The following is a 209306-nucleotide window of genomic DNA, read 5'->3' on the forward strand; positions in this document are numbered from 1 at the left end:
GTACAAGGCAGTGATGCAGCCAGTCAGGATGCACTCTACAGTGCTGGTGTAGAACCGTGTGAGGATGTGGTGGTTCATTCCAAACTTCCTCAGCCGTCTCAGGAAGAAGAGGCGCTGGTGAGCCTTCTTCACAAAGGCCTCAGTGTGGACAGACTGTGTGTGAGAAGACTCAGTGATGTTGACACAGAGGAACTTGAAGCTGCTGACTCTCTCCACCGGCGCTACATTGATGGTGATGGGGCTGTGTTCTCTGTCTTTTCTCCTGAAGTCCACCACAAGCTGGCATTGAGGGAGAGGTTGTGCTCCTGACACCAGCGTCTCAGAGTGGGCACCTCCTCTCTGTAGGCTGTTTCATCTTTGTCAGTGATTAGACACCGTCGTATCATCAGCAAACTTAATGATGGCATTGGAGCTATGTTTTGCCACAGAGTCATGTGTGTACAGGGAATACAGGAGTGGGATGCGAACACAGCCCTGCGGGGCTCCAGTGTTGAGGGTCAGTGATGAGGAGATGTTGCTGCCCATTCTAACCACCTGGCATCTGCTTGACAGGAAGTCCAGGATCCAGCTGCACAGTGAGCTGGTTAAGCCCAGAGCCCCTAGTTTCTCATCAAGCTTGAAGGGCACTATGATGTTGAATGCTGAGCTGTAGTCTACAAACAGCATTATCACATATGTGTTCCATTTTCCAGGTGGGAGAGAGCAGTGTATAGCGTTGATGCAATTTTATCATCAGTGGAGCGGTTGTTACATGTTACATGAGAGCGATGGTCTCAAACACAGAAAGTTCCCCTAACTTTAGCATAGGGTTCCCTTTGGTTTTGATTAAATCCATATTTAAGTTTTATTCAGGTTATATATTTTTTTTTAATCATAAACTAACGTTCCCAGTACGTTGCATAATACTTATGAGTCAGTGACAAATAAGGTTATCTAATGTGTAAAATGATGAATCTTTTAGAATTCAGAAATGCAATCTTTGTATCCAATTTGGTGTCATACTTTTTCTTTTAAAACCTTTAGAGCATTTTCTATAATAAAAATTCAACATATGAAAATATCAAGTGGTGTAACCATCAAGAAAAAAGTATTATAATACTTTCTTTGCAACTTGAATGCATGAGAGTATAAACAACTTATTCATTAATTTCCAAAAAGTTTTCAAACACATTTTCAAGGTTACAAATTATATTTTTTAGTGTTAAAAATATCAAGAATTTTTCTCAGGGTTACACCACATGACTTGAACAAAATGTGCCATTTCATAAAAATGTCAAAATAAATATCAGATGTTTTTTAAAACTTCACGTTCAGACTTGAGGGTCTAAAGTTGTCTGATCTGTTTCATGGTTTTTATGGTCAACGTAACAAAATGTCTATTTTTGTAAGCATTTTTAATGTAACAGATATGGACAAAATGAGCGTCACATCATTGACCCTTAGGACACATGGCCATAATATGCACCTGTTACCTTCTGTAATTTTATTTTATGATGAATCTTGTGAAAAAAATCATGAAATGTTATTATCATGAAACTTGTTTTTTCTAGATTGCTCACCCACTGTTACAGACATGCATTTTTATGTAGGATGCTTAAACAGTGGTGTAAAAATTTTGTTCTACACACAAAAGCGTTTTGTGGAAAAAACCCTGAAAATTGTTTGAATTAAAAACATGTATCGTACACTTGTCATAGCAATATCTTCTTTTTAAAGAAAGACAAAAATATTTACTTGAAATGTTATCTTGGCCATTTTTGTAAGTGTGCAAAACTTTTGAAAACTTACATGACATTCAGCGGCATACGTTTCACATGAACACTATAGGTAGGACAAGTCAACCCATCACTAAACTCTGACATACCTGTTTTCCAGTGTTTTCAGAAAACCGGCGTCTTTATTAAAGCAGAGAGAGCTCGCACCTCAAGGTTGCCAATTTGCGTGACTAAATTGTGTCCTTGGCAGAATATATCCAAACTGTACAAGTGTCAAGATCTGATCACCTATAGAAATCTTCAACCTCACACATATCGAAATCTAATTCTGACTGGTTAAAATTATTCTGCATTATTTTTCAAATGTAGAAAAATTTATATTTTACTTGCATGACTAGAAATACTAAATGACACAATTGATCTAAAAGGCATGGTAATGGGGAATGGTTGTTTTACAAAGGGTATGCTTTTTGATATTTCTTGCAAACAAGGGGGATGACAGGGGAATTGTCCCTGTAATAAGTGCACTGTAAGTTGCTTTGGATAAAAGCATCTGCCAAATGTAAATCTCTTTACTTTAGCTTTTTTATTTCCTTTAGAACAGGTTACTACCTTTCACCACACAGCCACTTAAAATTAACTGATTATACTTTGGATTTGGCTTACAGAGGTTGACTTGTGTGCAGTGTAACTTGGTGTGTGAATAGGTAAATTTCCTGTGTGTGTTTGGGTTTGCTGCAGAGAGCATGTTGTAGGGGGAGCAATGTCCTATTCAGGTGGGGAAATGTTCTGAAAGTTCACATTCTCCATGATGTGTTCTGATGGTGGGGGCTCTGCAACAGGTAGAATGTGGCGGCGGTTTCTCCTGTATATTTTTCCGTTGTACTGAATAAAGTAGGAACGTGGCTCCTTGTTCGTGGTGAGGTGCAGCTCCATAAACGACTCAGGGTCAGGGCCATTTGCATCCATGTCCCTGAGCAGATCAGCCTGGTAAGCCTGCAGCACCACCAAGGTATGCAAGGCCGAGCAAGCCCGACTCACCATTCCATAAGCCTTGCCCAAGTGCTCAGACGCTAGTCTGTAGGGTTTGGATGGATGCGCTGGCCTGGTCTTCCATGGCGAAGTAGAGGATGGGCACAAGTTGCCCTCTATCACCTCTTCCACCAGGGGAATCGTAGTAATCCCATGCTGCTCAGCACGGTCCAGTGTCATTTAGGCAGCGGCACAACAAGGCAAGCGTTCACGCAGAAAACGGCAAACGCCACATCTTGGTGAGCTGTTCATGCAGCTTGGCAAAGAACAGCACTGCTGAGCTCATTGAATGTCTTAGTCCTGGTCTCACCTTCAGACACCGCGACAGACATATTGTCACTGTGAACGTGATGGTATCCTGCATGCCAATAGATCATCACCGGTGTACTCCGCAGGTGAAGTCGCTTGGGGGGGATGTGAGGAGGCAAACAAGCTTGCGCCGGTGAAATTCCCACCTCAAACTCTCCGAGCAGTAGGACAAAACAACAGAGCTGTGTACACTGCAAGTGCTCCGGGGCATAGATAAACCTGCTGAAAAGACCAGCATCGCTGGTCACTAGCTTATGTTCTGTTTTGGGTGCTGGTTCCCTTGCACGGAATGCTAGTGTCCCCAACAGGCTTATTCAGCTTGTTGAATAAGATAGACATGTTGGTCAACAAGCTTCACCAGCAAGGTTTAGCTGGTGATAAGCATGGCTATGCTGGTCCACCAGCTAGACTAGCACCAAACCAGCATGAACCAGCATAACCAGCCAAGACCAGTATGGGAATTGCATAATGGTTAAGCTAAACTTTTCAGCAGGGAGGCCTTATCTTTCAGCGCTATATCCTAGAATATTTTTCACTAGCACAAACACGCTTCATTTATGCCCTTTCATGCTCTACACGCTTTGCCTCTCTCCCCGGCCTGTGACATAAGATGCTGCATAGTAGAGTTGCAGATTCATTTATTTTAATCTCCTGTGGTACTCCATGAATCATACTCCACTGGGCCTAGATGCTTTAGCTCAGAAGATGCGTTCGCTCCCGTCGACTTACTTCACCAAGTGTTGTTTAAAATGCAGCAGTACGAGGAAATTGTACTGTTATTTGCGCCAGAATGGCCCAACCCCCTGTTGTGTATAGAGTTAATAGAGCTCTTGGATGCCCACTGAGCAGGGATCTGCTCACCCAGGAGGGGGGCACAACCAGAATGCTGGAAACGTAACATCTGGCCCCTAAACAGTGCTCGTCTGATGCAGAAGGGCCCTCACAACCAGTGCTCGACACTATATTACAGGCCAGAGCCCAAAGCATATAACTCCATAGCGTCAGCTATGACACAGCATCTCATTCCCATATTTCAGGGTTACAGTCGTAACCTTATCATTTATACATTGTGCAATTATTGACATTTTAAGGATTTCTTGTTTTTTGTGCCAATCACAGACTCTACCATAAGAATCATAATATACCAACAACAAAAAAATTATAATAGTAATAATTAGAGGATTCTTACATTAAAATTTCCCAAGAATAATAAATAAATTAACAATATACTGAATCTGAGTTTGTGTTGTAATAAAGAAAAATTATATTAATGGAATTAATTAATAACTTTTTATGTCTCTGTAAGGGGGTTAGATGGGCAAGGAGGAGGTGAGAACCGGACTAACAATATAAATAAAATGTAATTAAATAAAAAGACACACAAACACATACAGGGCAGCTGTCCGTAATTTTCTCTCTCTCAAACTGCCGTCACCGGCCGCCTTTATCCCTCACGCGCCCCATCAGGCCGATTGGGGACCGGGCTTGCATCATTCCAGCCCAGCCCAGCCCTCCTCCACTCTACACACCTCCAGGCCCCTGGCATGACGTACACCCCCCCCCCCCACTCTTTCCCTGGGGAGGGGCGTGCCTTGTGCCCCATCTGCTGACTGGTCATCCCCGCCTTCCTTGACCTTGGAGGAGACAGGAAGAGAAAAAATTACAAGAAAAAACTAAATAGGCGAGGGAAAGGCAAATACGGTGCGACAGAGAAAGAGAGAGGAGAGAGAGAAGAAGCTCACTCAAAGGTTCTCTGATGTACCATCGTGTGGTCCCCGATCACTCCTCCACAGTCTCAGGCGGATGACAGCCGGAGCGGGGGCTCCTCCCCGGGCGGACTGTAGTCAAACCTCAAACCCCCAGTGGACAAAATGCCCCTCTGATTTTCTGGTGGCATGTGGGAACACTCCAGGCGGTCGGGTAGTTGCTTCCCTCCTCCCCTCACGGACGGCGGTCTTCTCTCGACCCCTCTGCATTTCTGGGGGACGGCAGGGCACTCCTCCGCCCCTGGCAGCGGCTCTATCACCTGCGAATGGAGGCCGTTCCCTGTGTCCGATCGGTCGGACTACTCCGTCACCCGGCGGATGGTAGCGGCGCTCCCCTGGGTGGACGCCAGGGTCGAGGACTCTGCGACGGGCCTCTCCTCCTTCCCGGGTTTCGGAACAAATGTAAGTGGGTTAAGGGAAAGGAGATGAGAACCGGCTTAACAATATAAATAATATTTAATTAAATAAAAAGTCAAACACATACAGGTACAGCTGCCTGTAATTCTCTCTCTCTCTTGAACTGTTGTCACCCTCGCGTGCCCCATCAGGCTGATTGGGAACCGGGTGTACGTCGTTCCAGCCCGGCCCCCCTCCACTCTACACTCCTCCCGCCGTTGCCTCAGGATGGGGAGCCCCCGGCATGATGTACACCCCCCCCCTTTCCCTGGGGAGAGGTGTGCCTTGCTCCCCATCTGCCGGCTGGTCAATCCCGCCTCGACCTGGGAGGAAACAGGAGGGGAAAACAACAACAACAAAAAACAAGATAGGCAAGGGAAAAGGCCAACAAGGAGTGACAGAGAGAGAGAGAGGAGAGAGAGAAACAGCTCACTCACCGGTTCTCTGATGTGCTGTCGCATGGACGGACCGGAGTCAAACCTCCGACCCCCAGCGGACAGAATGCCCTTCCGAGTTCCTGGCAAACCGCGGGGTCACTCCTCCGCCCCTGGCAGCAGCCCTACCACTCCAGGTGGTCGGGGAGTTGCTTCCCTCCTCCCCTTGTGTACGCCGGTCTTCTCTCGACCCCTCCGCGTTTCATGGGGACGGCAGGGCACTCCTCCAACCCTGGCAGAGGCTCCATCACTCCAGGTGGTCGAGGAGTCTAGTCCCCACTCGCCCCGCGAACAGTGGCCGTTCCCCGCGTCCGGGTGGTCAGGCTACTCCGTCCCCCAATGGATGGCCACGGCGCTCCCCTGAGTCAATGGCAGTGTCGAGGACTCCCGCATCCGCATCCCTCCTACTTCCTGGGTTTCGGCACAAATGTAAAGGGGTTAGATGGGCAAGGAGGATTGCGAGAACCGGCTTAAAAATATTAATTATATTTAATTAAACAAAAAGACACACACACACAAACACATACAGGCCAGCTGCCCGTAATTCGTTGTCACCTGCCGCCTTTATCCCTCGTGCACCCCATCAGGCCTATTGGGGACCGGGCGTGCATCATTCCAGCCCTGCCCTCCTCCGCTCTACAGTCTCCTTCATAAATATTCTGTCGCAGCTGCTTGTGTTAACACGTGAGTTTTCTATCGATTTGACTTGCAAAGTGTCACTTTACAAAATAAGGTCCTTTCTACTCAAAGTATCAATGATATTAATAATCTCATATTAATCATCATATGAATGTGTTTCATTGTTAAGTCATTCAGTGGAAGTGGAACAGAGACTCTTTTGACAGTTAAATGACTGGACTGTCAGGCAGATTAATATATTATATATATCTGCATCAATAGATATGAATGGCCAGTATCTTTAGCATTAAAACTGAGACTATGTTTAACTACACTGTATTCAATGTTTTGATAATGCACAGTTTAAAAAGTAAAAACAGACAAACTGAACAGAAAATGGACTGATGAAGGGAAAATCTCATTGTAATGCTAAACGATTGAAGTGACATGTATTTGCCTCTATCTTTAACGCCCGTTTCACACATACTCCGTTTGCAGTGCGTATGTGGTCCGTATTTTTTTCCGTACCCATGTTAACAGGTTAGAGCTTTTACACTGCACGCAGATGCAGTCCGTCGATCCGTTCCAGTTGCGGTGCGTATACAGCAGTGCAGAGATAGTTTACCGACCGAGTCTATTTTTGCTGTGCTGCACCACACTGAATTAAAGTGACAGCGCATTGTTCACATTAAAATAGACATAGATTGACAAGAAACTGTAATAATTTCATCATATAAGCATAATTACAGTTAATGTGTTCTACAGTTACTAAATTACAGGGTCAAGAAAAACAAAAAAGTATGATTATAGACCCAAAAGTTGCAAAATGCCATCATATATGATTTGTTTACCCTAAAAAAACACAGAGTGAACCCAAATGCGTCTCATTCTCCTTATTGGCAACAGATATAGCGCGATAGCTTTTCTTCTGTCAACAACTCGAACTACATGTAAAACAAAGAATCACAATGATTAAAATAAATTTTCATACTGTTTCAATGCCTTAAACAATCTCAAAGTTAACGTTTGGATTTAAAATCAAAATTCCTTACACATTTTTGATTTTGTGGCACACAGAAACTGCGGATAAGTAGCGCACTGCAAACGCAGCATATGTGAAAGCACTACAGCGCGTGCTGCTCCTGTACCGTATACGCACCGCATACGCACCGCACACGCACTGCACACGCACTGCACGCGGAGTATGTGTGAAATGGGCGTAAGGCTGTTTGATGCCCATGCCCCTTTGGCATTTATCTATTATTGAGCCGCATAAAAAATGGCATCACAAGGTCCGCTAGAGGGTGCGTCATTTGTTCAGCTGATCGCTGTTTCCGGATTTCTGCTGCTCTGTGTAAGAGCTTGTGTCTGCTCAGGTGTGTTTGCTGTGCCGCATGGTGTGGCTGATCACTGTTTCTGCTGCACCACGTTAGAGCTGGTGTCCGCTCGGGAGTGTTTTGCTGTGCCGCATAGTGTGGCTGATCGCTGCTTCGGCTGCTCCGTTTCAGAGCTGGGAAAGCTGGTGCCTGCTTGGGTGTGCTCGCTGTGCCGTATAGTGCAGCTGATCGCTGCTCATTGGAGTTGGATTGTTCCGCAATAATGAATGCTCTTATGCGGTGTGTCGTTCGGTGACTGTTGCTCTCCTGCTCATGAACATTGAAGAATCTGGTGCTGGATAGATGGTATGGGCTCTGCATGTTGGTGAATAAATCAGCCCATTAGTACATCTCTTCCTGCTCTGTCGCTGCATGTCTTGAAGCATGAATGCTGCTGTTTTGTTTTAGGGGTTTTGTTTAATTGCTTTGCTTTTGCTTTTGCTTTGCTTCATTGTTTTGCTTTGATTAATTGCTTTGCATAACTGCTTTGCTTTGGTTTGTTTCAGTGCTTTGTTTTTCTGTTTTTGGGTTTCAGTGTTTTGTTTTGGTGTTTTGTTTCTGCTGGCTTTCGAGCTTAATTTGTGTTTATTTTTGTCTTTCCAGGAGCTGGGACTCTGGAGCGGGCAGGCTAGTCGTCCCCATTTGGTGGTGTTTCTTCTTTCACTGAGTGTTGTGTGCATATTTTTGCTGTGAATCTCACTGGAGTGTGTGTGAGATCTGGCGCACGTGTGGGTATTTATTATTGCGGGCATTATTAAAGCCCTGTATCTAGCCTGTCTTGCTGCTGGTAAGCCCCAGCTCCAGAGTTATTGTTGTAAATTTGTATTGGGACGTTCTATTACAGCAGCTTTGTGCTGCTTGCCTTTTATATTGGCACTTTATTGTTATATCATATTGAATGCCCCTTTCTTCTGTGTTTTTAATTATTTTACTGTGATCGAATAAATATATTTTTCATAATAAACATATCCACGTGTCATTGTCTATGTGAGAGAAACCTAACCTGTGTGCCCTTATCGGGTATTTCCCTGGATAGTTAGACCAGGGTGGCGTAGTCGCTACTTGCTGTAGAGGTAAACCTCCTGAGAGGGGAATCATCTGAGAACTCTCTCGGGGTTTATTTGTTTCTCTACTCCCTTGATCCGCTCGCTTTGCCACATTTGGCGTAGTCGGCAGGATTTTCTCTTATCATTGTGACTTTAGTTTTTTTGTGATTTCTGTGACTGTCTTTTTTTTCCCTTTTATTCTTTTTCTCTTCTGAAACAAAACAGCAGTGTTCGCTACTGGTCTTGGGACATCCTTTTCGTGGTAAGGTGCTCCTTCACCTTCTGGCCTTTATATTCTAATTGGTGGTAAGTTTTTTTATTATATAATGGAAGACGAATTGCAGGAATTGCGGGAGTTGATAGTCCAATTGAAAGCAGACAATGCAAAATTGCGACATGAACAGGTACAAGGTGTGTTGTCTGGTCCTAGTGGTGATTTGTCTGGCATACCTGAGCCAGCATTAGTTCCATCTCCATCTGTTGGCATTGCGTCAACAGAGCGATTTGTTTTTATACCGAGGGATAGAAGGTGTCCGAAGTTCAATGGTAGGTCCGGTATAGGGATCAATGTGTGGGTAGAAGTACAGGCTTGCATGCGGGCCCGTCATCTGTCTGTGGCAGACCAGTCTTTCTTTTTGTTTGATCAAAAATCACAGCACGAGAAGAGATCAAATACTGGCCTGTTAGGGAACGGGAAGATCCTACTAAGATTATCTCCGCTTTAAAATAATTATACGTGTGTTCTCAGTCATATGTCTCGTTACAGGAGGCTTTCTTTTCCAGGAGACAACAGGAGGGCGAGACAATTTTGGAATTTTCCCTCATGCTCATGGGCCTTCTGGAAAAGGTTAAGCAGCAGTCGCCGACCATGCTATTGAACGCGGAAATATTGTTGCGTGATCAATTAGTTGAACATGTTTTGGATAGCACTCTTCGACGTGAGTTGAAGCAGCTGGTTCGCCGCCAACCCACTGCTATGCTACTAGACGTGCGTAGTGATGCCATTAGGTGAGAACGTGAGGGCATGCCTGGAGGGGTGAGAAACCGCAGTCATTCTGTTCCATTGGCCCATGGTTTTCAATACGGTGTACAAGGCGGCGCACATTTAGGGGTGGATCATTCTCCTCAGCCATCTGAGATGAGTGAGCTTAGGGAAATGTTAAAATTACAGCAAGAACAGTTAACTGGACTCACCCAAAGCATAGCTCGATTATGTGACCCGCCTCGTCATGGCCAGCCTGTTCATAGTGGTTCGGTTATATGTAGAAGGGGTCACAAACCTGGCCATTTTGCGAGGGAGTGCGACGAGGAGCATGTTCCCCCTCGCTCTCCATTGTCACACTGAACAGACACCAAGGCCCCAGAAAATAGACAGCCTCGTTCAGGTCCATCGTCGGAAAGCTAGTTCCCGCTGAGCTGTTGAGCCACAGCTCGGTTGGGGAAAATTGAGGCTCTATGTTAGGCAGTTTTGACTCAATGTCAAATTTAATGTCCTCCTGCCCCCATTCGGCCGTAATTATAGGCGGTGTATCTGTGGCCTGTTTGATTGATACTGGTTCGATGGTTTCCACCATTACGGAGAGTTGTTTCCGTGAACATTTTGAGCCCTGGGGTCAGGACCGTCTTAGGACTTGTCAATGGTTGCAGCTTAGGGCTGCTAATGGGTTGTCTATTCCGTATATAGGCTACATGGAATTAGATGTAGAGCTTTGCGGAAAGTTGATTCCAAAATGTGGTGTACTTGTGGTCAGAGACCCTCCTGGTGGTATCTGTGCTCAAGCCCCTGGTTTGTTGGGGATGAAAGTTCTGGGCCGGTGCCACCAGGAGCTCTTTGGACAACACGGCCCCTTGATTTTTGATTCCCTTCCTGTATCCTGCGCACCTAGGTCTGTTTTTCAAGCCTTGCAACACTGTCATCAGGCGAACATACAGTCCCCTTCTGAGTATACAGGTAAGGTGAAGTTGCGTGGTCCTCGGGCGAGTCGTATTCCGGGTGGTGTAATCAAACTGGTAGCATCCACTTGTTCGGAACATTATTCGAGTGGTGTCGCATTGTTTGAGCCTCCGGAGATCAGACTCCCAGTAGGGCTGTTGATTTCTCCAGCTCTGGTCCGAGTGATACAGTTTATGTGCCAGTGGTGAATGTAGGGACTACTGATGCCCTACTGTTTCCTTGCCTATACCAGAGTATATGTGGTTAGTTCACGTGCGTCGGCCATCCAGTGCTACAGAGTTGCGCTCCTTCCTTGGTTTTGCGAGCTACTATCAGCGTTTTGTGGAGGGATTTGCCAAGATCACAGCCCCCCTGCATAGGCTGGTAGCAGAGTTCTCAGGTGCTAAGGCCAAGGTCCGGAAGCGAGTTGGGTTTGAGTTTAGTGATGCCTGGAGGGAGCAGTGTCAGAAGAGCTTTGAGGAGTTACAGGTAAAACTCACCACTGCCCCTGTAATCGCATACGCTGATTTCTCTCAGCCATTCATCCTGGAAGTTGACGCCAGTCATGGGGGACTGGGAGCGATCCTCTCCCAGGAGCAGGAAGGCAAAATCCGACCTATTGCGTATGCCAGTCGCAGTCTGAGGCCCACAGAGCGCAACATGTCTAACTATAGCTCCATGAAGTTGGAGTTTTTGGCGCTCAAGTGGGACATGACAGAGAAGTTTCGAGAGTACCTGAAAGGGCAGTCGGTCTTTACAGATAACAATCCTCTTAGCCATCTGTCTACTGCAAAACTGGGAGCCACAGAGCAGCGTTGGGCTGCCCAGCTTGCTGCGTTTGATTTTGAGCTCTGTTACAGGTCGGGGAAGAGTAATAAGAATGCGGATGCCCTTTCCCGACAGAATCCACCGGGGAGTGGGGTGATGAGTGGACTTGGCCCAGGGATGACAGTGCCTGCATCATTGCAACTGTTCGTGGAAGCAGAACCACAATGGGACGTACAACAATCAATGATTGCTACCCTGCCTAGCCAGTCACTTGCTTATTCTGGTTTATTGCAGGCAGTGGACCCTGTCATCTCTGAGATTTTGCCATTCTGAAGGAGGAAGGCCCGTCCTGGTCCAGAAGAACGTCAGCAGATGTCTGCTCTGGCCTTGACATTGCTCCGTCAATGGGATCGCTTTGTGGAGAGAAATGGGGTACTTTATCGTAGGGTTTATTGTCCAAACGGTGGAGAGGAACTCCTCCAGTTACTGTTGCCTGCTGCTCTGAAGACGGAAGTGCTACACTGTGCTACTACACAGAAGCACACACTGAATTCAAATATTATGATAGAGCAACCAATTTAACACATGAGACTTTGTTTCCATGAATATGAAGGACAGAAGATATTTGCATGTAAAGTGAACACATTCAAGAAGCTAACATACTTTTACAGGCATTTGTGCATAAATAAGATTTACATGTTTAAATTAATATTGACTATAATTGTTCTGAAAACAGAACTGAGGTAATTATTTTTAAGCTGTTCTACATAGCTGTACAGGGTATTATGATTAATACTTTGTCTTTACTTCTTTTCCTCTTCTTGCTGCTGCTGCAGTTTATTTGTTTCTATAACATGTAATTTTTTTCAAAGCCTATTTGTAATGTTTAAATATATATATATATTCTAACATTACAAATAACGTATTTATACATTTCATAATAATGCGAGTGGTTGGATTAATAGTATTGTTCACTCTGACAGCGGGATGACATGCATGCATACTGGTGATCATGTGAAGATTTGTTAAGATCAGGTATGTAAGATTTTCATTCATTATGATGTAATATAGTCATGAAATACAAACCATTATAACTTTTATATTTATTATTTATATTACATGTTACACTCACTCTGAGAGACAGTTCATTTCAACAGTTTGTTAAAGTGCTGCACAAGGCTGAATTTGAGCGTTTAGACCAGTACGTGATCCAAGATGGCGGCGCGGTAGCACGCAGCGGCCACTCCGGATCCACAACGGTGCTATTTTTGTTAAAAAAGCCCGACTTTTGCAACACATGGACATCGGAGCAACCAGTGTTCGTGTCTACCATCGCCAGACACTACTCAAATATAAGAATCATGCAAAAACCAAGCTGCATGATGACCTGCAGGAGGCGCTACGCGTACTCGGCTTGCTGCGGAGACCAGGCCTCCAGCCCTCGGCGTCGCCTGATGCCGGTGGCCGGGGGAGAGGACGTCGTAAGCGGTGTGCGAGAGCGAAGCGCGGAAAGAGGGCGGGGTCCATGCTAGGCTAAAAACAAACCCTAGCCGGCCGGCTCTCCCGTCTATCCTGCTCTCAAATGTTTGCTCCCTGGACAATAAACTGGACTATATCCGACTCCAGCAGGCTACGCAGCGTGAGTTTAGAGACTGCTGCGTCTTTGTTTTCACGGAGACGTGGCTCAGCGACAGAGTTCCGGATGCCGCCATTCAGCTAGACGGGCTTGCCTCGTTTCGTGCCGACAGAAATACAGCTCTCTGCGGTAAGACTCGCGGTGGTGGCTTGTGTGTTTACATCAACACGGAATGGTGCAAGAACTCTATGTTAGTCGCTAGTTACTGTTCATCGCTGTTGGAGCTTGTGACTGTTAGATGCAGACCTTTTTATCTACCACGGGAATTCACCACTGTTTGCATAACCGGAGTTTACATTCCCCCAGCGCTAACGCTAAGGAAGCGCTCTGTGAACTGTATGGGGCTATGAGCTGAACTGCAGAACGCTCACCCCGACGGACTGTTTATTGTCGCCGGAGATTTCAACCATGCAAATCTCAAGACAGTGCTCCCTAAATTCCATCAGTATGTGGACTTTGCAACGAGAGGGCGAACGCGCTTGATCTTGTTTACACAAACATCCCAGGCGCGTGCAGGCGGAGCCCCGCCCCCACCTCGGCTACTCAGACCACATCTCTGTTATGTTAATTCCAGCATACAGACCGCTAGTCAGACGCACAAAACCGCTTCAGAAGCAGGTGAAAACCTGGCCAGCAGGAGCCATCTCTGCTCTTCAGGACTGTTTTGAGTGTACTGACTGGCACATGTTCAGGGAGGCTGCAACATATGGCGATTCTACCAACTTGGAGGAATACACAGCATCAGTGACCAGCTACATCAGCAAGTGCATTGATGATGTCACTTTCTCCAAGACCATCACCACACGCTCCAACCAGAAGCCGTGGATGACTGCGGAGGTGCGCACGCTGCTGAGGTCCCGAGACTCCGCCTTCAGAGCAGGCGATAAGGCAGCCCTAAGAACAGCTAGGGCCAAACTGTCACGGGCAATCAGAGAGGCAAAGCCGCACACGCCCAGAGAATCCACAGTCACTTCCAGGACAGCGGTGACACGCGGCGCATGTGGCAGGGCATCCAGGCCATCACCAACTACAGGACAACATCAGTTGCCTGTGACAAAGATGCCTCCCTTCCAGATGCGCTGAACCACTTCTACGCTCGGTTTGAAGTGCAGAACGACGTGATGGCGAGGAAGTCCACCCCTCCTCCCAACGACCAGGTGCTCTGTCTTACCACGGCAGATGTGAGGAAAACTCTACGTAGAGTCAACCCACGGAAGGCTGCTGGACCAGACAACATTCCTGGCAGAGTGCTCAGAGGATGTGCAGACCAGCTAGCAGATGTTCTTACCGACATCTTCAACATCTCTCTGAGCAGCGCCGTTGTTCCAACGTGCTTCAAGGCCACCACCATCATCCCCATGCCAAAGAAGTCTTCAGTGTCCTGCCTCAACGACTACCGTCCCGTCGCGACTTACACCCATCATCATGAAGTGCTTCGAGAGGCTCGTCATGAGGCAGATTAAGACCCAGCTGCCCCCTCACTAGACCCACTGCAGTTTGCGTATCGTTCAAACCGTTCAACGGACGATGCCATCACCACAACCCTCCATCTGGCCCTCACCCACCTAGACAATAAGGACTCATACGTTCGAATGCTGTTCATAGATTTCAGCTCAGCATTCAACACAATCATTCCCCAGCACCTGATTGGAAAGCTGAACCTGCTGGGCCTGGACACCTCCCTCTGCAACTGGATCCTGGACTTCCTGACTGGGAGACCTCAGTCAGTCCGGATCGGGAACAGCATCTCCACCACCACCACACTGAGCACTGGGGCCCCCAGGGCTGTGTGCTCAGTCCACTGCTGTTCACTCTGCTGACTCACGCACTGTGCAGCAATGCACAGCTCGAATCACATCATCAAGTTCGCCGATGACACGACCGTGGTGGGTCTCATCAGCAAGAACAACGAGTCAGCATACAGAGAGGAGGTGCAGCGGCTGACGAACTGGTGTAGAGCCAACAACCTGTCCCTGAATGTCGACAAAACAAAAGAGATGGTTGTTGACTTTAGGAGAGCACAAGGTGAACACACTCCGCTGAACATCGATGGCTCCTCTGTGGAGATTGTCAAGAGCACCAAATTTCTTGGTGTTCACCTGGCGGAGAACCTCACCTGGTCCCTCAACACCAGCTCTATCACCAAGAAAGCCCAGCAGCATCTCTACTTTCTTCGAAGGCTGAGGAAAGCACATCTCCCAACCCCCATCCTCACTACATTCTATAGAGGGACTATTGAGAGCATCCTGAGCAGCTGCATCACTGCCTGGTTTGGGACTTGCACCGTTTCGGACCGCAAAGCCCTGCAGAGGATAGTGAGGACAGCTGAGAAGATCATTGGGGTCTCTCTTCCCTCCATCAAAGACATTTACAAAAAACACTGTATCCATAGAAGCAACCAGCATTGTGGACGACCCCACACACCCCTCACACAAACTCTTTACCCTCCTCCCGTCTGGCAAGAGGTACCGAAGCATTCGGGCCCTCACGGCCAGACTGTGTAACAGCTTCTTCCCCAAGCCATCAGACTCCTCAATACTCAGAGACTGGTTTGACACACACGTGTCCTGAGTTGCACTTTAATTACTGTCACTTTATAACTGTCTGCTACCTCAATAACTGCTATGTGCATAGAACATTATCTCATAGTATGTTATGTTTACATTTTTAGAAACTGTCATCTTTTTGCACTACTGAGTACTGGTCGGTGCTGCACTGTCTATTGTCCTGTTCATTGTCAGTAATTTGTTGTACTGTCCCGTACTTTTTGCACATGTTTGCACGTGCACTTTATATAGGTAGTTTATATAGGTATTTTATTTCGTTGTGTAGTCTCATGTGGTCCTATGTTGGTCCTTTGTTGTTTTTATGTAGCACCATGGTCCTGGAGGAACGTTGTCTCGTTTTGCTGTGTACTGTACTAACTGTATATGGTTGAAACGACAATAAAAACCACTTGACTTGACTTGACTTGATAGATATTTGAATAATAGTGTGTTTTATTGTTTGTTCGAGAGTTTCGTGACTGAGTGGAATGAAGTTAACAATGGCCCTTAAATCTGTTTGGACTCTAAAGTGACAATTTATATTCTTGAATGTCATGCATTTAATAACTACGGACCCACTTAGAGGACAGGGAGTGAATTTGTTTCCTGAAATATTTTTGCGCTCCCTCGCTATAAATTAAGCATGGCTTTACTGTAGTAATATTGTAGTATGTAGTAAAATTGTATCCAAACTTTTGTTTGGATACAATTAACCATGGTTTACTATAGTATTGACATGGTTTACTATAGTATTAACATAGTAAATGGGTTTACCATGGTAATTGTAGTAACCATGACTGTAGCACCCATGGTTAATTTTGTGGTTAATAAGGTTTAACTACAAGTATCATGGTTAAACTATAGTAACTGGAGGAAAAAGCATGGTTTATTTTGGTGCGGGGAATTGCAAACAACGCAACCATGGCTGTGTCTCGTTTCTAAGGCTGCATGCTAGGTAGGACGCATCCTTTGAAGGCTGCAGTATACCGAGTGTCCTCCTTTAAACAAGCCTCGTTTAAACGAGACAGCCTTCATAGGACAAATGGAAATGGACCGTACCATGGTTGCTATGACAGCACACTACTCTTTAACAAGCTCGAGCGTTTTGAGTGAGAAGGGAAAAAAAGTACCTCTGGAAGGGAATGCATGAGGTACATTTTAGGAGAGATGATGGATTTTACTGGTGTTCTTTTAGTCTAACACTTTATTTTAATTATATATTCATATAATTATACATATTATATACTCTGCACCCATCTACTGAGGTACTTACACTTGGGAATTAACATTTCCATTGAAGCAAAGAATTGTGAGTTGTGAGTGCCCACGAAGGATACACCTCATGCATCATTCGAATTGCCATGAAAGAAGGTCACATTCGAAGGCTGCATTCAAAGTGTCCTACTTGCTTTTCTGAAATGAGATAGCCTCGATGACGTATGTGGCCGACAAATGCGACCTCCGGAGGATGCAGCCTTCCAAACCAGACACAGCTATGGGACGCCTAGCCAACATATTTCTGGTACAATCTCGGAGTGATAACTTCCAGAATTGTATCCAGCCATACGCCAGACTGTCAAAACGTCATCCAGAGTAGGCTCTCATCACTACGCCTCCTTTTGTGGGAAAAATCCCGCAGTAGGGGTAAAATCTTTCTGTGGCAGGGAGAGCTCTCACTTCACCTGCCTCAGCTCTCACTCCACCTGCCTCGGCTCACTCCACCTGCCTAGGCTCTCACTCGGATATCACTCGACCTGGCACCATCACACAAGGGATTTCATCTGGGGTTAATATCCTTTTGACAATGTCCTGTCCAGTGCATTTTAAGTGTGATTCAAACTTTCACTGAAACCAGTACACAAATGGCACTTTTCCACGGCACGTTAAATTTCTGAGCTTGCTTTTCCACTGCAGTTTAGTGCCGCCTCAACGTGGGTGGGATTATAGGCTGATCGTCATTGTTGCACCACCTCTACTGCCGTGACATCCTCTTAAACGCGACACAAAAATGACTGACCGTAAACAATAACACAATCGCTAGTTGTAAGCTAATAGCTCACATTGCTGCATAAAGCAGTTGTTGCATGGTGATTTTACACAAGTGTAACAGTTAAATTGGCCTGGTTGTATTAGAAGCAAGCTTTCCTGTAGCTGGTCAACTAAATAAAGTGAAGCTATCAAGCAGAATATAGTTAACGTAACAAAATTACCAGTCTCCATCGACCATCCACTCTCCCTCCCTTTGCTCGCCAGCCTATTGCCATAGATAGCGTCCATTTGGTCGAACCACTTCCACTTTCTTATGTTTGAACCACTCCGGATGTTGTGGTCCTTGGTGGTTCTGTAGTTACTTTTAATAATTTTTTTTTTTTACTTTTTTTTTTTAACCTACACTCTTGGTAGGTCTGGTGGTAGCCATCGGCGGCCAACAGCTGAGACACTTCCTGAAAAACGTTTTGATTTTGCATTGTTTCATTCGTTGCCAACGAAAGGAATGTCTGCACCTCGTTTATTGACCACGGCATGGTTTTGCACACAGCCATTTCTTTTTACAATTCGAAAGTCGCATGAACAAATGATACTGCTATCGCTGTTGCTAACTTTAAAACTAGTGGGTTGATGACCCGTGAAGAAAATCCAGTGATGCTGGTAGTGACGATTCTCTGGCGTCACATTTAGTATTGGCTCGGCTCACTTGGAACCTCGACCAAGGTGATACTAAAAAAGTACCAGGTACTGTCCACAGTGGAAAATCCCCCAAAAGTGTGCAGAGTCGAGTCGAGCCGAACCGTAACGTGCAGTGGAAAAATGCGACACGCATACACTATAAGAACATGCAAGACGTAAGCTCTTGATTTTGCATCAGATCTAGGTGAGAGCTGGCTGTGACATTTCCTGATCGCATCTGGGAGCAGGCTGTGATGCGACAGATCATGTGTGAGAGCTGATTGTGACATTTACTGATCGTATCCGAGAGTTGGACTGTGACACGATGGATTGTGTGTGAGAGCTGGATTGTGATGTGATGGATCATGTGTTAAAGCTAGACTGATACTGGTATCATTTTAAAAATCTAACCCTAACCTATCCCTTTAACCCCACTGTATCCATATGAATTTCTTTAACTCATAAATTATTACTAAACTAATCTTTGTGAAGTAAACAAAAAATAGTTCACCTAAAAATATAAAAACCTTTCATTATTTACACACTCTAATGCCATCCCAGCTGTGTCTGACATTCTTTGTTCTGCTGAACACATACAAAGATATTAGAATAATCCATCAGAACTGTAAGTCCATAGAATGCAAGTCATCACAGTACAAAACCTTTAAGCTCCAAATAGCACATAAAGGCAGCAACCTTTATCTTGACATTAGCAGTCTCCTTGCTGGTGTAGGATATTTGGTACTGATGAATTTAGACTGGAATCGTTAAGGTGCCCTCATTCTCACACCATTATATGAAAGGGAATTTAGGGAAATCGAAATATGTGAGCTATGAACTAAATTAAACTGTCCTGATTCTACATTACTATGTAAGGCAATTTATAATGGAATCAGTCGCATTTGACAACCATTATAAATTAGATTTATGACAAATAAGATTATTTGTCTGAATAAAATTCTCCACCATCAAAATCGCAATACAACGTCTCGTTGTATCCGCTCACAATTTCTACTGTAAGGAATTAGCTTTAATAAGTGAATTATTATTAATTCACTTATTGGAGTAATATTATTCTCATTGTCATGTTTATTCTGTTGGTTCCTGTTTTACATGTCTCTTATTCTGAAAAGTTCATGTCATGTTTTGTTCCTGTTTCCTTGTCATGTGATCTTCCTGTTTCCCTCCATGTTCATGTGTCTTGTTTTCATTGGTTCATTGTTTGATTACTTTGTTATCAGTTCTAGTTTGTTATTGGTTTTAGTTTATTGTCTTGTTATCTTGTTTAGAGTTCTGTTTGTTCATTGGCTTATGTTTCCCCATGTCCATGTATTTAAGCCATCATGTTTGCCATTGTCTCTTGTCTAGTATTGATGTTAGTTTGTGTAACAGAGTTCAAGTCATGTCAAGTTCATAGTCAATTTTCAAGTTTATGTCTAGTTTAGTTTGTGTGTCATGTTCACTGGTATAGTTAGGGTTTCTTGCATAATAATCATTTGTAATAAAACTGCACTTGGGTTCTACACATCGTCTTCGTCATTGCCATTGCCAGCTACACAACGTAACACTCAAGGCACATGTATTTAGGTACAGCTTTGGAGCAAAACCTTTTAGAAACAGTGATGGGATTATTTATCAAAATATACCACAGTCAAATCACCTTTGAATACAGATTGTTGTGGCAAAAAATTATTTACCAACCATTATCACTGCGTAAGAAACACTCTGAATCAAACAGTCTTTTAAAATAATTTATTCTTGCAAGAAGGACCCAGTCATTACACAGGAGTTAATCTGTGCCATGAGCAAGACGCTGAAGGGGAGGGCTGACTTGTTTTTTATACTCTTTTATCCCAAGGTCTCTAACAGAAGCAGATCCTCCCCTCTGCATTCCTCAGACACAGGGGCATTCCCTTGCAATGACTATCACTGATCAATGAGTATCAAAATGTCTACAACAAGACAAACTTTATTGCTATTCTAAACATAAATCTAATCAAACACACATGAGACACATGTATGAGAAGAGTGAAAGAATGTGAAAGAATTTATCAATACAGTGAAAATTAACTTTATGGTGTCTGTTGACAATGCCTTAAGAACCATTTAAAATTATTTGAGTCTATATCGGTTTGCTATCAGATTACCCAAAGCATTGAACTAATACACCAGCACTTTGAGCACAATATTGGAGATGTACTTGCATGTCGTGGTGTTTCCTTACGTTCTTTGTGTTGCTTGGTTCTTGGTCGAAAGTTCGTTCCATCGATGTTTTGGACCTCTGTAAGATCGGATAGTTATTGTCTGTATGAATGAGGAGGTTGGCTTTGAAGCGAGGCCTTCTCATGTGTGTGTAAACCAGTGTAGAGAGTTAGAGGCTTCCTTGGGACTTTGAGTACTGAGCTTCCTTGGACCTCACATGGCATGGATCGGGTTCTGAAGAGATCCAGAGATGACCACGAGGGAAGAGTCAGAGTGAAGTCAGTGCAGTCATAAGAGCAGGAGAGACAAAAGAGGAAGAGAAAAAAAGAAGAGACTATTCTTCCTGTTTGGAAACATTTGAACTGAAATTGGCCGCATCCCCAAATGTGTCCTGCAACAATCTGAAGTGGCTTTTCAGAGTCACATGGTCGACTGGGCTTTCCTTTCTGACAGTTGATTTTATGGTCCTTTGTTTATATATAAATAGTGCATATTTAATCATAAACATTTATATCTTGAGAATGGTAAAAGAGACATGATATTCGTTGTCATCAGCATCCTCTATGTAACCAAGTGAGCATCTGCATACTAAACTTGACATTTTTTTATGAATATTATACGTGTAAGTAACAAAATATGAAAATTCCTGGTTACAAATCATACTGGTTAATTCCTTGGTTATACAACATTGATAAAACATTACTCAAATTTTAAAGAGGTACAGTCATGTCCATATATATTGGGACATCGACACAATTCTAATCTTTTTGGCTCTATACACCACCACAATGGATTTGAAATGAAACGAACAAGATGTGCTTTAACTGCAGACTTTCAGCTTTAATTTGAGGATATTTACATCCAAATCAGGTGAACGGTGTAGGAATTACAATAGTTTGTATATGTGTCCCCCACTTTTTAAGGGACCAAAAGTAATGGGACAGATTAACAATCATAAATCAAACTTTCACTTTTTAATACTTGGTTGCAAATCCTTTACAGTCAATTACAGCCTGAAGTCTGGAATGCATAGACATCACCAGATGCTGGGTTTCATCCCTGGTGATGCTCTGCTAGGCCTCTACAGCAACTGTCTTCAGTTCCTGCTTGTTCTTGGGGCATTTTCCCTTCAGTTTTGTCTTCAGCAAGTGAAATGCATGCTCAATCGGATTCAGGTCAGGTGATTGACTTGGCCATTGCATAACATTCCACTTCTTTCCCTTTAAAAACTCTTTGGTTGCTTTGGCAGTATGCTTCGGGTCATTGTCCATCTGTAATGTGAAGTGCCATCCAATGAGTTCTGAAGCATTTGGCTGAATATGAGCAGATAATATTGCCCGAAACACTTCAGAATTCATCCTGCTGCTTTTGTCAGCAGTCACATCATCAATAAATACAAGAGAACCAGTTCCATTGGCAGCCATACATGCCCACACCATGACACTACCACCATGCTTCACTGATGAGGTGGTATGCTTTGGATCATGAGCAGTTCCTTTCCTTCTCCATACTCTTCTCTTCCCATCACTCTGGTACAAGTTGATCTTTGTCTCATCTGTCCATAGGATGTTGTTCCAGAACTGTGAAGGCTTTTTTAGATGTTGTTTGGCAAACTCTAATCTGGCCTTCCTGTTTTTGAGGCTCACCAATGGTTTACATCTTGTGGTGAACCCTCTGTATTCACTCTGGTGAAGTCTTCTCTTGATTGTTGACTTTGACACACATACACCTACCTCCTGGAGAGTGTTCTTGATCTGGCCAACTGTTGTGAAGGGTGTTTCCTTCGCCAGGGAAAGAATTCTTCGGTCATCCACCACAGTTGTTTTCCGTGGTCTTCCGGGTCTTTTGGTGTTTCTGAGCTCAACGGTGCTCTCTTTCTTTTTAAGAATGTTCCAAACAGTTGATTTGGCCACACCTAATGTTTTTGCTATCTCTCTGATGGGTTTGTTTTGATTTTTCAGCCTAATGATGGCTTGCTTCACTGATAGTGACAGCTCTTTGGATCTCATATTGAGAGTTGACAGCAACAGATTCCAAATGCAAATAGCACACTTGAAATGAACTCTGGACCTTTTATCTGCTACTTGTAAATGATATAATGAGGGAATAACACACACCTGGCCATGGAACAGCTGAGCAGCCAATTGTCCCATTTCTTTTGGTCCCTTAAAAAGTGGGAGGCACATATACAAACTGTGGTAATTCCTACACCGTTCACCTGATTTGGATGTAAATACCCTCAAATTAAAGCTGAAAGTCTGCAGTTAAAGCAAATCTTGTTTGTTTCATTTCAAATCCATTTTGGTGGTGTATAGAGCCAAAAAGATTAGAATTGTGTTAATGTCCCAATATTTATTGACCTGACTGTACATCAGGCTATAATCATTCATTTGTCAGTTATACAAGTTGCCACAGTTCAAAGCAATATTCAGAATTACCTAGCAAGACTAGGTATTATATAAATCATGAATTTAAATGCATTTGATACATTTTAGAATGTTAAATCGGTAAAGTAATGTGACTTCATGTAGAATGTTCCTGGATTAAGAGTCTTGCAAATCTGATGGTCTTTTGGAAACCTTTCAAAGAAAAGTCTGCTTTAACTCTTTTAACTTTTAAATTGTGTGGAAGTTCAGAAGGTCATGCTGAGGGTCCTTTCTGACCAATGACCCTTTTTGCTTTGAATTATGGTGTTTAGAATGCTTGACCTATTTATTGTCCAAAGACAGGCCTTCTGTAGGATTGTTGATGCTTGGTCCATTAATTTATGATGTTGAAGAATTCCAGGATTAACAAGGTTGGGTTTTTCCTAGATTCAAATCATGTCGTTTCAATTCTTCTGCATGTATAATACTACACTAAATATATATGTATATACTAGTGTATATAATACTACACTAGTCTTTACTGTATACAGCAATTGCAATATTTTTTGTGAAATAGGAGTTACATTTTTGTCTGTTCTCACCCAAAAAGACAGTCTAATTAAAAAAAAAAAAAAAAAAGAAAAAAAAAAAAATATATATATATAATATATATATATATATATATATATATATATTAATTAAGCCACTTGTGGATTATTTATGGTGCCTTCTTTGGACCATTTTGACATGTTGTATGAAGCTACATAGCTGAGATATTCTTCTACAATCTTTGTGTTCAGCAGAGGAAAGAAGGTCATAAAGATCTGGTATGGCATGAGGGTGAGTAGATAATTTTCATATTTGGAGAAATTATCTCTTTAAATTTTACACTGGGATGTGTGGCAGAGCTCATTTCATGAACACCAATGGGAAAAGCAATATTTAAAAAAATGACCGGACTTTGAGGTGGTGTTTGTAAATGATACATAATTATTTATAATGTAACAGTGTATAAGAGATTATATTTCAAAGATTTTCTAGAGAATCATTGTTACTCTGGGATTTTGTGAAAAGAGGCTCTTCGAAAGTTGTACTTCTCAGTATTAAGATTTTTTTCCATTTTTGCTTTTGCTTAAGGTAGAAGGCATCCTAAGCTTTCCATAAAGGTGTAATTGTAGGTTATGTGTGCATAATTAAATGCATCAAAAACTATAAAAATTTCTACTTGACCATATTCACCCAAGAGTATTAAATAAATAACTAATAATATTTTATTTTAGTTTTGGGGTCATGAAAAATGTATTTAGTTTAGTTTTATTTAAATTCTTTCAAATCATTTTACTTTTTATTTTAGTTCATGATAATTGTTTTAGTTGTTTTTTGTTTTTGTTTACTGTAATAACACTGGTGCAATTAAATCTAAAGTTTTACATAGAAGATAAAGGAATGCAATACCACAACATATTTATTGACTATTGATGATTAAAGTAATGTAGTCAAAAAAGTGTTTAATTTTTAAAAATCCAAATTGACCGTTAGACATGCTTGCCTATACCATCACTGTTATACTAGCCATGATTTGTGTGTCAGTTGATAAAATATGAATAATTTTACTTACATTCTCTATCATGTTTTATAACAATTTTTATTGATTCACATATATACTAAGAATCAAACCTAACCCCAACAATTACCCCTACCAATCCCACCCTAACCCCAACAACATAACAGTGGTCCCAAATGACATACTGCACACAAATTAAAAAAAATAAACAAATAAAAAACACAACAACAATAATCACACATCTACAAATGTCAAATACCTGCCCCATTCCTCCACGAGCACTTTAGACCTCCCCGTTCCTTTGATTACTACTTCCTCAAAGGCCACCACTCTTTACATTTACATTACATTTATGCATTTGGCAGATGCTTTTATCCAAAGCGACTTACAGTGCACTTATTACAGGGACAGTCCCACCGGAGCAACCTGGAGTTAAGTGCCTTGCTCAAGGACACAATGGTGGTGGCTGTGGGAATCAAACCAACAACCTTTTGATTAGCAGTTATGTGCTTTAGCCCATTCTCCCTCCTCCAATTCCAAGTTTAAAACTTTCTCCCATAATCTCTTGAGAGTGGTCGAGACTTCGTCCCCAGACACTGAATTAATAAGGAGTAATACACTGATGCCTCATGGCCTTTTCCAAATGCAGAAATCACCTCTCCTAGAGTATCTGCTGCTTTAGGGGTGTGTATGCTATTCCCAAAAATAGTACAGAGCAAGTGGCATAGCTGAAAATACCTAAAAAACTGAGATCTGGGATCCCAAAATATTGAACCAAATTTTCAAAGGATCTCATGGACACTTTTGTCCATACAGAGTGAAAATGTGAAATAACGGGGTGTAATTTAACACCTCTGGTTAGATTAATGGAAAGGCTTTGCAATGTCAAAATAGGGGCAAGAACTTCTTGTTCCTTGAACCAGGGAGGTGATCTTTCAGGTGGAAGTGACCAATGAGCCAAATGTCTGAGATCGAACGCATAATAATAAAAATAATCTTGGTTAAGCCTAGCCCACCTTTGTCAATCGGCCTATGCAGTTTATTAAATTGTAATCTAGGGCGCTTACCACTCCAAATAAAAGACTTTTCTATACTCTCAAATTGCTTGAAATAAGCAAGGGGGACATCTACCGGAAGTTACATTTTGGAATACAGTTCATTTTAATAATATTAACCTTCCCAATCATCGATACATGTAGTGAAGCCCACCTGTCTACATTGCTTGAAAAACTTTTGATTAAAAGGTCATAATTAACTCTCACTAAATCAGACAAATGTTTTAGGAATAAAATACCCAAATACATAATGCCCTGTTTGGGCCACTGGAAGGCGCCTCGCTGAAAGGCCATTACTGGACAGTTCGCTGTCAGAGCCAAAGCTTCGGATTTAGACCAGTTGACTTTGTATCCTGAGAATTTGGAAAGGAATTAATAATTCTGTGGAGGCAAGGCATAGATTTCGTAGGGTCAGAGATGAATAATAAAATGTCATCTGCATAAAGCAGAAGCTTATACGCCAAGCCACGCCTCTCGCCACCACCCCTGGAAAATCATTCTCCTTTCTTATCGCGGCTGCTAATGGTTCCAGGTCAAGACAGAACAATAATGGAGAAAGAGGGCAACCCTGCCGGGTGCCTCTATCCAGAGTCAAATAATCTGAAATTAATAAATTTGTTTGTACCGCTGCTACAAGGTGTCTATAAAGTAACTTCATCCAACCAATAAACGTACTCCCAAACCCATACGTTTCCAAAATCTTAAAAAGATTATCCCATTCTACCATATCAAATGCCTTTTCGGCATCAAGTGAGATGGCAGTGACCAGAGACTAATCATTTGCCACTGACCACATGATATTTATGAAATGCCTAATGTTATCAGAAGAGCTGCATCCCCGAATAAACCACACCTGATCTATATAGATGTCATAACTTTACCTAATACTTTAATTTACTTAAAAAATAAAACAAATTTGCAAAACGTTTTACATCTAGCTGGATCAGGGAAATTGGGCAGTAACTTTTACTCTCGCTTGGATCTTTGTCTTTTTTAAGAATCAGACTGATCCAGGTTGGCGAATGTTTCCCATTCTTTAATGATTCAGGATACATTTCTAACAAAAGTGGAGCCAGTTCTGTAGATTAAGATCTAAAAATTTCAGTGGCAAAACCATCTGGCCCTGGAGCCTTGCCTGTAGGTAAGGCCTTAATTACTTCATCAAGTTCCTCCAAGGTTATCTCAGAATCAAGAGTGTTTTTGTTGCTCAGTCGTCAATTTAGGGAGCTCTAATGGTTCCACAAAATTTCTAATATCTTCAGTAGACGAAGACGTGGAACTATAAAGATCAAGATAGAATTCTTTAAAGGCATTATTAATTTCAATGCCCGAGGTAAACATTTCACCATCAGCAGATTTCAATGAAGACACTCTCTGCTTTATATATCTAGCCAAAAGCTTCCCTGCTTTGTCCCCTGACTCCAAGTATGACTGTCTTGCAATGAATAACCAAAACTCTATTTTCCGTGACAAAATAGTATTATATCTGTATTTCAAATGTTTCCATTTTCTGAGGCCATTAGATGACATTCGGCGCTTCAGCTCTGCCTCAGAACTTTTAATATTCCCTTCCAACTCCAAGAGTTCTTGCACTTTGGATTGTTTTGGTGAATGAGGCATACTGTATGATCCTGCCCCTAATAACTGCCTTAAGTTTCTCCAAAGCCACGCCCACAGAGGATACTGAGGACCAGTTGGTCTCCATACAGACATTCATTTCAGTCTTTAGCATTTGTTGGAAATCAGAATTCTGCAAAAGGTATATATTAAAGCACCAGATCCATATGTGGCAAACACCTCCAAGCTCACCAGGGCATGATCTGAGACCAAAATGTTTCCAATTGAGCAAATCGACAACAGATGAAATGAGGGACTTATATATATATTTAAAAAATATGTTCTAGAATAAATATTATGGACTGATGAAAATAATTTATAGTCTCTACCAGATGGGTTCAAAAGTCACCAAATATCTGCAAGACCAAGATTTTTACACATCCTGTGAAGCGTCAGTGTTGATCTAGGGGGCTTACACATTTTGCTTTACTATGATCAAGGACTGAGTCATCAATAGATTAAAGTCTCCTCCCAATATCATATCATGAGGGGTGCCAGCAGCTTGCAACATCCCTTCAAGATCAATAAAAAAGCCCTGATCATCAACGTTAGGCACATAAATATTAGCCAAAACCAACCTTTGCCCCTGAATTTCTGCTAAAACAATAACGACTCTTCCTGATTTATCTTTAATCTGTTTGAGAAATTTGAATTGTAGATGTTTTTTTTTTTTTTTTTACCAATATAATGACCCCCTACTCTTACATGAGCCAGCACTAAAAAAAGCATGTCCACCCCATATCTTCCCAAAATTTTCAGCTTCCTGTAAGGAAAGATGCATTTCTTGAAGAAACACTATATCACATTTCTTATGCTTAAGAAAAGATATAACCTTCCTTCATTTTATGGGGTACCCCAGCCCATTCACATTCCATGTGGAGAGACAATGCATTCATATTAACATTTGATATAATAGAAATAATTTATTGTGCATCACTAACAATATTAAAAAGACCACATTTCAACATTAGTGTAACAATCAAACCCCGAACTTTCCCCAAACCAAAAAAGAAGTGTGCATTAACCCCGCCCACGACAGCACCAACCGGCATCAATCCCTCTAAACTCAAAGAGTCCATGTACGCCTACTAGAACCCCCGTGACAACTTTGCCATCAGATTGCTTAAGTCTGGTGTTTTTATACAAATTTTGAGAGGCAAAATGACATAAATACTTTGTAAAACAGACCCCAGCCAACAGGCAGAATAAACACAAAAAACCATGTAGATTCATTCACAGAACGGTCTTCAAGGTGTGTTCCTCCACAAAACAAATTCCAGCAAATATAAAGCCGTTCAGTTTCCTCGGACATACAAACAAGTGTTACAAATGTTCAGTGAGACAGCTGTTATGAGTGCAGCAGATGACGTAAACATTCCAATATCCTGTGAAAGTACTACACAAAAATAATGTCCAGCCAACAGGAGGCACAAGGAATGAACAGATTCATCCACAACTGTCCCGAAGCAGTGTTATTCCACAAAACAAACTCCAGCCGCTAAGCAGAACCAACATAAAAAGAAACAAAACAGGCATCTCGGTTCCTCGGATGGTCAAGAGTAAAATTCACTCGAAGATCGCATAAAAGAAATACATCATGACTTACTCAGTCCGTCAACTTAATAAAAGACATAATTTGTGTGGGCATGTGGATATTTTGCGGTCATCTATAGTGTCCATTCTCAATCTGGCCAGGAACTTAAGTGTAAAAGTGATCTTCTGTCAATACAAAAGTTTCTTGGAGTGTCATTTCACAAAACAAACTCCAGCCGCTAGGTGAAGCCAACGCAGAAAGAAACAAAAATGGCACCCAGCTTCCTCAGACAGCCAGAGTATGTACAGCGAGTCAGTCCACTCACATAAGAAACATGCAATGGTTTACTCACCCATAGATTCTATAAAAGGACAGTGCCTGGGCATACAAATACTTTGCGGCCGTCTTTGGTGTCTATTCTCAGTTTGGCTGGAAACATCAGTGCAAAAGTGATCTTCAATTGATATAAGAGTTTCTTACATTCCTTGAACCGATTGCATTTCTCTCTTGTTGAATTTGCAAAGTCTGGGAAAAATTAAATATTGTGATTCTACCAAGAAAGCTTTCCTTTGCTCCTCGCGTGGTGCAATACAAGATATTTATCGGATGATCTCAGAAATTTGGCCAGAATTGATCGGGGCCTGTTTCCCTAAGCCGATCTGCAAACTGGGACTCTGTGAGCTCACTCGATTTCAAGCTTATGGCCTGTTATGTCGAGCAGACTCAGGAAGAGCTCATTCAGGAATTTAACCATATATCTGCCCTCTTCATACTCAGGAATTCCAACAATCCATATATTGTTTATTCAAATCCTATTTTCGAGATCTTCCAACTTTTCCATTATGTATTCCAAGTCTGTTTTGGACGCAGGCAGATTAGCGGATAATTCCCTTTCCAATGACTCCAGATAATCGATTCATCTCTCAACATCTGCCACTCTTGTGACCAACTCAGAGAATTTTGTTTCCATTGCCATAATCGATTGAGGTATTACAGCGAGATCCTCCAATTCAGCAACAACCTTCATCAGCATCACCGAAATGTTGGACAGTTGACGCTGAATTTCTTCTCACGCCACGCTTTACAAATTGAGTCCCCGGATTGCAGTGGTTTCAACTAGTGCACGTATGTGTCTTTTAATGTCTCCAGAGTCTGAGGATCTTCTTTGCCATGATTACTTCAAAGAGCAAATATATAACTGGATATATCGAATCTCACCGGATTCTAACATTCAAATAATTAAAAACTAGCAAAGTGCACAGAGCTCGTGTCTCACGCGTCTGCTTCTCGCATGGCATCATGTGACCACCCCATTCTCTATAATTTAACATAATTTAAATTAGTACTTCCAATTGGTGTAACTTTTCCGGCATATATCACGCAAAAAGCGTGTCATGCCCTGACAGCCAATAACGAATTTCAAGCACAACAATACCTAAGACATATATACATGTATACTGTAGATAGATAGATAGATAGATAGATAGATAGATAGATAGATAGATAGATAGATAGATAGATAGATTTACATTAATGTTGAGTTGTTGCTCTTTCCACCTTGCATTGTTTTCCGAAAACCAACTGGTGGAAATGGATCCATGGTGTTTGGGCCCATCATTGCTGCTTGCAGCTATATTTATTATTATTATTTTCACAGTTTTGGTGCTTTTAAGGCATATAGCTTGCTTAAAAACCTAAGAAAGTTGGCACACACATCTTAGTTAACACATTGGTGGGGCTTTTTAGCGGCACTTTTTGACTAAAGTAGTGGGGTCATTTTCACTTAATTGGAACATAGAGTTCTCATCAAGCCAGACAACTTTCAACAGGATTCATGTGGCTGGCATCACATGTGGGCAAAATTATACCAAGACATTGTAGATGCTAAAATGTCAATTGATATTTGATATATTGAAAGTTGGTGCTATGGCGAGGTAATATACATTAATGGCATAAATATGACTTAAATTTGGCTATGGTGGGTCAAGGCCATAGTGCCTCCAGCTCATGAGACACTACATATAGACTTTGAAATATACAACCCCTCTTTTATATATATATATATATATATATATATATATATATATATATATATATATATATATATATATATATATATATATATATATATATATATATATATATATATATATATATATATATATATATATATATATATGTACAGTATATATGATGAGTGGTGGTGGTATAGTGGCTAAAGCACAGGGCTGTTAATCAGAAGGTCGCAGGTTCTAAACCCATGGCCACCACCATTGTGTCCTTGAGCAAGGCACTTAACTCCAGGTTGCTCTGGGGGATTGTCCCTGTAATAATTGCACTGTAAGTCAGCTTTGGATAAAAGCGTCTGCCAAATGCATAAATGTAAATGTAAATATATATATATATATATATATATATTTATATTAGGGCTGTCAATCGATTACAATTTTTTATCAAATTAATTATATGGTTAAAAAAAATTTTTTTATGATGCAACGCATCCAAGACGCTACACAAACATGTCTGACGCAGCTGTTCATTGACAGATCCTTAAATAAGCCCTCATAATAAATCTCCAAATGATTGACAAATTCACCTGTGAACTGTATACCAATGATTGACTTATGATCAATAATACTGTCACGAACACCGGTGAAGGCGCCTCCTCAATCGGCCACTGGAGATCGGATTCACCGGAGTATTGACTTTAAAGACTACATTTCCCATAAACCCGCATACCTGGTCTGATTACTGTACAGCTGTTTCTCATTATCACCACTCTACTTTAACCATGTCTGTTTGCTCCTTCTTTGCAAAGTCTTGTTTTGCTGCGGCTACATTTCTAAGCGTTTACCTTTACTGTATATTTGATCTACCGTGTACCAACTTTGCCTTGTTTCCCCGACCACGTTTGTTTGCCACCTGCCCAGTTTATACTCTCGCCTGTCTTCTGATTATTACTGTTTGCTGCCTGCCCTGATCTTCTGCCTGCTCTGACCTTGACTCTGCCTGCCTACGTTAAATCTGTCTGCCTGTTGCTCGACCCTGCCTGTACAACCTGTGTATTCTTCATTAAAACTGCTTATGGATCCCAACTTACCTGAGTCTTCATTACAGAAGACTTCGCCAAACACCGATCCAGCAGTAATTCAACGTATGGCCGAAGAACTCTCCGCTCAAGCGAGTCTGTTGTCAACTCAGCAACACCAGCTCGGCCGGCTCACATCAGCAGTAGAGGAAGTTATGCGGTCCGTTCAAGTTCTGCACCAGCCTGCACCTGCACTGCACCCGCAGCACCTCAAGCCAGCCAGGTCTGGACCAACCAGGGTTTCACCCAGACTACCTTCGACACCTTTACGCAAAGTTTGATTGGTGTTTTCGATCACCCAGAGAGTGGCAAGAGCGCAGGTGAACAGCTACTTGCTCTTCGTCAGGGAAATCGCACAGCGGCTGATTACGCACTCTCCTTCCGCACCCTCGCCACACAAACCGGTTGGCTTGAAGACACTCTCAAGCTCCTCTTCCGGCAGGGTCTGAATGCGGAACTTCAATCTGAGCTGGCCTGTCGTGATGAGGGTATTTCTCTAGATCAATTTGTCACTCTGGTGATCCGCATTGATAACCTCATCCGCTCCAGGTGACCAGCTCGGTAGTCCACGCCTCCATCTCCGGTACACCAGCATCACGATGAGTCAGAACCCTTGCAAGTCATTCGGACACACCTCTCTCAAGAAGAAAGAGAACACCGTCTCTCCAACCACCTCTGCCTATACTGCGGCCAAGCAGGACATCTACGTACCAACTGCCCAACGCGCCCATCACAAACACGACGACCCGGGGTGAGTCCGTTAAGCTCAACTTTAACCGGTACCTGCCTCGAAGTACCCGTTAAACTCACTTACCTATCAACCAATGCCATCACCCATGCCATGATAGACTCAGGGACAGCGGGCAACTTTATAGACAAAAATTTCTGCAGACAGTATCACATTCCTCTGACGGCTTGCAATCCTCCTTTGACAGTGGTGGCGCTAGATGGCCATCCCCTGGGATCCAGTCAAGTGTGTTACACCACCACAGACATCCTGCAGGTGGAGGTGTTACACACCGAAACCACACGCTTCTTTGTCATCCACTCCCCATACAATCCAGTAATTCTCGGTCATTCCTGGCTCCAACTACACAATCCACAAATTTCCTGGCGGGACAATCAAATCTCACAGTGGGGTGCTGACTGCTTGGCGAGATGTCGGAGACCCATTTTGCCTACCACCATAGGAACAACCAAGGTCCTGAGGGAGTCTGGCGCCTCTCCTTTGATACCCACTGAATACGCTGACTTAAGCGAGGCTTTCAGCAAAGCCAAGGCATCACTACTACCGCCCCATCGCTCTAGTGATTGCACCATCGAACTCAAGCCAGGTGCCGCACCGCCCTGTGGCAGAATCTTCCCCTTGTCAGAACCCAAGTCTCTAGCCATGAAGTCCTACATCGAGGAGGAACTAGCCAAGGGATTCATTAGACCATCCACTTCACCGGCAGCAGCCGGATTCTTCTTCGTGGGCAAGAAGGATGGTTCTCTCCGTCCCTGTTTCGACTATCATAGTCTGAATGATATCACAGTTAAGTTCCGGTACCCCCTGCCTCTAGTTCCCGCAGCTCTAGAACAACTGATGTCCTCGAAGATCTACACTAAGTTGGACTTGCGCTGTGCTTACCACTTAATTTACATTCGGGAGGGGGATGAGTGGAAGACCGCCTTCTCTACCACTAGTGGCCACTACGAATATCTGGTCATGCCGTTCGGATTGTCCAATAGCCCCTCTGTGTTCCAGTCCCACATCAACGACATCTTCAGAGACATGCTTAATCGGTGCCTGATTATATACATTGATGACATTTTAATTTACTCCAATTCTCTCAAAGAACACATCATTCAGATCAGAACGGTACTAAAACGCCTAATTGAACACCAGTTATACGCCAAAGCGGAGAAATGTGAGTTTCACCTGACTTCAGTTGCCTTCCTAGGATACATCATCAGCCCAGAGGGGGTAGCCATGGATGAGAACAAGGTACAAGCCGTTCTAAATTGGCCTCAGCCCAACACGGTGAAGGAACTCCAACGTTTCCTGGGATTTGCCAACTACTATCGAAGGTTTATCAGGAACTTCAGCACCGTCGCCTCACCACTCACTGCCATGGTAAAAGGGGGACAGACCAAACTTCACTGGCCCGTTGATGCACTTCAGGCCTTCAACCAGTTGAAGGAGTGCTTCACCTCAGCTCCCATCTTGCATCACCCCAACCTTGACATCCCTTTCATGGTGGAGGTCAACGCTTCCAACACAGGCATTGGTGCCATCCTCTCTCAGCGCCAGGGTAACCCTCCTAAATTATTCCCCTGTGCCTTTTACTCCCGCAAACTCTCATCTGCTGAACCGAACTATGACGTCGGCAACCGCAAACTCCTGGCCATGAAAGCAGCGCTGGAGGAATGGCGACACTGGTTGGAGGGGGCTAGACATCCATTTCTGGTCTTCACAGACCACTGCAACTTGGAGTACCTACGCTCTGCCAAAAGACTCAACCCCAGACTGGCCAGATGGGCTTTGTTCTTTACCCGCTTCAATTTCTCACCTCCCAGGATCTAAAAATGTCAAGGCCGACTCACTCTAATGTCAGTACGAAGCCACACCTCAAAGTCCCGTTGCCGAATCTATTATTCCTTCCACGTTGATCCTAGCTCCCATCCAGTGGGATATCATGTCGGACATCTCTCAGGCACAGGCAATGGATCCACCCCCACCCAAATGTCCGCCCAACCGGACATTTGTACCTCCCAGCCTTCGGGAGAGGGTAATTCGCTGGGTGCACGACGCCACGAACTCTGGGCACCCTGGACTCACTTCCACCGTTCGCCTCCTAAAGAATCGTTTTTGGTGGGAAACGCTGCCGAACAATACAGCCGACTTCGTGAACAGGTGTCGGGCCTGCAATGTAGCTAAGACCCCTAAACAATCTCCAGCAGGTCTGCTTCAACCTCTGCCCATACCTCAACGCCCTTGGTCGCATATCGCCATGGATTTTATCACAGATTTACCCAGCTCTCAAGGTCATACCACGATTCTAACCGTCATTGACCAGTTCTCCAATGCTTGCCGCCTGATACCTCTACCCAAGCTGCCCACAGCCCTCGAGACCGCCAAACACCTGTTTCAGTACATCTTCCGCTACTATGGACTCCCCGAAGATATAGTTTCAGACCGGGGTCCTCAGTTCACTTCCAGAGTGTGGACGGCCTTCTTTCGGCTTATGAACATCAACATCAGCCTCACTTCAGGGTACCACCCTCAGTCAAATGGCCAGACGGAGCATCTAAACCAAGAAATCACCAAATTCCTTCGTACTTACTGCCACCACAATCAGTCGGATTGGAGCCGTTTCCTTCCCTGGGCCGAATATGCCCAGAATTCCATCCTCAAACCCTCTACCAATCTGGCCCCCTTCCAATGCGTCCTGGGGTTCCAGCCCCCCCTGTTCCCTTGGTCCGGCGAACCTTCGGAGGTCCCCGCAGTGAATGATTGGCTCCAGCGCAGCGAGGCGGTACAGGATCAGGCTCACGTCCACTTACAGCGGGCTGTAAACAAATCCAGGGAACAAGCTGACCGTCATCGCCGCCCCAGCCCTGATTACACCCCGGGCCAATGGGTTTGGCTCTCCACTCAGAAGCTCAGTCCCTAGGTATGTGGGCCCCTTTAAGATTTTAAGAAAGATTAACCCCGTCTCATTTCGTCTTCAACTCCCTGCTAACTACCGTATCTCCCCCAGATACGGTAGCTAGCAGGTCCTAGGGCCAAGGAGGAGGTGACCCACGGCCCCCTCCCATGATTGTGGGCAGCGAAGAGGCGTTCCTGGTACGAAGCCTGCTTGACTCCAGACGACATCGAGGTCAGATCCAATACCTGGTAGATTGGGAGGGGTATGGTCCGGAGGAAAGATCCTGGGTCAGAACCAATGACATCCTCGACCCCAACCTCATCACAGAATTTCATCGGATCAACCCAGAGAGACCAGCCCCTCGACCTCGAGGGAGACCTCGACGCAGGTCGCATCCTCGCGTCAGGAGCTGCTCACAGGAGGGGGGCTCTGTCACAAACGTCGGTGAAGACACCTCCTCAATCGGCCACTGGAGATCGGATTCCCCGGAGTATTGGCTTTAAAGTCTACATTTCCCATGAGCCTGCATACCTGGTCTGATTACTCTAGAGCTGTTTCTCATTATCACCACTCTACTTTAACCATGTCTGTTTGCTCCTTCTTTGCAAAGTCTTGTTTTGCTCCGGCTACATTTTTAAGCATTTACCTTTAATGCATATTTTATCTAACGTGTACCAACCTTGCCTTGTTTCCCCGACCACGTTTGTTTGCCACACACACACACATATATATATATATATATATATATATATATATATGAAATTTCACAACCATTTGTTTTACCATAGTAGCTGAATAAGGAATTGCACGCCCAAAACTAACATTCTTATTTTAATAGCTTTTTTGTTGAAGTATATAGAGACACAAAACCAATGTAATTCAGTAGAGAAGGACATTGTGCAACTTTCACAACCTTTCGTTTTGCCCCTAGCGGTTGAATAGTGTTGGAAACTCAGAAGCGAAGACCAGGAGACTTTTTTTCTTTATTGAGAACAAGAGCTGTCGGTAGCTGCAGTCATCAAGTCTGAGCAAGGGAACTTTACATGGTAGTTTATATACATTTAGAGGGCAGTGCTTAGAAATGGAGACAAAGCACCTGGGTGACGACCTTAAACAAAGCATGAAAATGAAGTATACAGGTTTAGGAACCCGGCCTAGACTCTAGAGTGTTACCAATCCTAATCCAATCAGCATAACTATTCAAATGCATAGATGCTAATCCAAATCCAACTATTCAATGACTGGGGCTGGGGTTCCAAGAGCCATTAAAGACAAAGGGTGAAAGTCTCTGTAATCTGACTCATTTAACTTACAATAGAGAGAACAGGACTGGCAGGAATCTCTTGCTGGAAAACTCTGTTTAACAGCTGATATAATCATCATCTATACCTCAAATGCTAAATGCAATCTACTCTGCTTTCTCAGTTTATATACGATTGTATTGAACCTAGATTTAACATTTTATACATTTGTAATACAACAGTAGGGAGCTGCACTCCCACATTTCCGCACTGGTCTCGTCTTTTAAATGCCATTGTTTTTTTTGTCTCTATCACCTTCAACAAAAAAGCTATTACAAAAAGAAACAGGGGAGGGAACAGGCGAGTGTTCAGTCTTCGGGCGCCTTTCAGGAACCTGATAATCAAGTCATGCTTACCTAGGGACTTGCCATCTACTGCTTCATGGTGGGCTGCGATAGTAGCTACATACGCTTTCTGCCGCCATTGGTGTATGAATGTGTGTGTGAATGGGTGATTGGGACACAGTGTAAAGCGCTTTGGTAACATCTGAGGTTAGAAAAAAGCGCTATATAAGTGCATTTACCATTTACCAAGGTGGAGGGGGACAGCCTCCCCCGCCCCGGGTTAGAGACTGATTAAGAGGTCCTAGAGAGGCGTCTTCGGGACTCGTCAGCACTGGCCTGCCGGGGCTGAGCAGTCACGGGGCCGGAGGCGAGGGAAGTACTGTTTTGGGGCCGGGGTGCTGTGAGAACGGCGCACACCGGCTGGACGACCCAGGAAGTGAGGAAATTGCTCTTTTATTGAGAATGCGGGTACCGCAGCCTGAAGGCAGTGCGGCAAATAAAAGTAATGAAAACCCATTACTAAAACACCCACCGGGGGACGGAGTGGTCTTGGTACCAGCTCCGTAGCAAACGTCTGACTGCCTGGGTCGCCCATCTCAGGAGTGCTTTGGAGCTTTTCTGGTCCTGGAAGGGGTCCTGGAGATGGGGGGTTGGGCTTGTGGAATATTTTTATCAAGTTAAATATAAATTAATGAAGTGTAATCAAATGTAAATATAGCCATTTATATCTACTTTAAATATATAATTGTTTCTGTTGGTCATATGTGTTTTTTGTGTGTTTTGTCATATGTGAGTGGGTCAGCAAAAAGTCTGGGAATGGAATGTCGGAGGTACATGGACACTCACGCATAAATGGCTTGCAGATGTTTCCTATTTACTTCTTTTGAAGCTAAAGAAGATATATGATGAGGCCCCATCTTAGTAAAGTGTTTTTACATAGTGTGAAAATTGCTCACAGGATGTAACTGAGGCCTTCTGGTTTAAAGATAAAGAAGATCGGTTGGGGCCCCAAAGATGTTTTTCTGCTCAAAATACTATGAGAACAGGATATGAATTGTTTAGTCACGTCTTGGAAGACATATAGAAGCACTACAAACTCAAGACACAGGAGTTGCTCTGCAGATTGACTCGGCTTTGTTTGTTACTAATAATAAAGTAAAATTTTCTGGCATCAAAACCTAAGAATTTGAGAGTGATTCTTCACAGAACGAGAGAAACCACAACAGGCTCCACGGGCTTAGTTCCCTTCTCAGGCAAACTCTCCATGATGTATCCCCCCCCTGTCGGCGGACCTGCATTTCTCTTGGGCAGCTCCGGTCATCGTGCTGTACCGCACCATTTCCCACGTACGGCTTCACAACCCTTGTGGTGTATTTGCCAAATATTACCTCCCCCTAGACTGGGCAGGATGTGGCCTCCGCAGGGTCTTTTCCCCCTGAAAGGTGGGGGAAGGAGGACTGGGAAAGACTGCCTTCCCCGTCGCTTTTCATAGCGGTAAGATAGCCCCAGCCGCTTCACGTCCTATGTGAGAGACGTAGTGAGAGAAAAGGCCGTGGCTGCCGGGCTTGCTCCCATGCTAGTCATGTAGCACCTGTTCCCCCCCTCAGGGGTGTGGGGAACCTAAGGTCTGTATCTCTTTGGGGGCATTGGGGAGGGCTACGTGCAGCTGACACAGTTACCTCTAGCACACAGCAGCCTGCTTGCACCTGTCTCGACAGTTCACGTAACACGGTCAGTGCGTGGCGTTTTTAGATGGGACCCCTTGTGTCCCTTCATTCGACACAACGTCGAGTGAGTGACAGAAGGGAAACGTCATGGTTACTATTGTAATCTCCGTTCCCCGAGGGAAGGAACAAGACGTTGTGGCCCTCCTGCCACAGCACTAGACCTACCACTGTAAACGGCCGTACCTTATTTTCGGCTCCTCAGTGCAAAATCCTGACTGGCACTCGCTGCCCCACTTCAGTTTGGCTTAACAAGGCTAGATCTTAATAGATATGAATAGATAGACTTACTAGATAATGCTGAAAATCACTTTGAACTGTGGTAACGTTTGTACCTGACAAAGTAATGATTATAGACTGATGGACCTCTTTAAAATGTGTGTAGCGATGTGCAATCACCTATAATTGATAAATATAATCTTTAATTTTGTATGAGTCATCTCATTCTACTAAGAATGGTAACTATAAGGCTTAACTTGATAAAATGCAATGATGTATAAAACCAATATGATTTTGTAACCAGAGATTTTCATGTTTTGTTACCTACACGTATAACATTCATGAAAAAAATTGCATGTTTAGTTTGTAAGCATTTGCTGGTGTATGAAGAGAAAGCTGATGACAACGAATATCATGTCTCTTGTACCATTCTCAAGATATAAACGCTCTTGATTAAATATGCACTATTTTTCAGTGGGAAATTTTTAAGTGTCTGAAACAAAGGACCATATCTCAACTGTCTGAAAAGACCCAGTTGACCATGTGACTCTGAAAAGTCACTTCTGATTGGCGCAGGACACCTTTGGGGAATGCGGCCAATTTCAGTTCAAATAGTTCCAAACAGGAAGAACACGTTCTCTTCCTTCTCTGCTCTTCTCCGGTCTCTTCTCTTCTGCTTTGCTGACTGCTCAGACTTTGCGCTGACTCTTCCCCATGTTAGATCGACGTCCCTAGAAGGAGTGAGAAGGCCTTGCTTTACAGCTAACCTCCATAATTCATACAGACAATAAATCATCATTCATACAGAGATCCAAAACATCGACGAAACCAACTTTCGGCCAAGAACCAAGCAACACAAAATATGCAAGGAAACACCACAAAGACAAGCAAGTACATCTTCAATACTGTGCTCAAAGTGCTGGTGTATTCATTAAATAATTTGGGTAATCCAATAGCAAATCGATGTAGACTCGAAGGATAAATCAGAATCAGCTTCATTGCCAAGTATGCTTACACATACAAGGAATTTGTCTTGGTGACAGGGGCTTCCAGTGTACAACAATACAAACAATACCAAAAACAGCAGCAAGACATAGATAATTAAAAACAAAAAACAAAAGAGAATAAAAATAAATAATTATACATATAAGTACATACTGTTATGTTCCCTGTTGTCTTTTGTTTTTTGTACTGTTATTGTGAAGTTTTGTTTAGTTCCTGTTTTGGTATTTGCAGTCCTTTTGTAGTTTCTCTTATGATGTCATGTTCTCTGTTGTCTTTTGCTTCTGTGCTTTTATGTTGAAATTTAGTTTATTTCCTGTCTCCTGTTTGGTTTTTGTAGTCCGTTGTAGTTCTTTTTATGATTGGTTTTCCACTGATTGTTTCTCCTTCCCTGATTGTTCCCCAGGTGTCCCTCATTCCCTTGCTTGTTCCTGTCTGTATTTAAACCCTGGTTCTTTGTTCAGTCTTTGTCAATCGTTAATGTTTGCTCCTGTTGAATGTCGATGTTCTGACCATTTTTTTATGTTTCCCCTGCCCGTCGTGGATGTTCCCTGCCTGTTCACTCTCATTTTGTTATCTCGTGTTTAGTTCCTTTTTCCCATTGTGGATCTTTCTTTTGTTCCCAGTTTATCTGTTTTCACGTTGTTATTAATAAAACCTGCATTTGGAGCTGCACCTCCTGTCTGCATTCCTGCATTCGTTACAGAACGATTGACCAACCATGGATCCAGCAGTATTACGTGCCAGATACCACCTGCTCTGCCTGAGGCAAGAGGACCGTCCTATTGAGGCCCACGTCCGTGACTTCCTTAAACTGCCGGCTGTTGCGGACTTCTCGGACACCTCCCTGGTTGTCTTCTTCAGGGAAACCTGAGTGGCTGGCTGAAGGAGCAGCTGCCGCCGGCATCACGTGGCTGGACTCTCCGCGACTTCCTGGAGTTAACCTTGCTGTTGTGCAGCTCCCCGTTCACGCCTGCCCCGGTCTGCGAGCCAGAGCCCACGCCTGCCCCGGTCTGCGAGCCAGAGCCCTCGTCAGCCACGGTCAGCGAGCCTGAGCCTGAGCCCTCGTCAGCCACGGCCTGCGAGCCTGAGGCCACGATGACCAGGAACAGCTTTCCAGCTTCGCCAGTCGCATCAGCCCGGAGGAAGAGGAGAAGGGGAAAAGTCTCTACTCACCAGCCTCCGCCTGCCGCAGCCCCGTGCCCTAAACCCCCCGTGGTTCTGCCTTCAGCGCCCAGCAAACCCAAGCCGGCGCTTACCACGACCGTCCCCGAGCCAGCACCTGTAGCCTCAGACGTCAGTGAGCCAGCGCCTGTAGCCTCGACCGTCCCTGAGCCAGCGCCTGTAGCCTCGACCGTCCCTGAGCCAGCGCCTGTAGCCTCGACCGTCCCTGAGCCAGCGCCTGTAGCCTCGACCGTCCCTGAGCCAGCGCCTGTAGCCTCGACCGTCCCTGAGCCAGCGCCAGTGGCCTCGACCGTCCCTGAGCCAGCGCCAGTGGCCTCGACCGTCCCTGAGCCAGCGCCAGTGGCCTCGACCGTCCCTGAGCCAGCGCCTGTGGCCTCGACCGTCCCTGAGCCAGCGCCTGTGGCCTCGACCGTCCCTGAGCCAGCGCCTGTGGCCTCGACCGTCCCTGAGCCAGCGCCTGTGGCCTCGACCGTCCCTGAGCCAGCGCCAGTGGCCGTGACCGTCCAAGAGCCAGCGCCTGTGGCCGTGACCGTCCAAGAGCCAGCGCCAGTGGCCGTGACCGTCCAAGAGCCAGCACCAGTGGTCGTGCCCGTCCTAGAGCCAGCGCCTCTCGAGCCTTCCAGGGCTCCTCCTCCCGAGCCTTCCAGGGCTCTGCCTCTCAAGCCTCTCGAGCCTTCCAGGGCTCCGCCTCCCAAGTCTCTCAAGTCTCTCGAGTCTTCTAGGGCTCCTCCTCCCGAGCTTTCCAGAGCTCCGCCTACCGAGTTTCCTGAGCTTTCCAGAGCTCCGCCTTCCGAGTTACCCGAGCTATCCAGAGCCCCGCCTTCCGAGCCTCCCGAGCTTTCCAGAGCTCTGCCTCCCGAGCTTTCCAGAGCTCTTCCTCCCGAGCTTTCCAGGGCTCCGCCCCTCAAGCATCTCGAGCCTACCAGGGCTCCACCCCCCAGGCCTCTCGAGCCACCCAGGGCTCCGCCTCTCGAGCCTTCCAGGGCTCCGCCCCTCGAGCCTCCTACGGCTCTGCTCCCAGAGACCCCAGAGCCTTCTAGGGCTCCGCCTCAGAAACCTCTTACGGCGCCACCTTCCTTGGCCCCGCCTCCTGAGCCTTCCTCGGCTCAGCCTCCAGAGCCTCCCACGGCTCCGCCTCCTGGGCCTCCTGAGCCATCCTCGGCTCCGCCTTCCTCAGCCCCGTCTCCTAGATCTTCCAGGGCTCCGTCTCTCGAGCCTCCCAGGGCTCCGCCTCTCAAGCCTCTCGAGCCTCCCAGGGCTCCGCCTCTCAAGTCTCTCGAGCCTTCCAGGGCTCCGCCTCTCAAGCCTCTCGAGCCTTCCAGGGCTCCGCCTGTGAAGCCTCTCGAGCCTTCCAGGGCTCCGCCTGTGAAGCCTCTCGAGCCTTCCAGGGCTCCGCCTCTCAAGCCTCTCGAGCCTTCCAGGGCTCCGCCTCTCAAGCCTCTCGAGCCTTCCAGGGCTCTGTTTCTCGAGCCTTCCAGGGCTCCGCCTCTCAAGTCTCTCAAGGCTCCGCCCCTCAAGCCACTCGAGTCTTCTAGGGCTCCGCTCCTCAAGCCTCTCGAGCCTTCCAGGGCTCTGCCTCTCAAGCCTCTCAGGCCTTCCAGGGCTCCGCCTCTCAAGCCTCTCGAGCCTTCAGAGGTCCCCTTTGGCTCCGCCCCACGCGGCTCCACTGGTCTCCCCAGTGGCCACTCCTCCTCCCAGGCACCCTGAACCAGTCCTTGCCCCACGGCCACCTCCTAGGCCACCTAAACCTGTCCCTGTCCTGTGGCCACCTCCCAGACCTCCTGAACCAGTCCTTGCCTTGTGGCCACCTCCCAGACCTCCTGAACCAGTCCTTGCCTTGTGGCCACCTCCCTGGCCTCCTAAACCTGTTCCTACCCGGTGGAGGCTCCCCAGGCCACCTGACCCTGGCCCCGTCTCACACCCCCTGTCGGCCCCTTGCGCCTTCGTGGACTGCCTGTCTGCCCTCTAGGCCCCCCTGGTCTGCCTGATTGCCCCTTGTGCCCCCGTGGACTGCCTGATTGCCCCTTGTGCCCCCGTGGACTACCTAATTGCCCCTTGTGCCCCCGTGGACTGCCTAATTGCCCCTTGTGCCTCCTTGGACTGTCCCTGTACCCCCTTTGGTCTGTCTGTTTTCCCCCTGTTCCAATCCCTCACCCCTTGGACATTTATTTGTGTTTGTTGTTCTTGTTGTTTTCTTTAGGACCGTCTGGAATCCGGTCCTTTTGAGGGGGGGTTATGTTACGTTCCCTGTTGTCTTTTGTTTTTTGTACTGTTATTGTGAAGTTTTGTTTAGTTCCTGTTTTGGTCTTTGCAGTCCTTTTGTAGTTTCTTTTATGCTGTCATGTTCTCTGTTGTCTTTTGCTTCTGTGCTTTTATGTTGAAATTTAGTTTAGTTCCTGTTTGGTTTTTGTAGTCCGTTGTAGTTCTTTTTATGATTGGTTTTCCACTGATTGTTTCTCCTTCCCTGATTGTTCCCCAGGTGTCCCTCATTCCCTTGCTTGTTCCTGTCTGTATTTAAACCCTGGTTCTTTGTTCAGTCTTTGTCAATCGTTAATGTTTGCTCCTGTTGAATGTCGATGTTCTGACCATTTTTTTTATGTTTCCCCTGCCCGTCGTGGATGTTCCCTGCCTGTTCACTCTTATTTTGTTTGCCCGTCGTGGATGTTCCCTGCCTGTTCACTCTCATTTTGTTATCTCGTGTTTAGTTCCTTTTTCCCATCGTGGATCTTTCTTTTGTTCCCAGTTTATCTGTTTTCACGTTGTTATTAATAAAACCTGCATTTGGATCCGCACCTCCTGTCTGCATTCCTGCATTCGTTACACATACACTCACCTTCATACATACCCACATACACACACGTAGTGCAAATCTATTACAATCTGTTATATAAAGAACAAAAATACAGTATATTATGTACAGAGCAATGTAAGTAATGGCAGAAGTGGATATGTTGGATAATATAAATAGACTTAAACTGTGTGTTGCATATAATTATTGCTCAATGGGGCAATTTAATTGTTCATTAGATGGATAGCCTAACTGTTCCTGTGTCTGACGGTTCTGGTGCTCAGAGCTCTGAAGCGCCGGCCAGAAGGCAACAGTTCAAAAAGGTAGGGGGCAAGGTGAGTGGGATCCAGAGTGATTTTCCCAGCCTTTTTCTTCACTCTGGAAGTGTATAGTTCTTGAAGAGGGGGCAACCAATAATCCTGTCAGCAGACCGAACTGTCCTTTGTAGTCTTCTGATGTCTGATTTCGTAGCTGCACCAAACCAGGCAGTTATTGAAGTGCAGAGGACAGACTCAATGACTGCTGAGTAGAACTGTTTCAGCAGCACCTGTGGCAGGTTGAACTTCCTCAGCTGGCGAAGGAAGTACAACCTCTGCTGGGCCTTTTTCACAATGGAGTCGATGTGTATCTCCCACTTCAGGTCGTGTGAGATGGTAGTGCCCAGGAACCTGAATGACTCCACTGCTGCCACAGTGCTGTTCAGAATGGTGAAGGGGGTCAATGTTGGGGTGTTCCACCTGAAGTCCACAATCTTCTCCACCGTTTTGAGCAAGTTCAGCTCCAGGTTGTTTTGACTGCACCAGACAGCCAGCCGTTCAACCTCCTTTCTATATGCAGACTCATCATCATCTCGGATGAGGCCGATGACAGTGGTGTCATCTGCAAACTACAGGAGCTTAACAGAGGGATCCTTGGTGGTGCAGTCATTTGTGTAGAGCGAGAAGAGTAGTGCGGAGAGCACACATCCCTGGGGGGCACCAGTGCTGATGGTACAGGTGGTGGAAGTGAAGTTTCCCTGCCTCACAAGCTGCTGCCTGTCCGTCAGAAAGCTGGTAATCCACTGACAGGTAGAGGAGGACTGATTCTTAAGGTATCGTCAACAGACTCCATAAAGTAAATTTTCACTGTACTGGTCATTTTATTTCACATTCTGTCACTTTTCACCAACCTGTCTTATGTATATATGTGTTAGATTAGATTTATGTTTAGAATAGTAATAAAGTCTGTGTTCAAAGACAACGTGACTGTGGTATATTCTGATAAATAACCTCATCCCTGTTTCTTAAAAGATTTCGCTTCAAAATTGTACCTAAATACATGTGATATTATTTTCAATAAGCCATGAGAATAATATCACTCCAATAAGTGAATTAACCATAATTCACTTATTAAAGCTAATTCCTTACTGTAAAAATTGTGAGAGGATATAACGAAACATATTACAATTTTAATGGTGTTAGTTATCTGTCTAATGGTGTAAGTTATCTAGTTATTTGTCATTTATCTAATTTATAATGGATGTCAAACGTGACTAATTCCGTTATACATTTCATTACCTAATAAGGTACAATAAGGACAGTTTAATTTAGTTCATAGCACACATATTTCAAGACCCTACATTCCCTTCTAAATTTAGCATACCAAATATCCTTACATATAATGGTGGTAGAATGCGTGCAAATTACCCTACATAACTGATCCTGTTCACATCTCTAAATTAATTATATGTAATACCCTACACAAAGCAGCCTAATAATTTTCCAGTTTAGGCACATAAATATATGAAAAATGTAAGTAATAACTGAAGTTACTGATTTCACCCAAAGAATTCATACAAATTTATTTTATTAGAGGTATCGGCATTGGTATCGGCGATACTGGCCAAAAAGTACTTGGTATCAGATCGAAAAGAACATTAGTGGTATCGCCCATCCCTAAGAGGAATGCATGGTTTATAAACTACCCTCTAACCTAAACCCCAATCTTATGAGAAAATGGAATCTCTGAATTGCACGTCATTGATTATGCAACAAGATTACCTTATGGTTTCATCGTTAGACATGGACCAGGGTCTGTTGCGCCATAGGAGAAGCTTAACATACCGGAACTGATGCAAAAATGTCTGACAGAAGATGGTGCTTGTCAGTAACTTGGCAGAATGGGGTCGATGTCAGTGCACTGGAACATTTGGTAGCAACATATCTACTTCCCACGTGATCGTGTTTTTCTCACTATTGTTGTCGAGCACTTACATTATGAATTAATTTCCTTGGACGTAGATGTTTGGATGGTTTTCAACAGAAGGACAATCTTCGTGGAATACTGGAAAACTGGCAGCCCCTTAAGTTTGCCCAGTGAATGGACAGTTCAGTCAAGGGAATTCACTTACAGTGGCAAGAAAAATATGTGAACCCTTTGAAATTACCTGCATTTATATAAACATTTGATTTTAACTCTGGTTTGATCTTCATCAAAGTTAGAGTAATGAACAAACACTCAGTTTGAACTAATAACACACAAACTATTGTATTGTTCTTGTACATACTAAATACATAATTCAAACACTCACAGTGTAGGTTGTAAAAAAATATGTGAACCTCCTAGGAGAATGATGTCAACAAAAGCTAATTATAGTCAGGAGTTTACAAACCTGGCATCCAATTAATGAAACGAGTTTGGAGATGTGGGTTAGAGCTACTTTGACTTATAAAAACCACTCAAACATTTAGAATTTTCTATTCACAAGATGCATCTGCTGACGTGGAAAAAGCCTCACAAAAAGAGATCTCAGTAGACCTACTATCAAGAATTGTTGATTTGCATAAAGCTGGAAATGTTTACAAAGTTATCTTGAAGAGCTTAGATATTCATCTGTGGAGATGATTTATTACTGTGGCTACTCTCCATAGAAGTGGCTGTCCAACCAAGATAACTCAAAGGGCATACCACAGAATGCTCAATGAGATAAAAAAAAAAAAAAAGAAAGAAAAAAAAAAGAGAGTCCTAGACTAACAGCTTAAGACTTGAAGGAATCATTGGAACTGATTAACATCTCTGTGCCAGAGTCTACTAAATGGAAAACATTAAACAGGCATGGTGACAATGGCAGGAGACCACAAAGGAATCTGCTGCTTTCCGACAAAAACATTGTTGCACGCCTGAAGTTTGCTAAAGACCACCTTGACACTCTGCAACGCTACTGGGAAAATGTTTTGAGGACTGATTAAACTAAGGTCAAATTGTTTAGGAAGAACATGCAGCACCACGTATGTTGTAAAAATGCTATAGCATAGCAACATGAAAACATCATCCCAGCATTAAAATGGGCCTGGACCGCTTGCCATCATCGAGGGAAAATGAATTCCCAAGTTTATCAAGATGTCCTACAGGGTATCATAATGTCAGGGTGTCTGTACACCAACTAAATTCAGTAGAAGTTGGGTGGTGCAGCTGGACAAAAACCCTAAACATCAAAGTAAATCCACTCCAGAATGGCTTTTTAAAAAAGGAAAAACAACCTTTTGTAGTACCCAGACCTTAACCCAAGAGAGATGCTGTAGAATGACCTCAAGAGCCATTCACACAGACATCCTAAGACCATGGCTGAGCTGTAGCGGTTCTGATAAGAATGGTCCAACATTATTTCTGAATGTTTTGCAGGTCTAAACTGCATCTACCAAAAACACTTAGTTCAGGTTATTGCTGCCAGAGGAGGATTAACCAGTTATTAAATCCAAGGGTTCACATACTTTTTCCACAATACTGTGAATGTTTAATGGGATGTGTTCAATAAAGACATTAAATATTATAGTTGTTTGTGTGTTAGTAGCTTAAGCACATTGTATTTGTCTATACTTGTGAATTACATGAAGATGAGATCAAATTGTATGACCAATTAATGCAGAAAACCAGCTAATTCCAAAGGGTTTACATACTTGTGTTTTGCACCTGTAACTCACAAGCCTATTCAATCAGCCCCTCAGACATTGTGCTTTAAAACACAAGTGGGCTTCCCAGGAGACTTGAGCTTTAATGTGACAACGTATTTAGTATCTTCTGATAATTAGAGAATGTTCCATCTCAGTTGTGTGCCTGTAAATGTTTGTTAAAACAGTGAACTTACATTTACAAATTTGGCAAAATATCCTAAATTTAATGCAATTTGTTCATTCATGAGGATTCATTCATTGTTTGTATGCCTGTTCCCTTGGAATCAAACTCATGGTGTTGTGCTTAGTTGCACAGTGATCTACTAATTGAGCTACAGAAACAGCTCTCAAATTAAATGACATCAATATCCCACAACTGTATAAATTACATTTTCTCTAGGAAAAATAAATATTTGAACTAGCAATGTAGTTAACACTTGGTTAAGGTTTCCAGCATGGCCATTGTCTTTTTCTGTTTCTTTTATTAACAAGTTTATTTATAAGTTTATTTATAAGTATAACTTATTTATTAATAAGTTTATTAAGTTATTTCTGAACTTATTATGAAATAATTCAGCATTCATAATGGAAATTAAGATATTATTTACACAGAAACATTAGTTGATATACCTTAAAAAGTAATCCTATTAGTTGTCATGACAATTAATGGATGTGTACTTAGGTCCCCGATGATGCGTTGGAACATACTCACAGCTGTTTAATGACTAGCACTTAACATTGGCTTTGTTCACACTGCAGGGGAAATCAAAACAGAACAAATAAGAAACTGCAACACCAAATCTGGAAACAAAAGTCAGAAAACACAACAGCAAGTCAAAAATAGAAAGGGTAGGGTCCATGGGTCTGTGTACATTTTGATAGTTTGTTTTTCGAATTTGAAAAGAAATAAGTAGAAACAAGAGAAAACTATGCATTTATACATTATTTTTTTTTTGGTTAAAAACAAAAATTCAACTTGATTTTTTTGTTTCATTGATACAAAATGGATAAACCGCTTGAATATTTAATTTGCACATGTGGGTGGGCATGAAATGCCCCTTTACTGATTGGTCATCCCGTGCCATCATCAGTTCTTCCTCAGTGCAATTATAGTTATAGTACGGATTCTCAAAGTGTTCGGCTGTTCAATGTTTATTGCAACTACATATTATCTCTCTCTCAAACAACCGGACTAAAGAATGCCTGTGACACAAACCCCACTTGTCAGGGCAGGACCTAGACTGGGATTTGTGTCAGCTTTCTTCTGTGTAGGCATAAAATTATAATATATAAATATAGCTGCAAGCAGCAATAGGCCAAGCACCAGCATGGCAACAACAGCACAACACTTGTGCTATTTTAGCACAACCCCAAGAACACATAGAAATCAAATTACATTAAGAAGAACCTTACACAATATGGCAATGCCATACTTGCAGTGATGAGCAATTCCAGGCACAGAACCGAACACTTATTGCATAACGCGACGAGATGAGGGGGGAGTTTTCAAGTTATGCAGTTATATCATATCGGTGTATGATTAATATAACATGTACAAAACATGTAAAAATATAACCGGTTTAATATAAGGGAGTTGTTTTACCCTTAGGTCATGCATGTGTTGACATATACCAAGTTTTGTGTCAGTAAACTAATACGTTGCATAGATACAGCCTCAGGTGTGGATTACTTTATGCTACCATTATGTGCTTTTTAGAGCTTAAAAGGTCTGGCCACCGACCAATCACATGCATTGTATGGACCCACCACTAAAACGTTGCAGAGATACATCCTCACATCCATTTTGACAGTGCAAGTGAATGCTGGCTAGACCTTTGGAGCTCCAAAAAGCACAAAGGCAGCATAAAATAATCCATATGACTCTAGCGGTTAAACCTATGTCTTAAGTGATATGATAGGTATGAGTAAGAAACAGATAAATATTGGATTCCTTTTTTACTATAAATCTCCACTTTACCTTTCAGAATGTGAAAGAGGAGATTTATAGTAAATATAAGGATTTCAATATTAATCGTCATGGTTACTATCGTAACCTCCATTCCCTGGTGGAGGGAACAAGACATTGTGTCAATGTAGTGACACTAGGGGTCCCTCTTGAGAGCCCCGAACACCTCCCATTCTTTGAGAAAAGGCCAATGAGAATTGGTGAGTGGAATTTGCATACGGGTATAAAAGGAGCTGGAATTCAATTCCATTTAGGTTTTGTGCTGAGGAGCCGAGACAAGGTCCGGCCATTTCAGCAGCTAGTATACAGTGTTGTGGCAGGAGGGACACAACATCTCGTTCCCTCCATCAGGGAATGGAGGTTACGACAGTAATCGTGATGTTCCCCTTTTGTCACTCACTTGACATCGATGTAGTGACACTAGGGGTCCCTATAGAAAAATGCCACAACAGCTGAACCCTGTTACGTGAACTGCTGATGCAGGAGCAAGCAGGCTGCTGCTGCGTTTGTAATAGCAGGTGCATCAAACTGCACGTAACCTCCCCCAACGCCCCGAAAGACATGTAGTTCCCCACATCCCTGAGGGGGGAAGCGACGTAACTAGCATGGGAGGAGGCCGTGCCAGCCAATTTCTCTCCATTGTTCTCTGTTCTCTCTCCACAAAGTATTAGATTCGGCTGGGGTCATCTAACGCTATCATACACATCGGGGAAGGTGTTCTTATCCTTTCCTATTCTTTCAGGGGAAAAAGACCCTGCGGAGACCACATCCTGCCCAAAAGGGGAAGTCAATATGTGGCAATGCAGCCGCACATGGAAGAAGGGGGGGAACTCTACAAACACAGCAACCGTGGACAGATAGAGCTCTGCCCAAGGGAGATGTGGGTCCGCCGACAGGGAGACCATACCGCGGAATATACATCACAGGGGTTACCGGAGTAATTGGCACGTATCCCAGTACAGGGCATATTAGACCTCATAGTGGGGCTGGCTGCAAACTCCTCCGTTGAGTTCGTGAACCATAGGGCTAGGGAGGAAGGGCAGCCAGGGTCCACGACTTCGTGAACTCGACTGGGGGTAAAACCGCATGTTTTCGGCTTTCGGGGAAAGGCGCTATACGCAAGCAATACACCCGGCCAGCTGTTCCGTATTACCGAACTCTACCTGTTCATACCTGAAAGAACACAGAACGCAACTGGCTCAACCTGGAGATAGTAAAATCTCACAAAGGTATAGGGTGTTGCCCAGCCCACTGCTCTGCAGATGTCTGCTAGAGAGGTGCCATTGGCCAGTGACCACGAGGACACCACACTCCTTGTAGTGTGCTCGAATCCGCAAGGGGGCGGGCACGGCGTGGGTCTGGTAGGCCAATGCAATGGCGTCCACAATCCAGTGGGCAAGCCTCTGTTTAGAGACAGCATTCCCTTTCCGCTGTCCACCAAAGCAGACAAAGAGCTGCTCAAGAGCGTCTAAAGCTCTGTGTGTGATCCAAGTAGGTGGATGCATGCACGCACCGATGCACCGGACACAGCACGACAGGGCTGGGTCTGCATCCTCCCAAGGCAGCGCTCTCAGGTTCACCACCTGAAGAGGGTCGTGGGAACCTTGGGCATATAGCCGGTCGGGGTCTCAGGATCATTTGAGAATCTGCCGGACCAAACTCCAGGCAAGAGTCACTGACAGAGCAATCAGGAGGGCCGTCTTTAAGGAGAGGGCTTTCAGCTCGACTGACTCTAGCGGCTCAAATAGGTCCCAAGAGGACTATAGAGAGATCCCATTAGGGGAAAAGGCATGGCCTGAGAGTATTCAGCCTACGGGCGCCTCTGAGGGATCTGATGATGAGGTTGTGTTTCCCTAGGGACTTACCATCCACTGCATCATGGTGTGCGGCTATAGCTGCTACGTATACCTTCAAGGTGGAGGGGGGCAGCCGCCCCTTCAGCCTTTCCTGCGGGAAGGAAAGTTCTTAACTGACTGCACTTCTCTGGGGGTCTGTAAAACCAATTCATGAACAAACACCAGGGCGTATAGCTGCCTGGTAGAGGGAGCTCTGGCTTGAGTGATCATGTCTACGACCGCTGGTGGTAGGCCACTTAGATCTTCCGCGTCACATCCAAGGGCCAGACGTGAAAGTTCCAGAGGTCTGGGCGCAGGTGCCAGATTTTGCCCCATCCCTGAGAAAGAAGGACTCTGCCATGCTGGCTGGGGATACCGATTACGTGACCCAAGGAGTGAGGAAACAGCTCTCTTTTTGACCAGGGTGCGGCAAACAAAAGAGAAAAAGAAACATAGCATTTAACTACCGGCCCTCCAGTGGGGGATGGAGTGGTCTGGATACCAGCTCCGTAACGGACATCTCGCTCCCTGGGTCATCTGTCTCAGGGGTGCTTAGGAGCCTTCCGGGTCCTCATGCCGGCCCGAGAGATGAGGGGCGTTAGCTTCCTGCGGGGATCTCTATGCTGGGGCTGAGAACTGGGCTCGGGTTGAGGCTGAGCCGCCTGGGCTTTCGCCACTGCTGGGGGATACCCTGATGTGCTGGATGGCCTCAGTCTGCTTCTTCACCGCAGAGAACTGCTGGACAAAGTCCTCAACGTTGTTGCCGAAAAGTCCAATCTGGGAGATGGGTAGAAGGTGCAGCGTGGGGGCGGCAAGAGTGGCTTTCCTGCGGAAGGAAAGCCGCGACTGCAATGTTGCCATGGTCTTATTCTCGCAATGAGGTCATGAACCATCCACATATGGTGCCTCAGTGTGATCACTGCCCAGACACGTGAGGCAGCGCCCATGGCCGTCGGAAGCGGAGAGATAACGACCGCATCCAGGAATCACACAAAGACAGAAAGGCAGCTTTATAAAGATGCGTCTTTAAAAAGACATTCAACGTCAATGTGTGTGCTCTAATAGAGAAATTATACTCTTTAGCAGAATCTACGAAATCTGCACTAAACGTGCAGAAGGAGAGAAAGTCGCTGGAAATGCGCCGTGTATCCAACAGCATGCGCTTCTTAAGAGGTGAATGGAACAGCATTAGTATTCAGCTCACTGATAGTACAACCGCTCGGCTCCGAAGAAAAAATCTGAATGGAATTGTATTCCAGCTCCTTTTATACCCGTATGTCCAGTGGAGTGGCATGCAGATTCCCCTTGCCAATTCTCATTGGCCTTTTCTCAAAGAATGGGAGGTGTTCGGGGCTCTCAAGAGCGACCCCTAGTGTCACTACATCTACACAAAATCGAGTGAGTGACAGAAGGGGAACTGTTTTTCACCCACACTAGGTAGTAATTAGTCCCTAATTACAAGTAAGGAAGTATTCTGAACATCATTAATAAATTTAATAAATTGAAAAACAGTAGCAGAATTGCTTCAGTTCATTATATCATTTGACCATAAAGTGGCACTGTCACCAAATTAATATGGTGTGGTTAGGGTGTGCTGACAATGATACAAACATAGTTTCATGTCAATAGGCTAAAGTATTGTCAAGATCCAGCCTCGGATGCTTTTTGACAGCTTGCCATCAAATTCATTGGCGTGCAATTCATCAGTGTGACAAATTTCATAACTTTCCTATGCTTGGTTCTATGGGCTGCCATATACTTCGAGAGAAAAGAAGAAGAACAAGAAGAAGAAGAAGAAAACAAACTTTAGTTATTTATTTTATTAATGCTGAAAATAAATTAGTATGAGATGCCATTAAATTAAGCTTTGGCCATTTTAGTGTTGAAAATGAGCAAGGTGCTCCCATTCATGAACTACTACTAGTTCACGCATGCATATTTGTCCCAACACTTTATTAAATAGCTTGTGGCAGGGATGTAGTATTTCTATATAGAGGAAACATTTCCAATTGGCGAGAACAGCCATTTCTTTAGAAGAGATTTACCTGAAGCCGAATACCTTATTCGGGAAGGCACGGATAATGACTTCAAAATGAATAACGGATTAATTCGAATAATACAAAAAATATTGTACAACTGATTATCCAAAAAGGATAAAGTGACATTTTAAATGAACATAATTACAAAAATTACAAAAACATATGAATCTGTGTAGCCAATACTTCTAATTCGTAAACCTTATGAATGAAAATGTGCACATTGTAATTTGAGATCGGATGGACACGGTCTTAACTCCTTTTGCGGTCTCTGTTAATTTTACGGCTCTGGAGCTTGTCAAGTTTAATAACTAAGATTTCTTGAAATGTCTAATGTTTCACATGATTCACACGTGATTCTCATGTTTTTATTTATAGCCTAAGCACGTCTTTCCGTCTCTTAAAGTTGACTACATTTATTTCCACATCAGCGATTAAGGTAATAATTAGTTAAGACTTTATTTCGAAAAAAAATATGTAATGCTCCATAAAGGTTTAAATGCTCAATAGAGAATTAATCTATTATAATATTCCTCCTTATGTCAAACGAAGAAACTGAAAAATGCTCTGTCCATTCTTTTCTTCTTTAAACGGTGCTAAATTTGAAAAGGTTAAGTGTTCTTGATCTCTGGTAAGGTGCTATATAAATATTATAATATTATATTATAATTTAACTAAATAATGGTGTCCTATCATAAAAATTCCTGATAGACTTATGGGACTTGCACCTGTTTGTAGGCTATATTGATTTTATTTTAATGTTTGAATTTGTATTTTTTATTCACTGCAAAAATGTGTGCTTGACATTTCACATTTTGCTTGACACCTCTTCCCTCCAGAATAATGTTGTTATACATGCACAGACAAAAATTTTTTTTTTCATGCATATTAATTTCTGAAATACCAGAAGAAACCACAATATATTCCACAGTTAATGTAGCCTAAAAATTCACCAAAAAAAGAATAAAATAATATTTTTTAAATAATAATAACAAATATTATTAGGCTATTATTATGAAAAGTCATATACAAGGCATGTTTTATTAGTAGAAACTATAAATGTAAGAGTAATACTTAAAAATGGCCATTTAGTTTTGACACACTTCCAGTTTAAGCCACGCCCACATCCGGTTCGATCCGAGACAGATACATATCATTTTGTCACATGATCAGATACAGGTACAAAAACAGATAATGGCTCCGCTGCACACCCCTATTCTTTAGAGTGTGTTAAAATGAGTGGCGATATCGGCCCTGGAATGTTACGTTTTTAATGTTTTGATGTGTGATTTTTGCAGCTGTCATCAGTGGCTGTCATCCTGGCATAGAGCATCGCTCTCAGATGCATGCTCTCATTTCCAGTGAAATCAACCAGCAACACTTACACAACATATTATTTCTAACCCTATTTGTGTACTTCATTTTTATTCAAGCTTTAATTTGTGATCATATTCAGTTGGTTTATAGCTATAAACATATTCAGTTGGTTTACAGCTATAGCTAAAGGTAGGGTTCCCACACTATCTGACCTTTGAATTTCCATGTCTTTACCTCATTCTAAATAACTGACACAAAAGAACAATTCACTGACAACTGAGACATCGCATCAGGCAAGTTATACTCTACACATTCAATTTCAAGCTCATGAAATATTTACAAATACAAAAATATTCAAAAATGATATACTGCATATATTCATCATAGACTGATATTTTTTTGGTTTTCCATGACAGAGGGAACCATTCATTCACAACCTTCTGACTCTATGTCTATTTAGCACCTGGAAAACCTGTAGAACCATGGCCTGTGTTCCATACTTGTGTGTTGTGGAGATCAAAAGGGTGCTGGTTTAAAACCAGCTTTGGGCAACATGTTAACCATTTAGAATTTGATATGTACAAATATGAAATGTACATAATCTTTAAAAAAAAAAAATTCTGATCAGCCATATTGACCCTCCGCCATTTAATTTGTTTTATTTATTATAAAGTATTTTGTATTTTGAATGCTTTATCGAATTTGAAAGATAATTGGAATGTGTCTTCGACATAATGTCTTGATCAGTTTGGAGACATATAATGGTCAAAATGCTTAGCAACCATAAATAAAACTTTTTATGTATGATTGCTTCAGAAAATAGCAGAGAGAAACTTATAAATGTTTTTTTGAATCGAATGTTTTAAACTAAAAACTGAAAACTTTTTATGTGTTTTGGCTATTCGTTTACACAACAACACCGTTTTGGGCCCTGAAAATTCAAACTTTTGAAAACGGGTTACAAAATGCAAGTTTTTGAAAATGATGCCGTTATCGTCTCTGTGTAAACATATAAAAACACAAATTTGTGAAACTGATGATGTCCCCAGCTAAGCAAGTCATTTGGATAGATTTATGTTGTACTGGAGCTTTTTGTATTTTGCTTAATGAATGGTTTCAGAGCTTGTTCCTGATCATTTCTGCTTGCAGGTATTCTTTTTATTTCCTCTTCTTATTTTTGTTGGTTTTCTAATTTATATGTTTTGTTTAAAACGTATATAATTTGAATACATTGTTGAATGTAAAAGAAAGTTGTTATGCATCTTCAACATTATATCCTGAGAATACCTTAAATGTCAACTGAATGGCTCAGTGTATTAAAGCACTGATTTGTAGTTTCAAGAGTTCTGGGTTCAATTTCCACTTGTAACAGTGTTAGAGTGGATATTATATTGTACTAGATGTCTTTGTATTGTGCTTACTCTACTGTTGCATTTATTTTGTGCAAATCTTTTTTTTGAGCCAAGAGCTTTAATGCCACAAGCACCAAACTCGCCACAGACCTGGGGACTGTTCTGTAGTGTGTTGCTATATATTTTTTACCTGATGCGACTTAAGGATTTTATATAAATGATCAAAAATGTACAAAATCCCATAGATTTACAATGGCTGACCAAAAATGCCCCCTCTACTGGATTAATACGGTCTACACAATAAAATCCCATTCACTTACATTGGCTGAGCAAAGAAGCTCCCTCTACTAGAGTAATTCTTTTTACCAAATGCAACCTCTACTGAAGCAATCCCTCTAATGGAGCAATTCTGTCTACTAGTGGGTGGAGCTCCAGACTTAGAAGGCAGATGAATTTCACTTGCATCTTCACGATGGTCTGTCAATTTTATGCATTTTAGTGCTTGACAGTTTGAACATTCAAGGGATTTTACACTATTCAAGCTCAACAAATGGCAAAACAACTCAAATAAATGTTTGCGAGCAGTTTATGTGATGCAGTTAGCTGCGTCGCTACTAGCGCATGCACCCCAATAAGAGATCGCTTTTGCTTCTTGCGTTTGAACAGACAAATTCATACAACAAAATGTCAAAATACTTGATATATTGGGGAGTCTGTTATGTCTGAAGTGAACAAACAGTTGAGAAAGAAATTGGGGTATCATTATATTGAATTCTGGCATTATTCCAGTGGTCGGTGCATGCGAAGGTGCGACGTCCTGCTGGATTTGTCCCTTGAAACAGCGGAAACATCATAAATAAAATACTGCGTAATTTTTGCCCATACAGAAACATCTAAGACATCGTTACATACTATAAAAGGTCTACTTTTATTTGTGTACACCGACTTTGTGCTTTTATAAAATAAAGAAAATAAACAGGGTGCACCGTCTCTGTCTTCGTGAGCATCTGTCTGAAACACATCACAAAAATCAAGTGAAACTGAGAATACTTATCACACAAACATGAAACATATGTCTAAAGAAAGTAGGGATGGGCGGATCGATCCTAAAGTATCAATAATTCAGAGAATTACGTTGTATTAGGGTATTGTATTAGGCCCACATTCGCCCATAGGGGGTGCTATAGGCCACACCCAAAAGTCCAATATTCAAAGTGATGTAATATCCACCCCATTTGTCCAATTCTTCTGAAACTTGTTGACATGCCTCAATTCTCATGGCTAACAAAAAGCCACAAGGACCCATAATTTCCACCATGATAAATTTTCCTGTACAGTGAAAGTTTTTGAAAATATTCTTCTCCTAAACCGTAGCTCCAATTGACTTGAAATTTGGTACCCATGTGTAGAATTGATGTCTTTCAATTTGTTACTTGGTCCTTTAAAAAGTGGGAGGCACATATACAAACTGTTGTAATTCCTACACAGTTCACCTGATTTGGATGTAAATACCCTCAAATTAAAGCTGAAAGTCTGCAGTTAAAGCACATCTTGTTCGTTTCATTTCAAATCCATTGTGGTGGTGTATAGAGCCAAAAAGATTAGAATTGTGTCGATGTCCCAATATTTATGGACCTGACTGTATATGTGTCAATAAATCAAATGTCATTTTGACTAATGGTTTTTCAAACCTAACTTTCTTCAGGATGATATCACTCAGAAGTACTGTGCAAATAATGGCCCACATTCGCCCTTAGGTGGTGCTACAGGCCATGCCCAAATGTCCCATATTCAAAGTGATGTCATTTCCACCCCATTTGTCCAATTCTTCTGAAACTTGACATGCCTCATTTCTCATTGGGGAAAAAAAAGCCTTAAGGATCCATAAGGTCCACCATGATGGATTTTAAATGTACAGTGAAAAGTTGGGAAAACCTACAAAAATCTTCTTTTCTTTAACCATAGATGCATTTGACTTGAAATTTGGTACCCAAGTGTAGAATTGATGTCTTTCAATTTGTTACTTGGCAAAAATGAATACAATACAAAATGGCTGAAAGGGGCGTGTTTATGCAAATGTCCACATTGCCTCAATATATATGTGTCAATAAATCAAATGTCATTTAGACTGATGGTTTTTCAAACCTAACATTCTTCAAGATGACATCACTCTGAAGTACTGTGCAATGAATGGCCCACATTTGCCTTTAGGGGCCGTTACAGGCCACGCCCAAAAGTAAAATTTTCTGGTCAAAAATCTTCTTATTTTGTACATTGATACTACAGGACAACAGGAACCCCTACATTAAGAATGGCCCACATTCACCCTTAGGGGGTGCTACAGGCCATGCCCAAATGTCCTATTTTCAAAGTGATGTCATTTCCACCCCATTTATCCAATTCTTCTGACACTTAGTATACATGCCTCATTTCACATTGGGAACAAAAAAGACTCAAGTATCCATAAGGTCTGGCATGATGGATTTTCCTGTACACTGAACATTTTTTGTTTGGGATTCAGACAGAAAGACATGTTTTTTGGATTCCTCCATTGGGTGGGTTTAACCCGACCCCCCTACTGATCAATTTTAAATGATTTGCCATTTTGAAGAGGAATCTGCATTGCTGCTCGCAATTGCAATTGTTTTGTATTATTCTGACCTTAAACTTATCGTGCAGATATCTCTGATTTCACTTCCGTCTTGAATATTTTTGCGCTAATTTGCATAATTAAACTTTTTCAAACTCCTCCTAGGCCATATGTCTGTTTCTACTATGTCTACTATGGACCCACCTGATAAAAAGTTATCAAAGGAATTTTTATTTGTTGAAGCGTTGCAAAGATATAAGCAATCAAATTGGTCATGCGTCGTCCATTTTGTACGTATTGACCAATATCTATCAGTACTGCTGTTATTCGGACGCAGCGGCCTTGTGCAGTAGGTAATCAAAGCAGTGCTGATTTAGGGCCATATAGCATGATTGTGAGTGTGATATTGCGTATATACAACAGTTCAATGAACATGAACTGTTGTACAGTCACAAAAAATGCATTTGTGCATGGAACCGCTTTCTTACGTGACGGATCAGAATCTGTCATTGCTGGTTCAAACCAAATGATGCGTACAAGCCTTCGTTTGTAATAAAAAAAAAATTACTTTAGAACTAATATCATGGCTTGGGCTGTTGCTAGCAAGTTATTGGAAAAACAAGGGTGTGTGTGTGTGTGTGTGTGTGTGTGTGTAAGAATGAGAGAGATGGAACGTGTGCGATCAACTTTTATTGATGCTGTAGTCTGTTAGTCAGCTTTCTGAAGATAATGTCATTTTGGTGAAATGCATCCTATTTTCTCAGTGTAGAAATAGCCGTTCATGCAGGAATATTCCTCTCCATTTCATGGTAGCCGGTGTGCAAGAGTTCACTATAGAAACCACAATGTCCTCCACATTTTGTACACTATATCCTCTCCAATGTGGAAACTCTGGTAAGAGGTAAGCAACTTGAGTTTGTGTAATGAATCAGTCTTTTGTGCCTCTCAGCTGTGATGAGCCTTAATGCTGAAGTTGCTAGTTTAAAGCTGTTTAAAGCTATTTCCTAGCTTTGGTGATGTAGTAATACGAGTAATCACAGAAATGCTGTTGAATATAAACAAGTCAATTTTATTTGTATAGCGCCTTTCACAACACACATCGTTTCAAAGCAGCTTTACAGAAGATCAGGCATTAACAGATGATAAAACTGTAATGTCTATAATGTCAATGTGTAATTAGATAAAATACGATTGTTTATCGTGTTTAAAAATAAGTAATTAAATAATATTTGTATTAATAACCCCAGTAAGCAAGCTGAAAGCGACTGTGGCAAGGAACACAAAACTCCATAAGATGTTGATTAATAGAGAAAAATAACCTTGGGAGAAACCAGACTCACTGTGGGGTCCAGTTCCCCTCTGGCTAACATCATGAAAATAATGTAAATATTACTTATGTATACCGTAATTTCCGGACTATTGAGCGCACCTGAATATAAGCCGCACCCACTGAATTTTATTTAATTTTTTATTTTGAATATAAATAAGCCGCACCTGTCTATAAGCCACAGGTGCCTACCGGTACATTGAAACAAATTAACTATACACAGGCTTTAACGAAACACGGCTTGTAACAAAAATAAATAGGCTTTAACGAAACATGGTGTGGCAGCGGGGGCGTGGTCAAGCGCCCGTCCAGGAGAGAAAAGCGGTAAGGGCGCTTACATCAAGTGCTGAAAACTGTCACACTGGTGCCAGTGTGACAGTTTTCCCAAGAAGGACACGTGAAGCAGGGCACTTGACGTTCCAGGTAAGGCTTTTAATGGCCACAGCAATGTTTACAATAAATTTTATAAAGTTTCTCAATTCTTGGTCTTCTATGTGCCAACACTAGACTGACGTGTGTGTCTGTCTGTCACTCACTCACTCACTCTCTGCTGCCTTTTTATGCCGCTCTCCCCACGCTTATTGAAATTAGACACAGGTGTTAGACATTAGCTCAGGTGTAAGCGCCCTTATCGCTTTTCTCTCCCAGACGGGCGCTTGACCACGCCCCCGCTGCCACACACGGCTTGTAACAAAAAATACAAAAATTGCAGTAAACAGTAGCCTAGCAAGAAAGTCATTGGTCACTATCTTCCTCCTCTTGTGCACATGAAACCACTGAAGTCATCTCCTTCGGTGTCGGAGTTGAATAGCCTCAGCTTTAGTTGTCTTTTTGCACTGAGTCAATTCATCACGCTGCTGTTTCCAACGTCTCACGTGCAGCAGCTCTATTTCATTTTCCAACAGCCAGATCAATCGCCTTCAACTTGAAAGCTGCATCATATGCATTTCTCCGTGTCTTGAGGGTGACAAAATGACTACCGAAATCAGAATGATGGGAAGTTTGAGCGCGCTCGATTTAATCTAAACAGTAAACAAAAAAGTTGTTTGACTTTAACCTGTTCGGCAATTTTTCGGCAAAAAACTGAGCACGTCACAGAATGTTTTTAAAATTTTTTTTTTTTAAATAAAATTTGAAAGCGGGAAAAATCCATATATTAGCCCCGTCGTTGTTTAAGCCACAAGGTTCAAAGCTTGGGAAAAAAGTTGCGGCTTATAGTCTGGAAATTACGGTAGTTGATGTCATGGTTTAAAATTTAAGCATGTGTTAAGGGTCAGTGTTTAAACATCAATTTTGTTTGAAATGTAAGATTTATGACCAATGTCTTTGACGTCCATCCTGGATCCATCCTGGGTGAATGCAGAAGTTCACATAGGTGCAATTGTCCTTGTTAATTGGCTGATGAAGTTTTTTTTGGGCAATTGTTAGTCTATGCATTCCATTTCAAGATCATAGTCCATCAATAGACTGAGGTGATGCAGGCAGAGATCAGGGATGTGAAACAACTATACACTGGGTGATGCCGACTCACTTCACGTCACCAACTGGCTCATTTTGCACACAAAAATTGTCTTTTGCCTCTTGATGGAGGCGAGCGCGATCAGCAGGGCAATCTTAAGAGAGAGGGCCCTGAGTCCAACTGATTCTAGCAGCTCGAAGGGAGGTCTCTGGAGGCCCGCTAGGACCACCGAGAGGTCCCAGGAGGGGAAGAGGCTTGGCCGGGAGGGATTTAACCTCCGAGCGCCTCTTAGGAACCTGATGATTAAGTCGTTCTTACCCAAAGACTTGCTGTCTACTGCATCGTGGTGGGCCGTGATAGCAGCGATATACACCTTTAGGGTGAAAGGGGACAGCCTCCCCTCCAGCCTCTCTTGCAGGAATAAGAGCACCGACCTAACTGTGCACCTCTGCGGGTCTTCGGCCCAGGAAGAACACCAATTTGCGAACAAGCGCCACTTCAGGGCGTAGAGGTGCCTGGTAAAAGGGGCTCTGGCTTGGTTGATTGTGTCTATGACGGTAGGTGGTAGACCAGCTAGATCTTCCATGTTCCATCCAGGGGCCAGATGTGGAGGTTCCATAGTTCTGGGTGCGGATGCCAGAGCGTGCCCTGCCTCTGAGAAAGAAGGTCTTTCCTCAGGGGAATTCGCCAGGGAGGGGCTGTCGCGAGGAGTACGAGGTCCGAGAACCAGGCCCGGGTGGGCCAATAGGGAGCCACTAGTGTGACTTTTTCCTCATCCTCCCTGACCTTGCACAGCACCTGTGCAAGAAGTCTCACTGGGGGAAATGCGTACTTGCGTAGCCCCGTGGGCCAGCTGTGTGCCAATGCGTCTGCCCCGAGGGGAGCCTCTGTTCGGGCATACCAGAGCGGGCAGTGGGAGGTCTCTCGGGAGGCAAACAGTTCTAAATGGACCTTGCCGAACCGTTCCCAAATCAGCTGGACCGACTGGGGGTGAAGCGTCCACTCTCCGCTGGGAAAGCGTTGTCATGACAGCAGACGCGATATCACATTGAGGTTGCCGGGGATGTGAGTGGTATGCAGCGAGTCGTTGTCGCTGCTGGCTCCAAAGGAAGAGACAACGGGTGAGTCGTGGCATGTGGTCTTACCGAGCGTCTCAGGAGCGCCTGGGAGCCTTTCGAGTCCTCGAGGGGGTCCGTGAGATGGGGGGCGTCTGCTTCCTGCGGGGTGCTCGACGCTGGGCCTGGGTTGAGGTGGAGCAGGGTGCTTCTTAGCCACGGGGGGGCGTCAAATTAAATACATTCAACAAAAGATTCTCCTCCTGGCCCTCCACCGGGGGACAGAGTGGTCTTACCGAGCGTCTCAGGAGCGCCTGGGAGCCTTTCGGGTCCTCGAGGGGGTCCGTGAGACGGGGGGCGTCTGCTTCCTGCGGGGTGCTCGACGCTGGGCCTGGGTTGAGGTGGAGCAGGGTGCTTCTTAGCCATAGGAGGACGCCCTCGGCGAGCAAACGGGGCCTGGCCCATAGCGGCAGACTTACGGCGGGGCAGGATGCGAGTGATGGCCTCCGTCTGCTTCTTAACCGTGGAGAACTGCTGGGCAAAGTCCTCGACAGTGTCGCTGAAGAGGCCGAACCGGGAGACAGGGGCGTTGAGAAAGCAAGCCTTGTTGTTCTCACGCATCTCGACCAAGTTCAGCCACAGATGACGTTCCTGGACCACGAGTGTGGCCATCGCCTGCCCGAGTGACTGCGCAGGGGCGGAAAGGTATCTTTAGAAAGACGCGTCCTGAAAAGGACGTTCAACGCCGCTGTGTATTACTCTTTTAGTGAAGTATACTCTTTTAAAGAAAAATCACTCTTTTAATAACTCTTTAAGAGTTTTTTCTCTGCGCTTTTCAAAGCGCCCAGGGGCAAATTGCACTGTATGCAAGGAAGGAGAAAGCCGCTGTAATGCGCCATCAATCCAACAGCATGCAGAGTGTCAGAGGAATACAGGAACAGGTGTGACTCATAGCAAACAGCACGCACAACCATCGGCTCTGAAGAAAATGTCTGAATGAACTCAACATATTTCCTTGCCTTTATACCCATATGTCCGGGGGTGGGGTATGCAAATACATCTGCCAACTTATCATTGGCCTTTTTTCATAGATCAGATGCATATTCTGTGCTCAAGAGAGACCCCTAGTGTTGCTTCTCCGACACAACTTCGAGAGAACGACAGACGAGAACTTGCATATAATGGTGTGAGAATGAGGGCAATTTAACTTTTCCCTCCTAAATATTGCATATCAAATATCCAACAACTATATATTTATTTTCCTGTCAAAATGCATTTATTTCCATTTTAGGAAAAAAACTAAACAAAATGTAATATAATGCTTTGTTAACATTTTCCAAACAAAGCCTTTCACAATATAAAGACAATGCTCTAAAATAGCACTGTGGCAGGGCGGAGGGCGGGGCCGGGTCATGATACTACACACCGGTCCCGTATTAGGCTAATTATGCCTCCGTGAGCTTTAAAGGCTGACTGCAGAGGGCCGTGCGGGAGAGAGAGATCGTTAGCGGACATGTCCGTCATGTGTGTTTATGTTGTCTTTTCAGTTTCTCATTAAAATATGATTTATATCGTCAAGCCGGTTCTCGCCTCCTCCTTGCCCATCCTTTAACTGCTTTACACTGGTGCCGAAGCCCGGGAAGGAGGAGGGATACGCCGTAGTAGAGTTCTCGCCACTACCGTCCGCCCCAAAGGAGCAGCCGTGGCCATCTGCCGGGGAACGAGGAGCCCAGCCGCCTGAACGAGGACGATGGCCGCCGACCGCGAGGGGAAAAGGGACTCCTAGCCGACCGCCTGGAGCGGTCAGGGCCACTGCCAGGGGCGCAGGAGTCGCCTACCGGCCGCTGAAACGCAACAGGGTTTAAGACTGCCGACCGCAAGCGGGGAGGGGCTCACTGGCGACCGCCTGGAGAGAGAGGACCGCTGCCAGGGGCGGGGGAGACCCCTTCTGTTCCCCGAGAACGTGGCGGGTTGTTCCGTCCGCCAGGGGCTGGAGGACGGCCTCGGATCCGCCCGGAGTGGCGCGGCTGTCGTCAGATAAAGGGTGGAGGAGTGGCCGAGGAACAAGCTGCGGCGTATCGAAGAACTGGCGAGTAAGAGGTTTTTTTTTCCATCTCTCTCTCTTCTCTATCTCTCTCACTGTCGCTCTGCGTTGGCCTTTATCCTCTTTTAAATTTGACAGTTGTTTGGGGGTACTACACTGTTACAGGAAGTACCCCCCATTTTAATTATTTCTGTTTCCCTCCCCTTGTCCCCTCCCTCGTCCAGGTAGATGGGGATGACCTGCCGGCAGACAGCGCAGAAGGCGCGTCCTCCCCCAGGGAAAGGGGGGGTGTACGTCAGGCCGGGGGCTCCCCAGCCTGAGAGAACGAGGGAGGAATGTGGCAGGGCGGAGGGCGGGGCCGGGTCGTGATACTACACACCGGTCCCGTATTAGGCTGATTATGCCTCCGTGAGGTTTAAAGGCTGACTGCAGAGGGCCGTGCGGGAGAGAGAGATCGTTAGCGGACATGTCCGTCATGTTTATGTTGTCTTTTGAGTTTCTCATTAAAATATGATTTATATCGTCAAGCCGGTTCTCGCCTCCTCCTTGCCCATCCTTTAACTGCTTTACAAGCACCAATTCAAGTCATTTTAAACATTTCTCAATTTTTATTGAAAGAACAAGTCCCCACATAGCTTACATATTCATTGCAATGGGCATTAAATCTCTATATACTATACTAATTTGCTGGTAGACCGTGGCCATTCACTATCCTACAGCAATCTTGAAGCCGCATGATTCACGTCAGGGAATCAATGCCAGCGCCACTTTGAAACTCACATGAAGAGCGCTTGCAAACAAAAATGTCTCATTCTGCGTTATGCTGATAGAAATCAAGCACATCAAGTATTAACTATCACGAGTCTCAGGTGGGTTTGTTTTGCACATCAAATTGCATTAACAGGTCCTTTCTCCGTCGTTTTATCACGAAAGTGTTGTTGTGTGCGTGTGCAGAGATTTGTTTTATTTATTGAGATAACCTCCGTGGATCATAGCGGAGAGCGCAACAGTCAAGCAGCGTGACAGTACCGCCTATAGAATGTCTATGGGGCCTCCGTGTTTTGCTATCTTATGCTAAGCTTTTAGGCCCCCTTGATAGAAGGGCTCTGGTGTGTTGTGATTTGTGTAATCATCAGTGTAATTTGTCACATCGAAACATTACAAAGGTTCCACCCTTCCCAATATCTGTTTATGTTGTATAAACCGTAAATGTGTTAAGGAAAATTATATATATCCCAGTGATGTTGTGAAAATAGAGAAGAGGCCCAATCACTGAGCCCTGTGGTACCCCAGTAAGTCGATGATGTGACTTGGACACCTCACCTCTCTACGCTACCTTGAAGAACTACCTTAGAGATAGGACCTTTGCCACTTTTTCACAGTTCCACTTTTACTGCTGTCACATGTGTCCCACTGACCCATCATTCAAGCACATAGGTTCTCTTACCACTGCTACACCAATGACGCACAGCTCTACTTGTCTTTCCAGCCCAACAACACGATGGTGACTGCTCAAACCTCGGCCTGTATGGCAGACATCTCAGCCTGGATGAAGGAACACTACCTTCAACTTATCTCAGTGAAGACTGAGCTCCACGTCTTTCCAGCAAACCCTGCTGTTGAATACAACTTCACCGTTCAGCTGGGTTCAACTACGATATCGCCTTCCAAAATGGTCAGAAATCTAGAGGTAACCATCGATAACCATCTAAATTTCACAGACCACATCTCATAGATAGCAAGATCATGTAGATTTACACTACTATATCAGAAAAATAAGACCCTTCCTCTCTGAACATGGTCATAACTAGTCTAGATTACTGTAACACTGTCATTGCAGGCCTCCCTGCAAGCACAATTAAGCCTATGCAAATGATCCTGAATGCAGCAGCACATCAGGTCTTTAACGAGCCAAAGAGAGCAAATGTCACACCACTCCTTATCTCTCTTCACTAGCTGCCAGTTGATACACATATCAAATTCAAGCCTCTGAACGGTTACTGAAAATGATTATAAAATAATTTATACAGAGCTATGTTCCCACCAGAAGCCTGCTGTTGGCTAATGAGTGGCAAATTGTTGTACCAACAAAAAGAGGCAACAACACACTTTCCTGGACTTTTGGTTTCACTGTAACTTGTTGGTGGAATGACCTTCCTCCCAACTCCCTCCGTGAAGCAGACTCACTCTTTGTCTTTAAAAAATGCCAAAATATAAATTTTCCATGAGCAAATATATATATATATAGCAGTACAAAAACGTGCTGCATTACAATGCTTCACTAGTCTTGTTGCATCTTTCTTGGGTACTACTATTCTGATACTAGTGAAGCATTGTAATGCAGCACTTTTTTTGTACTGCTGTCTCGTTAAGATGAATAATTTATGATGTATTAGTCCTCTTTTGTATGTCGCTTTGGATAAAAGTGTCTGACAAATGAATACATTAAAATGTAAAAGTAGCACTTACAGTAAGGGGAAAACCCTCCAAAACGTTGACCTCAGACATCGGTATGGTATCCATTAAGGCTACATGATTGATTGAATTAAAAATGAAATCGTGATATGACCTTGTGCTATTACTTGAATAAAAAATTTGAACGTGTAGCGCTTCACAGCATTGCATGACTTGATGTTGTGTTTTGTGATGCGACACTAAATTTGCATCCGCATGTAGTTTGAACACAGACATAAAACCTTTGTAGAGTAGGTGGATAGGGTTATTCAAATTATAAATTTCCGATGTTATTTTAGATCAGTTTAATGAAGGGATTATATTCATGTATTATTTTTATTTATTTATTTCTACAAAAATACCAACCAGTGTATTGAATAATATTTGATCATAAGTTAATAAGATTTATATGTTTAATTACTCCATTCATCTCTAGGCCCTGGTGGGATCCATAATGTAGACATCACTAATTCCCCAGCATCACAAAATGGACCTCATTATACTGCACTTATCCTCTCTACAAACATGCATCACTTGCCTCTCTCTGTCCCTGGGGTTAGAAGATCAGCTGATGTAAATGTGTATATAAGGATGTTCACATTGGCCATTTAAAAGGTTGGGCTGGACAACTTATACAAATTAAAACTATTATAGACAAATGAGCAGAGATTTAACTAGTCAGTAAGTTGGTACTGAAAGAAAAGACATTGTTATTAGTAATGGATTCTGGTGTGTGGTTCATGCTACTAGGTGTGTTGCTAGCGATGACTGATATAGGCCAGTCCATCCCAAACGAAGAGGTTCTAGAGCAGCGCAAACACCAGCTGGAATCACAGCAGGACTCAGACGACAATATGGTAGAGAGACAGGGGGAAGTGGTAAGACTGGCTTTTCCAATCACAATATTTATGATATATATATATATATATATATATATATATATATATATATATATATGACTGTAGTGATATTGATTTAGAATTTGTTTATTTTATCTAGTTCTCAAAGGCTTATAAGATGAAATAGTGCTATTGGTAATAGAGCTATACTATTGGTGTTTGTTAAGGCAGTAATAAAAAAAAGAAAAAGAGAAATTAATTAAATTCAGTATCATACTCATTAACTGTTCAACAAATGACGATTTCACAGTATACCATGTTTTAAAAAAAAAAAGAAAAGATGGTTGTCATTCGGATAACATTTTCTCATACAAAGTATTGCATGAAAGTCGAGATTTTTTGCTTAAGTTTTCTAATAATCCAAGTAAATGAAATTTTGTTTTTTCGTGTAAATATCAGCTCAATTAAGAAAGAATTTGCTACATTTAAATAGCATCATAAACATTACATGATAAAATAAATCTCTAAATTAAATGGGTGGATATGTCCAACCATAATTTTTTGCCATGGCCAATTTTATGTATATGTTAATTTATTATCAACAGTTCTTTAGCAGGAGTTTCCATTTCTTTAATGTGTTATAATAATTGCTTCTCATGTGCTGGAATTTGTTATTTTTACTGTTATGATGAGTGTTCGTTGCAGCTGTTATTAGTGGCATTAAGATACAGAAGCAATGTTCTTGTGTACACAGGCGTGTGCTCTGCTCAATCCGCTTTTCCACTGCTCGCTCTCTGGTCCATAGAAATTCCAGAACAAAATGCAATCACTTGCATCTCTGCTCATGATATACATACACTAATGTACAGATGCAGTCTTGGTTTATTCAAATAAAAAGTTATATTAGAACACTTTTTGAAGTGAAAGTTTTACCATGTGACCAATAAGTCTTGCTTTCGAATTTATCTTTAAGCCTATTTACCTACTGACTTAAAAATACCAGGACCAACAGTAAAAGATGTAGGGAAGAAATTAATTAATAACGTCAAATATTTATTTGAGCTCCTGAAATGGTCATCAAGAAATACTATTTATTAAACAGTAAAAGATTATTTCAAATGATCTGTGCATAACATAAGTAATATTCATGAGCTTTAATATTTTGTGACATCACAACTAGGGCTGGGCAGTACAACAACATTGTAACCTGATATCGACAATGTGTGTAGGGGGTTGATGGGATTATGTTTGGTAATTGTGGCAGGGTGGAGCCGGGGCATGAATCTGCACACCCAGCACTTAATTAGGCTGATGAAGCCCAAGAGGGATAAAGACAAGCGGAGACGGCAGTGCAACAGATGGAGTGTTATTGGCAACTGCCTAACACCTGTGTGTGTGTGTGTGTGTGTGTGTGTGTGTGTGTGTGTGTGTGTGTGTGTGTGTGTGTGTGTGTGTGTGTGTGTGTGTGTGTGTCTTTTGGTTCAGTTTATTATTAAAATATTATTAGTGGTGCTTGCAAAGCATCACTATTGTAATCTCACATACTTATTATTAGTGGTGCTTGCAAAGCATCACTATTGTAATCTCACATACTTATTATTAGTGGTGCTTGCAAAGCATCAATATTGTAATCTCACATACTTATTATTTTTATTTTTATTAGTGGTGCTTGCAAAGCATCACTATTGTAATCTCACATACTTATTATTAGTGGTGCTTGCAAAGCATCACTATTGTAATCTCACATACTTATTAGTGGTGCTTGCAAAGCATCACTATTGTAATCTCACATACTTATTAGTGGTGCTTGCAAAGCATCACTATTGTAATCTCACATACTTATTATTTTTATTATTACTGGTGCTTGCAAAGCATCACTATTGTAATCTCACATACTTATTATTAGTGGTGCTTGCAAAGCATCACTATTGTAATCTCACATACTTATTATACTTTTTATTTTTATTTTTATTATATCTCTTAACAAAACTTCGGCACCTAACTCGTCCCACTACCGTTTGGTGTAGACCCACCGAATGAGGTATCAAATCGAACGGCCTATTGAGGACACGTGTGCTATGACTTTTATAAGCTGATCGGAGTACGGTATTTGCCCCAGGGGCAAAAAAGCGGCCGAAAAATCCCATAGACTTAACATTGAGACAAACTTTGACGCGTCACAGCTCCAAGCGAGGATTTCGTAGAAACGTGTGATTTGCCACATTTGAAGAGGCTGCCAGGCTCTGTAAGAGCATACCTCAATATGGGGTAAAAGTTGCACCCCTGGGGGCAGGAGCTGCCCAAAAATGCCCCAATTGACTTATAATGGTGTAGGACGGCCCATGAAATGAAAAGGCATAGGGATTTGTATTGAACATAGCTCTGGATCACAGTGTCATAGAGACGAGGGGTGGGCTCATTTTACTCAGACAACCAATCAGTCTCTCTGGATCATTGTGAAGCTATCAAGCCACGCCCTAGCAACCATTAAGAGCACCTTAGCAACAAGTCCCATAGACTTCTATTGAAAAAGATCAAAGGGATATCTCCGGATAGAAGTGTCATAGAAACACAAGGGTGGTCTCGTTTGACTCGGGACAGCAAACAGCCAATCATGCATCACTTCAACACTTCCTAGCCCCTCCCTAGCAACCATTGTCGAGCACCTTAACAACCAAAATCCATAGAGGGATATCTTCCATTCTGAATGTCACAGAGGCATGGGAGTTGGTTTATATCATTCATACTGACAAGCAGCCTTTGGAGATTCATGATTGGCAGCTGCCAAGCCACTCCCTAGCAACTACACAGAGTACCCTAGCAACCGTTTAGCAGTAACTATATCTCTGCACCAGAAAATCAGAGAGACTTCTGGGTTGATTTATTTCAATCAGGATGGCAAGAAGACTTGATAAGTATCACATGTTAACTGCCTAGCAACCAGATGGGGTTACCCTAGCAACCGAGTAACAAATCACATATCTCTGCATCAGAAAAACGTAGAGACTTCCGGGTTGACTTATTTCAATCAGGATGGCAAGGACACTTCATTAGTATCACTATGGTAACTGCCTAGCAACCAGATGGGCTTACCCTAGCAACCGAGTAACAAATCACATATCTCTGCATCACAAAAACATAGAGACTTCCGGGTTGACTTACTTCAATCAGGATGGCAAGGAGACTTCATTAGAATCACTATGGTAACTGCCTAGCAACCAGATGGGCTTACCCTAGCAACCGAGTAACAAATCACATATCTCTGCATCAGAAAAACGTAGAGACTTCCGGGTTGACTTATTTCAATAAGGATGGCAAGGACACTTGATTAGTATCACTATGGTATCTGCCTAGCAACCAGATGGGGTTACCCTAGCAACCGAGTAAAAAATCACATATCTCTGCATCACAAAAACATAGAGACTTCGGGTTGACTTATTTCAATGAGGATGGCAAGGAGACTTCATTAGTATCACTATGGTAACTGCCTAGCAACCAGATGGGCTTACCCTAGCAACCGAGTAACAAATCACATATCTCTGCATCAGAAAACGTAGAGACTTCGGGTTGACTTATTTCAATAAGGATGGCAAGGACACTTGATTAGTATCACTATGGTATCTGCCTAGCAACCAGATGGGGTTACCCTAGCAACCGAGTAAAAAATCACATATCTCTGCATCACAAAAACATAGAGACTTCCGGGTTGATTTATTTTAATCAGGATGGCCAGGAGACTTGATTAGTATCACTATGGTAACTGCCTAGCAACCAGATGGAGTTACCCTAGCAACCGAGCAACATATCACATATCTCTGCACCAGAACACACTACAGACTTCCGGGTTGACTTATTTCACTCAGGATGGAAAGGAGCCATGTATTGTATTACCTTGGTAACTGCATAGCAACCACACGGGCTTACCCTAGCAACCGAGTAACAAATCACATATTTCTGCACCAGAACATCGTACACATTTCTGGGTTGGTTTATTTATGACCATAATTTTTGTTATTTTCAAGTTACAACATGCTGTTTGACGAGTTTTGCCACGACAAGCACCACTCACATTTTCTTCAGGAAATGTACCTATCTAGTTTTTATTTTTATTTTTATTTTTATATCTCTTAACAAAACTTCGGCACCTAACTCGTCCCGCACCGTTTGGCATAGACCCACGAATGAGGTGTCAAATCGAACGGCCTATTGAGGACACGTGTGCTATGACTTTTATAAGCGTATCGGGTACGGTATTTGCCCCAGGGGCAAAAAAGCGGCCGAAAAATCCCATTGACTTAACATTGAGACAAACTTTGACGCGTCACAGCTCCGAGCGAGGATTTCGCAGAAACGTGTGATTTGCCACATTTGAAGAGGCTGGCAGGCTCTGTAAGAGCATACCTCAATATGGGGTAAAAGTTGCACCCCTGGGGGCAGGAGCTGCCCAAAGTTGCCCCCATTGACTTACAATGGTGTAGGACGGCCCATGAAATAGGGATTTTTAATTAAACATAGCTCTGGATCACAGTGTCATAGAGACAAGGGGCCTGCCTCATTTTACTAAGACGACCAATCAGTCTCTCAGGATCATTGCAAAGCTATCAAGCCACGCCCTAGCAACCATTTAGAGGACCTTAGCAACAAGTCCCATAGACTTCTAATGAAAGAGATCAAAGGGATATCTCCGGCTAGAAGTGTCATACCAACACAAGGGTGGTCTCGTTTGACTCGGGGCAGCAAACAGCCAATCATGAATCACCTCAACACTTCCTAGCCCCTCCCTAGCAACTATTGTCGAGCACCTTAGCAACCAAAATCCATAGAGGGATATCTTCCATTCTGAATGTCACAGAGGCATGGGAGTTGATTTATGTCATTCATACTGACAAGCAGCCTTTGGAATTTCATGATTGGCAGCTGCCAAATCACTCCCTAGCAACTACACATAGTACCCTAGCAACCGAGTAACAAATCACATATCTCCACACCAGAAAATAGTACAGACTTCTGGGTTGATTTATTTCACTCAGGATGGCAAGGAAACTTGATTACTATCACTATGGAAACTGCCTAGCAACCAGATGGGGTTACCCTAGCAACCGAGTAACAAATCACATATCTCTGCACCAGAAAATAGTACAGACTTCCGGGTTGACTTATTTCAATAAGGATGGCAAGGAGACTTCATTACTATCACTATGGTAACTGCCTAGCAACCAGATGGGTTTACCCTAGCAACCGAGTAACAAATCACATATATCTGCATCAGAAAAACGTAGAGACTTCTGGGTTGATTTATTTATGACCATAATTTTTGTTCTTTTCAAGCATGCTATTTGACGAGTTTTGCCACGGCAAGCACCACTCACATTTTCTTCAGGAAATGTACCTATCTAGTTTTTATTTTTATTTTTTATTTTTATATCTCTTAACAAAACTTCGGCACCTAACTCGTCCCGCACCGTTTGGCGTAGACCCACAAATGAGGTGTCAAATCGAACGGCCTATTGAGGACACGTGTGCTATGACTTTTATAAGCTGATCGAGGTACGGTATTTGCCCCAGGGGCAAAAAAGCGGCCGAAAAATCCCATAGACTTAACATTGAGACAAACTTTGACGCGTCACAGCTCCAAGCGAGGATTTCAGTAGAAACGTGTGATTTGCCACATTTGAAGAGGCTGGCAGGCTCTGTAAGAGCATACCTCAATATGGGGTAAAAGTTGCACCCCTGGGGGCAGGAGCTGCCCAAAAATGCCCCAATTGACTTATAATGGTGTAGGACGGCCCATGAAATGAAAAGGCATAGGGATTTGTATTGAACATAGCTCTGGATCACAGTGTCATAGAGACGAGGGGTGGGCTCATTTTACTCAGACGACCAATCAGTCTCTCAGGATCATTGTGAAGCTATCAAGCCACGCCCTAGCAACCATTAAGAGCACCTTAGCAACAAGTCCCATACACTTCTATTGAAACAGATCAAAGGGATATCTCCGGATAGAAGTGTCATAGAAACACAAGGGTGGTCTCGTTTGACTCGGGACAGCAAACAGCCAATCATGCATCAAATCAACACTTCCTAGCCCCTCCCTAGAAACCATTGTCAAGCACCTTAACAACCAAAATCCATAGAGGGATATCTTCCATTCTGAATGTCACAGAGGCATGGGAGTTGGTTTATATCATTCATACTGACAAGCAGCCTTTGGAGATTCATGATTGGCAGCTGCCAAGCCACTCCCTAGCAACTACACAGAGTACCCTAGCAACCGTTTAGCAGTAACTATATCTCTGCACCAGAAAATCAGAGAGACTTCTGGGTTGATTTATTTCAATCAGGATGGCAAGGACACTTGATTAGTATCACTATGGTAACTGCCTAGCAACCAGATGGGGTTACCCTAGCAACCGAGTAACAAATCACATATCTCTGCATCAGAAAAACGTAGAGACTTCCGGGTTGACTTATTTCAATCAGGATGGAAAGGAGACTTCATTAGTATCACTATGGTAACTGCCTAGCAACCAGATGGGCTTACCCTAGCAACCGAGTAACAAATCACATATCTCTGCATCACAAAAACATATAGACTTCCGGGTTGACTTATTTCAATCAGGATGGCAAGGACACTTGATTAGTATCACTATGGTAACTGCCTAGCAACCACATGGGGTTACCCTAGCAACCGAGTAACAAATCACATATCTCTGCACCAGAAAACAGTACAGATTTTTGGGTTGACTTATTTCACTCAGGATGGAAAGGAGCCATGTATTGTATTACCTTGCTAACTGCATAGCAACCACATGGGCTTACCCTAGCAACCTAGTAACAAATCACATATTTCTGCACCAGAAAATTATACAGACTTCTGGGTTGATTTATTTATGACCACAATTTCTGTTCTTTTCAAGCAGGCTATTTGATCGAGTTTTGCCACGGCAAGCACCACTCACATTTTCTTCAGGAAATGTACCTATCTAGTTTTTATTTTTATATATCTCTTAACAAAACTTCGGCACCTAACTCGTCCCGCACCGTTTGGCGTAGACCCACGAATGAGGTGTCAAATCGAACGGCCTATTGAGGACACGTGTGCTATGACTTTTATAAGCGATCGGGGTACGGTATTTGCCCCAGGGGCAAAAAAGCGGCCGAAAAATAACATAGACTTAACATTGAGACAAACTTTGACGCGTCACAGCTCCAAGCGAGGATTTCGTAGAAACGTGTGATTTGCCACATTTGAAGAGGCTGGCAGGCTCTGTAAGAGCATACCTCAATATGGGGTAAAAGTTGCACCCCTGGGGGGCAGGAGCTGCCCAAAAATGCCCCAATTGACTTATAATGGTGTAGGACGGCCCATGAAATGAAAAGGCATAGGGATTTGTATTGAACATAGCTCTGGATCACAGTGTCATAGAGACGAGGGGTGGGCTCATTTTACTCAGACGACCAATCAGTCTCTCAGGATCATTGTGAAGCTATCAAGCCACGCCCTAGCAACCATTAAGAGCACCTTAGCAACAAGTCCCATAGACTTCTATTGAAACATATCAAAGGGATATCTCCGGATAGAAGTGTCTTAGAAACACAAGGGTGGTCTCGTTTGACTCGGGACAGCAAACAGCCAATCATGCATCAAATCAACACTTCCTAGCCCCTCCCTAGCAACCATTGTCGAGCACCTTAACAACCAAAATCCATAGAGGGATATCTTCCATTCTGAATGTCACAGAGGCATGGGAGTTGGTTTATATCATTCATACTGACAAGCAGCCTTTGGAGATTCATGATTGGCAGCTGCCAAGCCACTCCCTAGCAACTAAACAGAGTACCCTAGCAACCGTTTAGCAGTAACTATATCTCTGCACCAGAAAATCAGACAGACTTCTGGGTTGATTTATTTCAATCAGGATGGCAAGGAGACTTGATTAGTATCACTATGGTAACTGCCTAGCAACCAGATGGGATTACCCTAGCAACCGAGTAACAAATCACATATCTCTGCATCAGAAAAACGTAGAGACTTCCGGGTTGACTTATTTCAATCAGGATGGAAAGGACACTTCATTAGTACCACTATGGTAACTGCCTAGCAACCAGATGGGCTTACCCTAGCAACCGAGTAACAAATCACATATCTCTGCATCACAAAAACATAGAGACTTCCGGGTTGACTTATTTCAATCAGGCTGGCAAGGACACTTGATTAGTATCACTATGGTAACTGCCTAGCAACCAGATGGGGTTACCCTAGCAACCGAGTAACAAATCACATATCTCTGCACTAGAAAACAGTACAGACTTCCGGGTTGACTTATTTTACTCAGGATGGCAAGGAGACTTCATTAGTATCACTATGGTAACTGCCTAGCAACCATATGGGGTTACCCTAGCAACCAAGTAACAAATCACATATCTCTGCATCAGAAAAACGTAGATACTTCTGGGTTGGTTTATTTCAATCAGGATGGCAAAGACACTTGATTATGATCACTATGGTAACTGCCTAGCAACAAGGAGGGGTTACCCTAGCAACCTACTAACAAATCACATATTTCTGCACCAGAACATTATACAGACTTCTGGGTTGATTTATTTATGACCACAATTTCTGTTCTTTTCAAGCAGGCTATTTGACGAGTTTTGCCACGGCAAGCACCACTCACATTTTCTTCAGGAAATGTACCTATCTAGTTTATATTATCAAGCCGGTTCTTCCCTCCTCCTTTCCACTGAACTGTGTCACATTGGTGCCGCAACCCTGGGAAGGTGCGGCTGACGTCTTCTAGAGGGTGGAAGTGTCTCCGAGGACCATGCTACAGCGTATCGGAGAACCGGGTAGTAAATTATATATTTTTTCCCCTCTCTGTCTCCCACTGCCGTTCTGCGTTGGCCTTTCCCTCTCTTTTAAATATTATTATTGTCTTTTTATTTGGTACGAGCACTGCTACAGTGTGTAGGTTACTGTTACAGTTTATTGTTTGCCTCCCCTTGTCCGCTCCCTGATCCAGGTAGACAGGGATGACCTGGCGGCAGACGGGGTTTTTCACAGTACAAGGTTACCACTGTGTCTCAATTGCAAGCAATTTTCCTGTTTCAGTCAGCTTAACTTTCTTTTTTGAGCTGACTCAAAGAAAACACAAATATAAATATAGCTGCAAGCAGCAATTAATGGGGTTTAAGGCCTTTAAGCACATGCCTAAAAAGGTATGAGTTTTATTTAGCAACATGCAAAGTTTGGAAATTATATCTCATTTCCTTCAAGAGTTATAGCCATTTACGTAAAATTGGCCACTCCGACTTACTATGTTTTTGCATACCGTAGCTAGCTCGAGTCGAAAGTTCAAACTTTTTAGATAACTTTTGATGTTGAGACTCCATAGAATCGTTTGGCACTGGTTTGGTCCCGATTTTAAGTCATTGAAATAAGGCCATATAACACATACTAAACATTTGTCCACAAGCCTTTTGAGAACTGAATCCTGTAGTTTTTGATGTGACAAACAAAATTATGTGAAAACCATCCTGATCACTCATTCATACAAAACAATATAGTCATTGAACTTTTGTAAGACACTTTAAGTGTTAGAAAGGTCATATGAGAGGATGCGTGAACTATAATGAATATGGATGTATTTCACACCTGAGGAGACAAAAGACCCCTCCTCTGGGCCCATCAATGAGGAATGTGACAGAAAGAGAATGAATGTGAGGAGGCTTAATGATCAAAATCAAGTTAAGTTAAAAGTAATCCAACTATACATTTTCTTTACATAAAAGACTTTACTTAATTTTAGACCTACACTACAGTTTAATAGAAGTCTCTTCTGCTCACCAAGACTGCATTTATTTGATCCAAAATACAGTAAAAACGGTGATATTATAAACAGTTTTCTATTTGAATATATTGTAAAATGCAATTTGTGATCAAAACTGAATTTTCAGCATCATTACTGCAGTCTTCAGTGCCACACGATCCTTCAGAAATCATTATAAGATGGTGATTTTCTAATATGGGCATATTTAAAGGTGCATTTTACTCATTTACACCTGAACCCATATTTGCAAGCACAAGCTTTGTTGATGATAATGAGGCAGCATGAACTCTAGTTATATTATTTTTATATTACATATATTTATATCATACAGCATACAATTTAAATACCTACTTTAGCCAAAACAACATTTACATGCAACTAAAACTTGCTTATTAGGACATATTTCAAATTTCAATACCCTGAATCCTGGCTGGCAAGTCTGGAAACAGTCCCACTAGTAAAATATGTACATGTTTATATAAAATAGCATATCAACTAATTAAAACTAAATGACTTACTCGTCCAAAATTGTAACCTCGGCTGGATCAAGTCTCTCTTCAAAATACAAACGTTCTTCGCTCCGCTCTTCTTCTGAGGAAAATTGTAACACTTAGTCACTATCCAGGAGTTCTCTCACTTGTGTATCGTGCTGTCTTTCAAACGCACAGAAAAATTAACGGACTATATGTTTTCAAGGCACAGTCGGGGGCGTTTACCATTTGCATTGATCGCCTCAGCACATTAGCGTATGAATAGCATGCTTTGCTGGTGGGTGGGATCACATTAGAGATAAATTAGCTGAGCCAGGAAAACTGTACATCGCTTTGTTTCATACAGATTACATTGCAGGAGAATATTTGTATTCAATTTGAATTGTTTCATTTAAAAGTAGACATTTTATGCTTTTAGACATATGTTTCATGTTTGTGTGATAAGTACTCGTGGAGTTTCAGTTCATTTTTGTGACATGTTTCAGATATATGCTTGCAAACCCAGATACTGCTTACAGCTTACCCTTTTTATTTTCTTTATTTTACAAAAGCACAAGGTTTTGTTGTTATTGTGAGTGTACACAAATAAAAGTAGACCCTTTATAGTCTCTAATGATGTCTTACACTTATCTGTATGCCCCAAAATGACTGGGAACTTTATGTTGTTTCCACTGTAATGACGAAAAAATCCAGCAGGACGCGCCGGCTTGTCCGTCGACCCCAGAGGGTTAAGGCCTTTACACACATGCATAAAAAGGTATTAGTTTTATTTAGAAAGCATGTAACCACCTAGATCATAGATGGAAAAGAACATTTACAGCAAATTAAGGTAATTTACCATGTAAATATGTGGTTAAAGCATTTTAACAGATATAGTGCCACCTATTGTCCACTCTCTGTAAAAGTTTGTATTCTTCTTTAGAATTATATAATGTGCTCACATAATAGACAATAATTTAAACACCATTTATACAGCCTTTTTGCTGAAATATGATTGGCTGCTGGTGGCTGTTTTTTTTTTGTCCGAGTCATATTGTAGAATATGTAAGCGTTTGGCCCCTTCAAGAAGCATACAAATGTTCAACTTCATTGATAAGTTGCAGAGTTATGAGCAATTTTTTGTTGTAGCATGCCCTATAGGCTAATATTTTTGTGATTTTGAATGCAGAATCAAAATGTGCTGTTGTACATATGTATCAAGTTTCGTAACATTTGGCCTTTTTGTTTGGTAGATATTGGTCAATACACACAAAATAGATGACGCCTGACCAATTCATTGGCTTATATCTTCGCAACGCTTCGAAAAATCTAAATCCCTTTAACTTTTTGTCAGTAGGGTTCAAAGTAGAAACACACAAATTTTTGTGAGAATGGGTTATACGGCCTTGCAGGAGTTTGATTTTTTTTTTTTTTTTTGAAAATTAGAATAGCGAAAACATTTTATAAAATGCCATAAAATGAAGATATTTACATTTATAAATGGTAGGTCTTGGTGCAAGGAATTAGAGAAAAAAAGAGCCTTGATATTATTCAACTTTATTGGTGAAAACGTAAATGTCCTTGTTATAGCGTCATGTTGTGGGCGATTTTAATTAAAACTTGGTACGCAGCCTCATTCTAACACTGTCTACAAATATCTAAAGTTTCGTAATGGTCGACTATTCAGATTTGATGTTATTAGCTGCTGAAATTTGATTGGCTGCTGGCGGCCATGTTTTTTAATTTGTCCGACTGATATTGTAGGATATGTTAGCCTTTTGGGCCCTACAAGATGCATACCAATTTTCAACTTCATTGATCATACGGTTGCAGAATTATTCCTGTTTTTTATTGTAGCACCCCCTATAGGCAAAATTTTTCGCGACTTTGTGTGCATCCTCAAAATGTCCTGTTGTCCATATTTCTCAAGTTTTGTAACATTTGGCCTTTTCGTTTGGTAGATATTGGTCAATATGTACAAAATTATTTGAATGAAGTCAAGAATTAAATATCCTTTGATAACTTTTTATCAAGAGGGTTCATAGTAGACACACCCCAATTTCCATGTGAATCGGAAATATGGTGTAGTAGGAGTTCGAAAAAGTAGGTTTTTAGAATTATGCAAATTAACGTGAAAATAGTCATGATGGAAATGAAATCGTAGATATATGTTTTGTTCTTCTTGAGCCAAGGAATCCAACTATGCAAGACACTTGAAGTGTGCGACATGATCACTATAGTGCCACCTTAAGGCCGAAACTTTGATACACTGTAGTACTCTGGGGAACTACATTCTCTCAAAGTTTCAGCACTCTATGACTTATGGTTTGGTCTGCACCATCAGTTTTAAAGGCAGAATAATACAAAATTATAAATATAGCTGCAAGCAGCCAAGCGGTTCAAGCGGTTTAAGGCTTTTAAATATATACGTAAAAAGTATTGTTTTATTTAGCAAGCATGTGTAACGGTTCCTATCTTCCTATCTGCATTGTGTGTAATAATGGAGACCACCAACACCATCTCACAACTTGGGTGGATCATTTAATTCTGTTAAAACACATTCAAATGTGGTGATCAGTTTCACAGCATTCTTACAAAAAGTTCTGTAATGAAGGGTGCACATTAACCATTACAATATGATTTGGCAGCAAGAAAGCAAAATACATTATCATACATGACAAAATATAAGAACGGCAACAAAAAGAATATATTTTCAGAGAGCACTCACCCACCACAACAACTCTTGACTGAAAAATAACGGTCAAGGTTAGGAAAAGGGAGAAAGTTGACTGGCATTATCAAATTACGATGCACAGTCTTTTCAGCACCAGTGAAGCTATGCTGAATTCTGTAAGTATGGCTGTCTGTATTCACCCCAACAAATGTTTCAAATACCAGGTCATGGGGTAGCCGCGGAAACCTACAAAACATCAGCAGGAATGGGTCATACCCAGTTGTTTCGTGGATGGTGCAATTGTAAGCAAAAGTTAGAGACTTGAGCATTTGCGGCCATTTGGTCTTTACCGGCAGAGCATGTAGCATGTCTTGCTGAATATACACCGACTACAACACCTCACATACTCGCTCACGTCCTTCTCTACACCTTGCCAGTAGAACCTCTGCCGAACAAGATACAGAGTCTGCTGTTGATCTTGATGTCCTGCTTGGTCATGTACGCCTTTCAACACCATGGTTTTCACTGTGTCTGGCACAACATACAGGTAGGTTTGTCTCTTGGTGAAACTATTCTTTGAAACCCTGTTCAACACACCATTCGTCATCACTAGTTTTCCCCCCAGTGTTTCATAAGTTTCAGAACAGCTTTTGGCTCATTCAGTCATTCCCTCCTATCTGGTCTCCGTACTCTCTTGACAAAACAAATCACCCTGCTCAAAACATCATCTTCCTGTTGTCTTTTTATTAGATCTTCATGGGGCATCACACCAACATCAGGTGATTCAGATGGCGGCATTCCTTGTGGAAGGTGAGGCAGCAACAAGGCATGTGACTTGATGTTTTTAATCACCATGCCTACATGAGCGCAGAACAGCTTCCACTTCCTGCTTTGACACAATACCAGGTAAGGAAACTTTAGCTGTATGGCAGGCAACGGCCACTCCTCCAGTATCAAAAGGACTTTCAAAGGGGTGAGTAGACCAACAAAAAACATTTTGGACACAGTCTGTGCATACAGCTGCAGCTTCTGCCAGCAATTTATCATAAGGGACACTAGTCAGACGATGGAGTATGCTAGGGTGGACAAAGGAATTTCACAAGCATCCGGTTTAGCTTTGAACAGAATTTATGTTAACGGGTTGTTGTCTGTCCAAACTGTAAATTTCTGACCCCTAAGCCAATGATGGAATTTGTCATAGTCAGCCCATTTCATGGCGAAAAACTCCAATCTGTGCGCAGGGTATCGTGACTGAGCATAGGTAAGTGACTTGCTTGCCAAAGCAATAGGTCTAGCCATTGTTCCACCAGTCGGAACCTGGGACAAAACTGTCCTGAGCCCATTACTTGAAGCATCCACTGAAAGCAAAAATGGCCTATCAAAATTTGGGTGGGCCAACACGACTTTTTCCAAGTAAGGCTTGCTTCAATTGTACAAAAGCTTGACTACACTCCTCAGTCCAATCAGAAGCAGACAACTCTCAGGTATGTTCGATGCAGAGATGGGACCAAGTCACACATGTTCAAGTCTCAAGTAAGTCTCAAGTCTTAACCTTCAAGTCTCAAGTAAGTCCCAAGTATTTTTTTCTTGGGCAAGTCAAGTCAAGTCAAGTCACAGGCTATGTCAAGTCAAGTCCAAGTCAAGTCACAGGCTATGTCAAGTCAAGTCCAAGTCAAGTCACCTTTTTTACCTGCAGAATCTGATCATAATAAAAGTGAAAAGACAAGATATAAGTAACTGTCAGTAAATTACAATACTCATGTTCAGTAAAATACATCATGGAATCAAACAAAATTGTAACTTCATAAAATTATTTATTTTTCACTTCTGCCAACAGTGTTTGAAATGTTTTAAATTTTCAACATTGAGTCCATAAAACAAATAACGGCTTAACATCCAACAGACTCCTCTCTGAACACCTCCCTCTCTCTCAAACACAGTTATGTACATTAAACTTTGTTACATTTCTCCTCTCTCACACACTCTCTCTCACACACACTCGCTCACACACACACTCCCACACACTCTCTCTCCCACACTCCCACACCCACACTCACTCATTCACTCTCGCGCTCACACACACACACACACACACACACTCACTCTCGCGCTCACACACACACACACACTCACTCTCGCGCTCACACACACACACACACTCACTCACTCTCGCGCTCTCACACTCCCACACCCACACTCACTCACTCACACAGAGTATATCCATAAGCCTATTTTTGCAATGTCTGTGAGTGGGAAACGTTGAGGTACCAGCGCGCGTGAACGTCATGGCAACGTACAAAACAAAGTACCTCGCACGGGAAACACTTAATGTAAATGCGCGTAACTAACGTAAATCAAGCAGGCTAGTATGCAGCATAAGCCACGAAGTGTTGGCGAAATAAAAAATTAATGGACAGATTTTTTTTCCCAGAAAACTTCTTGCACAAAATAAATTCAAGCACTTTCAAGGACCTGTATCTATGTATGTTTATTTTAAAGAACTTTCCAGGGCCTTGAATTTTATTTTTCAGATTCACAATCTTTCAAAGATTTCAAGGACCCATGGGAACCCTGCTATTATTACATTAGCTAACTACCAACTAACCAGATATAATTAACAAATTGACAAGCACTTACTGGGCAGAATGGCTCTTCAAATGGCGGACGAAATTGGAGGTTGTCATCTGGCTGTCCGCGATCTTAACGTTGCATGTCTTGCAAAGCGCTGTTCGTCTTTTGCCATCTTGATAATAATTTTTGAAGCCGAAAGCGATGACCCTCGGTAACGTTACCCCTCCGGCTGACATGTTGATGTGTTATCTGATCTAAGTGGGCGTGGTGTGCGTAAGGTACGAGAGGGCATGGCTGATGATAGCCTATAGTGTCGTGATCCAGTCATGACAAAACTATTCTCAGCCTGCGCTCCAGCTGGATCAACTTTATTTTTTTAAATAATTTATATATTTTATATTCAAACTGAAACATGATGTGATTAACACTCAAGTCATTCAAGTCTTCGTGTCTCAAGTCAAGTCAAGTCCCGAGTCTTTAACTTCCAAGTCCGAGTCAAGTCTCAAGTATTTTATTTTTTGTCAAGTCAAGTCACAAGTCATAAAAATAGTGACTCGAGTCGACTCGAGTCCAAGTCACCAAGTCACAAGTCCCCATGTCTGGTTCGATGCTTCCATTTTCCATGTGGAGCCTTTCTTCCCATAGTAAGATTGAACAATGGTTTGGCAATAGTCGAGCAATCCTCAATAAACTGCTGGTAAAACACCACCATAACCAGAAAAGACCTCATCTTTTGCTGGCAGGGAACACTGCTACCCTCAACCATAAGATCATCCTCAGTGACAGAAGCAATGGCTTTGACTTTTTCTGGATCAGTAGCAATACCGTCAGCACTAATGATGAGACATAAACATTTCACAGAACTGCAAGAGATGACATTTCTTTGGGGCAAGTTTAATATTATGAGTTTTCAGATGCTTGAACACCATTTCCAGGCACTGCAATGCCAGCTCTTCTGTGGGTGCAAACACAAGGACATCATCCAAATAACATTATAAGACTGATTCAATTTTGGTCCCTAAATATTTCCATCATCATTTGCATGAAGGTAGCCGGACTGTTGCACAGGCCCTGCGGTAAACGATTATATTCATATAACCCAAAAGGTGATGTAAACGCTGTGTACTTTCGGTAATCTTCATGCACCTCCACATTATAGTAACCGGAAGTGAGGTCCATGGTCGAGAAGTAAACATTAACCACCAAATACGGCAAGAGCATCTGTCTGATGGGGAAGCTGGTGAGCATCTTTGATTGTACGAGCATTAATCCAACGAAAGTCTGTGTATATTCTCAAATCCCATGACTTCTTCCAACTAAAACAAGAGGCGATGCAAACTCACTATTAGACTTTCGTATGATCTCACGGCCCTCCATCTCATTCAAAGCTTGCCGAAGTTTGTCATATTGATTCGGAGCAAGGCGTCGATACGGCAATCAAAAGGGCTTGTCATCACTCGAACGCGATGAACAAAGCCTGTTGCCTTTCCACAGTCCAACTTGTGTCTGGAAAAAATGTAATGGTACTGCGTGATAAGCCGAATAAATTTTGTTTTGCAGTCAGCAGACACGTCACAAGACTCCACATCCAAGTCATCTAACCCTAAGTCAAGCAAGACTGCAGTGTCATCAGCAGCAGATGAATCATTCAGTTCAGAGTTGACTGGTGTGATCGGAGTGTCTCTAAAGTTCATCTCATCATGTTTATCAGTTAAAACCTCAGCTATTCTCTGAACTTTTTGTTCTAAATCAAATGACCAACCATCAGAAAATTCTCGAAGGCCATGCAAGGAAAAGCATCAGCAAGCTTAGAATTTATTTTCAAAGCCACTACTTTCTCAGAAGGGTTTATCACTTTAAGCGGAACCCATCCATCTTTATGTACAGTTTTTCCAACCAGCACGGACCTTGGCCTTGATTTTACTCTGCTGGGCTCCAAAATGACAGTGCTGCCAGCTGAGATGTCATGATTGCTTTCCAGTTTTCCCTAGACTAAATTTTCACTCATTGGCTTGAGTGACACTGCCTTTTTGATCTTTACAGTTCCTACTAAGTCAGGGACAGTACTGTTTTTCCCATCTCTCCACATTGGCTAGCAGATCAATTAGCTTGTTTTGTTCAGTGATATCGTACTCATGTTCAGATACACTCATTTGTAATTCTGCAGAGTCCCTCAGCTGATGAATCAAAGGTTTCAAGAGGTTACTGCCAAGGATTAGATCATCACCCTGGTCATCGACTCACAAAGTCGGAACAATGACATGACAGCCTTATACGTCCATATCCAGCTCGCACACTCCTAAAGGATTTGTTCTGGTGCCTCCACAGCCAACCAAAATGACATCTGTTGGGGCAAGTGAAAGGTTTGAGAACACACCAGTACTCAGCAATTGTGGTAAGATCTTGGAGCTCATGGTGCAAGCCATTGACCCACTATTGAGCATTGCTTTTGCCTCAACTTTTCCACTGATAGTCGCTGGGGTGTAGAACAGATCATTATATGCCTGAAGTTTTTGTGTGTTTTGGAAGACAACTGTACATTCGGAACTATACTGTTCACAAACACTTTTATATACTGATTCCAGATCATAATCTATCAATGATTGGGGATCATCATTTGGCCTTAATCTCACCCCCTCCACATGCAGGACAATGTGTTTCCTGTACGTAGAACAGCATCCGACTCAAGCATCATATTGACAGCTGTGCAGGCTTTGGCTTAAGGACATTCTGCTGTATGACCTGCTTTGTAACAAAGAAAACACAGGTGATTTGCTCTGCAGTGAAAATGGGTGGTGTGGCCAACATCTCCACACACTTCACATGGTAGAGTAGGCCTCACTCTATTTCTCTGCGACTTAACCCTCTGGGTCTGAGGGTGTTTTGGGGCCCTGCAGAAGTTTTGAAATGCCTTGACATTTGTGCTTTTTTCAGTTGCTTAAAAACATATTTATGGCTCAAGTCTGATAACACTGTATTCAGCACAAACTGGGCTACAATATTATGTGAGCAACAGGTGTGTACAGATTTGTATTTTTGAGAAAATAACGTTTATGCATGGTTTTTGAAAAAAAATAAAAATAAATGTAAGTCATTGAAATAAGGCCATATAACACATACTAAACATTTGTCCACAAGACTTTTGAGAACTGGATCTTGTAGCCTAGAGTTTTTGCTACAAAATGATGTGAAAATCTTCCTGATCACTCATTCATACAAAACAATATAGTCCTTTAACTTTTATATTACACTTTTAGTGTTAGAAAGGTAATATGTGAGGAGACGTGAACTATCATGAATATTCATTGTGATTCACACCTTTTGACAAAGATCCCTCCCCTGGGCCTATCAATGAGGAATGTGACAGAAAGAGAATGAACGTGAGGAGACTTAAGTACAAGTTAAAAGAAGTAATCTGACTATACATTTTCATTACATAAAGACTTTACTTAAAAATGTTAGACCTACACTAACGTTTAAATGTTTTAGATTGGTAAGATTTTGTAATAAAAAAAAAAAAAAGTCCTTCTGCTCAGCAAGGCTGCATTTATTTGAAACATTTATTATTATTATCAATGTTGAAAACAAGTGTACATTTTTCTTCAGGATTCTTTGATGAAAGGATTTACACAAACAACACAGAGCAGTGGTACAAAAGACAAAGACAAGTGCAAAAGAGACATTCAGGGCAAAAGTGCAAACAGGGACAGTGCAAGATGAAAGAAAAATAATGAGTGTCCAGTGCACATAGGGAAAGACAAGAGTATTACCGAAGGTGGATGTTTGTATGAGCCCACTCATCCACCCATGCGTAGCCTGCTCGCTCACATGGTATTGTACATAAGTATTGTTAACTTTGAAGTGAACAGTTCACAGCACACAGATGAGAATACAGCTACATGCCTTCATGCCATTTTTGAAAACAGTTCCTGTTCAATTGAAGACACAAGTGAACATCACATGCCTGACATTTCCAAGGTGTGACCTGCCTTTTACCGTGCTGTACTTTGCAAAGCATGCACTTCCGGCAACCAACGGTGGCAATATCTTTTGCATCTGATGTCAGCTCAGCTCCTGGAACCGGTATATGGTCACTATTAGTCTGTTTTGGTGATACTTTCTGTGACACCACAGAGCTCTGCAATAAGCTGTTCCATGAACTCTTTGTGGGTCATGTTACCACCTAGCTCTTTGTGCATAATGTAAGCGTTTGTGGAAGCAATGTCCAATAAGTGTAGAAAGATCGTTCTGTACCACTTCATTGTTTTGTGTTGTGCAGTGTAGTATTGTAAAAACTGATCAGACAGGTCAACGCCTCCCATGTGTTTGTTGAAGGCAGTCACAAGTGCAGGACATGGAAATGTCTTTGTCCTCCATATATCTTGTGATTTCACCCTCCTCTGCATAGTCTCACCTGTATAAGTAGAATGGATGGTAGAACAGACAGATACCTCCATTAACATAACAAATACAAGAGGTCCATCCTGTATCCACCTGATGGATCCCCTGGCAGATTTTTTGAATGAGTGAATTCGTTGCATCCCGTGGGCTACTACATTAATTATATAAACAAAATGACAGAAACATATGTCAAACAGTGGGTAAATGTGTACTTTCTCTTTCAAATTGTCAAATGTGGTGCTACGTGGCCTAGCACTATGACTTCCCACTCATGTATTGTATAAGACTCTGCTCGATCACCCCTAAAACAAACAGGTTCTTTGACTTCAGATTTTAGAACTCTTTTTAAAACAGATGATTCTGCATTACGTGAACTACACACTTTAGACTCCAAACAGGAAGCCATGCTCTCCCCTAGACTTGTAGTCGAGACCACCTAAACCGAGACCAAGACACTACCAAGACCAGAGGGTATCGAGACCAAGACAAGACCAAGACAAGACCAAGACAGACCAAGTCTCGAGACATACATCACTACTCTCCCCAATAGAGCGTCCCATTCGTACTACCATCCCCACTATTAATTCCATCGACTCATTCCCTTCTCTAAAACTTGGTTGTTTCAGTCCACCCTCACTGACCTAGGGTTGTGGAGGACTTGAATTGTCATTTACATCTTGTACTATCTCGAAGATAGACATTGGAGTAGCTGTGACAGGAGTATAATCAAATCTGCCTCTCCCAACTGATGGCATAGGAGAAAACATGAGCAGACCTCAACCTCTCCCAAAACTGTTCCCTGACTCCATGTTCAATATTGACAATAGCAATGATGAATAAAAGGGATTACCCGAATAAAACAAATGTTCTCTCCTTTTCTTGATATGCAATTTTGTTGTTTCAGAACTTAAAGCAATTTCAGGAAAAATAAAATAAATAAATCTTCACTTCTCAAAATATATTCTCACTTCAGTGAAAATTTATTTGCAAAAATTTCAGCCTCCACAATAATACATTTCAATAACTCTCAGTCCTCAAAAATATTTTGTTTTTCAAAGTTCAATCCTCAAAAATAAAAGATAAATCTTCAACGGCTATTGTTGTAAAATAAGTCAATGTTGTATTCAAATGGATACCACAATAACAGAACTTTGCTCCTTTCAGTGGTGAAATACGTTCATGTACTCCTCTTTGTGGTTAAAAGACCAAACAGCTCCTGACGCGAACAGCTCTAGGCACACACGGTACAAACTCCTCCAGAAACCTGCGTTCATTTGTTTCAGCATGCTGCTTCCAGAGTCATGGTCACGGCACAATTGTAACAGTTCCTAACTTTCTATCTTCGTTGTGTGTAATAATGGAGACCACCAACTCCATCACACACCTTGTCAAAATAGAAGAACAGCAACAAAAAGTATACATTTTCGGAGAGCACTCACCCACCACAACCGCTCTCTTGACTGGCGTGAAAATTAATGACCTAACCTGAAACAGTTTTCAACATGACACCAGCTAATGAACAGAGAGTGCGGGTCGATTATAATTAAAGGCCCATATACTTATAATAGACAAGGCAAGTGGAAACACCTTTTTAACCCTGTTACACATGCAACTACCTAGATCAAAGATGGAAAAGAGAATTTACAGCCAATGCAGGCTATTTACTATGGAAATATATGTTTTTTTTTTAAAGCTTTATAACAGTTATAGAGTCAACTATTGTAGAATCTCCATAAATGTTTGTATGCTTCTTTAGAATTATATATGTTGAATGTGCTCACCAACTTTCGTTTAGGATTTATAAGCTTTTGAGTATATTTTGACACACTAATTTTCTAAATGACCCTGTTATAGCTATTCAAAGGGTAAAGTTCAAATTTTTTTTGATAACTATAGACGTAGAGAGTCCAGAGAATTGTAGTACTTCTTGAGGCAAGATTGTTCAGAATGATATGCATACTGTGTGTAAAAGTCAGCTTGATTACTGAGGCATAAAACTCCTTAACTCAATCAGACTAATGGTTGCGTAGTTACAGCCAAATTCATGTTTTTTTGGTATTATAGCGCCACCATGTGGTAAAACCGCACAAACTTTTCTGGGAGACCAAAGATTGACCTCTTACATAAGCATGCAAAGTTTGGTGAAGATATCTAATTTCTTCAAGAGTTATAGCCATTTACGTCAAATTGGCCACTCCTACGTCCAATATTTTTGCATACCATAGCCATCTCGAGTTGTAAGATCAAACTTTTTTTTGATAACGAGACTCCATAGAATCGTTTAGCACTGGTTTGGTCCTGATAGGACAAAAAATCTAGGACTAGTTCGCAAAAGTAGATTATGAAAAATTCAAGATGGCGGAAAATATTTATTGACGGAAATAAAATCCGAGATATATTTTTGTTTGGTTGGAGCCAACGATTCCACTTGAGTTTATGACAAATGGTCTAGGAGTTATGAGTGGTTACGCATTTTTGATCGCTGTAGCACCCCCTATTGACCGATTTGGCAGAGACTGTGTTTGAGTAGCGAGCAATACTCCTACCATCTGACCAAGTTTCAAGTCTCTAGGCCTTACGGTACGCTCTGCCCAATCAGTTTTATGGCGGAATAATAATAATAAATATAGCTGCAAACTGCTATTAACGGGGTTCAAGCGGTTTAAGGCCTTTAAGCATATACGTAAAAATGATTACGTTTTATTTAGCAAGCATGCAACCACCTAGATTATAGATGGAAAAGACCATTTACAGCCAATACAGGCTATTTACTATGGAAATATAGTTTTTTTTTTAACCTGTTGATACGCACCCCCTTATGTGTGTGCATAGGTTGTGTATTTGTACATTGATATAACTGCTTATTTTATGCTGCAATGTAAAATATGTTTATAATTAAGAAATGATATAGCCTGATGATAAAAACAATTTTTTTCATATTAGATCACAAATTCTAGTGTGTGTAAATGAGTAGATAAAGAGATGAAAGCTATATGTGTCACGATTCCCTTGTTGTCTGCCCCGTGTTTCACTTGTCTTTGTCTAAAAACTACACTTCCCACAATTCCCGGATCTCACCACTGCCATCATTGTTCGCACCTGTTTGTCGTTTGTGATCCTCCTGTGTCTGTGTATATAAACCCTGTTTGTTCTCCACTCCTTGTCGTTCGTTGAATGTTGATGAATGTCTTTCTCGTGGTCAATGTTTCTACCCTTCCAGCTGTGTTCATCCTGCCGTGTTTCCCTAGTTCCGTGTTCCTCCGATGTGTTTGTGTTTTTGTTTCAGTTTTCCCCCCGTGGATGTTTCTTTTGTTCATGTCTGTTTGTTTGCACTTTGATTCAAAATAAAGAACCCACACGTAGATCCCACTCCTTGTCTGCATTTCTAACAATATGTGTAAATTAAGAAAAAACGTAAGTAATAACCTACTGTTTTGTAATGGTTGTGGAAGAGAGCAGAGTTCCATTGAGCTGTTCTGTTATTTGTTTTTCATGTATAGTAGAAGCGAGTAAACATTTTTAAATACATTTTGCCATTTCTTTCAACAACCATTTGAACCGTTTATTGTCAAGTCATTTTATTTGTATTGCGCCTTTCAATACACATAGTTTCAATATACCTTAGATTAAACTGTAATATACATATATATATATATATATATATATATATATATATATATATATATATATATATATAATCTCTTGTGTAGTTTGATAATACAATAAATTTTGTTTAAAAATAAGTAAATAAATAATAATTGTATTATATTGATTTGAAATCAAACTGTGATTGGTGGTTTTATACATTGGTCAGCTGGTTCTTGTCTCTTGTAGTTACATTTGCACCGAATGAGTAATATAACACAGGTTTAAGGTGTAAGATATAGTGCTTGTGGTGTAGAAATGTTCAGATTTGGGCTTAATAGAAATCTGTGTGAATGCTGGAGGAGTTGAACATGCAGGTTTGGTTGAAACCAAAGTTTGGCCAGGTTTAGATAGTTGGTTATTTATGTATTTTATTTTTTATATTTATTGTATATGGAATATAGATTAATCTCCCATGCTAATATAAATATTTATATATATAAAAAATGTACACTGGACCATGGTAATACTACTGAGTAAGTGGCCAATATAATCAAAAGAAGAACAACAAGAATAAGAAGTTGAATTAACAGAATTCAGCCAAATGTGTCTTTTTTTCTTCATCATGTAAGCCAATGTTACCCCATAAGTCAGCCAGTTTGGATGACCAGACTTAAGCTAGGCTTCAGACAAATTAGTTATTTTTGCTTCTTTGTTTCTCATGGCTGATCAGAGTCATGCAAGAATACAGCTGAATGCCGTTTCACACAACGGTGTTACAAACCCAATAACAGAACTAAACCAGAATGCCAAATGTCAGCCAGATTTGGCCACAACTCAGTTGCTATATTGGTATAGTGAATTTTTGTGTATTTCTTGGAAATGTGATAATTTTGAGAGATATAAACCATTTAGTGAGTTATTTACTTAAGAGATTATTGAATTTGTGAATTGTTGATTAAGAAAAGATGCAATCGGATTAGGGCTGCATTTCTTATAAACATTGTTAGCCTAAATTGATGATAGAGACTATTGGTGGCAGTGGTTTGTTTGATTTACTTAGGATTATGATGTTTTTGGTAAATGTGTCATAGTGCTATTTGGGAATGAATCGTGTAGTGTGACTGAACAGGTTTATTGAAAATAATTGGTTTGTTCATGAATCAGGATCTGTATTGCGTGTCAGAGCGGGTGCAGATTTTCTTCTCTCCACTTTTTCTTCCCAATTTGGAATGTCCAATTTGTAATGCGCTCCAAGTCCTTGTGACTCACCTCAATCTGGATGGAGGAGGACGAATTTCAGTTGCCTCCATTTCTGAGATCGTCAATCCTGCACCTTATCACGCGGTTTGTTATGAGTGTTACTGCAGAGGAATAGCATGTGGAGGCTTCATGCTATTATCTGCAACATCCATTCAAAACTCACTATGCACACAACCAAGAGCAAGAACCACATTATGGGGACTACAAGGAGGTGTATCCTCAATAGCAACTGGTGAATTTGGTTGCTTAGGAGACCTGGTTGGAGTCACTCAGTACGCCCTGGATTCGAACTTGCGACTCCAGGGGTGGTAGTCAGCGTCTTTATTTGTTGAGCTAATCTGGCCACGTGGGCATGGATTTCTTAAAATGGACAATAAAGAGGAACGCTAAGTTTTAATGATATATATAGTGCAGCAAAAAGTATGATATTATGCTTTGGAATGTATTTAAGTAAAATTAAAGTTTACAAAAAATAATATTATCTGTAAACTAATTAATCTGTGATCAAGTGTAATTAGGACAAAAGTTGCTTTAATGCAAAGGATGGTCAAAGAAAATATTAAGTTAATTGATAAATAAAAACTATTCATGGTATTCTTTTTTGAAAACATCCTGAAATTACAGCATTTCTTCACAAGTGACAAAAATTTTTCACAGTAATATATAGTTTGCAGGTAGGCTGTTTCAAGCATCTTGGAGAACTTGCCACAGTTGTATGGATTTAGTCTGGCTCTTTTATTTCTGTGTCATCATGTAATCATGAAAGAGTTGATGATGGTGATATTAGATGTCTATGTGGGCATATTGTCTGTTGTGGTACTTCATTTTGATGCTATTACAATTAATGGCAAAAAAGGAATGTTTGAAAATGTAAACTGATATTGCTTAGTGGCAGAGTAAAGCAAAGTATATATAAAAAAAAAGTATCAAAATGGTATTAAAATACATTTATATTAATCTGATGAAAAAATCAGATTAAGTAAAATAAACGAATACATATAACAAGATACAAATTAAAACTATTAATATACCACAGTTAGTTCTGGTCCTCGAATCTGACTAGACGAGTGACGTTCCATGAGCACTGATGGTGTGACAGCATCAGCACTCGGACGCTTCACTGTCTGTGTGTATATCACTCCACGTTCATGCTGTTCTAAACTAAAGTGTATCTGTTAGGAGTTACTGGCTTTACTTTTGAAATTACATATGTTAGCCTGCAGGTGGTGGCAAAAGATAATTTTGTATGTAATATGAGCCAGTTGGTGACGTAAAGTGAATCCGTTAGTCATTGTTTACATAGACCTGCGCTCCATGATCACTGTATTACTAATACATTACCAAAGCTAGGAAATAGCTTTAAACCGCTTTAAATGAACAACTTCACGATTAAGGCTAGTGCTGAGAGACACAACAGACTGATTTATTACAGAACTCAAGTGCTTACCTTTTATCGGAGTTTCCACATTGGAAACATACTGTTTAAAATGGCGGAGGACATCGCTGTTTCTATAGTGAATGATTCTTGCGCACTGGCTACCGTGAAATAGAGAGGAATACCCCTGCTTGGACATCTATTTTCCACTGAGAAAGCTGACAGCATCTCTGATTGGGTGTGGCAACAGGTGATTGCACACACTTCATCTCCCTCCCTCCCTCTCACACACACAGACAAACACACATCCAGCCATCTATCCTTGTTTATCCAATTACTTGTTAGAAACAGCAAAAGCCGTGATACTATTTCTGAAGAGAAATTTTTGAATTAATAATGGAGGCTATTGTGATGATGATGATGATGATGATGATGAGGATACATTTATTATTCACGCCCAGTAAGCCCTTAACCAATCACATGTGCCTTTAGTTTATATTGTCATGAGTATCTGGGCAGATTTCAGAAATAAAATCGGTGATTGGACAGCAAGGACACCGAGACAGGAACCATGGGAATAATTGTTCCCAAATTTGAATGCTTGAAATTTGAAAAGGGTTAAAGGTTCTTAACAAAGATTGCATCAGTTGATGTATATATTGAGTGGGGACACATTGTTTGCATTTTTTTTGTGGGATTCGACTGCAAAAGACCTCAACCAACTCATGAACTCAGTCCCCGTCCATTCTGGACTCAGAACTGTTGAAAATCATTCAACAATGGGGCTTGGACATTTCTTGTAATTCCCACTCAGAGAATTAATAGACAGTGGATTAGACATGGGGTTTCTTGTATTTTTACATTTCAGTTGATATTTTTACTATATTTTATTTATATCAAATGTAATAAATATGTTTATTAACATTAAACTTTAAAATTAAATTATGCCAAATACCACAAAACATGTGAATATGCACAAAAATAAATGATTACATTTAATGCGTTGCCATGCCAGCAGTATTTAAGATATCAAGAATACCTTTGGAATTTAAAATTTGAAGCAATTCAGGTGAACATAATAGGGATTTGTCAACGTCTGTTAAAAGTGACATACTTCCTTCCAGCAGTTGGTGGAGCTACAACCGTGACTCACAATAGTCACATCAAAGGGATCAGCCCGCAAGGACAAACATTTGGATACATTTAAATTTTCTGCACACAGAAGATATGAGACTTTTCCTTACTCCATTTTTTATGTTATTTTGTCGCTTCGCCATGGCAACACCGTTCGATTTATCAGAAAACCCTCCACATTTTAGCATCGTCAATGTCTTGGCATGATGTCGCCAACATTTGGTGCCTGTACCATTAAATACCTGGGATGAGTATTTCAAATTCCTCAGTATGCCTTTTTCAAACATCCAAAATGGCCAACTTCCTTTTGGGCAGAACCTATGACTGTGTCTGTGAGATCTATATGTGTACAAAGTTTGGTGACTGTACCTTAAAAGGGATCTGCTAGATAGCCCCCAAACATGCCCATGTTCTAGGTGGTGCCGAAGAGCCCCTTCTGCACCCCCCCACCTGTAACTGTGCCACGCCCTAATGGCCAGCAACTCTGATGCGTGTGCAAACTTTCAAGATTTTTCATGAGTGTTATGCACCCCAAAATTAACAAAAACCTTGAAATTAATAAATAATAATAATCCTTAGAAGAACAATAGGGCTTCTTACTTTCAGTGCTCAGCCCCTAATAAGAAAACTAACAGAAACAATTGGGGTCTTTCGCCCCTTCGGGGCTTGAAGATGGGGTCAAGCCAATAATTGGCACCATGAGCAGCAAAAGAAGCATTGTGACATGTTTTCGGTTAGAGTCCGATTAACAGTGTATGAGGAGTCAGAAAAAGCTCACTTTCATTCATAAAAAAACCCATTGATTTGAAAAATAACTAAACATTGCTATTTCACTATTGTCCAGTATGTGGCACTGTTCTGAAACTGCTGAGGTACTATCTGGGTATGATGGTTATCATGCAAGAAAGCATTCAAGAGTTATAAGCCAAAATAGCTATTTTTCTATCTCCATACCAGTGGGGGACAGTGTGCCAAAACCAGAGGCATTTCCAGCATTGAAGGACATCCGGGGCTTAGCCCAGACCATTTTATGATTTTTTAACCATTTTTTTTACAGTAACACTTTACTTTCAGTCAAAGTACATCTTAATTGTGTGAGACTTTAGTAGAACATAATATGAACTGTTGTGTATTGGTATATTACATTTTAAGTCAACAAAACAACTGTCCTAGAGAGTTCAGGCAATCTCTTTTCACCTGCTCCTGTCGCTCTCCCTTCTCATCAAGTGTTGCTGTCTTTTTCTGTCTCCTTCCACCAGAAAGCTACCAGAGAGACAAAAGGTGTTTAATGTTAACATTAGTTTAACATTATGTACACACACATACACACCCACACACACACACTCTCTCTCTCTCTCAACACACACACACATTCAACATACACTATTCACCTCTTGCTGTCTATCTGGTGTCCTTCTCATTACTTGTTATATTTCACTCTCTCATCAATTAATGTAGTCTCTCTCATCACTTGCTGTTGTTTCTCTCTCTCTAGTACTATCCTCGACTAACTCATCCTCTATCCTCCCTGAATCATCTGTGATGCAAAAGAACAGATACAGCACAAAACATATTGCAAATCAGCTTCAAACAACTAATTCATCAAGTGCTACATATTTCAAATTGTAGACAATACCATTGAAGAAAATGTATTGGAAGAGCAGATCAGTGGGATTGCCCTAAGATCTATCATGATTCTTGAATTTTCATGTACATTACCATAAAGTCATCACAAAAGAGTTATATTATAGTGAGTAAAGTGAGGTAAAAAAATATTTAATATAAATAATTGATATTTTTTGACATATATAGTCAAAATGGTGTATGAGATCATAAGTTAAAGCAATACATGAATGACTTTAGTCAAAGTTCATTGACACACCATGGCATCAAACTGTACATAATTCTCAATGTTCATCTGTCAAAATCCTTTCATTAGGATCATTAGGAGCATTGGGATAAACAATGTTTCTCTTTTAACTTTCTCTAAAGTAAAGTGACTGATTAATTGTTACCAGTTTCCATGCCTGATTCTGGCACAGCTGCTGCTGCTGCTGGCTCTTCAGTCTGTAGCTTATCTTTGCTACCCTCTACAAAACCATTTAATCAAATCAAAGTGTATATTAACTACAAACTAATATCACAAAACAAGTCACACATACATTTTATGTCAATGCTTATTGGTTATCCTCAGAGAAAACAACACCTGATAAACAAGGAAAGTATTCAGTGCAGTGGGATAAAACTAGTGTTCCTGGCTACCTACAGCATGAACAATAGCAAGGTTATGTAGCCTACACTTTTCTAGAAATGTGTAGCCGTTGTTTATCTTCAAATGCGATGATAAGCATGCTGGTCCAAGTGCTAACGTAGCCTATGTAATAACTAGCCTACTGTGGGTGAAAGCCAGCCAGATGATGATCTTCAGACTTTAAGGACGAATTCTTACCTACTGACTTCTTCCGGAAAAATCCCCTAAGCCTCATTTGCTTCATTTTTGCTGTCTTTCCTGCTAACTGCTGTTAACTCGCCACTAAGTAACGTTAGTTGATGTCAACGATTGTGCTAGCTCCTCCCCTACCTGCTGCATATTCAACAGAGAGGAAGAAACTAAGTAGCCCATAGGCTACCGACAGCAAAGTAACTTATTCTATAGGCTAGATTATTTTTAAGACCTATGTCTATTTTTACAGGCTGTATGCAGTATGTGCAAAGCAAAAGCACAATGAAATAAGGCAACATATGATTTCGGGGGTTTACATAGGCTATTGTCCGGTTTCATATTTGTCAGTCAACTTTTCAAAATACATTTGGGGCTACACTCAAAACATTCGGTGCTGAAACCCCGGCAAAATCTTCTGACGCCGTGTCTGGCCAAAACACTGCAGGTAATCTTGGGACTTGGTTATGGTGATAACATGTACAAAGTTTCATCCCAATACCTCAAAGTGTTGCAGAGATACATGCATACATACAGCCTCAAGTTTAATTTTGTGCATTCTTCTTAGAATTCATTGAAGCGTCATTTCGAAAACGGTATCATTTATCAAAATTCTGTGAATGATTCTTTATCGTGAGTGCCTCCTAGATGATGCAGAACTATTTTTGTGCAAATCGGAGAAACAATCTAGGAGGAGTTCGAAAAAGTAGCTTTTCAAAACATTTGAAAGTGGCCGACAGGAAGTTAGATCGATCATGACTTAATTGGTATCATTGTTCTCGGCATGAAAAACGAAATCTATCAAGACCAGTCTCATTACAGTAGGCATGGAATCTACCACTATTAGCATTTATATAAATAGCATTATACATTTTGACCAAAAGGTGGTGCTGTCTCAGAACTTTTTCAGTCCCTTGAGAGCATGGTGCCAAAGACACATACTGAGTTTTGTAACGATACGCCAAGTAATTGGTAAATACAGCATTTTATGATTAAATTAAAAATGGCCGACATCCAAAATGGCCGACATAGGAAAATGTGGTATCCTTCGACTCCGTTTGTAGCACTTGATCTAAAGAGAAAATACATTTTTAGCTATCTCCTGACATGTAGGGGACAGTTTGCCAAAATGCTGCAGGCAAGCTCAGGGCCTAATGTTGATGGCACATACCAAGTTTCGTCCCAATCCCTCAAAGCATTGCAGAGATACAGCCTCAAGTTAAATTTTGCACATTCTTTGTCAAATTCGTTGAAGCGCCATTCGAAAATGGTAAGGTTTATAAAAATTCTGTGAATAACATTTCAAAATGGCGGACAGGAAGTTTACTCATCTTATCATGATATAATTGGTTTCATTGTTCTCGGTATGAACCACGGAATCTATCAAGACCAGACTCATGACAGTAGGTAAAAGCAATCAATAGCTATTAGCATTTTTGAACAATAGGTGGCGCCATCCCGAAACTTTGTGAGTCCCTACAGAGCATGATGCCAAAGACACATACAGAGTTTTGAACGATACCCCAAGTCGCTCGTAAAATACAGCATTTTATGACTAAATTCAAAATGGCCGACATAGGAATTTTTCACATCGTTGGACTTGCTATGCCCTACTAAATCTAATGAGACCAATTTTATGATTATGATTTTATGACAATCAGTTAAGAAGTTCTAAGCAAAAATGTGCTTTTTTCATGACCAGTAGGGGGCAGTGCAACAAAACGCTGCAGGTAACCTCAGAGCCTAATGTTGATGACATGTACCAAGTTTGGTCCCAATCACTTAAAGAATTACGGAGATACAGCCTCAAGTTAAATTTTGCAGGTTCTTTGTCGAATTCGTTGAAGCGCCATTCGACAATGGTATGGTTTATCAAAATTCTTTGAACATATTTTTGTCATGACTGCCTCTAGATGATGCAAACCAATTTTCGTGCAAATCGGACAATCGGCCTAGGATGAGTTCGAAAAAGTATGTTTTTCAGAATATTCTAAATGGCGGAGACATTTTCATGATTGAAAATGACGTTTCAAATCAAAAGACCCCTATTGTTTCTTTTAGAATTTTGTTTCTAGGACTCACGGTTCAAAAGTTATTTACATAAATGTGATTGCAAGTTTGGGCAATTGGTGGCGCTAGAAGGTTTGAGGTAGAGATGCTAAATATCCTGTGGCGACATATGAGACTGTCTTCTATCTGTGTGCCAAATTTCATAACTTTCCCGCAAGTGTTTCTATGCGCTGCCATAGAATCAAGAGCGGAAGAAGCATAATAATAATAATAAAAAGAAAATTATTCTTTATTATTCCCTTCGGGGCTTGACCCCTAATAATAATAATAATAATAATAACAATAAACTAACAGAAACAATAGGGGTCTTTCACCCCTTCGGGGCTTGACCCCTAATAAGAAAACTAACAGAAACAAGAGGGGTCTTTCGCCCCTTCGGGGCTTGACCCCTAATAATAATAACAAAAAACTAACAGAAACAATAGGGGTTTTTCACCCCTTCGGGGCTTGACCCCTAATAAGAAAACTAACAGAAACAATAGGGGTCTTTTGCCCCTTCGGGGCTTGACCCCTAATAATAATAAGAAAACTAACAGAAACAATAGGGGTCTTTTGCCCCTTCGGTGCTTGACCCCTAATAATAATAATAAGAAAACTAACAGAAACAATAGGGGTCTTTAGACCCTTCATGGCTTGACCCCTAAAAAGAAAACTAACAGAAACTATAGGGGTCTTTTGCCCCTTCGGGGCTTGACCCCTAATAATAATAATAATAATAACAAAAAACTAACAGAAACAATAGGGGTCTTTCACCCCTTCGGGGCTTGACCCCTAATAAGAAAATTAACAGAAACAATAGGGGTCTTTCGCCCCTTCGGGGCTTGACCCCTAATAATAATAATAATAATAACAAAAAACTAACAGAAACAATAGGGGTCTTTCACCCCTTCGGGGCTTGAACCCTAATAAGAAAATTAACAGAAACAATAGGGGTCTTTACACCCTTCGGGGCTTGCCCCCTAAAAAGAAAACTAACAGAAACAATAGGGGTCTTTAGACCCTTCGGGGCTAGACCCCTAAAAAGAAAACTAACAGAAACAATAGGGGTCTTTCGCCCCTTCGGGGCTTGACCCCTAATAATAATAATAATAATAATAATAACAAAAAACTAACAGAAATAATAGGGGTCTTTAGACCCTTTGGGGCTTGACCCCCAGGGTCTAAGCAGGTTTGGGAACCAACAGTGAAATTCGAATAGATATTGTGCAAGGTGTTTATAGACTGCATATCAGTAACCAATGTGCAGACAGAAGTTGCAGTTCAAAACATTGTAAGTGGACAAGTATTTATTTGAAGTACAAAAATTTATCTGAAGTCAATAAGTATTTCTATAATAAACATATGTGGCCTTCTAACTTATAAAACTATGTAATTTTGTGAATTGTTGTGTTGAAAGTATAATGTGAAACATGTCTATAGCAATGAAACTAAAACCAAATTAATGCTAGAAATGTTATAATTATTAGCTTGTGTGTACATAGGTTATGTGTATTTGTACATTGATATAACTCATATGAAACTGCATATTTTATGTTGCAATGTAAAATATGCATGTTAATAATTAAGAATTGACATATGGCACGATGATAAAATAAATTATTTCATCTTATATCACAAATTCTAATGTGTGTAAATGAGTAGGTAAAGAGATGAAAGCTATATTTGTAAACTAAGAAAAACGTAAGTAATAACCTACTGTTTTGTAATGGTTGTGGAAGAAGAGAGCAGAGTTCCATTGAGCTGTTCTTTTGTTTGTTTTTCATGTATAGTAGTAGCGAGTGAACATTTTTAAATCAATTTTGCAGCTATTTTTTTATTGTTAAGTCATTTTTATTTGTACAGCACCTTTCACAACACATATAGTTTCAAAATACCTGTGGCCAATATAATCAAAAGAAGAACAAGTATAAGAAGTTGAATTACCAGAATTCAGCCAAATGTGTGTCTTTTTTCTTCATCATGTAAGCCAATGTTACACCATTAGTCAGCTAGTTTGGATGACCAGACCTGCTTCTTTGTTTCTCATGGCTGATCAGAGTCATGCAAGAATACAGCTGAATGCTGTTCCCTTTCTGTCGCTCTCTCCACGTAGTGTCAGAGAAGCGACACTAGGGGTCTCTCTTGAGTGCCGATATATACCTCTGTTCTATGAAAAAAGGCCAATGAGAAGTTGGCAGATGGTATTTGCATATCCCGCCCCCGGACATACGGGTATTTAAGCGGGGCAAATACGGGAGTTCATTCAGAAAATGTCTTCGGAGCCGATGGTCGTGTATGCAGTTGCTGCGAGTTACACACCAAGTTCCTGTTATTCCTCTGACGCTCTGCATGCTGTTGGACTTTACGGCGCACAACAGCGGCTTTCTCCTTCGTGCACGGCTGTGCATTCTTGCCCCGGGCGATTCGACAGCGCAGATAAAAAAACTCTCATGAGTTTTTTTCATAAAAGACTGATTTTATTTAAAAGAGTAATTTCCTCTAAAAGAGCAAAACACAGCGGCGTTGAACGTCCTTTTAAGGACGCATCTTTATAAAGATGCTTTTCTGCCCCTGTGTTGTTCCTGGATGCGTTAGAGTGCTCTCCACTTCAGACGGTCACAGACGTTGTCTCGTGTGTCTGGGTAGCAATCACACCGAGGCTGCGTTTGTGGATGTTCATGTTCTTACTGCGAGAACATGACCATGACAAAGTTGCGGTCATGGTCGTGCCCCATCCCTTTCTCAGGGATGGGGCACGCTCTGGCACCCGCACCCAGACATCTGGAACCTCCACGTCTGGCCCATGGATGGGATGCGGAAGATCTAGCCGGTCTACCATCGACCGTCGTAGATACTATCAACCAAGCCAGAGCCCCCTCTACCAGGCATCTTTACGCCCTAAAGTGGCGCTTATTCACAAATTGGTGTTCTTCCCGGGCTGAAGACCCACAGAGGTCAGTGGTTAGGTCAGTGCTCTTGTTTCTACAGGAGAGGCTGGAGAGGAGGCTGTCCCACTCCACCCTCAAGTTGTATGTCGCCGCCATCGCGGCTCACCACGACACGATAGAAGGCAAGTCTATAGGTAAGCACGACTTAATTATCAGGTTCCTAAAAGGCACCCAGAGGCTAACTCCTTCCCGGCCAAGCCTGTTTCCCTCCTGGGATCTCTCAATCGTCCTCACGGGCCTCCAGAGACCCCCCTTCCAGCTGCTAGATTCAGCAGGGCCTCTCAAAATGGCCCTGCTGATCGCGCTCGCCTCCATCAAGAGGGTCGGGGACCTGCAAGCGTTCTCTGTCAGCGACACTTGCCTGGAGCTCGGTCCGGCAGACACGTATGTGATCCTAAGACCCTGACCGGGCTACGTGCCCAAGGTTCCTACCACACCCTTCGGAGATCAGGTAGTGAACCTGCAAGCGCTGCCCCGGGAGGAGCCCTTTTGTTGCTGTGTCCGGTACGTGCTTTGCGTATCTATCTGGACCGCACGCAGAACTCTAGACGTTCTGAGCAGCTCTTTGTCTGCTTCGGGGGACAGCAGAAAGGGAACGCTGTCTCCAAACAGAGGCTCGCCCACTGGGTTGTCGACACCATTTCACTGGCTTATCACACCCAGGCCGTGCCCCCCCCTTGAGGGTCCGAGCTCACTCAGCCAGGAGTGAGCTCGGCCCCTGGCCAGTGACCTCATGGGCACTGGCCAAGGGCACCTCCCTAGCAGACATCTGCAGAGCAGCAGTGTGGGCAACACCTAACACTTTCGTGAGATTCTACAATCTTCGAATTGAGTCAGTATCGTCCCGTGTTCTCTCAGGTACGAGCCCGTAGAACTCGGTAACACGCTGATGATCTGGCCGGGTGAATTGCTTGCGCCTAGTGCCCTTTCCCTCAGCCGAGGTAAAGTAGTGCGCCTTTTTTCCCAGGAGACCCCATCGTAAAGGTCGGGCCCCTGATTGATTCCTCCCTAGCACTTGTGGGTCCGCAGTTCAGCGGAGGAACTCGCCGACCCAAGCCACTACAGGTACTCAATCTACCCTTTACTGGAATAGGTGCTCCACAGGTTAAGGCCTCCTGTTCGGACTCCCCCTGTGTGTAATTCCGCGGTACTGTCCCCTCACGAGCGGACTCCCATGTCTCCCTTAGGCAGTTCCTGCTGCCTCGTTCGCCGTGCTGTAAGCTTCCCCCCTCTACGAGGCTGGATCTACCACCGCGCCAACTTCCCACATAGGTCCTAAGCGGCCATGTGATGTATTCGCCACTCTTTGCCTCCCCTGCAGGGTAGGTGTGGTCTCCCCAGGGTCTTCTCCCCCTGAAAGAATAGGAAACGGGGTAAGACCCCCTTCCCTTAATGCATGTAAGGGCCCCGGCCGTAGTTGCTCTATGCGAGAAACATAGAGAGAAAAGCATCACCTTGTTCCCCTTTCCAGGGTAACCAGAAGGATTCTGATGGCTTTAATGGGGCATTGGGGAAGGGTACATGTAGCCTGATACAGCTGGTCGCCTTTGCACGTAAGAATACCTGCCCGCTCCTGTATCAGCAGTTCACGTACATGGCTCAGCGCATGGCACCTTTAAAATTGGACCCCTAGTGTCGCTTCTCCGAGACAACGTGGAGAGAGCGACAGAAGGGGAACGTCTAGGTTACAACATCCATTCAAAACTCACTATGCACCCAACCAAGAGCAAGAACCACATTATGGTGACTAAGGAGGTTATCCCATGTGACTGTATCCTCAATAGCAACTGGTGAATTTGGTTGCTAAGGAGACCTGGTTGGAGTCACTCAGCATGCCCTGGATTCAAACTTGCGACTCCTGGAGTGGTAGTCAGATTCTTTATTTGTTGAGCTAATCTGGCCACGTGGGCATGGATTTCTTAAATGGAAAATTAAGAGGAGCGATACGTTTTTATGATATATAGTGCAGCAAAAAGTATGATATTATGCTTTGTAATGTAGTTAAGAAAAAATAAAAATATTACCTGTAAACAACTTTAAAAACTGTGATCAAGTGTAATTAAGGCAAAAGTTGTTTTTGCCAACAGGGGAAACCATTTTGCGGAATATACATCACAAGGGGATGCCTAGGGGGAAATTACAGCATTTTTTCACAAGTGACTAAAATCTTTCACAGTATCATATAGTTTGCAGGTAGGCTGTTTCAAGCATCTTGTAGAACTTGCCACAGTTGTATGGATTTAGTCTGGCTCTTTTGTTTCTGTGTCGTCATGTAATACCAGACTGAGTCGATGATGGTGATATTAGATGTCTAAGTGGGCATATTGTCTGTTGTAGTACTTCGTTTTGATGCTTTATTACAATTGATTGCAAAAAGGGAATGTTTGAAAATGTAAACTGATATTGCCTAGTGGCAGAGTAAAGAAAAGTATATATACAAAAATATCAAAACGCTATAAAATTAAATTAAAGATGAACAATCAGATTAAGTAAAATAAACAGACACATATAACAAGATAACAAGCCCTTCAGGCTTGAACCCCAAATAAAAATCCTTACAATTACAATAGGGTTTCAGCCCTTCGGGCCAGAACCCCTAATAATCATAAAAATCCTTACAATTACAATAGAGATTCGTTTGACTTTTCGTTTAGGATATATAGGGTTTTGAGTATATTTTGCACTAAGCGCTTGAACCCCTAATAATAATAATAATAATACAAACCTTAACAATTACAAAAGGGTTTCAGCGCTAAGCGCTTCAACCCCTAACAATAAAAATCTTAACAAGTACATTAGGTATATAGCCCTTCGGGCTTGAACCCCTAATTGTTATGAGTGTAGGTGAGCAGGAACGCAGAGGAGGGGCGAGGATCTAAACGCAGCGAGACTTTATTTAAATAAAAGGGCAACACGAAAAAACACGAACAAAGGAAACATCCACAATGGGAAAAAGTAGAACAAAAACACGGAAGGCATAAAAAGAGTTAACAGGCGGGGTAAACATCGACGGGAAACACGGGAAACAGGCATCCACATACATCAAAGACCGACAGGGGAATGGAGAAACAAACAGGGTTATATACAACGACACAGGAAGATAAAAAACAACATTCAGGTGCGAACAATGACAGAGTGTAGAGGACCGGAAACAATCGTGACGGTGACATGGAAAACACGGGACAGGCAACCAAGGAATCGTGACATAATCCCCCCTCAAAAGGATCGGATTCCAGACGATCCAAAAAAAAACAAAAAAAAAACAAAATCGTCCAAGGAGTGAAGCGGGGGCTAGCAGACAAAAGGAGGGACACAAGGGGCAAGCAGACAGTCCAAGGGGGCACACGGGGCAGACAGGCAGTACAAGGGGCAGGGACAGGTCCAGGAGGCCTGGGAGGCGGCCACAGGACAGGGACAGGTTCAGGAGGCCTGGGAGGCGGCCACAAGACAGGGATAGGTCTAGGAGGCCTGGGAGGCGACCACAGGACCGGGACAGGTTCAGGAGGCCTGGGAGGTGGCCACAGGACAGGGACAGGTTCAGGAGGCGGAGCTGAGGGAGGCTCTGGAGACGAAGCTGAGGGAGGCTCTGGAGGCTCAGGAGGCGGAGCCGTGGGGAGCTCTGGAGGCTCAGAAGGCGGAGCCAAGGGAGGCGTAACCATGGGAAGATCAGGAGGCGAAGCCGTGGGAGGCTCAGGAGGTGGAGCTGAGGAAGGTGGCGCCATAGGAGGCTCTAGAGGCGGGGCCCTAGAAGGCTCTGGAGGCTCGGGAGGCGGAGCCGTAGGAGGCTCTGGAGGCGGCTCGGGAGGTGGAGCTGTGGGAGGTGGCGCCGCAGGAGGCTCTAGAGGCGGAGCCCTGGAAGGCTCTGGAGGCGGAGCCCTGGGAGGCTCGGGAGGCGGAGCCGTGGGAGGCTCAGGAGGCGGAGCCGTAGGAGGCTCGGGAGGCGGAGCCGTAGAAGGCCCTGGAGGCGGAGCCGTGGAAGGCAGAGCCGTGGAAGGCTCAGGAATTGAAGCCATGGGAGTCTCGGGAGGTGGAGCTGTGGGAGGTGGCGCCGCAGGAGGCTTGAGGGGCAGAGCCCTGGGAGGCTCTGGAGGTGGAGCAGTGGAAAGCTCAGGAGGCGTAGCCATGGAAGGCAGAGCCGTGGAAGGCTCAGGAGGGGGAGCCGTGGAAGGCTCGAGGGGTGGAGCCCTGGGAGGCTCGGGAGGCTCGAGAGGAGGAGCCCTGGGAGGCTCGAGAGACTTGAGAGGAGGTGCCCTGGGAGGCTCGAGAGACTTGAGAGGCGGAGCCCTGGGAGGCTCGGGAGGAGGAGCCCTGGAAGACTCGAGAAACTTGAGAGGCGGAGCCCTGAGAGGCGGAGCCCTGGGAGGCTCGAGAGACTTGAGAGGCGGAGCCCTGGGAGGCTTGGGAGGCGGAGCCCTTGAAGGCTCGGGAGGCTCAAGAGGAGGAGCCCTGGGAGGCTCGAGAGACTTGAGAGGTGGAGCCATGGGAGGCTCGGGAGGAGGAGCCCTGGAAGACTCGAGAGACTTGAGAGGCGGAGCCCTGGGAGGCTCGGGAGGAGGAGCCCTGGAAGACTCGAGAGACTTGAGTGGCGGAGCCCTGGGAGGCTAGGGAGGAGGAGCCCTGGATGACTCGAGAGACTTGAGAGGCGGAGCCCTGGAAGGCTCGGGAGGCTCAAGAGGCAGAGCCTTGGAAGGCTCGAGGGGCGCTGGCTCTTGGACGATCATGGCTACTGGCGCTGGCATGATGGTAACCCGACCCGGTAGATGGTTTTCAGGGAAGCGTTGTCGAACCCGGTGTAGATGGCGACAGTGGAGAAGAGATGTGAGTACTCGCGAATGGTCAAATCTGCCTGGGCCAGTTCGGTAAAAACCGCTGCTAGATCCATTTTTGGGTCGGTCTTTCTGTTATGAGTGTAGGTGAGCAGGAAGGCAGACGAGGGGCGAGGATCTAAACGCAGCGAGACTTTATTTAAATAAAAGGGCAACACGAAAAAACACGAACAAAGGAAACATCCACAATGGGAAAAAGTAGAACAAAAACACGGAAGGCATAAGAAGAGTTAACAGGCGGGGTAAACATCGACGGGAAACAGGAATCCACATACATCAAAGACCGACAGGGGAATGGAGAAACAAACAGGGTTATATACAACGACACAGGAAGATAACAAACGACATTCAGGTGCGAACAATGACAGAGTGTAGAGGACCGGAAACAATCGTGACGGTGACATGGAAAACACGAGACAGACAACCAAGGAATCGTGACAGAGTGTGAAGGACCGGAAACAATCGTGATGGTGACATGGAAAGCACGGGGCAGACAACAAGGAAATCGTGACACTAATAATAGTAATAAAAATCGTAACAATTCCAATAGTGTTTCAGTGCTAAGCGATTGAACCCCTAATAAAAAAAAATCCTAGCAAAAACAATAGGTTTCTAGCAATTCGGGCTTGAATCCCTGATAATAATAACAAAATATTAGCAAAAAACAATAGGTTTCTAGCCCTTTTGGCTTGAACTCCTAATTATAAAAAGCCCTTCCGGCTTAAAACCCTAATATTAATAATAATAATAATACAAACCCTAGCACTAACAATAGGTTTCTAGCCCTTCGGGCTTGAACCCCTAATAATAATAAAAATTCTTGCAAAAACAATAGGTTTCTAGCCCTTCAGGCTTGAACCCTTAATAATAAAAATCTTAACAATTACAATAGGGTTTCTGTGCTAAGTGCTTGAAACACTAACAGTAAAAATCGTCTTGGTTACTAATGTAACCTCCGTTCCCAGATGAAAGGACCGAGATGTTTTGTCGATGAGTTTACACTAGGGGTCGCTTCTTGGAGCCCAGACATCTCTGATCTTGAGAAAAGGCCAATGAAAATTGGCGTGTGGAATTTGCATGCCACTCCCCCGGACATACGGGTATAAAATTCAGGTATCGCACTGAGGAGCCAAGCCAAAGACCCGGCCATTTCAGCAGTTGGTTCAGTGTTGTGGCAGGAGGGACACAACGTCTCGTTCCTTCCATCAGGGAACAGAGGTTACATCAGTAACCAAGACGTTCCCTATCTGTCACTCACTCGACGTTGTGTCGATGAGTTGACACTAGAGGTCCCAATGGAAAACACCACAAGAGCTGAACCGAGTTACGCAGACTGGCGGTGCGAGACGGGCAGACCTCTGTGTGCCTTGTAGCCAGCGCAGCAAGCCATCGCATTACTACCCCCAACACACTGGTAGGCATGAAGCGGTCCCTTACACCTTGGGGAACGGCTAACTGCTCAGAAGTATAACTGGTCCAAGCTGGGGGTGTCCCTCCAAAGAGAAGGACACCATGGAGACCACACCTGGCCCCTAGGGGCGGGGGTGTTTAACGTGGAATACAACAAACGGTCTTACCTGGTAGGAGTGGAAGCACATCGTGCGGTGCGGCGCCATGGTAGATCCTACCCGAGGGGGGGAGGAGTTACTAAAAACACGACCAAGGACAGAGGGCCCTCTGCCCAAGGAAGACCCGGTTTACTGGCAGGGAAAACATTTTGCGGAATATACATCACATGGGGATGCCTAGGGGGACAACCAGCACATGTGGAACACTTACCTCAGTACGGGGGCCTGGGTGATGCCTGTACTGGGGTGGCAGTGAGCCTCTCCGAAGACTCTACGGCCGCCAGGCTAGGGAGGAAGAACGTCCAGGGTTCACACTTCTCGTGAACGCAACTGGGGAAAGAGCGCACGTTTTGCGCTATACACAAGCGATACACCCGGCCAGCTGACCCGAACGTACCTGTTTGTGTCCCCTGATAACACACGGGACGAAACCGGCTCAACCCTGAGATTAAAAAACCTTGCAAAGGTGTTAGGTGTTGCCCAGCCCGCGGCTCTACATATGTCTGCTAGAGAGGCGCCATGGGACAACACCCAAGAAGCTGCAACACCCCTGGTAGAATGGGCTCGTAGGCCAGCGGGGGCGGCGTGTGCTGGGCGTAGTATGACATAGTGATGGCATTGACGACCCAGTGAGCGATCCTCTGTTTGGAGACAGCGCTTCCCTTCTGCTGTCCACCGAAGCAGGCAAAGAGCTGCTCGTAGCTTCTAAAGCTCTGCGTGCGATCCAAGTATATGCAAAGAGCGTGCACTGGACACAGCCATGCCAAGGCTGGGTCTGCCTCCACCTGGGGCAGCACTTGCAGGTTCACTACCTGATCCCTGAAAGGGGTCGTGGGAACCTTGGGCACGTAGCCAGGTCATGGTCTCAGGATGACGTGAGAGTAAGCCGGACCGAACTCTAGGCAGAGAATGCCTGCAGGTCACCTACCCTTTTGATGGAGGTGAGCGCCGTCAGGAGGGCGGTCTTCAGAGAGAGTCCCTCTAACTTTTCCTGCAGAAAGGAAAGAGGCGGCCTATCCAGTGGCACTGTAGGCTCAGTCTTGAGTGACGATGTAAACCCACGGGCCCTGGACAGGAGACTCAGATGGCTCCACCAGGTGGTGGCGTTCGGCCTTACCAACCTGGGGAGTCACCGAGCACCCCCTGGCAGCCCAACTGTCGAGGGTAGTGAGATAGGACGAGCCCGCAAACCGGGTGAACCCCTAAATTGTTGTATCAGTAAAATTACTTTAGCAAAAACAATAGGTTTCTAGCCCTTTGGGCTTGAACCCCTAAATATAAAAAGCCCTTCAGGCTTGAGCCCCTAATAATAATAATAATAATAATAATAATAAATATAGCTGCAAGCAGCGATGGCGGGCCCAAGCCGGTGGCACCGCCACCCCCGTGCCTTTAGGGTCGCTGCTGGCACCGCTACCCCCGTGCCTTTAGGGTCGCTGTGCACGATGGGCAATAACGTAACCTCGCTTTGACCGTCGAGAAGACGTGTGCTGTAGAGCTCGCATCAGCGTGGGCTCTGCAAAAGTGCGCATGGAGGGCACATATCAACCACAAAGTATGCGTGAGCACCCTCCTGATACCTAAAATGAAAAATGAGACACCCTACGGTCTCATGGAGTTAATGGACACACGAAATATGTACACAAGACTGAAAATTCATATGAAGTGTGCCATTTGGGACAGGGCCTATGACCGTGAACCACAATAGTCACATCTATGAGGTAATTCAAATGTAGAATAATTTTTGATGTCATAGGTCAATATCTTTTGCAGACTTAAACGTGTTAATCCAGAAGGCCAGTATTTATAAGGAGGTCTCTGTACATGTTTATTAATGTAATTATAATTTACGCACTGCTGAAGTTTCATCGAGATCAGTTAATGTATGCAGAAGTTATAACACACTTCCTTGCTTTTATGCTGCCTTTATGTGCTTTTTGGAGCTTCAAAGTTCATTTGCAATGTGTTCCACATTCAAACCAAAATATCTGACTTTCTGTTGGTCTGTTTGTTCACTTGAGACATAAGAGGGTGATTTAAAAGCATTTTGAAAGTGACACACTTCCTTCTGCCAGTTGGTGGCGCTATAACTTTGTCTCACAATAGTCACATCCATGTGACACACTGCTGAAGTTTCATCGAGATCAGTTAATGTATGCAGAAGTTATATCACACTTCCTTGCTTTAATGCTACCTTTATGTGCTTTTTGGAGCTTCAAAGTTCATTTGCTATGTGTTCCACATTCAAACCAAAATATCTGACTGTCTGTTGGTCGGAGCTAATGACTGTAAATTAGAAAGTTGTTCGGCTCGACGAGAACAATATACACGCCGAGTTTTGTAACTATAGATAGAACTAAGTTATAACACACTTTGTGTCCTTTTTAGTCATAAATTCTTTTCCTCGCCACGGCCAAAACGTTCGAAATATCAAAAATCCGTCCGCAATGTAGCATCCTCAATGTCTTGACTTCATGCTGACCCAGTTTGCTGGCGATTGGATTAATTCTCTAGGAGGAATATATATAATTCCAGAGCATGTGTTTCCAAACAACCCATAATAGCCGACTTCCTGTTGGCTGGCGTAAAACTTAGAGCACGAAAGTTGTTCGGCCCGATGAGATCTACAAGTGTACCGAGTTTCATATCATTACATGCAAGCATGTTGATATATGGACAAGTGTTCAGACCCAGTTCAAGGGGGCGCTGTCGAGCCCCCCTGCCACGCCCGGGTACCAGATTCAGCCCGGCCCTGATGGCCGCGGGTTCTGACCTGTGTGCAAAGTTTCAAGAGTTTTTGAGCACGTTAAGGGCCCCAAAAGTCTCAGAAACCTTAAAAAACAATATCTTAATGCAAATCTCACCCAACAGAGAAATCCCCTCTCCCTCCCCCTCCCCTCCACTCCCCACACACAGAGAATTGGCAGGGGGCACGTTGTCAGAGAGAGACAGAGAGAGAGAAAAACATAGAATGGGAGCGGTCACTCTGTCAGTCAGAGAGAGAAAAATTCCAAGAAATCCACATTCAAACCACAATATCTGACTTTCTGTTGGTCGGAGCTAATGACTGTAAATTAGAAAGTTGTTCGGCTCGACGAGAACAATATACACGCCGAGTTTTGTAACTGTAGATAGAACTAACTAAGTTATAACACACTTCATGTGTCCTTTTTTAGTCCTAAATCAATTTCCTCGCCACGGCCAAACCGTTCGAAATATCAAAAATCCGTCCGAATGTAGCATCCTCAATGTCTTGACTTCATGCCGACCGAGTTTGGTGGCGATTGGATTCATTCTCTAGGAGGAATATATATAATTCCAGAGCACGTGTTTCCAAACAACCCATAATAGCCGACTTCCTGTTGGGCTGGCGTAAAACTTAGAGCACGAAAGTTGTTCGGCCCGATGAGATCTACAAGTGTACCGAGTTTCATATTATTACATGCAAGCATGTTTGATATATGGACAAGTGTTCGAATCCCATTCCAGGGGGCGCTGTCGAGCCCCCCTGCCACGCCCGGGTACCATCTTCGGACCGGCCCTGATGGCTGCGGTTTCTGACCTGTGTGCAAAGTTTCAAGAGTTTTTGAGCACGTTAAGGGCCCCAAAACCTTGAAAAACTAAAATAAAAGCATTTTCACTCATCAGCAAAATCAGCACCCTCCCCACAGACACAGAGACACGTAGGGTCAGTGAGAGTGGGAGAGAAAATTCTCCAAAACATCCACATTCAAACCAAAATATCTGACTTTCTGTTGGTCTGAGCTAATGACTGTAAATTAGAAAGTTGTCCGGCTCGATGAGAACAATATAATTACTGAGTTTTGTGACTGTGGGTCAAAGTGTAAAGCAACCCCCCCACTTTTGTCAAAAGGTGGCGCTACTGAGCCCCTGCACCATGCCCGTTTCTGAAACTTTGCACATGTCTACTGGCTAATAAATGTGATGTGTCTGTCGAGTTTCATGCAATTTCAAGTATGCTAAGAGTCTCAAAAGCATCAAAAAAGAATATTCTAGTTTGAAGCGTTGCAGCGGCAACAGTATCGAAGATATCAATAATCCTTTCACATGTCTACATCTGCCGTGTGTTTACATTATACACCTAAAGTTTTAAGTAAATCGGGTAAAAATAAGAGGGTGATTTCAAAGAATTTTGAAAGTGACACTTCCTTCTGCCAGTTGGTGGCGCTATAACTTTGACTCACAATAGTCACATCCATGCGATCGGCCTCTTACAGCGATCATGCTGCTGCGGTTTCATGGAGATCAATTAATGTATGCAGAAGTTATAACACACTTCCTGTTTCTCTTTTCGCGCCATCATTTCGTTTCCTCGCCATGGCCAAACCGTTCGAGATATCAAAAATCCGCTAAATATTTTTCATCCTCAATGTCTTGACTTCATGCTGACCGAGTTTCGTGGCGATTGGTGGAATTCTCTAGGAGGAGTATTTCACATTCCATTGCATGCGTTTTCCAAAAAGCCCTAAATAGACGATTTCCAGTTGGCCTGAGGTAAAAAGTAAAAGTATGAAGGATATATGAAACGATGAGATCTATATGTGTACTGAGTTTTATATTATTACATGCAAGCGTGTTTGATTTATGGACCAAGTTTTCGGACCCTGTTCCAGGGGGCGCTGTCGAGCCCCCCTGCCACGCCCGGGTACCAGCTTCAGCCCGGCCCTAATGGCCGCGGGTTCTGACCCGTGTGCAAAGTTTCAAGAGTTTTTGAGCACGTTAAGAGCCCCAAAAGTGCCCCAATAGTCGTAAAAAAATAATAATAAATATAGCTGCAAGCAGCGATGGCGAGCCCAAGCCGGTGGCACCGCCACCCTGTGCCTTTAGGGTCGCTGTGCACGATGGGCAATAACATAACCTCGCTTTGACTGTCGAGAAGATGTGTGCTGTAGAGCTTGCATCAGTATGGGCTCTGCAAAAGTCGCATCGAGGGCACATATCAACCACAAAGTATGCTGTGAGCACACTTCTGATACCTAAAATGAAAAAGTAGACACCCTACGGTCTCATGGAGTTAATGGACACATAAAATAAGTACACAAGACTGAAAATTCATATGAAGTGTGCCATTTGGGACAGGGTCTATGACCGTGAACCACAATAGTCACATCTATGAGGTAATTCAAATGTAGAATAATTTTTAATGTCATAGGATGTCATAGGTCAATATCTTTTGCAGCACTTAAATATGTTAATCCAGAAGGCCAGTATTTATCTGGAGGTCTTTGTACAGGTTTATTAATGTAATTATAATTTACGCTTATGTGTTCCTATGATATGCAATGGAAGTACATTTTTTATGTTTAACATGGGTGTATTCACAATACATAGCATACGATATAATATTTTAAGATTATTTATCATTATGTTAAGTACATCATTAAAGTTAAGATAGTAAATGTATTTATATATTTTGTAGTAGCTAATATAACAAGCAAGTACACTGCGGGAATTATTAATTATACCAATGGAGTCGTATGGATTGTTTTTATGCTGCCTTTATGTGCTTTCTGGAGCTTCAAAGATTAATTTGCAATGTGTTCCACATTCAAACCAAAATATCTGACTTTCTGCTGGTCGGAGCTAATGACTGTAAATTAGAAAGTTGTTCGGCTTGACGAGAACAATATACACGCAGAGTTTTGTAACTGTAGATAGAACTAAGTTATAACACACTTTGTGTCCTTTTTTAGTCATAAATTAATTTCCTCGCCACGGCCAAAACGTTAGAGATATCAAAAATCCGTCCGCAATGTAGCATCCTCAATGTCTTGACTTCATGCTGACTGAGTTTGGTGGTGATTGGATTAATTCTCTAGGAGGAATATATATAATTCCAGAGCATGTGTTTCCAAACAACCCATAATAGCCGACTTCCTGTTGGGCTGGCGTAAAACTTAGAGCACGAATGTTGTTCGGCCTGATGAGATCTATAAGTGTACCGAGTTTCATATTATTACATGCAAGCATGTTTGATATATGGACAAGTGTTCGGACCCGGTTCAAGGGGGCGCTGTCGAGCCCCCCTGCCACGCCCGGGTACCAGATTCAGCCCGGCCCTGATGGCCGCGGGTTCTGACCTGTGTGCAAAGTTTCAAGAGTTTTTGAGTACGTTAAGGGCCCCAAAAGTCCCGGAAACCTTGAAAAACAATATCTTAATGCAAATCTCACCCAACAGAGAAATCCCCTCTCCCTCCCCCTCCCCTCCACTCCCCAGACACACAGAATTGGCAGGGGGCACGTTGTCAGAGAGAGACAGAGAGAGAGAGAAAACACAGAACGGTCACTCTGTCTGTCAGAGAGAGAAAAATTCCAAGAAATCCACATTCAAACCACAATATCTGACTTTCTGTTGGTCGGAGCTAATGACTGTAAATTAGAAAGTTGTTCGGCTTGACGAGAACAATATACACGCCGAGTTTTGTAAATGTAGATAGAACTAACTAAGTTATAACACACTTTATGTGTCCATTTTTAGTCCTAAATGAATTTCCTCGCCACGGCCAAACCGTTCGAGATATCAAAAATCCGTCCGGAATGTAGCATCCTCAATGTCTTGACTTCATGCTGACCGAGTTTGGTGGTGATTGGATTCATTCTCTAGGAGGAAAATATATAACTCCAGAGCACGTGTTTCCAAACAACCTATAATAGCCGACTTCCTGTTGGGCTGGCGTAAAACTTAGAGCACGAAAGTTGTTCGGCCCGTGTACAGAGTTTCATATCATTACGTGCAAGCATGTTTGATATATGGACAAGTGTTCGAATCCCATTCCAGGGGGCGCTGTCGAGCCGCCCTGCCACGCCCGGGTACCATCTTCAGCCCGGCCCTGATGGCCGCGGGTTCTGACCTGTGTGCAAAGTTTCAAGAGTTTTCGAGCACGTTAAGGGCCCCAAAACCTTGAAAAACAAAAATAAAAGCATTTTCACTCTTCAGCAAAATCAGCACCCTCCCCACAGACACAGAGACGTAGGGTCAGTGAGAGAGGGAGAGAAAATTCTCCAAAACATCCACATTCAAACCAAAATAGCTGACTTTCTGTTGGTCTGAGCTAATGACTGTAAATTAGAAAGTTGTCCGGCTCGATGAGAACAATATAATTACTGAGTTTTGTGACTGTGGGTCAAAGTGTAAAGCAACCCCCCCACTTTTGTCAAAAGGTGGCGCTACTGAGCCCCTGCACCATGCCCGTTTCTGAAACTTTGCACATGTCTACTGGCTAATAAATGTGATGTGTCTGTCGAGTTTCATGCAATTTCAAGTATGCTAAGAGTCTCAAAAGCATCAAAAAAGAATATTCTAGTTTGAAGCGTTGCCGCGGCGACAGTATCAAAGATATCGATAATCCTTTCACATGTCTACATCTGCCGTGTGTTTACATTATACACCTAAAGTTTTAAGTAAATCGGGTAAAAATAAGAGGGTGATTTCAAAGCATTTTGAAAGTGACACACTTCCTTCTGCCAGTTGGTGGCGCTATAACTTTGACTCACAATAGTCACATCCATGCGATCGGCCTCTTACAGCAAACACACTGCTGAAGTTTCATCGAGATCAATTAATGTATGCAGAAGTTATAACACACTTCCTGTTTCTCTTTTCGCGCCATCATTTCGTTTCCTCGCCATGGCCAAACCGTTCGAGATATCAAAAATCCGCTAGCTATTTTTCATCCTCAATGTCTTGACTTCATGCTGACCGAGTTTCGTGGCGATTGGTGGAATTCTCTAGCAGGAGTATTTCACATTCCATTGCATGCGTTTTCCAAAAAACCCTAAATAGACGATTTCCAGTTGGCCTGAGGTAAAAAGTAAAAGTATGAAGGATATATGAAACGATGAGATCTATATGTGTACCGAGTTTCATATTATTACATGCAAGCGTGTTTGATTTATGGACCAAGTTTTCGGACCCTGTTCCAGGGGGCGCTGTCGAGCCCCCCTGCCACGCCCGGGTACCAGCTTCAGCCCGGCCCTAATGGCCGCGGGTTCTGACCCGTGTGCAAAGTTTCAAGAGTTTTTGAGCACGTTAAGAGCCCCAAAAGTGCCCCAATAGTCGTAAAAAAAAAAAAAATAATAATAATAATAATAAAAATAATTCTAACGAAAACAATAGGGCCTTGCCTTTTCAAGGCTTGGGCCCTAATAATTAAAGCTGCGAGCAGCGATGACGGGCCCAAGCCGGTGGCACCGCCACCCCTGTGCCTTTAGGGTTGCTGTGCACGATGGGCAATAACGTAACCTCGCTTTGACTGTCGAGAAGAAGATGTGTGCTGTAGAGCTCCAACGAACATTCGCAACGACAGCTCTCGACCTAGTTAGAAGCATTTCTTGTTTGCATGACATGTGGACTTAATAAATCCTTATCTTGAGCCAAATAAACAAGCTGACATTCAGTACAACCTGTGTCTTTTGTTTAGAACACATACAAATGTTATTTATGTACTGTTTTTGTACGGTACATAAATAAATAAAGCACCGCTTTTGAAGACTGCGCGATGTGCTGAACGTGCTCTACTATGTAAGAACGAGCCGATTATTGAATCTGGAAATGGGTGGGGCCTGTAACACCTTTAGGAACCAAACGTGCAACACTCATAAATACCGGTTGTAAATCACATTCCCTCACTCGTCTTTGAGATGGCTTCACGTGTTTGGATCGTCGGCAGTTCCATCATCCGCACACTGCATACTCGCTTCTGTGAGCAGCGCCTGGACGGAAACCTCGGTCTTCAGTGTGAGATCACCTGGGACGGCAGAGGAGGCAGACTCTGGGAGCAGCTGTTTCCAGCTCTGCGCTCTCTCAGGGCCAAAGCTCCAGCTCCAGATATTCTCATTATTCACCTGGGAGGGAACAGTTTGTGTCGGGTGGGCCGCAACCGCCTCGATTTTCTTCGGGAAATAAAGAGTGACCTGACCGATGTCTTACAAATGTTTCCCAGAACCAGGCTGGTGTTTTCTGGCATTTTACCCCGTCTAAATTGGGGAGGACAGACTGGCAGGACTGGCTATGGCATTGAACGAAGCCGGCGGTGGATCAACGGCGCCATGTCTGGCTTCTTGGCAGAGAGGCAGATGCGCTGCATTCACCACAGAAACATCGGCTTGTTTCATCTGTGCAGAGACGGAGTCCACCTGAGACCAGAGGGAAACCAGCTTCTGCCGAGCAACCTCCGAGAAGCTCTGCAGGTGGAACTCAGAAGAAGAAGCAACAAATGTCCTTTTAAGGGCAGCAACAATGGCTCTTTTAAGAGCCACATTCACTCATTCAAATAAAAAGCATTTTCCAAGTGTGTGAAATTCGTTGTTCCTCACCTTACTTGATGTCAGGTTTCAGATGACTTGTTTTTAAATAAAAATGTCGATTCCTCTTATCCATTCCTTTGTAAGCATTTCAATATAACTTTCAAACCATTTAAGAATCGTGCGCTGTTTTCTGTGCTGACCACAATCCAAAACGTGCCATAAAGCAGCGGTTCTCAAACTTTTTGTTTTGGTTTATTTATATAAAGACACAGAGAATATTACTTGCCTTACCTGATTAGAATTATTAAAAAAATAACTAGGGAATCACTAAAACGAGAGAATTATTCTTATTTGATGATACTCTCAAAACATTCCACAACAAATCCTTGAAATTGAATGATATTCAGAACAGAACACGTAATAAAAAACGCTCTCTTTACAATCAAAATGTTTTTACAATTGCGATGTATTTGGATGCTAAACTATTCTTTATTATAGGCTTTGTACTTTACTCATGCTCCAATACCGACGTAGAAAATCATCCGCTTTACATGCTAAAAATATGCTTGGAAACATCACAGTGGAGCGGTGCTTACTGTGAATGATACGAATTGTACTACTGACTATTTAAACTAGGGCTGGGCGATATGGCAAAATATATTATCACGATATTTTTTTCCATATTGATCGATATCGATATTTGTTACGATATATAATTTAATAATGCTGCCCGTTTGAAAAGTATACTGATAATGATGCCTGAAGAAACCAGAAGGTTCAATAGTTGAACTATATAGTTTATTAACATAAATAAATAACAATGCAAACATTTAACTGTGCAAACATGGATTGGTTGAGAATATATTTTGTTATAAAAGAATATTGATAAACTTTAAATCTAAATGTTAACATTTTACTTTTAGCAAACATGCTTTATCTGCCTTGACAAAACAATGCAAGTTAGCTTGCCTTGTAACTGATTATAAAATATCAAACTAAAAGCTGTGACTACAGTACTATCACATCAAATTTCTTTGCCAGGGCAGCAAACATTTCAAAATGTTTGCAGAGGTACAACCAAGACAACAAATGTAAACAAGTGAACCACAAAGTCCCTGGCAGATTTAAGTACTTAACTGTCAGATAAATAAAATATTAATTGTGTACTGGTTTTAAATATCTCAAATGTTTTAGAGGTAGCAATCTCAGTAAAAAGTGCAAAATGTAAACATTGTAAACCAGTCACTATGCTACACCTTTTAGGTAGTGCTCGTCATATGTAACCCTAATTACCCTATTATAGGTTTTTTGCCAGAAAGACTAGTCTGCAAAACTTTTGGACGGAGTAACATTAACATGGGCCCACATTTTCATACTCTCGGTGTGGTCGCTGGGATGGTACCTTTTCAGGTGACCGAAAAGGTTTTATTTGTTGTGTTTCCGTCTTGGTTATCACCGACCGACGGCATATTTCGCGAGACCGCCTTTATTTGCGCTGTCGTCGCTTTTCAGATATCCAAACCACTTCCATATAATTGACGCCTTGTTACCTTTTTTGTCAACAATTTCCTCAGCTTTGGAAGATAGTTCGAGTTCGTCGATTCCACTCATTTTTTCTTTACACTCACTTTCTTCACTGCCGGTAGCTCAAACAGTGCTCTGCTAGCAAATGGGCGTGTACTTAGACGCACAAGCCAAAATCTGCGTTCTGACTGGCTGTTGTCCGTTTATTTCTGCTTTGTAATAGGCTGTTAGGTCTATCCATATCGAGTAAACTTGTCAAAAGTTTATCATCGTAGTCTAAATAAATATTATCGCGATGCCATATCGAGATCGTTTTATCGCCCAGCCCTAATTTAAACAGAGTAATTTTTATATGTTAGGTTTACTATTTTATTATTATATTTTATTGCGGATATAATGAACAGGCTGCGATGTCAAGATTGCAATGATGGAGTGTGTGTGTGTGTGTGTGTATTTGTAACCTTAAGTAATCATGGTTTATTTATTCATTTATTTATTCATTTGTTCTTTTATTTATTTATTATTTAACATGCATGTGTGCATTATTAAAAGTACCATTGCAGCAACGAGAACGGGTCTGAGCCAAATTATGTTAAAGATGTGTTCTGGTGACTGGCGTGTTTTTAAACCAATCAGATAAGAGTAAATCGAGAGTTAGCGATTAGCTCATCTGATTGGCTACATGAAGAAGGTGGACCCGCCCTCCACTTCGCACTCCCGTTGGAACTACGTCATTTCAACAACAAATGGTAGATTTATCAGAAAATTAATCGCAAAGATCGCAAAACAATAATTATAAAAGTGGTTGTTTGCTGCCATTTTTTTTTGTTTTCTTAAAAATGTAAAACACAAGCATCGATGTTTTATCACAGGTTTACAATAAAAATAAGAGTGTGATTTCAAAGCATTTTGAAATTTGATCATCATTCTCGGACGTTTTGATACGTTCGGATCGATCAGCCCATCCCTACTTTCTTTAGACATATGTTTCATGTGTTGGTTTTAATAAAGACTCGGAGTACTCATAAAACTCACAGAACGAAATATGCGTCACACTTTACTGCGTTCTCAACAACATGTAAGTCTTCTTCATACGTTAAAACAACGAGAATACAGAAAATAGGCTTAGAACTCCACCTAGTGGTTATATTATAGAATTAAAGGAGAAATTACATGAGACAGCTTTATAACTGAAATGGCTTTAACTGAAATAGACTAAAGTTTAATATAACTATTCTGATAAGTGTATATTTCCAACATCATGTTTGTGTTATCAGTTTCTGTAAGTTTTTGTGACGTGTTTCAGAAAGATAATGGCTTAGACAGAGCAATAGTTTATTTTCATCTTAACCGGACATTAAAGTTGATCACTGCAATAATTCATAATTCAATATATTGATACCCGATTTCTTTATCAACTGTTTGTTCAATTGAGACATAAGGGGGTGATTTCAAAGCATTTTGAAAGTGACACACTTCCTTCTGCCAGTTGGTGGCGCTTATAACTTTGACTCACAGTAGTCACATCCATGTGACACACTGCTGAAGTTTCATCGAGATCAGTTAATATATGCAAAAGTTATAACACACTTCCTTGCTTTTATGCTTCCTTTGTGTGCTTTTTGGAGCTTCAAAGTTCATTTGCAATGTGTTCCACATTCAAACCAAAATATCTGACTCTAGGTCAAAGTATGAAACCAATACCCCACTTTTGTCTGAAGGTGGCGCTACTGAGCCCCTGCACCAGGCATCAAAAAGAAAATTCAAGTTTGAGGAGCTGCCACAACAACAGTATTTAAGATATCAATAATCCTTTCACACGCCTACATCTGCCGGGTGTTTACATTGTACACATAAAGTTTGAAGTAAATCGTGTAACAATAAGTGGGTGATTTTAAAGTATTTTGAAAGTGACACACTTCCTTCTGCCAGTTGGTGGCGCTATAACTTTGACTCACAATAGTCACATCCATGCGATCGGCCTCTTACAGCGAACACACCGCTGAAGTTTCATCGAGATCAATTAATGTATGCAGAAGTTATAACACTCTGACTGTTTCTCATTTCTCGCCATCATTTCGTTTCCTCGCCACGGCCAAACCGTTAGAGATATCAAAAATCTGCCAGCAATTTTTCATGCTCAATGTCTTGACATCGTGCTGACCGAGTTTGGTGGCGATTGGTGGAATTCTCTGGGAGGAGTATTCCAAATTCCATTGCGTGCGTTTTTCAAACAACCCTAAATAGACGGTTTCCTGTTGGTCTGGGGTAAAAAGTAAAAGTATGAAGGATATATGAAACGATGAGATCTATATGTGTACCCAGTTTCATATTATTACATGCAAGCGTGTTTGAGTTATAGACCAAGTTTTCGGACCCTGTTCCAGGGGCGCTGTCGAGCCCCCTGCCACGCTCGGTACCAGCTTCAGCCCGGCCCTAATGACCGCAGGTTCTGACCCGTGTGCAAAGTTTCAAGAGTTTTTGAGCATGTTAAGAGCCCCAAAAGTGCCCCGTAAGTCGTAAAAAATAATAATAATAATAATAATAATAATAATAATAAATATAGCTGCGAAGCAGCGATGGCGGGCCCAAGCCGGTGGCACCGCCACCCCGTGCCTTTAGGGTCGCTGTGCACGATGGGCAATAACGTAACCTCGCTTTGACCGCCGAGAAGACGTGTGCTGTAGAGCTCGCGATCAGCGTGGGCTCTGCAAAAGTTCGCATGGAGGGCACATATCAACCACAAAGTATGTGTGAGCACCCTTCCGATACCTAAAATGAAAAATGAGACACCCTACGGTCTCATGGAGTTAATGGACACACGAAATAAGTACACAAGACTGAAAATTCATATGAAGTGTGCCATTTGAGACAGGGATAGTGCCTAGGACCGTGAACCACAATAGTCACATCTATGAGGTAATTCAAATGTAGAATAATTTTTGATGTCATAGGTCAATATCTTTTGCAGCACTTAAACGTGTTAATCCAGAAGGCCAGTATTTATCCGGAGGTGTCTGTTCAGGTTTATTAATGTAATTATAATTTACGCACTGCTGAAGTTTCATCGAGATCAGTTAATGTATGCAGAAGTTATAACACACTTCCTTGCTTTTATGCTGCCTTTATGTGCTTTTTGGAGCTTCAAAGTTCATTTGCAATGTGTTCCACATTCAAACCAAAATATCTGATTTTCTGTTGGTCTGTTTGTTCACTTGAGACATAAGAGGGTGATTTAAAAGCATTTTGAAAGTGACACACTCCCTTCTGCCAGTTGGTGGCGCTATAACTTTGTCTCACAATAGTCACATCCATGTGACACACTGCTGAAGTTTCATCGAGATCAGTTAATGTATGCAGAAGTTATAACACACTTCCTTGCTTTTATGCTGCCTTTATGTGCTTTTTGGAGCTTCAAAGTTCATTTGCAATGTGTTCCACAATCAAACCAAAATATCTGACTTTCTGTTGGTCTGTTTGTTCACTTGAGACATAAGAGGGTGATTTAAAAGCATTTTGAAAGTGACACACTCCCTTCTGCCAGTTGGTGGCGCTATAACTTTGACTCACAGTAGTCACATCCATGCGACCGGCCTCTTCCCGCAAACACACTGCTGAAGTTTCATCGAGATCAGTTAATGTATGCAGAAGTTATAACACACTCCCTTCTTTTATGTTACTTTTGATGTGCTTTTGGAGCTTCAAAGTTAATTTGAAATGTGTTCCACATTCAAACCAAAATATCTGATTTTCTGTTGGTCTGTTTGTTCACTTGAGACATAAGAGGGTGATTTCAAAGCATTTTGAAAGTGACACACTTCCTTCTGCCAGTTGGTGGCGCTATAACTTTGACTCACAGTAGTCACATCCATGCGACCGGCCTCTTCCCGCAAACACACTGCTGAAGTTTCATCGAGATCAGTTAATGTATGCAGAAGTTATAACACACTCCCTTCTTTTATGTTACTTTTGATGTGCTTTTTGGAGCTTCAAAGTTAATTTGAAATGTGTTCCACATTCAAACCAAAATATCTGACTTTCTGTTGGTCTGAGCTAATGACTGTAAATTAGAAAGTTGTTCGGCCCGACGAGATCTAGAAGTGTTCCGAGTTTCATATTATTACATGCAAGCATGTTTGATATATGGACAAGTGTTTGAATCCCATTCCAGGTGTCGCTGTCGAGCCCCCTGCCACGCCCGGGTACCAGATTCAGCCCGGCCCTGATGGCCACGGGTTCTGACCTGTGTGCAAAGTTTCAAGAGTTTTCGAGCACGTTAAGGGCCCCAAAACCTTGAAAAACAAAAATAAAAGCATTCTCATTCAACAGCCAAATCACCCCCTCCCCCAGACACAGAGAGACGTAGGGTCAGTGAGAGAGGCAGAGAAAATTCTCCAAAACATCCACATTCAAACCAAAATATCTGACTTTCTGTTGGTCTGAGCTAATGACTGTAAATTAGAAAGTTGTCCGGCTCGATGAGAACAATAAAAATCTTGAGTTTTGTGACTGTGGGTCAAAGTGTAAAGCAACCCCCACTTTTGTCAAAAGGTGGCGCTACTGAGCCCCTGCACCACGCCCGTTTCTGAAACTTTGCACATGTGTACTGGCTAATAAATGTGATGTGTCTGTCGAGTTTCATGCAATTTCAAGTATGCTAAGAGTCTCAAAAGCATCAAAAAAGAATATTCAACTTTGAAGCGTTGCCGCGGCGACAGTATCGAAGATATCAATAATCCTTTCACATGTCTACATCTGCCGTGAGTTTACATTATACACCTAAAGTTTTAAGTAAATCGGTAAAAATAAGTGGGTGATTTCAAAGCATTTTGAAAGTGACACACTTCCTTCTGCCAGTTGGTGGCGCTATAACTTTGACTGACAATAGTCACATTCATGCGATCGGCTTCTTCCAGCGATCACGCTGCTGCGGTTTCATGGAGATCAATTAATGTATGCAGAAGTTATAACACACTTCCTGTTTCTCTTTTCGCGCCATCATTTCGTTTCCTCGCCACGGCCAAACCGTTAGAGATATCAAAAATCTGCCAGCAGTTTTTCATGCTCAATGTCTTGACATCATGCTGACCGAGTTTGGTGGCGATTGGTGGAATTCTCTGGGAGGAGTATTCCAAATTCCATTGCGTGCGTTTTTCAAACAACCCTAAATAGACGGTTTCCTGTTGGTCTGGGGTAAAAAGTAAAAGTATGAAGGATATATGAAACGATGAGATCTATATGTGTACCCAGTTTCATATTATTACATGCAAGCGTGTTTGAGTTATAGACCAAGTTTTCGGACCCTGTTCCAGGGGGCGCTGTCGAGCCCCCCTGCCACGCCCGGGTACCAGCTTCAGCCCGGCCCTAATGACCGCAGGTTCTGACCCGTGTGCAAAGTTTCAAGAGTTTTTGAGCATGTTAAGAGCCCCAAAAGTGCCCCGTAAGTCGTAAAGAAAATAATAATAATAATAATAATAAATATAGCTGCGAGCAGCGATGGCGGGCCAAGCCGGTGGCACCGCCACCCCGTGCCTTTAGGGTCGCTGTGCACGATGGGCAATAACGTAACCTCGCTTTGACCGTCGAGAAGACGTGTGCTGTAGAGCTCGCATCAGCGTGGGCTCTGCAAAAGTTCGCATGGAGGGCACATATCAACCACAAAGTATGTGTGAGCACCCTTCCGATACCTAAAATGAAAAATGAGACACCCTACGGTCTCATGGAGTTAATGGACACACGAAATAAGTACACAAGACTGAAAATTCATATGAAGTGTGCCATTTGAGACAGGGATAGTGCCTAGGACCGTGAACCACAATAGTCACATCTATGAGGTAATTCAAATGTAGAATAATTTTTGATGTCATAGGTCAATATCTTTTGCAGCACTTAAACGTGTTAATCCAGAAGGCCAGTATTTATCCGGAGGTGTCTGTTCAGGTTTATTAATGTAATTATAATTTACGCACTGCTGAAGTTTCATCGAGATCAGTTAATGTATGCAGAAGTTATAACACACTTCCTTGCTTTTATGCTGCCTTTATGTGCTTTTTGGAGCTTCAAAGTTCATTTGCAATGTGTTCCACATTCAAACCAAAATATCTGATTTTCTGTTGGTCTGTTTGTTCACTTGAGACATAAGAGGGTGATTTAAAAGCATTTTGAAAGTGACACACTCCCTTCTGCCAGTTGGTGGCGCTATAACTTTGTCTCACAATAGTCACATCCATGTGACACACTGCTGAAGTTTCATCGAGATCAGTTAATGTATGCAGAAGTTATAACACACTTCCTTGCTTTTATGCTGCCTTTATGTGCTTTTGGAGCTTCAAAGTTCATTTGCAATGTGTTCCACAATCAAACCAAAATATCTGACTTTCTGTTGGTCTGTTTGTTCACTTGAGACATAAGAGGGTGATTTAAAAGCATTTTGAAAGTGACACACTCCCTTCTGCCAGTTGGTGGCGCTATAACTTTGACTCACAGTAGTCACATCCATGCGACCGGCCTCTTCCCGCAAACACACTGCTGAAGTTTCATCGAGATCAGTTAATGTATGCAGAAGTTATAACACACTCCCTTCTTTTATGTTACTTTTGATGTGCTTTTGGAGCTTCAAAGTTAATTTGAAATGTGTTCCACATTCAAACCAAAATATCTGATTTTCTGTTGGTCTGTTTGTTCACTTGAGACATAAGAGGGTGATTTCAAAGCATTTTGAAAGTGACACACTTCCTTCTGCCAGTTGGTGGCGCTATAACTTTGACTCACAGTAGTCACATCCATGCGACCGGCCTCTTCCCGCAAACACACTGCTGAAGTTTCATCGAGATCAGTTAATGTATGCAGAAGTTATAACACACTCCCTTCTTTTATGTTACTTTTGATGTGCTTTTGGAGCTTCAAAGTTAATTTGAAATGTGTTCCACATTCAAACCAAAATATCTGACTTTCTGTTGGTCTGAGCTAATGACTGTAAATTAGAAAGTTGTTCGGCCCGACGAGATCTAGAAGTGTTCCGAGTTTCATATTATTACATGCAAGCATGTTTGATATATGGACAAGTGTTTGAATCCCATTCCAGGTGTCGCTGTCGAGCCCCCTGCCACGCCCGGGTACCAGATTCAGCCCGGCCCTGATGGCCACGGGTTCTGACCTGTGTGCAAAGTTTCAAGAGTTTTCGAGCACGTTAAGGGCCCCAAAACCTTGAAAAACAAAAATAAAAGCATTCTCATTCAACAGCCAAATCACCCCCCTCCCCCCAGACACAGAGAGACGTAGGGTCAGTGAGAGAGGCAGAGAAAATTCTCCAAAACATCCACATTCAAACCAAAATATCTGACTTTCTGTTGGTCTGAGCTAATGACTGTAAATTAGAAAGTTGTCCGGCTCGATGAGAACAATAAAAATCTTGAGTTTTGTGACTGTGGGTCAAAGTGTAAAGCAACCCCCACTTTTGTCAAAAGGTGGCGCTACTGAGCCCCTGCACCACGCCCGTTTCTGAAACTTTGCACATGTGTACTGGCTAATAAATGTGATGTGTCTGTCGAGTTTCATGCAATTTCAAGTATGCTAAGAGTCTCAAAAGCGTCAAAAAAGAATATTCAACTTTGAAGCGTTGCCGCGGCGACAGTATCGAAGATATCAATAATCCTTTCACATGTCTACATCTGCCGTGAGTTTACATTATACACCTAAAGTTTTAAGTAAATCGGTAAAAATAAGTGGGTGATTTCAAAGCATTTTGAAAGTGACACACTTCCTTCTGCCAGTTGGTGGCGCTATAACTTTGACTGACAATAGTCACATTCATGCGATCGGCTTCTTCCAGCGATCACGCTGCTGCGGTTTCATGGAGATCAATTAATGTATGCAGAAGTTATAACACACTTCCTGTTTCTCTTTTCGCGCCATCATTTCGTTTCCTCGCCACGGCCAAACCGTTCGAGATATCAAAAATCTGCCGGCAATTTTTCATGCTCAATGTCTTGACATCATGCTGACCGAGTTTGGTGGCGATTGGTGGAATTCTCTGGGAGGAGTATTCCAAATTCCATTGCGTGCATTTTTCAAACAACCCTAAATAGACGGTTTCCTGTTGGCCTGGGGTAAAAAGTAAAAGTATGAAGGATATATGAAACGATGAGATCTATACATGCATCGAGTTTCATATTATTACATGCAAGCGTGTTTGAGTTATAGACCAAGTTTTCGGACCCTGTTCCAGGGGGCGCTGTCGAGCCCCCCTGCCACGCCCGGGTACCAGCTTCAGCCCGGCCCTGACAGCCGCGGGTTCTGACCCGTGTGCAAAGTTTCAAGAGTTTTTGAGCACGTTAAGAGCCCCAAAAGTGCCCCAATAGTCGTAAAAAAAAAATAATAATAATAATAATTAAAGCTGCGAGCAGCGATGACGGGCCCAAGCCGGTGGCACCGCCACCCCTGGGCCTTTAGGGTCGCCGCGCACGACGGGCAATAACGTAAGCTCGCTCGACCGTCGAGAAGATGTGTGCAAATTCCAAGAAATCCACATTCAAACCAAAATATCTGACTTTCTGTTGGTCTGTTTGTTCACTTGAGACATAAGGGGTGATTTAAAAGCATTTTGAAAGTGACACACTTCCTTCTGCCAGTTGGTGGCGCTATAACTGACTCACAATAGCAACATCCATGCGATCGGCCTCTTACAGCGAACACACTGCTGAAGTTTCAGTCGAGATCAATTAATGTATGCAGAAGTTATAACAGACTTCCTGTTTCTCTTACTGCCTTCTGCCAGTTATTATAGGCTTTGTACTTTACTCACGCTCCAATACCGACGTAGAAAATCATCCTCTTTGCATGCTAAAAAATATGCTTGGAAACATCACAGTGGAGCGGTGCTTACTGTGAATGATACTGAATTGTACTACTGACTATTTAAACAAAGTAATTTTTATATGGTAGGTTTACTATTTTATTATTATATTTTATTGTGGCTATAATGAACAGGCTGCAATGTCAAGATTGCAATGATGGAGTGTGTGTGTGTGTGTGTATTTGTAACCTTAAAGGGGTCATATAATGCCATTTTTGTACAAGTTAATATGAATCTTTAGGGTCTAAATGAAAACTTTGTAATATACTTTTATTAAAAATTCTCATTAGTATTTTAAGAAAACACTAATTTTAACTGCTCAAAAACAGCTCCGTTTTCAGCACGCCGTTTCAGTGCATATGACTTTAAATGATAATGAGGTTTGGTCACCCGCCCCTCCCTCCATTCTGGGGAATTCTAGTCTTGAATCATATGCATTTGCAAGATGTAAACAGTATTTTGCCAGTATTGTGTTACCATTCATCTTCATGCAGTTATAACTGTTTTTTTGACATTACTTCTTAATCAGTAACATACAAGTAAACCAGGTGTAACTTAGTGTTACCATGTTAACTGTAACACCTGCGTACACAGTTTTTAATAACACAATAACCATAACGCGTTGTTCATTATAAACGTGGGATTATGAATTATATTGAGAACGTCGTAACGTTATGGAAAACATGCCGTAATGTACCCTGAGTGTAAACATTAGCCACATGCAGTTTAGCGTTGTTTTGGTTAAACTCACCTCTGAATGCCGCTTTACCTGCAGTTGAGCGTTGTTAAACTCACCGATGAATGGGGTTGTACACCACAATGAGCGTTGTTAAACTCACCGATGAATGCGGTTGCCTATGCACGCGCTAAACCTTTGCTGAGAGGGCACTTTGATATCAGATTGTGAGGGTTTTAAACATAAAAAACTGTTGGAGGGCCAGATAAAGATGATCTGGGGGCCACCATTATACTAGCCCTGCCATAGATCATTTATTGTAGCCTATTCCTTTTTATTTTTATTTATTGCAGTCTCGACCCATTCGCAGCAGACCATTGCGGTGAGCTTACCCAAGACGTCAGATTTCAACGCTACAGGCTCCGGTTCAGAGATATATAGAAGTCTATCGGACTACCCTGCACGTTATGTTTGCTCTCCTGATCACAACAGAAGTGACGTAGATAGTGACGTGTGCAAAACTGTCCCAATTCTGCTTTTCACAGCTGGGCCCTTAGCGACTTACTCCGCTAAGTGCACTTTCAACAAGTGTCCACTTCGAGGAAGGCCTTAGGGCATAGTGTGCATATTGGGACAGGGCCTTCCTGTTTTCGGTCGAAGTCCACAGTAGTCGATTGTCGAGTTAACGCTCGCGATCATTGGTAACTAAGCAATTCAAGAGAACGCGCCCCATTTAAGTCAACAGGGTGCAACAGAGTTCTCAACAGAAAATACCAATCTAATCACCCTTTTGCTAATGAAAAAAATAATAATCTATAAACAAAGTCGTAACAGCTAAAATAATTTTAGCTCAAATTTAATTATTTGCTAAAATAAAACATTTACTTACTAACACATGTTTCATTAAGTCCTCGGCAGTTGCATGACCCATGAACTGGGATCCCAGGTATCTTGACTGCACCTGCCCGCCCTCCCAAAAACGTACGTGCAGGTCCAGCTGTTTCGTTTTGGTGGTGCGATTAAGACTTTCGTCGAACATCAGCACGAACGGTCCCGTGATTTTGGAAATTAGTCATCATCCGCTATTCCAAAGCGCGTAGTGGCTGATGGCTGTCGTTTGCTGGAGACCCTTCACAGCAGTTAGATGTTTTTCACTTTTTGAATGAGACTCCAGCGCCCGTACACCCAACATTCCCAATTTAATAGCTTTCTTGCATAAGCAGTAGGCTTCAAATGCGTTATTTGCAACTGGCTTTAACCAAGCACGAAATTCAGATTTTTCAAGCCAAGTATCGCTAAACTTGCACTTCCTCATAGCTGAATAAAATCTGTTTAACGTCTTTCTGTGGTATCCGAGAGACTCGCGCCAATAACACGAAAGCTCAAAGCTGATTGGCTGTTGCATGTTGGTCTATTTTGTAGTCATAATACAGCGAATTATATTTGGACTAGCGAAAAAAGAAACTACAACACCACGGAATAAAAAAAAAAACATTCCAAAGCGCTGCGGGAGCATTTAAATGAGTTTTACATGGACGTAGGAAAATTAAGACCTGTTAAAAATTATTTAAGACCTAGAACACAATACTTCAGCAAATTTAAGACTTTTTAAGGCCTTAAATTGTGATTTTGAAATTTTAGACTTTTTAAGACCCCGTGGAAACCCTGTTTTTTTTTTTTTTTTTTTTTTTTGTAGAGTATTTTTTATTGTATCACCAAAGCAATGACGCTCACGACTCCCGTTGAAGTATCCAGCATCTCTAAGGTCTGCAAATAACTCCATCCAGAACTGAGACCTATATACATTTTGAAGAGTCCTCAAGCTGATGCTTACACCGTGTACAGCGTCACGAGTGGCCCTCGTTAAAATATTGAACGCAATGATGCAGTATGTCTTGTTTTTCCGTCTGGTCCGCGTCTTTTAAAATCTCCAAACACCGTTCTCAACAGTCAACACGTACAAGTGTTCTTCTTACGTTAAAACAACGAGAATACAGAAAATGTGCTTAGACCTCCATCTAGTGGTTATATTATAGAATTAAAGGAGAAATTACATATGAGACAGCTTTATAACTGAAATAGACAAGTTTAATATAACTATACTGATAAGTGTATATTTCCAACGTCATGTTTGTGTTATCCGTTTCTGTAAGTTTTTGTGACGTGTTTCAGAAAGATAATCGCTTAGACAGAGTAATAGTTTATTTTCATCTTAACCGGACATCACAGTTGATCAGTGAAATAATTCATAATTCAATATATTGATACCGATTTCTTTATCAACTGTTTGTTCAATTGAGACATAAGGGGTGAATTCAAAGCATTTTGAAAGTGACACACTTCCTTCTGCCAGTTGGTGGCGCTATAACTTTGACTCACAATAGTCACATCCACGCGACCGGCCTCTTCAAGTGAAGAAACTGCTTAAGTTTCATCGAGATCAAGTAATGTATGCAGAAGTTATAACACACTTCCTTGCTGTTTAAGCTTCATTTATGTGCTTTTTGAGCTTCAAAGTTCTTGTGCAATGTGTTCCACATTCAAACCAAAATATCTGACTGTAGGTCAAAGTATGAAACCAATACCCCACTTTTGTCTGAAGGTGGCGCTACTGAGCCCCTGCACCAGGCATCAAAAAGAAAATTCAAGTTTGAAGAGCTGCCGCGACAGCAGTATTTAAGATATCAATAATTCTTTCACACGTCTACATCTGCCGTGTGTTTACATTATACACCTAAAGTTTGAAGTAAATCGTGTAACAATAAGTGGGTGATTTTAAAGCATTTTGAAAGTGACACACTTCCTTCTGCCAGTTGGTGGCGCTATAACTTTGACTCACAATAGTCACATCCATGCGATCGGCCTCTTACAGCTGAACACACCGCTGAAGTTTCATCGAGATCAATTAATGTATGTAGAAGTTATAACACTCTGACTGTTTCTCGTTCTCGCCATCATTTCGTTTCCTTGCCACGGCCAAACCGTTGGAGATATCAATAATCTGCCGGCAATTTTTCATGGTCAATGTCTTGACATCATGCTGACCGAGTTTGGTGGCGATTGGTGGAGTTCTCTGGGAGGAGTATTCCAAATTCCATTGCGTGCGTTTTTCAAACAACCCTAAATAGACGGTTTCCTGTTGGTCTGGGGTAAAAAGTGAAAGTATGAAGGATATATGAAATGATGAGATCTATATGTGTACCGAGTTTCATATTATTACATGCAAGCGTGTTTGAGTTATAGACCAAGTTTTCGGCTGTCGAGCCCCCCCTGCCACGCCCGGGTACCAGCTTCAGGCCGGCCCTAATGACCGCAGGTTCTGACCCGTGTGCAAAGTTTCAAGAGTTTTTGAGCATGTTAAGAGCCCCAAAAGTGCCCCGTAAGTCGTAAAAAAAAAAAAATAATAATAATAATAATAATAATAATAATAATAATAATAATAATAATAATAATCCTAACAAAAACAATAGGGTCCTACGCACTTTGTGCTTGGGCCCTAATAATAATCCTAACGAAAACAATAGGGTCCTACGCACTTTGTGCCTGGGCCCTAAAAATCCTTGCAAAAACAATAGGTTTCTAGCCCTTTGGGCTTGAACCCCTAAATATAAAAAGCCCTTCAGGCTTGAACCCCTAACAATAATAATGATCCTTACAATATTGTAAACAATTACAATAGGGTTTTATCACTAAGTGCTTGAACCACTAACAATAAAAATCCTAGCAAAAACAATAGGTTTCTAGCCCTTCAGGCTTGAATCCCTAATAATAATAATAAAATCCTAGCAAATACAATAGGTTTCTAGCCCTTCGGCTTGAACCCCTAAATATAAAAAGCCCTTCAGGCTTGAACCCCTAATAATAATTATAATAATAAATATAGCTGCAAGCAGCGATGGCGGGCCCAAGCCGGTGGCACCGCCACACCCGTGCCTTTATGGTTGCTGTGCACGATGGGCAATAACGTAACCTCGCTTTGACTGTCGAGAAGATGTGTGCTGTAGACCTTGCATCAGTGTGGGCTCTGCAAAAGTGCGCATCGAGGGCACATATCAACCACAAAGTATGCGTGAGCACCCTTCCGATACCTAAAATGAAAAATGAGACACCCTACGGTCTCATGGAGTTAATGGACACATGAAATAAGTACACAAGACTGAAAATTCATATGAAGTGTGCCATTTGGGACAGGGCCTATGACCGTGAACCACAATAGTCACATCTATGAGGTAATTCAAATGTAGAATAATTTTTAATGTCATAGGATGTCATAGGACAATATCTTTTGCAGCACTTAAATGTGTTAATCCAGAAGGCCAGTATTTATCTGGAGGTCTTTGTACAGGTTTATTAATGTAATTATAATTTACGCTTATGTGTTCCTATGATATGCAATGGAAGTACATTTTTATGTTTAACATGGGTGTATTCACAATACATAGCATACGATATCATATTTTACGATTATTTATCATTATGTTAAGTAGATCATTAAAGTTAAGATAGTAAATGTATTTATATATTTTGTAGTAGCTAATATAACAAGCAAGTACACTGTGGGAATTATGAATTATACCAATGGAGTCGTATGGATTGCTTTTATGCTCCCATTATTATGCTGTCCTTTTTATTCATAAATTAATTTCCTCGCCACGGCCAAAACGTTGGAGATATCAAAATCCGTCCGAATGTAGCATCCTCAATGTCTTGACTTCATGCCGACCGAGTTTGGTGGCGATTGGATTCATTCTCTAGGAGAAATATATATAATTCCAGAGCATGTGTTTCCAAACAACCCATAATAGCCGACTTCCTGTTGGGCTGGCGTAAAACTTAGAGCACGAAAGTTGTTCGGCCCGATGTGATCTACAAGTGTACCGAAGTTTCATATTATTACATGCAAGCATGTTTGATATACGGACAAGTGTTTGAATCCCATTCCAGGGGCGCTGTCGAGCCCCCTGCCACGCCCGGTACCATCTTCGGCCCGGCCCTGATGGCCGCGGGTTCCGACCCGTGTGCAAAGTTTCAAGAGTTTTTGAGCACGTTAAGGGCCCCAAAACCTTGAAAAACAAAAATAAAAGCATTTCACTCATCAGCAAAATCAGCCCCCTCCCCCAGACACAGAGAGACGTAGGGTCAGTGGGAGAGGCAGAGAAAATTCTCCAAAAATCCACATTCAAACCAAAATATCTGACTTTCTGTTGGTCTGAGCTAATGACTGTAAATTAGAAAGTTGTCCGGCTCGATGAGAACAATATAATTACTGAGTTTTGTGACTGTGGGTTAAAGTATAAAACCAACCCCCTCACTTTTGTCAAAAGGTGGCGCTACTGAGCCCCTGCACCACGCCCGTTTCTGAAACTTTGCACATGTCTACTGGCTAATAAATGTGATGTGTCTGTCGAGTTTCATGCAATTTCAAGTATGCTAAGAGTCTAAAAGCATCAAAAAGAATATTCGAGTTTGAAGCATTGCCGCTGCAACAGTATCCAAGATATCAATAATCCTTTCACATGTCTACATCTGCCGTGTGTTTACATTACACACCAAAAGTTTTAAGTAAATCGGGTAAAAATAAGAGGGTGATTTCAAAGCATTTTGAAAGTGACACACTTCCTTCTGCCAGTTGGTGGCGCTATAACTTTGACTCACAATAGTCACATCCATGCGATCGGGCTCTTACAGCGAACAAACTGCTGAAGTTTCATCGAGATCAATTAATGTATGCAGAAGGTATAACACACTTCCTGTTTCTCTTTTCGCGCCATCATTTCGTTTCCTCGCCACGGCCAAACCGTTCGAGATATCAAAAATCCGCCGGCAATTTTTCATCCTCAATGTCTTGACTTCATGCTGACCGAGTTTCGTGGCGATTGGTGGAATTCTCTAGGAGGAGTATTTCAAATTCCATTGCATGCCTTTTCCAAACAACCCTAAATAGACGATTTCCTGTTGGGCTGAGGTAAAAAGTAAAAGTATGAAGGATATATGAAACGATGAGATCTATATGTGTACCGAGTTTCATATTATTACATGCAAGCGTGTTTGATTTATGGACCAAGTTTTCGGACCCCGTTCCAGGGGGCGCCGTCGAGCCCCCCTGCCACGCCCCGGTACCAGCTTCAGCCCGGCCCTAATGGCCGCGGGTTCTGACCCGTGTGCAAAGTTTCAAGAGTTTTCGAGCACGTTAAGAGCCCCAAAAGTGCCCCAATAGTCGTAAAAAAAATAATAATCATAGTCATCCTAACGAAAACAATAGGGCCTTGCCTTTTCAAGGCTTGGGCCCTAAAAATCCTTGCAAATCAATAGGTTTCTAGCCCTTTGGGCTAAGTGCTTAAACTCCTAATTTGATGTATCTGTAAAATTACTTGACAATGTTAGCTGGCTAGCAAAACATTTAAAATAAAACAAAAACGTACACAAAATTATTTATCCTCAAGTTGTTCATCCTTTTTTCAGTGAAATCGTAAAAAAAAAAAAAAAAAAATTCTTCAAGAATCTTTACGCTACTGTATTCCATACAAACATAGGTCATATTGACCACTGTTGTCAAGGTCAAATGAGAACAACAACAACAATGTCAAAAAAACATTATTAAAATACCATAATAGTAGACCATTCAACAAAAAGCTGCATTGTGGCCCAAGAAAACTTTGAATATAATCTGCAAGTCATATGGACTACTTTTGTGCTGTCTTTATACTACAAGTTTACAAGTGCTTTATAGTATTTGTCTTTTTAAAATCTTGACAGTTCCTGCTAACAGCAAACTGTTATTCTATGGAATAGAGCTGCTTAAAATATCTATTTTTATGTCCAAAGAAAAAGTAATCGCATTTAGGTTTGGAATAACATAAGGGTGAGTAAATTACAGAAATTTCCATTTTTAGATTAACTACTTTAACCTTTAACTGTTGGGTAATAAAAAATAAAAAATATATATTTTTTAATAACAGCTGCAACAAGCACAGATCATAACTTTAAAAATAACAAACTTGCTTTTACACTATGATTCATGTTTGACAGTTGAGGGCACTATTGTGCCACTGTTGACTTTGACAGCCACAGCAATGAGCAATGCTGCTCTTTTTGTTTTGTTTTTGTCTCAAAATTATCTTTAGAGGGCAGGGTTTTGGAATGAGGGTGGTGTGGTTAATTCAATGGCTCAGTCATGTGAAAGCTTTAGAACTTACATGCACCTTAGCCAAATACATTTAAACTCAGTTTTTCACAATTTTGACATTAAATTGTAGAAAAAAATTTCCTGTCTTTGGTCAGTTAAGATCACTATTTTATTTAAAAAATTGGAAATGTCAGAATAATAGTAGAGAGAATTATTTATTTCAGCTTTTATTTCTTTCATCACATTCCCAGTGGGTCAGAAGTTTACATACACTTTGTTAGTATTTGGTATCATTAATTTTAAATTGTTTAACTTGGGTCAAATGTTTTGGATAGACTTCCACAAGCTTCTCACAATAAGTTGCTGGACTTTTGGCCCATTCCTCCAGACAGAACTGTTGTCAGGTTTGTAGGCCTCCATGCACACATGCTTTTTCAGTTCTGCCCACAAATTTTCTATCGGATTATGGTCAGGGCATTGTGATGGCCACTCCAATACCTTGACTTAGTTGTTCTTAAGCCATTTTGCAACAACTTTGGAAGTATGCATGGGGGTCATTGTCCATTTGGAAGACCCATTTGCAACCAAGCTTTAACTTCCTGGCTGATGTCTTGAGATGTTGCTTCATTATATCCACATAATGTTTTTCCTCATTATGCCATCTATTTTGTGAAGTGCACCACTCCCTTCTGCAGCAAAGCACCCTACAACATGATGCTGCCACCCCATGATTTACGGTCGGGATGGTGTTCTTTGGCTTGCAAACCTCGCCCTTTTTCCTCCAAACATAACAATGGCCATTATGGTCAAACAGTTCAATTTTTGTTTCATTAGACATTTCGCCAAAAAGATCTTTGTCCGCATGTGCGCTTGCAAACTTTAGTCTGTCTTTTATATGGCAGTTTTGTAGCAGTGGCTTCTTCCTTGCTGAGCAGCCTTTAAGGTTCTGTTGATATAGGACTTGTTTTACTGTGGATATAAATACTTGTCTACCTGTTTCCTCAGCATCTTCAAAAGGTCCTTTGCTGTTGTTCTGGAATTGATTTGCACTTTTCCCACCAAACTACATTCATCTCTAGGAGACAGAATGCGTCTTCTTCCTGAGCAGTATGATGGCTGTGTGGTCCCATGGTGTTTATACTTGCATATTGTTTGTACTGATGAGCATGGTACCAGGTGTTTGTAAATTGTTTCCAAAGATGAAACAGACTTGTGGAGGTCCACAGTTATTTTCTGAGGACTTGGCAGATTTCTTTTGATTTTCCCATGAATTCAAGCAAAGAGGCACTGAGTTTGAAGGTAGGCCTTAAAATACATCGACAGATACACCTCCTATCAGAAGCTAATTGTCTTAAGGCTTGACAATCTGTCTGTAAACAATTGTTGGAAAAATTACTTATGTCATGCACATAGTGGATGTCCTAAATGTCTTGCCAAAACTATAGTTTGCTAATATTAAATCTGTGGAGTGGTTAAAAATGAGTTTTAATGTCATCAACTTAAGTGTTTGTAAATTCTGACTTAAAATGTGTGTGTGTATATATATATATATATATATATATATATATATATATATATATATATATATATATATATATATATATACACTGTATATATGTATATGGTGGTGGTCAGACAAATAAGACCTAATCCAAGCTAATGCCTGTCCACAAATACCAACATAGTTCTCAAGCCTATCCAAGAGAATGTTATGATTTGTGGTATCGGAGACAGCAATAATATTTAAAAGCACTAGAAGAGAAAAGCTGCCGTGACCAGATGATTAAAGCATGTAATTTGATAAGTGCAGTCTCTGTATTATGATGGGGCCTATATTCTGCCTGAAATTCTTCACATATACTAGGGGTATTCAATTAAAGTTTCAAGCGATCCGGTGTCTACATTTCCTTCCTAGCAAAGGTCCGGATAGCAATAGTGGTGTCAGAAGTCAGTATGGTTATGAAATATTATTATAGATTTTTTTTAAATAGTCATTGTAACTTTCCACAATGGCAGCAATAGTATATTGTAAAAGAAAAAAAATCCTTAGCACTCCAAATAGTCTCTTCAATACTGGGCAGGCATAAGGACAATGGGGACATAGAGACAACCAAAGTAGCGTGGTCTGAGGGATCGTCTATTAAAAGATTAAAAGATTTAATCAGTTGAGGATACTAGCAAATAAGTATTGTAAGATCATCAGTTAATTTTGAAGCTGAATTACAGCAGTCCAGTGTTTGTGTTTGAATATTTTTACATTCAGAATATACCTATTATGGGACATGGGAGACCTTTTGATGGATACAAATACTGTATGGTTTCAGGGGTGTCCCCTGAAAGAAAATTTTGAAAATGTAAAATTCTGAATAGACCATTTTTATATTTTCCGTAAAGTGAGAATCTACTAACAAAAAACAAAGAATTGACATAACAGTTAAGCATGAAAATACTGTTTGCTTAATTTCAGTGTAAATAGTCAGACTATTAAATAATTTAAATGTTGAATAATTTTAAATGAAATTTACTAGGCTAACTAATTTCAAATTTTTGTGTTTAAGTGAAAGATGCCAGATCTGACCTATATTTCTGCTTACTGTGTCAGCTACGGTTGTTAAAATAACCTCATCAGCAACTCTCAGGCTTTATGAGGCGCCTCATGTCTATAGAGGGGAAGAAAGGCAAAGTATGCAAAGTGGCAATGAAGTGCATTCGGCACTAGAGAGAAATATTAAGTTCTGTATTATCTACACCCTTGAGCACTTGTGGTACAGCTATGTTGTTTTGATGTGATGCTCACTATAACTGTAGAAATGGTAAGATGAGGCAACTGCTGTCATGATGTCTAGCAGTCCGGATGAAGCTAAGCTGGGGTCTGAGCCTTGATCTCAGTCAGGTAATTGGTGTACGGTGATATATACCATCCATAGTTGGGAGGACACAATCATTTCTGGTATTTTCAACGTAAATGGGAAATTTGAGATCGCTCTTTAATTAATCAACTATCCAGGATCAAGCTGTGGTGTCATTATAAGAAGACGTTCTGAGATCACAGGAAACACTTCTTTCAGGAGCTTAGTAGGTATTGGATCTAGCATACATGTTGTTGCTTTTGATGTGTTTTCTTAGCTCTTCTTGACCTATGACAGCAAAAGACTAAAGTTGCTGTTAGTTAAAAATTTGAGACACTGTCTTCTTAGGTGCTGTGGCAGATGGTTGCATAATTCCAATTTTCTTTCTGCTAATTTCAATTTTATCAGTAAGAAAATTCATAAAGTACTCACTATAATAAGCACATTTATATTTTGGATCGTATCTCTGCAACTGTGAGGGCTAGAATCAAAATTCCATTTTCCTCTGATTCCATGAGTAAAGCTATCACCAATCACCAATTTAATTTCTGTCTATAAAAATTTTCTGCCATTTTGATTAAAAAAACAAAACAAAAAAAACATACTTTTTCGAACTCTTAGGCCATTTATCCGATCGGCACAAAATGTGGTATACAGCATCTAAGGACCCTCCTGACAAAAATTTGTCCAAAGAATTTCAATAAGTAAAATTGTTGTGAAGATTTAATGATACAATTAATTCGTTTTAACACTATTTGAGTAATTGATCAATATCTACTCAACTAAACTTAGTATACATAGTCAGCAGGACATTTTGAAGATGTGTGCAAAGTTCTGTATAGTTCTGCAACTAGGAGCTGCTACAAAAATAAAACTGTCTTAACTTTGCAGCTGTTTAAGTGACGAAGTTCAAATTAAATATTCTTCTTTTTTTTTTGTTCGTGCTAACATATTCTCCACAAATCAACAAATACGGCCACCGCCAGCCAATAAAAATTCAGCACCTTATAACTCAAACTGGGAATGGCCAATGGTTATGAAACTTAATACACAAGCAAGGTGTCTACATGAAGTGATATTTCAAATTTCATGACAATCAGACACATGGTGCTATAATTAGCTAATTCATGTTTTTGCTAATATCTCCAGAACCATAAAGGCTGGAATAAAATTTCTGAAAACTTCTGAATCCACCTGTGCCCCCAAATCATATGGTCACATGAATTTTCGTTTCCGCGACAAATGTTTTCAACAACTTATTTGAAAAACATACTTTTCTTAAGTCATGCTAGACCATTTGTCCAATTCTCAGTGAACTTGGTATACATCATCTACAGACCCTTCTGACAAAAAGATGTTAAAATAATTTTGATATGTCAAATAATTCTGAAGATATAATCAAATACGTTTTGGTGCTTTTTTTTTTTTGGCTAAAATGACTTATTTGCCAGTATCTTGTGAGTGCACATTTCAAACTTAACACAATTTTGTGCACATGGACAAGAGAACACTCTGAGATAACATGCTGAGTTTCATAAATGTTTTATGCTAGAGGTTGCTATAACTTAAGAAAATCCATATTTTTCATTTGTGTTTAATTGAAATGCCACACCAAAATAGCTGTCCACAGCATCCACAGGATCTTTTCTGTCAAATTTGTATTGTGAATGGCCAAGGGTTATGGAAATTACAATACACAAGCAGAGTATCTACACAAAGTGGCATTTAAAAATGTGTGGCAATTGGCCACATGGTGGCACTATAATTGTATTTATTTATTTTTCTTTGCTAATTTTTTCCCCTTTTTATACCCAATTTTGTATACCCAATTCCGAATGCGTTCTAAGTCCTCGTGGTGCTGTAGTACCTCAATCTGGGTGGCGAAGGATGAATCTCAGTTGCCTCCACGTCTGAGACCATCAATCCATGCATCTTATCACATGGCTTATTGAGCACGTTACCGTGGAGACATAATGCTTGTGGAGGCTTCACGCCATTCTCTGCGGCATCCACGCACAACACACCACGCTCCCCACTGAGACCAAACCACATTATAGCGACCTTGAGGAGGTTACCCCATGTAACTCTAACCTCCATAGCAACCAGGCCAATTTGGTTGTTTAGGAGACTGGCTGGAGTCACTCAGATTGCCCTGGATTCGAACTCACGACACCAGGGGTGGTAGTCAGCGTCTTTACTCGCTGAGCTACACAGGCCCCCCGGTGGTGCTATAATTAGCTAATTTGTGTTTTTGCTAATTACTCAAGAACTGTGTAGGCTACAATAAAAAATATGCTTCTCTATCCAAATCATATGGTCACTTGAATTTCAAATTTCTCCAATTTAGAGAAAAACCTACTTTTTCGAACTCGTCCAAGGCTGTTTGTCAGATTTGCACAAAATTCGTCATGTATCATCTAGGGACATTGGGAACAAAAAATTCTAAAAAGCTTTTTGATAAACAAAAAATACGTATACTGTAACTACGCAACACTTGGTCCTATTAACATGAAACTTACTATGTATCATCAAAAGGCTACCTGCAGCGTTTCCCCACTGTGCCACCTAGTGGTCAGGATATATCAAAAAATGCTCTTTTTGTTTATAACTTCTAAATAGTTAGGCCTAAAATTATACAGCTGGGCTCTTTAGATTCCTTGAGTCATGCCAAAAACACTGATACCCAATTTGCCATGGTGGGCCATACTTCCTGTCCATCATTTAAAATTTTCACTATTCATTTAATTAAAATGTTCTTCTTCAAGTTCTTCCGCTATTGAGTCTGCAGCAGCCATAGATGCATACTTAGGAAAGTTATGAAATTTGGCACACTGATAGAGGGCATCCTGTGTTATAACTGACCCAAATTTTGTGTCTGTAACTCATACTCTCTAGCGTCACCAACATTTCACACATGTTTTGGCCTATATCTTTTGAACCTTGAGGCCTAGAAAAAAAAATGTTTTTCCCTCTGATTCCTTGGGTCATGCCCAATAAGGAAATGTGACATAATTTTTCAGCTCCATCCATTAGATTTTCCACAATTTTGAATTAAATAGATGCACAGGTAGCTGTAATAACTTGCTGGGTATTATTGCCTGCTGCACCTCCACAAGTGCCTTCAGCCCAGCTGCAGGGTCATCAGCTGGGAGCCACCTATCTTCAATGTTTTGCCCTATTCATCCCAGAACATCTCCTGGTGGTGGGGCTGTGGTAAGGGATGTCTCCCTGCAACCCCCCACCACTGGACAATGGATACCCTCCAATGCCTCTCATCCTTGCCTTCCCATCCAGACATCCTTCCTTCACAAATTACTTTTAACTAGGGTTCTATATGTCAGAATACCACAACACAACCATACGTGCCAGCCCGTTGGCAAACTGGCACTGAGATGCGTACTCAGTGCCCTACTGGCACTGGCACTGGATCACTCGGTAACTCAGTGTCACCGGTTCCGTATGGCATACTACCTCAGCAGAAGCCCTCATCACATATCACTCAGGTTCCCTATTCCTCAGTTTCCTACTTCTGAACCACCTACTTTTTGTCCTTTCTTCTTAACCATAGCCAGAAATTCCCTTTTGCAGCACCCTCTGCCTTTTCCTTTTAAGACTTTTAAACACTAAAAGCGCTGAGCCTCTGAAACCTACGATTAGCGTGACATAATGGGTCAGGAGACCGCATAGTCTTCAGACAGGTACAAGGCTACTGACACATAATGATTGCTAGGGAGCGCCTCTTGCTCGTAGCCAATGGATTGGTCTTGGGTTTGTCACTGACATGAGTTAGGCTGCATTTCGTCTATAAATGCCTATAGACAGAATTTATCGACATTCTGTCTAGGGTTGAATGATTATACATGCCAAAATATGATTGAGTAAATATTACAATTTCATCATGGAAACTTTTTTCTTTGAGCATTGAGAAATCTTTCGCGATTTCTGCTCATTTATTTATTTTAACTTAAGCAAATGGGTTGTTTTTCAACTCAGATGATGGTTTGATTTTTACAAAAACTCAGGGTTAATTTTATATAACAAATTGGTTAATATTTTCAGGGTTATTTTTTATCCTTTCAAAATGTCAGATATACCACATTATAAACAAATACAGGTGAAACTCGAAAAATTAGAATATCGTGCAAAAGTTCATTAATTTCAGTAATTCAACTTAAAAGGTGAAACTAATATATTATATAGACTCATTACAAGCAAAGTAAGATATTTCAAGCCTTTATTTGATATAATTTTGATGATTATGGCTTACAGCTTATGAAAACCCCAAATTCAGAATCTCAGAAAATTAGAATATTACATGAAATCAATAAAAAAAATGGATTTTAAATACAGAAATGTCGGCCCTCTGAAAAGTATAATCATGCATATGTACTCAGTACTTGGTTTGGGCCCCTTTTGCATTAATTACTGCCTCAATGCGGCGTGGCATGGATGCTATCAGCCTGTGGCACTGCTGAGGTGTTATGGAAGACCAAGATGCTTCAATAGCGGCCTTCAGCTCTTCTGCATTGTTTGGTCTCATGTCTCTCATCTTTCTCTTGGCAATGCCCCATAGATTCTCTATGGGGTTCAGGTCAGGCGAGTTTGCTGGCCAATCAAGCACAGTAATACCATGGTCATTGAACCAGGTTTTGGTACTTTTGGCAGTGTGGGCAGGTGCCAATTCCTGCTGGAAAATGAAGTCAGCATCTCCATAAAGCTTGAATGCTGAAGGAAGCATGAAGTGCTCTAAAATGTCCCGGTAGACGGCTGCGTTGACTCTGGACTTAATAAAGCACAGTGGACCAACACCAGCTGATGACATCGCTCCCCAAACCAACACAGACTGTGGAAACTTCACACTGGACTTCAAGCATCTTGAATTGTGTGCCTCTCCATTCTTCCTCCAGACTCTGGGACCTTGGTTTCCAAATGAGATGCAAAATTTGCTCTCATCAGAAAAGAGGACTTTGGACCACTGAGCAACAGACCAGTTCTTTTTTTCTTTAGCCCAGGTAAGACGTTTGACATTTGAAGCCCATGTCCAGGACCCGTCTGTGTGTGGTGGCTCTTGGTGCAGTAACTCCAGCCTCAGTCCACTCCTTGTGAAGCTACCCCACACATTTGAATGGCCTTTTCCTGACAATCCTCTCCAGGCTACGGTCATCCCTGCTGCTTGTGCACCTTTTTCTTCCACACTTTTCCCTTCCACTTAACTTTCTATTAATGTGCTTTGATACAGCACTTTGAGAACATCCAACTTCTTTTGCAATTACCTTTTGAGGCTTTCCCTCCTTGTGGAGGGTGTCAATGATGGTTTTCTGCACAACTGTCAGGTCAGCAGTCTTCCCCATGATTGTGAATTCAACTGAACCAGACTGAGAGACCATTTAAAGGCTCAGGAACCCTTTGCAGGTGTTTAGCTGATTAGAGTGTGACACTTTGAGCCTACAATACTGAACCTTTTCACAATATTCTAATTTTCTGAGATTCTGAATTTGGGGTTTTCATAAGCTGTAAGCCATAATCATCAAAATTATATCAAATAAAGGCTTGAAATATCTTACTTTGCTTGTAATGAGTCTATATAATATATTAGTTTCACCTTTTAAGTTGAATTACTGAAATTAATGAACTTTTGCACGATATTCAAATTTTTCGAGTTTCACCTGTATGTCAACATGGTATCTCCTTTATTCTAACAAAAACAATACAACAATTCTATTACAAAAATAAAAAGGAGTACTTCTACTGTTATATGACTTCATAATATTTTCAACATGAGATCATATAAAACTAAAATGGTGACACGCGAGACTAGAGGAGCGCTGCAGCTCGAGTGTCTGATAGAATCACAGCTTGGCGATATATCTTTATTTCATCCTTAATTAAAGTTCATATAATACGGGAGCGAGAAATGTAAAAAAAAGCACAAAATCCAAAACTGTCTGTTAGATAATTTTGTCATCCAATGTATTTAATTTATTTGTTGATCTGCAATCCCCGTCTCGATACGGCTCAGCCGAGGGAAGAAAAGAAATGACACAGAGACTCAATGGTATCAAATCTCTTCTTCAGCGTTTATTGTCTCAGCTTTCTGTTATATGGTCCAGAAAACCACATTCCACTGGACCCTTACCAATGAAATAGTTCTTTACCTTATATGGGGGTGACATACATGTTTGAGGCAAGAAACAGATTCCTTAGAACATCTTTAGATCAGGGAGCAGCTGTAGCTACCCAACAAAAGAAGTTTAAAAGAGGCCTTCATTATTCCACATTACATCACCAGAGAAGTTGTTGAGAAGCATTAATTATTCCACAATGCCCACTTTGATCCTGAAAGGATCACGTAGCCTTCTCAACCAACTTCAGTATTAGGTACACGCATATAATGGAGCATGGCGATATTATGCCTGTTTATCATCACATTCATCTTTTGCATTAGTAATTGTAGCAAACATGGGCCAAATAATAACATAAGTATAATGGATACACCAATCGATATAATGGAAGACATCCAGGGTGCGAACCACCCAAACATATTGAAAAAGTTTCCCCATATTCCCTGATGACTGGCGTTATCTGCTAATCTTTATTCAACCTATCCATTTCCTTTAATACTTTCGTGAATTCCCCATCATCATCAGTGTGACCCGGGATGTATGTACAGCATTTGTCACCAAACATTTTACATACTCCTCCATCTTTAGCCAAGAGGTAATCCAAAGCTAGACGATTTTGTTTAGTCATTTCACTTGCGGCATGTAATTGTTCTTTCACCAAATCGAAGGCCCGTTTAGTTTTATTAAAGAAACGCTGCTGATTATAATAGAGGTAATTGATCCATTCAGTGTTTTTATTTGGGGTTATCCATAAAAAGATGGATTCAAAACCACTAGCAATTTCGTTTCGGGCTTTGTACTGGTTTGGAATACCTCTAGGCTGCCCAACACTGTCTAAATATACTTCAGGGTCACTTGAGGCATCACCTTCTAGGTACCTACGTATCCGGGTGTTCACCCGTACCTTCATAACAGAAACATCTTCCTGTAACATTACTATAAAACACAAACCATCAAATGGTGTGGGGGGGTGCGACAAGAAGTTCTGAATCATTACCGGAACATACCCACCACATATCTGCAACCCCCCTCATGTTGTGAAGTATTTGTGCGGGTAAACCGATGCTTTCATGTGAATAAGATTCTACAGCCTCGATCCACCTCACCTGAGAACAGTATTTGATCCGAAACCATTTTTTATGTAATGAAGTTCTGTTACCTGTATCTGAGAATTTATAACATTCAGTCTTATTAAACTTGACCCAGGAAACTAGCTTGGGTGAACTGGCACCTGGCACTGGCCAGTTTGTACATTGGGAATTGTCCAGTATAGTTTTGTCAACACGTCCACTTGCCCTGTAAAGTAAACAGTTAAAAGGACACATTGACTCCTTCTGGAGCACGGCTATGGCATTAGGGTCTGTGCAAGTTCGAGTTGTTTTGTTAGTCCCGGCCATTGGCAGATTGATTGTATATGTAGTGAAGTCGTGTGACGTCAGTACCATTTGGTAGGTGGCCAATGAGCAATCGCCCATTTGGGGTATATAAACCGTTCATTCAGGCCTCCTGGCGTGCGTCATGGTTGAAAGCCCGCCCCTTACGTTGTAACTACAGACTGAGTGTGCCGCTGGGTTGCCAAGGGTTTGTGCGCGTGGGTTGCTGCTTACTCCCAGTACGATGCCCCTTCAGGGCTTCCATCGGTGTGGCATCGCAGCTTAACTGATCGGAATACCAGTTGTTGCAGTCAACAAGGCTGTTAAATGATTCTCTGATGGTATATGTTGAAGTGTAACTGGATCGTACTCTCTGGTCTTCGTGGATGCTAACGCGGGCTAAGTGAGCAGTCGCATTAAACAGCACGCTCTCCCTCTCCGCCACTCGCTCTTTAAAGCCACGCTGCTGCTTTCTCCACATCGTTACATTTAAGTCAAGTATGTCTATGCAGGCTTGAAGGATTATTTGTTTTTTTTTGGCAATTCTTTTCTTTTGTTGTTGGTAGATTTGTTTTCTAGGGACTGTGTCTGCCTGGAATCACTTCCAGGCGTAACGTTATTGCAGTTAACTCTGTATTTGGTGTGAGTTTCTGCTACGGTCATTGTGTTTTTGTTCATTGTTTGTTTGGATGTGAACATGAGTGTTTAGTGTTTTTTACTTTGGGTTGTTTTGGGTCAAGGTAAATATTGTTGTTTTTTTTTGTGACGGTCACGTTGGACTGTTAAATCATTAAACCGACCTTGAATGCGTTTTGTTTATATATTTTTTTGTTGTTAAATTAACCTGTCCTGTTTATCGTGCATTTATTATTTGATTCTGATTGGCCGGTCTGCCTGCAATAACCTCTGGGCGTACTGCAGTTCATTCTGTGTGGTGTTCCTGCAGCGGTCATTGTAATTGTTTATTGTCTGTCTTTACTCTGTTAATAGTATTTATATTTTGTTTATTTTGGGGTGCATTGTAAATTGTTTTTTTTTTTTGGTTTTCATTACGTTAAAGTCAATAAATTGACTTTGAATATTTTGTTTTGTTTTTTTTGGTTTACTTAAATAATTTAGTTTATTAATTATTTATATTCTTTTTCTCTCCTTTAGGAGCTGAGGACTTCCTGGAGCGGGCTGGTTGTCTGTCTCACTGCAGGTTTTGTTTCACTAAGAGTGTTAGTGCAGTTTCATTATTGCCGTGTCATTACCTTTGGCTATTTGCAGTGAATTTGGTGGGTGTAAGTTGGGTTGGTGTGCTTCTTATGGTGGACCTGCTGCCGGCACACTAGCCTGCTCCTGTCCGGAAGCCTCAGCCCCTGTGAGGGTGTATTATGAATCTCGTGAGGGTGTATTATGAATCTCGTGAGGGTGTATTGTGAATCTCGTGAAGGTGTATTATGAATCTTGTGAGGGTTTATTGTAAATCTTGTGGAGATTTATTGTGAATCTTGTTTATTTCTTTGTTTATTATTTTCTTGACTCTGTTCAATTCAATCATGACCCATGTGAATTACTGGTTTTAAATCATTATTGATCAACTTTTAGCGTTAATAAAACCCTTTTTTGTACGGAAGCCCATGCCTCTTGCCTTTTGTAGGTGGAACGTATTTGTGTGCTTTATTTGGGTTGTTGTCCCCGTTAACCTGGGGTGGTGTAGTCGCTAAAATTGAGCCACTTGCTACATATAGTTCAAACATGGAGGCCTTTTATTAACCAGCTCCTCCTGATGAGTTAAACATGTTGATGTATTCATTGGTACAGGGATGACATAAGAAATTGATGCTGGCGATCTAGAGCACACTATAGATTGTTTACCACCAGCGGTGTAGTTCATCCATAACCACCATACATTGTTCCTGGGAATTGGAATTACACTTGTGACTCCCTGCTGTTGTGTTAACACTGAACGGGTAAAGGCAAGCATAACCGCCTGACATATGCAGAGCGTCAGTAGGAATACTTTCATGTTGACTATTCTGGGTCCCTCCTCAGGTCCTCCTAATTCAAAGATTCCGGTTGGGCACTGGTGCTGCGTGTTCAGCTCCTCCAGTGCTTTCACCGTTCACCCTGAATCAGTAAGGCCCTCCTCTGGAGCAAGCTTCACACGGCTTGCGTGGATCCACTGCGGTTGAAGGTCAGTCAGCACCCCTGTTCTTGTCACCGCCAGTACAGTAGTTGGGCCCAAATACTTTGGTTCTCCTAACTTTGTTGGTCTCAGACACTTCACCAGAACTTGCTGATTCGGAACAAATGAGTAGGGCTTTCTGCAGGCAGAGGGAGAGAGATATCATCATTTATGCCATTTAATATTTTAATGATGGAATCCACATATTCTGCATTCACCACCTCCTTGTCACCTGTGGAGAGAAAGCTAGTGCGGCCTTTGACCCCAAGGGGTCGGGAAAGGCTTACCCATTAGTATTTCAAATGGAAAGATTAACAACAGAGGACGGTGACATTCTGAGCTCAGTCAGCCGAATCTCTGTATTATTTATTTTGCCAAATTTTCACCATTTTATAATTTTACCTCACAGGAAAGCTTCTGTCCGTTTAGAATGGCAGTTCCGAGTGTGGTAATGAGTCATGCTTCGTAGGCTTGTGTCTGTTGTTCTGTGCGCACATTAAGACACAAGACATACATTTTACTGCATTTTGTACCCCATTTATGCAATAAGTTTGATTTCACTTAATTTGAGGCCCAATGTTGTCAGATTCAGATGGATTTACCTGTAACAATTTAATGTCATTGTCTTTTACCAGTATTGATTGTATCATGGAAAAAGTCTCTTTAGCTTGATTCAGCTCTGGGCTTACCATAACTTCCCTTGCAGCCCACTTTGCTACCTCATCAGCATACTTCCAGTCTGTGTATATATCGATTGATTTAACTTTAGCCAAATGGCATGCTCTGATCAACGCAAACAAGTCAGCAGCTTGTGCAGATTTATATGGGTGAATAAGCTTCAATAATTTAATTCGGAAGTTCCATTACTGACAAGTGTATCTAAAACATCATGGCTTCCCACACTTGACAAGAGAAGGAATCGACCAGACTCAGGATTTCACTCGTTCTTCAATTTATTTGACCAGTAAACAAGGAAGGTGAAAAACCTTTAAACATGCAAAATAACAAATTAAATAAAGTTCAATATTTCCAATCAAAAATACAATAAAGCACAGCAAAATACTTCAAGCAAAGGATAAGTTGGTTTAACACATCGATTAACCATTACTTCATTATTTATCACCCCAGGTAAACAGTGAAAATCAGGCATTACATTTCCTGAAAGCCAGCTCTACTTTTAGACCCATTTCTTCTCAAATTAACCTGTTATTCTAAGTTTACTCAATGTACAGAAATGTTCAGCCTCAAACTATCAATAGTTCCATTAACAATGCAAACAGACCACACATTTTGTGTGCCCATACAGGCTACTGAGATCCCATTTGCAGTCCTCAGAGACCAGTAAAGAGATGTGAGCTTACCGGTAGCCCTTTTGATCTTTTCCTTTTCCCATGAGTTCTATCCGTGATTCTTTAGCGAATTCTTCTTTCTTCCACTGTTCTTAGCTGCGTTGCAAAGCTGAACAAAACCCTCTCCCTGCTTCCATTTTCTAAAGCTTTCTGGCGTCTCCGCTAATTAGTCTAATTTCGCTCACCTGCTGAAGCGCGCAGCAGAGCTGCGCACCCGTTCTCACGCGTACGTAGAAAACAAGGCCGCCGCACCCACACGCAGACGCACCTCCCAGCAGCTCGCCGCAACACCTCCCACTCAATCTTTGCACGTTGCGAGCGGAAAGATCGCACCTCTTAGGCGATCTGGTCCCTGTTGAATTGATCCTCTGCTGGAACGAGGACTACAAGGCGCCGTACGTCCCGATGCAATATGGTACCCTGGAAATCCTTCTCCTTAGACCCGGACTCTTTAGCAAGGAGACTTGGAATCTTCACCTGAACACGCCCGCTCGGAGAGACTTTCACATGGACATCTCGGACTATGCCTTTGGAATCTGCGTTCACACTGATGACTCTTGCTAGCTTGAACTGCCCCCTTAGTGCATTCTGATCGCACAGCCAAACTATGTCTCCCTTGGCAACGTTCCTTTCGGCAGTATGCCACTTGCTGCTGAATAAACAGGTTTGGACCTGCGAGCTGGCTCCAGGACTTCCAAAAGTGGCTAACTTGAACTTGCATATCTTGCAGCCTTTTGAAGGGGTAAGTAGCATAGTCGAATGCTTTGAAATCTCCACTTTGTGTAGCTCGACCAAGCAACAGGGTGTTCGGAGTGATGTATTTGATCGCGGTCTTCCGGCTCTGGACTCTGGCGTCGATAGGCCTTTCGTTGGCGAGGTTGGCAGCTAGTTTAAGCACCGTCAGGAATTCGCCAAAAGTAAGGCCTCCTCCTCTACTAAGACTTTGGAGAGCTCTTTTGGTGATCTTGACAGCAGCTTCGGCAGCGCCGTTTCGGTGAGGTGAGTTGGCTGGGAGGATTTTCCATGACCAGCAAGTCCCATTCTTAGCAGCATATTCCTCAAGTGACTCTTTGCTTTGTTGTCTCAGGTAAGTGTACATATCTTCCAGGACAAGCTTTGCTCCAATAAAATTTGTACCTGGATCGGACCAGATCTTCTGAGGATGACCTCGGACAGAAGTAAACCTCTGGTAAGCAAGTAGAAAGCTCTCTGTTGTTAGCGCTCCTGCCAGTTCCACATGGATGGCTCGGCTTGACATGCAGCAAAAGAGCACTCCCCATACTTTCATACTCACTCTTTTCCTTACATCATCCTTTACTTCATACGGTCCGAACAGGTCGACAGACGTGAATTGAAACGGTGCAGCCGGGCTCGATCTCTCTTCAGGTAAATCTCCCATTATCTGCTGACATGTCTTTGCTTTTGCTTTCTTGCACAAGATGCACCTGTCAACAACTTTTCGGGCAATAATTCTCCCCCTGATGACCCATGCTTTCTTTTGCATCCGCAGCAAAGTTCCTGCCACACCATCATGTCCCTCACTATGTGCTTCTCGGGCTAGGAGGGTAGAGATCCAGGTCTGGAAAGGTAGCAGGGGAACTGCTCTCTGGTCCTCTCTGAAGGACTGGATCCTACCACCACACATCAAGAGTCCACTTCTCCGATCTTTGTAATCAACCAGTCTGTCCGTTGTTGTGTTCGGAAAGTATGCACCCTCTTGCGCCACCAGGCATAGATTCCGAACACTTCTTCCCTTTCACTAACCGTGATGACACCAGATGACTGAACTGCCTCCCACTTTTCTTTATCTCCAATCTTAGCACACAGGAACTTCTTAGCTGCTCTCCAAGTCCATGCTATCACCCCGGTCAACCGTCTTAGGCTACTGAAGCGCCTTTCGTCCAACAGCTTTTGGACTACTGCCATTACCGGTGTTCTTCTGGACTTGGATTCTGTCTCCTGGACTTTGATTGGATCTTGCGCTTCCTGCTGACTTCGGGTGAGTACCGCAACAAATGTTTTCTTCTGCATTTTTGCGATGTTGTCTCCTGCTTGTGCAGAAATGTCCTTGGCTGATTTTTTCGGCCACTCACTCTCGGGAAGCTGAAGGAACTGTGGACCCGACTGCCACTCGGACTCCTCAGTGAAATTATCAGGACTGGCCCCTCTGGTGATGGTATCTGCAATGTTCGCCGACCCCGGAATCCACAACCAATCTCGGATGTCGGTACTCCTCTGGATCTCGCCAACTCGGTTCGCAAAGAAGGTCTGGTTTGCCATAACTTTCACGTTGTATTGCGCCCAAGATGGTCTGACTGTCGACAAGATGGTACCATCTTTTGACATCGATTCGGCAGTGTCTCTGAAAGTAGTTTTTCAGCCGGGCTGCAAAGACAGCTCCACACAACTCTGCCTTCACCGGGTCACCCTTATGATCCAGAGGAGTCAGCTTGGCCTTTGATTCCACCAGCCTCACAACGACCCCATGGCTGCAGCTCCAACGAAGGTACAGCACGGCGCCATACGCATGCTCACTACCATCAGAGAAGGTGATGCCACATGGTCGTCCACCTGGATCTGGCGGCGTAAGAGCCCTGGTGAATCTGAGTAGCCTCAGGTCAGCATACTCTTCGAGGAGCTTCACTGCATCTTCTCGGAGTTCTCTGGACAAGGCGGCATCCCAGGTGTCTTCTACACAGTGCATCATTTTCGCCTCCTGAAAAGCTCTCCGAATCAGAATGGCTCCCTTCTGTTTTGCTGGAGCAACAAGGCCGAGGGGATCATAAAGGCCAGAGACTTGGCTTAACAGCTCTCTTCTCGTGAGTGGGTCTGGTGTTTGGCTTCTTACTTCTCCCCTCGGTAAGTCCTGGCCAAGGCGTACCTTTCTCCTTTTCTTAGAGAAGTTCACTGCAACCATGACGTACAACTTGTCTTCTTCAACAGTATAACCGAGGCCAAGGGCTTTGTTATCCTCTGGAGTTAGCTGGTTCGGCAGGATCACGGTCTTTGACTCCATATTTTCACCTCTCTGCCCTTTCCTCCCACTTCGATCAGAGTAGACCCAGGGCTTCATGATAAATCCTCCTCCTTTCAGGATCTGCTCGATATTAGACGTGAGGAGTTTCAAGTGGTCGAGGTCGTTGTGAGAGGTTAGGATGTCATCGACATATACGTCTTCCTCCAGTACACGTTTTTCTTCTTTAAAGTGGCTGAATAGAGGCAAGTTGGCGGTCTCTCGCATGGCGACTTGGGCTATGCAACCAGCAGGTTTGTCTCCAATGTTGACTCTTGTTATGGCGAAATCCTCAATCTCTGCATCTTCAGTGTCGTGCCACAGGAACCTGTGCAGGTGGACCTCTCTTTCTTCCAACCAGACAGAGTTGTACATCTTGCGGATGTCACCAAGGGCAGCAAAGACACCAGTGCGGAACCTCAGTAAGACAGCTCTGATCGGATTCAGAACGTCAGGACCTTTTACCAGTATGTCATTCAAACTCAGGCCTCTGTACTTCTGGCTGCTATTCCACACTAGCCTCACTGGAGTGGAGACTGAATGTGGATTTAATGCAATCAGGTGACTTATGTACCACACTGGCCCAGTCCAGCTCTGCAGAACTTCTTTTGACAGCTTCACTGCAGCTTCACGATTAACCATTTCATGGACTTGTGAGGCATAGGCCATCTTCCACTCTAGTTCCTTTTCCAGCTGCTTCTCCGTTCTGCGGAATGTGGCTTCAACCGCTCTCCTTTTATTGGGGAGACATGCTGGATCTTCTGTCCACGGATACTTGGCATGCCAGTACGGTTCCGGGCTATGGTGATCTCTGTTCACATACGTCAAGCCATCTCTCACCACCTCCATCTCTCTTTCTTCAGCCAGCGTCATCTCTTTTCCCCCGGGTTGACAATTCCCGCAGCGACATCCCCCACATCTCGGCTCACAAGCAGCTCCGATGCTCTCCCATTCCCACAACTTCAGAAAGTCCCTGCTTCTAGTGGCTGTATTGGACTGGGTGCTGGGATGGTCGGGAGACTGGCAAGGGACTGGATTTTTACAGGTGAGTTCAGTGTATCTGGCAGCTGCTGTCCTCATAGATCTTGCGAAGTGTGTCTTTGACGTATGGGCCATTAATATGACTTCCTCAAAGAGGTCCGGTGCGTGCCTCCGATGGCCTTGCCGAGTGGGCCGTCCCAGAGCACCAGGTCGCCAACAGAACGAACTTTCTGGGGTACCAGCTGCCCTTCTTTGTGGCTGATCAGGAGTTGTATTTCCCTCGGTCTTGCAAGGTCTTCGAGGGAAACATCCGGGAATAACTTCTGTAACCTGATGGCTGGAACATGCCTGTGAACTTCTGCAATTTTATCAAGTCCATAGCAGATCAACTGATGTGACTTTAGGGTCCCTCTGGGAGTGTTAACACGTATCCTGAGGAGGTAACGCTTGGTTGTGACAGACACTTTTCATTCCTCCAACACCGTAAACCACCAGTGTCACATCTTCACTTCTCAGGTTCAACTTGCTCGCAGCTCCATGCGTTATGTAGTTCGTATCGGATGCCAAGTCAATGAGAGTACCTTTGCCCGTCGTTAGCAATAACGTCAAGGAGCATTAGGATCACTGGGTACTCCTTCAAACAGTTGTCCTCCAGAAGGCCTCTCTCGGCTACAGTGGAGTTGTATGCCCTAGATGCTACATTACAGAAGGCATCTTGACATTGCTGCGCCAACTCCGGTGTCAGTTTGGAAAGGAATTTTTCTTGGGTTTCGGTGTATCTTTTGCCCTCAATTCCCACTGAACTGGTCTTAGGTGTTTTTTGAGGCTGGGATCTGGCAACCGGACAGAGAAGAAAGTGGTGGTGTCGATCTTTGCACTCAGGATTCCCACACAGATAAGTAGTTTTCCTGCAGTAATCCCCGTTGTGGACTTCGAGGCATCTCTTGCAGGCACCGATTTGTTGCACGGCGTCCCTCTTTTCTGCTGGCTTTAGGTTAACCCTAAACTTTCTACAGAAATTTCGTTTCTTTCTGTGCTTTGGGTCACCGCAAATGATGCAGCCCTCTATTTCACTGCTGGTCTTGGTTGTCTTTGTTCTGGCGTATTTAAGAGACTTAGTTTTCTCCCTAATGGGTTCGACAACGTCTTTCAGCTGATCTAGTTGCTCATATATGGATTTTTGTGATTTCAGGTATCTGATAAGCTTGTCGAAACGGTTCTGACGGTTAACGGTGTTTCTCTCATCAGCAGCATAGGTGAGCCAGTCTTTCTTCAGAGTTTCTGGGAGCTTGCCCTCGATGGATTTAATCACTATCGGGTTTTTTATGGCGTCTATATTATCCAGTTCACTCAAATCATAAAGGGCCCTTTCCACTGTTTGGATGAGCTCTATGACTTTCCTTGGCTGGCCGCTCCTGACTGGTGGAGTTGCTTGTAATTCCTCAATGATCTCGAGAGCGATGGTGGCTTGGTTCCCAAACCGGTTCTCCAGGATTTGGAAGATCTCGTCTGATGAGTTGTATGTTGACAGGCATAGATCTCTGGCAATCCTCTCATCAAGACTATCGAGCAGCTGAAATTTCTTCACCTCTCTGGAGCCGGTTGGTTCAGCCCTGCTTCTGCAGAGCCTCCCATTCTTGCCTCCATCTGTAGTAGCCTCGCTGGTTACCGGTAAACTTTGGTAGAGCTGTGGCTTTCAGCTTTATCGCTGCCACTGGAGCTAAACGGCGGCCTAGGGGTTCCTCAGTGTCTGGTTTTATGCTTGCTGCTTTAATGAAAGTGGCCTTCCGCGACACCAGCTGGGAAGGTGCACTTCAAGCTCTTAGGCGGCCATCAGCATCTCTCCGTTCGGCTGGCGGAGCCCAGCGATTCCAGTTCTGATGCGCTTCCTTTGCCTTAAGCACCAACTTCTCTAAGTGGGTCAGCATGAACTCATAAGCCTCCAAAGTTATGTCTAGCGGGGTGGAGGAGACATTCTCACACTCCCCTCTGCAACATGTAGAGCTAAAGACAGTTCTCTTTCTCCATATACAGCCCAGACTGTCTCTCGAATTAGGAGTTTAACTTCTTCCGTCTTTTGCTTACAATACTCCCCGTCCTTTCTATGTCGGCTCTCAGTAAGTCGCCCAGCTCCTCTGCAGTAGCTGCTTCGAATCTTCCATGTAAGCGGCCTCTACTTCCTCATTTGCCTCCATGACTCTGGAGCTCTCCAGTGTAAGCCTTTTGAAGTTCTCTTTTAACTCCTCCATAGACATCTCTGTATGGGTCCGTGTAATGCTATTAGCAAGACGGGAAAAAAGTCTCTTAGCTGTGGTCCTCTCCACTTTCAAATCATCCAGTGACTTTGCCATTTGTCCTCTTCAATTGACTAGGGCAGCTTTATCTTTCAGGCCCCCAGGTGGAGTCTCAGTCTCCTCCCTCTTGGTTGTGGCTGCAAGCGAAGCTTCGCTAGTCACTGGTCACGGCGGTTTTTCACTGACAAGTGTATCTAAAACATCATGGCTTCCCACACTTGACAAGAGAAGGAATCGACCAGACTCAGGATTTCACTCGTTCTTCAATTTATTTGACCAGTAAACAAGGAAAGTGAAAAACCTTTAAACATGCAAAATAACAAATTAAATAAAGTTCAATATTTCCAATCAAAAATACAATAAAGCACAGCAAAATACTTCAAGCAAAGGATAAGTTGGTTTAACACATCGATTAACCATTACTTCATTATTTATCACCCCAGGTAAACAGTGAAAATCAGGCATTACATTTCCTGAAAGCCAGCTCTACTTTTAGACCCATTTTTTCTCAAATTAACCTGTTATTCTAAGTTTACTCAATGTACAGAAATGTTCAGCCTCAAACTATCAATAGTTCCATTAACAATGCAAACAGACCACACATTTTGCGTGCCCATACAGGCTACTGAGATCCCATTTGCAGTCCTCAGAGACCAGTAAAGAGATGTGAGCTTACCGGTAGCCCTTTTGATCTTTTCCTTTTCCCATGAGTTCTATCCGTGATTCTTTAGCGAATTCTTCTTTCTTCCACTGTTCTTAGCTGCGTTGCAAAGCTGAACAAAACCCTCTCCCTGCTTCCATTTTCTAAAGCTTTCTGGCGTCTCCGCTAATTAGTCTAATTTCGCTCACCTGCTGAAGCGCGCAGCGGAGCTGCGCACCCGTTCTCACGCGTACGTAGAAAACAAGGCCGCCGCACCCACACGCAGACGCACCTCCCAGCAGCTCGCCGCAACAATTACAGCATAACCAAACAGGACCCATCAACGTTCCAATGGTTCCCCTCCTCCAGGGCGGATGATGAAACATCCGGCCTGCATAAAGTATATGTTTTCAGGTGATCGAAGCAATCATGTGTGTCGTTAGAAAATTCACCTTGAGTTAGTAATTTGTAATGATAAAGTCGTGGCGTGTACATCAGAGGTTGGTTTAATGGTCAGATTAGCAGTAATCAATAAAATAACTTCATACCCCGATCAATGTTGTGCTGTCATGTGGTAATGTTGTGCATGATAGTTCCTACCTGGTGAGAGGTGTGCACAACTAATGGATGTGAGAGAACAATAAGTTCTGCATGTTGTACCATCAACGCCTCAGCAGTCACTGCTCACAAACATGCAGGGAGGTTTTGGCGACTGCCTCTAAAATTTTTGACAAGTACGCCACGTTATATGTTCCGCAATGAGACTGATCGAGGATCGCTGCTGCTGTGCCTGCCGCCTTGTGCACGTACAGATGAAAGGTTTCATCATGATTTGGTAGCAATGTCCATTTCAGCATTCCACTTGATAGGTTCCTCAGCCCTTGAGAGTGTTGCTTCTCTCAGGATTTTGTCATATAACGAGCAGTTTGGCACCCATGCTCGACAAAATTTCACTAAACCCAATAAGCTTTGCATTTGAGCCTTTGTTTTAGTGTGTTGGAAGGTATTAATCATCTTCACTCTGTATGTGGACAGACGTACTGTTCCTTTCTGTAGTTCGTGACCCAGATTGATAGTTCAGTTCACCCATTGCATCTTTTCTTTTGATGTCTTGAAGCCAGCCTTCGCTAATGCATTGCACACAATAGTTGAAGCGGTTGTGCATGACTTGATGTCCGGGCTGGAAAGCAGAATGTCGTCAGCATATTGCAATAGACAGGTGGCAGCTTGGTGTCCTTCAAAGTAGCGTGCACTACAGCAGAGAACACAGCAGGCGAGTCTCTAAATTCTGTTACTATTGGCCTCCACATGTGAATGCGAACAGCGACTGTGTAATTGGCTTAACTGACACTGAATTAACACAAATTAATAATAGTAAAATGAGTGTGATCTGCTGGAATTTAGTTAATAGTAGCGCACACATCTGGCACCACAGGTTACAATGTCATTAATTTTCAAATATTGTGTTAATAGGCATGTATTATTAGCTTTCTTCATAGGATTAATTGATGATTTATATGATGAGTGAATGTGTTTCAAAATACCTTGTTACAGGCATTCCTGTATAATTGGGCCAATGCCCTATTCTTTTTCTTTGGAAAGTGGATACTGTTTGCAGTATACTGGTTAGTTAAAGCAGAGTTTGGCAACATATGGTCTTACGTCAATAAAGCCCGCCTCATCTTTGTGGGCGGCCCATAGCGCTGGGTCGACGTTGAGCATTTCCTGTTTCGCAGCAGAATTGTTGTCAGACGTTGAGCTGCAAACTTCTCTGTAATGTCCTGTATACACAGACTGAAAATATACTGAGGGAAACAGTAATTGTAATGAGTTAGAATCAAAAGTTATTTTTCCCAATTTTATGCATCGGATTACAGACGAGTCAGGCAAAATCATGCATTTTAAACATATTTGGGTTATCAGGAGATGTTACGGGTAATTTTGGTGTCATCTGACACTTAACGGGAACGCCATTAATTCCCACAGAGTTTAGAGTGCTTCCCGTAATAGAGCCCTCATAGCAATGCGCTGTAAATGAACTTTTAAATGCGCCAGTTTCGATGATAAAGGTATGCGGTTTTTATATGGTACTTCTTTGCATTTAGTCAGCGTCTCTGACAATGTTATTGAAACGATTTTATATCCGTCTGGGCACTTGATTAAAGGAAATGCAGCTGTTGTATCTTTGCTCGTATTTTTCTTTGAATCTGAATCGAATACATCCGTGGCTGCAGCGAATGAGTTGCCTTAAATTGTGTTAAAACGGGATACAACAGACGCATGGTGTCTTTGGGGAACTAGGGGTTAAAGCTTTGTTCACGACAATGTTCATATTTAGGCGGCTTGTTTTGAAACAGAGACCGCTGCGTGCATTTGATTAGTCTCTTTTTGTTCAGGACCTATGTCCCAGAATAGTTTTGTTTTCTTCCACACATCGTATGACTCTTATGTATAATCTCACTGAGGGTCCTTTCACCCTTTTTAACCATAGATTTGGATTTACTCATGAATTGATCTAACTACGCTTTTCCTTTTTTTTGTTCTTCCTTTTTCCTTTCTCCTTTCTCTGACCACCCAGCCAAATTGCTGATATATGGCTCAGTATTATAATCTTATTTATTGCAAAACATCCATTATTTTGGAGTTTCCTTCGATAACGGGCGACTTATTTCCTGTCCCACAATGTCACCCTTTTAATAATAATAATAATACAAACAATTTCCCGATCGACACGGTTCATGCAGAACAATAATGCAGATCAAATTGTCTCCGTCTTTTCCTTAGGACAATTACCGTCCTCTTCCTATTCATACCAGAATAAGGATAGCCTTTAAACTACTGCTGCGGTTGTGGGGTTTTTCCTATTTATAATAGAGCAAAAACCCTCCTTCCTATTTATAATAAGGCAAATTCATCCCTCTGACGGGGCCCCCGAGCAGAGTTATTAACGGAGTTAATATCGAGCCAAATTAAACTAAGTTTTATTCAATCTCTCATCAGACAGGAATACCTGATACTTAAATCAGTCTTACCTGTCTGGAGAAATCCCGACGAGCCCCCAAACTGTTAGATAATTTTGTCATCCAATGTATTTAATTTATTTGTTGATCTGCAATCCCCGTCTCGATACGGCTCAGCTGAGGAAAGAAAAGAAATGACACAGAGACACAATGGTATCAAATCTCTTCTTCAGCGTTTATTGTCTCAGCTTTCTGTTATATGGTCCAGAAAACCACATTCCACTGGACCCTCACCAATGAAATAGTTCTTTACCTTATATGGGGGTGACATACATGTTTGAGGCTACGTGTGAAACGTGAAAGACAAGAAACAGATTCCTTAGAACATCTTTAGATCAGGGAGCAGCTGTAGCTACCCAACAAAAGAAGTTTAAAAAAGGCCTTCATTATTCCACATTACATCAGAGAAGTTGTTGAGAAGCATTAATTATTCCACACTGTCATTCTCTGTGCGGTCAGAGCCGCTTCAACCAGTCGCGGAACAGACCCAATCTGAGCGTGAGTCGAGACCGGGAGAGATTTAAAATTCTGCCGGCTGATGCGCACTCTAACACTGAGATGCTCGTCTCTCACCCCAGCTGGCAACGTGTTGCATCGTTGCTGAGATTATCATGATAAAATCAATCTTAAAAAATAACACTAAAATGACAACAACAATAAAAAAAAAACAACACACACACACACACACACACACACACACACACACACACACAGGTTTTGGATTCTACTGTAGATTGACAAATGCTTATCAATAATAGCCTACTCTTATGGCTAAAAATGTGTTAAAAAAAAAACCTCAAATGTCAATATGATTAAATGTTATAAAATATAACTAAAATGTCAACCGTTTTCATTCACTAAAACTACACTAAAGTAGGATAAGGTTGACTAAATATGATATGAGTAAAAAGGACATTTGACACAAGACTAAAACTTAATTTTAAAAAGAGCTGTCAAAATTAACACTAGTATTCGTTTTATTTATTTATTTATATTCAAAACTCTGTAAAATTACAGACATTATCTGTAAATTAACAACCCAACTGACATTAATGACAAATTACATGTATTTCAATTTTTTTAATGGAAAATGTACTATATTATTTGTACCTTATTTTTTCTGTTTTCTAAAATTACAGACACATTTATGTAAAATTACCATAATTATCTGTAATTAAATATGTAGCTCATTATATAAAGGATTATGTCCATACTAACAATTTTACGTTTTTGTATGTTATTCTAAAGCTACAAACTGTATTTTAATTACGGAAAATTACTGTATTATTATTATTATTATTATTATTATTATTATTATTATTATTATTATTATTATTATTTTCAACGTCCCATCCCCCTCTCTGAATGCTAATTTGTGCAGGCTACCATCTCACAGGACCTGAAGTGGGAGACACACATTGACTCCATTGTGAAAACGGCACATGGTGTATAAGTGTTGTTGTTTTGAGTGTGTAGTTTACAATAAAGACATGACAGAGGCTGCATTTTTACCATTTATTGAAATGGAAAAACAACTGTAAAAAATGGAGGTGAAACTTAAAATGGTTCACGCGTTTCTGGCTTTTTGGTAAATAGTAAATATTTTGTAAATGGGGATATAGGCTACAAAAATATATGAATTTCTATACATTCTGCTAAAATACGCGAGATAAAATACAAATATATTCTATCAGATTTAACTAAATATTCTGCCTCAATCAATGTTTGTTGGCGTTTAGACTTTCAAAACCAATATTTTCACTGCAGTAAATATTACAAAAAAGGACGCTATGGCCATTCTAGTAGTTATCGAATTAAAAACAACGCAAGTATCTATGTTTTACCATTTAATGCTGCAACTGAAGTATGGCACAAGGGAAGTGAAAAAGTCGACATCTGTAGCTATATATACTTATTTTAAATACATTGACTATAGGCCTACTCTCTTTCAATGTGTGTGTATATATATATATATATATATATATATATATATATATATATATATATATTATTGTATTTAGTTATAAAATAATACACTTCATAGGTATGTTTATATATTCTACACACGTATACAAATTTATTGTAGGACTACAGTGAGCCCCTGCGCCATCTGTTGGGAGAAAAGAGAATTGCAGCTTTTCCTGACTCGATTTCGAAGTGCAGCTTTGAAGAAGTTTGGCATAAATTATTACAGTGTTTCCCAACCACTGTGCCATGGCACACTAGTGTGGCGTGAAAGATTGACAGATGTGCCGTGGAAAATTATCAAATTCCACAAAATAAATAAATGCATGATAAAAATAAATAATTTCAGGGATCCAAACTCTCTCCTTTCGGAGAAATTTGCCATTTTGAAACCATAATCGGTCACTTTTGTGATTGTAAAGAGCAATGATTAATGTGCAAAAGTGACTGATATTTATAGGTATTAAGGGTCTTTCACATGACTCTGCAAAATCACACATCAGTGCTGCAAAATCCATTGAAGTCTATGAAGTGACGCTACTTTACACCAAAGTGTTTTTCACACACATTTTTACTTCACCAACAATGTCTTTGAGAGTACTAAGCAACAGGAATATTTAAAAACTGTCCAAATTTGTAAAGAGACATTGAATAATTCAATATCAGAGACCACAGTTATTGAACTAATTTATATTCACCAAGAAAACACTTAGACCTAAACATAAACGAGTCCTTTTATTACTTTCTGCTATCAAAGCAACTGCAATCTTTTTTCTCTCTTTCAGATACATGTTTTCAATGTTTATTGTGGACACCTCCTGCTTTTTTACATGGCAAACTCGTAAAATCGCCCCTCTGTGACACTTTCTGCAAATATTGTCATGTGGACGGCAATACGGCGCTGGGTTCAGCCTCCACAACCAAATTAAAACTGCCAACGAGAAGTCGTCTGTCCGAGGCAAAGATGCAAAATCTATTGACAATTGCTTCAGCATCAGTCTCCCTTGATGCGTTTTATTACGCACAGACGAGCACACAGTTTAAGTCGACGCGGACAAGGAGGAAGGTTTGAGTTGTCGATTGAGTTCTGTTCAGTTCATTTTGTATGCGTTTTGTTTGTATTTTAATCATATATATTATTTTTTATATCGCATCTTTCATATGTTGTGTTTTAGTGGCCTCCGCTGTCACTGCGGGGAGGGGGGTACATTAATCTGCTTTGTGTGGTGTCTCTGTGTTCATCTGTTCTCTTCATGAATAAATAAATGAATAATCTGCTATATGCTTGTCCTTTAAGTTCATGATTAAAAATTTTAATTAGAACAAAAATAAAAGCTATTAAATGTCTTATTATCATTCAAATATAAAAATTAAAATGAAGGGTAATAATAGATTATGATGGAATTTTTAGGACCCTGTCCATAAAAATGGCGGACGATAAGAAAGTCTAACGCAAGCACTGTATGTGACTTGTTTTTTTTTGCATAGCCGAATTTCAAGCATTACAATTAAGCACGCTACTAAGACGGACAGAAAACATGGACAATTTCTTGAAAAGGAAAAATATTGACGATGGTTAGCCTATGTGTGATATTGGTGTGCCGTAGAATTTTTTAGTTGTAAAAAGTGTGCCGTAGCTGAAAAAAAGGTTAGGAAACACTGAACTATTAGGCTGATCTCCTTAGATTCCTTGGGTCATGCCAAATACTCTGATACCAAATTTGCCATTGTCAGCCATACTTCCTGTCCGCCATTTTGAATTTAATTTAAAACCTATTTTTTCAAACTCCTACTAGGCCATATGTCCGATTCACACTAAATTTGTGCCATGTATATCTGCATATCTGAAGCACTTTGCTGTATTTCATAAAACTTTGTGTGTGGGTTCATTTAATCCATTTAATATGGATTATAATTGTTCTTATTTCATTCTTGTATTATACAGTGTCAGTAAACCAGTCACTGCAAAAAGTGTCAGCATGATAAGAGCCAAATAATTTTTACAGCAGTATAAGAAAGTTCCCTGTGGAGCGGAGGGGGATGGGGCCGGGTCGGAATATCGCGCGCCCGGTCTCCAATCGGCCGCCTTTATCCCTCACGGAGGCATAATTAGCCCAATACGAGACCGGGTGTGTAGGATCACGACCCGGCCCCGCCCTCCGTCCTGCCACATTCCCCTTCTGTCACTCACTCGATGTTATGTCGATGTAGTGACACTTGGGTCTCTCTTGAGAGCCTCGGTTACCTCTTATCTTTGAGAAAAGGCCAATGAGAATTGGCGAACAGAATTTGCATGACCCTCTCCTGGACATATGGTATAAAAGGAGGGAAGCTTGTTCAAGTAGATTTTTTCTTCAGAGCCGAGTGGTTGTGTTTCAGCGAGCTGAGTAAACCCACTGCTGTTCCACTCACCTCTATAAGAGCATACACTGTTGGAAATATGGCATATTTTCAGCGGCTTTTCTCATCTTCTGCACGCCAGAGCAGAATATGCCCCTGGGTGCTTCGACAGCCCTATTAAAGAGTACATATATATTTCTCTAAAAGTGTACACATTGAAGTAGAACAACTTTTTAAAGAAGCATCTTTCTCAGGATGCCCTTCCGTCTTTGTGTCATTCCTGGATGCGGTCGTTACCTCTCCGCTTCTGACGGACATGGGCGCTGCCTCACATGTCTGGGCAGCGATCACACCGAGGCAGAGTTTGTGGATGGTTCATGTTCTCACTGCGAGAACATGACCATGGCAAAGTTGTGGTCACGGCTTTCCTTCTACTCACGGGTATAGGGCCGGTAAGCACGCTCGTCTGCCGCTGTCCGGTTCCGAGATGAGACCGGCTCGCCTTACGGCCAGTCTGATATCTCTTTCGGAGCCCCTGAGCTGGATGAGAGTTTCACCAGGCTAATGCCGAGTAAGGCTCCCAAGCGTTCCTCAGATGGGCAACCCAGGGAGAGAGACGTCTGCCACAGTGCCGGTGTTCAGACCACTCCATGGACCGCCGGGTGGAGAATCCTTTGTTTCCTTTTCTTTGTTTGCCACACCCCCAACGGGCTGCGGTACCCACATTGTCACAAAAAAGCAGTTTCCTCACCCCTGGGTCACTTAGCTGGTGCCCACAACTGCTGTTTTTACGGCGATCAGACATCGAGCCCTTGCAGTCGGGCCCTCAATTAACATGGACCTTCCGCCTTCATGTGCCCAACTGCACCACACTCACAACTCAGGCCGGCAGGTGGTGACAAGTCTAGAGTTCATCTCTAAAGAACCTCCTCCTCAGTCACCTACCCACACCAGGCCGGGTATGCAAAGCAAGGTCAGTGCTTCAAGCTTCTCCTCAGCACAACCACCTCGGGATGAAGCAATGCTCCCCGAAGTGATGTCGCCTTTTCCCCCCTGCCGAGAGGCCTCACCTCCAGGTACTTCACACGTGATCGTCCCCTTAGTGCCTCTAACTCGGAGCTTGGACTCATGGCTTACACTTTCCAACCTGTCGCGGTGGCTGGCCTGGACCATCTGACTCGGCTATGCAATTCAGTTTGCCAGGTGCCCGCCCGCTTCAGCAGCGTCTGCTTCACCTTGGTGCGAAAACTCTTCTGTGCAAGGGCGCAATAGAGCCTGTCCCTCCAGCTGAGTTGGAGAAGGGGTTCTACAGCCCCTACTTCATCATACCCAAGAAAGGTGGTATGTTGCGGCCAATCTTGAACCAGAAAAGTTCTGAACCGGGCCTTACACCTTTCAAGATGCTGACGCAGAAACGTATTCTAACATGCGTCCGGAATCAAGATTGATTCGCGGTGGTAGACCTGAAGGACGCATACTTTCATGTCTCAATATTACCCTGTCACAGACCCTTTATACGGTTCACTTTCGATGGCCAGGTGCATCAGTACAAGGTCCTCTCCTTCGGTCTGTCCCTGTCCCCTCGTGTCTTCACGAAAGTCGCAGAGGCAGCTCTTGTCCAGTTAAGGCAAGTGGGCATTTGCATACTCAATGTACTCAAAGGCTAATCCTAGCACACTCTCGACAGTTGCTCTGTGCACACAGGGACCTGGTGCTCAGGCACCTCAGCCGTTTAGGGCTTTGGGTCAACTGGGAAAAGAGCAAGCTCTCCCCAGTTCAGAGCATCTCTTTTCTCGGCATAGAGTTAGACCCTGTCTCAATGACCTCGCACCTCAAAAGCGAGCACGCAGTCAGTGCTGAACTGCCTGAGTACATTCAGACCGGTCACCTGGGGCATATGGCATCCTCAGCGGTGGTCGCACCACTCGGGTTGATGCACATACCATGTGACCCGTCATAGTTGGGCTGGGCTTCGTGTATAACGGGCATGCAGCCGCTGGCTCCAGGATAGGGCCGCAGCTGGGTTGGCACATCAACTGGCTAGAGTTGCTGGCTGTTGTACTTGCCCTGCGCAGATTCCTGCCGCTGATCCATGGCAAGCACATATTGATCCGCTAAGACAACACAGCAACAGCAGCGTATATAAATCACCAAGGTGCCGTTCGCTCTCGTCGCATGTCAACACCAATGGATTGCTGCTGGTTTTTAAACTGAGCCGGCTCTTCCCTCTATGATACAGGTCATCCAAATTGACCTTTTGCATTTCCACGTGTCAAGTGCTCCGTTGAAGCTTTTCCTAGTTTGCAGATGCCCTCAGCGTGAAAGCCAAATTTTGACGTACAGACTACATCAAAAATATATTTAACCTCGAAGTGACTCCCATCAAGAAATCTCCCAGAAATGTGCAGATATATGTAAGCTGTCCAAGAGACAAGAGCATTAATGTCCACCAGAATTTAACTTTTTTAAATTCAGTGAACAGTTTGTTCAACATTGTATTTTGCACTGTTTTGCAATATAGTGCATTTCTTTATTATTTTGTTGAAAGCCTGCAATAAATAAAGTAGTTTCAAAAATAGTAATAAAACATAAAAAGTAATGAAAGTTTAAAGTAACCAAAAAAGTTATGAAAATGAATAGTTTTTTTTTTGTACACTTTGTTTATTTGTTATTTATACTAGATTAAGTGATTACATATTTTGCTTTGCTGTGTTCCTAAACACATAATACAACAGCATTAGTCTGCTTTCTTCACCAGTTTTGGATCTGCCATGTTGTTTATGTGATGTTACAGCAGGTCGACCAGTGCCCATCATATGTTGATGTTAAGATGTCTCAAGTTTGTGTTCATTAACTTCAATTGCAAGACACTGCAGGTCATGTGATCTCATCACATCTCAGGGTTACCTGTTTAATGTACAATAAAACTGCCTTTTCTAGAACATTGATATGACTGGTGTCTAAATATCATGTGAGTGTACATCATTTTAAATATACATTATTTGTATAAGTAATAATTTCTTTAGAGACAAGTCTATTTAACAGTGAAGTGCGCCTTTAAGATTCTTAAAGGACTTTAAGGATTCTTATAAGACATTTAATTCCCCTAGTAGTTTCTGTTTCCCCGTCTGTCGCCCACTTCGACGTTGTGTCGAAGAAGCGACACTAGGGGTCTCTCTTGAGCTCCGAATATGCCTCTGATCTATGAAAAAAGGCCAATGGGAATTAGGCAGACAGTATTTGCATACCCCGCCCCCAGACATACGGGTATAAATGCAGAGAAATACGTCAAGTTCATTTAGAAATTTTCTTCGGAGCTGTTGCTGTGAGCTGTGAGTTACACACCTGTTCCTGTTCCTCTGACGCTTTCCTGCTGTTGGATCTACGGCGCACTTCAGCGGTTTTCTCCTTCTCTGCACGGCTGTGCAGTTTGCCCCTGGGCACTTCAACAGAGCAAAAAACTAAAAGAATTTTGTAAAAGAGTGATTTTCTCTGAAAGAGATATTTCCTCTAAAAGAGCAATACACAGCTGGCGTTGAATGTCCTTTTCAGAACACGTCTTTGTAAAGATGCCCTTCTGCCCCTGTGTAGTTCCTGGATACGGTAGAGTGCTCTCCGCTTCAGACGGCCACAGGCGTTGTCTCTTGGGTCTGGGTTGCGATCACACCGAGGCAGCGTTTGTGGATGGTTCATGTTCTCACTGCGAGAGCATGACCATGGCAACGTTGCGGTTGCGGCTCGCTTTCAACAGAAAGCACGCCACTCCAGCCGCCCCCTGCATTTCTGCTCCTTCCCATGGGATTGAGGACGATGCGGCTGGTGATGGAGGTGATCTGGGGATGGCGCCGGTGCAGCTCCGCCGGGTAAGCTGCTCCTTCCCACCCCCCGGACCACCCACCCCCCGGCACGCTTGTTGACTCCCGTCTGTGCTCGAGGCAACAGCGGCTCGCCTTACAGCCAGCCTGCCTATCCTCTAGAGCTCGAGGTGGATGAGCTTGCCGCTGCATCGGAGAGCGTGGCGTCTGACACTGATGACTCCACTGGGTTTCGCCTTCAGGCCAGCACGCCCAGGCTGAGGCTAACGAGCAGATGTTGTCGTGGAATATCGCGATGAATCTCTCTAAGTTGTAAGAAAACTCTCGGAGTCTTGAGTTACAGATGCCAAAGTTGTAGTTTATTGAACACCAACAAACATGAGACCGGCCAGCTGTCCGTTCTGACTCATTAGCCAAAGTTCTCAGTTTATATTCCTTTTTGTTATCTTGTTACCCACTATCTCTGACTAACAAGGTCACTGCCTTGTTTCTTTCCTTCGCCACCAATATGTTTTATCTCCTTCATTAATTAAATATTGGTGGGAGATCCCTCGCCTATCTGTTAAAAAGAAAAAGAAACATGTATCTTTGGTAGCCTCTCATATCTTGACCTCGTGTTACAGTTCATGGACAGAGTACATCAACTCCTAAAAACATTTGCGTAAGAGACAAACAGCCATGTCCTCATTACATACTTTTTACAATGAGGCGGCCTTGTTTATTTCACGGCCTTGTTTGTTCCTTCACATTATCATGAAAGAAAATGCAAGCTCCACAGATATTTAGCTCATCAAGACAAAACATCATGGCAGCAAAACACCAGCTGCAAAGATATCATACATTCAGCTTACAAGACACCATTCATATAATAACTGTTTAAAAGAATAAGAGATAAGTGATATCATCAAGGGTACATGCCAGAACACTGCCGACCAACAGAAACACATTTTGTCTTTGAAGAAATACATATTTTGTTTTTGTTAGCTCATACACCTGTTTTTCAAGGTTATATACCATTCTTCGTGTTCTCTGCAGCATCAACACTTTTAGTAACCTCACATGCTCTCTCCTGGGTCACACAAAGGCCTGGAAACTCATATATGTATTTTGATATATAAAAACACACTAGAATATTAATAAATATACTATAATGTCCGATATGCTTGCCCGGGCCGCCGCCATCGTGGGGCTGGACTGGAACGCTCCGTCCTCCCTACAGCCATCGCGCCGCTCACAGCCGCACCTACACAAGGCTGCGGTACCCACATTCTCAGTGCTATTTCCTTTGTCTCTTGGTCACCTTGACCACATATGCCGTTCTCACGGCACTCTGCCGCCACACCTCAACAGTCCCGGCAAGCTGGACGTGGACTCTCCGCCCTCAGCGCCACGACTTTTCCCCGGCCGGCTGGTTCTGATGAGTCCAGAGGACACCGCTACAGGACCTCCTCCTCAGTCACTAACCCGCCCCCTGCCGGGTGTGCGGAGCAAGGTAAGTGCTTTGAGTCTTTTCTCAGCACCAGAGCCTCGGGAAGCGTCCACGCCTCCCGACGCCATACTACCTGCTCGGCCCACTGCGAAGCCCCGCCGGGTACATCAAAAATAATAGTCCCTTTGGTGCCCCTAGCACGGAGCTTGGATGCATGGCTTTCACTTCCCAACCCGTCACGCTGGCTGGGCCGGACCATTGGACTCGGTTACGCAATTCAGTTTGCCAGGCCTCCGCCACCCTTCGCGGGCATCCGCTTTTCCGCAGTACACGGCGAACATGCCAAATCCCTGCTTGCAGAAATCGCTACTCTCTTACTCAAAGACGCGATAGAGCCTGTCCCTCCAACCGATATGAAGAAGGGTTTCTACAGCCCTTACTTCATCGTACCGAAGTAAGGCGGTGGCTTACGACCGATCTTGGACTTGCGAGTTTTCAACCGGGCCTTGCACAAACTCCCGTTCAAAATGCTCACTCAAAAACACATCTTAACTTGCGTCCGGCATCTCAGCGGTTCGCAGCGGTAGACCTGAAGGACATGTACTTTCATGTCTCAATTCTGCCTCGACAAAGACCCTGGCGTATCAGTACAAAGTCCTCCCCTTCGGCATGTCTCTGTCCCCTCGCGTCTTCACGAAAGTCGCAGAGGCAGCCCTTGCCCCGCTCCAAGAAGCCGGCATCCGCATAATCAATTACCTCGACGACTGGCTCATTCTGGCCCACTCCCGAGAGTTACTATGCACTCACAGGGACCAGGTGCTCAGGCACCTCAGCCATTTGGGGCTTCAGGTCAACCGGGAAAAGAGCAAGCTCGCCCCGGTTCAGAGCATCTCTTTTCTTGGCATGACTCGGAGTTAGACTCAGTCTCAATGTTAGCACATCTCACCAACGAGCGTGCGCAGTCAGTGCTGGAATGCCTCACCACCTTCAGGCCAGGCACAATGGTCACTTTAAAATTTTCCAGAGGCTCCTGGGGCATATGGCATCCTCCGTGGCGGTCGCGCCACTGGGGTTGATGCATATGAGACCGCTTCAGCACTGGCTTCAGACTCGAGTCCCGAGACGAGCATGGCGCCACGGCACACACCGGGTGATGGTCACCCCCGCCTGCCACCAAACATTCAAACCCTGGACAGATCTCTGCTTTTTGCAGCAGGTGTCCCGATGCGTCCTGGTCATGACCGACACCTCCAGATGGGGTTACAATTTTAATAGAAATTCCTATTTGAATCCTGTAAAATTTTCTTATTGGAATTCTTTAGGATTTTTTGACAAATTTACATTCAGTTCAACAGCATTAAGATGCATTTGATATCCTATGGGGGTAGTAACCCAATAGTAGCTCACATGCACTTAAGCTTTTACTGTAGATACTATCAGATTATTAAAATATTAAAAGCACTATGGATTAAAGAGGCTGGTTGTGTCACTTTTCACTGCTGACATGTTCTCTAAATAGCATGAAACATATTCCATAGCATTTATAATCTACTAACTGGACTCAAACATTAATTCTAATCCATACAATATGGCTTAGGAACTAGATAAAAAAGCACACATATTAGAAATGTCATAATTAAGGAAATACAGCCCGTCAGGAAAATACATTATTATGAAATGTCATAATAAGTGAAAATAATGAGTGTCAAAACATTAGTCTTTATGGTAACCTTAATTTTTTTTTTTAAAAACACATTGCTTTGTGACATAAACTTGTATTCATCATCCATTCTTTAAAAAGCTTTTAATTTGTTGGACATGGAAGTAAACAATTTTTTCTTAATTGGGGAACACAAGGACATGTATTAAGCCTACAACTAATAGGAAAACTGGTGTTTTCTATTTGCCTAAGCACAGACTATGTGTAGTAAACAAACCGTTGAAGCCATTTTAAGAAAGTAGAAATTATGTGAGTTGTGTTGAATGGTTGAGTGATAGTTTATTTATATTTCAGTTATTATTATTGTCATGATAATTATTATTTTACATTTATAATTGTCTTTATGATCGTAATCTGTATTTGTAATTTTCCACCTGTTGTCGTAGAAAGAAACAGATGGTACTCAACTGTAACAGGCCAAGTTACGTCACAGTCAACACAGGAATTAATCGTTAGCAGCTCTAAACCTCTAAGGGGCATTATATAGAAATCAAAATGTGAGAGCTGAACGCTTCAATGCAATAAAAACAAAAGAAAGAATTATTCTTCATGGGAGGAGATAAAACAAATGAAATATTGTAAAATATTTTAATAAGAATTACAATTTTCCATTACATGAATTAGGCTAGAAGTTAGTTCTGTGCCCACATTATTTGTATAAAATTTGTCTCAATATGTGCGTTTGAGTTTCAGGCTATGTAATAACCAGAAACGCCCTGCAGTTCAAAACTGTAGCTTACATGCTTTGTTATTCACTATCTGTTGTAGTATTTTATTAGCAGTTAATATTTGCTATTAACCAATATTGTTCCAACGCATGACACTGATTGTTGAGTCCCTAGAGACCCAAAGAAAGGATTTTTTTTTTTTTTTTTTGGCATTTTGTTTTGTTTAATGCCAATATAGTGTTTGGTGCATAAATAACATATACCACTACCATAATAATTGTTAATATAATAATTTAATTTAATAAATTATAAATAATAATTTTTTAATAAAAAAATATTTATATTTTATTTTATCTGCTCTGTAGAGGATGTCAGGACAAGCTTTATGTGTGAAGCAAAGAAACATTAACAAAGGATTTTCAACGTGGAAATATAATGTCTAAAAGGAGTATGTAAGAATTGATAGTAAACATTATTGCAGTGGTCAGAGGGGCTCCTAGAAGATCAGGGAGCACAGAAAAGATTTGATTGAGGTAAGGGGCTGGGAAAGCAGCAGCAGAGAGCAAGGCGGCCCACTGCCCTGTAAATTGGCAGCAATGCTTAGCTTTTGAATGTAAGATTAACTAAGTGTATTCATTTTTATGGAGTGACTATTTGCAGAAAGTGTAAATGGCATTGTCCACACAGCGAGTTTGGAACCAGACAAAACTAGGGAAAACCACTGAGTTAAGACGTTTTGCTCTTGGCTTGTTGAGGTTGAATGTGTTCATTGCGAGCACATGATACTCAAACACTTTGCTCTCGGCTTGATTCTGAGGAAGTCGACGCCAGTCCCCTCTCCTCCCTAAAGCTTGCGAGGATGGTATACAGAGCATAGGGAATTTGAGGGTGATTTTTGTTGGCTTGAGTCTGCCTCTCTCCACTTCTCCATCTCCAGCGGCCTTGCCTGTTCCATGGCGATTGACGGCTCACTTTGGCATGCTGCAATCAGTCATGGATACTTTGTCACTTGGCTTCATTAGTGGGACATGTACGTGCTCAGGTGCGATGCTTACCATCATTTTCCCTCTGCAGGCGGGAAAGTGTTACAAAGCAGCCTCTGAGGCTGCGAGTCTTGAAGATTTCTTGCTTAAGCCTTACAACAAAAAAATTTGCTGTTCATCATGTTGGTGCACCTCCAAGTTTCGCCACTGATTCTGTTCTTTCCAGAGCTAAACGAACAGCTTATTATGACTCGACGTTCTCCTATTCAGTGAGAGTTCAGTTCTCTGGTGCTGTTGCCTTGCTGTGGTTATTAAACACTTTTCTTGTTTCCCCTGCTGTTGTGAGATGGGAACAGAATGTGTAATTTCCTCTGTAACAGAATAGTTCATCCTGTTTTTACTGTGTATGGCAACAAAGATTTTAAGATCTTCCACATCACTTAATATGCATCTCGCTTTCCCCGCTGTTCCGAGCTGGGAACAAGTTTGTGTCATAACACTGGCCATTTTTATGCCTATTTTTACTATTGTTGACCTCATGCCAGAAGCTGACTATGTCATAACGTGGTGATTTTTGACTTCTCATTATCGCTTAGTAGCCCTCTCACACTTTTCCCCACTGTCATAAGCCGGAAATGAGGCTCTGCTATGTTCTTGAACATGGCTACCAGCTTCAGTTCGAGATGGTAAATGTTTGGATTTACCATTGTATGGACTCCTCCCTTGCCAGTTTATTGTTCACTGTCAATGTCACTGTTGACTTGTTTGCTTTTTGCTGTCATGTCTAACGTTTCTCTCTTGTGTAGTTGGAGCATGCTCGTGTATCTGTTGGTTGCTTGTCTATAGAGGGGTGGTTATCTGACTGCTTGCGGTCGCTCTCACCAGTTGGTGCCCAGTACATTCTGTGTTTAATAAATACTATTGAACTGTCATCACTGCTTTTGGGTCCTTTATCTCACCCCACAATCGTGACAATAGAATGCAAGCCAAATATTGAACCCTGCAAAACAAATTGAGGGACTTTGCCAGGGATCCGTGTCTGTAGTGGTATACAGCTTGAAATTTTGGAGGTTGGCCTTTCAGACTATTAAATGCACACCAATACAATGATTACACTCTAAAATCAGCTTATTTATAAAATCTGACAAGAAATCCATGTTAACATGAAATTTGTGTAGATTAGGTTATTCATAAGCTTTACGCTGATAAAGGAATGCGGCTTATTTACATGACTAAACACGGTGTTGGCTTATTTAGCATAATCAGTGTAAGAACATGCATGTAAATGCGCTCAATGTTCTGGTTTCAAGATTCAGTTCCACAGGATTGTGATTCCCTGCCACTGAGGGAGTTTATTACCAACAACTTAGAGGCCCCTCTGCTCCCTTCTCTGGTAGTCTCTGAGATTCCTGCAACGGAGACCCCTCTGTTCTTTGCACCGTTGATCCCAGCCTCAGTGGTCCTGGTGATCCCAAACTCAGTGCTTCCAGTTTCTGTGCTTCCAGCTTCGGTGCTCCCAGGTTTGTGTGTCCCAGTTATCCTAGCTTCAGGGGTCCCAGAGGTTTCTGGTTCGGCCCCTTTGACCCTGCTATCTGAATACCCGGCCGCTTTAACCCTGCCCCCTTAGAGCCCAGTGGCTCTGCCTTTTTAGTCCCCCATGCCACTTGCTAACCTGTCAGTCCTGCCTGGCCTTGCTCATTTTTCAGGCCTCCCTGGATCCCCCGCGGTCTCCTGGTTGTCCACCAAATCTCCCTGTGGTCTCCTGGTCATCAGCCCGATCCTCTGTGGTCTCTGCCCTCTCTTGATCCCTGTGGTCTCTGCCCTCTCTTCATCTTCTGTGGTTTCCCGCTCCACCATCACCTCACCCATGGTCTCCTGTTTCTTTGGCTGCCCCAATTTGCTTTCAAATAAAATATGTTTTCAAATAAAAGTTCTGCATTTTGGTTAATTTTCTATGGCATGCCAGATCCCTCAACAAAAAAAACTGATTTACCAAGTAAGCATTGTCCAGACACAATGGTTTGTAGAATGTTTGACTTCTGTTTGACCAAAAATAATTAGAACAGCACTTTTTCTTTTAGCTTCTATTTAAGGGTGCACTTAGTATTTTTTTTCTTTGTCTTACTGATCACTATGGCAGACTTCTTGTCTGACAAGAAGTGGGATGGATGAGCATCATTTACATGCAATAGCTTTCACAAAAAATAGCTTTTAGTTGCCTATGCCATTTAAACAAATTACTATACACAGACAGCCATGATTAATTTAATCCATGAATTAAAATGTCCAACAACAGGGCAGTTACTGAGAGTATTTGAGCAGTAGTCGGTCAGTCATTTGATTCTAACATGGCAGCCCCTGTGTGCACCTTAAACTATTTAAATTTAACATTTATGGATCAAAGTAAATCAGTTTGTAAAGAAAGGCTGAGGAATATTTGATTTATGTGTAACAGGTGACTGAAGAGCAGATGGATCATCTACTGGAGGATCGTCTTCTGGTAGAAGTGCTGCGATCTTTACTCCACAGCACTCCAAGATATGAACGCAACCCTTCAGTGCTGCATCAACCTCAGCGGTATGTATATTTAAAGTGCTCCTGCCAATGATACTGCAGTTTCATGAGCATGACATTTTAACGCTCTTTTTAACCACCAACATATCTTGTCAACTGTGATTTTTTTAGGAAGAATTATTAGTGAGTAGCATCTCACTGACCACTGCCTGCATCCCTGAAGTTTATTTTGAATGGACTTCAAAGAATTAACCTTACAGTCTCCTCCTGGTTTGATCACTCGGAACATTAAGGAACGATTTTAAAGACTTTAAAGATGTTTGGTGGGGGCTTTTAGACATTTAAGACATTACAGTATGATTTTCTGTAAAGCTGCTGTAAAGCTGCTTTGAAACTATGTTTATTTTAAAAATAACTTTACAAATAAATATTACTTATGTTTTTTCGAGATTTCTTGAAAATAGGGAGGGTGAATTTTGGAAGATCATTACACTATCAAGATATAGTGACTGTGATTTATTGCCTTTTTGTGTTGGAACCACAAAATACTGTGCAATCAATATCCACACATTTCTGAAGGGAACATACTCATGTAAAAGTTAGTGCAATTATGAGGATGCAGATGCTGATTGCTGTTCTATAGGCATGCATCAATGTCTTTTATGTGATTTTGGAAACAATTTTTAGATTCTGGGTTAATTGAAAACCACATATACTGGAGTGTTTGGGATCATTTGCAGAGGTTTGATTGTGCAGATAAGAAGTGTGGCTAGTAGAGCATAACAGTAGTCCATTATAGAGATGACAAGACCCTGGATTTGTGCAGCATGCTCAGGTATGTAGGGCCTGATGCTGATACTGTAGAGCGCAAATCTGCTTGACCAAACAGTCTTCCAAGTGGTTCTTAAAGTTTAGCTGGTCACCACACATTATCCCCATGTCCCTAGCTGACCTGGATGGCACTATCTGTTATGAGTGTGTGGAAATCAGGAGAAGGCAGACGGGGAATTCGGATCTAGACGCGGTTTTATTTACAAATAAAAATAAACAAACACAGGAACTAAAGAAAAGGTCCACGATGGGAAAATTAAACCGAAGCACAAAACAACATTCAGAAGCATACAAGTGAAAACCAACCACGAAGGATAAGGAAACCTCGAGCGAACACAAATAAACATCTAGAGCAAACGTCGACAAACATGAGGAACATCCAGGAGCAGAGAACATGAAACAATAACGATTGACAAAGGAAGGAGGAAACAGCAGGGTTTAAATAAACAGAAACGATGATGACAAAATAATAATCAGGTGTGGACAATAACGCAGTGCTGGCAGTGAGGGTCTGGAATGATGGGAAATGTAGTTTTACAAGGACAGTGAAACACGGGGCAGACAACAAGGAAAACGTGACATGGAATGTGATCAGTGATGAGTGAAACAGAAAACACGGGGCAGACAACACGGGAACGTAACACTATCATTGATCACCAAAGATTAACTGTGATTTTGTATTGAATTGCTTGGCTGGTTGGTAAAACAGCTTTCTACCAGACAAAGATCTCAACCGGGCAAGCAACCATGTAAACACTTTGGGATCATCAGGCTGGAACGAATGGTAGAGCTAGATATGTCATCAATGTAGCAATGGTAAAAAATAAACACATATTATAGGATAAGTCTTAATGATGTTGTGCAAATCAAGAAGTGGAGGGGAAAAAGGACTGAACCCTGATGTACCCAGTGGTTAGCTTTTATGACTTAGACACCTCTCCCCTCTGAGATTAGACCTGCAATGTAGGACCCACACCAGTGTAATGCAGTTCCTGTGATGCCATGTGTAGGAAGGATAGAAAGGATTATCTGGTGATTTAATGTGTCAAATGTGCCAGTACAGCACTGTCTATTGCTTTTAAATAACAAAAGTCATGTCAAAAAGTCAAAAGAGTCATGTAAACAGTGTAGTATTTTACATTGATTATATGATCAACATATATATACAATTATCAACATTTAAATATAGCGTGGAAGAAAGATTACATTGTGAGTGTATGATTTGTGATTTTATTTTCTGTCATAAAGATACAAACATATTCACTAGAATCCTTTGAGTCAATGGTGACAGAACTCTTTTGCTTTTGCTCAGGTTTGGCCGTGGTGCCTGGAGTGGCCTGTCAGCGGAGGAGAGGATACAGTCTCGGGACTGGGAGTCAGTTCCGGGCCAAATCTGGAGTATGGCTGTGCCACAAAGATTTGGCAAAAAATAGCACCAGCCCACCGTAAAAATGGAGGTGTTTAGAATACAGAATATAAAAAAATGTGCTAGTACTAATAGTACTTCAAAACAATACTGAAATTGACTTATGATTATTATATACAGTACAGTATACAGTAAGTTTAGCATGAGTGGGTGGAAATAGTCATGTGAGAGCATGTTATGATTTTTCATCTATTGTACTTCACAAACACGCATGTGTGTTGTATTTTCTGTGTATGAATAAATAATCTGCTTGTCAAAAGACATTTCAGGTTGTTGTTTTTCTTGACATTTTATAACTAATAAACAATGAAGACTGACCTTGCATGTATAATTTTGTATTAGGGGTTCAAGGCTTAGCGCTGAAACCCTATTGTAATTGTTAAGATTTTTATTATTAGGGGATCAAGCGCTTGGCGGGCTGTTGCGAGGGGCATGAGGTCCGAGAACCAAGTACGGGAGGGCCAGTAAGGGGGCACTAAGAGGATCTGCTCCTCGTCCTCCCTGACCATGCACAACGTCTATGCAAGTAGGCTCACTCTGGGGAATACATATTTGCAAAGCCCCAGGGGCCAGCTGTGTGCCAGGGCATCTGTGCCGAGGGGAGCCTCGGTCAGAGAGTACCAAAGCGGGCAGTGGAAGGATTCTGGGGAAGCAAACAGATCTATCTGTTCTTGGCCGAATCGACTCCAGATCAGCTGGACCGCCTGAGGGAGTCTACACTCTCCCCTGAGCATAACCTGTCATGACAGTGCGTCCACTGTGCTGTTAAGGTGGCCCAGGATGTGAGTGGCCTGCAGCGACTTGAGCCGCTGCTGACTCCTAAGGAGGAGACGACGGGCGAGTTGTGACATTCGACAAGAGCGTAAACCCCCTAGGCGGTTGATGTACGCAATCATCACTGTGTTGTCCATCCGGACCAACACATGTTTGCCCCAGATCAACGGCAATAGTCTCCTAAGGGCAAGTAGTACAGCCAGCAACTCAATGCAGTTGATGTGCCAAGACAGTCACAGTGCCCAGGCTCACGGTTCCCCAGTTGCAGAGGGTTTTCTGATATATCGAATGGTGTTGCCATGGCGAAGCGACAAATTAACATAAAAAAATGGAAAAAGGAAAAGTCTCATCAAAATTGAGCCAAATGTGTGTCCTTGAGGGCTGAACACATTGATGTGACTATTGTGGGTCACGGTCATAGTGCCACCAACTGGCGGAAGGAAGAGTGTGACTTTTAACAGAAGTTAAAAAAATCCCTATTGTGTTAGCCTGAATTGCTTAAAAAAATACAGATTAATGTCAAGGCATTACGCATTTTAAATTCTGAAGGGTTTCTTGATATCTTAAATACTGTTGGCATGGCAATTCATTAAACGTCATGATTCCTTTTTGGGCATATTCACGTTTTGAGGTATTTTTCATAACTGAATTTTAACTGAAATGTAAAAATACAAGAAAACCCCTGTCTAATCCACTGTGCGTTAATTCTCTGACTGGCAATTACAAGAAATGTCCAATAGAGGGCGTCCAAGCTCCATTGTTGAATGATTCCCAACAATTCTGAGTCTGAGTACAGAATGGCGGGGACTGAGTTCATCAGTTGGTTGAGGTCTTTTGCAGTTGAATGCTATAAAAAAAAAAAAAAAAATGCAAACAATGTGTCCCCACTCAATATATATTTCAACTGATTTGCATTTGCAATCTTTATTAATTAAACCATATAGTTTTATATGGATGGATTATAACCTTTAACCCTTTCCAGCCAGAGTGTTCTAATTTGGGAACAATTATTCCCATGGTTCCTGTCTCAGTTTCTTTGCCATCCAATCACCGATTTTAGTTTTGAAAACTGCCAGATACCATGACAAAATAAGCTAAAGGCACATATGATTGGTTAAGGGGTTACTGGGCGTGAATAATAAATGCATTGTCATCCTTCATTTGCCTGGGAGGAGACACATAGGCGGAAATTGCAGGGGGGTCGGGGGGGTCAGGAATAATTGTCCCCCCCTAAAATATCATTAAAATATGTGTATTGTAAATAATATAATGATATATTCTTAAAATAATTGTTTAAGAAATAAAATAATACAAATGCAAACGGGGCAACAACAAAAAAAAAACCTTGGTGTCCCCTTCAAAAATTGCTCTTGAGAATTGTTATGTTTATTGTCCCCCCCAACATTTTGATGAAATTTTCGCCCCTGAGGAGACAGAGGGGATATCACGGGAGATTTACTCCAGTGTTGGACTTACTGCTTCAAATTGACAACTGAGGCAATCTTTCAAGGTAAGACATGTGAATTAACATTGGGACTTTGTTGTCAATATTGAATATTGAAAGTCAAAACATTTTAGGGACGAAGCATTTATTTGTAAGAGTAACGCTAGTTATTTCTGGAAAAAACAGACAGGAAACTAGCCTCTATTTTTAAGCAAATTTCTGTGAAACTTGCAAAATAAACATTAGCTAGCAATACTATGTACACTTTTAGCTATATATCAATATATTTTTTTTTGCCAGTGTTGGCTTATTGTGAAAAATCCACCTGAAGTAATGTGAGGTAGAGAGCAGATGCTGTTCAGACCTTTTTTAAGCTGTTTTTTTAAACCATCTGAATGCACGGATGCTTGCTTTGTGTTCCACCTCTGTTTGTGGTGGCACTGGAAAATTAATACTGAAGAAACATCACCTGACACTCAAAAATAAGCTGTAGAACAAGAGCGACAAGCACTTTATAATTATTTTGGATTCATTGCATATTGCACTGCTCTCTTTGAACATAGATGTTAAATACACTGCAAATGAGCAACACTACAAAACTAAAACAATCCTGTTCTAATCAAGGCACAGACGCAGTGTAAATAACTGATTTATTATGCTGATTAGACCGCTTTGTTTTTGTGTGCAGAATGTCATTGAGCTTGCATCACAATGCAAACCTGCAGTCATTGTAATGAGAAAGTTTGTTGCATTTGAACAGTTTTGTTTTGTTTTTTCATGTTAATAAGTAGGCCACTGTGAATTTGATTTGTACAAAATAGCAATAAAGTAATTCGGCTGAACTGTTCTAAGTGTGTTTTGGAAGTGTAGCCAACATAAAGAATATGGCATGAATAGCATATGTCAGGAATCACCGTTATTGTTATCGCGTCTGCTCCAATAAGACCCATTTGCCATGCAGCTGCTATTGGTAGTTTTAAAATTTTCTCGAATCGCACAAACTCTGAAAGCAAATGACTTTTTAATTTCCAACACTATTCAGTGTATGGATTTGTGAAGAACACACTGTTGGCTAGTTCCCCGTCTGTCGCTCTCTCCACGTTGTGTCGGAGAAGCGACACTAGGGGTCTCTCTTGAGCGCCGAATATGCCTCTGATCCATTGAAAAAAGGCCAATGAGAAGTTGGCAGTCAGTATTTGCATACCCCGCCCCCGGACATACGGGTATAAAAGGCGAGGCAAATACTAGAGTTCATTCAGAAATTTTCTTCGGAGCCGATGGTTGTGCATGCTGTTCGCAGTGAAACACACCCGTTCCTGTATTCCTCTGACGCTACTGCATGCTGTTGGATTGAGGGCACATTACAGCGGCGATTCTTCTTCTTGCACGGCAGTGCATATTGCCCCTGGGCGCTTCGACAGCGCAGTATAAAAAAGTCAGACGAGTTTTAAAAGAGTGATTTTCTCTAAAAGAGCAAATACACAGCGGCGTTGAACGTCCTTTTCAGGACGCGTCTTTGTAAAAATGCCCTTCCGCCCCTGGTAGTTCCTGGATGCGGTAGAGTGCTCTCCACTTCAGACGGCCACAGGCGTTGTCTCGTGTGTCTGGGCAGCAATCACACCGAGGCTGCGTTTGTGGATGGCTCATGTTCTCACTGCGAGAGCACCGCGGCTCGCTTACAACCGTAAGCAAGCCACTCCAGCCGCACCTCGCATTGCTCCTTCTTCCCACGGGATTGAGGACGGTGCGAGTGGCGCTGGAAGCGATTCAGGGATGGCAGCGGGTGCGGCTCCGTCGGGTACCCCCCCTCGGAACACCCGTCCCCCGGCACGCTCGTTGACTCCCGTCCGTGCTCGAGGCAACAGCAGCTCGCCTCACAGCCAGCTTGCCTATCCTCTAGAGCTATAGGTGGATGAGCTCGCCGCTGCATCGTAGAGCGCGGTGTCTGACGCAGATAACTCCCTTGGGCTGCCGCCTTCGGGCCAGCACGCCCAAGCCGAGGCTGACGCTCAGATGTCCGACATGCTTTCCCGGGCCGCATCCAGCGTGGGCTTGGACTGGAATCCCCTGTCCTCCACACAGCCATCGCGGTTGGATGACTGGTTCCTGGGGTCCCAGCTCACAGCCGCGCCCCCCCGGTCCCGTTTTTCCCGGAAGTGCACAATGATCTGACGTCGCTGTGGAGGGCACCGTTCATCGCACGACGTCACAAAGCCACACGCTCATCCGCTCTCGCTACCCTCGACGGCGGAGCGGCCCACGCGTACACGACGATCCCCCTGGTGGATAGGGCTGTTGCGCTCCATCTATGCCCCGGAAACCCTACCACCTGGCGCGGTCGCCCTGTACTCCCTTCCAAGGCCTGTAGGACAACATCCTCGTTGACAGCGAAGGCCTACAGCACCGCCGGAACTGCCGCTTCCGCCCTGCACGCCATGGCCCTCCTGCAAGTCCACCAGGCCAAGGCGCTCAAAAAACTGCACGTGGGTAGCCCTGATCCCGACGTGCTGCAGGAACTGTGCTCATCGACCGACCTCACCCTCAGAGCCACGAAGGTCACAGTGCAGTCACTCGGGCAGGCGATGGCCACCCTCGTGGTCCAGGAACGACACCTATGGCTGAACCTGGTCGAGATGCGTGAGACCGACAAGCTTCGCTTTCTCGACGCCCCAGTCTCCCAGTTTGATCTCTTCGGTGACACCGTCGAGGACTTCACCCAGCAGTTCTCCGCGGTGAAGAAACAGACGGAGGCGATATCACATATCCTGCCCCGCCGCAAACCTGCTGCCCCGGGCCCTGCCCCATCTGCTCGCCGAGGGCGTCCCCCTGCGAGGAAACGACAAGCTGCTCCGCCTCAACCTGGGCCCAGTTCTCAGCCCACGCGTCGAGCGCTCCACAGGAAGCAGATGCCCCCTGTCTCACGGACCCCCTCGAGGACCCGGAAGGCTCCCAGGCGCTCCTGAGACGGACGACCCAGAGCCCAAGACGTTAGCTCCGGAGATGGTAAGACCACTCCGTCCCCCGGTGGAGGGCCGGGAGGAGAATTTTCCTTTAACTTTTCTTTTGCTGCTCCCATTAACCGGGGCAGCGGTACCCAAATTCTCAATAAAAGAGCTATTTCCTTTGCCTCTGGGTCATCTGGCCAGCAAATGCCATTCTCACGGCACTCTGCCCCCAGATCTCAACAGTCCCGGCACGCTGGACGCGGCTCCAGGCCAGCCTTCAGCCCCACGACTGTTCCCCGGCCGGCCGGTTCTGACGAGTCCAGAGGACGCCACTACAGGACCTCCTCCTCAGTCACCAACCCGCCCCCTGCCGGATGTCCGGAGCAAGGTAAGTGCTTTGACTCTTTTCTCAAAACCAGAGCCTTGGGACGCGTCCGCACCTCCCGATGGCGTACTACCTGCTCCACCCCGCTGCGAAGCCCCGCCGGGTACGTAAAAAATAACCGTCCCTTTGGTGCCCCTAGCACGGAGATTGGATGCGTGGCTTTTCACTTCCCAAAATGCTCACGCACAAGTGTATCTTGACAAGCGTCCAGCACCTAGATTGGTTTGCAGCGGTAGACCTGAAGGACATCGACCCTTTCTATGGTTCGCGTTCGACGGCCAGGCATTTCAGTACAAAGTCCTCCCCTTCGGCATGTCTCTGTCCCCTCGCGTCTTCACAAAAGTCGCAGAGGCAGCTCATGCCCCGCTCCGAGAAGCCGGCATCCGCATACTCAATTACCTTGATGACTGGCTCATACTAGCCCACTCCCGAGAGTTACTATGCGCTCACAGAGACCAGGTGCTCAAGCACCTCAGCCGCTTGGGGCTTCAGGTCAACCGAGAAAAGAGCAAGCTCACCCCGGTCCAGAGCATCTCCTTTCTCGGCATGGAGTTAGACTCAGTCTCAATGTGCGCACGTCTCACCAACGAGCGTGCGCAGTCGGTGCTGAAATGCCTCGCCAAATTCAGGCCAGGCACTACGGTCCCTCTAAAACTCTTCCAGAGGCTCCTGGGGCATATAGCATCCTCCGCCGCGACCACGCCGCTGGGGTTGATACATATGAGACCGATTCTGCACTGGCTTCAGACTCGAGTCCCGAGACGAGCATGGTGCCACGGCACACACCGTGTGACAATCACCCCTGCCTGCCAAAAAATACTAAAACCCTGGACAGACCTCTGCTTTCGGGCAGGAGTGCCCCTGCAGCAGGTGTCCCGACGCGTCCTGTCACTACCGACGCCTCCAGATTGGGTTGGGGCGCCGTGTGCAAAGGGCACGCAGCCGTGGGCCGTTGGAGAGGGGGCCCCGCTGGGCTGGCATATCAATTGCCTAGAGTTGTTCACTGTCTTCTTTGCCCTGCAGCGGTTTCTCCCGTTAATTCGAGACAAACATGTCCTAATCAGGTCAGACAGCACCACTGCAGGTCAGACTCAGGTCGCTGCGTGCCACTCACATTCCCGGCAAGCTCAATGTGGTAGCGGACACACCGTCACAACAAAGCTTACCCAGTGGAGAATGGAGGCTCCACCCCCAGTTGGTCCAGCTGATTTGGGAATGGTTCGGCAGAGCCCAGGTAGACCTGCTTGGTACGGCCAAACAGAGGCTCCCCTTGGGACAGATGTGCTGGTGCACAGCTGGCCCGCGGGGCTACACAAGTATGCATTTCCCCCAGTGAGCCTTCTTGCACAGGTGCTGTGCAAAGTCAGGGAGGACGAGGAACAAGTCACATTAGTGGCTCCCTACTGGCCCAACCGGGCCTGGTTCTCGGACCTCGTGCTCCTCACGACAGCCCCTCCCTGGCGAATCCCCCTGAGGAAGGACCTTCTTTCTCAGGGGCAGGGCACGCTCTGGCATCCGCATCCAGACCTTTGGAAACTCCACGTCTGGTCCCTGGACGGGAAGCGGAAGATCTAGCTGGTCTACCACCTACCGTCGTAGACACGATCAACCAAGCCAGAGACCCTTCTACCAGGCATCTTTACGCCCAGAAGTGGCGCTTATTCGCAGATTGGTGTTCTTCCAGGGCGGAAGACCCACAGAGGTGCGCAGTTAGGTCGGTGCTCTTATTCCTGCAAGAGAGGCTGGAGGGGAGGCTGTCCCCTTCCACCCTAAAGGTGTATGTCACTGCTATCGCGGCTCACCACAACGCAGTAGACGGCAAGTCCCTTGGTAAGCACGACTTAATCATCAGGTTCCTAAGAGGCGCCTGGAGGTTAAATCCCTCCCGGCCAAGCCTGTTCCCCTCCTGGGACCTCTCGGTAGTCCTCGCGGGCCTCCAGAGACCTCCCTTCGAGAGCTAGAATCAGTTGGACTCAGGGCCCTCTCTCTTAAGACTGCCCTGCCTCGGCTCCATCAAGAGGGTCGGGGACCTGCAAGCGTTCTCTGTCAGCGACACTTGCCTGGAGTTCAGTCCGGCAGACACTCATGTGATCCTAAGACCGCGACCAGGCTATGTGCCCAAGGTTCCTACTACGCCCTTCAGAGACCAGGTAGTGAACCTGCAAGAGCTGCCCCGGGAGGAGGCAGACCCAGCCCCTTCCTTGCGGTGTCCGGTACGTGCTTTGCGTACCTACCTGGACCGCACGCAGAGCTTTAGACGCTCTGAGCAGCTCTTTGTATGCTTTGGGGGACAGCGGAAAGGAAACGCTGTCTCCAAACAGAGGCTTTCCCACTGGGTTGTAGATGCCATTTCACTGGCTTATCACACCCAGGCCGTGCACCCCCTTGCGGGTCCGAGCTCACTCGACAAGGAGTGTTGCGTCCTCACGGGCACTGGCCAGGGGTACTTCCCTGGCAGACATTTGTAGAGCAGCGGGTTAGGCGACACCAAACAACTTTACAGGATACGTGTGCTTATATTACATTAAAAATTAAAAGTGAGATACTCCTTTTTTCCAAATTAGCCATATTTCCAAATTAGCTTTACAGAAATGCATGTCTGTTTTACAATCCAAATATATCCATCAGAGGCGACTGTGTTAAACTAATGTCCATATTGCAATAACAAAAAGATAAAAAAAAAAAAATACAAGTCATATGGCAGAAGTGGGTGACGCAAATTTAAGGATTTGTGACTTGCTTGACTAAATAAAGAAAATGACTTAACCAGCGACTAGAGAATTGACTTGAACTGCATGACTCGACAATGACTTGAATGTGTTTTATTATTATTATTTTCAATAAAAACAGCAACGAACTGTGTTTAAAAAGATATTGCGTAGCCTATCAAAAATGTAAGCGTGTCAGCACCAATGATCTGCATCTACACAGTTAACACTGTGCTCTCAATGTGCCAAAATGACAGATGATTGTCGAGTTCCCAAAAATAATCTCCTTTGGATATATATATTTTGAATGTGATATGAATAAAAAAAGTATGAAAATATGCAACAAAAAATTATCCGATAATAAACACCACAACCTCGAATTTCATCAGACATTTCAAAAACCACAAGGAAAGGTAAGTAAATAATTTCATTATCATTCACTATCCAGAAAGATTAATATATAAAATAACGGTTCAAATGTTTGAGGGTTTTCAGTAAATTAAAATGATTCATGATTAATCTCATGTTTTGTATCGCGACAAGTTTGAAATGACCTCTAAATGTGTGTGTGCCTTTTCTAAACTTTCTCAACTTTCAACAATATACCATAACCATTTGTTGGCAATATACAAACATAACAGGCAGGGGTGCGTTTCCCGAAAGCATCGTTAGCCAACTATGGTCGCAAGTTCCGTCGTTACTAACATAGTCCAACGATTTGGTGTTTCCCGAAACCATCGTTCAAACGAACATTCGCAAACTGCATCGCAAAGTTTTGTGGTTGGAACGACAGCTCTTGACCTGTGGTTAGAAGCATCGTTCCTTGTTAGTTTGTTGTGTCGACGTCATTGATTTCGCAGCAGCTGGGATGTGTTCTCTTCAGACCTATCGACCCTATAGCCTATTTCTTTCGAAGCTTTCACCATCCACTTTAAGTGATTTGGATGACTTAAAGTCGAGGTGCTCAGGTTTTACACAATTTGCTTTCTTTATTGCAAATTATTTGAAACGATATAATAGCGTGACGATCGCAATTATTCTCCCTTCGAAGTGCACTCCGAAAGGATTATTTTTGCCGGTTGGGACGCAGGCTTGGTTTCGTTTGTGCGAAGAAACGGTGAGTGTGCAAGTGAGTAGCTTTGTTAAATTCCTAAAGACAAATTGTCATATAACAATATTTTACAAAAATTATTTTAGGGGGTTACCCTTAAATATTAAATTGTATCTGTAGCCTTCTGTAGCCTACACATATACGCAACATATGCAGTGCTTAACGCTAAGGAAACGTAGGCTAATTTACATACGTTAACATAGGCTATTTAAAATATTACACACTCAAACCACAGTATTTTTTATATATAGTCAATGAATGAAGAAACATTTTATAAATAAGCAGTTTTGTGTAGTAGAATATAATATTCTCATGGCGTTATAAGAAACAAATACATATTTATTGTTTGCAAAAGTATTTAAGTGAAGTCTGCTGGGGAAACATAGGCAAATAAACAGCATTATTTATTAACACAAGTTATGTCAGATTAAATGAAACAAATAATAGAAAACACAGTATCCAAACTGTAAAATATTAGCCTACCATCCAAACATATTCTGAATTAAAAGTTCTCTGACTTCTGCTCCTGCAGGATGCATTCTGCCTTGATGTGGGTTCAAAGGATCATCATCAGAAACAGCATCTTCCTCACCATCGGCTCCAACGGCACCAACTTCCTCCTCAGGAAGCTGGACATTTTCCCTGACTGCAATGTTGTGGAGAATTGCAGTAACCACAATAACAGAACAGCTTTTGGTGGGGTTTAGCTTTAGGCCACCACTGGACTTGCTGATGCAGCGAAAACTTTGTTTCCACAGTCCTATAGTCCTCTCCACTATAGAGCGTGTCCTTCCATGGGCCTGATTAAACCTTTCCTCTGCAATGGTGGCTGGATGCTGCACAGGTGTCAAGAGGTAGGGGCTGAAGAGGATATCCACTGTCTCCCAGCAGCCAGCTATCACCAAAGCCACCTTCTTCAGCCATCTGGCAAATTGCAAAATTGGCCCATGCAAAAGAGTCATGTGTGCTTCCAGGCCATTTTGCCACAATGTCAGTGAACATTCCCTGGTGATCACACACTACTTGAACATTAATGGCTGGATAGCCCTTCCTGCAAATGTACAAGGGCTCATTTACCTTAGGGCTTAATACTGGGATTAGGGTTCCATCAATGATGCCAATCACTCTGGGGATGTTGTCAATATCATAGAATTGTTGATTGGCCAGCTGTATTTCCTCAGGAGTTTTGGGGAAAACCAGAATGCTCTTCATCAGCTGTAACAGCAAAGGTGTTACTGTTGTCACAGTTTTGCTGACTGAAGACTTGCTGAGCCCCAGGCCATCACCCACCACCTCCATAAAACTTCCAACAGCAAAATAACGCAGTGTAGCTAACAACTGCACCTCTGGACTTAAGGCGTAGTTTCTTCTTGTTGCCCTCTGAAGGTGTGGTTTCACTATCTGAAATAATTCAAGAATCTTGGTCCTTGGAAGACGGAATTTTCTTAAAATTGCATCATCAGATAGTGAGTCAAGAGGGGTAAAATTTGTCCTTATGTGGGCATTTATATAAACTGATTGACTTCTCAGCCGCCTTCTGTGCTCCAGCTGTAAGAATCTTTGTAAAGCTGCCATTGTTGAGCACTTGAAACACACAAGTGTAACTTTTATTAGGAGAGGCATTAGTACACCTGCTTTGGATGCACCAGAGTTAATAGAAACATCTTAGCTAATAATCATTCTAAATTAATTTAATTACTACAATTCATTATTACCATCTTTGATTTGTTATAGTAATATGGTACAACATTAATATATTGTATATGTTGATTTGGTTTAAAATAGGCTGTTGTCTTTCTGTTATTTAATATTTTTCATTCTTCTCTTAAGAATGGTCTAAGTACTTAAGAGTGTTTTGTGTTATGTTTGGCTTATATTGTCTTTGATGATATTAATGTTGTGAATTAACCAAATTTTCATTTACTTTATGGTTTATTTATGTGATGGTAGCTTACCACTTCAAAATAAAAGTTACATTCCATATGTTTCATTATCAGGCTTGGTCACATTATTCAGGTATTTAATAAAGGATGACATGGCATGGTAAACATGTTTCAGCTTCACTCAGTAATGCCTGCATTTTTATGTGGCATTAATATACTACTTTGAGTCAAGTTACAATAGTATGCTCTTTAACTCATATTAAACTGAATGCCCAGTGTATTAGAAAAGCACTTGAAATACATATTACAAAAGAGTATATTTGGCCATAAAATTTTTTATTTATTTGTATTTCAGTTCAACTGCTGAAGGGTTTTAACTTCATCACTGAAAAATAAATTGAATGCCATGCACCACACAGCTTCACCAGAGCTCCATTTGCCAGAACCAGTCTGTTTCCACCTCCCACAACAAGGACGAGGGGTTGGATTTTGGGAGGCATGAAGGCCAACAATGTAGGCAAAAAAAGAAAAAAAAAAGAGGGTTACATCTGTGGATCTGAAAAAGAAAAAGACGACATGGCTGTCAGCCACACATGATTTGACTTTCCATACTGAGTAAATAACACAATTTTCACTTACTGTCGGTTGGTAGAAACATGGTTAAAGAGGGCTTGCTGGCTTGTTGTTGCAGGAGTTCCAATTTAGCCCTCCTATAGGCCATAACCTCCTGATGATGTTGGCCTTGCTGCTCCTTCAGGGCTCTCAGTTCTCTCCTGATTCCCTGGAGTTCAGATATTTTCTTCTTCTCCGACTGAAGCAGCTTCTCACTGCAGCCACAACGTCCCCTGTTTCTCCTTTGGTGGGAGATTAATGGCTGGTTTTCTGGAATGCCAGAACGACGTTGCCCAGCACATGAGGAGGCCTCAGACTGAGGGGAGTCAGGAGAAGGGAGCAATAGCCCAAGACCAGGACTCATTGCTGATGTTCCAGGGGCAGGTTGAAGGGGGCCTGATGTTCCAGGGGCAGGTTGAAGGGGGCCTGATGTTCCAGGGCCAGGGTGGAAGGGGCCTGATGTTCCAGGGCCAGGGTGGAAGGGGCCTGATGTTCCAGGGCCAGGGTGGAAGGGGCCTGATGTTCCAGGGCTCAACTTTGAATTCAAAGGCCTGGTTGACGCACATGCATCTATGCCTCCAGGGATCCCTTCCAATGCCTCAGGCCCCAGGATGGCCAAAACTTTCTCTTCCTCTGCAGTCAGAGGAGGAACGGAGTTGATACCCCCACCAGTCTTTTTTCTTCCCTTCTACGTGCTGCAGCCCTCCATTTTGTCACACTTGCGAAGTCCGTCCACTTTTTTCTAACTTCTTCTGGGCTGCGCTCATAACCATAGCCAGCAGCATTTATTTTTTGGGTGATTTCTGCCCAGGATTTTTTTTTATCAGCATTTGTGACACAATTTTTCAGCTTTGAAAATAGCTGGATTTTATTATTCTCCACCTCCTCCAAAAGAATTGTAACCTCATTTTTTGAAAATTGTGGTTTTCGCGTCATTTTCAGACAGGTCATATGAACACATAGCTGTATGGCAAGGGGACTTAAATAGGTAGGCTAATGATCTTAAGCAAAATATGCAACAGGTGTCCATAATATAACAATCACAGTGTTTTTAAAACCCATCATTTATTTTCATTTTAATTGTGCTGAACTATCAATATTCAATAAGAAATTAATAAATATGAAATTGTGAAATTAATAGTTATAGATTTTGGGATCAGAGAAGACAACATTGTGTTTATATGTATATATTTTATTGTGCAAAGCATGAATGTTGAGTTGTTAACGTAATTACTCCACATTGTCACTAAGAAAGCGCAGTTGAAAAGAGAAAATAACCAAATTTACAGCAGGTGGCGATATGTGCTCATAGCACCAGTCCGCCATTAGATCGAAGAAGAAGAAGAAGAACGTCATAACGACAGCTCCAACCAATGTGGTTCAAACCATGGATCTGCGACACAGGTACCATGGTTTCGGGAAACAGTAGTGACTAGCTAGTTGATTTCTTTAAAGATGCATCGTACTATGGTAGTTAAACCAGCGAGTTGCATCGTTGTATGGGAAACGCACCCCAGATTTGCAGTCACAACACTTTATTTAAAACATGACAAGTAGTAAAAAATATACAGAATGACTCGTGACGAAATCTAAGTGCTCTCATAGTGATTATGACTTCTGAAGACTTTAACTAAAGCCCTTGTATGCAATTCCTTTATGACTATTTTATATAAATGTATCTCTGAACTAGGGGGGTGGTCGCGTCATATTTTGAAAACTTGAAAAGTGTTGAGCAGTGAGGAGAAGATTATATTACATTAGCTAATTTTATCTGACCAAAAAAAATGGACAAATTTGTAATTCGTCCTCCACAAAAACGACAGAGTCCCACTGATTCGCCTACAGCTGCTGATAGTAATGACCCAGGAATACTGGACCCAGGTGAGGAAGCTCCCACCAAGTCTGGTCGCGGTGCTACCAGTGCTAGCAATACGGCAAACACGATATGCAGGAAATACCAAGATAGCTACCTGAAATATGGTTTTATTTCATTTTCTCGTAGCAAAGAGTCCCTGCCCCAGCCACAGTGCATTTTCTGCGCCAAAGTCCTTGCTAACGAATGCATGAGGCCGTCCAAACTAATAAGACATTTTCAGACAACTCATCCCCAATACCGCAATACAGCCCGGGGCATTTTTTGAGCGCAAGGCAAAATAATTGACACTCTCGCAAAATGAGATGAGGGAAGTCACAGTTACTGACAAGAAACCTTTAAAAATATCGTATACAGTTGCTGAAAAAAAATAAAATAAATAAATAAATAAATAAATAAATAAAATCGCCAAAGCAAAGAAAGAGCATACAATTGCAGAGACTTTGATTTTGCCATGCGCAACAGAGATTGTCAAGTAATTATTTGGAGAGGATAAATCAAAACAATTGGCCAAGATACCATTATCAAATAATACAGTCAAACGTCGCATCGCAACCATGTCAGAAGACGTGAGAGATCAGCTTTCTGCGCGACTTCGTGGTAATAAATTCGCACTTCAAGTAGACGAGTCTACTGATGTGTCAAAAATGGCACAACTCCTTGCATACGTTCGTTATGAATGGGAAAACGAAATAAAATGAGATTTTTTGTTTTGTAAAGAGCTGCGTACCACAACGATGGCAAACGATATTTATGAAACTTTGGATAATTTCATGAAATCAAATGAGATAAACTGGAGCGACTGTATTGGGGTCTGTACTGATGGAGCTGTTGCGATGACTGGCAGGCAGTCCGGGGTAATTCAGCGTATCAAAAGTGTTGGGTCAGGGTATATTCTGGCAAACCGTTTGCCAATCACGTCTAGCAATCGGCAAAGCAAAATGTGGCACACGCCATTTACCAACAAGCGATGGGTAACTCGCAAAGCACGATGTTCCTTCCCGTTTTCCCAGCACGATACATAGAACTGCATAAAGTAAGAGGGGTGAGAAGTGGCGGGGCACCAGATAAAATAGTTCAAAGTTAAAGTTCACGCAAACAGGTATTAATAGACAAGTTTTAGTCAATAAATATTGATTGTTTATAGCTGAATTACTAGAACGCAATTATATGTGGAACATTAGAGGATATTAATCCAATAAATAAAGAATACAACGATGGCATGAATCAAATCAACAGTAGGTGAAATTCTTGTGTGCAGTTCCGAGCAACATAGCAGTCATGACAGTGACGAGACATATACCAATTACAGCAAACAACATACTTACACAACACAATTTACATATCAAATGTACACATACTTACACAACACAATAATTATATACAATACACACAATATAGAATACACAATATAGAATACACATACAATACAATGAAATGAAAACAATGAAAACCCCATTATTATGTAATATCTTAATAAAATAGGCCTATCGGATTTCTAATATCTTAAAGTTCATGCTGATACATTTGAGAACCACCTGAAATGTCTACCACATGATGAAATATTGATGATGGTGTGGTGTGGACATTCACTGCAAAGAAAATCATCTACACCCGATCGCCACAGTGCATTTGCTGCGCGTCCCCATTAACTGCTCAACTGCGGTTGTCTGTTTACCACCAGTAGCCTAATAACTTTATTATACATGCATTTATAAGCAAAAAATAAAATAAAATGCAAGACGCTTATTTGACTGTCAATATAGTTTTAATAACTATGATTTGTTTAATCCACATTGTGTCCGTGCTTTTGTGGTCCATGTAGACTATAGCCTACTGAAAGTTATCAGACATAAAGTTATACAAAAATCACATATTTTTAATAAAGTTTTTGTCTTTTCCTCACTCAAAGTTGTTCTTAAATCCATAGAAGATTCATACGTAGAAGCTTTAAAAATACGAAACATTTGCAGTACACATTGCATATGGTAGGCATGCAGTGCGTATGATTCCTGGTGCAGAATGTAGTAAACTATTGTCCATGTAAAATGACATATAAAAATACATTTTAAAGTTCTTTAAATCTGACAAATAAGCTAATATACATTTACAAACATATGCAAACGTAACTATAGTAAATGTCTAGGTCAAAATACATATAATTATTTAAGAATGCTGTATGGCCATAATAAACAAAGGTACAGGTGAAACTTGAAAAATTAGAATATCGTGCAAACGTTCATGTATTTCAGTAATTCAAATTAAAAGGTGAACGTAATATATTTAGTATATATAACTGTATACATATGCATGATTATTCTTTTCAGAGGGACGACATTTCAGTATTTAAAATCCTTTTTTTATTATTAATTTTAATTTATTAATATTAAAATTTTCTGAGATTTTGAATTTGGGGTTTTCATAAGCTGTAAGCCATAATCATCAAAATTATAACTTTTGCACGATATTCAAATTTTTCGAGTTTCTCCTGTATATTATCTGTGTCTTTATCTGGTATTTATTGGCGCAAGACATCTTGTTTGGAAAATAATCAAGGTTATTTTTAGGGCCCAAGCTCAAAGTGCGTAGGACCCTATTGTTTTCGTTAGGATTATTATTAGGGCCCAAGCCTTGAAAAGGCAAGGCCCTATTGTTTTCGTTAGAATTATTAGGGCCCAAGCACAAAGTGCGTAGGACCCTATTGTTTTCGTTAGGATTATTATTATTATTATTATTATTATTATTATTATTAGGGCCCAAGCACAAAGTGCGTAGGACCCTATTGTTTTCGTTAGGATTATTATTATTATTATTATTATTATTATTATTAGGGCCCAAGCACAAAGTGCGTAGGACCCTATTGTTTTCGTTAGGATTATTATTATTATTATTATTATTATCATTATTATTAGGGCCCAAGCACAAAGTGCGTAGGACCCTATTGTTTTCGTTAGGATTATTATTATTATTATTATTATTATTATTATTATTAGGGCCCAAGCACAAAGTGCGTAGGACCCTATTGTTTTCGTTAGGATTATTATTATTATTATTATTATTATTATTATTATTATTAGGGCCCAAGCACAATGTGCGTAGGACCCTATTGTTTTCGTTAGGATTATTATTATTATTATTATTATTATTATTATTATTATTATTATTATTATTATTTTTACGACTTACGGGGCACTTTTGGGGCTCTTAACATGCTCAAAAACTCTTGAAACTTTGCACACGGGTCAGAACCTGCGGTCATTAGGGCCGGCCTGAAGCTGGTACCCGGGCGTGGCAGGGGGCTGACAGCGCCCCTGGAACAGGGGCCGAAAACTTGGTCTATAACTCCAACACGCTTGCATGTAATAATATGAAACTCGGTACACATATAGATCTCATCATTTCATATATCCTTCATACTTTCACTTTTTACCCCAGACCAACAGGAAACCGTCTATTTAGGGTTGTTTGAAAAACGCACGCAATGGAATTTGGAATACTCCTCCCAGAGAACTCCACCAATCGCCACCAAACTCGGTCAGCATGATGTCAAGACATTGACCATGAAAAACTGCCGGCAGATTATTGATATCTCCAACGGTTTGGCCGTGGCAAGGAAACGAAATGATGGCGAGAAACGAGAAACAGTCAGAGTGTTATAACTTCTACATACATTAATTGATCTCGATGAAACTTCAGCGGTGTGTTCGCTGTAAGAGGCCGATCGCATGGATGTGACTATTGTGAGTCAAAGTTATAGCGCCACCAACTGGCAGAAGGAAGTGTGTCACTTTCAAAATGCTTTAAAATCACCCACTTATTGTTACACGATTTACTTCAAACTTTAGGTGTATAATGTAAACACACGGCAGATGTAGACGTGTGAAAGAATTATTGATATCTTAAATACTGCTGTCGCGGCAGCTCTTCAAACTTGAATTTTCTTTTTGATGCCTGGTGCAGGGGCTCAGTAGCGCCACCTTCAGACAAAAGTGGGGTATTGGTTTCATACTTTGACCTACAGTCAGATATTTTGGTTTGAATGTGGAACACATTGCACAAGAACTTTGAAGCTCAAAAAGCACATAAATGAAGCTTAAACAGCAAGGAAGTGTGTTATAACTTCTGCATACATTACTTGATCTCGATGAAACTTAAGCAGTTTCTTCACTTGAAGAGGCCGGTCGCGTGGATGTGACTATTGTGAGTCAAAGTTATAGCGCCACCAACTGGCAGAAGGAAGTGTGTCACTTTCAAAATGCTTTGAATTCACCCCTTATGTCTCAATTGAACAAACAGTTGATAAAGAAATCGGTATCAATATATTGAATTATGAATTATTTCACTGATCAACTGTGATGTCCGGTTAAGATGAAAATAAACTATTACTCTGTCTAAGCGATTATCTTTCTGAAACACGTCACAAAAACTTACAGAAACGGATAACACAAACATGACGTTGGAAATATACACTTATCAGTATAGTTATATTAAACTTGTCTATTTCAGTTATAAAGCTGTCTCATATGTAATTTCTCCTTTAATTCTATAATATAACCACTAGATGGAGGTCTAAGCACATTTTCTGTATTCTCGTTGTTTTAACGTAAGAAGAACACTTGTACGTGTTGACTGTTGAGAACGGTGTTTGGAGATTTTAAAAGACGCGGACCAGACGGAAAAACAAGACATACTGCATCATTGCGTTCAATATTTTAACGAGGGCCACTCGTGACGCTGTACACGGTGTAAGCATCAGCTTGAGGACTCTTCAAAATGTATATAGGTCTCAGTTCTGGATGGAGTTATTTGCAGACCTTAGAGATGCTGGATACTTCAACGGGAGTCGTGAGCGTCATTGCTTTGGTGATACAATAAAAAAATACTCTACAAAAAAAAAAAAAAAAAAAAAAAAAAAAAACAGGGTTTCCACGGGGTCTTAAAAAGTCTTAAAAAGTCTAAAATTTCAAAATCACAATTTAAGGCCTTAAAAAGTCTTAAATTTGCTGAAGTATTGTGTTCTAGGTCTTAAATAATTTTTAACAGGTCTTAATTTTCCTACGTCCATGTAAATCTCATTTAAATGCTCCCGCAGCTTTGGAATGTTTCTTTTTTTACTTCCGTGGTGTTGTAGTTTCTTATTTCGCTAGTCCAAATATAATTCGCTGTATTATGACTACAAAATAGACCAACATGCAACAGCCAGCTTTGAGCTTTCGTGTTATTGGCGCGAGTCTCTCGGATACAACAGAAAGACGTTAAACGGATTTTATTCAGCTATGAGGAAGTGCAAGTTTAGCGATACTTGGCTTGAAAAATCTGAATTTCGTGCTTGGTTAAAGCCAGTTGCAAATAACGCATTTGAAGCCTACTGCTTATGCAAGAAAGCTATTAAATTGGGAATGTTGGGTGTACGGGCGCTGGAGTCTCATTCAAAAAGTGAAAAATATCTAACTGCTGTCAAGGGTCTCCAGCAAACTACAGCCATCAGCCATTACGCGCTTTGGAATAGCGGATGATGACTAATTTCCAAAATCACGGGACCGTTCGTGCTGATGTTCGACGAAAGTCTTCATCGCACCACCAAAACGAAACAGCTGGACCTGCACGTACGTTTTTCGTCTGCTGGGAATGGGTCGAGACTGCAATAAATAAAAATAAAAAGGAATAGGCTACAATGAATGATCTATGGCAGGGCTAGTATAATGGTGGCCCCCAGATCATCTTTATCTGACCCTCCAACAGTTTTTTTTATTTTTAAAAACCCTCACAATCTGATATCAAAGTGCCCTCTCAGCAAAGGTTTAGCGCGTTCATAGGCAACCGCATTCATCGGTGAGTTTAACAACGCTCATTGTGGCGTACAACACCATTCATCGGTAAGTTTAACAACGCTCAACTGCAGGTAAAGCAGCACTCAGAGGTGAGTTCAACCAAAACAACGCTAAACTGCATGTGGCTAATGTTTACACTCAGGGTACATTACGGCATGTTTTCCATAACGTTACGACGTTCTCAATATAATTCATAATCACACGTTTATAATGAACAACGCGTTATGGTTATTGTGTTATTAAAAACTGTGTACGCAGGTGTTACAGTTAACATGGTAACACTAAGTTACACCTGGTTTACTTGTATGTTACTGATTAAGAAGTAATGTAAAAAAAAACAGTTATAACTGCATGAAGATGAATGGTAACACAATACTGGCAAAATACTGTTTACATCTTGCAAATGCATATGATTCAAGACAACAATTCCCCCAGAACGGAGGGAGGGGCGGGGTGACCAAACCTCATTATCATTTAAAGTCATATGCACTGAAACGGCGTGCTGAATTGAGCAGTTAAAATTTGTGTTTTCTTAAAACACTAATGAGAATTTTTAATAAAAGTATATTACAAAGTTTTCATTTAGACCCTAAAGATTCATATTAACTTGTACAAAAATGGCATTATATGACCCCTTTAAGGTTACAAATACACACACACACACACACTCCATCATTGCAATCTTGACATTGCAGCCTGTTCATTATAGCCGCAATAAAATATAATAATAAAATAGTAAACCTACCATATAAAAATTACTCTGTTTAAATAGTCAGTAGTACAATTCAGTATCATTCACAGTAAGCACCGCTCCACTGTGATGTTTCCAAGCATATTTTTGCGCATGCAAAGAGGATGATTTTCTACGTCGGTATTGGAGCGTGAGTAAAGTACAAAGCCTATAATAACTGGCAGAAGGCAGTAAGAGAAACAGGAAGTCTGTTATAACTTCTGCATACATTAATTGATCTCGACGAAACTTCAGCAGTGTGTTCGCTGTAAGAGGCCGATCGCATGGATGTTGCTATTGTGAGTCAGTTATAGCGCCACCAACTGGCAGAAGGAAGTGTGTCACTTTCAAAATGCTTTTAAATCACCCCCTTATGTCTCAAGTGAACAAACAGACCAACAGAAAGTCAGATATTTTGGTTTGAATGTGGATTTCTTGGAATTTGCACACATCTTCTCGACGGTCGAAGCGAGCTTACGTTATTGCCCGTCGTGCGCGGCGACCCTAAAGGCCCAGGGGTGGCGGTGCCACCGGCTTGGGCCCGTCATCGCTGCTCGCAGCTTTAATTATTATTATTATAATTATTATTTTTTTTTTTACGACTTACGGGGCACTTTTGGGGCTCTTAACATGCTCAAAAACTCTTGAAACTTTGCACACGGGTCAGAACCTGCGGTCATTAGGGCCGGCCTGAAGCTGGTACCCGGGCGTGGCAGGGGGGCTCGACAGCGCCCCCTGGAACAGGGGCCGAAAACTTGGTCTATAACTCAAACACGCTTGCATGTAATAATATGAAACTCGGTACACATATAGATCTCATCATTTCATATATCCTTCATACTTTCACTTTTTACCCCAGACCAACAGGAAACCGTCTATTTAGGGTTGTTTGAAAAACGCACGCAATGGAATTTGGAATACTCCTCCCAGAGAACTCCACCAATCGCCACCAAACTCGGTCAGCATGATGTCAAGACATTGACCATGAAAAATTGCCGGCAGATTATTGATATCTCCAACGGTTTGGCCGTGGCAAGGAAACGAAATGATGGCGAGAACGAGAAACAGTCAGAGTGTTATAACTTCTACATACATTAATTGATCTCGATGAAACTTCAGCGGTGTGTTCGCTGTAAGAGGCCGATCGCATGGATGTGACTATTGTGAGTCAAAGTTATAGCGCCACCAACTGGCAGAAGGAAGTGTGTCACTTTCAAAATGCTTTAAAATCACCCACTTATTGTTACACGATTTACTTCAAACTTTAGGTGTATAATGTAAACACACGGCAGATGTAGACGTGTGAAAGAATTATTGATATCTTAAATACTGCTGTCGCGGCAGCTCTTCAAACTTGAATTTTCTTTTTGATGCCTGGTGCAGGGGCTCAGTAGCGCCACCTTCAGACAAAAGTGGGGTATTGGTTTCATACTTTGACCTACAGTCAGATATTTTGGTTTGAATGTGGAACACATTGCACAAGAACTTTGAAGCTCAAAAAGCACATAAATGAAGCTTAAACAGCAAGGAAGTGTGTTATAACTTCTGCATACATTACTTGATCTCGATGAAACTTAAGCAGTTTCTTCACTTGAAGAGGCCGGTCGCGTGGATGTGACTATTGTGAGTCAAAGTTATAGCGCCACCAACTGGCAGAAGGAAGTGTGTCACTTTCAAAATGCTTTGAATTCACCCCTTATGTCTCAATTGAACAAACAGTTGATAAAGAAATCGGTATCAATATATTGAATTATGAATTATTTCACTGATCAACTGTGATGTCCGGTTAAGATGAAAATAAACTATTACTCTGTCTAAGCGATTATCTTTCTGAAACACGTCACAAAAACTTACAGAAACGGATAACACAAACATGACGTTAGAAATATACACTTATCAGTATAGTTATATTAAACTTGTCTATTTCAGTTATAAAGCTGTCTCATATGTAATTTCTCCTTTAATTCTATAATATAACCACTAGATGGAGGTCTAAGCACATTTTCTGTATTCTCGTTGTTTTAACGTAAGAAGAACACTTGTACGTGTTGACTGTTGAGAACGGTGTTTGGAGATTTTAAAAGACGCGGACCAGACGGAAAAACAAGACATACTGCATCATTGCGTTCAATATTTTAACGAGGGCCACTCGTACGCTGTACACGGTGTAAGCATCAGCTTGAGGACTCTTCAAAATGTATATAGGTCTCAGTTCTGGATGGAGTTATTTGCAGACCTTAGAGATGCTGGATACTTCAACGGGAGTCGTGAGCGTCATTGCTTTGGTGATACAATAAAAAATACTCTACAAAAAAAAAAAAAAAAAAAAAAACAGGGTTTCCACGGGGTCTTAAAAAGTCTTAAAAAGTCTAAAATTTCAAAATCACAATTTAAGGCCTTAAAAAGTCTTAAATTTGCTGAAGTATTGTGTTCTAGGTCTTAAATAATTTTTAACAGGTCTTAATTTTCCTACGTCCATGTAAATCTCATTTAAATGCTCCCTGCAGCTTTGGAATGTTTCTTTTTTTACTTCCGTGGTGTTGTAGTTTCTTATTTCAGCTAGTCCAAATATAATTCAGCTGTATTATGACTACAAAATAGACCAACATGCAACAGCCAGCTTTGAGCTTTCGTGTTATTGGCGCGAGTCTCTCGGATACAACAGAAAGACGTTAAACGGATTTTATTCAGCTATGAGGAAGTGCAAGTTTAGCGATACTTGGCTTGAAAAATCTGAATTTCGTGCTTGGTTAAACCCAGTTGCAAATAACGCATTTGAAGCCTACTGCTTATGCAAGAAAGCTATTAAATTGGGAATGTTGGGTGTACGGGCGCTGGAGTCTCATTCAAAAAGTGAAAAATATCTAACTGCTGTCAAGGGTCTCCAGCAAACTACAGCCATCAGCCATTACGCGCTTTGGAATAGCGGATGATGACTAATTTCCAAAATCACGGGACTGTTCGTGCTGATGTTCGACGAAAGTCTTCATCGCACCACCAAAACGAAACAGCTGGACCTGCACGTACGTTTTTAGTCTGCTGCGAATGGGTCGAGACTGCAATAAATAAAAATAAAAAGGAATAGGCTACAATGAATGATCTATGGCAGGGCTAGTATAATGGTGGCCCCCAGATCATCTTTATCTGACCCTCCAACAGTTTTTTTATTTTTAAAAACCCTCACAATCTGATATCAAAGTGCCCTCTCAGCAAAGGTTTAGCGCGTTCATAGGCAACCGCATTCATCGGTGAGTTTAACAACGCTCATTGTGGCGTACAACACCATTCATCGGTGAGTTTAACAACGCTCAACTGCAGGTAAAGCAGCACTCAGAGGTGAGTTCAACCAAAACAACGCTAAACTGCATGTGGCTAATGTTTACACTCAGGGTACATTACGGCATGTTTTCCATAACGTTACGACGTTCTCAATATAATTCATAATCACACGTTTATAATGAACAACGCGTTATGGTTATTGTGTTATTAAAAACTGTGTACGCAGGTGTTACAGTTAACATGGTAACACTAAGTTACACCTGGTTTACTTGTATGTTACTGATTAAGAAGTAATGTAAAAAAAACAGTTATAACTGCATGAAGATGAATGGTAACACAATACTGGCAAAATACTGTTTACATCTTGCAAATGCATATGATTCAAGACTACAATTCCCCAGAACGGAGGGAGGGGCGGGTGACCAAACCTCATTATCATTTAAAGTCATATGCACTGAAACGGCGTGCTGAAAACGGAGCTGTTTTTGAGCAGTTAAAATTTGTGTTTTCTTAAAACACTAATGAGAATTTTTAATAAAAGTATATTACAAAGTTTTCATTTAGACCCTAAAGATTCATATTAACTTGTACAAAAATGGCATTATATGACCCCTTTAAGGTTACAAATACACACACACACACACACACTCCATCATTGCAATCTTGACATTGCAGCCTGTTCATTATAGCCGCAATAAAATATAATAATAAAATGGTAAACCTACCATATAAAAATTACCCTGTTTAAATAGTCAGTAGTACAATTCGTATCATTCACAGTAAGCACCGCTCCACTGTGATGTTTCCAAGCATATTTTTGCGCATGCAAAGAGGATGATTTTCTACGTCGGTATTGGAGCGTGAGTAAAGTACAAAGCCTATAATAACTGGCAGAAGGCAGTAAGAGAAACAGGAAGTCTGTTATAACTTCTGCATACATTAATTGATCTCGATCGAAACTTCAGCAGTGTGTTCGCTGTAAGAGGCCGATCGCATGGATGTTGCTATTGTGAGTCAGTTATAGCGCCACCAACTGGCAGAAGGAAGTGTGTCACTTTCAAAATGCTTTTAAATCACCCCCTTATGTCTCAAGTGAACAAACAGACCAACAGAAAGTCAGATATTTTGGTTTGAATGTGGATTTCTTGGAATTTGCACACATCTTCTCGACGGTCGAAGCGAGCTTACGTTATTGCCCGTCGTGCGCGGCGACCCTAAAGGCCCAGGGGTGGCGGTGCCACCGGCTTGGGCCCGTCATCGCTGCTCGCAGCTTTAATTTCATTTATTATTCTTGTGTTCTAATATTGATTTTTCTTTTATGTAAGTCTGTATAATGTTTGTTCGATTAATTTACTTTAAACAACCCATATGCTAGGTTGACAACACTAACGCGAGTGTGCCCACTGGAACCTCTAGTCCTGCTACCAATGCGATACACCAAGCACATCCCAGCCATCATGACCTCATGGCCATGTATGAGGTCATGATGGTCCACACTTCTAAAGTGTGTGTGTGTGTGTATATGTGTATGTGTGTGTGTATATATGTGTGTGTATATATATATATATATATATATATATATATATATATATATATACACACACACACACACACACACACACACACACACACACACACACACACACGTATTTCTTCTTTTTACAATATGCAGCAGAAAATATGGCAATACATATTTGGTTGTCATTTTTGGTGGCACTTAGAGAGGACTTCTATATGGACTCATCAGGATCAGACCTTGCATCAAAAGTCAGGAATTGTAGTCTGGATGTATGTATTCTATTAGTGCATATATTTTATATAGAAGTAAATCACCCATATGATTTTTTTTTTTTAATTTTTTTTAATGAAAAATATATTTTTGTGATCATTTATTTGGTGTTTTCAGCATGAAAGAGAGCTACCAGAAATTCTAAAAGTGTTCCGTGAGGACATTCTTGAATTCTACCCCAAGATTACGGTTATCATAAGACGTAGAAGCATTCTTAAGAGTGCATGTGTTGCCCTGTCAAGGTGTTACTTTGAGTGGAATAAAACTCTGAATATTGAATTTGTGAGAGAAATGGCAGGTGACTATGGATGTCCGAGGAGAGAATTTTTCAGGTAAATTAGAAAGTGCATGCGTGTATAATATCTACACTGCCCTCTGACAGTGTGGAAATGTCCTAGGTTCAAAAGTGGGGTTTTGGACATTTAGGTCCTTTTTATCATGTCTTGGCATAAATGCATTTAACAACATTGCAATTTTCATTGAAGAGCAGCAATAATTATTTATATTTTTTGACATGATAATCTCACTACATATACATGACCATCTGATATGCCCCTTTGGCAGCTGTGATGTCTGATTATTGGTTTAAACTTGATCCAGGTTTTTGTGTCACTGTTTTTAGGCTACAATATTTTCTTTTTTTTTTTTTTTAGACTCTTCATGATTGAGCTCCATAGAACCCTTGGAATTTGAGGGCAAACCTGGACAGCTGGTCTTTAGCTATGACCAGAAGGCTCTAGCTGAAAATACATTTTACAAAGCTGGAAAGTTGTTCGCCTAGTCCATAATTCACAATGGACCAGGCATCAGCTGCATAAACCAAGAACTTTTCTTCATAATGTGTGGCCAGAAACCAGACCTTATGACATTTGATCTAACAAATTTTCTGGATAACGAACTTTAATTTTACAGGACACATACTTACATGTGACAGCTTTTCTTAATGTTATAGTGTGCTCTTTTTAAGGGGAACAACAACAATGTTGTCCATAACTGGAACACTTGATATTTGAGGTTCCATGTTTTTATGATTTTAGGTTGTCGGGTGCAGCATTTCAGCGGAGCTGAAAGAACTACAACCCTCCCTGGGAGACTGGATTGGAGACGGTGGTGTACCTAATATTTTCACAGCCATGTGAAACCCAACATGTAGGAAAACATTTTAAAAATTACCAAAACATTTTGAACATTTTGTCATTTGAAATTAATTGCTCTTGAATGTCTATGGAGTAGATTCTGTCCCTTCACTGGGGTTTCAGTGAAAAGGCCAATTCAACACGATAATTCCTCAGCACCTGATTGGAAAGCTGAACCTGTTGGGCCTGGACACCTCCCTCTGCAACTGGATCCTGGACTTCCTGACTGGGAGACCTCAGTCAGTCCGGATCGGGAACAGCATCTCCACCACACTGAGCACGCCCCTGGGGCTGTGTGCTCAGTCCACTGCTGTTCACTCTGCTGACTCACGACTGTGCAGCAATGTACAGCTCGAACCACATCGTCAAGTTCGCTGATGAGACCCACCACGGTTGTGTCATCAGCAAGAACGACAAGTCTGAATACAGGGAGGAGGTGCAGCGGCTAACAGACTGGTGTAGAGCCAACAACCTGAATGTCGACAAAACAAAAGAGATGGTTGTTGACTTCAGGAGAACACAAGGTGAACACTCTCCGCTGAACATCGATGGCTCCTCTGTGGAGATCGTCAAGAGCACCAAATTCCTTGGTGTTAACCTGGCGGAGAACCACACCTGGTCCCTCAACACCAGCTCTATTACCAAGAAAGCCCAGCAGCGTCTCTACTTTCTTCGAAGGCTGAGGAAAGCACATCTCCCACCCCCCATCCTCACTACATTCTATTGAGAGCATCCTGAGCAGCAGCATCACTTTGTGGTTTGGAACCCTGCAGAGGATGGTAAGGGCAGCTGAGAAGATCATTGGGGTCTCCCTTCCCTCCATCACAGACATTTACAAAAAACACTGTATACATGAAAAATAGCTGTGTAACCTGTGTATATCCACCTTATAAATTTGTGGTTACCATCAAGGTGCCATAGGGAGTTTGGTCCTGTAATGCTGTGCAATCTTCTCTGTGGTCTCTGAGACAACGCCCTTAGTGCAGCTGCCCTAGGGTTTATTCGAACCAAACTATTTTGCACGCTGTGTCTCTGCACCCACATTCCATTAGCCCGTAGCTGTGCCCTGACTGACTTGGATTCAAGCTGGTCATTCCCAGCCACAAAGTCTGTGATCATTTCATCAAGGGCAGCATCAGTTATATCAGAATATGACACAGCGACTCAAATTGAACTTTCTGAACATTGTTTATTCTCAGAGAACCACACTTGAACGAGCGGGGAACTCCTCTGCCCTACTCCTGTTTTTTGATGTCTTCATTTAATTTATATTTGAAGAGATTGTCTAATTCTGTAACATAATGTCTACAAGTCATGCATACTGGTAAAGAAAATTATGTTGTGTCCTTGCCTTTTCCTGTTTTGTAATTCAATGGGCCATCATGCAAACCTTTTGAATGTGCTATATATTGTGTTATGTCATGGAGTAACTGTTCTGCTACTGTGACAGTGATCCTCCCTCTTGCCCATTCAAGGCTTCTCTGCATGGTTTCCAGTCTAAAAGCAAAATAGCATAAATTAAAAACTAAAATGTATTTAATTTATTAATAATAAACATTCAATTCATATATGCATTTATATATAGAATTAGAAAAAAAGTTAAGGAAAGAAACAGCTAAGTGATGCGGTGGATAACAACAAGGACAGAGGCCACTCTAAATCCCCCCCCCTTTCACTTTCTCAGTGGTTCATAAAAAATATAGGTACAGTAAAAACGATTGCATTTTTGGATTTTGTTATACATGCATATTTTTTTTTGTTTTAATAATAACTTATATTTATATTTTATATTTATATTTATGCATTTGGCAGACGCTTTTATCCAAAGCGACTTACAGTGCACTTATTACAGGGACAATCCCCCTGGAGCAACCTGGAGTTAAGTGCCTTGCTCAAGGGCCCAACAGTGGCATCTTGGTGGTGCTGGGGCTTGAACCCCCGACCTTCTGGTCAGTAACCCTGAGCCTCAACCACTGAGCCACCACTGCCCCTCTTAAATGGGTGCTGCCCAGATCTGCTTTCAGTTCCTCACACAAATACTAATATTTCGGACAAAATTGTATGCTATAACACAGACAATGTTTTCAACTTACCACTTTATTAAAGCAAGCCACATCTAGTAACCATAGAAAATAGTCAGTAACAACAGTTGAACAGATTAGGCTACTACAGCTACGGCACCAAGAGAGCATTAATAATAAATGCTTAAGGTAATACATATTAGTGTTTCAAGCAATCTATCTATCTTTATTTGCAGCTAGCAGATGTTTTATTTTACGGCCAACTTTCCCTTCTGCAACCAGACATGTTTAGTCTGAAAAAGCAATCCTTACCTCACTAAAGTTGATTGAAGCACACTGGGTCCAGCATCCTCTGTAGTTGTCGTGTGGAATGTCTGCTTGCAACGCAAAATGAAGTTTCTTCTGGCCATCTTGATGTGTTTGTTTGAATTGAATTGAATAACCAAAATGATCAGCGATGAACTTGTCTGGTCTGACTCAGTTAATTGTTGATTAGGTAAGAACAGTTCAAACTTACTGGCTGTGGAAATCAGTGGGCAGGACTCATTATACTAAAAGCACTGATTGGGGTGTTTTTGAAGCTGCAGCTACAGACCTGGACAAGCTCACAGATACTGTTACATCATACATCAGTTTCTGTGAGTGTATGTGCATCCCAACTAGGACATTTTTATCATTCAACAATGATAAACCATGGTTCACAGGAAAACTCAGACAGCTTGTTCATGCCAAAGAGGATGCTTACAGGGGTGGGGATAGAGTCTTGTATAATCAGGCCAGGAACACACTGAATAAGGAAATCAGAGTGGCTAAAAGAAGCTACTCTGTTTTCAGCTAATGAACCTGCATCAGTGTGGAGTGGCCTGAAACAAATTATTAATTACAGGACTCCTACCCCCAACCCTGTGGTGGACCAACGACTGGCTGACGACCTGAATGTATTCTATTGCAGATTCGAAAGGCCCAATTTCACACCCCACACGCACTCAGACCTTCATTTCACACAAACATTAACACCTCCTGCAACCCCCCTCCTGCTACACAACCTGCACTCAAGATCTGTGAAGACGATGTGTCCCGTGTCTTTCGGAAGCAAAGGTCAAGGAAGGCTCCAGGCCCAGATGGCATCTCACCAGCGTGCCTGCGTTCCTGTGCTAACCAACTGGCCCCCATCTTCACGCAGATCTTCCCTGTCCCTAAGAAACCTAAAATCACAGAACTTAATGACTACAGACCTGTCGCCCTGACATCTGTGGTCATGAAGTCATTTGAGAGACTTGTGTTGGCCCACCTAAAGGACATCACTGGACCCTTTCTGTATCCCCTTCAATTTGCTTATCGAGCAAACAGGTCTGTGGATGATGCAGTCAACATGGGATTGCATCATGTCCTGCAACATCTGGACAGACATACGCAAGGATCCTTTTTGTGGACTTCAGCTCGGCTTTCAACACAATCATCCCAGCTATTCTCTGGACTAAGTTAAACCAACTCCCTGTTCCCACCTCTACCTGTCAGTGGATTACCAGCTTTCTGATGGACAGGCAGCAGCTTGTGAGGCAGGGAAAATTCACTTCCACCACCTGTACCATCAGCACTGGTGCCCCCCAGGGAGGTTATAGAAAGGAGGTTGAACGGCTGGCTGTCTGCTGCAGTCAAAACAACCTGGAGCTGAACAGGCTCAAAACAGTGGAAATGATTGAGGACTTTAGGAGGAACACCCCAACATTGTTCCCCCTCACCATTCTGAACAGCACTGTGGCAGAAGTGTTGTCATTCCGGTTCCTGGGCACTACCATCTCACAGGACCTGAAGTAGGAGATACACATCGACTCCATTGTGAAAAAGGCCCAGCAGAGGTTGTACTTATTCGCCTGCTGAGGAAGTTCAATCTGCCACAGGTGCTGCTGAAACAGTTCTACTCAGCAGTCATTGAGTCTGTCCTCTGCACTTCAATAACTGTCTGGTTTTGTGCAGCTACGAAATCAGACATCAGAAGACTACAAAGGACAGTTCGGTCTGCTGAGAGGATTATTGATTGCTTGCCCCCCTTTCAAGAACTATACACTTCCAGAGTTAAGAAAAAGGCTGGAAAAAATTACTCTTGATCCCACTCACCCTGCCCACTACCTTTTGAACTGTTGCCTTCTGGCCGGCGCTTCAGAGCTCTGAGCACCAGAACCATCAGTCACAGGAACAGTTTTTTCCCTCAGGCTATCCATCTAATGAACAATTAAATTTCCCCATTGAGCAATAATTATGTGCAACACACAGTTTAAGTCTATTTATATTATCCAACATATCCACTTCTGCCATTACTTACATTGCTCTGTACATAATATACTGTATTTTTGTTCTTTATATAACAGATTGTAATAGATTTGCACTACGTGTGGGTATGTATGAAGGTGAGTGTATGTACGTATATGTATAATTATTTATTTTTATTCTTTTTTGTTTTTAATTACCTATGTCTTGCTGCTGTGTTTGGTATTGTTTGTATTGTTGTACACTGGAAGCTCCTGTCACCAAGACAAATTCCTTGTATGTGTAAGCATACTTGGCAATAAATCTGATTCTGATAAGGAATTGTGTATTGTGAGCCTTTTGGCTTGCCATAGACCTCAGTGAGTGTCTGCGCGCTCACGTCAACGGAAACAAGACTTGGAACCGAACTGATGTACCACGAGCCCCACATC

General features: G+C 42.3%; 2 protein-coding genes across 2 annotated transcripts; one reads left to right on the forward strand and one right to left on the reverse strand.

Moving 5' to 3' along the window:
• Positions 1-67886: 67886 nt before the first annotated feature.
• Positions 67887-178093, forward strand: npffl (neuropeptide FF-amide peptide precursor like). The gene is made up of 3 exons (XM_052102074.1): positions 67887-68045; positions 175783-175892; positions 177973-178093. The coding sequence occupies exons 1-3, from the start codon at positions 67887-67889 to the stop codon at positions 178091-178093; spliced, it is 390 nt and encodes a 129-aa protein (XP_051958034.1).
• On the reverse strand, positions 149185-188415 carry LOC127626341 (putative nuclease HARBI1). Its single transcript, XM_052102073.1, has 2 exons — positions 187937-188415; positions 149185-149237 (listed from the first exon to the last, which is right to left on the reverse strand). Coding segments are annotated over exons 1-2 (480 nt in total). The 3' UTR covers positions 149185-149236.
• Positions 188416-209306: the final 20891 nt, after the last annotated feature.

This window comes from Xyrauchen texanus, chromosome 32, assembly GCF_025860055.1.
Source record: "Xyrauchen texanus isolate HMW12.3.18 chromosome 32, RBS_HiC_50CHRs, whole genome shotgun sequence".
Lineage (NCBI taxonomy): Eukaryota > Metazoa > Chordata > Actinopteri > Cypriniformes > Catostomidae > Xyrauchen > Xyrauchen texanus.

Coding starts and splice junctions, on each gene's coding strand:
- LOC127626341 (XM_052102073.1), bottom strand. CDS start 188,415: ATGACTCTTTTGCATGGGCCAATTTTGCAATTTGCCAGATGGCTGAAG.
- npffl (XM_052102074.1), top strand. CDS start 67,887: ATGGATTCTGGTGTGTGGTTCATGCTACTAGGTGTGTTGCTAGCGATG. Junction 68,046..175,782: donor TAGAGAGACAGGGGGAAGTG/GTAAGACTGGCT, acceptor GTGACTGAAGAG/CAGATGGATCATCTACTGGA. Junction 175,893..177,972: donor GTGCTGCATCAACCTCAGCG/GTATGTATATTT, acceptor GCTTTTGCTCAG/GTTTGGCCGTGGTGCCTGGA.